This window comes from Equus asinus, chromosome 3 (genome assembly GCF_041296235.1).
Source record: "Equus asinus isolate D_3611 breed Donkey chromosome 3, EquAss-T2T_v2, whole genome shotgun sequence".
In the NCBI taxonomy this organism is placed as follows: Eukaryota; Metazoa; Chordata; class Mammalia; order Perissodactyla; family Equidae; genus Equus; species Equus asinus.
In genome coordinates this window covers 58,312,387-58,600,744 of record NC_091792.1, presented here as the reverse complement: position 1 = coordinate 58,600,744, position 288,358 = coordinate 58,312,387, and the positions used below count along the sequence as shown (strand labels likewise).

Sequence of the window (288,358 nt, the reverse complement as noted above, 5' to 3'; positions counted from 1 at the left end):
AAAGACTTTTTCCAAGATACAAAAGCTGAAAGAATTCATCAATAACAGAGCTGAAATACAACAAATGACACAGAAAGTCTATCAGCCAGAAGAAAAATGACACCAGATGGAAATAATAATCCACCCAAAGAAATAAAGAGCACCAAAAATGGTAACTATATGTTGTTAAAATACTTTTTTTCTTATTAGTTAAGTATCTTTAAAAAGTAATTGACCTTATAAAGCAAAAATAATGACAGTGTATTGGGAGTTTATAGCATGTGTAGTAATAAAATATATAACAATAATGACACAAAGACTGGGAGGAGAAAATGGGGGTGTACTGTGGTAAGGGTCTTATACAGTGTGTGAAGCAGTATAATGTCACTAGAAGGGAAATTGTGATAAGTTAAAGATGTTTACTATAAATACCAAAGCAACCACTAAAATAACACAACAAAGAGTTCTACCTAATAAACCAACAACAAAAATAAAATGGAACAATAAAATATTTAATTAATCCAAAAGAAGACAGAAAAAAAACATGAAAAGATGAAAAAGGGAACAAAGAACAGATGAAACAAATGGAAAACAAATAGTAGGATTTAAACTCCACCATATCAATAATCATGTTAAACAGTAAGTGGCCTAAACACCTGAGTTAAAGACAGAGCTTGTCAGATTGGATTTTTTAAAAAACAAGACTCAATTCTGCATACTACCTGCAAAATATATATATATATAAACACAAATTGATTCAAATTAAAAGAATTTCCATTATATACATACATGCTATACATGACTATACATGCTAACACAAATCAAAAGATAGAAGAGCTATGGGCCTGGCCTGGTGGCATAGTGATTAAGTTCATGCACTCTTCTCTGGCAGCCAGGGGTTCACAGGTTAGCATCCCAGGTACAGATCTACACATCACTCATCTAGTCATGCTGTGGTGGCATCCCACATATAAAATAGAGGAAGATTGCCACAGATATTAGCTCAGGGACAATCGTCCTCACCAAAAAACAAAAAAATGGAAGAGCTATATTCATACAGGACAAAGTAGATTTCAGAGCATAGAATATCACCAGGCATACAGAATGTCATCTCATAATGATAAAGAGGTCAATTCATAATGAGGACATCAATTCATAATAAGGTCAATTCATAATGAGGAGCATCAAAACACATGAAACAAAAACTGATAGAACTATAATAATAAAGAGACAAATTCAAAATTACAGTCAGAGATTTCGACAATCTTCTCTCAGTAATTGATAAACCAGTAAACACGAAGTCAGTAGGGGTATAGAAGAATTAGAGAACACTGTCAATCAACTCGACTTATCTGATAACAACCACCCAACAACACTAAAGTAAAATACACACTCTTTTTTCAAGTGCACATGGAACATTTTCCAAGGTATACTACATTTTAGGTCACAAAATGTCTCCATAAATTTAAAAAGAGTCAAACCACACAAAGTACGTATTCTGAGCTCAATGAAAATAGATTAGAAATCAACGCCACAAAGTTATCTGAAAAATCCTCAAGTATGTTGAAACCAAACAACATACTTTGAAATAAAACAAGGGTCAAATAAAAAAATGAAAATGGAAGTTAGTAACTGCGTTGGACTAAACGAAACAGAAAACACATTTTAAAATTTGTGAGATGCAGCTAAAATAATGTTTAGAGGTAAGTTTATAACATCAAACACCTATATTAGAACAGAGGAGATGTCTCAAATCAATGATCTCAACTTCTACCTTAAGAAACTAGAAAGAAAAGGACAAATAAAAACCAAAGTAGAAGAAAGGAAATATTAAAAATCAGAGTAGAAATCAACAAAATAAAATGTAGAAAATCAGTGGAACATTTTAATAAAACCAAAGGCTATTTCTTTTAAAAAGATAAATAAAATTGAGAAAAAGATAGCCAGAGTAATCATAAGAAAAAAAGGGAGAAGACACAAATTACCAATATCAGGAATGATAGAGGTGACATCGCTATATATTCCACAGATATTAAGGAAAAATAAGGAAATATTATGAAGAACATTATACCAATAAATTTGACAATTCAGATGAAATGGACAAACTCCTTGAAAGACACAAGCTACCAAATTCACTCAAGAATGGATAACCTAAATTGCCTATTAAATAAGTAGAATTTGTAATTAAAAACTTCCACCCAAAAATCACTTCAGACCCAGGTGGCTTCACCAGAGAATTCAACCAAACATTTAAAAAAGAAACGGTGCCCCCATGTTCATTGAAGCATTGTTTACAACAGCCAAGACACGGAAACAACCTAAGCGCCCACCAAAAGATGAATGGATAAGGAAGATGCAGTGTATATATACAATGGAATACTACTCAGCCATAAAATAAAAAGATGAAATCTTACCATTTGCAACAACATGGATGGGCTTGAGGGTATTATGCTAAGTGAAATAAGTCAGATGAAGAAAGTCAAATACAGTATAATTTCCCTTGTATGTGGAAAATAAAATAATAGCAACAATAACAAAAACACTTTAGATACAGAGAACAGACTGATGGTTACCAGAGAAGAAGTGGGGTGGAGGGAAGGCAAAATGGGTAAAGGGGGTCATTTTTATGGTGATGGATGAAAACTAGACTTAGGGTGGTGAAAACGATGCAGTGTATATAGAAGTCATATTACAACAGAAGTCAAATTATAATGATGTACATGTGAAATCTATATAATGCTATAAACCAAAGTTACCTTAATAAAAAAGTTTTTAAATTAAAAAAAAACAGATTTAGTGGCATTTATAAGCTCACAGAACTGGCTTTGCTGATTTTTTTAAAAAATAATCTTACAGGTACTTTACTGATATTGGAGAATTTGATTTTATGTATGTGTAACTGATTAGAGGTTGAATATTCAAACAGAAGTTCATTTTGAGAGCAATACAATTCAAGCAAATTGCCACAGAGTGGCCTTATCCAAGTGATTAGAGAGTGTGATATGAAGTTATAGACTCTGGATTTTGAACTCTGCTATGGATATACCAATATAAATATGCAAATAACTATTCTTTTCAGAAAAACAAAAGAAATGGTGTGAATTCTACACAAATTCTTCCAGAAAACTGAGGAGGAAGGACTACTTTCCAACTCTTCCCATGAGGCCAGAAGTTCTCTGATATGAAAACCAGACAGACATTATAATAAAAGAACAACAGTCCAATTTCCCACATACACATAGATGTAAAAACTTCTAAACAAAATTTTAGCAAATCAAATCCAACAACATAGAAATGGGATAATATAACATGGCCAAATAGGCTTAATTTGAGGAAAGCAAAGTTGGTTTAACATTCAAAAATCAATTAACGTAATTCACCACAGTATCAGACCAAAACTCTTAGCAAAGAAGGACTGGAGGGGCACTTCCTCACCTTGACAGAGGGCATTTACAGAAAACTTACAGTTAACATCATATTTAATGGAGAAAGACGGAAATCTTTCTCCCTAAGACCAGGAAAAAAGCAAAAATGACCCCACTTACCATATCTATCCAACATTGTGCTGAGAGTTTAAGCCAGTCCAACAAGGCAAGTAAAAGAAATAAAAGGTACCCAAACTGGAAAGGAAGAAATTGCCTCTCTTTGCAGACAAGATAATCATCTATGTAGAAAATTCTTCAGAAATTACCAAAAAAAACTATTAGAGCCTATAAGTGAGTTTAGCAAGGTTTCAGAATAAAAGATTAATATACAAAATCAATTTTATTTATATTTACTAGCAATGAATAATTAGAAATTGAAATTTTAAAATCAATACAATATACAAAATACAAAAAAAGAACTTTGATCTTCACCTCACATAAAATACAAACATTAACCCAAAATGGATTATAGTCCTAAAGGAAAAACCTAAAACTATAAAATTTCTAGAGAAAAATCTTTGTGATCTTGGGTTAGGAAAAGATTTCTTAGATATGACCCCAAAAGCACAATCCACTAAAAGAAGAAATTGGTAAATTGGACTTGATCAAATTAAGAACTTCTGTAATTCAGAAGACACTGCTAAGGGAAAGAAAAGACAAGCTACAGAATAGGAAAAAATGTTTGCAGCTCATGTATATGACAAAAAAGTTATACCCAGAATATATAAAGAAGTCTCAAAATTCAATAATGAGAAACCAAATAATCCAATGGAGAAAAAGCAGGGAGCAGGGGCAAGAGATTTGAACAGAAGCTTCACCAAAGAAGACATACAGATGGCAAATAAGCACATGAAAAGGTGTTCAACATCGTCAGTTATTAGGGTAATGTAAATTAATGAGATACACTACACTACACACCTATTAGAATGGCTGAAATTAAAACAACTGACCAAGAGTTGACAAGGATGTGGAGCATCTGGAACTCTCTCATACATCTGGTAATACATATGTAATATGGTGCAATCACTTAAAAGAATTGTTCAGCAATTTTTTTTAAGTTAAACATGCACCTATCAGATGACCCAGTCATTCTACTCCTAGACATTTACTCAGGAGAAATGAAGGTATATGCCTTGTATATGAGTTTTCATAGTAGCTTTATTTGTAATAACCAAAAGTTGAAAACAACCTAAATATCCATCAACAGCTAAATGGATTTTTCAAAATTGTGATATATCTACACAAATAATGTTACTCAGCTGTAAAAAGTAATGAGCTGCTAATATACACTACAATAAGGATGAGTCTCAAATAAAATTTTACGCTAGATGAAAGAAATCAGGAAAAAAATGAGTACATATGTAAGATTCCATTTATATAAAATTCTAGGAATTGCAAACTAATCACATAGTGACAGAAAGCAGATCAATAATTGCTTGAGAATGAAGGAGAAAAGGGAAGAGTAGGAGGGAGAAACACAAGGAAACTTTTCAGGTCATGAATACATTCATTAATTTGATCGTGAAAATGGTTTCATAAGTGTATACATACACAAAATTTATCAAATTGTTCACTTTAAACATGTGCAATTTATTGTATGTCAATTACACCACAATAAAGCTTTTAAAAAATATAATAATCAGGAAGATTCTGACAAAGAATGATGATGAGTGGCTACATCCTATTGCATATTACACAAAGCTAAAAATATTTTTTAAACCATAGTAAGATTTCACGGATAGATTGATCTATGAAATAAAACAGAAAGGTTTTTTTTTTTTCTGCTTTATCTCCCCAAACCCCCCCGGACATAGTTGTGTATCTTAGTTGCAGTCCCTTCTAGTTGTGAGATGTGGGACACCACCTCAACGTGGCCTGACGAGCAGTGCCGTGTCCGTGCCCAGGATCCGAACCCTGGGCCGCTGCAGCGGAGCACGCGATCTTAACCAGTCGGCCACGGAGCCGGCCCCAAACAGAAAGTTTATAAGTAGAATTGCATACATATGAAGATTTGAAGTAAAATAAAGGTGGAATTTCATATCAATGGGAATAAGATGGATTATAAAATATATTAGGTTGAAATGTAAAGGTATTGTGTTTTTTAAAAAAGAAAAGATTTATCTCTCACAACTAGAAGGACCTGCAACTAAGATATACAACTGTGTACAGAGGGCAGGGTTGGGGAGATAAAGCAGAAAAAAAAAAAAGATTGGCAACAGTTGTTAGCCCAGGTGCCAATCTTTAAAAAAAAAAAAAGATTTCTCTCTCTCTTACTCCTTACTGCAAAGTAAATCCTCCCTCAGATATGAAGACATCAATGCAAATCCAGTAGAAAGAGGAAAAAGCAAAGAAACATGAGACCACCAAAGGAACACAATCATTTTTCAGCAACTGACCCTAAAGAAATGGAGATCTGAGAGTGACTTGAAAAAGCATTAAAATAGTTATTTTAAGGAAGCTTAGTGAGATTCAAGAGAATACAGATAGATAACTCAACAAACTCAGGAAAGACAATGCATGAACAAAGCAAGAGCTTCAACAAAAGATAGAAATCATAAAAAAGAACCAAACAGAAATTCTGGAGCTGAAGAATGAAATGAAAAATGTAATAGAGATCTTCAACAGTAGGTTCAACCAAATGCAAGAAACAATCTGGTAACTGAAGGACAGATCTCTTGAAATTATCCAGTCAGAACAAAAAAAAGAAATAGGAATAAAAAAGAATGAAGAAAGCCTACATCAATTATGGGACACCACTAACCAAAACAATATTCTCTTCATGGAAGTCCAAGAAGGAGAAAAGTTAGAAAGAGGCAGAAAGCTTAAAGAAATAATGGCTCCAACTTCCCAAATATGTGGAGAGATATGGACATCCAGGTACATGAAGCTCAAAGATCCCAAACAGCTTCAACTCAAAGAGATATTCACTGAGACACATTGTAATCAAACTCTTAAAAATCAAAGACATGGAGAAGATTTTGAAAGTAACAAGAGAAAAAATACTCATCACATACAAGGGGACCTTGATATCTGCAGGTTTCTCAGACAGAACTTTGCAGGCATGCAGAGAGTGAGACAATAAATTCAAAGTGCTAAGAGAAAAAAACTGCCAACCAAGAATACTTTACCTGGAAAAGCTGTCCTTCAGAAAGAAGGAAAGATAAAGACTTTCCCAGACAAACAAAAGCTGAGGGAATCATCACCACTAGGATGCACAACATAAAAAGATGTAAATTATGACATCAACAACATAAAATGTGGGAGGGGCAAATAAGTGCACAGAGCTTTTTTATGAAATTGAAGCTAAGTTACCAGCTTAAAATAGACAGTTATATGTAAAAGATATATTATGAAAACTTCATGGTAACCACAAAGAAAAAACTTGCAGTAGTAGATAAACAAAAGAGAAATATATCAAAACATATTGCTAAGAAATCATCAAATCACAAAGGAAGACAGCAAGAGAGGGACAAAGGAACTAAAAAATAATCAGAAAACAATTAACAAAATGACAAGATTAAATCCTTACCTATCAATAATTACTCTAAATGTAAATGTCTTAAATTCTCCAAGCAAAAGACATAGAGTGGCTGAATGGATAAAATAAAAAGCAAGACTTACCTACCTGCTACCTGAAAGAGACTCACTTAAACTTTAAGGACACTCATAGGCTGAAAGTGAAGGAATGGAGAAAGATATTCCTGGCAAATGGAAACCAAAAGAGAGCAGGAGTAACTATACTTATATCAGACAAAATAGACTTTAAGTCAAAACCTGTGACAGGACAAAAAGATCATTATATCATGATAAAAGGGTCAATTCATCAAGAGGATACAATTGTAAATATACGTGCACCCAACATCACAGTACCTAAATATATTAAAAAATTATTAACAGAACTGAAGAGGCAGTACAGGCAGAAATAGACAGTAATGCAATCATAGTAGGGGACTTCAATATCCCACATTCAACAAAGAATAGGTCATCTAGGCAGAAAATCAATTAGGAAACAATGGAAAATCAACTAGAAAATAATGGACTTGAAATACACTTTAGACCAAATGGAGCTAACAGATATATACAGAACATTCCATCCAACTGCAGCACAATACACATTCTTCTCAAGCTCGAATAGAACATTCTCCAGGGTAGAAGATACGTTAGGTCACAAAACAAGTCCTAACAAATTTAAGAATATTGAAATCGTATCAACTACCTATCCTGATCACAATGGTATGAAACTAGAAAACAATAACATGAGGAAAGTTGTAAAATTCAGAAATACGTGGAAATTAAACAACACACTCCTGAACAACTAATGGGTCAAAGAAGAATGCAAAAGAGAAAGTAAATAATATCTTGAGACAAACAAAAATGGAAATACGACTTACCAAAACTTATGGGATACAGCAAAAGTTCTAAGAGGGAAGTTTATAGAGATAAATACATACATTAAGAAAAAAGAACAATCTCAAATAAACAATCTAAGTTTATACCTCAAGAAACTAGAAAAAGAAGAATTAAGACAAAGCTAGCAGAAGGAAGGAAATAGGGGCCGGTCCGGTGGTGCAGTGGTTAAGTTCACATGTTCCACTTCAGCAGCCCAGGGTTCGCCGGTTTGGATCCTAGGTGCAGACATGGCACCACTTGGTAAGCCGTGCTGTTACAGGTGTCCCATATATAAAGTAGAGGAAGATGGGCATGGATGCTAGCTCAGGGCCAGTCTTCTTCAGCAAAAAGAGGAAGATTGGTAGCAGATGTTAGCTCAGAGCTAATCTTCCTCAAAAAAAAAAAAGAAGGAAGGAAATAATAAAGATTGGAGCAGAAATAAATAAAATAGGGACTAGAAATAAAATAGAAAATATCAACCAAACTAAGAGTTGGTTTTTTGTAAAGATAAACAAAATTGATGCATCTTTAGCCAGACAAAGAGAAAAAGATGAATCAAATAAATAAAATTATAAACAAAAGAGGAGATATTAAAACTGATACCACAAAAATAGAAGGGATCATAAGAAACTACCATGAATAACTATGCACCAACAAACTGGACAATCTATAAGAAATTGATAAATTCCTAGAAACATACAACTTATCAAGAGTGAATCATGAAGAAACAGAAAATCTGAACAGACCAATAACGAGATTGAATCAGTAATCAAAAACCTCTCAACAAATAAAAGCCTAGGACCAGATGCCTTCACTGGTGAATTCTATCAAATATTTAAAGAAGAATTAATAGCAATCCTTTTCAAACACTTCCAAAAGAATTGAAGAGGAAAGAACATTTCCAAAATCATTTTACAAGGCCAAAATTACCTTGAAACTGAAAGCAGACAAGAACACAAAAAGAAAAGAAAATTATAGGCCAATATCCCTCATGAATATATATGCAAAAATCTTCAACAAAAATACTAGCAAACTGAATTCAATAGCATATTAAGAGGAACATATACCACGATCAAGTAGGATTTATCCTGAGATGCAAGGATGGTTCAAAGCACACAAATCAATAAATGTGATACACACCACACTAACAAAACGAAGGATAAAAATTATATGATCATCTCAAAAGATGCATTTGACAAAATTCAACATCCTTTCATGATAAAAACTCTCAACAAATTAGGTATAGAAAGAATTTACGTCAACATAGTAAAGGCCATTCATGACAAGCCCACAGCTGAAATCATAATCAATGGTGAAAAGTGAAAAGACTTTCTTCTAAGATCAGGGACAATGCGAGGACGCCCACTCTCACCTCTTCCATTCAACACAGTACTGGAAGTCCTAGACAGACCAATTAGGCAAGAAAAAGAAACAAAAGTCATTCAAATTGGAAAGGAAGAAGTAAAACTGTCTCTGCAGATGACATGATATTATACATAGAAAACCCAAAAGACTCCACCAAACAACTGTTAGAACTAATAAAATTCAGTAAAGTTGCATGATGCAAAATCAAAATGCAAAAATCAGTTGTGTTTCCGTACACTAACAATAAAATTCTTAGGAATAAATTTAACCGAGGTGATAAAAGATCTGTTCACTGAAAACGTTTGTAAGACATTGATGAATGATCAAAGAAATTGAAAAGGACACAAACAAATGAAAATGCTCATGGATTGCTCGTGTATTGGAAGAATTAATATTATTAAAATGTCCATACTACACAAAGCCATCTATAAATTCAATGCAATCCCTGTCAAAATTCCAATGGCATATTTCACAGAAACAGAAAAAACCGTCTTAAAATTTGTATGGAACCATTAAGGATCCAAATAGCCAAAGTAATCTTGAGGAAGAATAACAAAGCTGGAAGCATCACACTTCCTAATTTAAACTAATTACAAAGCATGGTAGTGGCATAAAAACAAGCACATAGACTAATGGTACAGAGTAGAGAGCCTGAAAATAAATCCATGCATATCCAATCAACTAATCTATGATGAGGGCACCAAGAACACGAAATGAGGAAAGGATAGCCTCTTCAATAAACGGTACTGGGAAAACTGGATATCCACATACAAAAGAATGAAACTGGACCTTTATCTTATACAACTCACAAAAATTAATGTGAAATGGATTAAAGACTTAAATGTAAGACCTAAAACAGTAAAACTCCTAGAGGAAAACACAGTGGAAAAGCTCCTTGACATTGGTTTTGGCATTGATTTTTTTGGATAAGACACCAAAAGCTAAAACAAACAAGTTGGACTACATCAAACCAAAAAGCTTCTGCACAGGAAAGAAAACAATCAATAAATTGAAAAGGAAACCTATGGAATGGGAAAAAAAGTTGCAAACCACATATCTGATAAAGTGTAAATATCCAATGCAATCTTGCACCACATAACCATGCTTCGGTCAACAACAGACTGCATATATGACGGTGGTCCCATAAGATTAGTACCATACAGCCTAGCTGTGTAGAAGGCTACCATCTAGGTTTGTGTAAGTACATCCTATGATGTTCACACAATGATGAAATTGCCTAATGATGCGTTTTTTCAGAACATTTCCCCATCTTTAAGTGATGCATGACAGTATATATCAAGGAATTCATACAAGTTAATAGCAAAAAAACAAATAATCCAATTTAAAAAATGGACAAAGGACCTGAATAGACATTTTTTCAAAGAAGACATACAAATAGCCAAAAGGTACATGAAAATTAGTGCTCAACACCACTAATTATTAGGGAAATGAAAATAAAAACCACAATGACGTATCACTTTACATCTTTTAGGATGGCTATGATCAAAAAGAAAAGAGACAACTAATGTTGGCAAGGAGGTGGAGAAAAGAGAACGCTTGTTCACTATTGGTAGCAATGTAAATTGGGAGAGCCATTATGGAAAACATATTGAGATTTCTCAAAAACTTAGAAATAGAACTACCATATGATTCAACAATCCCACTTTTTCTAACATACCCAAAGGAAATAAAATCACTACCTTGAAGAGATATATGCACTCCTATGTTCAATGCAACATTATTCACAGTAGCCAAAATATGGAAATAGCATAAGTATCCATCAACAGATGAATGGATAAAGAAAATGTGATGCATATATACACAATGGAATATTATTCAGCCATAAAAAAGAAGGAAATCCTTCCATTTGAAACAACATGTATAAACTTGGAGGGCATTATGTTAAGTGAAATAAAGCAGGTAGAGAAAGACAAATATTGTATGGTATCATTTATATTTAGAATCTTTAAAAAAAGAAGAAGCTGATTTCATAGAAACAGAGTGGTGGCTGCCAAGGACTGTGGGGAGTGGAAAGTGGGGAGCTGTAGGTCAAACAGTACAAACTTCCATTTATAAGATGACTGAGTTTTAAGAATCTAAGGTACAGCATGATGATTATAGTTAATAACACAGCATTGTATACTCGACATTTGCTGAAAGTAGATCTTAAGGGTTCTCATCAGAAAAAAAAGAAAAGAGTTAACTATGTGAGGTGATGGCTATGTTAACTATCTTGATCTTGCGATCATTTTACAAAGTATATGTATATCAAATCACCACTTTGTACACTCTACTTTTTTTTGAGGAAGATTAGCCCTGAGCTAACATTTGCCGCCAATCCTCCTCTGTTTGCTGAAGAAGACTGGCCCTGAGCTAACATCCATGCCCATCTTCCTCTACTTTATATTAGGGACGCCTGCCACAGTATGACTTGACAAGTGGTGCGTAGGTCCACACCCAGGATCAGAACCAGTGAACCCTGGGCCACTGAAGTGGAACATGTGAACTTAAACACTGTGCCACCAGACTGGCCCCATGTACACTTTAAATATGTACAATTATATTTGTGAATTATTCCTCAAAAAAATTGAACAAAAAATAAATAAAAGCATCATGTAGAATAAGGTGTATATATAAAAAAAGTGTATCTGTGTCTGTGTGTGTGTAAAGTATTTCTAAAGAATGCACAAGAAACAGGTAACAATTTCATCCAGAGAGGAGAAATGGCCGGCTCTGAGACAGAGAGAAAAAGGAGACTTCCATTTACCCTACACACTTTTGTGCTCTTTGAACTGCATTCCCTATGCATATATTATCTGGATTTAAAATCATTGAAGAAATTAAAAATCAGACTTGCCCTCAATATGAGACCTGAGTACAGAGCCAAATTAACAAGATAAAATTAAGTTTTTGGGGGCCGGCTCCATGGCCAAGTGGTTAAGTTCACGCGCTCCGCTGTGGTGGCCCAGAGTTCGGATTCTGGGCGCGGACATGGCACCGCTCGTCAGGCCACGTTGAGGTGGCGTCCCACATCCCACAACTAGAAGGACCTGCAACTAAGATATACAACTGTGTACGGGGGGGTTTGGAGAGATAAAGCAGAAAAAAAAATTAAGTTTTTGTAAGGTTCTACTCAGAAAAAGTAAGTACCTAAAAAATAGAAAATATATGACTATAAAAAGACATGAAGATTTGGGCTGACAGTTTAATGTTTGTAAACAAAGTTACATGGCTGCCAAAAAACGACTCATGCTCAGTTGAGTTGAACATTTATTAAGAATCTGTTGTGTAATGAGAACACAAAAATGAAAAAAATGATAACCCTGTTCTGATGGAGATACATACTAAAGGACAGAGGCACATTAATATAGAATTAAACAGAATGTAGTAAGAGCGAAGGCGGAAGTTTGCAGAGTCCAAGGAAAGCAGAGAAGACGACTCCCAGACACTCAGGGAAGACGTCCCAGAGGCAAGCTCCCTCAAGTCCGGAAGCTGCGTTGCTACAGAACAGTATGTTAAGTGGGAAGTTTGACACCTCACCTCTCTCTGTGCTCACTAGAGCGCACCTGGAATACAGTGGTCAGTCATTGGTTCCACTGAGAGATGGGAGAAGCAGGACAGGACGACAATGGGACAGAATTTTTCCATATGAGAAGTGATTAAAGGAATTCAAGATATTTGGCCTGGAAAGAAAATGAAACCTCAACAATTAAATTCCTTCACCTTTCTCAAGGCCCATCACAGAAAAGAAAGAATACCACTTCTTTCTTCCAGGCACCCGCATCAATAGGTGGATACTACAGGAAAAGATCTCAACCATCTCAATTAAAAGCCCATATATCACTTACCCATCTGAAACCAGAGATGGCAGGCAGTGCCATGGAGAGTGGAGAGGTCAAACGCTCAGCAGAAAGGCCAGGAGGTGAGGCCTCAGATGATTTCTAACACTGCACCCAACCGTCGGATTCTAGGACCTCATAATAATCTTCCATAAATTTACAATAAAACCACCTCATTTTCATGTGCTTTATGGTTAAAACACTCTTTTGCATACATTATTTCACATGAATTTCACAATAACCTTGTGCGAAAGGCCAGACTGGGGTTACCATCCCCTCTTCCCAGAGGAAGAAGCTCAGAGAGAATCTAACAGCTAACACGGAGTGGTGTCTGACCTCCAACCAGGCCTCCTGATTCCAGGCCAAAGGCATTTTTCAGTTTTTCAGTTTTAAGTTTTAAGCTGCATTCTCCTGCTAGCTGTCAACTCATGGCAAAGTTGTCACCTAAATGAGTAAAATAAGATAATGAAATGATTTCTGCATAAGTTAAATTGACTCAGTTTAAAGCACTGTTCTTCATTCAGACCTTTCTTAATTTTTGGTGTTAAAATGTACTCTCATGTATTAAATGATAAAAGTCTATAATTGGCAGAACCAAAAGTTGACTATCAACATAGGTCCCCCCAAAATTTCTGGAAATTTTTCTGGTCCGTGCAATGCAAAATTCTGGAAACAACCAAAGGAAAGATATGGGTAAGTTAGGGTTAACGGGACCGGATACAACTACAGGAGAAGTATTAGTATTCAGTGAAGAAAATCCAGTAGCTAGCTATTCTAGCCTATGAGAAGTACAGACTATTCCAGAAGCCATCTGACAATACTCTAAATACAACTCCACATTCACATCCCCAGCCTACTGGGTGGTTCACCGAGAAGGTTATCTGAAGCAATAAGGCATCCAAAATCTGCATCAACTGAAACTCCCTGGGTGAATGTCCAAAGTGGCCTGAAATAACCATGACCTAGGAACTATCTAGAAGTCAAAAAGCAAAGTAATGGTATGAGAACAAACCACCAGGGTGGATATTAACATCAAAAGCTAATTGCTATTTATACACAAAACGTTGTCTCTGACTGGATATTCAGGGACCCTAAAGACATTTAAGGCACTTAAGGAGTAATTAACCAAAAGTGAGCCATCATGTTCTATCATAGCCATGAGTGGTTTTTATAAAGCTGAAATCACTTATAATTCAGCTTTTACCCAGTTTTAATTTACTTGAGGTATAATCTGGCAGTGTGTGAAACCAATTGATTCCTCTGTTTTCTTTCTAATTTTAAGCCACAAATCCCTGGAGAAACCCTGCTTTTATTTCCCCCGCTGTACCTGCAAAACAAACGACCAGAGCACAACTTATTTTAACCATGTGGATTACGGATTGGTTAAGTCAATCACCACAATGAGAAGCGGTCACCAGGACTGCTGAAATGAGTAGATCCGCAGCGCCCTCCACACATGGGCACAGTGAGACTTCAACTGCAGGCGTAGTTAAACCGCGAGGCGCTGACCGCAGTGAAACCACAGCCCTACCTCTGCACTCCATTCACAAAACTGCGCTGAGGATAATTAATTCATGATTAGTTCATTTCAGCTAATATATGAGCCTAAGCTTTTGCTGAGTGATGTAATATTTCAAAAGTGGGACTGTGCAATGGAATTTATTGGACTTCCTGAAATCACCAATGTAATTGTTTTTGGTGTTCACATATTAGGCAGAGTCTCGAGGGGAAAAGCTATTCTTCTCGTATAATGCTCTTTCCCCAAAGTTTGAAAGTCTGTCATCTTTCTCAATATACTCACTTCGTTAAATAGTTTACGGCTTGCAAGAGGGTCACAAAGTCTGAGTAACAAAATGACTGTCCTGACAGATTTAGACAATAAAACCACCAGATTGTTACATAAATGTTTTTCTCAGAGGCTGTTTCTGAAACACGTACTAAATGCAAATATTGAAACACCTGCATGCCAAGCACAATTCTTTTAACAGATGTTAATCCCTGTGCATTTAACCAATGGATTTAGATCACATAAATGTAACTTACCCCCTTCAGACTATCTTGGAAAGCTACCAATTACCTTATTTCAATTTGACAAAGAAACTATTACTCCCTACATTATAGTTTTGATTTTGTACTTTATAATAGGAATATCTAAAAAGCAAGCAAAAATGCAAAAAGCCAACTTGCAACTCAGACAAAGCCTCTACAGTACGTCACAGGTAATTATCTGTCTACTTTTAGCGTGGAAAATTTACAAAGACTGATAGGGTTACAAGATTTTAAAAATTGTCTCCATGGCTCTGAAAATTGAAATTCTTTATTTAATTCATCACTAATCAGCACAACCCTTGAAGAGTGGTCATTTTTTTTCCCTCCAGTTCTGAGACCTAGTGGGTGTCCTGGCTAAGAGCTAAAGCTTTCCCAGGTCCCTTGGGTTATTTCCTGCTTGGGGATGCCTCTAAGAGATCTTTTCTTTTTTTAAATAGACTTTATTTTTTAGAGCAGTTTTAGGTTCCTAGTAAAATTGAATGGAAGGTACAGAGATTTCTCTTCTACCCCCTCCCCCAGCTCATGCATAGCCAGCCTCTCCCATTATCAGCATCCACCCCCCCAGAGCACTACATTTGTTAGAACTGATGAACCTACACTGATGCATCATAATCACCCGGAGCCCATAGTGTAGATTAGGGTTCACTCTTGGCGTTATACATTTTATGGGTTTGGATAAATGTGTAATTACATGTGTCCACCAAAATAGTACCATACAAATAGTTTCTTTGCCCTAAAAATCCTCTGTGCTCCTCCTATTCAGCCTTACTCCCAATCCTGATCTTTTTAATTCTTCTTCAGTCACCTCCCCACTTTTCCAGCCTTGAATCATCTTTAGGAGTCAACTGTTTAATAATAATAATAATTACCATTTTGGGGCCCGACTATATGTGCCACACCTTGCACTGGGTGCTTGACATACATTATGCCATCTAATTCTCAAATATCCCAGGAAGTGGGTTGTATTTTACACATTTACTGAGAAGATAACTCAGCAAACTTACGTATTTAACCTGACTCAGGGACTAAATGGTACAGAACAGATTTTAACCCAGCCCCAAAGCCTATGCTTTCCACTAGGCTCTGATATCTCCCAGCCATCTATAAAATAATGTTCTGTAGGGGAGCCTTCTATTTCCACCTTAAAACATATTTGGGTGTTTTTTTAGAGATATGCAGAAAAAAAGGAAAAATATTTACTTAGATTGCCAAATTATTTCAAATACATATGCTGGTCTCATTCTCTGCTTCTGTACCAGGAGCCAGGCTGGCAAGACTTGCACAATGCGGATAACTAGTTGTTTTCAATAAATAAGGACTTGTTGCTTGGTTAATTAGTATCTACATGGATTACACTATCTCAGAATTTTGCTTTCCACCTTGCTACCACCTGTCTTCTGCACATTGGATGGCCCTATTTATCCAAGAAGCTTCTAGATAAAAACAGAGCCAGACTTGTCTTATGAGAGTTCCTTCCATCCCTTATGTTTAATCAGAGACAAATCAACACAACTCACTAACACACTAAGATTAATCTCCCAGAAAGTCAAGCCAAGAGTTGGCTGTAGAATCCTGGCATGCTACAGCTATGAAATCATAAAAACTTTTTGAGATTCCTAGTTAGGAATTCTGCTTCTTTGGTCACTATAGAATGACGAATTGGAAACTGTGGACAATTATTTATCATTTTGTTACCATGGACAACCTTTCCAACTGCAGCCTTTTCTCATACTCATGTATATATTCTCTAATACTATCTGCAGTAATGAGCACCAGGGTGGATACAAAATAAGTTCCAAAAATTGTTTCTGCCCTCAAAGACATTATACTCTCCTTGAGAAGAAAACAGTGACTCATATGAAACCATTATAAACAGGGAAGAATATGCTAGAAGATTAATAACAAAATCTTGATATATATTATAATTACAATGAAATTATAATTACAATGAAAGTTTGGAGAGAGAGAACACTTCTCTAAAATGTAAGTACCAAGAAAGCTGAAAGAAGGTAGCTTTTAAAAAATTTCATTTCCGGGAAGGAATGGTATTTACATGGACATGATGGAATAGGGGTATGGTTGGGAGATAGTTCTCCATGGGTCTGTCATATTTCTGCATTTCTTGCAAGCAGAGACACTAACTGCCAGTGTTCCAAACTCTCTTTTCAACGATGTTTGTATAGCTAACCATAGTGGAAGATAGAGATAACATCTTTCTCCGGGGCCAAGGAGCAGGCATGCTTACTGCCCATTAGAAAATATTTGGGTTCCTTAAGCTCAAGGTTCCTCTCCTGTAATGCAACCCACCAACTGTGCAGGTATCACTTAGCCCTCTTATGTGGTCCTGTAGGAAATGGAGCTTGGGATACTGACACAAATGCTAAAACTCTGGCTACTGGGATTGCTGTGAGTCATGAAACTCTGGCAGGCTATCTTGTTAGCTTGTGAGTAGGCTGAAATATCAGACCCTTCACAGTTCCTAACAGGCAAGTTTGAGACAGGGGTCACAGACTGAACATAGGCCTAGGAACTTGAATACGCAAGGGGAAATGCAGAAATAGATATGAGTATCTCCACGTAGTTCTAAACAACATCACTGTGGTAGGTCGTCATAACTGAACTAAGGACGAACCAACCAGATTAAGTGAGTTAATTATAGCCCAGATTTCAATTGACCACATTGTGAGAGGAATTTTTTTCCAGGTGCCATTTAAGGTAGTGGAATAATACGTTCAGTTATGTTATCTATGGGAGGAAAGAATCAATTCACTTCCCTAAAAATGACTAACACATCAAGGTGGGGCTTACAAAAGTTCTGACACACTCTGACTTTTACTGCTCAAAATAATGGAGAAAAAAACACTGAAATGTTTGCATAGTTTCTTTTCAATGAATTAAATTTAGACTTTACCAATTATGTTTCCCTTTCCATGTTAGTCACAGGAAGCACAGAGACAAATTGAACTCGGCTTCACTCACATTGGTCTGAACGTTCTGTTCTGATTCTCTCCAGCTTTGACCTTCAGGTTATATATCCTCTGGTCTTGCATTCATGCATGCTTTCTATTCATGCAACTTTTAATCTTATTTTATACATGATTTACACTTTTTTACATATATGTTTGTTCATTGTATTGAATTCCTCACAGTACTCTTCCCCTACATTTTTATAATCAAGAAGAAAAGGGATTCAAAAAAGTATTTCATTGTGCTCAGTTTTTAAAAATACAAAAACGAATATTAGAATTACAGAAACTTGTCACTAAGCTGAACTGAATGTGTATCACCTCAAATCTTCTCTGGAATGAGGTAGACTATTAATTAGTCAACAACAACTTATTGGTTATTGAAACCATTAGTAAGCCTTACTGAATTTACCAACTGCTTGCCCAAAATTTAACTTCCTTTCCTCAATATCCTTCCAAAGGCAGAAGTGGACATTCCAGTCAGATGTGCATTGAGCAAACAATGTGACTACACTCTTCAACTTCTAGATGCTGAGTAATAACTCCCTGCTCATCCAGCAGATATATCCAGGAGCTGGGAGAGGGAGAAAGAAGGTCAGTGCAAAGCAACTTGATTCTTCCCAAAATGTCCCAAAGTTTCAGGCGATCATGGAGAGAGAGGTTGCCATCCAGATTATGTCCTGATACCATAATGATGGGCTCTACATAAAAGTACAAAGAGCGCTGGCCAGTGGCATAGCGGTTAAGTTCACTAGCTCCACTTTGGTGGCCTGCGATTCACAGGTTTGGATCCCAGGCACAGACCTAGCACCACTCATCAAGCCACGCTGTGGAGGCATCCACATGCAAAATAGAGAGAGCCTGGCACAGATTTTAGCTCAGTGACAAGCTTCCTCAAGCAAAAAGAGGAAGATTGCCAACATATGTTAGCTCAGGGCCAATCTTCCTCATACACACACACAAAAAAAGTGAAAAAAATACAAAGAATGTGCCTGTAGATTACTTATACATCCAGGCTGACGGCATCATGTCAGTAACATGTCCTGCTAGATGGTACTTTTCACCTTCAAGTCCATTTACAAGCATTATCTTAAACTTGTTAACACAAAGTACTACAAGGTTTAATTAAATTGAAATAATGTAGGGCAGGGAATGGTGCCTGGACAATTAGAAGAAGCTTTCCAAATGTTGTTCTTCCAGTGGAAGTATGTGGACTCTGTAAAATAACAATAATTATTTCAGCACCATATATCAAGCTAAACTATTTGTTTCCAGAAATGTCCAGTTGAATGAACACCTTCCAGACCTAAGTAATCTCACCATAATACAGCTGTCTGGAACACACTGGAATTTCTGTGTTTTTCCTTTTTTTTTCATGAGAAAGCACCTTTTGAGACAGGGATGATAGGTGAGATTACAACATCATATTTAAGAATCTAGGGAAAGGATAAATAAGATGACTGTAAAGCTTCAAAAAAATGGTTTTAATCTTACTTATAAGGATCCTGTCTAAAATTAAATATGCAAATGTAAGGGATGCAGGGCGGAAGGGTGCAGGACATAACAGAGGTAAGGAAAGAACACTGTTTTTAACTAGATTGTACAAGACATAAAGACAAGAGGATCCACTGAAGTCTTTTCCCATAAAGGATAAGCTAAGATTGCACCTATCTAGAGTGGTAATACACTGCAGTGGTTAAGAGCTGGATTTAAGAATGGGAGAGATTATCCGGACTTGTCAAAGCCTGGCTGCATCACTTCCTCTCTGTGTTTCCTGTGAGTCACTTAAACTCTCTAAGCCTCAGTTTCCTCATCAGCAAAACAGAGATAGGAATGTTGCTGTGAAGACCAAATGACGTAATGCCCCAGAAGTACTTAGAACAATGCCTGGCACACGTGAGACTCCATAAGTGGTAAAATTTTTTTATTACTACATTTTGACTTAATGATAGAATTTACTGGAACATTGCAGTGCCCGATGCATTCTCTATCTGTGATTTAATAGCTGTATGTTTTAACCTGTATTATAGGCAGAAGTCTACTCCGTTTTCCACAGAGCCTAAGTAAATCTGATTATAATATGTTTACAAAAATGCCTAACTTTTTCAGACCACTAGAGTTGCAGTTAATACTAAAAAATGTCACTTGTATTTGTCAAATGTACTTGTATTTCGCAATAAATATTGTAAGGCTTGGTTTGATACTTAAGTCTCTATTACACCTACCTCATTAATTTAAACAGAGACAAATCTAAGTAGAGCCTTCCTGGGGATTCCCAAAGGCAGATAACACATTCTGAAAGCTTCTCAAATGTTAAACACAGTACTTAATTTTGATTGTTTACCACATATTTCAATGGGCATTTCAATATAGTCTATCTCGATGTTCCGGAAATAAAACCCAACATTAAACCTATAGGTGCTGTCTGCATTTTAAGAAAATCCAGGAGGCAAGTTGTTTTTCATAAAACCTGTCTGGGTGACCAAATTAAGCACAGGGCTAACGCTGCCTATTTTTCCATTGTGAAGTAGTCATGTTTCAAGAGATAGAATGATTTCATCAAAACTAATCACTGCCATAGGGCTCACTTGTAACAAGTTTCAATTATATGTTAAAAGACACACATATAAAACAGGTAAATTAGAGTGTAATTTGTTATAAAATGCAGAGTTCTTATAGAATAGCACTTCACCTAAAAAGATGCAAAGGAACTGCAAATTGTGGCAGAAATCACTGTTACTTGAAAACCAATCCCAAATTAAAATGAAACAGTTCTGAATGTTAATATGTCAATGAGGATAAATGGCTTTTTTTAGAAATTTCATATTTACAAATAATGTAACAGGACCAAGCAATTGTACAAATTGAGAAAATATGTGATTACCTAGTAATTACTTAAGAACTGAGTTGTCTTTCTGTGGATCATCGAACACCTTTGTTTCATCCTCCTCATATGGCCAACTGCCTTTTGGCTGGCCTCTCCCACTTGAACCAGTCGCAGTCTAATGTCAGGGGTCCACAAACAATCTCTGTACACAGCAAGATAGTAAATATTTGCAACTACTCGATTCTGCTGTTGTAGCAGGAAAGCAGGCACAGAAAATATCCACAGACAAAACATAACCAAATGAGTGTGGCTGTGTTCCAATAAAACTTGATGAAAACAAAAGGGGGGAAGGATTTGTTGACCCCCCCATCTTCATTCTGTAGAGAAAATTCTCTTCTTATCATCTGATTTAAGTCAAAGAAGAAAAAAGACATACATGCATTTGTTGACCACCTGATCCAAATGTTCTCTCAAATATCTGAAGATCAGGATGAAGAATTGAGTGAAACGGGATGACCCACCTCAATTGTAGCAGTTGCCCTAGCATAACGAGAAGTCTTGCTGCTCAAAGATTTCTTTTTTCTTTGAATGTGTAGATCACACAAAGATATATTTAAAAGCTACTTTTGAGATGTTTCCTCTAAGAGAATATTTCCGGAAAGCTTGAAGATTTTTCACTTTCTAGCACCAGTGACTCTTTTCCAAAATGTGGAAACAGTCAGAAATTGCTAAACTTGCACCCACTATGTTACTCTCTTCAGCTTGGAAAAAACAAAGTTCAAACACTGCATATTGTGATACATAAAAAGAAAACATCATGTACAAATGTTTTCACTTAGTGAAAACTAAGTGTTGTTCTAACTAAATTTTGAATGGGAACTAAAGTATTCTAGGAAAAGTACTATAATGTAGGAGTAAACCTTTGTTTTTACACACTCATTCTTTTATTCTTTCAACATATGTATATATGTATACTGAGTACCTACTGCATGCTAGTACCATTCAGACTCTGGGAACACAGCACAGTCATGCTCCGCTAACTACATTTCAATCAATGACAGACCACATATATGACCGTGGTCTTATAAAATTTGTATACTTTATAACCTGGGTGTGCAGTAGGCTGTACCATCTAGGTTTGTGTAAGTACACTCTCTGTGACGCTCGCACAATGACGAAATCGCCAAATGGCACATTGCTCGGAACATACCCCTGTCGTAAGCCTCGCACATCTGTACTGTGAAAACAGACAGAAAGCCCACAGACCCTACATTCTAGCGGGCAGAGACAGAGAATAGGCAAAGTAAAAATGTAAAATATATAGTGTATTAGATGACAACAAGTACTATAGAGAAAAATAAAGAAGGGAAGGAGAGTAGGCAATACAGAGTCTGGGAGTTACAATTTCATATAAAGCAGCCCAGCCAGGGAAAGCCTCTCTGAGAATGTCGTATTTGAGTATAGACCTGGAGGCAGTGAGGGAATGAGCCAGATCTAGGGGAAGCGCGGTCTAGGCAGAGGGAACAGCAAGTGCACATGCCCCCAAGGTGAGAGGGCGCCTGACACATTGGAGAAAGAGCAAGGAGGCCAGTGTGGCGAAAGTACAGTGAGCAAGGAAGGCAGGGAGAGGGTGAGAGAGATGATGGCGTGGGGTGAAGGAAGAAGTAGGCAGACTGGCTTATAGGATTTTAACAGAGGAATGACATTTTAATACCTCGTTTCAGCTGCAGTGCTGAGAATAGACTAAAGGAGAGTCAAGAACAAAAGTGGAGAAATCAGTTAGGGAAATATTACAATAACCAATATGTGATGGCTTGGACCAAGATGGTAGCAGTAGAGATTTTCCTATTTATTCCCCAGAATGAACACATCCCAGAGGAGATCCAGAAAGAAACAGGGAGATATTTTAAACATGATCTTGCTGCAATTTAGCAGCCTTCCCTTAAAGAGAGATCCAAGAGAAGTTAGGGTTGGCAAGGAGAATGGGATCTGAGAATCATAGGCAATATCTCACAGGGTTTTTCTCTGGAGTATCAGAAATTCTCGATTGATAACATTAAGCCTGGGCATGAAAGGAAAAAAGTAGCAGAGAAGAAGTTCTGTTAGGTTCACTCTCAGGTTCTGGAGTGAAGTGAGACTCCCACATCTGTAGTTCGGGCTGCCTCTGCTCATCACTGCTCTACGTCCTCACCTCCTGCTCTGGGTTAATTACAGGGCTGATGAGCGTTGTATGGATTTCCCATGCAGCAGTCAGATTATAGGAAGGTTGCTTTTGGAAATTGAGGCTGAGGGGAGGGATGGGAAATTCTCCTTTCTCTGATTCTTTGGCAGAGCACATAGAGCGATCTACACTCAAAGCTGCTGAGGGCAGAGGGGTTGTTTCACGGAAAGTGTGATGTCCTCCACAGAACCTAATATAAGTGCCAGTAATTATTTGCTAAATTGTATTTAATTGAGTTGCACAGCAAATTCTATTTATTTCTAGATAACAGATCTATTTCCTTCTTACAATTTTGATGCTTTCTTGCTCATGGTCGATGATTCCCAAATTTGACATTTTTTAAAACTATGATATATTTGTTTGCTTTGGTAAGATATGATTCTTGTACTATATTTGTGCTTTATAAAAACAAAAGAAAAAGCAGTAAAGTTCAGTAAAACCACGCCTTGTAAATGGCCCTTATATATAGTTGGTTTGCAAACACTTAGAGTTGTAAAATTTAAGGTAAATATAAACAGAAGTATGTGTTATAGATGTACTATACAAACAAGGTCAAATTATTTTCCAATAGATTAATAACATGGCATAATGGTCATATAGTGCCTTGCTCACAGTAGGGGCTCAAATATTTGACAAGTGATTAATTGGTGTTCTCATAGATTCATACATTTGAACCTTCATGGATAGGTCATCCACATTCACAGGAACCTGGATGTTTCTGGAACTATAATTCACTGCAGTAATGAAGAGAAATCTCTTTCTAAGATGAAATACTCATTCGCCAGTGGCCGGCTGTTGATGGTGGCTGTCAGGCTTTCCGTGGAAAAAAGCTGAGCTGAGTTTAGGTGACCCGATGTAGTTCTCTATTTGGAGAGGGGGAAGAGTAATGCAGAGAGTCAGTGAAGGAAAATAATGTGAAAAGTGTGGTCGGAGACGTGGACTGAGGCCAAGCGCAAATAATATTATGTGCCGTGCAGAGTTTAGTGCTAGAGAAGCGCTAGATGGGTGACATGGTCAGATTTTAGAACCATCACTATGGTGGTGTAGAATGGACCCAGACTCCAGACATACGTATTAGCATTTCCCTGGACTCTGTGCTCCCATTCTCTATGCCTCTGTAAATGGTTCTTTCCTGTAACAGAAATGGTCTCCTCCTTGTCCACTAGACTCATCCTCCTTTCAAGTCTCAGCACCAGCATGGCCTCTTCATTGAAGCCCCCCAGGCAGTCAGTCAATTTTTCCTTTGTGCTCCTGCAGGAGCCACCTGGGACATGGTACAAAGATTGTTGGTGTATCTGGTTCTTCCATTAGTCTGAGGGTTCTTTAAAACTGGAGACAGGGTCTTAGTTATATTTTTGAATTAAGAATGCCTAGCACAGAGCCTGATACACTAGGTACTTAAAAAGTGCTTGTCACTACATATGGGCTAAGTTACAAAAGAGGTAAATTTTTCCCTGCCTACTTCCTATCTCTGTAGCTCACACACCTGGTATTGCCTCCTCACTCTGTCTTCAGTTGCCTTTGCAATGCCCGGAGCTCTTCATTTAAATAGCCCACCAAAGTCCATCTTCCAAACATGTCAAGGCCTAGAACTATCCCTTTCCTCTGCCCCTCAAGACCTGCTCGTTGCTTTCCAAGTGCTAAAGCTGATCACTGGCTAAAGCAATTCATATTGGAAGGTAGATGACACAATTTTCCTTTTGTAAGATAGTGCCTAAAGTCCTAAGGAAAGAATAGCTAATGATTGAATTTCAAATGCAGTGGCTTCTCAACGGGGCAGGAAGGAGGTGTTGCTCTGTTTTGTGTACAGCTGGCAACCCTGAAAATCACATTCTGCAGGCAGCTATGGATACCATCTACTTGTGGACAAATAACAACCACAAAAAATGTTTTCAATTCACAAAAGTATGGTTATTTCAGCAACCCTCCAGCACATATATTTCTTAAATGTAAATATGAGGTTTTCCTTCTCAAAATAACTATGACTTCATTGATTTTTTTGTGATGAAATTATATTATCCACTTACAAAGAAAAAAATCAACTGTACACATCAACATGGATGAATCTCAAAAATATAACGAGCAAAACACAAGTATGTCACAGAAGAATATATCCAGTATTACTCTGTTAATTTAAAGTTCAAAACAATCAAAATAAAACCATATGTAGCTTATGAATACATTCATAGATGGCTAAACCATATAGAAAAGCAAATAAACTATTGGTACAAAATTCAGGCAGGTAATTACCTCCATGAAAGAGGCAGAGGAGGAAGGAAGGCTTGGCTTCTAAAACAAAGTAATATTCTATTATTTTAGCTAGGCAGTGGGTAGTCATTATATTATTATTCTTTAAACTGTCATATGTCGTCCTTTAAATGTATGACACACTTCATAATATCAAAAAAAATAAAGCAATCTAAAAAACTATACAAAGAAGATAAGCTCCCAAAACTCACCACCCAGAGTTAACTATTAACAGCCTTCAAGATTTCTTTCTTTTTTATACATATGCACACACACACATACATAAAATTTCATGTGTACATAAGATTATATACCATAAATACTGTTTGCAGCCTCCTCTTTATTCGACAATACACCATAGGCATTTTTGTGGAATGAACTCCACGAATTATCATTGAGTGAACAAAAGCACTGTCAATTCACGAAGAACTCACACAAAAAGGAATATTCTCACCCAATGTGATTAAATGTATTTCCCACAGATCTCCAGAATTCACATGACAAGAGAATTTTATATGTTCCAAGCAAATTTCCAGAGACTGCCACACAAAACTGGCCTTTCCTCAGAAAGTAAACTCAGCTATACAGCATCTCTTGAATCCACAGCTAAAAAAGCCAGACTTGGGGCTGGCCCCGTGGCCGAGTGGTTAGGTTCACGCGCTCCGCTGCAGGCAGCCCAGTGTTTTGTTGGTTCGAATCCTGGGCGCGGACATGGCGCTGCTCATCAGGCCACACTGAGGCAGCATCCCGCATGCCACAATTAGAAGGACCCACAACGAAGAATTTACAATTATGTACCGGGGGGCTTTGGGGAGAAAAAGGAAAAAAAAAATAAAATCTTTAAAAAAAATAAAAAATAAAAAAGCCAGACTTTTTTTCACTTGTAAGCTAAATACTTTTTTACCATGGAACAAATGTGCCAAAAACGATGTTCATCATCTTCAACACAGAAAGAAATAACCATATTATATCAGAGCCCATAAAGTATTGCAAATGGAGGAGTCATTTTCTCACTTCTGACATTCATGTCATGTGTAAGACATAGACATACAGCATTTAAGTTCTGTTAATAACAGAAGTATTTACATCAAATTATGTCTCAATCATGGTAACATTTATGAGTCTTAATTGCCTGTTACTACTACATTAGTAAACTATTGTTTTAAGCTGACATGCCTTCTGGACCAAATTATTCCCATGAACAAACTACTTGCTAGCCAGAGTCTCAGCAAATATTTCCTCTGAACTTGAATTTTTCAATACGGCAAGCCACAACTGGTAACCATACACTTCACACTCATGCCTTTCTATAAATGTTTTAGTTTGAAATAATAAATGCTTTTAAAAATACCTCCACTTTGATAGGAAAGCCCTATTCACCTCACAGCTCATTCCCACTTTTTAGTAATTTTTCTCTCATCAAGTTGACTCAAATTGAAAACATATCACCAAGAACTGAGCCATGTAACAGTCTGACATAGGTTTTAGAACTGGAGGTGAAGGGCCAATGAGTGGGACCTGAGAATTTGTGGAGAAAGGGGTTTTTCTTATCAAAACATGATCGTGAGTTTGGAAATGTGCTCACAAAAATAATTTTGGCTGAAGCAATTCGGTGCTGTTCCAACCATCCCCCCAACCATACTTTTATCAGTCTAAAAGATTGTAAGACTCCACACCTACAATTCAAGTTTCTCATTTCCTCCTAAATAAACGAAATTGAATTTCTGTAGCTATAGCTGTTTAAAAGGATTTTCTCTTTTTGAGTGAAAGCAATGTGCACGGATACTCCCAATTCATTAAACCTTGTTCACAAAGCAGGAGACTTTCAGAGCACCAGTAACATGTCCGGCTTTATGAGATTTGAGGCAAACACTGTGATCAGGGTGAGTAAAAATATCTCTGCAACCAAGAAAACTCTATTGAGGATTTAGAAAAGGAACAAATTCACATCTGGACACAGGTGAGGATTGTAACATTCAGATGACTCTCTTGGCTCTCTGTTGGTGTTTGCATGAGTCTGTTATCTGTGCTCAATAAGCCAATTTATCAAATGACATGTCATCTAGGAAAATGCAGGAGAGATCATCACATCCATGTAAGAAATTGTCCTGCTTAGATATGAAAGATACTCATGGATGAACCCAAAACAGGTGAAGCATTGAGCTATATAAAAAGCAGGACAACTTCATATTATTGGGGAATACCAGATAGCCCCCCTTAATGTCAACTTCCATCCCTCTTTACGTGTGTGGTAAAGGTCACTTGTGCTGAAGTTTTACAGATTCTGAACATAAGGATTACAGACTAACAAGTCCACAAGTTTGCTGTGCCTCAAATACTTCTCTTGCACTTCATGATTTCACAGAATCCACACACACCACAATGAGCTGAACATTGATAATGGACCTGCGGACAAAGGAAAACATTGCATGTAAGTCAGAATATATGTACAAACAGACGGGACAAACTTGAATTATGAAGGCCTTCAAGGCTTCGGCTTCCGGTGGCTAACGTAGTTATATGACATGCCACCTTGAGAAGGATGTCAACCAGTCACGGCAGGTTGTGCTGCTTCCCCGGTGTAGGGAAACATTTGTGTTATCATGGGCATATAATTTTTTTTACCTTAAAGTCGTTTTGCCCATTAGATTTTTTTCTTTGCCTTTTTATATGTGGAAATATGACCACCACCTTCTTCCAACAAAATAATCACAGAAACATTTTTAAAGCACATGTTTAAGCACATGATGCTTCTAACTGTTTTCTTTCCCACTTTCCACTTCATCCTATTACTGTTCTTGGACAAATATCCCTAAGATTTTCCCTTTGTTGCTTTGCACCTATGCTGAAAATCTTCAGTGCTTTTCCACTGCCTATAGCATAAGGTCTGTGTTCCCAGTCTACCACTCAAGACTTCCATAATAGGGCCCACCTTTTTTTTTTTTTAAAGATTTTATTTTTCCTTCTTTCCCCAAAGTCCCCCAGTACATAGTTGTATATATTTTTAGTTGTGGGTCCTTCTAGTTGTGGTATGTGGGATGCCGCCTCAGCATGGCCTGACAAGCAGTGCCATGTCTGCATCCAGGATCCGAACCAGCAAAACCCTGGGCTGCCGAAACAGAGCAGGCAGACTTAACCACTCGGCCATGGGGCCAGCCTCTCAGCTTCTTTTTTTAATTTCTCTCCTACACAAATCCCCTGAATGGAGAAAATTAGATTTTTCTACTGCCCCTCACATATGTAGCTCTCTGTGTCCACACATTTGTTCAAGTTGTGTTTTATCCCTGTATTGGTCAGCTATGCCACAGTAACAAACAACCCCCCAAATCTCAATGAATTACAACAACAAATTTGCATTTCTCATTCACATTATGTGTAGATTTTTAGTAAGCTTCAGCCCTGTGCCAGGCTTCAACTCTGCTCTATGTGTCACTTCATTCTGGGACCCATGACCAAGAAGCTGCCACTCTCTGAGACATACTGCAGTCCCAGCACAGAGCAGAAGCAAAACATGTAGTCGCATTTAAATGCTTCTGCTCTGGGGCTGGGCCCATTGCCAAGTGGTTAGGTTCACATGCTAACCTTCAGTGGCCCGGAGTTCACTGGTTCTGATCCTGAGCACAGACTTACGCAACGCTCATCCAGCCATGGTGCGGTGACATCCCATAGAGAGGAACTAGAATGACCTACAACTAGGATATACAACTATGCACTGGGGCTTTGGGGAGGGGGTAAAAAAAGAGGAAGATTGGCAACGGATGTTAGCTCAGAGCCAATCTCCTCACACACAAAAAAAAGCTTCTGCTCTGATGGGGCATAAGTCAGGATTCACTCATATTTCATTGGCCAAATCATGTCACATAAGCCCACCATTAATGGCCAAGGAAAGATACTTCTTCTGCAAGTAGACATTACAAATCACATTGCAATTAGCAGGAGTGTATAATCCTATTACAGGGAAGAAAAGAAGTGGGTAATTGCCAACAAAAACAAAATCTACCCCACTACCTGAATCATCTACCTGACTCTTCTACTAATAGGTCCACCCTCTGTTTAAGACTTGGTTCAAGTCACATGGCTTATCCACTTGTCTACCTTAAACGCCACTTGGTCTTCCTGGAGCGCTGCTCATCAGCATCACACATTCGGCACTTAGTTCATGTTACCAAACATAACAAGCAATCGTACCATCTCCCTGTCCTGTATTCTGACTAGACCATAACCTTCCTGAGGATAAGGTTAAATCTTAGACCTCTTGGTAACTTCACTGATTGTATAAGAGATGTTCCTGCATGATTATTGGTTGTTAAAGGAGGTATTGACAATGACATTTTTCTGTTATGGGAAACAAGTTTCATCTTCAAAGAAGAATAGACTTAGTTCAAAGAATATTATTGTCAAGTTTTAATATATTCTCTCCATTATTTACAATGTTACCAAAATAAATCTATGGAGTCACAGCATATTTGCACATGTATCTGAGGCCTAGCCTCTTAGTAAATAAAGCATGGGGTAAGAAATAGGGCCGTGCCTCATGCACCACACTCACCTCACCTTAGTTCTAGCTGTGGTATGAAAGCAGCAACCAGGACAAATAGAAATGTAATAATTTATTTTAATGGAAAGTAGCTGTGCTAAAAACGAGATTTTTTTAAAGATATCTTGGTATTTTAAAAGAGTTCTCTTTCAATTCTTATAACACTTACTGTCCTAGAACCCAGTTCACAAGACACATAATTCAATAGGATTTTCCAAAAGATAATTCCCTGCAACAAACCAGCAGGAGGCATAGTCCCACTTATTTAGGGTGATATTCCTATAAATTTTATTTTTAATGTTTTGTTCCCTTTCTCCCAGCTTAGCAGTATACAGTAATTCATCCTGAATGTTGCATATTCATTTCACTATATCTCAAAGCGATGCCTTTCATATTTCTTCATCAGCTCTATTATTTTTTAAATCACCACTCAAACACAGCTCTAATGTCAGAAGGTGACTTCTGTCATGTGCGATAGAGTATCTCCATTCAACAGCCGATCAGAATCTCCAAGCACCTCCTCAGGCACACCTTCCTCCGGATCACATCTATTCTCACATTCCTGCTGGCTCTTTTCCCTTATTTGAAGCTATGCTCATGGCTCTGAGCAATGCCATCGTTACCTCTCCCACCCACAAATAGAATCCATTAAGTAAAAATTCATTCCAAACTCATCTTAGGGTAGTGAGGAAGACTGGGTAAACCCCAAAAGGTCTAGAGGTTGAATTTCATTTGGAAAACTACCCAGAAGTTCAACCGCTTATCCAGTCCTTATCCTGACTATGAGAGTGGCCTAGGGATGTGCTGACAGGAAGGAATTAAGGTTCCACCAGGCACCAGTAAAAACTAGTCTTGTAGCCCATTGCTGCACACTGTTTCTGAGAAAGAGGGAGGAGGGTGAGAGAAGATGTTGAGGGAGTAACAGCTCAGGAAACCTCACTCCCGGCCCTCCCAGAGCCTCGGAGAGGAATTATTCATGCTGCGTTTCAGACTGGGAAAATCTACAATGAAAAAATTGCCCCTGACAGATAGAGAGCTCATCTGTAAGTAAAGTGATGTTGAGACTCCTTTCCTAAAAATAATTTATTTTCCAAATCGAAGACCGAAAAGCTTTGGAAGGTAGTGAGGCACCATTATTTCCTTGGATTTAAAAGGTGAGCTTTGGAAAGGAAGAAAATTACATTTGGAAAAAGAAACAGGCAATAGGGGCTTTATTTAAAAATCCCAAGGATGTCTATTAGGTACTTAGGCTGTGAGAGTATGGAGCCGAAATAATACATCAAATTAACCACTCAGTGGAAAACAAAGATTTATTTGATTTTTTTAAACAGTCAATGTAACTGGCACCTTGATCTGAACTTTAGTAAAAATAAAATTTCTCAGATCACTGTTTGATTGAACTAGGGCAATACAGGGAGTTGAGGAATTAAGCCTCAGAATTGAGCACAGAAATAGAAAACTCCTTTAAACATCTCTGCCAACCACCTTTTCCTCCCAGACCATTATTTAAATCATTCAAGAGAAAAGATGGCTGTTCTATTTTTAAGCATATCCATAGGGGGAGGGGAGAGACCATATCCTATCTCATTGTTAATAACACTCATCAATGCTGGTAAATTGTTTTTACATGTGACCCAAAGAAAAAAACTAAAGGATGCTCTAGCTCATCCCTCATGATGACTGACATGCTATCTCTGGGGCCTAATCCCATTCACTGGCCTTTCCATGGGGTCCAGAACGGGTGTATGAGGCACTAAAGATAAGCTAAGGCCTTCCATATGTGTCCTTGCTCTTCTTGAAAACCATTCTCTCCTAGAAGGAAAAAAAAGGCTCTATTTCAACAGGCTCATACCTTTCCAAATCTCCCCAAAAATTTGGATAACAAGGTTCTTTTAAGACTAACATTGGCCATTCTGTTGATTAACAGCACTAAAAAGAAAAAAAGAGAGGAAGTTTGATTATAAGAAAAAGAAACTTACATTTTTATATGTGTGCTTTTCTAGGATTTAAGTACACTAAACACGTCAATGAATACCCAGATCCCTCAGGAAAAAAGGAAAACATTCCAAAAAAGAAAGTGTTCTGAACTTTCTTTGAACGGAAAGTACCAAATAAAATAATGCCTACTCACATTATATAATGTCCACGGGAAGCTGGCTAGCTAAAAAAGAAAGGTGTTACGTCTCCAGGGTTTTCTTTTAACAGTGTGTAGAGTAGGTGGGGTCTATCTCGCTGAGATAATGCTTCCAAAGCATTAGATCTCATTTTGATAGAAAACTGGGCATCCAGGGAGACCCAATTTCTCCTGGAGCTTCTAGGAAACATCTTGGTGTAGGTGACGGAGAATTGGTTTTCTTCTGAAACTCACATCGAGATTCTTGTCATCCTTTCTCTACTAGAATTAGAGAAACACAAGAACCCAGGAAGCCATCTGAAGGGGAGAAGAGAACAAGTCGGAACAGAAAAGTATAACGTTCAACATGGAGTGAAGTAAGATAACAACATGTAATTCAGAAATAGGAGCAGCTTCAGTGCAAGGAGTGTGCCCTGGTACCCACTCCACAGAAGGAACAGGATCCTCTTCCCTCATTGACTGCAGCAGCTAAACAACTACACCACCCACCCCCAACCACCTCCATGCCCCACCCTAGGTGCATTGCTTCAGTCTGTCTAATGGTTCAAGAGATGGCTCTGGAATTACATGGCCTGTGTTCACATACTGGCTCCGCCATTTATTACTTTCACGACCTTGAGCAAATTTCTTGACTTCTATGCCTCAATTTCACCATCTGTAAAATAAAAATAAACATAATAGCAGTCTCATAAAATCGTTGGAAAGATTAAATTGCATAAAGTATATAAAATGTTTATCATAGTGCATGGAAGATAGGAGACACCCAATAAATGTAAGCCAGTATTGCATCTCTGTTCATCTCTACAACAGCCCTTTTAAAGTCATCATCATCATCTTCATTTACTGGGGAGGATGCAGAGTTAAGAAGGAAATGTTACCTGTCTGGTTTCATTAGCATTCCAAACAGTATCTGTGTCCCAGAAATATCTGACTCCAAATTAATACCCTTTCTCTCTGCACTGTTTCTTCACTCTCCCAGGACATCCAATTTGACAACTGCTGACTTAATTTAATGCAAATAGTCAATCAATGGTATTCGACTGAATAGCTAGCATTCTAGAGGTCTGAAATAATGAATAATCTTCTCAAACTACACAACTTAATACTAGAAAGCAACGTTCTATGACTATCTACAGTCAATCCCAAGCATTCAGAGACTCTTTAAAAGACAAATGTCTTTGCAGTGTGTGTAAGATCCCGCTAAAGTAGTAGTTCTTAAGTTTTATTGAGTCTTGGAAATCCTTGGAGAATGAGATCAAAGAAAAGGACACTTTCCTCCGAAAAAAATGCCCATACACGTGCTCACAAAATATGTGTACAATTTCAGTGGATTCAGAGACTTGGGGAAGTTCCTAAAATCCAGCTTAGGAACCCCCATTCTAAAGTGCCTGGAGGTCTAGGATGAAGTTCCATTTACAAAGATGCCTTTTTTCTATCTAGCTCTCATCTCCCTGCTTTGTTTTGCTTTGTTTCTGTGTGATTTCTTTCCCTTCTTTTGCTGCTCTCTTTCCTATCTTTTACCTCTCTTATTCTTCCTTTCTCAATTCTCCACCCCCTTCCTACCTTGGCGATCAGACAAAGCCACTATCACAGTTCCCTCTCCCACCCCTCCCTCCCCTCTGTATCCTTCCTGACCAGCTGATTCCGGAGAGGAATTCGATAACTTATCAATAAGCATAGGTTGCTCCCTAGGAATATTGGCCAGCCTAGGAAACAGTCTTTCTTTGAAGGATAGCAGATCAGAACTTCTGACTCCATTGGGGAGTGTTTTCTCCTAATTCTCCAGTAAATGCAGCCACTTTCCATTAAATACACACAGATTCACTGTATCCTGTTTTCAAGGAAACAGATTGGCTACCAAGTTAACAATGCTGGTATAGATATCTCGGTACTTATTTGTCCTTTTATGTCTGTGACTTTTTTTTACCGTGCCCATCAACTTAGTAGTTAACCTCTCAAAAAAAGATATATTGGAAACAGAAAGAGTCCTCATTTAAGCAACCCTGCATTAAAATGTGTCCATCTGCATTAGGTTTCTTGTTTCCCTTCAATGTGTGAGTGAATTCCATGTATACCAGTTTAAAAAAAAATTAATTTTTAAAAACTCGTAATGCAACACTTCGGAATCCTTGGCCAACTTTTATAATCTTATATTTAGATTTTTATATCCATTCTGCCCATACTGTTGCCTAATATGAAAATCTGGTGAAGCAATTATAAGAATAGAAACTCTCAGTTTGAAATAAAATGTAAAATCTTGTCCTAAAAAGTTTAAATGAAGTGCTGTTCAAAGGATTTGTCTGAAAGTTTGCCTTTTGATGCATTTTATATCTCTAATATTCCATCATCAAAAACCTAAAAAGTCAATGTTTCTATTCCTAAGCAAATAAAAATGCTTGTGTATACCCAAGAATTTTCTTTAAGGATGCTTTTCAAGAGAATAGTTCTTTGTATTTTCCATGTGGAAGTTTCCACAAAAATCACCTAAGACATGATGACCATGTTTTTAATAAGTCAGATTTGCCACCATAAATATATCTCAAATAGGACGTTTTGTGAACTGTCTGGCATGCAAAATTCAAGGAGAGGGGAAAATGCTTTACAAGAACGTTACACATTTAGTTCAGAGTTTTCTGAATATTTCATAGCAACTTCATCGGCATTTCCGCTTACTATAATGATCATTTAAGGTTCTGTTACTGTGAAGTCATTCACTGGACGGAAACACTTTTTTTTATTTGGAAAGAAAAAAACATATAAAATGAATAGCATTGGCAAATGTTTCTAATCATTTCCTTTAAATACCAAACCACCAAACAATCTTTTTATTTACTATGTTTTGCTTGGGTACATAAATCAGAGGACAATAACAAGCCTAATGTCAAAGAAACTTTTTGACACTTCATACATTTGAGCAAGCTTAGCCGATAAACAGTTTAGATGAAGTTATGGTTTGAAATATGTTTCCCAAGAGGACTGTGGTTCATAAATTGCTATCAGGCTACCTCTGTCATTATTGATTTGAGACGTGCTCAAGGTACCCACAGCTATTACTAAGTCTAGCTTTACTTGACCTGCTTTTTTGGAGAATAATATTTGGTCATACAAGGACAACTAACCATCCATCCTATAAGAAACACAGTTTGCTTGTCATCATATATAAAAAATATTGCATTCTATTTGAAATTTTGACCAACAATTAAGACAAAGAAGTAAAATCCTTTTTTACGGATTAAACAAATTTATAATCCTGAGATGGTGTTAAATCAGTTGTTTTATAACAAGTGTACTGCAAGAGCCTTAAAAGAGGAGAGAATTAAAAAAATACATCAAACAAAAGAAAATTTGCATCTCAGCATTTTGTGATTATCTGCTAATTTATTACATCTGTGCTTTGAAGTCTCCTTTGCAGATAAGCGTTTTTGATAAGCTTATTAAAAAGAAGCCCACAGTCAACTCAAATATCAGTCACATAATGTGTGCATTTATTCCTTTCCCTGCCTGTGGAAACCAGCTTGCCGCGCTGCTCAGCGACGGCTAAGAGTACCGAACAGTTTATGCTCCAACCTGCACCATGCCCTCTGCCTTGCGGATTTGGGAAATGTCAGAAAAAGATCAGAGAGAGGATCCTGCTACTTTTTATTCAGATCCTCTGGTCTTAACCTTCAAGAAAACACTTAAAGTTTAGTTATGACTTGATCGTTCTGCCTTAGATTTGTCATCAGTGACCTGGTTTCACAAAAGCGCAGAACCAAAGAGGTTTAGAAACGGACTTGATGAGTGTCATCAACCGGTAGAGATGTGATAAATTTATGAATTTTATCAGCCTGGCTTTTAAAAGTGCTGGTAAGTTAAACAGTCAGAGGTGGAGGTTTCCTGTGAGCCCTCTTAATCATTTGAGAGGCTGCACGACTGCACGTTGGAGGAGAGCTATACAAATAAAAGCTTGACCACGTCGCTTTCACAAAAAGAAACCTGCCAAATGTAAAGAAAAATGTTTGGTTTCTTATTTAAATATATATATATTTGTTATATATATTTAAATATATATATTTCTTATTTTTATATATATATATATAACTCTTAGTTATATATAACTGATTTGAAGCACTTTGGATAACTCATTCAAGGAAATACCACCACTTGTGCTACTGTCTCCTACACTCAGTAAACTTTCCTAATGCTTCCATGGTAACCTTTGCTAATTTTACACAATCATCAGCTCAGCTATCTGAATAACAAAGCAGGTTTTGCCAAAGCAAACTTGAATTTACCTCAGTTTTGACCTTTGGCTGGAATCGCTTAGGACTCAGAATGCCTAAGAAGAGCGGAGATCCTTTTTCTCATTCATAATTTACAGGGCTACACGGCACTGAACTTGTAGAAACAGTGCAAATTCTGGTGAGTAATTAAAAGGCTCTCGAGATCACTATCAGCTGCTTCACTCACCCACCCCTTTCGTCCCAAAATAAAAATAAAACCAGTTTGTTTTGAATAATTTTAAATATGAAACACCACGCCTTTTCCGTAGTTTGTTGTTATTTCTCATTGAAACAGAGCCTCTGATTGCAGAGTATCTTTTTTAAGGTTTTAAACCATAGAACTCTTCTTTCATAAGGACCTTGGGAAACTTCCACAGAATTGGTTTACTCCCCTAAAAGTATCTAAAAATGCATAGGGCATTTTACTCTGATAAAGCACTTCTGACACATAACTATTAACCTCTGAACAAAGGGTCTCCATCTACTTTTTCTCTTGACCTTCTATCCCACAATCCTTTGCTGCAGTTCTGGCGTCACTTCAAAGAGCCACGGCCTGAGAGGGGCTGCTCTTATTCTAGTCCCTTCTTCCTCCCCCATTTCTTCCCTTGTGATCCCTCTCTCTCTCTCTTTCACTTTCCTTTTACAACTTTCTTGCCTTTGATAAAAAAATGTCTAATCTCTCTATCTTCCCACAACTTTACAGTTTTCCTGACAGAGTGCCTAGCTCTTTTATTTCCTTTATTCAAGGAAAAGCCCAAAATTCACCTTTTGTGATTTAAAATGGCAAAGTTGGTCTCAATTTTGGAGCTATCTCTACTTTGCAGCTTGGAATGATAATATTTTAGGCAAACTAAAGAAAACATAACCTCAAATTGGTAGTCAAATCAGATCCTTCCTTGACATCCAGAACATTGCTTTCTTTGAATCAAAGAACATAAGAGCTGGAAAGAATGTGGAAGGTCTGTTACAGCTCATCATCTTTTGAAGGTAAGAGGCCCACAGAGGCTACATAATTTGTCCAAAGCCACAGAGTGTTTGTGACAGAGGCAGAAACCGCCTCTTCAGTCCAGCACTTTCCATTATGACACCAGGATTTCCCTGTGGTATGAAGAGACTTAGTCTTTGTCTTGGATGACAGTCTCGAGGGGAGCAATGCCTGCCTCATGTCTCTTTTTTGGACTGGAAAGGTATAAAGTAGAGAGATTCTGCATTCCCAAATTCACTCAGAGGCCAGGCATTTTGGATTATACCGTCCATTTTGACTTCACATTCCTTTCTATTTTTCTTCTCTTTCATCCTGAGAGAAGAGAAACAATCCAACAACTAAAAACCTAAATAAATAAACTTACAATTTTAGGACCATGGAATTTCAGAGCTGATAAGGAGCTTGGACTCTTGTAGTCATGGTCTTCACTTTACACTTGGGGTAACTTGGCCTCAGGTTAGTTACTTGGTTGGTGAAGAAGCCAGGAGCAGAATGCTGGGTTTATGACTCAACGCCACCATCTCGCTCCTCACATATAATGGAGAATATGCAGATTACTGAACTTTCCTAGAAATACCTTTAAGTTACTGTGTGCATGTGAATCTCATCTAATTACTTTTCAAGGATCTATGATATGTAATAATCAGGATGTCTCATAAATTCACTTTTAATCATTTAATCACTCCTAAAATCTTTTATAAATACAACTCTTTATGCTATTCCTACAACAGTTTCACGTATCAAATATCAAATTAATCACTCTTCTGGGCAAAGACCTAAACATTTAAAATTTCTTTTGTGCTGTATTCTAAGGAAAATGTCCACTTTGGCTTTTTAACTTGCTTTTTCCTAGGATCACCATAACACAATATTGATTTAGTTTTACTTTAAAAAAATTTTTGGTAAATGATTTCAACTAAAGGTGTAAGAATGCTTAAGGAAAACAACTTGTCTCCTACTCACGTTTGTTTTCACCTTTAAGAACAAAGTCCCATGAGTCAAAGTTTACAGTCAATCCAAAAAAGGCACATTACTTTCCCATTTTAATGGTAGAACAGGGACCTTTAACTTTCCTGGAGGCTTTGCTTTGGGGTTTATGCAGAGCAGAACTTCCTTAATGCTGGTAATCAGACCCATAGGACACGTGTTAATTGTTCCTGACATGTAAAACTATCTACAGTATCCCAGCTCATAACACCACGGCAGACATTTCACTTTTGGAAAGCACGGTATTGAAACCAATTAGGTGTCTGTTCATATACCTTTCCCTAGCTCCCCAAGATACTAGTATAGCTCATTCCAATAATGTCAAAATTTTAATTCCAAAATAGCAGCAAAAATGCTGAAATACAGAACCAACTTATGATGTCTGCTATCACTGGCAGATTAGAGATGATTGCCAAACCAAACACATTTGGGCAAAATATTATTTGTGCAATCCTACAGAAGCATATAATTGATACAGTTTCACAGTAGCTAATAGCTTCAAATAAAACACTTAAAGGTTAGTCACCCTCAGACTGGTTACCGTTGGTTGCATTGATAATTCAGTGTAAAATGTTGGCATTTAATTTCTACCCAGACTTTGAAAGTTGTTGCATCAGTGAAAGTTTTTTTGGTTTTTTTTTTTTTGCAAGAAATAGAAACCTACTCCAACTATCATAAAGAAAAAAAAGGTAGGGAAGGGGATTGAACGGAAGTATATAGAGAGTTGCAGAACTGGTAGGAGGCTGGAGGACCAGGCTGGGAAAACTGTCAGGAACCCAGAGGTCCGACAGAGCTGGGCAGCCAGAACCAGAGCAGCGGGCAGGCTGACCAGGCTGCTCCAATCCCACTGCAGCTGTCACCGCCGGAACGTGCCCTCCATCTGTCTCTTGCCTTCTTACTCATTTGCTCAAGATTCAAAGTCCCAGAGCACAATGTCTGATTGTCCAAATCTAAATCACATGGCTACTTCGGGGAAAAGAGAGGGAGAGTCTGGTCCCTTTACTCAGTTGTGTGGCTCCCTAGGACTCCACACAGTGAGGCTTCACCGAAAGGGGACCAGGGACCAGTGAAAGGGAAGTTGGATAATGGAATCTCACACACACACAAATGACAAAGGTCTACTATAAATGTTCTGGTTTCATTTGTTTCTAAAAAAGCCTTTGGATTTTGGAAATAATTTTCTATTTCTGACAAAGGCCACTTTGAGCTTTAGAAATTAAATGCCTTGGATGGGAAACAAAATAGACGTGCCTCACACCAATGTCTTTGCTGCAGCAAGTAAGGTTATGAAATGGTTTCTGGGTTTTGCCTGACTTCGATCATAAAGAGGGACGTAGCTGTAAAAGAAAGCAAAGTAATCTACCATGAAATCTTTGACCCATATGCTAGAAAACAAGATTCAGACATTTCTCAAATAAAAAGAATATTTTCAAGTTGGAGCCCAATGTTTGGTGAGCTTAAGTCAGATTTTTCTCATTTTTTATTTTAGGTGTTTCCTGTCAGCTTATAGTAATTTTCTTTTTACAAAATATGAAATGTAAAAGCATTATTTGCACATGAACATTTCACTAAATTATGGCAAAAATGCATTTCAACAGGAACTTTATTCTTTGGAATATTTTTACCATTTGAATAAAATGAAGATCAACTTTTTAAAAGGTCAAAATAATACTTTATTGCATATTTGCTTACTAAAGTCCAGATGCTGCCCTTTGAGTGAAAAAAAGTGTTCATACTAAGAATTTTGCAGATAGGAGCACATTTTCACCAGATTTTGACTCTTCAAAACCTGCCCCTCACTGTGGGGAATGAAGCAGTGAGAATATGTAATCGGGTTTACTTCCTTAAAGAATTGTTCCCCTGGAAAGTGGGGAAAATGGGGAGATATTGATGAAAGGGTGCAAACTTCCAGCTATTGGAAGAGTAAGTTTGGGGATTTAATGTACACAGGATCTGTTCATCTATAATTAACAGATTATAGTTAATAATACTGTATGGGGTACTTGAGATTTGCTAAGAGGATAGATCTTAAATTTCCTCATCACAAAAAAAGGTAACTATATGAGGAAATGGATGGATTAATTAACTTGATTGTGGTAATCATTTCACAATATTTATGCATATTAAATCATCAGATTGTACACACTTTTAAAAATCACATTATACAACCTAAATATATACCATTTTGTTTGTCAATCATACTTCAATAAGACTGGAAATAAATAATAAAATAAATTGGTAGAATTAAAGAATTATTACCCCTAAAAGATAATAATGGTAATAATATAGAAAGTTGATGTGTATTAAATGCTAAATAATAAAAGCTTTTAATAAATATTTACTAATTAAGTGAATAATAGCCACATTTATATAGCACATATATATAGCCAGATACTGTTCTAATTACTTTACATATGTTACTACATTTAATCCTTACAACAGCTCCACAAACTAGTTATTATTTTTATACCCATTTTACAGATGAGAAAGCCGAAGGGTAGGCCAGTGAAGAAACTTGCCCAAGGTTTCATAGCTAATCCAATAGATCTGGCTCCAGAGTCTATGCTCTTAATAGTTGTTATAATTGTATTTAAGAACAAAGTCCCATGAGTTTTTCTGGATACAATTTTTCAAGAAAGGCAATGGAAGTTCTTCCATTAATATAATTTAAAGATAAAACATGCAATCAGTTGGAATCATTCAAATAATCTTTCACTTCCACCAAATTTTGTATCAAAAGGTGTTACAATTTCATCTTCACATATTAGAGCCTGTGAATCTGGAGTAGAGGACGCCTCTCCAAAAAGTAGATATATTTAGACAACTGTCTCCCAGGAAATTGTACACCCCTTATCCCATAACCAACTGTGTATGTTTCCTCCAGTATTATGCTTGTCAAGATATGACCTGTGAGCGTTTTGCTTGGGGTGCAGAGGTTGCGCTGTACCACACAGAGTTACAGCTACATAAATAGATAAGGAAATTCAAAACAGTATTCACTTGATGCTTTGGAGTGCCAGGTGTATTCCTCATGGCCTGGGAGAATAAAGAAATCTGGAGAGATATCTAGTATACAGCCACAGAAGATCTGACTGAGTGAAAGAACCAAATCCTTGATGGTAGATTAAATTGTACATTAAAATGGCAGTGTAGAGGGTCTCAAACAGCCAATCTTTAGGACAACAAATGAGTGTGTTTGGAGAAGTGGACCGAACAGCATTGAAGAATAGAGCAATTACTAAAAAGGTTTCCAGACACACTGAAGTTATTGGCCCCTGTTACAAAATCTAACTTCCACCATCAGTTACCGTGTTCATTTGTGCCATTGAAGCCTACACTCAGAGCAACTGGAACAAAAATGATGTTTACATTTGACCAGTGTTTTATGTTCAATTAAACATCTCGACTGCTATTTACATAGTTGAATGGCATGGCATTTATACCGTGCAATTTGATGTTATTTCTTTGTAAATATTTCTCCAACAAGAGACCTAAGTTCAAATTAGTTGTGAAAATGTCATCAAAAATAAAATAAACTTTAATTTAACCTTGATCACAAATTATTGTTAAGCTAAAGCTGAAAACCTGTAAAAATTAAAAATGGAAGGCCCAAGGAATTAACTGAGATTCACATGTTCCATAAAGTGACTTGTTTTTGCACTGCATGGGCCTTTGAGGACTTAGGTTGAGTTAAAGTGGAAAGTGAAGCTACAGAGGACAAGGGAGAGTGACACAGGGAGGTTGTACTCCAGGCTTTCACCTCTCAGACCTGTAGGTCCATTCTGGACTAGGTCACAACTGGAAGGTTTCACCTTTCTGCCTAATAGGTGCTGTTACCCAACCACCTCCTCTGTCCAAGATCGTTCATCATGGCTGGAAAGCTCCGTTCTATCTGTGTCTGAAACTCCCAGGGCCAGGGGGGTCAGCATCAAATTCAGAATGGAAATAAAAACCTAAGAGGGTCTGCCTAGCTTTCTTTGTGCTGCTACCCCAGAACATTCTCTTCCTGTTTTCTCTTTAATACAGAGAGAACCTAAGCAAATAAGCAATGTTTTAGACTTACTTTTTAACATTTACTTGTTGGCTTCTTTCAATTTTTTAGATTCTGATGTAGAAATCTGAATATAGGAAAAACAGGCTTTTGAGTAGGACTTGCCTTATACGCACACAGTGTAAAAAGCCAATAATCACAACTGTGTAATGTGACTTGAGCAATGCCAAAAAAAGAGAAAAATTCCATTGTCTTGACAGATACCAGAAATGAAGGTGTGGGTACCATTCTCTTTTACACTCCCAGTAGCTCTAGAGAAGTAAAACATTAAGCTGGTGTCAGTTATTTACAACTTGGCGCAGATTCTTTTCTTAGACTACTTCCCTCTGAGAATGTTAAACCGAAACAAATGAGAATTTGACAGGGAAAGGGGAGAGATCATTTTGCGGCAGGGGTGACACGATGTCAAAGAAATTCAACAATTTACCACTTCTGCCAATTTACCAAATTTGCCTTGGTTTACCAAATTTGCTTTGGTTTATCTTGGGAAATAAGATAATCCTTCCTCTCTCTATTTTATCTGTAAACTCAAATGGCTTCAGCAGTTAGGCAGGTAACATAAATTACGCAGAATCAACTCTGCGTAAAGCAATGGATGATGGCAGGGCCTATGATGATCTAGAGTCACAAAGCTCACCACAAGAATTGCAGATTCAACAAAGAAAATTATGAAACGATTTGGCTAGCCAATTAACATCTAGATGCAGATGCTAGTTTTTGATCCTTAATTTAGTCCAAATTGAACGAAGTTCTATGCAAGAATGATATTATCCAGGAACTAAATTGGAACATGATTCAGTACCTTGAGAATGCTTGTTAAACCAAGAGGACCTAGAAAAGAATCCCACTGAGGGAGTTCTTCCTAATCTGTATACATTTTTCTGATGATGATGGCAATGATTAATTTGGTTACTTGAAGAAGTCTCATGTTAGACAGAACGAATTGGCAGCATCTGACGGGATGTGTCAGGAAAGACACAGAAGTAGAGCACCAGCTTAGACACTTGGAAGCCCAGAACCAGAAAGCAAAGTGTTCATCATCAGCTTTCAAATAACTTTAAGTTCTTTTCTTTTGTTTCCATATCTGCAAAAAGAATATGGCACTTCCAGTGCCTCCCTCAGAGTGGTATTATGAATATTAATCATGTTAGTGCCTTACAGGTACTTTGAAGATGAAAAGGACTAATTAGTATCAAGCCATGAAGTGGCAGCCAAGACATCCATAACAATGAGAGCCAAACAGGAAGGAGGCATCCCTGAGAAACTTGGAAGCAGTACAGCAGTGTATTTGTTTCTGCACAAACCTTTTAATAAGGAAGCCTCTGAACTCCTCTTCAGATGAAAAGAGGCTCAACTGTGTCTTTAATTAGATCATCCTATTGGAGCACCATATAGTGATAAAGAAGATTTAATAAAGCATTTTGTCTTTTTATTACTTTGATTTGATGCAACATATCTGCTCATCCAAGCAAGATGTTTAACTTCAAAAGAAGTTCTGTCCACCCTCCCCTCTGGCCAATAAATAACTCCAAAGGGGGAAAAAAACACCGTCTATTTGGAGCATCCCCACGCTGCTGAGTGATGAAAAGATTCATCATTTTTTTCTACTGTGGACATGGATCTTTAATTAATCCTTTACTTTTCTCCTATAACTGGTAGAATTTGTAAGACTTTAAATGTTTCTAGTTACTGATAAAAAAAAACATGGTAAAGTAATTTGGAAAAAATATCTAATTACTCGATCACCATGGTAAGATTTCCTTATTTGATATAATCCTGGATGTGCCCATTTAAGTTATTAAACTGTTGGCTTAGAATTCTCTGTGTCATGACAAACTTATTCTAAACATCTTTTTCATACATAGATCTATAATTAGGTTCAGTTCTTGAATTTAACGTTATGGCCAGGCTAAGCCTGGAAACATAAATAGAATGTTTAGGAGGTCAGGGAATTGATTTTTGGAATTTGTTTGCTTTTTTTTTAAGTCATCTTAAGAGTAATATTAGCATAGATGATCAGATTAGCCAGACAACCATCCTGAATCAATACACAAGAAAACTTCAGACAAATCCATCCAAGTAAATTAGTTGACATTGACGGAGGAGCCTAGACAAAATGAGAAGAAAAAGATGGATAAACCACAGGGAGGAAACTAATAAAAAAATATATATCAGCAACGACAGAAGGAAGAGTGAGCAACCTCATAGTCTTAACTGAACTACACCTAAACGCCATTTTTACCTTTTTGTCCTTAACAAAAATTTGGCTATATTAATGAATCAACAGGCTCTTATGGAAGCTGGTTTAAATCCTCAGATAAACAAACAGAGAAAAAAAAGAAAGAAGTGTTTCAGATGAGTCTGTAGGCCACAATTGTTGAGTAACATAACAGAATTTCCAAGTGATTTCTTAGAACCTATGTTTTTTTGCATAAGACAAACCGATAAAAAAATAGTCATTCCCAATAAAACCCACTACATGTGGTTATAGTGAGGATTAAATGAGAAAACACATATAAAGGTCTAGCAGGTTCACACACTCACTATTCACGTCCTCTGAGCTAAGCCCTTGTACCAGCATCTTAACATTCATTTCTATATTCTCCTCCTAGGTCTTCTGCAACGATACGTATTCAAGATTATGTGTAATAACTGCACATGTTCAGGGAAAAATTTGTTTCCTCATCTATTATTCACAAATTTCCTAAATACAATTATCCACTTATTTGGGGAGTTTTATTTGGATGTTTCAAGCATGTAGACACAGCTTTAAACTGCAAATTTCTAGAGAATAGAGCACATCATATTGAAGGACATGGCCTGAACGGTGCTGTTTCTTGCAACTAGAAGGTGATAGGGTCCATAACCAAACCTACTCACTGAGGTTGGACAGCTCCTGGGAGTCAATCCCCACCTGCAAATGATAAGGGAAGGGTCCTGCTGACAGGCAAAGTGTGATATCCGGGAGTGGGGCTCCATCCACCATACTGCCAGTCAGTGCACTGGTGAGAACAAGGCCAGACTTGATGCAAGTAGGGCACCGAGATTTTAGGAAAGTTACCAAAAGAGGAATTGAAAGTCTTAGTCAAGGTTCTTGTGATTACACATAAGAGAAACCAACTCATTCCAGCTTAAGCATGCAAGAGAATTTCTTGGAAGGAACTGAGGTGTCTCATGGAACCCGGAGATCTTTCCAGGTCTCTCAGCACATGGGGCATGTGGCAATAGAGCCACTCATGCATCATTTGCCTTAGGTATAGGTGAATTCTTAGAACTGAGCCTGAAAGATGGAGACCAAGTAATCCCAACCATGAAGAAGAAAGGACGCAGAATTTTGGAACTCCAGTTGGCATGCCCTTCCCTAACATTTGTGGGGCCCAGAGCAAGAATATAAACAAAGGCCCACATATTATATGTCTACATATTTAAAGTTTTAAATCAAGCTTACAAATTGTTAAATAAAATATGTTTGATCCTCTGACCTTGACAAATATACCTTCATAACAACTTGGAAGGCCGGGTTCAATTCTCAGACTCCTTGGAGTTCCACATTGGAACATGGTGGTAGGAGAGAGTTAACCCAAGAGCTACTCCCCTTCTCTTCCACCCCAGGCATTTCAGAGGAGCCTTACATAAGCATGTAGACATCCCACCCCACACATCCAAGTTCTGCTATTCCTCTCAAATAGCCACCCCCTGTGTCCAGGTGATAAGAAGCACAGATCCTGGAAATGGGCTATTTGGGGAGAAAATTTCCAGAGGGACCTAGAGTAGGGTTTCTCAACCTCAGACTATTGACACTTTGTGCTGGATAATTCTTTGTTGTGGGGGGGAAGGAGGAGGCTTTCCTGTGCATTATAGGATGTTTAACAGCATCTCTGGCCTATACCTACTAGTTGCTGATAACATTTCCCCGCAAAGTTATGACAACCAAAACAGTCTCCTGACATTGCCAAATGTCTCCTTGGGGACAAAATTGCTCCCAGTTTAGAACTATTAACCTAGAAAGGAAGTCTTGTGCTGTGACAAGTGGCAGAACTAGAAGGGGGCCAGAATGGGGTGGGGATCTCTCTAAAGCATGGGGACCAGAACAGGGGCTGCAGTGTGCCAGACTCTGTGTTGGCTATCTTCCCAGAATTATTTTCTCTGATCCTCTCAACACCTCTACAAGGTAAGTACTATTATCCCATTTTGTGGATAAGAAAACTGAGACTTGTGACATTAAGCATCTTGCTGAATGTCACACATCTGGAAACTGGTGTAACCAGTCATTAAGCTTGGGTCTATCAGGTACCAACCAGGCTGGGACTAACTTAACACAAACCCAAACTAGAATCTCAGGTCTCGAAGTGACCGTGATAGTAAAGTGACCCAACTCAACTCTCTATCAGATGTGAAGCAGATTTGTTGATGCTCAGGAAATAGTAGCGGATGATGAAGAATATAACAGGAAGTATTTTCTCCTGTTTAGAAAATATCCAAGAGATGGAGAAGGTTATTCCTCACTTTAATACCAACACTATCTTTTTTAAAATATCATATCTGGGTGGAAAAGATCCACATCCCTGGGTCTCTAATTCACTAGTTAACATGACTGTAACTAAATGAGAATCTGCTCCTTTGAAATCAGTAAAGATTTTATCCATGCAATTAAGCAAAGACTAAGGTAAGGTGCATGTAGATTAAGGTGCAAAACTAAGAGAACAGGAGCATAAAATCACATAGCTACAGTTCTTTAAGGACAGGGGCCACATCTTCCTTATTTTAGATCTGACACTGTATGTGATACATAAGCACTTAAGAAATTTTGTTGAATGAATTGGATTTGGCTTTCTCTAGATAATTTTAGTTCAAGAAATGCACTTTCCTCCACCCACAGGAAGATTTCTGGATAATTTCCTCAACTCTTTATTTAGCCTTGACTGTCTAAAAACAATCTAAGAGAGAGCCTTAGAATGGATCACATTTAAAAGTTCTAAAATAAATTTTGTGTTTGGTGCAGCTCAGTTCACGTGAAACAAGTATCCACCAAAACTAAATAAGCATGCGTCATCTGAAAGCTGACGTACATTAATAAATACATTTGCATGCACTGGACCAAGGGTAATAGTACACAAGGGCAAAGGTTAAACAGTTGGAGGCCCTGGTTTAATAGCAGACCTGAACTGTTATTTAAATGTCACAAATGTCAGTGTTCGTCTTCAAATGGTATTACAGTAGGATTAGTGTCCTAAGCCTTGTTCCAATTTACAGAGAATCAGGGAGAATGATTCTCATCAACTTGGTCCAAAGGAGGAGAAGATTGATTTTCCTTTACCATTCAGTCTGCTTTTATGAGTTTTCCAGACCCTACCTTTCCCAGCCTGCATCATGGATGGAAACTGCCAGATCAGCTCAGAGGCCATATGTGAGCAGTGAATCTGAAAGAGTTATGGCTCATTGAGAAACCAATGGAGACAATCCTGCCACTCTCAGCCACCTCCCCAAGGCCAGGGTTCCCTTGCAGTTGTTGGAACCAGCAGTGGCTTAAACCCGTGGAACAAGCGTAGGACCCACCATGCCAAAGATAGAGAACAGCAGAACCAGGATGGAGGAGCTCATCCTGGTCTCCAACAGCATCATTTGTCTTTGCTCAACTACGAGAAGGTACATGATTCTGAAGCTCTCCTAATCCTTATTAGAACTGATCTTTGTTATTAGTAGTAGTAAAACACATGCATTTGAGCAGCTACTATGTGCCAAGTGTAATAGACATAGCATCCCATCTCACTTAATGCTCACAGAGCGATGTGAGGTAGGTATGATTATTATGCCTACTTTAAACAACGAAGATAAGACTAAACGTCACACAGCATGACAAGGGTTATCTGATTCCAGGTAACTCCTTCTTAACAATTATATAAATGAAGTGGCTTTGCAGAGAGAGAAAAGGCAAAAAGATCTCAAGGCCACAAAGCTTTATCCCTCAAGTATTGCCCACTGTGAACGGGGAGTTATATAGCTCATGGGGCTGTAGCACTTGAGGCCTCAGCGTCCACTAGGACACCCAGACTGGGAGGGATATGCCATTCAAGACACTGAATAACCTCCAAATGAGAACAGTGTCTGTCCTTGCCAGAGCCCTCTCCTCTTCAGAGGTGTGGTGTGCCACAGGAGTGGTTTTCAAGTAGAAGAGGAAGCCTTTCCTACTAGAAAGAGGACACACAGGGTATGTCAGAGGGGCTCATGGAGACCATACTGTTGGCCTCCTGAAGCTCTCTGGGGGAAATGGCAGAAAATGGCAGGCCAGGTGTACAAGAGGAACATTTCTCTACTCCAGCCCTTTCCATCTCCCAGGCCCTTGGTATTTACTATAATTTTGGAAAAGAAATGAATTTCTGGTTGTGCTGAGGACTGTGGGTGTGTGGTGGTATGGGAAGGCTGCATGAGGCCCCAGAGGGTCCACAACAAAAATATTTGAGCAAATAGCCACTGCAAGGCAAGGAATTAGACACACATGAAGATCTCCAGAAAGCAAGTGCTAAGGGCAGCCAGGTCCCTCTCCACTAAGTCTTAAAAGAAGTGTACTGTCTATTATTCCTTTCCTCATTTGCATATGATCAGATGACACAAATAAACAATAATATAGATACCTGTTGTGGGGCTACATTGACTATCAACGAGATAACCCCAAGATACTATCAATTGATGCCATATTACAAAAAATGGCTAAGTATTTAATCAGTAATAACTAATTTTCTGTATTCTGTGAACACAAAATGTATCGAGTACCTACCATATGTCAGGAATTATTAGGCAATTTCACATTTTTAATATTTTTCCTCACAACAGCCCTGTAAGGTAGATGATATTATCAACCCCTTTTATAGAAGAAACAATTGTGTCTCAGGGAAGCTAAGTGCCTTTTCCAAAGTCCCACAGCTATAAGACTCTGAACTGGGTCTTCCGAGTCTAAAACTCTTGTTCTTTTCATTTCACTATGCTCACAGCTCAGGAAAGCAAACAGTCCCTGTGGGCAGATACAAAGGAGGGGCTTATGAAAACGTCATTATTAACTATAGATTTTTATTCTGACAAAATCTTGCCTAGGTAGCTTCAGATTGCTAATATGAGTAGTACACAGAGTCTAGAGACTTTAAGTTAGATTTACATAGATGAAGTAAAGATTTGTCTTCAGATTTTTAAAATTATTACTGAAGGAATTAGAATTTGGTATCAAGACCAATCAACCATCATGTCATTCTATTTAGTCCAAATTCACCTGGTAATTATTAAATGACCCTTTATTTTTCTCGTGTAGACAAGGTCTTATTCACTGTGGTCATTCCTTCCATTAAAGTCTCTTGTTTTTAATAGTTTATGCATTCCCCCACATACACACACACATATTGACAAATTAGTTTGACTAAGAGCGAAAAAGGAGAGCAGAATTCAAAACAACTCCTATTTTGTTTTTGTAAGGTAGGAATTAGTCCATACTAGGGTTTTTTTTCTGTCTACCTTTTTGAAAAAATTAGTTTCCAAGTTTAAATAAACTTTGAACCTCCTCTGTTAAAAATTTTACACAAAGAGAAGAAAAATAGGCCCCAGACATGATTGGAGAGAAATTCTTTAAGCTTTTGCTTTGGAATTTTATGCTAATTAGAAAAGAAACTACTATATATTATCACCTCAAATAACTTTTCAGAAAAAATAAAATAAAATTCTTTTTGAGCTGGAGTTCAAATTTGTGTTGTAAAGTGACCAGACTTTTATCCTGATATCTATTCCAGAAAACATTATGCTCTCATCACTTTTTCTCTTTTTTGATGTCATATTTAACATCTGCATCCCTCTTGAAATGTTTGGGAACCAATTGATCCTAAAGAGTGAGCGTGTACTATCTGACAGAGTAGCCACTTTACTGAAGAGAAGTAGAAATTAAGGAGTCGGGGAGCCTCGTTTGAGGTCAGGGGGGTGCAGGGGGAGTGGTGGTAGGGAGAATCAGAGTCCAGGAAAAAAATGTTCTTGGGCTACAAAAAGGCTTTTCAGTTTGTAACAAAAATCCAATTCAACTTACAAATTAACCTTTTCTTAGTTCACTAATAATCCGAAAATAATGTCTACATTAAGCTAGGAAGTAAAACCATTCAATTAGGGAATTAAAAATATCAATATGAACTAAGAACTTTCTGATGGTAAACGTATAATAGGTCTTTTGTTAGTTTATAAAATAAGTCCAGGAAATATTTTGATAGATTAATACTCAAATGAACAGCAAGTTAAATTTTTCCAGCACAGTAATACAGTCTGCTTTATTGAGCACCAAACAGAAAGTTGCAAATGTACCCACTGGATAACAATCTCCACACTGTTAAATTTGAGCAGGTGGAATTCCAGCTTGCCAAAGACTCAAAATTAGGAAACTGCTCTTCCAGCCATCTCCAGACTGCCAGCTCTTTATTTGGTGAACTGAACACTGTAGGAAGATTGTCCTTAAGTATGTGATCAGATCTTGAACCAATCTTTTGTTTTCTATTACGTTCCAAAGAGGTCTTTATGCTGGGCAAATAACTCAACGGTACATTATAAAATAGATCAAGAAGAATGATGGAACACCCCTAAATGCTCATCATGAGAGTTCTGAAGATGGAATTTTGCTTCTGCATATTCATCTAGTTTATCCAGAAGACAATGATGAGAATTACTAGATACATCAAAGAAAGGAGGACCCTTTATTGGATAGGATAAAATAAAATAACTAAGCTACATATGGAGATTTATTTCACTATAGTATTTTCTTCTTCTAAGATGTCTTAAAATGTATTAATTTAAATATTATATGCCATTTTATAAAGAGTTGTTTTATCTCTCCTGGGCACAAAAAGAGTCATAAGTATTATATTAACTCAATGAACCATGAAGAGATGAACTGTAAAGCATTTAATATAGGACCACGGCGGTTATTCACAACTGAATAATGAATTGCATGTCACACAATGCATGATAGTTATCTGTGTTGCTGAAGTTATAGCTGAGGAATTATTGGTCTCCCTTATCTGAAAGACCAAATGTAGTGTGAGATCAAAGGAGGCAATAATTGTGCAGGAAACAACATCTTAAAAAAAAATTCCTCTGAGGATGAGAAAATGATTTATAAAGTTCAAGATTAGTAAGTACCGGGTATCATTTTAGATTATCCAAGTTGGATCAAACATTTTTAGCAATGTTTCTAATAGATCATTTGCAGCAAGAACAAACGCTAAAAAATTACCAAATTGCTAAATCAGGCATTCCTTCTGGGGACTGAACAAAACAGCATGTGAAGTTATTTTCAGTCATTTACACGGCATAGAGAAAGTCCATATAATAAACATACACCATTACTTAAATGTGTTTCATTGGTAAGAGAAGATGACTTTGAAGTCCATTCCAGAAGCTACATAGACCAAATTAGATCTCTATAAGCAAAGGAGACAGTTGGGAATTTCTGGCTCTTGCCAACTGATGACATTCAATGTTTTCTGAATTGGCAGCCTCTGGTGACTCAAGTATAGGCACAAGAATCACTTGGAGCAGATTGATGGATGGTTCATATCAACAGCTAGTCAATGAATAAGTTACCAAGCCAGATTATTTTACCCCCTCACAAAAGCACACCAACAAAGAAAACTTTTGGAAGTCATTAACAACTGATTACAAGACATAATTTATTAACGTCCTTAAGGACCTGCAGAGGCAGAAAGCACTGCATTGCTATTCCATCTTGCATAGGCTTCTCTAGCAAAAGTTCTTCACTCAAAAAAACTTTTCCATTCAAAACTCAATTAAGGTCAAGTGAAATATTATGACACAAAGTTCTCTACAATATTAACTGTCTAAACATTTAAAATTAGGTGTTTGCAAAGAAAGAAAAGAGATTAACAATGGCTATCTCTGAATGAGATTGAGTGATTTTTAGTTGCTTTTTCATCTTTTTATTTTTCTAGCTGAATACATTAAGCACATATTACCTTGACAAAATCAGAAAAACAAAAAATTTTAAGAAACATCCTCAATGTGGACTTCCACCTCAGATAATAGATGATTTTTCATTCCCCATTTTACTTGTATTTATGTCTCCTTTTCCAAACACAATCATGTTTCTAATACTTTCCATTTCTCTCTGTTGACTCTTTGGAATGTGGTATGAGCGCTTGGGTCTCATTTGTTTTGCCTACCAATGGAAAAAAAATCTCTGGAAATGTTGTCATGCAGTACTAGGTTAAGACTTTAGTGAGCCAAGCGAGGATTTGATTTCCCAGCTATGCCTACAGGATAATAATAGCCAATACTTTTCTCCTGATTTAAATATACAGCCTTCTATGACTAATTACATTTCCGTGATCTAACAACACAGCTTTAACTATGGATCAGAAGGTTGCTTCATATCAACCACTGTTAAGTGTGAATGACGTTAATATCATCTTTTACCTCCAGTGTTAGAGACTTTAATATAGGTCGAGTCTTGTCCCTGAAGCTCTCCCTGATCACTCACCCGTGGTGGTCTCCTTAAATGGCCACAGCTTTGCTGGGGTTTTGCTCATGTAGCCCGTATACACTTGTACCTTGCACCAGTGACAAATTTCCTGTTTCCTCAAATCGATTGTGGGTTCTCTGTGTCATTTGCAGCTCCCTCTTGATCTCGGTACCTGGCACCATGTCATGCACATATCTCTTGATTGAAGGACTAAGCTTGACTTCACTTTTTCTTGTAATTTCAAACTTTATAGCATTATGATAGGAAAAGATGCTTGTTATTATCTCAATTTTCTTAAATATTTTGAGGCTTGCCTTGTTTCTCAACATATGGTCTATCCTTGAGAATGTTCCATGCTTATTTGAGCAGAATGTGTATTCTGTTGTTTTTGGGTGGAGTGTTCTATATATGCCTATTAAGTCCAACTGGTTTAGCTTTTCATTTAATTCCACCATTTCTTTGTTGATTTTCTGTCTGGATGATCTATCCATTGATGTGAGTGGAGTGTTGAGGTCCCCTACTATTATTGTGTTATTATTAATATCTTCTTTTAGGTTTGTTAATAGTTACTTTATGAACTTTGGTGCTCCTGGGTTAGGTGCAAAGATATTTATAAGCGTTATTTCTTCTTGATGGAGTGTCCCTTTGATCATTATATACTGCCCCTCTTTGTCTCTCTTTACTTGTCTTATCTTGACGTCTACTTTGTCTGATATAAGCATTGCGACACGTGCTTTCTTTTGTTTGCCATTGGCTTGGAGCATCATCTTCCATCCCTTCACTCTGAGCCTGTGCTTGTCATTGAAGCTGAGATGTGTTTCCTGCAGGCAACAAATTGCTGGGTTTGACTTCACCTTTTCAATCTACCAATCAACCATCTTTAACTGGATGTGGCCACAGCCCTGCTGTCATAACTGAGGAGGCAGCACAGTGAGGTCAAAAGTTCACCAACCTGGGAGTCAGGGCATCAGAAGGCCAGGTGCCAACACTGCTCATCATTACCCATGTGCCCTTGGACAAGGTGTTTCACCTTCCTTCAGTTTCCCCATTTGTAAAATCAAACCACCAGACTAGGTAACCTTTAAAGGCTGTTCTGGCTCTTAAATGCTATGATTCTACATATTCAGAATCTCCAAGAATTGTTTAGAGCTTCACTGTCCAATTCAGTAGCCACTAGTTCGTATGTGGCCATTTAAATTAACTAAAATTAAACACAATAAAAAAGTCAGTTCTTAATTTGCACTAGCCTCATTCAAGTGCTCAATAGCTACAAGTGGCTAGTGGCTACTGTATTAGACAGTACAGATATGGAACATTTCCATTACTACCAAAAGTTTAATTGGACAGATCTAGTCTAGAGTGATATCTTAAATATCATAGTTGTCCTTCTAGCGACAACTTCTAGTTGTGTGCTACCAAATCCAATTACCTTTAATTAAGTATATCACTCTCATTTCATTGCCAACTTTAAAACTCATAATTCATACATTATAAATGCAACATGTACATTTTTTTAAACAGCAATCACTTACAAATTCTCCTTTTTCTTGAAGAAATATAGCAACAAGTATCATGATTAGAGCAGCAAGCTGCAAAACAAGAGACTAAGATCCACCATTCCCACCCAAATTCTCTGACTCAGCTACACTGGGCTGTGTCCCCACCCCTCACACTTGACAATCTCCTGTGTGCATACATTTGTTTGTGCTGTTTCTTCCGCTTAGAATGATTTCTCTTTCCTCCCATGCCCCATCCTAAGTCCAAATTCATCAGGACCCTTTCCACAGTTATTCTGTGGCAAAGCTGGAAAGAACTGTTCCAGATACAGCCACGATGACTTAGAGATAGGAGTCAGAATGCATAGTTTAAAGAGTTTGCCTAAGTGTAATGCCTGGGCAGCCCAGTACCATGCGGCCTCACCTCAACTTGTATCTATCAAATATGCTAAAGCTACATGGTGATTTGCTAAGGCTGGGACTGCCTGAGAAAGCGGTAGCTAAGCTCACCAAAATACACGCTAAAAATGAGGGGATACAATCAACCGTGAAAGAAAGAGCCTTTGAGTCCTGCACAACAGCTGAGGCAGTCTGTCCCTCGTGTGCATTTGGAGAAATGCCAAAATCCTCTGCCCAACAGCCCATCCAGCCCCAGTGGACATGGAACCAGGTTATGCAAGTGTGTGAAGTATCAGCCCTTGCCCTAGGGAAAGGTGGGCAGCTGGCAGGAGCAGCAGTCCATTTCTCAGCTTCTGACAATTTATCCAGTCAATGAAGACTTTGAATAAGTCACTGTGCTGTTAGTAAAATCTATTATGCTGTGTTTTTATTACTCCAGTTGTCTTGTACTCCAGGACAAATGACACCATCTCTTGCCTATTGAAAGTAATGTCTTCCTCTGTGGAACTGCCATAGCACTTTATATCATGCACACTTTTATTGTATTCTGTGCATTTCCTAATTCCCTTACAAGACTGTAGGGTATGATCCATACTTTATATTTCTTATATTTTCCAGGGTTTTAGTACAACTATTAGCACATTAGGAGCCAAATAAATATGGAATCTGATGAGGAATGGATGAATTAATGAATCAAATGAATGGATTTATGAATGATGGATGCTCTATAGCGAATCCCATTGTGATAACCCAGGTCTTAATGTGTCCCACCTTAACCCAGTCTTCCATCCGTGACTTACTTAAATTTCCTTTCTTTAAAGGGAAGTATCATATTGATCACACATAACAAGAAATGTCCAACAACAATGTTAACTATGAGGATATGTTGTTGATGTATACAGCAGGTTGAGAACTACTAAGGAAAGTGCTCTTTGGCCACATTCACTAAATTCTATCTTCTTTTCTACTTATTGTTTCTCTACTTAAAATAATCATTAGAGTTCTTCAAGTCATACTTAATTGCATATCAAATAAAATTACCTAGACGTAATAATTTTTTAAAATTGTACGTGCCAATATTAATCATTACTAGCACTAACTTACTTTCTCAAAAAATTTTAACCTCAGTGACAGCAGGGTTTTTCCCCAATTTTCTCAGAGCTAACAGCATCTGAAAATTATCAATAACTTGAAAAATATTATTCATAACCTAACATTTCACTCATGCAGTTATTATTGGGCCACACTTCTTATGTAAGTTATTTTCTAGAACTTTAACTAGGCTACATAGACTTTTCTAATTTTAAATTTGTTGTACGGCTCTGACACTGCCTGAGGACATAATACCCTCCTGTCACACTCCAGGAAAGTTTCTTTGTTGGATTTCTCTCAAATTTTTAATTCTTGCTATAGCTTAAGAATCCATATCCTTCAATCGTCTATATTACAATGTCAAATGAAAAAGCAAAGTAATTCATAATCTACATCTAGGCAAAAATGACTTGGGCATAGAGGAAAATGGGAAATGCAAATATTTAATTGTATAATGTGGTGATAAATTTTTTATGACTTTCATTCATTAAAATTTCCATTTTTACTAAAAATCTGACTTCTAGGTATTAATTCTACATATTTATTTGCATGTATATAAGATAATACATGTATAAGGTTACTCATTACAACATTGTCTATAAAAATGAAAGATTAGAAACTCAATGTCTACCTGTAGGGGACTAAATAAATAAATTATGATAGATCCACTCGATGGAATGATATGCAAATGTTAACAAAAGGATGAGAATGCTTTTTACATAATGTATTTCAATGTAATTCTTTCTTGTCTATAATAGAAAATATTAGAAACCCTATCAAGGTCCATTAATGGATGACTAGATAAATAAATTGTAGTACATCCGTTCAGTGGAATAGTACACAATTGTGAAAAAAATGAGGCTATTCTGCATATATGGAAAGACCTGTAGAATATATTAAGTGAAAAAAATCAAGATTAAAAACATTGTTTCTAGTCTGTTAAATTTTGCATTAAATGAGAGGAGGGTTTAAGATATATTTGCATAAAGAAATTCCAAAAGAGTACACAAGAAATTAGTAAAAATGGCTATTCAAAGGAGGTGGAATTGAGTACATGAGGGAGAGGGGAGAGAGCAAACCTTTTCACAAGATAACATTTTATATTTTTTGTTTTTAACCTTGTGAATGTATTACCTATTCAAAAAAATTTTTATATATATTTCCATTGCCATTACTCTGATGTTTATTTAATAAATGGATTTTAAAAGAATCGCCAATATATCGTTCTCCATCCCTTTCCTGCCACATTTCCCTTCTGTATTCTGCCCTCCCCTCTTCTATATCAAATAAATGCCTTTTCAACCCTCACAAAGACCCGGCTGAGAGAAAGAGCTGAGGCAGAGTACTTTGGAATGGAGTTGATTTTGATCCAAATTGAAATCTAAGACATGATGCTAAATAATGAAGTAATTTGGGGAACATGTTTGCCTAGAAATGAAAGATGGAATGTCTGGGCTGGGTAATGGCCAAAAAGTTGAATAAGACAGAATTAATTGTACCTGCTTCTTGCTAACATTTTAAGGTTCTAATTATCAGAAAGTTTAATAAAAATGTTTTCATTCTTAAATGAAGGCAATGATTACCAATCACTCTGTGAAGAACTCATTAATGTTTATTTCACTAGCTTAAACAGATTTTAAGAAAAAGGAATAGGAACTGAAGAGCATACTGAAATTTCTTTTTTAATACTAAACCAATTTTTTTAATGTTTAGTCATTAATCTATATTTGGATATCTGTAGTCATCTTAGGTCTTGTACAGCTTTCCATTTATTAGAAATGAATTCACACAAAAGCAACAAAGTTTAAATTTGGTGTTCAAAAGGCCCTCTCAGCAAGAGGTATTAAAATGTCAACCTCATTTAAATGAGACATTATTGACCCCCATTAGTAGGACACGTGCTTGGCTTGGATTTCCCTAATGGTGGTGATGGATTTGCTCTTGTCCATCCACACACTCCTGCCATGTCCTCTTATGACCTGGGGCAGACATGTGCTAGACAGCTGGCTGGACCAGGTCTGTGGCCACTGAACAAAGCAAACCTTACTGGCCCACACAAAGATTGAACCTGTGACCTTGTTCTCATTAGCTCAATGCCCTAACCACCTGAGCTAAACAGCCACAAAAAAAAAAAGTGTAGGTTGAATGCTGTGTAGATAGATGTCTGTGTGTGAGTGTCAAAAGTCAGGTATAAAATAGTATGTAACAATGGGCATAAAGCTGGTGCTTAGGTATTAAAGGAGGGTGTTATAAGTTATATATCTTGTATCCCATACCCCAGAGGCATTTTCCAAGCTGAGAACCAAAGATGATCACCTTAAAAGGAATTTTATTTCAGTTCTATATCACAATTCCATATGACACCAACTCTGAAATAAAAAAATTGGCCATTGAAATTAGTAGTTAACCCGAATGCATTAGGAGACCCCAGCAATAAATTCCACATCTTATTTGATCTGTATTCTACTGAGTTTTGGAGTAAAAGAGGAAATAGAAATAAGAATAGTAGTTGATAGAGGTGGAGGTTAAGAACAAGAACCAACCAAGAATTTGTGACTAGAAGATATAGCAGCTGCTTATCCAGGCAAAGCTTCATGAAAAAACACCTGTGTTCAGTCAATATACAACTTTTGGTTGAATATCCATGTGCTTTGTGTGTCACAGAATGTCTGATACAGAGACCTGCTAACATGGAGGGGACTTCCACTCAGAGACCATTTAGTGAAGAAAGTCTAAAGTCTGAAATCTTATGTTTCTCCTCAGCCCTGAATAGACAGTTATTCTGGTGCCAACTTCTAAAGGGCCACCATGACTGTAGGCCCAATGCAATACTCACTGAGTGTGGAAAATCCCAGATTAGATAAGAAGTTTAACCACAAGTGCAATATGAGCAGTTTCAGTGCCATGGTTTTGTTTCAAAGGATGAGATGAAGTTCTACCCGTAAGCCGTTCCTCCTTATTCCTTTGAGTGGACTCTCCATCATGGGAATGAGCTACAACAGGACCCCAGACACAACATTAACCCCCAACCACTAGGAGACAACAAGTGAACTCATTTCTTGGGTCACAAGAAATATATTCCAGTTACCATCCAAAAATACCATTTTCTAGCTCTGCCTCTCTTGAAAAATGTAATTCACCTCAGCGTAAAGTTCCAGTTCCTTACCTTGACATCCAACAGAAATTCAAGGCTAAGTCTTCTTTTTCTTTGCACCCCCATGCCTAGCAGAGGGCTTCCCATGTAAAAGGAACTCAAAAAATTATGGAATGAGGAAAAACGTGAATGGCTGACTCTGATCCTAATTTATCTTTCCACATTGTCTCATTCCACTTCTCTTCCGTAATCATTTCCTCCAAGACTCATAATAGCCTTCTCATTGCCTCATGAACATATCCGGCTCTCTCCTTATCCTGTGCTTGTTCAGGAGGTTTTCTCCAACTAAGGTATTAGTATTGACTGAGTGCTTATTGTGCATCACTTTATATAAGTTATCTCATTTAATCCTAAAAAGAAGTAGTCCCCATTACATCTATTTTCCACAAGATGCTCAGAAAAGCTGAGTAACTTCCCAAGGTTACACAAATAGAGAACAATGGAACCAAGATTTGAACCCAGATCCGTCGGGCTCTAAAATGAAACTCTTCTCCCTTCTAGGGTGTTTTTCTGCATTCATATACCCAAATTCTGCCTTTCCAAAATCGATCTGTCTTTCAAGGTTTAGCATAAGCTGTAAGGAGAGGAACTCTTTCCCGTCCACTCCATCCCATAGTGGTCTCTCATTCTCTTAACTTAGTGTTATTAATGCAATGTCTCAGATAACAACCACGGGCTACCTTAATACTCCATCTATTATTATTCCATTCTATTTTTCTTTTTAACTTTTCATTAATCCATTCCTTCTCAGCCTAATTAAATTGGAAGTTCAAAGGGCACATTCTGCATGTTATAGTTTATTGTATCCCTTCGCAAGCATGGTAAACACCCAACAAATCTGACTAAAAATGACTAACTAATGTTTACACTTCCATTCTCCCACCGAGAATTTTTGTGCCAATTCCCATTGTTATGAAGCAATACTCCCTGAAGAATTCGTCTCCTAAGGTTATTGTAAAAAGAGAGAAAACAGGAAAACTTGAAAAATTAAACTATCTTTGTAAAATATTTTAAAGTCTTTAATTATTAACCTTCTGGAGCATCTGCTTCTGAGAAATCTACCATACCAGTGTTAGTGAGATCACCTTATTAAGATTTTCCTTGCTTCCTTCAAATGCCCTCGTTTTCAAAGGTTAATTACTTGGTTGTAAAAGTGCACTCCAGAATGAAATTTACCCTATGAGTTCTCCATCTTGATGTGAATATTCTTCGCAGTTTTTTTCAAAAACAGAAAGCCATCTGTTTAACCAATTTGAATACATTCTTATAGAATAATAAAAAAAAAATAGAAACACAGAGGTTCATGGATTTTAAGCACTTTTGAGTATTTGTAAAACACATTATGACTTTGATGCTTGGAAAAAATATGAAGTGGTCCTTTCAGCTATAAATCATCACCAGCAAATAAAGCTGAGCTAGAAGTGGGGATATCTTTAGGACAAAGATTTTTTGATCACCCAAAATGTTGATCATTTGTGGACCATAGAAAAGGAGGATTTATTATTTTTGAATGGTTCAATTTTTTAGTAAGATACAACACATATAATTTGAGAGAACATCAAACAGAATGTGGTTCTTATTAATATCACATAACCTTTCCTACAAAATTTTTCCTTTTTCCAGCCTAGCTCCCCTTAAAACCAAAGTAAACATGTTGACAACTACAACTTAGGAAGGTGTTGGGCCAGTAGTCTCCCGTTTTGAGAAACTGGATCATTAATTCAATATCATGTTACTAGTTATCTTCATAAGGCAAATACATGGGGACAGACTCTATTCTGTAGGATTTAGTCACACACAAGTGGCAAAAACCACAGAACACAGCTCTTAATCAGCTGAGCCTTCGACCACGGACTCACTCTATGCACATATGTCACTCTCATTATCATTAGTATGAATAAAATTCTGACTTATTTTTCACATTTGGGAAAGGCTGTATCTCAGTGTTTGTGGTTAGATATGTTCTCATAAAAATTATATTGTGCCATTACCAAATGTGTTTATACACATGAGTATGCTTTAGAATTGAATATTTTCCTCCAGAGTAGAATAAATCATTCTTTCCTGAACAATGTGTGATTTATTTATTTCCTTTTTATCCTAAATGCTCGTATGAATTGAAAGTTAACATTTTTGTTTTTAGAATTTTTAAGAAAATCAATGAACTCTAAGTTCTCAAGTTTGATTTATTCTGGGTATTACATACAGTAGGCACTCAATAAATATTTATTGAGGAATGAATGAATGAATCCCAATCACCTGAACTTGGGAACTTCCTCCATAATCACAAAGGGGTATACCCTAGAGGAGATCCCAGATGGAATTCAAGATAAAAGTCTCAAAAACTAGGCTCAGCTCTACCTCATGTAGTTGATTCCATTTAATTCTGAGTTTGAATCCCAGGAGGAAATAGTCTTAAGGTTTCCAAAAGATCCAGACAGAATTGGTTAAGCAGAGGCTAAAGATAGTAGATGCGACTATATCTTTAGAAGAACTAGCTTGGATCTTCCTTTGTATAAAAGAATAGAGCCCCTGAGGCTCTCTCCTAAGTCCCCTCTGGAGGCCATTCTGAGTTGGTGAACCCGGAGTCACATTTCAGAGTTGTATGGCTGCACATCAAAACAATGCAAAAATGAGTTAACACCAATGCATTCTAAGATCACTCCGCCTCCAATCCCCACTCCTACTGCCACTGTTACTGGCACAGTCGTATCCAGGTGGGGAACCTGCCCACCTCACCTATGACCTGAGACACACATCAGAGTAGCAAAGGAGCCTACATTGAGGGTTCACATTTAAGTGAGTCGACCTTCCTACCCTCTTAGATGGGGAGCAGAAGGAAGAAGACACCCAAGGTTGTGTGGGAGGAAGTCAGGCTACTTATTTTTATTAAGGAGCTTACATCAAAATCAATGTATCAAGCAAATATTGACTAATACCCTCTCACAGCATCAAGTTCTTTACACGGTAAGTCAGTAGCTTTTATGCCCTAGATGCGGTGAGCTCAAAGAAAGCCAAGACATCCATCTGGATTCACTAAATTATTGCCTGCATAAAGCCAATGCCTGTCATATACTAGATGCTCAATAAATATATGGCAAGAGAACACACTCAGGAGCCGGTCTGCATGGGTTGCATTCCTGCATGTTACTCGCTAGCTGTGTGACGCTGGTAACTTCTTTGTGCCTCAGTTTCTTATCTATAAATAGGGATAATAACCATATCTTAGTCAGTAATTTTGAAAAATAAATGAGTTAATATAAGAAACGTACTTAGATCAGGGCCTGGCACATAGTAAGTGCCTGTATTATTCTTATTATTACTGTTATCATCATTATTATTATTATTATTCTAAGCTCTAATTCCTAGTGTAGGGTGGAACAGGGCCTTGACCAACTTCTAGGACTTCATGCTATCCTAGAGGTGATCATCACCCTGAGAGAATGTTCACCTCTATAATAAACCACCCTCCTTTAGTCAATGAGAAGACAAAGGTCATCACCCAATAAAATGAATTCTCCAAAAGGCCTAATGTCTTGCAATGTTTAAAAAGATCCTCCAGGGCAAGAAGCTTATCACCACTCTTGTCCTTAAGTATTAAAAAAAAAAGTTATGCCCGAGGTAGTGCTTAAGATCCATTGATATTAAACACAAAAAATAACTTCCCCATACATGCATAATTTACACAAAATGCCATCAGCGCAATTTCGGCAGGTACAAGGAAACTCTCGATATTGCTAATTGTTCATGGACTTAACCTCAAACGATGATTCAGCTAAATGCTATATTGGATTTCATCATTTCCATTTACACTGCCCCTGCAGTAATTCTCTGAGGGGTTTATGGTTCTCTAGAATGGCCGAGGGCCTCAGTGTGTGCACTCGGGTCACTGTGGAGGGCCGTGTGGGTGGAAGAGGAACAGGAACATCTTAAAACGAAACAGCTGCATCAGAAATGGTCAAGGCTTGGGCGCAATACGATAGCCGCTATTAAACCGCACTTTGAGCTTCTCCTGGCTTTGATGATTTCCTTCTTCCTCTCAAAAGTTTATCATCCTTTTCCTGACCTCAAGTCAACCTCATAAAAGCCCAATTTTTGTTTTGGTTCATATTAAAGTTTTCAGTGTATTGTTGTTGGTTTCAGGATTTTGATTGTTTTTGGATTTTGTTTTCTCTTTGTCTATTTGGGCTGGGAAAACTATACAGCGAGGTGAACTAGCCATGCTAAATTCTCCTAAATGGTCATGGAACTAGGAATTTTTTTTCCCCAGTGTTCACCTGTTTCACAGCTCCTGCCCCCCGTGGCACTTCCTCCCAGCAAGCAGCTGGAAATGCCCACTTGGGCTGCACATTTTTTTCAGGCTGTGTGCTACCAACTGCCCGTCCTGACATCTCTCATTCCACTGTGAGCTGGTTGAGCTAAAAGGCTTCATGTCAACGCCCAACAATGGCGTCCTTCAGTAAACTTTATTATTCACTATTTCAAGAGAATGAAAGCTTAAATGCATTGTTAGAATGAAAAAAAGAATTTAATGCACTTCAAGTTCCTTGAAAAAGATGTGTTGTAGTAGTAACACAAACTGTGATAGAATTGGAAAGATTCTAAAGAAGCGGGTCTAGCACCTTCTAAGCCTCCTATGAGAGAAATCACTTAAATGAGCTATAAATAATGCTCCCCAGATTAACATACCTCAATTCCACTGTTGTGTTTAATATAATCTTTTCTTAAGGTGATAATTAATAAATCACCACTTAAGGCTATTTAATGATGCTGAAATGAACCCTAGACTTGTCCGCCAACTCATTGGGACTTTTTCCAGCTCCCAAAGACCACCTGGGATTTGTCTCAGTTCTCTGATTCTGTGTTTCAAATCAGCCACTCAAAGATACAATTTGCTGTCAGCAAGTCTCCTGATTTATTGAATCCTTCCACAAAATATGTCCTGAAGTTCTCACAATTTAACCTGTGTTTGTCATGACGGCAGCTCCTCTGCAATGACTACAGCACTCTCCGCACTGTCAGCTGTTTGCAGAGGCCCTGTGGCTGTGCTGGTGGCCTGGAAAAGCAAGACCAACCCTCTTAATGTTGCTGTTTCTTTATCTTCTCAATAAATCATCAATAGATTTTTTTAATTATGCTTACAATCTTTACTATTCCCCTCCAAAAATGAGAACATCCAAGCACACTGCAAGAGTATGACACTGTGTAGAGAATCAATAGACTGTTTCTCACTTTAAGAAGACATTTCTAATTGCATCTACAGTATGCACACATTGTTTTTTCAATTCACAGTACAATATGGGAAAATATTGGTTCAAATAGAATAAGGGAAAAAAGAAGGAAAAAGAGAAAAGAAGGATAATGAAAACTCCTCTCTGACTTTAAAAATAGATTGTGACAGGTGCTGCCCCGTGGAATAGCAGTTAAGTGCACACGTTCTGCTTCAGCGGCCCGGGGTTCACCTGTTCAGATCCCAGGGGAGGACATGGCACCGCTCGACAGGCCATGTGGTAGTAGGTGTCCCAGATATAAAGTAGAGGAAAACGGACACAGATGTTAGCTCAAGGCCAGTCTTCCTCAGCAAAAAGAGGAGGATTGGTGGCAGATGTTAGCTCAGGGCTGATCTTCCTCAAAAAAAAAAAAAAATAGATTGTGACAATCCGATCCTGTGGAATCTCAGTCAGCTGATAGATTTTAAAATTACTATGGTTTGCAAAGCAGAAGTCCTATGAGGGAGAGGTGACTTTTATCCCCAAAAGAAGAGCCTAAGAATGCACTATAGTCCATAATAAAAATCAGAAGGAAAAAATTCAGAAGAGTTTGAGAAGTGTGCTGAAAATCATTCTTCAAGTTAACAAATCCTATTCTCAATCTCCTCCTTTCTCTATTTTCAGGTCAGTTCTGGAAGTCACTGAAGGTCAGGCAACTTCTTTATTCGGCTTTTTATTTTGAGGTAATTGTAGATTCTCATGTAGTTGTAAGAAAGAATGGAGATTCCATGTACCGTTTATCTAGTTTCTCCCAATGGTAACATCTTGCAAAATTATAGAACTATATCACACCAGGATATTGACACTGATATAGCTAAGACTCAAAATATTTCCATTCTCACAAGGATCCCTCAGCCCTTTGACAGCCACACTCACTTCCCTTCCATTGCTACCTCTCCTTAACCTCTAATCTTTTCTCCATTTCTATAATTTCATCATTTCAAGAATGGTATATAAATGGAATCGTACAGTATGTATGATGATTTAGAGTTGGCTTTTTGACCCAGCATAAGTCTCTAGAGATTCGTTCAGGTTGTCACACTTATCCATAATTCATTCCTTTTTATTGCTGAGTAGTATTCCATGGCTATAGACATACTCTGATTAATGACACATGCTTAACTGTTAACACAACGGTTAACAGTTTGATTACCCATGGAAGGACATCTGAGTTGTTTCCAGTTAGGGGACCTTATGAATAAAGCTGCTACAAGCATTCATGCACAGTTTCTGTGTGAACTCAGGTCTTCATTTATCTGGGATAAATGCTCAGCAGTACGATTGCTGAGTCATATGGTATCTGCATGTTTATCTTTTTAAGAAACTGTCAAACTGTCTTCCAGACTGGCTGTATCATTTTAAATTTCCACCAGCAATGTGTGAGTGATCCCGTTGCTCCAGGTCCTTGACAGTGTTTGCCGTTATCATGGTTGATTTTTCTTTTTTTAAAGATTGCCACCTGTTGCCAATCTTTCTTTCTGTTTTTTTGCTTCTTCTTCTCCCCAATATATATAACAACTATGGTTGTATATTCTAGTTGTAGGTCCTTCTGGCTCTGCTATGTGGGATGCCACCTCAATATGGCTTGATGAGCAGTGCCAGGTCCCCGCCCAGGATCCAGACTGGCTAAACCCTGGGCCGCAGAAGCGGAGCATGTGAACTTGACCACTCGGCCATGGGGCCGGCCCCGTCATGGTTGATTTTTAGGCAAAGCCAGAGATCCAATTTGAGACAAAGCTTAGAGCAAGGCTTTCAAATTCAATACATTTTTTTGTTTTAACGTTACCTGGAAAATAAATATATACATATTTTTTAATGTCAGCTCTCTTTGTTTTAAACTTCACTACATAAAAGCTGTGTACTTTAGACTAATTACTTAACACTCTGAACCTCAATTTCTTTATATGTAAAACATACCCCTCCAAGTAAAGAACTGTATTAAAGGAATAATGTGTGTAAAGAGCATAGGTTAAAATAAGTGCTCAATAAACGCTAACTCCTTTCCTCCACATCACTCCGTTTGATCCTTATGTATTCTAGTGCAGGTGCTTCCTCCTAATCCATTCCCAGCGCCACCTAGAACCATTCTTCTGTTCAGTTTTATAGCTCTGTCTGCCCTTAGTTCAGACAAATATGAATATAAAAAGGTCTTAAGATGATGGAAGAGAAATAACATAATACTGCTTTCAGAAAGCAAGTTCAAACCCATCTTTGTTGCCTATCCATCATGTGAACTTGGGCAATTATTTCATATCTCTAGTCAGCATCACAGATGGTTCATCTCTTCCATCTTTAGAATGGACAGAATCTGGCCTACTTTACCTGTCTTACAGAGATGCTGGATTCAAAAAGAAACGTAGGAAAGTAAAGAGTGAAGAGCTATAGAACCACAAGGCAAATAGAGTAAGGCAAGTTATAAAAAACAAAGTTCAGCGCACCTAACGGTCTCATTCTTTCTGTCATAGGACGTCAAGGTAGAGAAATGGCAGGAACCACAATGACTTCCGAGTCTGGGACAGTGGTGCCCCCAAAAATGGGGTGCAAGAAGATCGTATTAGAAATTCTCTTTACATTTGTTTTTTATATAAACAATCAGAAATGAGTTCACCAATGCCCTCACTTGGTCATAGCCAACAGTTGCCTTGGGCAAACGGTGTCCTCAGGGAAGGGAGCAGATCTCAGCTACAGAGGGGTTGACAGTGGCCCCCTCACAAGCTCACCTGGACTGAGATGTGATACGGTTTGTGTGGCCCAGTAGGCAGAAGTAGATTATACAATCCAGTTTTAATTAAACTAACCTTCACAAAATGAACAAGTGGCTTAAAAAGATTCCTGCAAAGAACCTCAGATTGAAGATAATTCAAATACAGGCACAACCCCTTCAACAAGAAAAAGGCAGAGGGCCAGCCAGGGGAGGAGTGGTTAAGTTCCTGTGTTCTGCTTCCTCGGCCCAGGGTTTCACTGGTTTGGATCCTGGGCGCCGACATGGCACCGCTCCTCAGGCCACGTTGAGGGCACGTCCCACATGCCACAACTAGAGGGACCCACAACTAAAATATGCAACTATATACTGGGGGAATTGGGGAAGAAAAAAGCAGAAAAAAAAAAGATTGGCAACAGTTGTTAGCTCAGGTGCCAATCTTTAGGGGAAAAAAAAGGAAAACGGCAGAACTGACACTTCTTCCCCGCCTAGTTAAGAACTTCAATCAGCCACAAAACAAGGCAGAAACACTGACAACACGAAGCGAACAGTAAATCAACCAAAGCATTTGTAAATAATCAAGACTATTTGAAATGGGGATTTGCATCCACTACTGATGATGCTGAATCTCACCTTAAAATATTTAAACCTACTGTTTAATTCTTCTTTATCTTACTCTTCTTAAGTTCATTTTTTGCATGGGTTTATAAGGTATGTAATATATCAGTAAAGTAGTACAGATATACAATTTGCAAATAAATACACTTAACATGTTTTACTGTTGGGGTGTGAATTTAAAATAATGGGGAGACCCCATTCATTGAACCTCGGTTCGGTATCTGAAATGAAGGGAGACAGAGCTGTAAAACTGAACAGAAGCAATGTTTCTAGGTGGCACTGGGAATGGATTAGGAGGAAGCACCTGCACTAGAATACACAAGGATCAAATGGAGTGATGTGGAGGAAAGGAGTTAGCGTTTATTGAGCACTTATTTTATCCTATGCTCTTTACACACATTATTCCTTTAATACAGTTCTTTACTTGGAGGGGTATGTTTTACATATAAAGAAATTGAGGTTCAGAGTGTTAAGTAATTTGTCTAAAGTACACAGCTTTTATGCTGTAAAGCTTAAACCAAAGACAGCTGGCATTAAAAAATATACATATATTTTTTGTGTCCTGGATTGCTTGCCGTTTCTCTAAAGGTTTATGGTATTTGAAGCTGTTTCATTGTGGGGAGTTTGGGCATTAAAATCCCCTCACCTCCCGGGTGGAGGCATGACCACATAAGCCACCTTCTTGGTAAGAATGAATCACATCTGACATTTGGTGTTAAGAAAAAAAATGGGGAGACCATTGACCTAGGGTATTCCATTTCTTTAAATTGCCAGTTTCCCCAGTTTCGACCTTTATGTTAGACACCGAGAGACCACACCACACATGGAAAAGATGGCATGAAGCTAGATGTCCTCTGCCAGTCTGGCAGCTTGCTATCACTAGGACCATTTCCACATACCTTTCTAGAGCCTCTGAAGACAGCCAGAAGCCATTGCCTTCACTCTGTCAACCTTGAGGGCTGGAAGCCACTGCAGACTCCACAGACAATTCCCAGAAGTCTGCAGGGTTGTCAACATCCCCACACTTACTCAGTGACTCTCAGAAGGTAACTGTGGCATGCCACTCCTAACATTGTAGAGCTATGCCAAGAGAAGAGCTAATGTTTATTAAGCATTTACTCAATGCCAGACTCTCTACTAAGAACCTTATGTGAATCATCTCACCAAATGTGCATCATGACACTGTGACAGAATCTACAATTATCTACCTTTTACAGATGTGGTAACTGAAGTAAAGAATGGTTGAATAATTTTCCCAAGATCACAGGCTGATAAATATTGTAGTCAAGACTCAAAACTGTGCCTCCATCTCCAGAGATTTTGCTCTTCATCACTCTGTTATGCTGCTTTACATGCATAATAGTAGTTTTGTTTCTGTGTCTTTATTAAGATTTCTTTAAAACATACTCAAAATTAATTTAAAAAAATTGTTGCCTTTCAAGCGTCATTTTGCTTCATCTTGGGATCAAAATATTTACCAGAATACACCGTTGATCTTATAATAAGCATCAAAGTAAATTACATTTATAGGAATTATTGTTACAAACGTATTTGAAAAATTCATCTTATCAATGCTTTTTTTTTTTAAAGATTTTATTTTTTTTCCTTTTTCTCCCCAAAGTCCCCCAGTACATAGTTGTATATTCTTCGTTGTGGGTCCTTCTAGTTGTGGCATGTGGGACACCGCCTCAGCGTGACTCCATGAGCGGTGCCATGTCGGCGCCCAGGATTCGAACCAACAAAACACTGGACCGCCTGCAGCGGAGCCCATGAACTTAACCACTCAGCCACGGGGCCGGCACCGATCTTATCAATTTTTGAAACACCTACTTTAAATCCTCTCTGACATGAAGCAGGGCATGAATAACAATACAATAAAATATGTATGGCTTATATTTACTTACTGAGGCTGTCCTATTTGGGGCACATCATGAGAAGACAGGATTCTTTGGAAAAGACAAAAATGCTGGGAAAAGCAGAAGGCAGCAGGAAAAGAGGAAGACCAAATATGAGATGGATTGACTCCATAAAGGAAGCCACAGACATGAGTCTCCAGGAGCTGAATTGGGCTACTGAGGACAGGACACTTTGAACATCCCTCATTCATAGGGTCACCAGGAGTTAGAGCCAACTTGACGGTATGTAACAACAACAAATCTGAGGTTGTAAGTTAAAACTCCTAGCATCCAAGACAATGAGAAAAATCAACGTGTGATCCAGTTGTTTCCACATGTTCACACAGTTAACAATGAGAACAAAAGACCCTAGGGACAACTGAGTGAACTTTTCAATCATTGGTGTAGCTATATTAATACCATGTAATAGTAAGGTCTTTAAGGAGAGAAAAGTCCAGAGAGTTGCAGCCACTCGTAGTTCTGTGACTTTTTAGAAAAATACAGCAAGTAGAAGGACAGGTGGGAGGAAATGGAGAAATGGCAATTTCAATAGAGAAATGCTTCTGAGGGCAAGTTCTACATGATCATGTGTTCTTGCCTGCCTGGGTTAAAAACTCTTGAGCTTCTCTTCTCAGATATCCTCATTACAGACATCTAGGTCATGATTCTAAAAGCACTGTAATTTACAAAGTGCAGCCCACACCACACAGACTCAAATGCCACTTTGTTTCCATGACTATTTTATCTCTGATAAACCATCGTATTGATTTTTATAAATACTTCATTAAATATCACTCTATCTGAAAAAAGAAAAATTCGGCATTCAAACAACTAAGCACATCGGCAGCCCAATATAATATGTATATTTTGTAGTAAAGCAAAAATAGTCACTTGATTAGATTCTGTGATTTTATTGCTGACATCATCTTTACTTAAATAGTATAAGATGCAAAGAACTTAACAATGTTTGGAAATGTAGAAAGAATTACTAGGAATGTAAGGAGGCAGTTTTTCACTGTATTTCTCCCAGATTAATAACAGTTAAAGTTGCCCGCTTTCTTCCTGAAAAAAGTTGTTTTCACCTTTTTCTCAGCAAGTTGGAGTTTATGAAAATCACCTCATGGATACACTTTATTTTTCCAGTTTAACACCAGTTTGAAATATTCAATGCTTTTTGACACCAGTTGTTACAACATGCATTCATTTAGAAAGAACAGTGTTATAGTGGATTAAAGGTCCTTATATTTTAACCCAATATTAAAAATTAAGATAGCTAATATTTTCCTATATACCAGAATTTATATATATTTCCTTGATTTGGCTTCTTCATCCAGTGAAATCTTTATTTTAAAAATCACTGCATGGAAGAAGACAAAAAACAATCATTTGGTTATTTGGATCCAATTCATCCCTCTCCTGTTTGTAGAGAAACAGCCAGATCTTGCCTATGAAAGCTGGCTTTCTCAGATTTTGTGTTTCTGCATTCCTCCTGTCTTATATCGTGCGTCCCTCTTTAAGCCATCATTTCATAACTGTAGGTAGAAAAAGCTCTCATTCATTTTCTCTGCCTTCAGATTTTAACAGAATTATTTTTAGATGGACCACAAGCAATTTCATAGGAAACAAACCATTTTCTGGTGGATTCTGCAAAGGGTAGGCAGTCTGTCCAGTGCACTGTCTGTTTGTCACCCAGCACAAATAGGCAATCCTATTACCTCCAAAGGTATTAGGAAAGTGCTCCCAGCTGAAGGCACTTATCCAATTCCAATTGTTATTTGGAAGTCTAAAATACTAAAGGGTATTGTTCCAAGAGCTACTGTTTTAAACAATGCAATGCCTGTTTAGAGGGAAAAATCAGTACTTGAAAATCTGAGTTGGTTTAAAAAATAATAACTGTGCATCCAAAAAAGAATTCTTAAAGAAACATTTATATGCCAGGCACATGTTTTTAATTTTGATAACATTGGCCAACCGAAATAAATATGTAGACCCTAATAATTGTTCTCTATATTTTGATATTTTTTGTATATTATTCTATTTTAGTGAGTTTGCAAAGAGGCTAATGAATAACAATGTAGGAAAAATATATATCTGTCAGCACAAAGTTGTGGTTTGTAGACATTACAAAATGCTATGTTGAAAAGAATTCTGTTAAAAAGTAATTGAAACTGTTCTGATTTTAAAATAAATGAATGCAGCCACATCCTTACAGGATACTGTCAGATAAAAAGTAATCATGTTCCCTCTACAATTCTGTTTGTTGGCATTTATATAAGAATAATAATGCTTTAAGGTTATTTTCATAGTTGTTCACTTAATGTGAGATTAATATCAAAATCTTCATAATTATCTGAGATCACCCATTTGAAAGTGGTGTGCTAAAACATGTGAATGGTTAAGACACTCTAGCAGTTTAATACTAAACAGATTAACACACATGAAAGTAATATTATAATTTGCGTATTGAATAATATGCCAGACCAATTTTTTTGGTGAATAGAGAATTCTTATGAAATGGTACCATTTCTGGCTACTGCTTCCCATTTCTTGAAATACTCAAGCAATCAGCTAGAAAACTTAATGAGAGATATACATGGGTATGCAAGTCTTACGGACTTGAAATATGATTCTGTGGCTTTGTCATTGCATCATTTTATGAAACCATCTTTTCTGAGTTTTGCTTTAAATGAAATTGAGAATCAAAATATTACAAAAGGAGGGTGATCCAGAAGAATGAAGAAACAATTCAGGTGGGATTTAGTAATCAAAAAACTTTAAAGCATAAAAGATAGATAATTAGCAAGAACGGCTATGAATTTATTTTATGATCACGAGCAAACAAATGTAGGTCCATACCTCATGCATTTTTAAAAATATAGAAGCATATTTTCATATGTACCCCAGAGTCTTATAAAAATATTTCTCTGCCTCAACTTTGCTACCTCCTTCAGAAGGTGACATGAGAGGAAAATGAGCAGTCATTTAGAAAGTAACATAAAATTATAAATTAATTACCGAAGTCATGCTCATCTTTCTTGAACGCATGTGAAAACAGACTTCACATCCCAGACCCAATTATTTCATAATCCTTGCTGCATTTGGCTATATGGGTCAGGGCGGGGTGTGAAATCTTGGAAAAGAAATTGAATGTAACAAATACAGGTGCCTCCCCCCAGATATGGAGAATGTGTGTTAAAAGACAGTATCTGTACAGTTTCAGCTGCGCCTGAAAGGGAGGTGGGATGTCGAGGATTTAAATCATGTTGTTTCCACTTACGCAGAGAGAATCCATAAAAAGAGATTTATTATCATATTTTCTTTTTGAAATGTAGTATTTGTTTTTGACTTTGAAAGTGCTCCTCAGCATAGAGCAGAGTAAATATTACAATTTTGTTAAACAGCAGCCAAGATTTAATTGTCTGTGAAATATAAGGCTTAGGACCTGATTTGAGTTAACTACTGTTCTGCTGATACAAACTAGGCTGGCCTGCGGTGTGACCGAACGCACCCGGCGGCTGATTTACACCGAAGAACCATCCCGCAAGAAGTCAAGGAGGGCTGGGGGCAGCCACACGCCTGCAGGAGCGCATCCAAAGGGCTTGCAGCTTTTTTTTTCCTGCAGCAGATTTAAAGTGACTTTGTACAAGAAGTCAAACAAGAATAAGGAGCTATGGAAAATATAACAAATCATGCTAGCAGTTTAACAGCTAGAGAGAAGGGAAATCCAGTAGTAACCGCTAACAAATACTGAAGAAAAATGTAATGGGGATAGAAGAGAAGAAAGGGAAGAGGCGAGGAAGGAAGCTGGGTGAGGACACGACACTGATTGCCACATGTATATTGCACATTTTATTTTTATTGTACGTGGTACCTCAGTGGCTCAGTCAGGGACCTGAAAAGCTCGTCTGCTTTCACACTGCTTTGCGCGCGGCTTTAGGAGAGGCTCCGCAGCCCGTGTCCCCTCGCGTCCCCTCCCCCGCACCACCCTCTCTCCTCCCCACAGTGGCTCTGCGGGTCGCTTCCTCCACCCGCCGCGGGTGCAGAGGAGAAGGCGGGCGGCTGCAGGTTTGCCCCGGTGGCACCGCAGCCACAAGCCAACCCGTAATTGCAAAGCAAACAAGGCTGAAATATTGGATTGGTCTCAATCGTGACAAGATCTACGCTTTTGCCGCCAATTTGTTTGTGCAGCTCTATTTAAAGGCACTTGATTGAGGAAATGTTGAAAATAGCGGTGAGGGTTTCCCTAATGAGACCTCAGGAGGGAAGCGGCGGCCTTCGCCCGGCGCACAGGGCGCGGGGGTGGGGGCGAGGGACGCGCTTAACCCCTTCCTGCCGGCCTCCAGCGGCAAGTCCTCGGAGCCGAGCGGCGGAAGCTGGGGGTCCATCCCACCCGGGAGCGGTGCCCTCCCTCGGCCTGCGCGACAGAGAACCGGCCTCCTGAGTGGCGGGAACCGAGAGGGGGGTGGGGATCAAAACGAGAATTTAACGAGGATGGAGGGGGCGGCCCAGCAGCCAACGCAGGGGCTACAAGGCCAATGGCCTAAATCCGGGGAGGCGGCTCTGGCCGCGCCCCTTGCCCCCCAACACCCTTGGGCCTTGGCTGCAGCCCGGCCTCTCACTCTCCGGAGCCCAGCGTCCTGCGAAGGCTGAGGCCCTTGGATCCCCAGGGCGGCGCGATTCTGCGCGGCGTGGGCACCAAGACCAGGCGGTGCCCTCCGATGCGCCCCGGCCCATCGCGGAGGGGCTGGGTCTTCAGGCGGCTGGAAGGAAAGGCAAGAAAGCTAAGAGACGGGAAGAGAAAATGCATAAACATTTATTGAGCGCAGCCTGTGCGTCAGGCGTCTCGATCTTTCGTGCACCTTCATCTCATTTAACCTTCCCTGCACACTCTCGAGGTCGGTGTCATTCCCCACTGTTCAGATGGGGAAACTAAGGCTTAGAGAGACGGAGGAGCTTGTCCGAGGTCACGCAGCCAGTCCGTGGGGAGCCCAGAGTCCGCCCTGCCCAGCTCTGACTCGGGAGCTCAGGACGTGGAGAGGGGCGACCCGGGAAGGCCAGGCTGGGGCTGGGTCTCCCACGCTCGGATCCAACGACGGCTGACGGAGACCCATTGCAAGCGCGATCCATCCGGAGGAAGCCTTCCCTGCTTCTCTCTAGGGCGTGGAGATGAAGTTCTGTTGCCTAATGGAAGACGTCCAACTCCTCTACTAGCTCCAGTCGCTTTCAAAATAAAGAAAACCAATCCGATTGCAATTGGGATATGCGGAATTCACCCGAGTTCTCTAAGTCATCCCTTTTACACAAGCTGTTTAAGCATCTACTGGGTACAATGCATTGATTGGGCTCTCAAGGAACCCACAATCACAGGAGGTGAAAGATAGGTGCCCAGAGACCTACCAGAGGGAATATGGGGAGGAGCACTAGAAAAGAGTTCAGAAGAAAAGAGACTTCATTTGGGGGAGCAAAGAGAAGGGAAGCAATACCTGGAAAGGCTTCCTGGAGGAGGTGGAATTTAAGCTGGGCCTGGAAGAAACAAAGAAGTGTGGATTCTTTAATGTGGGAGAGAGATGGGTTGTTTGCCAGCTATGCTGACAAGTCAAAGTGTGCCAGACCCATACCTGGAGACAAAGTGGGGGTCACACTTTCACCACCTGCTGCCATCTCCCGGCTGCACCTCCAACTTGGAGAATTGTGAGTTGATCAAGCCTTGGGCGGAAATTCCAATCTGTCTCAGGATTGACAACCGAGGGCTTGGAGATGACACTAGCAGCTAGACTTTGACCTTCCAGAGCTCCGGACTTGGGCCAGAAAGGACTGTCAAGGGCAGGGGCAGGAAAATGGCACTGGGGGCACCCTCACCACAGCTCCTCACCATAAGCCACACATTCCTGCACATTTCCCCAGAGGGCTCTGGTCAGAGATGTACCTTGGCCAATCTGAAGCTTGTCTTTCTGGAGTCACAGGCAGATGTAGATTGGGAAAATGAAGACCCTTGGGGTGGAGGGGCCAGGGAAGGACTGGTTTCGGTTGTACTTGCCCAAGTATGATCTTCGCCTTCTGTCAGCAAAATAAAAAAGCATCAGTCACACCGATTTAGTGGAGCCTTCAAATGTATTCTGAATGGAATTCTGCTTTTTTTTGTATGCAACCAATTCTTCATTTGAAGTTGGATGCTTTGCAAGCAGAATGCAATTCCGTTTTTTGTTCCTCGAGGTTTTGGCCTGTGTTAACTTAAGTGGGCACTCACACAAGTATTAAAAAGAAAACCATTCTCTTCTGGAAAATGGAACAAAGTAGCATTCACGAGGCAGATATATAATCTGTAACAACAAATGAGCCTCCTAGTGCTGCGCATTTCCAGCAAGCATCCTGCCTTCTCTGTTTATATTATAACTTTTCTCCCTGCAATTATTTTTATTTTAATTTTCTGTCACTTTAACAGAAACCAGAGCCTTTTCTTTTAATGTTTTGTACACAACATGTTCATTTTGATAAGATGTTCTTTCCTATCCTCTTTTAGCTTGCCTTCCTTGTTTAGAGTTCTGTATCAGGAGTTTCTAATATTTCTCTCTCTTTTTTTTTTTTAAGAACTTGTCCCTGTCTTGCTTTATTTGTTTGTGTGAAATTTAGTTTGAAAGGAGATCAGAGAGAGCAGGAGGGGTTTGTAATAAGAGAATGACCGAATGACCCAAAGGCTGATTATCTATCATTAACTGGAGACTCGGTGTACCCAAATTACCAGGGAGACCTCAGTCTGCCGGATCCTTACCCGGCCAGAAAGGCAAGCATGGAATGCGCACACTGAAACAGGCTCGTGGTGTTGCAAATGAAGACACTCTGCTCACACATTTTCTTAAGGAGATTTCCTTCAAAACTCAACTCCAGTTCAGTGGACAAATTTGTGAGATTCTGACATGTACACAGGTAAAAATCTCTGCCGAAAGACTAACTTGAACAATTCCGTAACTAACTTTTCTGTGTTGTTTCGTTAGAAGCAAAATTGCAGTTAATTGTCTAAGCTCCAGAGAATATTGAGAAACCAAGCCAAGCTGCTTTTGATCTGCTCGTGCTGCTAAACCCAAGCCTTGTAAAAATCGAGATTTGCCATTAATATTGACAATAAAAGTGTTTCTTTTTGTTAACCTGAAACCTAACCATCCTGGCTCACGTCCCTTGTCTAGAAGGAAAGGCCCTAGAAGAAAATAGAAAAGGCTTGGGAGAAACTGCCAGCACTAAAGAAATCCATTTCTGTGAATTTGCAAAGGAGGCTTCAGAACTGGACATCCCAGGAATGCGACAACACTGCAGCCAGAAGTGGGAAAGCACAGGCCGTCAAGTCACAAACAAACCCTTCAGTCACAGAAACGGCTTGTCCAAAGCCCCACATTTTAAGTTGCCATTTGCCCTCTTTGCTTTCTTATTTTATTCTGAACCCCAGACCGAATTGCAGGCTAGTTGAAGTCTGTTACTTACTGTTCCCATAGAGCAGAGCGCGTATGCAAAATTACAACTACTTCCTCACCCAAATGTTGAATGCTTTCCTCCTGGCTTAGAAGAAAATATTGCTAATGTGTATGTAATTTGCTTGAAACAAGAATTTGGATGAGTAGTTAACATAAATCCTGTGGGATGTATTTTCTTATGCCACTTTTGCTCTCAACGCTATATTTTACTACAAAATAGCAAAGATCAGATTTACAGTACCTCTTAGGACCAGTATAATAACATTAATAACACCTCCCATGTACACACACTGGCTCTTGTGAAGCCCTTTCACATGTAATATCTTTTGTTCCCTTTAGTCTGAATAAGTATTTTAGCTTCATAGACAGACTTGGATGCCTGGCAAAACATCTAGCTCTCCCTTATCATGAAATCTGTCCAGAGCAGCAGCACATTTGCCAGTGACTGTGGAGCTCTAGTCGCGATTAGTTGGAGAAAATGAAACACCCACTGCCTATAATCCTGGATGTTAAGATTATTCTTACATGCTGCACACCTTAAACTTACACAATGTTCTATGTCTGTTATATCTCAATTTTTTAAAATATTTTCCTCAAAAGATGTAAGGATGAACCAGTATCTTATTCTTTTTCACCAGTTTCAGATTCAATGACACAAAAAATCTTGTAAATCCAAGCATTGCTGGAAGGTAAATTAGAAGGGAGGGAAGGAGAGAAGGGAGATAGGAGGGAGAGAGGTAAAGAAAGAAATAGACAGAGAGTGGTTGGGAGAGAGAAAGAGAGAGAGAGAGAAGGGTTAAATGGGGAGGGGGTGAATTTACAGGCACCAAACAAGTTCCATTTTCTCCACTGACTTAACTGTTTCCTAAGCAAAACTGGGCTGAAGGAGTCATAAGCAATCATCCCCTCCATGGTCATCATCGCAGATGGACCAGCCCCTCCCCACCCCCATCTCCACAGATCTGCTTTATTTGGGGAAAAGGAAGGAAGAGGGCTCGTTCACCAAATACCCCGCCCCCATCCCAAAATCCAAAAAGAAAATGCTCAGAAGAAACAAAACCTCATAAGAGCCAAGGGCAGCTTTTCCTGCTCTTCATTTTTGAAACAGACATGAAAGTCCAATCAAACTTGATTCTGTTTTGTAGGTGTACACAACACATTTCTGAAGCCACTGTCACTTGCTATGTTTGTAGACAACTATTTCCCAAAAGAAAAACAAGAAAGGGAAGGACTGAAAAACTCCAGTTAAAAGGAGACACTCAACAATATGCCCCACTCAACAATATGCCTTGTTTTAGATGTCCTAAAGTCTCTGGAACTAAGTGGCTAACATGTAAAAGGACTCAATCCTACCCTAGCACCAACAGGAATGCAAAGCCATCAGAGTGTCGCAAGAAGTACCATCCTTGGAGCAGGTGGGACTGGGGTTACATCTTCAAGAACACATTGCTTCTTCTGCCACCTTCTGGGTTGGATGTTCTTTCTGGGGTTCTTAGCATGCTGTGGGGTTCACTTTATATAACAGCATTATAGATCTATCAGAGAATGCTCAGTCACTTCTACTATGTTCGTTGGGGAAAATAAGGTAAAACGAGATTTGAAAAATGATGAGGGGAATTGAGCCATAATTCCCGTAAACATAAAATGTGTGTTTATGGCCCTCCGGCCTGGTTCTTTTCAGGTCCAGTTTATTTTGAGTTCTCATGAGCAAAACACAAGATACAAACTGCCCTTGCTTTTGAAATAATAAATACCTCAAAAATATCTGTATTTTCCCTAAAAACAGACTGAAGTTTTTTTAAAAAATATATTTAGTTTAAACCAGATTGATTTTAAAAGTAATATCTCACAAGATCAAAATGTTTGCAAGCGAGTGCTCAGCCTCTCCTGTGCCCTTTGAATCTTTTCCAGGGGAAGGGGCGGGGTGAAGGGAAAAAGACAAGAGACGTGGGCTCAAAATGTATGTTTGAACCCGGTTCTGTCTGTTTAGCTGGAGGCAGATGTAATGCACAGCACAGTGGGCATACCATCAGCTACAGTGAAGACTATGGACACACAATCACAAACATTCCCCCAAACTGGGGCTGCTTTCCTCTGAAGCAGCCCCTGGGTAAGATGGTTTGCAGCTCAGCCCAGGGCCTTGGAAAAGGAGAGGTGGTTAGTACGCCCTTGCAGGATTCCTCCTGCGGGTGGCCTCCAGCCCGTAACATCTCAGCTGCTCATGTTTTCGAGTACTCAGAACATGTGCCCTTTGGGGAACAGCACATCAGAGGCCACGATAGTACAACCCAAGGTTGAGGTCCCTGGGCTGACATCTAAGCTGGGAACTTCACCATCCTCCCTTTCTTTTCCCCCTCCATCACCACCACTACCACCACCAGAAGGCACAGGCCACCTAAATTGAGGGCAAACTTGAGATGGCTTCTTTGCCTCACAGCTTTCCAAAGCAGCAGGCTAATGCAGCATCCCACTAGACCTGGAACAAAATGTGCGCCAAGAAGGACACTAAGACAAAAAAAGTGGATGCATTTGGTTGTGCATTAAGAGTGGAGCTCAGCTAGTCTGGCCTGTGTCAGCAACTACAGCTGAAGACACAGGGGTTCATCCATTTGTCCCCTGCCTCCAAGCCGCCTTCCTATGGCTGTAGCCCCTGGGTTTGGCTTTCTGAGATACAAGAAGCCCTAGATCCTTGGACCACATTAGTTAACCGATAATGATACTGTCAGTGAGGATTGAAGTTCAGATTAGCAACTTTTACGACTTTTTTCTGTTCCATGTTGTCTATCTCTTTTATCACTTGCCGTGCTATCAGGGACCATGAAGAGATTCGCCCATTTTTTGTTTCAATTAAAAGAGCATGAGAAAGGCTGAAAGTGGCAAGTTCTGAAGGCTTTGCCACTGAGGCCACTTGCCTCTGGTGGACACAGCATCCCAATCCCCAATCCAGTCCTCTACCTGGTCTCTTATTCCTCCTTTCAATTCCCAAAACTCCCTCTGGGTCTGAAAGCAGCCTACCAACTCCTGTCCCTGAATTTGTATCTGTTTCTAGCAGGAGTGCGATCATCTTATTTTGTCTACCTGCTCCCAAGGCCTAGATGTGTTTTTATAAACAGACTTTTTTTTTCAATGTATCAAACGTCAGAGGATTGAACTACCAGTATTTACACATTCTGGGTTGCCTCTCTGGTGAAAATGTAAACAGAACCCCAAGCACACTACCTATATTCTTTCCTTGAAGAACAAGGTCTTAAAGACTCTCCTTGTGCTCATAACTGCAGACCCACCCAAGTTGGAATTTCGAAGCTCTAGGTCACTATTTTGTTCCGAGCCCAAATGCAAGCCCCTGGCACTTACCAACAAGTCTGTTTTCAGCTACTCCCCACCTCTTGTGCTCTGCCTTAAGATGCTCTGCTGGGGGGTCCGGGGAAACTGACCCCTCACTGAGAAAATAAAATGGGCCCTGCATGGGCTCCCAGCCTGGATTTCTACATCCTTCTCTGACTCCTTTCTCCTCTCCTACCATCCACCCACTGCAGATCTAAAATCTATTTCTCAATGCTGCTGCCCAGGGCCCCCAGGGTGGTGACTGGCGGGGCCCCAGCCCCGAATGCCTGGCAGCACGGGAGTTGGGAGTTCCCCAACTCCGACCTCCATTCGCTCTGATCTTGCCTTCCATCCCCGAACCATGTACCTGGCGGCAAGCGCCCACCGGCAAGGAAAGGACTGCCTTCACCGAGTTCTTGGGGTTTCCTTTGCGGCCTGGGGCCTGACTCTGCCTCCAAAGGAAGATATCTGAGGTGTTGGTCTCCCCTGGGCAACCCTGGCCCGAGCCGGCTTCTACACACCCCGCCTTCGGGTCTCTTTAATTTACGGCCCGCAGGCTCCTGTTGACACCCTTTTCCACACGGAGCTCTATCAGGCGGAATCCGCATCTACACATCAGCCTCCCTTCGCGGCTCCCATCAAGCCCCGGGGATCATTTCAGCTCCTGCCACTGTCCGCCCCCACCTCTCGGCCCCTTCCGAGTCTTCTCAAGATGCTCACGCCACGCGGGCGCCGAGGCCCCTGTGCCCTGCGGCCCGGTAACTTACAAGTGGAGATCCATTTTCCGTTATAATGCGTTCAAGATCACCAAGGCCAGCAGTCTAAACATCCACGAGCCGTCCTCCCGGCTTGCCTCTTAAACTGGTGTTTAATGGTTCCCCTCCGATAACTAAACCTGCTTTCCACAGATGCCCGCTTTTATGAGAGAGGCAGGAATGCAGAGACATATTTATATGTTTGTTCATAAAAACTGGAAAATAAGCTCTGAACACGCTGTAAAAGATATTCAGTTACTTACCAGACAGGCTAGTTAAACCAAGGGAACACCGATACCGGCCACACCACAAATTCGGGGAATCGAGGTGCCTGCGCCTTGAAATCGCCCAAGGTCTTTCGTTGGGGCTGGTGTCCCTGAAGAATAGGGAAATAAGAGCATTTACAATCGGCTTGACCGTTCGTCCGAGGGTCTCAACCACCGTCTCCAAAAGCAGCCACAATAACAGGAGCCACCCCAGGCAGCCCTGGCCGGGGGAACGTGGTAGATAAGAAAAGAGACAGCAAGACCGGGGTTTCCAGCCTGCGCCCAGGTCAAAGAAGCAGCCTTCGCCTGCCGCGCCCGGTGCCCGACCGGGCGGAGAGACAGCTCCGGCTTCCAGTCGCCCCTTTGTGGGGCCCCCGCCGCCCGCCTCCTCTGATCTCGGCCCCTGCTCAAAACTGCATGAGGCTGCCTGCTTATTTCCTTACCTCGATGACCTACAAAACAGTTAGAAAAGCAATAGCTGAGTTGTTGGGGTTTTTTAACCAGAAAAGAAAGTAGAGCGATACTGTACCTGGTTTGAGATTCTTCAATATTTAAGACTTGAGGGGAAAAAATATTTTAATTGTGAAGCATCTGCTAAACACTTGCATTAACCTCTGGCTGATAAAAAGTTTTTTTAACCCTGCCCCCCCTCGTTTTAATTATCTTATGGTTATGAAGGGGCAGCCAATCCTGGAAGAGGACCTAGGCAATTAGCAAGGAGAACATCAAAAAGTTTTATTGCAGAGCGCGCGAGGCGCCGCCCCCGCCGCCCCGGGATTGGCGTGAGGAGCCTCTGACGACATATATTAACCCGAGCGGCCCTAAAGATGTAGCTGTACATGGAGATCTTGCTGGGAAAATCCGCTTGCTCCCCTCACGGCGTCCAGTCCCGGAGAACCGCCGCCGCCGCCACCCAGGAGCTCCCTCAGCCACTGCGCAGACCCCTCCGAGAGCCGGAGCCGCCGCCTTCGCGCTCCAAGGCGCCTCCAGGGCCCCAGATCCTTCCCCCGAAAGAAGGAGAGGATCTGAGAAAATGGATGCACTGAGACCTCTCTGAAAACCCTCCGAGGGAGCCCGAGAGGAGCGAGGACACGTTACTCGCAGCTAAAATCACATTCAAGGACCAAAACAACAACAACCAAAAAATTCATTAAAACAATAAGCGCCCAAGAACCCAGATCGGGCTGGTGGGGGGAGGGGAAGGGGCGGGAAGGGGAGGGTCGCATGGAGGTAGCTTCACAGTGAGCAGTCGACCCCGCAGCCTCCCTGCAGAGCCGGGCCGGTTCCTCCAACCGCGGCTCGGACTCGTCCCGGGACTCCGAGTTAGCTTCGGTGCCAGGAGCGCGGCCCGGGCGTGGAGCCCGGCGACTCCTCAAAGCAGCCTCGCGGAAGCCGGGCACCTTTGCATGAGCACGAGAGGATTCTGCCTCCCCACAGCAGCCCAGGAAGCAGGAGCCGGCGCGCGGGCCGTGGAGCAAGGCGGGAGCCGCCGGCGGCGGCGGCGGCGGCCAGGGGCGCACGGTGCCGGGACCAGCTCGCCGCGCCCCATGGGGAGCCGGCAACCGCAGCGCTGCTAAGGCAGGCCCAGCGGGCCAGGCGGGGGGCCGGGGCCCGGGCTGCAGCACCCCCCTCTGTGGCTGCGGGGCCAGCCCGGGCGCCCGGGGGCTGGGGGGTGGGGGGTGGGGGAGGCCGCCGAGCGCCGAAGCAAGGGCCCGGGCCGAGGGCGCGGCGGGGCTACGCGCACGCTGGGGCGCGTGGAGAGGCGCAGAGGGCGAGATGAGTCTGGTAGGGGGCTTCCCCCACCACCCGGTGGTGCACCATGAAGGCTATCCGTTCGCCGCCGCCGCCGCCGCCGCTGCAGCCGCCGCCGCCAGCCGCTGCAGCCACGAGGAGAACCCCTACTTCCATGGCTGGCTCATCGGCCACCCCGAGATGTCGCCCCCCGACTACAGCATGGCCCTGTCCTATAGCCCCGAGTACGCCAGCGGCGCCGCCGGCCTGGACCACTCCCATTACGGGGGGGTGCCGCCGGGCGCCGGGCCCCCGGGCCTGGGGGGGCCGCGCCCGGTGAAGCGTCGGGGCACAGCCAACCGCAAGGAGCGGCGCAGGACTCAGAGCATCAACAGCGCCTTCGCTGAACTGCGCGAGTGCATCCCCAACGTGCCCGCCGACACCAAACTCTCCAAGATCAAGACTCTGCGCCTGGCCACCAGCTACATCGCCTACCTCATGGACCTGCTGGCCAAGGACGACCAGAACGGCGAGGCGGAGGCCTTCAAGGCGGAGATCAAGAAAACAGATGTGAAAGAAGAGAAGAGGAAGAAGGAGCTGGTCAGTACCAGGGGGCAGTGGGCTGTGGGGGTGCGGGGTTCGGGGCACCGCTGTTCCCGGTCTCCTTCCAATTGGGCTGAGCAGTGGCATCCTGCCTTCTTTGGCTGCGTCCTGAGCCGAGGTTGTTTGTACCAGGTTGTGGTAAGGATGGTTTCCCGCAGAAGCAGAGGAGATGGGGAAGGGTGTCAGCCTGAGGAGGAGGTAAAGAGGGATGCTCCGCGCTGGTGATCTTCCCTCCGGGATATTGCTGCTCCCCCAGGCATTTAGGGCGGGCCTCGCGGACTAAGGGGCCGGATTGATCTTCCCATCGCACTGGCCCGGACCCGTCATTCCGTGTCCGTTAGAGCCTTCATTTGGCCTCCAGTCCTATCTTGCTTTCAGATATTTCTAAAATAAGTCGCCCAGAAGCGCTCGATTCCAGTTATTTCGCTACTGATCCCATTTCCCTCTCTTGAGAACAGGCTGCCACTGATCTAAGAGAGTTTTAAGGTTGTTCTCATTACTATGCGTGGAAGACGTAAAGGTCAACATGCAATAAGTACTTTTAACTTCAAAATGCAGCTCCAGTTTCTGTCTGGCAATGAGGTTAAAAGGTAACTTCCTGGATGAGTATACTTCAGGGGTACTTCTTATTTTATTGGAATGAGCCTGTACATTTTGACACAAAAAAAGTAAATATTACTGTGGTCATTGTTATTGTCGTTAATAGTACGACGAAATTATAACTGAAAATTAAAGTATTCTCAAGTTCCTCCCAAGTGCCCATAGGGTGGTGGTGTTGAGAGCAGGGCTATTGCCATGAAGGGCCTGCAAAGGAATTCCATTTGTCGAATTTTTCTTCTCTGGGGCCTGTGGCGCTTTAGTTACTGCATAACCGAGCGACCTCCCCTATAGCCAGGGATTTCAAAGACCTTGGAGGAGAGGCACTACAGAGCCCCAGGCGGAGAGCCGCGGGCGCGGGCGGAGAGGCCCAAGCCAGGGCGGAGGGACCTTCTCCCCATCTTCTCCAGAGCGCAGATCTGGGATTGCGATTGAAAACAGGGAAACCAGATTTAGCGCCGACCCCAGCTCGCGCCCCTACATCTGGAGTTAGAGAAAAGGCCCCCAGCTCCTCCATAAACGACTTGAAAACGGGCGGTTGTTTATAAACTTGTGGATCCGGTAGTTGAGCGTTTCAGGCGCGAGGAGGCCTGGGCGGTAGCCAGAGCAGCGCAAACCTTCGTAGCTTTTCTGCAGGGACTGGGACTTGAAACCATCCCACTTCCCATCCCTTTCTCCCTCTCTCACTGTCTCTTCTGGCCCAGGAAGCGCTAGGGGGGCGTGGAACCGGGTATCCTCTCTGAATTTCTCTTTCCACTTTTCTCCCCCTCACCTCCCCTCTGCCCAGAACGAAATCTTGAAAAGCACAGTGAGCAGCAACGACAAGAAAACCAAAGGCCGGACGGGCTGGCCGCAGCACGTTTGGGCCCTGGAGCTCAAGCAGTGAGGACGAGGAGGAGGAGGAGGAGAGCGTGTGAGCCGGGGCCCAGGAGCCGGATGCAGACCCAGGACTCCGGGCATGCTCTCCGCGCTCCGCTCTGAGGACTTCTTGCATTTGGAATCATCTGGTTTATTTATGTGCAATTTGCCTCCCCTCTCTTTGCCCCCCTTTGAGGCATCCGCTCCCCACCTCCCCTTCCAAAAAAAGTGGATATTTGAAGAAAAGCATTCCATATTTTAATATGAAGAGGACACTCCCGCGTGGTAAGGGATCCCGTCGTCTCGTAGATTCTCTGTGTGTGAATGTTTCCTCCTGGCTGTGTAGACACCAGCGTTGCCCCCTCCCCACCCACCCAACCCCTTCAAGATAAAGACATCGGACAATAGTGTATATGTGAAGTGTATCTTTAATACTTGGCCTTTGGATATAAATATTCCTGGGGATTATAAAGTTTTATTTCAAAGCAGAAAACGGGGCCACTAACATTTCCGTTGGGGTCGGTATATAGTGCTGTCCTTTCATCTGTGGTCGTTCCCTATTCGAAGATGTTTCCAACAGCTATTTGTTTTGTGCACTTCCGTCCTCTAAAACTAAGTGGAATTTAATTAATATTGAAGGTGTAAACGTTGTAAGTATTCAATAAACCACTGTGTGTTTTTTTTACAAAAACCCCAATCTTTTTATGATTGATACCTCAAAAGAGTTTTGAAAACAAAACTGTTATACTTGTTTTCATAATATTTAAAGTATTCAGAAGTAAACTAAATTATCATGATTGCCTCTAACTTTGTTTAAAAGAGTCAGTGTTCCGACCAGTCATCAACCTGAGCTCCGGCCCTCCCTTAAAGAGAAGTGTCCCTTAAAAGAGGTGTCCTTGGAGAATTGTTCCTTGGTCCTGCCAAAGGGCCTGGGGCTCTATCCTAGTCCTGTCTCCTTCCCTCTCCCCCTACCCCCCCAGGAGAACGCTGAGTGGTTTCTAGAAGGACAGTCTGGGCCAGGGAAAGGCCTCTGCCGTTCGCCCATAAGGTGGAAAGGTGTCCTTGTTTTCCTGAAATCAACCAGATGCCATTCGGTGGGGGCTTCGGTTTTTGTTTGGGGAGCGCGTTGTCGGTGGAGGAGGTGTGAGGAGCCCCCCCCCAAGCGTCACTGCAGCCGCAGGAACTAGTCTAGAGTTTTCAATGCAAAGTATCCGGCTTTTATCCAAGAAAAAAAAGAAGAGGAAAGAGGGAAAAGAGGAGGTTTTTGCTTGTCGTCTCGATGGAGTTGGGGGGAGGAAGAGAATTCTCATCTGAGCAGGAGAGGGGAGAGGGAGGGCCTTCGAAAAAAGTCCAAGATTAGGTAACAAGGAATTTTACGTCAAGTAAGAAATCGCGAACAAGACCATGGATTTAAAGGGGGTGGGGGCAGATTTACAAGGAGCTACAGGGAACTCAATATTAACTGTGCTATGTCTGAAGTCTTCCCGGCCGCAGGCCAGCGGAGCAAGCGTCTCCCTCCCCCGGCTACCAGCCGCCCGGGACTTCACCTCGTCGGAGGTTCGGTCTCCCTGAGTCCCAGCACATCCCGGAAGGAAGTCCCTGAGGCCTCCTTTGCCTGTGGGCTTGGCTAGAGCCGGAATCTCCGCTCTAGGAACCAGAGAAACTGAAGTGCCATAAAGGACCCTGCAGGCCAGAGAGGGGGGAAAGGAGGGGAGGGATTCGGGAGTGGGGAGGAGGGGAGAGAAGAAAGGTGAAACGTATTAAAAAGCGGTTTGTTTCATGAAACGCCACGTATATAAATCTGATGTTGGGGAGGCTTGCCAGAGGGTTTCCATCCTGGAACCCTTTCTCGGGTGATGTTCGCACCTCGGCTTCGGTTCCAGATCCTCCCTGGATGTCCCAGAGGTTCCCATGCCTCGCCGGTGCCCACTCTGAGCCCGCCGCCTGCAGCGGGCGAATTCGCAAGTGCCCGGGGAGAGACGAGCGAGCGGTTCTGCGGGCTTCTCCTGCGGGCAGCTGACAACGCGAGGGCGAGGGGTTAGAACAACTCGGCCAAAGCGATCTGAACTTTCTCCCCTCGGGTCAGCCAGCGCTGGGCCGACGTGGTGGGCGCAGGGCTGTGTTTACAGACACTTGCCTTTGTTTATAGCACTGGGGGGCGGAGGGAGGCGCGCCCTGATTTTCTATGACTCTCGGGATCCCTGTCTGTTTGACCCAGTGGCTCCCTCCCTCTCCTGCCTCCAGCCGCCTTTTGCGTCTTTGCTTTAATCCCTTCAAGAGAAAGACGCCAGCTCCTAGGGGTGGAAGAAAGGAGTTTACCGAAGTAAAGGACTGAATGATGGTGGAGGGGTGAGGTTTTTAAAACAGGAGCCGGAGAGGCGTTATCTTCATCGTGCCTGTGTGCCCATGCTTGCCTTGGGTAGTTGCTCCTCTTCGCCACCTGGGCCTTAAAGCATTTCTGCTCGCTTAACGCTTTTTCTGGTTTTCAAACACCAGCAGAGGGGAAGCAGAAGACCCTGGCGGCACCTCGCTACGGGGCAGCTCGCTGCTACACATGGTTTTATGCTCGCGCTCCAGAAACCCGTCTTCTTTGTCTGGCCTGAGCCGGGAGCCGCCGGCCTCCTCTCCCTGCCGCGCCGCCTGCTCGGCCCGCAGCACCAGGCTCCGACAGCCTAACCACCTCGACTTCCCAACCCGCTGGAAACCCCAGCTGGGCAGATAGCCAGCAGACCGGACACGCCAGGGGGCTAAACACCCTAACGGACGCACACCCCAACTGGCCAGACACTTCAACCGGCAAGACACACCAGATTTCCTGTCACTCCAGCCGCCCCTACATCCCAACCTTCCCAATGCTCCCGGGCACCCAACATCTCTGCCCCGCGTGGTCAAGTCCCAGGGAAGTGAGTGGTGGGCTGGCAGGGGTTTCTTCCGCGCTTCCATGCTTTTCTCTTCTACGCATTTCTTTCTTTTTAACTCCCTTTCGCCTTCGCTTTAAAAAAAAAAGTTTCCAAGCTCTTGCCTTGCGGGACCGCCTAAAAGGCTTCTGCTTTAATTGCTCGGATAATGTGGTTGCTGCCATTTTGTTAAAAGCAATCACTCCTGCAGCGAAATCACAAGCTCTCTAGACAGGCCGGAGCCGACAAAAATGCAGGATTTGACGTTAAAAGCTAAATGGGAAGCTGGGGCGGCGGAAGGTAAATTGATGGTAGATCTGGCTGTCAGGGCCAGGCCCCAGACCGCCGCGCAGGCCGAGCGCGTGATAACCCTGGAGCACCGGCGGGGCGAGGGCTCGGCCTGTGTGTGTGTGTGTGTGTGTGTGTGTGTGTGTGTGTGTGTGTGTGTGTTTTCCTACAGACCCATTCTCAACTTCTTGGGAACTAATTTGGAAAACTCGACAGAGTGAGACCTAAGCACATTTCCTGCTCCCTGTCGCAATTTGCCAGGACTGTCGCCCCCGGCCGGGACACCGACGGCAGCTTTAAGAGCTTTTTCAGGTCGAGACGCCGAGATGACAGCGAGTTCACTGGGGGTTCTTCTTGCCTTCCAAATCCCGGGGCCAACATCTGGTCGCTCCGTGGGAAGCTCCCGCCTGCGTCTGAGTTAGCCAATAGGGCCTGGCGCGTAGGAAGGGACGGCCCAGTCTGCCCTCCTCAGGTGTGGCAGGACCAGGCGGCCTGGTTGTCCCCGCGATGAGGTGGGCGTAGCAGTAGCGCCAGAGAGGGAAGCCTCTGGAAAGCAAGCGTGCATGAGTCAGGGGTGCAGAGTGGCTCCATCCCTTCCCCCACCCTGACGCCTCTGCCGGCGGCCATCTGGGGCTGGCGAGGATGTAGAGCTGGTATCCCACCCACTTGTTAAGGCAGCAGGAGGGTGAGTGCGTTGTGTGCACGCGGATTTCGCAGGAAGGAGTGCCGAGGATGAGCTCAAATGCAAAGCCACAGGGAACAGAAGGAGGCCTTCGAGCTGCTTCTGAGACTTGAGCCTTGCAGGGCGAACCTGAACCAGTTGCGAGGCCTGAGGAGTGTACGCAGGGAACAGTAAACTGGGCAACGGACAGCACAACAGCTGGGCCTGCATTTGCACTGCGGGTCCACAGAGCGCGGGAAACCTCTCGGTTATTCCGGTAGCTTTAAGGAAACGCTGTCTGACGCTGCGCCTGCGGCTCGCAGTGTTCTCTTCCACAGCTGCCTTGCGTTCTCCCTGCCCGCGAGACCTACCCACGCGCCTGGATTTGGAACAGCGACTGGTGATGGATGCCAAGCGGAGATGATCCGGAAAGGAGGCTTGTGGCGTGTGCCCGTGGAGGCTGACTCTGGACCCGGGGCACTGACTGTCTTTTCTGGCTCTGTTGACCCGAGAGAACCCATTCCCTCCACCCGGCACAACTGCTACGCTCCAGATCCCTGCGCGAGGCAGCGCGCTAACGAGTCTCCAGGATGCACAGGACTCCTGGCCTGTCGGAGCCCGGGGCTCTCTCGGAGAGGAAGAGCCTGGAGCCGCCTTCAGGCTGGTCCAGGACCCCGGCTCGAGGCCTCAACAGCCCCATCCCTGAGGAAGATCAGCTGTGCTGGAGGGTTTATGTCTACGGAGGGAAGGGGGACGAAGTATTTTTTAACTGTTTGGAAAGGGGCGGAGGGGAAAGGGGGCAACTCCGGGAGGGGAAACGACTCCCGCATTTCCGGGGGCCGGACAGCTCGTAGCGCGCCGCTTCACCCTCCAGCCGCTGCACAGAGCATCCTTGCCCGCTGCGCGGCTGTCCGCCGGCTTCTGACCGGCCTGGAGCAGCTCGGAGGCCTCGTCCAGTCCTGCTAAGGGACGTCACAGTGCCCTGGGTATCTGCCTTACACGCGCACACAAGTGAGACTTCCCTCCTGGTCTCGCTCCACCCTGCCGCAGTCGGTCCCTGCGAGGAGCGCGCCTCCCGCCTCTCCCCTAAACGCGACCCCCCTACACACACATTCCCTTCAAATTCTCCCGGCATTTGGGCCGCTTTGATGATCAGATGGTAGAGCCCTGATTACAAATTTATTCCCGGCCGCTCCGTCCGTCTTTATCTCCGCTATTAGGGACATCTGGGAGTGATTAGCGCCGCGCCCGCGCCCGGCCGCGCTGCCTATCTCGCCGCGGCGGGGCCGGAGCCGCGCTGACGTCAGGGCAGACGGCTCGGAGCCATCGCAGCCGAGCTGGGTGTAATCGGCGGCCGCGCGGCCAAGTCCTCCGCGGGCCAGGCCAGCAGCTGGAACGCGCCGCCCGCCTGCGCACAGGGACTTGCTAAATATGTATTTTTAGCCCAGGAGACGTTTTTGTTTTCCTGTTTGAGGTGAGGTGGGGCCGGTTAACGTTTAAATTTTCCAGCTCGCTGCGTCTGGTGTATTCCGCCTGGAAAAGCCTCCTATGTCCGGCCCTGACCGGCGGGCGCTCCTCTGCTGTCCCTGCACCGAGGTGCTGCTCTCCTACACCAACAGCTGCAGCCCGTGCCTCTGTGCCCATGCAGGCCGGGGACGGGGAGTGGGGCGGATCTTAGGAGTCCAGGCGGCTCTTAGGGCTCCCCTCCCCGCACTGGCACCTAGTTGGCTCCTATAGCTCTCGGACCAAAATAGTGGGAGTTTCTGCCCAGCGGGGTGGCAAGGCAGACCCTGATTATTGAACCTGACATCTCTCCAAGCCTCTGTCTTTGCACCTGCTATTAAAGCCTAATGGATCTAAGGAGCAGAGGCGCTACACCCTCTTCCGTCTCCCCCTTCTTCCCCCGCGGGAGTTGTCCTTGGCGCAAACACTGACACGTCCTGAGCGCAAGGATGACTGGCGGCAGCTTTGTCCCCAACTATGTCTCAGTGCCCAGGACAGAGGCTAGGTAATTTGTATCACTCGTGGACAGGAGGACGACACCCCAGACCTCCGAACCTGGAGCCGGGGCCCTGGCCCGGTCCCTGGAATGAATCCAACTCCCAAACTCTCTAAGTTGGAGCTTCCCATACCTAGCTAGTTATCCCAAATCCCCAAAGAACTTGATAAAATTATAAATTCAGCCCCTATTTCATCCCACCTTCACCAAAAATTCTGATTCCGCAGGTCAGGGATGAGACTCGAACTCTGCAATTTTCAAAAGCTCCCTCAGGGGATTTGGGACCCCTGCCTGAGGCCACACAGACCCACTGCAGCCAGTCTCTCACCGTTGGCACTCTCTCAACGGTCAAGGGAAACACTGGACAGTGGGGATGGGCGTGGCTTTCTGAAGGATGTGGAGGGGGAAGGCAAGGCCTGCATTACTTCAGGTCTCTACAGGGAGAGAATTGGCCATATCATGGATCAGTCCTCACCTCAGTTTAGCCAGGCAACCCAGAAGATGCTATTTATTTCTGTACAGGCTGCAAAGCCCGAGCTTAGTGTCTAGTCAGAGGCCACAGTGAATTTAGCTAGAGGGGAAACAAGCCATAGCTCATGATTTGAGTGTAGTAACAAGAAGATCTATTTGGGGGACCAAGGGTATCAAAAATAAACAAAAATCCAATAGATAAAATTTCCCAAATGTTCATCCCTCCTCACTTCTTTGAGGCAACTCAATACACCAACTCCAAAGTGTCTTCATGTCATCTAGAAGGGAAGAGGGCCATTTCCTCCTAAGTCAGTGAAAAGGTCACCCTGGGAGAGCTTGGCTCCCCCTTCCACCCACCCCTGTCCCCCGCAGAGGGGGAAGGAAATACTGAGCTGGTGGTGGAGGGGAGGGTGTTATGGGCTCGGGATAGAGAAAGAGGCTTTTAGACAACTGAATGCTTAGGGACTGGAGGGGGAGGGGCCTATTTGTGCTTCTAGAGGGGGAGGGGCACGTAATGGCTGCCCAAAGTAGTTTCCCATAGGCCTGGTAAGTGGCTTCTCGACACTCTTCCCTAATGATGGAGTCTACTCAGACAAATAGGCAGTTATCTGAATCGTTCAGACCACTCAAAAACAAACAAAAGGAACAATAACAAAAACCCACATCGCTTTTGCCTCTAATACTTTCTTGCACGTAGCATAAATGAACTTTTACTTGAATTAGATGGAATGAATCAACATGGGCCACAGGTCCAGAGAATCCCAATTTATATTTCCAAGCAAAGGAGACAGGCTTGCAGACAGCTAACCCATTCATACAAAGGATCACAGGGTACTCACAAGGCCCCTCCCCAATTAACAACCCGGTTTTTTCAAATAGTGTATTTAATGCACAAGTAATCATGAACAACCAGACCCAAGCAGATGCTTCCCTGTGACCAGAGGGAGTGTTTCAAAACATCATTGCTTGTTGTAGCACCAAATCATCCTGCAATTCCTTGGTGAACAAAGACTAAAGAGTCAGGGGGACCTTCAGACTTTTCTGTAAGAGGTGGGGTCATTTGCTACCCCCTTGTTGGCTGCTCCACCAGCTGAAAGGATTTAGAACAAACAGTGTGCTTAGGGAAGAGAGTTTTCAAACTTCATTAAGTGCATTCCCTAGAGAAGAGGCCAAAAGAGATATCATTCTACATTAAGATAGCAGCAAATACCTCCTTCCTAAAAAGATGGAAGCCAGTAGCCACTGAGGCCAGTCCATGGTTGCCTTCTATTTAAAGTGGGTTGTTGTTGCCTTGAGCTAACGTTTCTGTCTTTAGGATAAGGCAAAAATGCAGGAAAAGAAAAATGTTTGTTGCTTTTATTTTTAAAGAAGAAAATGTAACCTAAGTCTGTAACTAGAACTTGGCTTGAAGGAAAGCTGGTCGGTTTGAATGGGAGAAAGTGGCTGCCAGGCCGCCTGACCATCGCCTTCGCTTTGCAAATCTGGTTTTCATATTCTCTCTCAGTAATCACCCAAAGCCATAACTGTCTCTAAAATTATTCATTAAAGTCATTTTCAGGGATTCTCACAGGATGACTCTTTCACGTTTATGATCATCTGAGAGCAATGACATCAGCCTCTGTCTCTTTTCCGCTTTTAATTAATGTGCTGGGAAGATGAGAGGGGCCCGTGGCTGTGTCGGTGGGGAGGGGGCGGGCCGGGGGTGCAATTCGCCCGCAGTTCTGCTCCTGGCGCGGTCAGCTGAGCTCGGGCGCGCAGACATCCTTTGATTAAGGAGGGTATTTCGGGGAGTGCAGGCTGTGCAGAAGATCACGGCTGTGCCCTGTGGTGCTGTCAGCAGTGACAGATCCCAGATGGGGCCGCTACTGTATGGCAGATTGAGTTTCTCAGCAGAAAACTCACCCTCCCTCCTAAACGTCTTCAAAAACCTTCTCCAGATACTCCAGGTCGCTTCGTGTGAAACTGAAAAAGTCCAACCCTAAAGTTGTTTTTGCGTGAGTGTGTGTTAGTTTTTTTTTTTCTTCCTCCTCTTTTTTCTCTGCACTTTCTCCTCCTCTGAGCATCTTCGACCCGCAGGGCTGCCCGGCTGCTAAGAGCGCAGACCTGACGGGCCTGGTGGTTCCTGTTCGCCTGGCCCACAGCGCCGCGCCTTCGACACCGAACCGAGGGGCCCTGAAGGCAATCCGGTGGGTAGGGGTGCGGCGTCCGGGACGTGGGGGCAACTTAGAGCACCCTAGGCAGGTGGGGTGGACCTCACGGGCGAACACTCCCAATGGGGAGAGTTGGACGGGGAGTGGGAGGAAGAGGAATGAATCTAAGGCAGAAGGAGAGAGTACCCAGGCCTGGTTCTCGCTTCCCTTCCTCGTTTTCCCCAGCCGAGCTCTGTCCTGACAGCCTCGGCAATCTCCAGGGGCAGCGCCGAGCCCACGAAACGGGGCAAGGGCTGTCTGCTGGGATCAGAAAGGGGGGTGAAGGCGGGCCATAGGAGCCAGCAGGGGCCCAGCGTGATCCAGGTTGGGGGAGACGGGGGGCGGCGGAAGTCTCCGCGGCAGCCCAAGCCGGAAAGCTGGACAGGGGCATCTCCAAGGTGAGAGGGGGCGCAGCGAGACCCAGCTTTCTACAGAATGAACATGGGCCCACTCGAGAGTTGCCAGTCTGAGTGCCAAGGTTCACATTCCTGGACACACATTGGGTTGGAAATTCCGTTGCAGAAACATTTGGACTTATTTTAAACCTTTAGTTAAAAAATAAACAAATGCTCTGTATCCCTGCCTCCTCCGAGGCCACGGAGATTTCCTCCCCTCCTCCCGTCCCCTCGTGAGAGTTCCTAGGCCGGCTCCCAGGGAACAGCGGTGGCCGGGAGAGAGGGGACGAAAGGCGGTAAGGAAGGCGCGCGGCATCCTGACTCTGCTCGGGTTTCCAGACCCCACCCATCCCTACCCCCACGGTCCTCCTAACTGTGGAACTTGGCGTGTTCCCACGAGCCTGAGCCGGCGGCGAAACAAGGAAAAGGAAGGACAGAAACCTAGAGAGAGTGAGTTTTGTTTTAAAGATAAGCATTTTTTTTTTCCTTCAAAATACCCGCGCAGCCCCCTCCACCTACTCCCACACCCCCCCCGGCGTGAGGGTAGCTTGGAGAGCCTCCATTCGGCTTTCAAAAGAGCCTCTGGGGAACTGAGAGAGGAGCTAAAAATATCTCAGACGCGAGGCCCAAGGTCCAGGAGGAGCTAGCCGCCTCCCCCAGCCCTGGCTCTGCCCTGGAGAGGGGCAGCCGCCTTCTCCACCTCGAGGGCCGGGCTGGCTGTCGGGTCCCTTCCTTTGAGCCAAGGGCCGGAGCCCGGGCTTAGCTGGGCCCTCACACTGCAGCCGCCGGGCGAATTTCGCCTCGTCTTTGCTCCTTGACCCGGGTCTTCTGTAGCCACACTCGTTACTCTTAGAGAAACCTTCCGGTCCAACCTCTGGTAAAATCAGATGCCACATTTTTAACGCTTTCCATTCTGCCCCCACCGCAGACAGTTTTAAAGACTCAGTTATAGAAAGAAAAGAGGTGGGATAGCTAAGTAGATCCTATATTCTGCCAATAATAATCCGGCCATGCAAATATTCTCCCCCAGTTTGTATAAGGATCTATATGGCTATCTGCAGCTGCTTGCTGTCCTAGGATACTAGCTGATTTGGGAGAAAGCTGTGAACCCCTATTACCGCCCTCTCCCCCCCCAAAAATCTAGCAGTTCTTTTCCCTACAACTCCCCCCTAGGTTATCACGTAAAATCACAAAACTCTTTATATAAAAGCAAAACACGCTGAATTTGAAAACTCCCGCTCGCCCCCTCTAAAAAGCGGCTTTTATTTTCACGGCCCACGCTGGATGAAAGTGGTTTATTTTGATTTTTTTTTTTTTTCTTGTACCCACATGCCTTGTAAAAGGTTCCTGTGCACGGGCCCGGCCCCCCTCTGATGACCGCAGGGCCTTGCTTCCAGACTGCAGCCGCCTGCCACTTGGTTTTTAAGTCCTCGCCTGGAGCCGAGGTGTAATTGTAACCCCGCCCGAGCCTCGAGCCTCCCGGGGGGACATTTGGCCAGGCCTGCGTTGGGGCCGGGACCTCCCAAGTGGCGGACCTCGGAGGCCGTAGCCTCAAGGTCCTCTCCCTCCCTGCCTCCTCCCTTTCTCCCTCCCCCGCGGACTTTGCTCGTTTCTCCTAGATTCTCCAGCTTGCCCGCGCTAGAGCGCTCAGCATTTCTCTTTCCCTCCACTTTTTTGGTTTTCTCTTGCCCTTTTCCTCTCTACACCTTTTTACCGCTCTCTCCGTCGCCTTCACGTAGAAATCCCAGGCCCAGAGAAGCAAAGTGGGGCTTTGTTGGCCGGAATCTGGGGAAACGAACTGGAAGCCTCTGGCCCCCTAGGCGCCGCAGCGGAGTCGCAACCGGGCGCGCTTCTGCGTAACGTCAGCGCGCGGGGTAATTTACCTTCCCTGGGCGTCTGTCAATATGACTAATTTCCACGGGGGTCAAAAAGCCTTTCTCCGGCAGTCCATCTTGGAGCGCTCTCTAACGCAGCAGACTGGGCTGGTTGTTTTGTTTCCAGCCCTAGAAATAAATACTCTTGGGGCGTCCCTGCCAGGGCAGCCCGAGAGGAGCAGAGGAATATACACGGTGTCAATTAAAGGTAGTTTTCCTTGAACTACGAACTGTAATTAGGTTTTTAACGACAGCGACCTGCTTGCCTTTTCGTTCACATTACCTTACTCGTCCTTGATACCAAGGCTTTCTTTAGAAACAGGAAATCAAAGAAGAGGGAAATTATTGCTCCAGTTTTTCTCTGGCGTGCGTAGATCCCTATGGAAACATTTTCTACGCATTTCAGGGTGTGATTTAAACACAGAGTATGTGCGCGTGTCTTGCCAATCTGGCCTAGACAGACAATATATCACCCGGGTGACGCGTTACAATAATTTCAAAAGTGCTACCGACTTGTACGTGTGAAATCAGTGCTATGTATTTAAACATCCTCCCGGACTCGGGGACTCGACACAGGAGGCTAGCTGATGCTGGCTGCGTAACAGCGACCCACTCTGAGAAAGGCGTTGAAAGAAGCCAAGGGGGCTAGCAGAGACGGGGCGATCCCCTGTCTGCAAAGTCCTCTCCTGCCTGGAACAGGGAGCGCAGACACTGCGAGCATTCACCCCTGAGGGCAGCAAGTCGCACTCCTTGGGTGTTGGGGGAGGTAAACCTCTGCCGTCCGGGAATCTGAGTCCAGCCGGGAAGTGAAAGTCGCCAGACAAGCCGCTTCCCTCCCACCTAGGGTCAGGTACGCACGTCCCAACTAGTAAACTTCCCCCCAGTTAAATTTTTAACAAACTCTCCTTAAAAAAACACGCTTCTCCCCTCCTCCCCCACACACCCACTTCTTGTGGCCTTTAGGCAAGAAAAGGCTTGAACTTTGAACAGTTAGGAGCTTCGGGGGAACCCACGAGAAACATAACAACTCAGAAAGCTTAGCAGAATCCCTGGGAACCTCACCGCGGGCGGCCTCAACTCGTCGTCCTTGACCTCTGCCCGCTGGGGTGGATGGCACACACCTCGGCGCCTGGACTCCGCCTCCCACCACAGCCGACCAGCATACACGCGAGCGCACGCATACACACCCCTCTTTCCCTCTCTCTCATCTGTTGGAGCATTTATGACCTAATGAAAGTATATCCTTTAGGGGAAAGACTGTCTATAAAACGTGCAATATGAAGAACCCGTTTGGATATTCCCACTTCGGGCCAGGCCCTATCCTGAAGTTCTTTAGCATGAACACCTTGACTCCTCCTGCTGCTTCCATAACCACTCTGCTGGTCTTGCTGAACAAGGAGAATTGGTTCTAAGAGACCTCTGCTCATTCCCTGTGGAAGCAGAAAAAGTCTCCAGCCTTAAAATATGTCTTCATTTGGGAGAAGGTATGTCTTGGGGAAAAAATAATTTTACTTTTTATCCCTTGTCATCTTTGGAAAACCCTGGCACCATATGTTCCGACTTCTGCAAACAGCTGGAGAGACCAAGGGCTCTTTCTACTCTCTTCCCTTTCCTTCCTGTCTCACTGTTTTCCCCCAAACTCCACCTTTTTGTATCTCACAAACATTGGCCTGTTTTTCTCCTGGTCCCTCTTCTGAAATTTCTCCCAGTTTCCAGTATAACCCAGTACCTCCTTGGATATCACATAGTTAACCACCTGCTTTCATGGGAAAAGGTGACCTGACTTTGTGTTTCGGTGGGGGAATTTGTTTATTAACACAAGAGTGTAGAGTAGAGATTATTCCCCCTGTGGTTTTCTATATACCATACTTTTAAAGAAGAGTTTTGCAAAATCTCTTGCATTTTTGCAGTTTGACCTTTGCCCAGACAGCGATTTCAGTTGTTTTTCTGGCAGGGACTATACTACAGGAAAAACTGCAGGAGATGTAAACACTAGTGTGAGCTGAAGAGCTGTGTCCCCTGGTGGGGTGGAGTTGTTTATTTGCATGTTTTTCGAGAGCACAGAAGTTCTAACGCAAAGTCTTCTTGACATTGAGGGGCCATTTAATGACCTGAGAGTGGAGAGTGGAGTAGGTTGATTCTTCAACTCACTGCTTAGTTGATCCTTTCTGTTTCTGCGTTAACATCCTGAAGGGAATTTTTATTCTCCTTTTTTTGATTCAGGCTTAAAACATTAAATTTCTGAGTGGGGTTTGCCTAACAAGAATTTTTACACCTAGTTAAAGCCTAGGGAAAGGGGCAGACACCCTAGGGCAAGCCCACCCTGAGAGGGATAAAAGGATGTGAGGATGGATGGGGAGTGGGCTGAGAGGCAGCCATTTCTAGAGAAGAGTCTTGTCCTCCTTCTGTGAGAAATTGTCCATTTTCAAACTTCTATTAGGAAACATCAATCCTTCTTTTTCAGTTGTGTTCTAGTTTAACCTTTCCATTTAGGACTGGGGGCTCCACCAGTCCTCAAGTCTGTGTTCCCAGTGACCTGACTTAAATGGCGGAGCAAATGGCTTTAAACTGGCAAACATCCACATCTGCAAATAGGAGAGGGGTCTTTGAGGAAGGGAGTAGTGGACATTTTTCCTCACCTAAAGTTTCATACTTCTGCATAAAAATATTATTTTCTGGACAGATTTTCAACGTTTGATCCATTGAGCAAAACAGAAAGTTTATTACATGTTTTTCAATCTTATATTCTCGGTAGATGTCTTCTAGATCCTCCTCCTCAATGTAATGTCTATACATACTTATCATTTAGCATCTCTTATATGCATATATATCCTGATCAGATTAACTTATAATGAATAGGCAGTACATTTTCAAGGTTCAAAAATATACCAAATGTACATGTGAATAGTCTCTCTTTCAATATCTGTCCAGTTGCTTCTCCCATTGTTATTCATTTCTTGAACATCCTTCCAGAACTTCCTAATGCAAAGGAAAGCAAATAGGAATATAATTTCTATAGATCTAGAATGATACAAGTTACTCCATTTGTATCTGTTGTCCTGATCAGGTGGGCCTGGGGCAGTGGAGGAGATCCCTGGAAGCTTTGAAGAACTTAAAGAGGGTCACACCAAATACAATCTGGTCAGGGTGTGAGATGCCTCCTGATTGTAATTTAAGATATCTAGCAAAGAGAACATGGGGCACATGCACAACAGACCATCCCTAAGTCTTCAGGCTGGATTGTCTTTTCTCTGTGGCTGAGTGCAAAGAATAAGGAAAAATGGAAGAAGGGGAGGAAGAAAAGCAAGCAGAAAGAATGAAGTTTTCAAATTCTAGAATTATGTGAATCTGGCTTCTCATTTTTTGGTGTGCTCTCCCCAACTCAAATTAGAAATGACTAAATTGTTATGCATTGAATAAGTAACAAATAAATTTCCTCCTATGGTAAGAAAGGTTTTGTCATGTCTGGCCTGTAGATATTTTGTATAGGTTATAAATGGAGTGGGGGAGTGATTGGGAAATGCACATATATTATAAAACAACTAAGATAATTCTGCAGTGTAATAAGTGAGTATATGTAGACTTGATAGACCTCAGGCATTTTGTCCTTTGCAATTCAACAAGAGGCTGAAGATAAAGCTAGAGTTGATTGTTCCCTATACAGGGCAGGTGGCACCTTCAGTTACATCAATGCAGCCCTCGGAGAGGCTAAGGGGTCTTGCTGCCAGAGAGTGACTGACCCTCAGCATCCTCTATCTAGGATTCAGATGTGGGTGAAAAAGACGACACACCTTGTAGGAAAAGTGCCATGCACAGGGCCCTCTGCCAGAGAGGGGGCCAGTTCTGCTCTCTGGGGTGTTTTTTGACTTCCCGGTACCTGGCCAGAATTGTGGTTGCTAAATTGGCTCAAGCCCACGCACTCCTCCTCACTGTGCCTTCCCTTATCCTTATAAATGAAGTTGGAAGCATTTTCAGCTTCTTGATAGACTATAGCCATTACAGTGTGTGTGTGTGTGCGTGTGTGTGTGTTGGGGGAGAGGGTTGCTAAGTTTTCATGCCTTCTATTAACGGCAAAAATTTCTCTCCTTTCACTTTGGGCTTCTCTCTGCCTTCCCTACTAGAAGAAGTAATAACAACAGAAGCTCACTGTTGATTCTCTTTTTCTCCTTTGAACAGATAAGATCCCTGCTGGCCCTCTTAGGGACCCACTGCCAGGTTTTAGCCTTGGTTACTGTGGTTTAGCCACCCTCTGAAAGGGACTAGATTTCAGATCACCCACTGTGTTCAAATGATGCCATGGTAGGACCAAAGGGCAACGGTAGGTGAAAAAGATCCCAAACGCTCTGCCCCCTGCAGCCCTAAGCTGTTCATCAGACTGGAAGCCAAAGGCCCACATAACTCTAATTAACGTGTGCATATGTTGGCCAGGCTCTTGGCTGGTTTTATGGGGTTTCACTGAAGTGCTTGAATCGGCAGGGTCAGATGAGGATTAAGGGTCCTAATGAATCATGTGATCTTAAGTGGACTTGGATGGTAGCTGTGTTCAGGAGACCTACCCCTGGGGTTCTCCACCCTGAGGATCTCTTTCTGTGCCCAGAGAGGATGACTGGTCTGGGAGGAACCAGTCAAGGAGGGCACCATCAGAAGTTTAAATGTCCTCCTCCTCTGCGCCTTGGCACAGGATGTTACTGAAATGCGTATGCATTTATATATGTACATAATCTTCAGTCATTCAGAAATAGAAAGGCCTTGTCTTGAAAGTATTGAATTTAAGATGGAAATAAGCCTTTGGAGTTCACCTGTTCTAACCATTTCTTTGCAGATGAGAAGGCTCAGGCTCAAAGATGCTCCTGGTACCTGGCCAGCACGTGCCACTAGTCAGTGAAACTGGGGAGTAGGTTCCCTTCCTCTCCTTAGGTAGTTATTGCCAGGGATCTCCTGTTTAAGAAAGATAAAGCCGTAAACATGGAGGAGGTTGCAGTAGGAAGGGTTTTGAAGAAAAAATGATGTAGAGGGCCAGGCGGGAGAAAAGGTAGCCAGAGAAATGACAATCCCGAGGTCGGTTACTTGAGCAGGCATATCTCCACCATTTCCTGAAAGTCTTTACTCAACTCCAAGACAGCTATTAGAGGCTGACGTTTTCACACGACAAAAACTTTGTCGTGTGTGAGTGTGTGTCTGTGTGTGTGTGTGTGTGTGTCTGTATGTAAGCAAGCGAGGAGAATAGATTCTTCTCTCTTGGGGAGAGGGAATGGTGTTTCCAAAAGGGAAGCAACTCTCATCAAAAGCGCTCCTGCCTCTGGTGACAACACGGACACGCGCTTCGCTTAGAGCCTGGAAATCGTCAGGCGGCGTAGGCGGGATGAGGGACAGCTAGGACTGCGGGGTCCCAGGGTGAGCGCCGGGTACTGGGTTCCAGGTGGGCCGCATCCTCGGGCCCGGAGGGAGGCTGTGGCCCGGCTGGGAGACTGGCGTCGATTCACGGGGAATCTCAGAGGAGGCTGGTAGATGACTGCGATATAGAAGGATGAAATTAGGAAAAAGAGGGGGCGGGAGGAATGAGATTGCGTAGTCATGAACCGGTCTTCTGGATCTCTACAGGGAAACAGTCCACCCGCAGGGTAGGCAGAAGCGGGCTGCTGTCGCGGCTGAAGATACTGCTTGGGCTGCATGTGCCTCTCTGTGTGGAGCGGGGAACCACCAAGGTGGCTCTGGGTTTTGCACAAATTCATGCTAAAAAAAATCTTTTTAATTCTTTTGGCGTGGGTCTCAGTAGGGTCTGAGGCTGAAGGCACCCCGGCCAGATACAGGGGGTCCTGGGGAGTCATCGCGCTGTCTTTACTGAAGCCTCAGAAACAGAACAGGATAAAATGAGAAATCAGCCAAGGAAACTGAGCAACAGCCCCCACTAGCCATCCTTCCATAGCTGGGGAGCAGTGCTCAGGCCTCAGCGCTCAGGTTCGAAATCCGAAAAAATGGAGCCAGATCTTGGATTACACCCCGGGGACAGCATTTTAATGTAAATGTAAAATATGCTTGTAATAATCACTTGTGGGCCCTGAAGCACCACTAGAATCTCTGTTTAATTATGGGGGCATGAGAGGAGCATTACCAGCTAATTAAATCCAATCCTATTTGTAATTCTTCCTCTGCTGCCGACTTTACAATGCGAAATTGCTTTTTAAACGTGCCCACATATGAATTTTTAAAACACATGTGAAAACTAAAGAAGAAACAAGGGGACAAGGGGCGGGGGAGAAAGAAAAAAGAAGGCAGGAGAGAGACGCCGGCTGCTGAGCCCGCCTCAGGGGCGCCCAGGAGGAACCGCCCGGCCCGCGTTCTGAGTTTGGTCACCAATGAAGCCATTTCCTCTTTTCAGAGGTTTCGACTTCCCCTGTCCTCCGAGTGGAGTTTCAGCTCGCAGAAGTCGCCCCCCAGAGAGTCCCGGGCGCGGAGAAGGCGCAGGGCCCCGAGTCCCGCGCGCCGCCGCGTTGGTCGGCGGGGAGCGGGTTCCGCTGACGCAGGGGAGCGGCGCGGGGAGGAAGTGAGCTCACTGGGGAGGCAGGAAAGAAAGGCTAGGCCACGGCCTGGGGGCGCGCCGAGCCCGGGGGAGTGGCCGGGAGGGCTCTGCAAGGGCCGGGCGGCGGGCGCCCGCTCCGTCCCGAGGCGCACATCCTGTGCCTCGCGCTCCCCGGGAGGAGGAGCGCCGGGCGCGACTCGCGGGATTCAGGCCTTGAGCACCGAAGCTGGAGGCTCGAGATTCGCGAGGGCTTGATTCAGGCTGACGAGGCCCCCACGTCCTGGTGCTTGCCCACCCTCCCGCCGCGTGAGCGTCTGCTTCTGCCCCTCCTGCGCGCGCGTGCACCACACACACACACACACACACACACACACACACGCCTCCCTTTCTCCGTCGTCAGCGCCCCTTGCAAAAGCAGGTCCTGGAGCCTTGATTTACGATTCGAATGTTGAATTATTTGCATGAGGAAACAACGGTGACCACGGCCGCCAATTATTGAATACTTCTTAGTACTTGTGAATTAGAATAATACGCTGCGGGGTCTGTTTCCAAACCTGGTACCATCTGCTACCAGCTGCACCATCACCCGGCCGCTCCGATGCAGTCGGGTCTAGGGAAATGTTCTAAAGAGGGAGGCCAGCTGTCTCACCTGGCACCGGGCCATGAAAGCAGAAAATGTGAGAGTGCGGTACCAGCGTTTCCCAACGGACAACGCGCCTACAAACGCGGTGGCACCTATCCCAAAGGGAGGCATTCGCACGGCTGCCTCCGCGAGTGCTGCTCCAGCCGGACTGGCCCTGCGGGCGGGGTCGTCGCTTGGCCGTCGCAGAGCTCGTTCGCATCTGGAAGAGAGCTGGCGACGGTGCAGAACCCGGCTCCGGGCTGGGTGGGATGGCGGTTGGGGATGGTCTACGCTGCAAAGGGGAAACTCCGGCCCCAGGCCTCTAGTGCTATTCTGGAGGGCCCTGCCCTTGCTGGAGAGAAGTCGCTTGGGCACCAGCCTAGCGTTAAGGACGCGGCCTGTGGTCTGGCTCCCCCTGTTGCCGGCCTCTGGTTTGGGCGTCCCTCAGTTAGGGGTTGCTGAGACCCAGGAGGTGGAAAAGGCCGAACCCTGTGTGCGTAGGGGGTGGGGGATTGTTGTCAGACCGGGAGGAGGGGCCTTTGTCTGCAGAGCACTGTGTGGGAATGCTTGTCGGGTTGGTGCGCTCTCCATCTAGAATCGATTAGAGAAAGTTCCATCAACTAGGACCTCGCCACTTCATCTCCACTTCCAAGTCTTGCAGAAAGCACCCGCCTACCTCCTGTCATCTTTACCCAGTGGATTGAAAGGTTGTTTCATAAGATTGGTAAAATCCTGTTTTTAACCTAACTTGCAACTTGATCCTTATCTATTTTTTGACTCTTTCTTTGTACAATTCAGGGGGCGTTCTAGGAAGCTGCCTCGTGTCAAACTCGGCAGCCGGGAGTGGGAAGCCCACAGGGCTTTACTGAGGTTTCTCCCATATACTATACTGCCAGCTTGGCTCCCACCTGCCCCTCTCATCCTCTCTGTGGTACTGTCCCCTCCCACCCTGGTCCCTAATCCCTCCCACCACGTTCCAAACCAGTAGCAGCTTCCAGGCCGCATGGGGGGGGGGTGGGGGCAGCAGGGACTCTGAGCCTTCCAGGCCAGGCAGCAGAGGGGCCTCTCTGTCTGCTTTGGAAATTCTCCATTTTCCCACAGTGTTTCACATTCATATTACTTTTCACACCCCGTTAGGCAATAACAGCAGTGAAGCTGCTAAATACTTCCATGCACCCAGCCAGCCCTCCTGTGATCAGCGGGATCCTCTGCTTTCCCCTGGTGATAGTAGGAGGCTTGCTTTCTCATTTGGCCAGCTTGTTGGCTTCTTTCTTCTCCTCTCCTGGGATCTACCTCCAGACCCTAGTAAGGTAGTGCAGGGGGGCACTCAGGTGTGGAGGAGGTCTTAGCCCTGGTCCCTCAAGAATGTGAAGGACTTGGGGACGCTTCTGGCTTTTAGTGATGTGTGAGGTTAGACTGGCAATTTTTTAGAGAACAAGGCCTTGAGCAAGGAGGGGCCTGGCTGCATGATAAGCACCACCTCCTGGCCTGTCCTTCAGGAGCTGCAGGCCCAACAGGTAGCATTTGGGCACCAGGGGACTCTGAGGCGACAGAGCCCAAGGCCCCCCACCGCCTAATCTGGCTGTCACACAGCAGCTCTGAGAATCAGGAGCTCCTTGGTAAACCTAGGGTGGATGGGGCGAGTTAGAGCCAGGCACCGAGGAAGCCACTGCTCCTTGCACCAAGAGTCACTTGCTCTTTGGCTGTAGAGTGCACTCGAGTCACTCTCTCTGGACCTACGGCAGGTGGAACCTAAGGCAGCCGGATTCTCCAGTTACAGTGGACTGGGCCCTGACTGGGGCATTAGACATCACCGTGCTGGTCCTCACCTAGGCATGTGCCTGGACTCCCAGATGGTGCCACAGGGGTGGGAAGGGGGCTGCGAGTCTGCCACCTTAGCAGGACTGAGGCCAGCGGCCCTGGGACTTCAATCTAAGGGTGGTCCTCTGCCGCTCCTTCAGGATGTCCCCTCAGTTCTTCCATCAGGAAAAGAGGAGTAATAAAATCTGCCTGTCCTCCGTCCAGGACATGGGGAAAGGAACTCCCTTTTACAGAGAGCCTATTACAGGTCAAGCATTTTACAGGCTGCATGTGGTTTAATCTTCAGCAACTGTAAGGAGGGCATTTCCACACCCGTGTGCTTGCAAGGAAACTGAGCTGCAGAGAGGAGGAGCCTGGCCAGAGCCGCAGATCTGTGCATCCAGACACAATCCAGGCCTCCTACCACTCTGCATTTCTAGCAACTGTCCTAGGAGTTGATGACGCACTGAGGGGTCCTGCAGCCTGGTCCAGGTCTCCTGGTGACCTTGAAGAGAGAGAAGTTGAGCTGCTGCCTTCCTTGAGCCTCTAACATACACTCCCACAGGGTGATTTACGTGCTGGGAAATCTGGTTTTGAGGACTTGGAGCTTTGGGCACCATTTTAGCCTGGTGTGCCCTTATACCTGTGCCTCCAAAATATCTATGAGACAAAGCTACCAGGACTCTCTTACTCAACCAGAGGAGCCCCGAGTCTACCACACATGTCCTTCAGTGTTACTCTTCTTGCCCCTCCATACCAAGGTTGAGAGGATTTAAACTCAGATTCACTGGACTTGAGTTTCTGCTTATACCACTAATATCTAAACTGACCCCAAAGCTCCCCCTCCAGCCTGGGGCTTAGAGTCCTGGGGAGGGAGGCCTAGGAAGGGATTAACTTGGTTCTTAACTTCCAAGTGCCTCCTCAGTCATTTCTCTACTCATTGAGGTTAGAGTTTGTCAGGTGAGCAACAGGGACCAGCCACCCTAAGGTGGAGGAGGACTGAGTGTGGGGCTCTGGAAACCCACGTGTCAACTTTTGGAAGCAAACCCCAGGAGCTCCACCTCCCAAACACTGTGATTTGCATATCCAGCTCCCAGCCCTTCGGTAGTTGCTCCCTGGTGTCAGGACTTCCTTCGCATCCACAGAGAGGCTGTCTGGTGACTGCTTGCTTATCCTCTTGAGAAAAGGCTTTAGATTTTGTATTTGAACTTTTGCAGGAGGTAGGAGGGGTGAGACAGAACAGGCAAAACCAGAAAGCAAGGAAGGCAAGTGTGCAGGCCTGTGGGGGGAGGCAATTGTGGTTTGGGAGTTGCTTAGGGAAAGTTTTTTTCTGTTTCCTCTCCTATGAAGACACAGGTCCTGCCCAGATCCTCTCCATTGTCTATTTACTTTCCCCCTTCCCTTTTCTTTACTCTCCTGCTGCTAAGCCTGAGCAAGAAGAAGAATTAGGGAGCAGGACCCCACATCCTTCTCTTCTGGGCAGTCAGCTGCACAGGGCACCGACCCCAGGTGGGCATTAAGGACACATTGTTTGAAAGAGTCCTGAAGCCATACTCATCCTTGTTGAACCCTCTCTTCGCTTCAGGCATGGAGGAGAAGTTCTGGGAATATCAGGTGCATTTCTTGAACTTCTGGACCCTAATTCCCCTGGAGCACTATTCCAAACCTGGAGGCAGCTAAATGAGTGGTCATTTAATAGGATTTTTTAACCCTGCCAAGGTAAATTTACTCATTTTACAGTCATTGTGGTGAGAGAGGGAGGGACTATGGTGATTTCCTAAATGCCAACCAGTAAGCCCCTATGCTCCCGCAAATTTTATTTTATAAACATTTATTCTCAAATTCAGTGACAAACAAGACAGACAAACAAGTGAAAACCAAGTTAGGAAAGCGGCACTGCATTTGTGTATTTCTCCTCCATCTTACTCTGCCGTGGTTTCTGCTGCTACTTGTGGATGGTGGCGCCACACTGGACTTTAGGAACACCAAGCGGAAGAGGCTCACCACAAGAGACCGGTGAGGCTGTGGGACTGGCATCAGGTTGCCAATTTGAATTATACTTGGTCTTCCTCTGACCAGGGTGGCCATGACCCTGGAATGACATCTCCTCTCCTCTCAGGTACTCTGGAGGTCTGTAAACTATAAAAATCAAGAAATTCAAGTGGGAAACTAAAAGAACAAGAAACTATAGGAAGAGAGGAAAAGAAAAAGGAAAATAATTTTGCACCAAATTTAAAGGCGTTCAGAATTCTTCCTGAGTTTCCAACAACCGAAGATAAAGAGCATCTGTCTCCACTTCAGTGGGTTTTGCCGCTTGGTTTCTAGAGCCAAATTCCCTTGTTTAGTACCTCTGGGGTTCTTTGCATGGGACCAGCACATTCACAAACAAGTGGGTCTAGTCTCTGAGAGGGCTCTACCCACTGGCAGAGGGTAGCGAAAGCTGGAGGCCGCGCAGGGAGTGCGGATGGGAAAAGCCCTGGGAGGTGCGGGCAGGGGGTTGGAGGTCCTCCTCTACACAGTTCCGGCCAGCTGCCCCAGGGGAGCCTCTGGGCTCTTGGCCATTCTGGGTGACTTGAGCTAGAGTGATCTTATTACACTTATTAATGACTACAACGATTTCTCAAGCGAAGATAAAAAAGAAATGGATCCAAATGAGAAAACCAGAGCAGCTTGGACTCTGCGTGGTGGCTGCAAGCGGGAGATTGCACAGGTTGACAATGTCCACAGCTGCTTCTTCAGCATCCACTCAGTGCTGGGCAAAGCAGAGCGCGCGGGTGTGCTCTGAGCTCTGGAATTTGCAGTTGTGTGGGGCTGGAAGGCAGTTCCGTGCAGCAATTAGACTACACCATGCTTATAGCCAGTGGAAACTACAAGACACTCTTGGCTACTTCAGACTTACCACCACCCCCCCGTCCTCCCCAGCAGCAGGTTTAAGGTAGGTCTCTCCTTTGCTAAGGATGACACACCCTCTCAAAAGGCGTCAGGAGCTTGGACAGATCAGGGACTCCTGTAGAATTAGGAACATCGTGGAGATTCCGCTTGAGCTGCTTGTCAGAGACTAAGTGGCAAGTGGTTAATGCATTTCGGAGCCCACCATGGGCCTGGCTTCTGGACTTGCTGACTTTGTGACCTTGAACTAGCATCTCGGCCTCTCTGAGTTTGTTCTTGCATTTGCAAACCGGGAACAATTGCCCAATAAGGGGTTTGCCGCGCCTAGTCCTGGTGATCCTCGTCTCTGTGTGTTTATTTGTCTTTGGAGAAATCCTTGTATTTTCTTCCTAGAAATGAGGGAAACGTGATGGAACTGCCATCTCCCTTTCTCACCGGGAGGTGTGGCTTCCTAGGCCAATCACCTCCCTCCACCCCTGCAACGACCCTAGGTTTTTTTCCCACACCAGGAAGATTAGCCCTGAGCTAACATCTGCTGCCAATCCTCCTCTTTTTGCTGAGGAAGACTGGCTCTGAGCTAACATCCGTGCTCATCTTCCTCTACTTTACAATGAGTGACGCCTGCCACAGCATGGCTTGACAAGCGGTGCGTAGACTTTGGACTCCAAGTCCTTTCCTCGGATCTCACAAGCGCATTCTTGAGCTTGCTCACGTTTGCGTTCCCCCGACCCTGGCCGATTGATTGCTCTCAGACAGTTCTATTACCCTCCCACTCCACTTCGGGGAAGCCCACGTTCGACCGCCAGGGAGGATGGTCCCTCAAAGCGGGCCCGAACCGGCGCAAAACCCTGATCGGTGATGCCAATGGAGCACGACCGGCTCCCACCCACCTGCAGGGCCGGCCAGTCTGCACTTGCATAAGGGGTCCGGGGAGTGGGAACGAGGCGAGGGCCAGCTGGCCACGGAGACCAAGAGCCAACACCTGTCTTGGCTGTGCAGGATCCCTGGCCAGGACGAACCCAGAGATTCCGGTTGTAGGGGGAACCGCGTGGGCCTGGGCTCCACCGCCCCTCCCCCAGCCCTCGCCCAGCTGGAGAAGTGTGGCTGGTGCTGGGCCCCTCTTAATGCGCGCTGCTTCCCAGGGAGCCCTGCAGTACGCGCCAAGCTCCCTTTTAATTTTTTTCACTGAGGAAAGCAAACATCTTGCATATATTTCCATAGTGGTCAGGCCCTAATTATGGAAAACCGCGTCCAGAAACGCGGCTGTGGCCGCAGGAGGGCGTCAGGGCCGCGGAAGTCACTTTACATAGATAGAAAAAAATGTTTAGTTTGGACCGTTTGGGGAGGGTGAAGAACAGACGGATTGGTGGGTCAAAAGGGGGGTGCCTGGATTTCCCACTCAGAAAACGGGGGCCTCTATGCCATCTTGCAGGTGAGAACTGGGGAGGCAACAGGTCAGTGAGGTCGGGACTGCCCCTGTCGGACCCCATCGATCCTGGGCCGCCAGGACTCCTTCCAGGGCCCACATTTGGCCAGCACCATCACTCAGCTGGGACCCAGAAAAATCTCTTAAACTTGAAGACTTCGAGAGAGAGGAGAGGAAGGTAGCCAGGCAACAGAATCGCAGAAACATCCTCCCGGTCACGTGAACTTTATTGCAGATCAGGAAGTTATCTAATGGCTGCCAAAAATCTTCTGACTCCAGTGCTCCAAATGTTGACTGTTTCTCACACCTCCCCACCGGATACCGAGTCTGCTGCTTGGGGGTTATCCAGATTCCCTATTCCCTTTCAGCTTCTATCTACCCGCACCTGGCTGGCTGCATTTGGAGATGATTTCCTTTTTTCCTTTTGCGAGACCATGTGGCTCCCATACTTACCTGGGCTGGCTGTTTCCCCGCCCAGCCTCCGTAAAGGGAATTCCAAATCTCCTGAGGAGGGAAAGCCGGGTTAAGGAAGGGTCAGAAAAAGGAAGCCGAGCCCGAAGTCCAGGCGTGCAATATTATATTCTTCTCTGGGTGCCTTTGATTCATTCCAGAAAAAAAGTGTAGCACAAGAAGAAATTTTAATGGGCGCCCTCTCTTTCTTCCACTAACGCACTAATTCCCAGAAGTGAGCCAGGTTCACGAGCGGGAACCTGACCTGCTGTGACCTTGTGTCCCCCAAAGGGCCTGGTAAAGATATGAGCACACAGTAGGTGCTGAGAAAATAGATCCTGGTTGACAGAACGGATGCTCCGAAGGATAAGGGACCATTACTTGACAGCGATTTTAAGTGAAGGCGCGCGCGTGTGTGCCTGTTCCTGTTCAGTTAATTTCAGCCTCACATGTGACATCACCTTGGAGGACCTGCTCCCACTTTCAACCCAGAGCCCAAACTTAGGCCGATTCCTCCTGAATAACCCGCACCGTGGGGTTGAGGAAGCCCGCTGCAGCTGACCCATTTAAGACAGTCAGGGCATCACTGTGACCTCTGCCCGACAGTGCTCCTATTCTGACCTTCGGGGGTCAGGGTGAGCTGTGCCCACTCTGCGGAGTCCAGACTCACTCCGGACACCAGGAGCAGAGACCTTCCCGGAGGCCAGAGCACAGGAAGGCCGTACCTCGTGCGCCCAGTGAATTTACTCCGGATAAAGGGGCGCCCGGGCGGTGCCCGAGTGCCCACGACCACGGGTGGGGCCGGGAGGCTGAGGCGACGCTCTGGCCACGCGCTTCGCGGATCCCCGGTGCATCCCGAGCCCCTTCTCACGGCCAGAACAGAGAAGACCTTAACGAGCTTGAGCAGTAGGGCTTGACCATGACTAACTAAAGGGCCCTTGATGTCGCCCCCCCCCCCCATATTATCGGTCACACTAGTGACTGTGCTCTCCTGGCGCTCATCTTCCCGTTTGCTGTTCGAGACCATCCATAGGCGCGGAAACCAGGCGCGTAGCGCGCACCCCGGAAGCGCTTGCGGAGACCCGGAAGCAGCGGGGGCTCGGACACCGCCGCTCTCGGGGGAGAGCCCTCCCGCCCCACCCATTTTTGAGCGGCCAGGGTCTGCGAAGCCCCGCGGGGCACCACAGCTGCCGGGCGTCTACGCCACCCTCCCGCCCCGGGGTAGGGAATTTCCCGCTTTTGGGGGCCTCGCTTGCGACTGGCTGGGGCCTCCCTGTCCCCTAGAGGGACCCCGAGTGGATTTAGGTCCCTCGTTAAGATAGCCGTTCTGACTAGCGGTGGGTAGAGGGAGGCGAAGGGAAGGAGGAATTTACAATCGGCCCGTGAGTGACTATTTCATAAACTCCCCAAAGATTAGAGTGTAAATTTACTAGGGATCTTCGGTTGCGATTCATAATTCCACACGTAATAAATCCCCCCTTTATTTCCCGCTGTGCTGGCCTCTCCCCTGCGAGCTGGAGTGGGCGCGAACCTGGGGACTGCGGTGGGCCCCGGGGCGCATCCCGCCGTTCGCGGGGAGCGGGACTCGCGCGCGCCGGGCGGAACCCGTGACCCGCCGTCCTAAGAATGCTTCAGATCCAACCTGGGCTCTTTTCCGTGATGCAGGAAACATCTGGGGGCTTTTCGTCCGGCGTTTGGGAAAGTACTTACTTCCGAACTTGGCGCTGGGGTGTTCTAGGATCCAGACAAACCGGGCCTGAAAGGGGGATGGGGCCGGGAGAGGCTGGCAGCCCTGCCAGCTGCCAGGGTGCACACGGGGGAGCTCGCTGGTGGCAAGCACGTGGGTGAAGGACGAATTAAACACTTAGAGCCGGTGCGCGCGTCCTGGCCTCATTGTTTTAATGTCTGCAGTACTTAGGCGCTGTTTGAGAAAGAATAATGTCTTTTCTTTCAGAAAAAACATCAAAGACCAGGGGCTGCTCAATGTGGAGCACACATGGTAGTCTCCGAAGGCCTTGCCTGCCAAAACATGTTTCTCAGTATTTATCTCCTTTCCTTTTTTTCCGATCCCTGCCCCCCTACCCCCACCCCGTCTCTTTTTTTCTCCCCAAATGGGAGGGAGCCGCAGGGTCAGGTTACCTAGGGCGTCTTGCGTTCACGTGAGGCAGTTGGCTGCTGTGCCGAGGCCATCAATGAGGCCTTTCAGGAACTGAATCTAGCCCGGGAAGGGACTTTGAAGATGGGCCGGCTGCAGGAGCCAGGCCAGAGAGAACGTGACTTGCCGGGGACCCCAGAGCCGGCTGTGGCAGAGTTGAGGCATTATCAGATTTGAACACTCTAGGTCGCTTTGGGCATTATACCTGCAAAAGCACATTTTCCTGTCGGTAGGTGCTTCCATAATGTGGTCAAGATACACTGGCTGTATGCCCGGCCTTAGCATCTTGCTCGGTATGTGAGGGGCACTTAGATCTTTAACTGAGTGAATATTGAAGGAACTAAGTGAAGGCAATACCCTGCAAACCACTTTTTTACTTCAGTCTAAACAAGATTCTGTTGCAAAGCTCCCCTTCCTCATTAACTGCTATTATCATTATTACTATTATTATCTAAATCACTGACCCAGTTTTTAAAATTACCTAGCAGAGAGAGGCAGGGGACAGTTGCCTAAAAATGCAGGCAGTTTTCTTTAGGAATTTCTCAAGATGAAACCTCAGAATATTAGGGATCTTTAAAGTGATCTAGTGCAACTTCTCCCTGAAGATAAACTGAGACCCAAAATGTTCAAGTTACTTGCCAAGGGCACACAGCTGGGATGGAGCTGGGGACGTGCCGTCTTTCCCTGCTGGGCTCACTACCCGGTAATTGCCCTAAGTGGAAAGACAAGCTGGATCATTTCCTCTCTTCTAGCTTCTTCCAATAAATGGATTCCTTTCATCACCTCTGAAAAATGATCTCAGAATATTCTCCTTCAGCAGATTGACATGTAGAGTTAGTATTAAAGGCAGGGGTAAATTCTTGGGGCTCCCATTTAAAAGAAGATCCGTGCTGTCTCCAGAACATGCAGCTTTTTCTGATGCAGTATTGATGGTGGTGGGGCAAGGAAGCACAACACACATGGAGCTGATTAAACACAAATCTTATCAAATCTTCCAGTGTTCTTATAAGTGTCACTTACATGACATACACAGAGACCAGTGAGCAAATTACCTGACAAGTAGTTGGGACTTAAACCTGGCTTTGCCATCAACTCACTGTATATCTTGACCAGTTAATTTCTCTGGATCTACTCCTCTCTCCCTCACTCTTGCTCTTCTCTCTATCTCTGTATCTATACACATGTATATTATTAATTTTTGCAGGTGATCTGTTGGTCCATAAATCTAATTTCTGTTCTCGTATTCTCTGATGCTATCATATGTATCAACATGCAATGAGCTCCTTACCCATACGAGATGGAGGAGTAACAGAACCAACACTAGAACTCTGCTTATTCTTGTATTAAGTACTTAGAGAATGTTAAACTTGCAAAGTGCTTTAGAGATGCTTCTGCCCCTTCTTACAGATGAGCACATGAGCCCAGAGAGCTGACTTCCCCAGGTCACGCAGCTGGAGAGCCCAGGGTGGCTTCCTGCTCAGTGCCATACTCCTCCAGGAAAGTTACTGCAAAGATGGGGTCCACCAGTCTCTGTGACAGGTTTAGGTGAGCAAGGATCAAGTCTTTAGGATACCTCTTTCTACCACCCAACCATCTGCACTCCTCTTGACCATCCTGCCATTCTTAAGTGTAATCATCAGAGTCTTGTTTTGGACCTTTTCTTTTATATGATAATCTCTCCCTGGGCAATACTTAATCATAATACTTCCTGAGGTCGTTGTGAGGACTAAATGAGACAATCTACTAAAAGTGCTTTGCACAGTGACAGATACATAGTTAAGTACTTGATGCATGTTAGCAAATATTATTATTAACCATTCTATGGTTTCAGTTGATGTTGGTGACACATTTGTCTACAATTCAGACCTCTTCTTGGAACTCTGGACCTGAATATCCAACTCCCTGCTGGAGGACACTTCCATGTAGATGTGCTTAGATTTCTAAAACTCATCATGCTCAAAACAGAATTTATTTCTAGTCCCTGTTGCACACTCATAGTCTGTTCTCTTAGTCTCCATGAATGGCATCAGGAGCTTAGGCCAGTAACCTGGCTGCTGTCACCAGGTCCTAAATATCTTTCAGATCCTTCAAATCCACCCTCTCCTGCCCCACTTCTGACCTCCTGCCTTAGTAACGACAGATATTGACCTTTGACTGCATCATTCCATCATTTCTCCTACTGCCAGCATATCTCCAGTCTGTGCCAAGGGTGGCCAGAGTGATCTTTATATCAGGCAACTTGATCATGTCATTTCCCTACTTTAGACCTTTCATTCACTCCCCATAGACTTGAGGAAAATCCAAATGCAGAGCGTATAATATTCTTTATAGTCTCCCTTCTCACCACTCTGCCTACACACATGCCAAGCCCTGGCTCTGCTAAACTGTGTTGAACACCCTAGTTGCTTTCGCCTTCATGTTTTGGCACATGTCTTTCTGCCTGGTAAACACCTCACTCCTCCATTAGACAGCATTGTACTTGTCCTTCAAGATTCAGCCCAGGTGTCTGTCCTCTCTTCTGGAAAGCCTTCACTAAGCCCCAGGCTGATTATGGTGTTTATATCCTACATAATTGTGATCTCTCTCTTCCTCACTAGGTGTGAGTTTCTCGAGGACAGCAGAAAAAGTCTTTAATCTTTGTGGCCACAGTGCTTAAGTGCCTGGCAAAACAGTAGGTGTCCATTACGTGTTTGCTGAATATGAGAATGGCCCAGATTTAGAATAAAAGCCTTTGGTTCTATAGCTTCTTATCATCAAAATTTTGGTAAAGTTATTTTCTGAGCCTGTTTTCTCATCTGTAAAATGGAGACTGACAACGCCCCCTCATATTGTGAGGATTAAATAAAAAGTCGATGCAAAAGTCTTGTGTAAACTGTAGCACTGTACATGAGTCATTATGCCAGTAAATGCAAACCCACATTTCCCATGCAGGTACACGTTTTCACACATGCACTTAATGTCTACATATTATATGTGTCCATGTGTCTGTGTTTGTGCACCTGCATGGTTACATGGAAAAGAAGTTTCGAAACATACCTTTTTTTGGGTTCAACCCTGTAAAAGACATGCTGAAATGGGTGGCTAAATAACTACTTTTGATAACTAGTCCAGGTTCTTTATAAAGCAGGTGGTAGCAGTGTCCTCTAACTAGCAGTCATTCTGTGAATTCATCCATACACACAAATACAAAATTAGTACAAATTTATAGAGCACTGAAGGGTAATAATAGTCCATTACCATTTTTACTACGACTATTATTGTACCTTCCTACTAAAAACGGTGACGTTGAAAAGCAGTTTCCCGCCAGGCTTTCGGTTTATTTTCACTTCAGTCACTTGGACCAATTATTGAATGCACTGTTTTCTCTATTTTGCATGTGTACAAACAGAGGCACAGGGGACTCATTTTAACAACCTGCCTCCTTGCCAGCGTTGCAGCCCAGTAAAGGTCAGAACCCTAGGATGCCCTTTCTCCTTTCTTTGCCCACAGGCCAGTGTGGAAAGTTTGGGCAGAATAGATGATTGAAACTAACGAGCCAGAGCTGATCAGTGCGAAATTGACCGGTGCTATTTATAACGCTTTCAGTTGCCACAGTTGTTTCTGCACTTTGAACTTGCGTTAAATGTGGAATCTGCTGTTCTAACATCAGTAGCGAGGGAAGTTCCTGTTTTTTTCGATTCCCCGGAGGGTAATTGCCTCTCCTTCCGCAGCGCGCAGTTGCCAGCTGCCAGGCTGCCCCGAGGGCTTTGAAGTGGAAGGCGCCCCAGGGCTTTCTTCCCGTCGTCGGCTGGTGCCCGCGGTGGAGAGGAGGGCGAGGGCTCTCCTTCAACCTCGCCTGTCTCCTGCCTCTCGTTCTTCTTAAAGAAGCCAGGTGGCGCCAACTCTCAACCCCTGCAACAGCTGGAGGATCTCCCTGCTTGCTCACAGTAGAGAGAGGAGGCGGAAGGAAGAGCACTGTCCTGGGCAGCCGCTTTCTCTCTGCGCCCTCCGCCCTTTGGAATTGGAGCTTTGCTTTTTTCTTCTTCCGCACCCCTCGCAGGAGGACGGCAAGCCTAAAGGGAAACGAGGTGTCCTGTGTGCCACATGGAGCTTGGGGAACGGAAATAATTAAAGCCATGAGGTTTCCTGGCTCTTCGCAGTGTTTACGGTGGGTTTTGATTTGGGGAAGGAGAGCGAGAAGTGAAGACCGGTTCCAATCTGCCAGCATCCTGTATCTGTCTGTGCGGCAGATGAGTGCGGGGCCGGGAGGGCACGCGCGCCTCGGTGTGCGCATAGCTGTGGGTGCAGGGTCAGGTCTCCGGGTGTCGTGTGTAGTGGCCTATCTATTCGTAAGTGAGAGAGAAAGTGCATGGTTCTAAAGAGGCAGAAGTCCTCCCAGCTGTGAAAGGAGGGCTTTGAGATTTCCTTACATGACAGCTGAGGACCTGAATCTCTTATGGAAAGCACACGGGTTTTTAAAAATCCCATTTTTTAATCCTTGAAATATTTCCAGTCTTTGAACTACTGTTATTTAACAGGGAGAAACTCCGTTTTACGATTATATCGATTTACGTGATTTAAACCAAACTTCGTTGAACAAAACTGTTGGTTGAAATTTAGAAAACAGCTACTAATCTGGAAATTAAAATTTAGCCATCCACATGTACCGCTCTTGCAAATCATCACCAAATTTCAAGTTAAGATGAATTCAATAAAAGTAATTCTTTTTATATTCACTGGAAAACTAAGAGAATAGAGTTGGTATTATGGCCTATAGCAATTTGAAGATTTTAATTGAAATGACAGTAACACACATACAAACACAGAGAGCACTCAGCAATGTTAGTGATGATGACAGTGTGCTATTAATGCTGCTTTTTATATGCCACCCTGGTGTGTTTATTATAGTGTGCACTTAGAGCAGTGTTTTTCATACTGCAGACTGCCAACCGTTAGTAAGTTGTGAAATCAATTATGTGGGATTTGACTAGCGTTTTTGAAATGAAATAGAAAAGAAGAGAAGATATCGGAAGGATGGTAAGGATAAATATTCTTTCACAAATCTTTTTTCCCGTATAGATACATGTGTACTGGGTCACAATGTAAAATGTATTTCTTACCATGGATTACATTAAAAAGGTTGAAAGCTATGGTTTTAGATAACTCCATTTTCTCTAACAAAGTTCCCATCAGTGTTAGGCTCCTCTGGTTTGGGGCGCAAGGCTGAGGCCCCTGCTGCCCCCTGGTGCTCTACACCGAGCTACAGTGGGTATGTGCCCCCTTGCAGCCTTGACACTGAGAATGACCCTCAGTGAAAGGAGATTGTGAGGTGGGTATTCAGTTTTTAAAATCTCAACACAGTGGATTCTTTGCTGGTTATGAAAGTAATACTGGATGAGACATCATGTCGGGCTTCAGGCCCCAGGGAGAGGACTGGGAAGAAAGAATGACATGGAGCCCCAGACCTGTGGTAGGACTGGTAGCAATAGGAGGATGAGAATAGGACCCTGGAGCATAGACCAAAGCAGAAACCTGCTTATTCAGACTAGGTATGGGAGGGGTAGCTTGAGTCAGAAATTTTGGAAAGGGGATTCATTATCTTAACTGGTAGAAGAGTCTGGAAGCATGAGAAGCAATTTAGGTGCTCAATGACTGATGTTGGGGTGAGGAATGCTTCTATCCCTCTTTCTCTCTGTCCCGGTGTCTAGGAAGAGCAGATACTACTTTTATTGTTCAAGTTTCAGGACACTGATTAAACCATAATTACTAGAGGACGGGTCATTTTGTGTTAAAAGGTGATGGCTCCCTTGGCTCTTTCTCTTATTTCCTGGTAAGTGGACCTGCTAAAGCCTGCTCTAAAGATTGTCAGCCCACTCCCTCTTTTCTCCACTCCAGATACTAGGATTGGTTAGCTGGGCCCAGACCCAGCTTGGGTGTGGCCTTCCTTCTCTCTATTCACCTGAAAACATGCTGGTCACGGCTTTGGGTTCCTGCGCCATGTGGTCAGCCAGAGGGAAAGGAGCTGTAGATTTGGACTTTGGGGGAGATGGACCTAGCCACATGCTCCATCTTAGCTTGACTAGAGCTCTGTACTGAGGCATAGGCTGTTTTATGCCTCATAATAAGTGGCCATTGTTTCCCATTTTCTGTTAGTTTCAGAAATGTGTAATTCCCTGCAGCAGTTGTTGTCAAACTTTAGCGTGGGTCAGAATCACCTGGAGGGCTCGTTAAACCACGGATTGCTGGGCTCTACCCCTGGTTTCTGATTCATGAGGTTTGTAGTGGGCCTTGAGAATTTGCATTTCTAATAAGTTCCCAAGTGATGCTGATGCTTCTGGCCCAGGACCAGACTTTGAGAACCATTGCTCTATAAAATCTCCAGAGGAGTGTGGAGTGGGAAGGTGACTGACAGGGCAAAATGAAAGCACTCCTGAGTTCTTGGCCTTATTACCATCTTAATTCCATGAACCCTGCCTTCCACCCCAAGGCAGTCCCCTAACGTTCTAGGCTGCCAGGGGATCAGATCTGGAGTAGGGTGACTCCGTCACTAACACCAGCTCTCAGTGGTTAGTTTGGGGACTCTCCATCTGGAGGGGGACTCAGGAGAGGATGGGTTCCAGAACACCTTATTCTTGGACAGACCACTAAGGGATGGGATTCACTGCAGAGTCCCTGTAGAAGAGCTGCGCTGATTACTGTCTACCCCTTGGCATTCCGAAGTTCCCCCACCACCTTCTATTGCAGGGCCTGGAAGTGTAAGAACTATATTCCCAGTCACCTTTGCAGCAAGATTCAGGATGCAGTTCAAGTTCTGATAATGAAATGCAGTCATGTAGGATTTGAAAGGCAGAAAAGAGGAAGACACACTTTTTCTTCAGCTGTGTAGGTGTAGGATAGGGCTCTGGAAGCATGAGTATGGGCAGTGGCCGCATGCCATGGTCCACTGTCTGGTCACCAGCCTCGTGGCTGTAGGGGGCCCTGATGGCTGCCCCGACTCCATTCCTCCAGCCCTGCCACTTGATAACTTGTGTTAAATCCCTGTGAGCTTGAAAGGTCGAGAGTGTTTCCTCTTTCCTGTATGGAACCCTGACTGATACAGGGAACAAGGCTGTCTGAGTGCTTCATACCTGAGGTCTGGATTATCGTGGGCACGGAGTGGTAGAGACCTGAAGGCAGTGAGGTGACTGTCCCCAGCTGGGGGCAATTTGGGGGTGGTGAGCCCCATCTAGGAGAGCTTGCCTACTATCCAGAAATCATGAGGTTGAAGGGATGACCGACGGGTTGCTCTCATCTCATTCTGCTTCTCTCTCCACAAAGCTTCACTTCCACTGGCTTTTCTTCCTGATTTTTGCAGCAAATCAGGAAAAGCAGCCATTCTTTGCAGAAGTCAAGCAAAACTTTTTGCTAGGGCTCACTGACTGTTCTACCCATTTTAATGAGCAGGAAAGATAAGGGAAGGTAATGAGTTTTCAGTTTCCAGCCTCAGGGTGAACAAGTTGCTTGGGCAAGTCGGCTTCGCTTAGTGTGAACCGAGAGCTGGATGGACATCACGGATCTCCTCTGCCACGGCAGATCACAGGGCATCTCCTCTGGCCAGCTAATGCCTGAACCTGCAGATATTATTTAGGAGCTGATTCTTTGGCTCATCAATTCTTCTTGAACAGAGACAAGATTTAATATATGGCACTAATTTTTGTGCAGAAGGAATTGATTGCTCTGGTAACTCTGTCATTGTTCTCAAATGTATGGTACCTCTCTCTGCGGGAGTACGTGTCCCCACTCTGTGGCTCTTGGTTGTGACCAGGTGACTGGCTCTGGCCAACGATGTGTGAGTGGAAATGACTGTGCTTGGTCTTTAGTCCCTATAAACATAGGTCAGCAATGATGCAGACAGAGGCAGCTCCCCAGCCTGGGCCCCAGGGTGAAGATGATGTGGAGCAGGCCAGCAGGAATCCAGGATGGACATGTTGCTAAAACTTTTTTTTTTTTTAAAGATTTTATTTTTTCCTTTTTCTCCCCAAAGCCCCCCGGTACATAGTTGTGTATTCTTCGTTGTGGGTTCCTCTAGTTGTGGCATGTGGGACGCTGCCTCAGCGTGGTCTGACGAGCAGTGCCATGTCCGCGCCCAGGATTCGAACCGACGAAACACTGGGCCACCTGCAGCGGAGCGCGCGAACTTAACCACTCGGCCACGGGGCCAGCCCCTTGCTAAAACTTTTTTAAAACTATTAATTCTGTATTAGTTAATTTACTTCTGTGAAGTGGTTGAGATCCGAGAGGGCTAATAAATTACACCTCTCATCCTGGCCAGAGTTTGGTCCAAGAGGGCTGGAGGGGGATGCTCAGGTCCTTCTTCCAAACGCACCAATCGGGTCAGTTGCTCCTCCTCCCTGCCAGAGGCGGGAAGAGGTTCAAGGAGGTTCTGCCCCTTGAAAACTTTAGGAGAGAGAAATAGAGATTTCCGAAAGGATTTTGTTACTGTAAAATTATCTCTCTCTACATAGCAAAAAGAATTTGCCAGAAAGAGAAATATTAGGAGAGGCCATAAAAACGTTAATTTTTGTCTCATTTTTATTCTCGCATATTTGAAACCCTCATTCAAGTGACAAACCATGGTATTGAAATAAAAGTTGAAGCCTGGTACTCCTAAGCGTTATCATTGAATAAAGGTAACTTATCAGCACGTTGCTATAATAGGGCAACAACTCCATAGTAAATGGGAACTTGTGGCCTGAACGTTAATATGACTGACTTTCTGCAAAGACACCCCTTGCCCCGAAGGCCTGGCTCCTTGTCAATCGATGGCCTCTGGCTTCCAGCACAGTGCTCTGCTCTGGCTGCTGGGCCTGAGGGAAACAGGGTTGTTTTGAAACCCAGTGTTCTTAATGAATCAGATCCTGACCCTGAAATGTGCAAGAAAATAACCTAAAAGTGTGGTGAAAAACTGGTCTATTGAAAAGTCAGTGACCTTTCCAGGGTTGATTTTAAAATAACAGATTTGTTTTATTTGACATTTTGGTAAATGACTTAATAAAACTTAGCAATGTCAAAGAAATTATCCTGCGTGTTCCGTGTCCTGCAGCCTGGAATATCTAAATGATATGCTTGCAAATGAGCATCATTATTAGTGAGATTTTGTTGCAAAATATGGCATGGAGTGTTTTGGAGTGTCAGACTTTTAGGCGCTATCGCAGAATTGACCATATTCAAGGGATTTTTACTGACTTAATAACATTTTTCTTTGTTGTCTCCATAATCACCTGCTTTATGAACCGTGGCTAGAGCCGATGTTGCAACTGGTAATTTTCTTAGAACCCAAATGCATTTATATTTTTCCATCTTTTGCTTTCCATCATTTCTGGGAATTGTTACTAGATGGAATAAAAAGCAAATACATTGTAAACAATTCAAAACACCAAAAACAAATTCCTTGGACCTTTTACAGATACCACACATGCAAATAAATGCGGCTTTGCATTCCAATGGCATTCGAATGAGGATTACATTTTCCTCATTAACCTCTTTCTTAACCAAACAGTATTGTTCTTCAAGCCTGTTTTCTGGAAATGGAGTTTGACATTTTAAATTAATTCACACTGGTTCAGTTCAAGTGAAGAGGTAGAATCTTCTTTTGATCCCAGTCATTTGTGCAGTCCTGGTTGAACTGTACCAAAGTAAGAACGCCTACTGGTTTAGAAGGAAAACAGGAGATTCATTAGATTGCTTCAAAACCAAACATTAGGGGTACTAAATATGGTTTTTCCGGCACTACTGAGGAAAGAGGTGGAAAAAGCAATCCATGATGTACTCCTAAGATCTGAACATGCTTGCTTTCCTGTAGCAAATCATTTCTAAAATTAATGTGCTTATTTCTAATTGAAGGAACACCCAATCTGTTTTCAATCAGTCATAACCAATAATTGCTCTGCTAATATGAGGACCTTAATTTGAAGCAGTAGGAATCTTCTCTTTTCTCCAGGAAAGTCAACAGAATTGTTTAGAAAGACTACATAATTTTGGTAAGAGCAGAAATGTAACTTAATTATTTTTTAAAACTTCTGTAAACATTTATGCATGAATTTGTGATTTTTGCCCTTTTTTGTTACAGAACAACAGGATGCATTGTTTTCAGTGTTGATATTTGGCAGTGGATAGTGAAATATTTGTGTGTATTTAGGTATGTCTATCTATTTAAAATGAAAGAGACATTGAAATAACTCTCAGTCTGAGTTAAATCTACAATTTTAGGAAACCCAGTATCAGTTGTCTTCACTCTGCTGTTAGCTCTGTCTTGTTTTGTCAGGCATTCTTTTTCATTCCACCATCCTCTCATGCATTGTTTCAGACTCCTGTAATCCTAGCTCAAGATGGCATGAGTTAGAGTTGGAGAGAGAACCAACACTAATTTCTGTAGTGTCCACAGTTTCAAAACACACCCTTTAATGTTATTTGACACCATTTTCTACATGTGCTTTCTTTAGAAAGTGAAGAAATACATTTTGAGAGTTTGTCAGATGAAACCGTATTCCAAAACATTTGCAAAACTGAATCATTGACAAAACGCATGTGATTCCAAAAGTGCCTGCGTGATTGAAAGCAGTTGCAGTATTTCAACATGAGAACGTTGCTTACCCTTTCTGTTGTCTGTTTCTAGATTCCTGCAGAGCCCTCTGGACTTCTACTGTCCCCAGACAGCAGTTACTACACAGCGAACTGAGAATAGATGAGAGCTAGAGTTTTAGAACTTTCTATGCCTTTTATTCCTTGAGTAAGCATTCAGGAACATCACATCCTCGTCTTCTCCCAGGGTCATCTCTAATTCGCAGGAGGCTCAGTCCCCCCTGCATGCCTGTACTGTCTAACAATGCCTGTCAAATTGCACAGCCACACCCGTCCATTCTCGGCCCGTGCCATAATTGCCAAGATGCAGCCGTGCCCTCAGTAGATCCGAGTCATGTATCTTCAAGGGTGATTTGCCACCCACTCTTAAAGTCCTAGTTTGGCTGACACTCAGCCTACCTCTGAGAATGACACCAAAATCAGTTCTGCCACTAACCAGAAACAAGGCCATTTCAATCTCCAAAGGAGAACAATAGCCTCATGGAAAAATTGTATTTGCATACTTGATGAAAATAATTAACAGTTATTTAGAATTTAAAATTTTAAAAAGCCCAAATGTGTGGTGTCTGCGATGTGTGGTGAGAGAGAATTTTTCAAAACTCTAATGTATTTGACATCTCAGTTGCCGTTTGATTAACACAGACATTAACATCCTGAAAATTGACCAAAGAGAAAAAAATGCTTCATTTTCTCATTTTAAATATACTTCTTTTGTCAAATTACTCTCTGTACTTATAAGGAAATCATCAAAAACAATGTAATTCTTCTTTACTTGGAATTTCAGAAAAGCTAATGTCGCAAACTCTGTTCTGAACTTTTCAATGGACTTTTTGCTGTCTAGCTTCATCTTGTTTAAAGATGTGAGAGCTGTGTCGAGCTGAATATCAACAATCAGAAAGTAATATTGTGGTTCTGGTTGTCATTATCCTGTTTAGATGTGCTAGGACTAGATTGCCTGTGTTAAAACTTAATGGACTGGAGAAGAGAAGTGTTCAAAGTCTTAATGGTGGCAGCTTCAGCTATCCAGGCATCTGCCAGATGTCTTACTTTCTAAACTAAGAACATCTGATAAATCCTCAATTAGTGTTCTCAGCCCTGGCTGCACATTAGAATAATCCTAGAATTAGAAAAAAAAAAACTTGATAAGGTGGCTCCACCCATTCTAATTAAAGCAGAATCTCAAGTTAGAGCCTCAGATCTTTGTTTTTAAGTGCCCCCAAGTGATTCGAATGTGCAGCCAGGCTGAGAATCACTAACCCGTGTGATAATTTCATCTTTCAGAGGGGAGAGGAAGTGATGAAGAGGATTAACACTCTGCTTCTAATTCTGGCCAACTTGGAGGCCCTGAATGGAAAATCAGAAGTGACAGGAATTCTGGAAGAGGGCCACCTGGCCATCAGAAAATTCCAGAGGGATGTGGTCACTGCCAGACACACACTCGGTTAGTTTGAGTTTTAAAATATCTTAGGAAATTATAAAAGCCTGACTTTAACCCCCTAGTCTGAGATTCCAAAAATAAGCAGAGGAGAGTCCTCAAAATAAAATTCTGATGCTATTATTGTAAATGGACCAAAACAGGGGAGAAAAAAGAAGAAAGAAAAAGGAAGGAGGTAGCCAAAAAGATTTAGTATCTTCATGCAGGGAGCTGTGTACTGAGATCAGATATATTTTTAAATGGTGTATGTAAAATGTGGAAGATGATTTAGAAAAACACGTATGAATACAAAAAATCTGTCAAGAATATGTGAGAAAAGAGTTAGAAAGACTAAATCCTGGAGGCTGACATTCTAGATGAGGAGGAGGGCTGTTGGAAACAAAGGTTAGTGCAGAGTCCATGCAGGACTGGGATGGCATTTTGTCGGTGTCCTGTGAATGGTGAACATACGAGGTGGCCGCACCCTCATACCCTGTTCTACTTCTTAGACTAGAAAGGGTGGGACAAAGTTTAGCAAGAAGGAATTGAGGAGGAAGATCACTTAGGAGGAAATGCCACCTGTCCTAAATAAGTTCAAACAACTTATAACAAGCCAGAATATTAATAGAATTTTCAGATATAATTGCTTTAATCTTTAAAAAAATATGGAGAATGAAAGAGGTGCATGAACACTGTCTACTTTTTTTTCAAGAAGTGGAAAAAGTCTTTGAACTACAGACTTGAAGACCTGCTAATTCTTCCTTTCAAAAATTCTAGAAGATACTTTAAAATGCAGTTTGAATGCAAGACTTGCCAAGTTAAATCATAGCTATGACATAGCTTATGAAGAGATTAGAGACAAGGAATCATAAAATTTTAAATAATCTAATTCAAATTCAGTAACCTTTGAGAATCAGATAAAAGCTAAAAAAACCTTCTTGAAGTAGTTAGATATTACAGTATAACACACCATCCTAAACTTAGTGGTTTAAAACAGCTACCATTAATTTGCTCACAATTCTGCAATTTTTGCTAGGCCCAGCTGGACGGTTCTTCTGCCAGCTTGGTCTGGGGTCACTCAGGCAACTTCAGTCATCTGATAGCTTAACTGAGGCCAGCTGGTCCAAGAGAGCCTCAGTCACAGCTTTGGTGATTGTCACTGGCTGTCAGCTGAGCCACATGTCTCCAGCAGGAGAGCCAGGGCTAATTTACCTGGTGTGGGCAGCATCCCAAGAGAATAAGAGCAGAAACTTCAAGCCCAAGGCTCAAAAGTCACACAACTTCAGTTCTCCCTCATTCTATTGGTCAGAGCAAGTCACAAGACCAGCCCAGATCGAGGGATAGGGAAATAGTCAATACCTTTAGATGGGAGTTGCTGCAACCCCCATGTCTGATCTACCACAGCTCTCCTCAAAAAAATGCTTCTCCACTAACACACGCAAACTATTTTAATTTCAGGGGATTCAAGGATCCTTTTAACCCAAATTAAGAGCCTTTATTCTAACCATTGGCATATTTAAATAAAGAAATTAAAGCCCAAGGAGACTAAAGATTTACCCAAAGTCAAACATATTTAGTATTCAAGCCTATAAGCATGGCCTATCATGTAGGTTTCGTAACTCCCAGTCCTGTGCCATTTTCGTTATGCCCAAGTGATCACTGTATTGTTACAGCAAATGAATTTCAGCAGTTTTGTAAATCGATGTTTGAGCACCAAATCAGGACAACAATTTAACTCAAATGTATGCCGTAAAATATGAATATTTTATTTAATTAGCGTATTCTACGCAGACATCCAGTTAGGAAATTAAGCTAGTTAAAATAGACATGAGGAGTAAGTTATTTTATTAATTTGCAAACTGGCCCAGTTATTCACAGATTATGGGCAGTTCCCTAAGTCTAGCCCACTTTTTCAGACAGGTGCTCTCTATTGAACTAACTCACACTGAAAAGTCAATTACAGCAGATAATCTACAGTTAGCAAGATTGTTTTCACTTTTAACCATCTACTTAGAAATCACTCATCGATAACAGCAAACATCAATTATACGGATTTTAACTTATGTGAAAACCAGGCACCATTACCACTTCAAGTTTTTGGTTTTTCCTCATAAGATAAAGATTATTAAAGGGAAATTGATGTGGTTTAGTTTAAAGTATTGCCTTTCCTTTGTTGTTGTTGCCAGTGGAGGACTTTTCATGTGAGGGCTGCAGCTTCTACTCTACATTTTTTTTTTAATTATTAATATTTTATTTTATTTATTTATTTGTTTATTTTTTGGTGAATTTGGCAGGTTGATCTCATCCAAATGGATGGAGAGAAACTAATTAGCTTCAAAACATCAATTTTCAGAAATTATCAGCTAATAAAGGTAAGGATTTTTTGTTTCTTTTTTTTGTTACTTTTTATCATAAAATTGTTCAAACATGCAGAGAAATAGAGAAAAAAATCATACTATATATACACATAACCCAATACACTTAGTCAATAGTTATTATCATTTTGCCATCTTTGCTTCATCTATCTATGTGCATTTTGTTGATAAATGTCAGTGACCCCCCCCAAGCACTTCAGCTCCAAAAAATGAGGACATCCTCTTATATAAACAAATTCCAATATATCTCACTTAATAAATTAATGTTTATTCCCTAGTATCATGTAACACCAGTCCGTATTAAAAATTGTAACCTTGGTTTTGTAAATGTTTTTTTCCAATGTAGAATCCGCTCAAGGAGCACATGTTACAATCGTTGAGTCTCTTTTAATCTAGAATAGCACTCACACACCTGTTTCTCATACTACTGACTTTTTGAAGAGGCCAGGCCGTTGTCTTATAGAACGCTCCAGTTCTGGACTTTTTGATTCTTTTTTCGTTGTGCTTTAGCTTGTTCCTCCATCTTCGGTATATCCTTTAGATCTGAAGTCTTGATGAGATTCAGGTTATACGTTTTGAAGAATACTCCAGAAGTGAGACTATCTATTTCATAGTATGTGACATCAGCAGCACATTAAGCCTGGTTGTCCCGCTATTGGTGATGCCAAGTTTGATCGCTGAGTTAAAGTGATGGCAGCCACAGCTCTCTTCACTAATAAGGCATCTTCCCTTTGTAAATTAGCAAGGCATCAGTGGGGCAATAATTTGGCGCCACAAAAATGTCCAGTTCCCTAAAGTTAGATTTTTTTAAAAAACATCACTCATTGTGCTTTTGTTTTTCATAAAAAGTTATACTCAATTTTTCAAAGCCTTCGTCAAGCTGGACATATTCAACCTAAAATTATGGAACAAACCAATGTCTGCATTAAGCTGTCAGATAATTATTCATTCTGTGCCCATGTCTTTGTCATTTTGGGTACCATTCTGGTTTACAGCAGTCATGCATACCTGGGCTAGTAAATTGGGCATTAGTGAGGTCCCAGAGCTGTGTATTGTAGTTCCCTTATCCACTTATTTTATTTTATGATCGTTACATGCCAAGTTTGGGACTGGAGCAGCATAGAACTCTGTGGAAGTGAATATTATATTGTCATTAGTAATGAAGTGAGATCTGGGCATCACCCAAGCGTACCAGAAGCCAGGTGTTGCAGCAGGTATGAGTGCTGCCAAACTCTTACTGTGAACTAATTGTGCTACACATTGCAACTGAAATGTGGGTCCCTTGAAGTGACTTTGCTTCTTTTTCAAGAAGGTCAAAAGATGTGAGGGAAAACACACCAGTAACCAAAGATGGTAGGATCAAGCCTAATCAAAAATAGAAAATCATTTCTAAAATCTGTGTCTGTTCATTTTCTTTATTTCATTTGTTTTTGTTTCACCCTCATCTGCAATTCATTTGCCTTTTGTCATCTTCCACAATGGCTTCTGCAAGAATATCAGTCTTGAAACGAACAACATGGTTCGCACCCACTTCAAACATTGTTTAAAATCTCATTTGTTATTTTGTACTGTGGTCTCACTTAAAAGCCAGCATTACTGAGACTGCGGAGCACATACCTTGAATTCCCAGGATGAGAGGGGAAAGAGAGAGTAACAGCAAGACAGAGGGAGAACTAAAACTGAGACGCTCCACAACAGACGTGTGAGAAAAACAAGAAAATTCAGAAGTCGTACAGGCAGCTGAAGTCTCTAGACACGAGAAAACTGGAAACTGCCCAAAGCTGGGCTCAGTAGAGTATAGAAATGTGATGAAGACCAGGACTGGTTTTTTTTTCCAACAAGAGGTTAGTTACTTAAGGACCACATTCCCAGGATTACAAGGATTTGCCTGAATAGCCCAGGGAACACTTTTCTCCAGTAGAATTAGTGAAGTGAAGAGATGGGACTCTGTGTGAGCTGCCTATTACGTGAGACTGTATTTAGAACTTGAAATTAACACTGGGAGTAATCATATTAAATTGATATCAGCAGATGAAAGCTATATGAAGTAGGAATTATGTTTTTTCTAATTAGCTTAAATTTTCAGATACTAAAATCCAGGTGTCTGGGGGAGCCAAACCCAGTTACTTGGGCTTAACGTCATTCCTTGAAAGAAAAACAAAAACAAGACCATGTGCTGAATATCTCAGGCCAGAAGCTCAATCATATTCATTCAGCTCAGCTTCTTTCCTCCATGTTCAAATAGAAAAATAGTCACTTACAACTGGGAACTGCTTCTGCGTGGGCTGTGCAGCCTTGGAAGGGGAGAGTGTCCCAGCTTCCCGTAGGTGTGTGCTCTGCTGATGCCCCTCCTCTCTGACGCTGAGCGGGAGCATTTTGTGAATGACAGAAGAAAAGCATTTACCTAACAGGGAAGAGAAGATAGAAATGACACTTTCCTGTTCCTGGTGCAGTGAATGTTTTCCCCCTTTTTCTAAGAAAGCTCCGAGTCGCACCTTTGTAAAGAATTCAACTTGCAGACCACACATGCTTCAGGCCATCATTTACTCAGCAGCTCGTTGCAGCAGGGTGGCCTCACTCTGGAAGCTACAGTAAGTATAGGCATAGGATAAGACAGTTACAGGCACTGAACTACATTTTTCATTTCTCTTGCGGAAGAGACCTTGGCTGGAAGGACCAAAGGAAGCAGTGTCTGAAGCTTCCACCTTTTATCTGCTGGTTCATTTGAATAAAATTACATGGAGTGGTGCCATTTTCAACTTCAAATTCTTATAGATTGGGCAGCCAATTTCTTCCTTCTGTCCCAGGTAAAATAAAGAATGAACAGATAAGGCATCACTTGAGATGCTAATTGAATGGAATTGAATGATGGAAATTCTCATACAAGTGAAAAATTAGGATAGAATGTTATTACGAACACTCCAAGGGACTGAATAGCCTTTAGACAGCTGAAGGGAATGTAAGGATGGCTTTTTATATCAGACTGGAGAGTCAGTGTACAAGAAATGTAACTTTATGATGCAACTACAATTCTATTTCAAGCTGTCATTCAGGACCTTTTCTGTCCCTGGTGTCAACAAACGAATTCTGGGATGGTTTACACAGAGCCAAGACATTGGAGAGGCTCACCTGGTTCTTGGATGTTGTCTGTCCACTCAGAGGACACTGTGTTGCACATCAGCCTGGGTTGTCACTGGTCATAAATTCAGTCCCTTCAGCTCCATCTGCCAGCCCTTCAGTTCCCATGCCTCTTCCCTACCACTCTTGGGCACACACCAATTATTCTGCCCTTCTCGGACCCACTGGGACCTGGGGATTTTGTGAGGCTAAGACCTGGATGGCCAAGATATAACACAGAGCCGTAGTTTCCATCTTCAGAATTCTTGCCATCCTCAGGGCTTTACCCAGGAAGTGAGGTGCAAATTCTTCCTGTGTTACATCTGTGAAGATCTGGCCACTTCCCAAGAACAGGGTGCAGGGCCCTTTCTCAGGAACCCATCCGCTCTGCCTCTCAGGCTTGCCTCTTTTACTGCTTCTCCCAGCCTGAGGAATCCTTTTTTGGTACTAAGGGCAGAGAAGACTTGCTTTCAATGTCAGACCTCCTCTGCCACTGAGGGAGTTTGTTTTTTTTTTTAATTGTGGTAAAATATACTTAGCATAAAATTTACCATTTTAACCATTTTTCAGTAGCATTAAGTACGTTCTCATTGTTGTTTGACCATCACCACCATCCATCTTCAGGACTTTTTCACCTTCTGAAACTGAACCTCTGTCCCCATTAAACAACAGCTCCTCATTCCTCACTCCCCTCAGCCCCTGGCGCCACCATTCTGCTTTCTATGTGGATTTGACTGCTCTAGGTGCCTCATATAAATGGAATTGTACAAGATTTGCCCTTTTGTGATCGGTTTACTTCACTTAACATGTCTTTAAGCCTCATTTTTGTTGTAGCGTATGTCATAATTTACTCCCTTTTTAAGGGTGAATAATATTTCATTGTATGTATATGCCACATTTTGTTTATCTGTTCATCTGTCGATGATCATTTTGGTTGTTTCCATCTTTGGGCTATCATGAATAATTCTGTTATCTGATGCCTTATCTTTTCTGATGCCTTAAGACCTTGTCTCTAGAAACTCAAAATCCTGGGCGAGGTTCTTTTTTCTCTGTCTTGCTGTCACATCCTTCCTTGAGTCAATAAGTAGAGAATGGCCTAATTTAATTGACTGCAGGGGACAAGGGGGGGGGGAGAGAGATTATATTTCAAAATATTAACTACCGTACAAGGATTTCTCATCTTGTTTACTTTCTTCTTTTGAGTAAATATGAATGTTTGTGATCTTTATTTTCTTGTCAGACAAATTTAGGTTTTTAAAAAGGCCTTAGACTTGCATACAACATATCCTTCAAAACATATGAACAGAAAAAAAGAAAATTACAGGCCTATATCTCTGATGAACATAGATGGAAAAATCCTCAAAAAAATGTTCACAAACCAAATTCAACAATACATTAAAAAAGGTCATACACCATGATCAAATGAGATTCATTCCAGGGATGCAGGGATGGTTCAACATCTGCAAATTAACCAATGTGATACACCACATTAATAAAATGAAGGATGAGAATCATATCATTGTCTCAATATATACAGAAAAAGCATTTGACAAAATTCTACATCCATTTATGAGAAAAACTTTCAAAAAGTGGGTATGGAGGGAACATATCTCAGCATGATGAAGGCCATATATGACAAGTCCACGGCTAACATCATACTCAACAGCAAAAAGCTAAAAATGTTTCCTCTAAGATCAGTAACAAGACAAGGATGCCACTCTCGCCACTTTTATTCAACATAGTATTGGAAGTCTTAGGCAGAGCAATTAGGCCTAAAAAACAAGTAAAAGGCATCCAAATTGGAAAGGAAGAAGTAAAACTGTCACTACTTGTGGATGGCGTGATTCTATATAGAAAAAACCCTAAAAACTCACCAGAAAACTATTAACACTAATTAATGAATTCAGTAAAGTAGCAGGATACAAAATCAGTATATAAAAATCGGATGTGTTTCTATACATCAATAATGAACTATCAGAAAGAGAAATAAATAAAATAATCCCATGTACAATTTCAGCAAAAAGAATGAAATACCTAGGAATAAATTTAACCAAGGAGGTGAAAGACCTGTGGATTGAAAACTACAAGACATTAATGAAAGAAATTGAAGAAAACAAAAATAAATAGAAAGATAGTCCATGCTCGTGGATTGGAAGAATCAATATTGTTAAATGTCCATACTCCCTAAAGCAATCTCAAGATTCAGTGTAAACCCTATCAAAATTCCAATGACGTTTTTCAAAGAATAGAACAAATAATGCTAACATTTGTGTAGAACCACAAAAACATCTACATAGGCAATGCAATCTTGAGAAAAAAGAATAAAGCTGGAGGCATCACACTTCCTGCTTTCAAACTATATTACAAAGCTAGAGTAATTAAAACAGTATAGTATTGGGATAAAAACAGTCACATAGATCAGTGGAACAGAATGTAGAGCCAAGAAATAAATCCACGCAAACATGGTCAATTTACAACAAAGGAGACAAGAATATTCAATAGGGAAAGGACAGTCTCTTGATCAGGAAAACTGGACAGCCACACACAAAAGAATTAAACTCAACCACTATCTTATACCATATACAGTCCACTCAAAATGCGTTAAAGACTTGAATGTAAGACCTGACACCATACAACATAAACCATAAAACTCCTAGAAGAAAACATAGGCAGTAAACTTCTTGACATAAGTCTTGGCATTGATTTTTTGAAGCTGACACCAAAAGGAAAAGCAACAAAAGCAAAAACAAATAAATGGGACTACATCAGAGTAAAAAGCTTCTTCCCAGCAAAGGAAACCATCAACAAAATGAAAAGACAACCTACTGAATGAGAGAAAATATTTGCAAATCATATATCTGGTAAGGGACTAATATTCAAAAAATATAAAAAACTCATACAACTCAATAACAAAAAATCAAACAATCCAATTAAAAAATAGGCAGAAAATGTGAATAGACATGTTCCCAAAGAAGATATTCAGATGGCCCACAGGTACATGAAAAGATGCTAAACATCATTAATTATCAGGGAAATGCAAATTAAAACCACAATGAGGTGTCACTTCACACCTGGCAGAATGGTTATTATCAAAAAAGACAAGAAATAGCAAGTGTTGGCAAAGATGTGGAGAAAAGGGAACCCTTGTACACTGTTGGTGGGAATGTAAATTGATGCAGCCACTATGGAAAACAGTATGGAGATGCCTCAAAAACTTAAAAATAGAATTACCATATGATCCAGCAATTCCACTTCTGGGTATTTATCTAAAGAAAATGAAAACACTAACTCAAAAAATATATACACCCCCATGCTCATTGCAGCATCATTTATAATAGCTAAGATATAGAAACAACCTAAGTGTCCACTGATGGATGAATGAATAAAGACAATGTGGTATTATATATACACAATGGAATATTATTCAACCATAAAAAAGAATTAAATCTTGCCACTAGTGACTCCATGGATGGACCTCAAAGGCATTGTGCTTAAGTGAAATAAGTCAGAGAAAAACAAATACCATATGATCTTTCTTATATGTGAAATCTAAAAAAAAATACAAGCTCATAGATACAGAGAATAGATTGGTGGTTGCCAGAGGTGGGGAGTGGAGGGTGGGAGAATTAAAATGTAAAAAAAATAAAAAGCATAAGAATTACATTAATGACGTGAATGCAGTGCCAAATGTCATTCCCATCTCTACAGGAGGAACATGCTCCTGTGTGTCTGTCCTTTACTCTCCCAGTACATCTACTACACTACTTCATTTCTGACGCTAAATGGGTGGGTTTTCCACACGTCAGGCAATTCTTCAACACCAGCTGGGTGTCCTACAATTTAACTCAACTTTGATACTGTCTACCTGAAGATAGCGTCAGATCCCACAAGTTAAGGGCTCAGTCCTCTAAGACTGCCCCCTCCCCCCACTTCAGGGGCCAGTCGAAAGTCCAGGTGGTCATCTGTGCTTCTGACCAAGCAGCTATAAATCAGAGGTGCCCATGAACCCCTCCTTGGGTTTGATTAATTTGCTGGAGCAACTCATAGAACTCAGGAAAACAGTTTACTTACTAGATTACCAGTTTAGTATAAAAGGATATAACTCAGGAACAGCCAGATGGAAGGAATGCATAGGGTAAAGCATAAAGAAAGTGCAGAGAACTTCCATGCTCTCTCCAAGCAAGACGCTCTCCCAGCACCTCCACGTGTCCACCAACCCAGAAGCTCTCTGAACCCCCTCCTTTTGGGTTTTTATGGAAGCTCCACTACATAGGCATAAGTGATTCAACCTCCAGCCCCTTTCCCCTCCCTGCAGATCAAGAGGTGGGACTAAAAGTTCCAACCTTCTAATCAAATGATTGGTTCCCTTGGCAACCAGCTCCATCTTTAGGGGCATTCCAAAAGTCAGCTCATTAACATAAACTCAGGTGTGGTTGGAAGGGGCTTGTTATGAATAATAAGACACTCCTTTCACCTTTATGACTCGAGCTATTTCAGGAACTGATGACAGAAGACCAAATATTATAAGAAAAGATGCCCCCGTGGTTCTTATATAGGAAACTACAAGGGTTTTAGGATCTATCTGCCAGGAACAGTAGAGGAAGACCAAATATGTATTTTTTATTATAAATCACAATATCATACTGTCCCTTTCCTGGGACCTGATACTAGTCTGGTGACTTGTCTGTGGCTAACTACAAACCAGTGATCTACAGACAAGTGAACTAGAGACAGCTGTGACCTGTCAAGTCTCTTGACTTCTCATGACCACAGGTAACTCCAATGGGAAAGCAAGGGGGTTCAATTAAATGATCATTCAGTATCGTCTCTTAAAAACAGTGTAATTATAGATAGTGACCAGTAAGTGATCATAAGAATTCACATATCACAATTGGGAGGAGCTAAATGTTCTGAAAGTGTGAAGAATTTTTGACTCTTTTTCCACTTTATTTAAACTTGACTTACCTTTTAGAGCTTTATTTTCATAACTTTCTGATGTTCAAATGATCTGCTTCCCTAGGTGGTTGAGGGCTCCGAAGTCTGAGACCTGGCTACTTTCTAACCCAGTGATTTAATCTCTAAGAGTTGGCCTCCCCATCCAAAAATCTCTGCATTTACATGGTGGTTTAATTCCTAAAAAGTGGTGACTAATTAAATAATGCTTAAATTAAAATTTCTCGTAAGAAGAAAAGATAAAGCAAAAGATGTATTCCAACTGATTGGAAGGAATGTCAGCTATGCCTTCCTGCCTTGGTGTACTGCATGAACATGAACAGTTAGTCAACAGTCTAAGAGAAAATATGTAAGAGTTGGATTTATAAAATAATTTTTTTTAATTTATAAAATAAAAATTAAAAAGTCACTAACAATGCCCTGTGGAGTCCCATGAGAAATCAGCCTTGCTCCGTTATTCTGAAACTTCCTTATAGGAGTCCTTGCATACAAAGTTATGCCACATACTTTGATGTTATGGACCAAGATGTTCTTTAATTTGGGGGGGCCTTGTGCTGTGCTGTTCGCAACAGTCACCTAGAGAGGAGCTGAGCAAATATCCAGCAGGTGTCTTTTTCCACTTGAACTTCCATTTGGCTCCTTTATTCTTTGGCTAAATGTTCACTTCTTTATCTGTGGGATCCTGAGTTATTTTAAAGATTTTATTTTTTTTTCTTTTTCTCCCCAAAGCCCCCCGTACATAGTTGTATATTCTTAGTTGTGGGTCCTTCTAGTTGTGGCATGTGGGACGCTGCCTCAGCGTGGCTTAATGAGTGGTACCATGTCCGTGCCCAGGATTCGAACCAATGAAACACTGGGCTGCCTGCAGCGGAGCGAGAGAACTTAACCACTTGGCCACAGGGCCAGCCCCCGGATCCTGAGTTATTAAATGACATTTCCTACTAATGGTTTCATCTAAAATTAAAAAATGAATAGTCCCTGAAGAAGCACGTGAATTCACAGAGCTTACTCTCAGAATATCAGAATACCCTTGGTGACAACAGATGGTGGCAGCTGTCTGAGAAAGGCCTGGCAGGAAGCTGAGAGAAGTCCTGCTCCTAGTTCCTCTGGCTTCTGGCAGCGCTTCTGAATGACCAATGAGAAAATTAGGACGTTTCTGCAAATATTATTAAAGGTACTAACCTGAAATTACTGCTTATCTATTTTTAAAGGGTGAACATTTCTTCATGACTTCTCCTCCACCAAAAACTCACATGCATGGGAAGTCAGAGATAATCCTTACCTCAGAAGGCTGGGTTGTGAGGATTAATTGAGGCAGTGTATGTAACCTGCTTAGCCTAATGCCTAGAACTTAATCATCATTTGATAAAAAGCTCTAATTATGATGGTGAAGATAATAAGGCCAATAATTCTAATATTTACCTAATTTTTTAAAAGTTGGTTCAAATTAGTAAATCTTCAGAAAGCTGAGTTTTATCAGACATGTTCAATTTTCTAAATCACAAATCTAACCTAAACCGTTATCTGCTGTGACCCCTGCCAATGTGTAATCATCACCAACGGCATGTTTTCAAACTCCTTAGCACAACCCAGAGGCCTTCAGGACTCAGCTACTGTGAACCCCTGCAGCCTTGTAACCGAGCAAGGGCTCATTCTGCTTGTTGCAACCCTAAAACCAATCAATTGCAAATGAGTCAGTAGTTGAGAAAGGGATTTATTCGATTAGCCAGAAAAATCAGAAGATGGCAGACTCATGTTCCAAAGACCCTCTTAAGCAAGCACATAATCTTGAGGCAGTTATATGGGGACTGGTGGGCTATGACGGAGGGGCTCAGGAACGTTGACCATCTGGCACTGGTGACTGGAGCCACCACACCAGATCTTTCAGTTGTCATTCATGATGGATGCCAGCATATATTTTCTTCTCTGAGGAGGTTACCATGTTCTAAGAAACGCAAAAGAACAAAGTTCTCATCGGTCACTATGGGGAGTTACATATGTCAGCCAGGATTATTTCCCAGAGGGTAGCTATTTATCTCCTGAGCCACATGCAAGGCAAAACATATACAACTTGGCTGAGTTAGTCAGAGGTTATTCTAGGATGCAACATGGCTTCCCTCATGTCAACCTTGCTTCAGGCCAGTATCAGCCTTCTGCCTCCCCCCAGCCACCTGGCGTCTACTGCCCCAGATACATCCAAATATTTACAGTTGTCCCATACCCACTACTCATGCCTGCCACTTGGCCCTTACGCATGGTGCTCCCTTCCCCCTTCTCCCTCTGCCTGATAAACACCTATCCTCATTTTTCGGGATCAATCACGGGGTCCATTGAGGGCTCTCCTTCCCTGACTCTCCAACAGATAGCTCAGCCTCTCCCTCATGGGCATCCCTACTGTATCTTACAGAAACGTCTCCCACATCCCTTATAGCTGGATAGCTAAATAATTTATTTCCCAAATTAGGACACTTTTAGCTAATCATATTTTCAAATGTTCTGTGGCCAAGTCCTTGAGCTTTTGATATAAGCATAATTCTTTGCACATAAATCTATCAGCAGTCATTTAATCGAATCTCACATGGTTAATTTTATGTGTCAACTTGACTGGGCCACAAGGTGCCCAGACATTTAGTCGAACATTACTCTGGGTTTGTCTGTGAGGGTGTTTGTGGATGAGATTGACGTTTGAATTGGTAGACTGAATTAAGCAAATTGCCCTCCCTAATATGGGTGAGCCTCACCCAATCAATTGAAGGACTGAATAGAACTAAAAGGCTGACCCTCCCAAGAGTAAGAGGGAATTCTTCCTGCCTGACTGCCTTCCAACTGGGACATCAGTGTTTTTCCTGCCTTCAGGCTCAAACTGAAACATCATCTCTTCTTGGGTCTCAAGGCTGCTGGCTTTCAGACTAGAACTACACCTCAGCTCTCCTGGTTCTCAGGCCTTCACATTCAGACTGGAACGACACCGTCAGTATTCCTGGGTCCCCAGCTTGATGACTACAGATCTTTGACTTCTCAGCCTCCGGAATTGTGTGAGCCAACACTTCATAATGAATCTCTTTATAGATTTACATCCTATTGGTTCTGTTCCTGTGGAGAACCCTGACTGATATACACAACCAAAGGAAATCTAATTTTGTTAATTTCAGCCATGAAGTATCACAAAGCTTCGCATAAAAATAATTCTTCTAAAAAGTTAATATTGTGGAGATGCAATTGGATAAAGGAAATCACTTGCAATGAAGGTAAATTATATGTGAACACATCTTGCATATTATTAGTGTATTCCGTGGCCATGTGTTGGACACTGGATTTTTATTTTTCTTCATTTTAATTTTTAAAAGAAAATTCTTCCACGATAAATTCACCAAATAACAACTGAAAGCTTTGTGGAGAAGTTAAGGGAGAAACAGGGTAAGAAAAGGAAGAAGCAGAGGTGGTAAGAAGTCAGTATGATTCTTGCTTTCAAAACTCATTTCCCACCTCTCCCCTGTCAGGAGTTAGTACCCTCTCCTGGGCTGGGGCTGCACGAGGCTACCAGAGTGACCGTTTCACTGTAGTGACCAGGCAATTCAATCCAAAAACTGGTTTGCCTGATTTTTTTAAAACTCTGGAATGGCCATTTAAACATTTTTTGGCTTTATTGAATTAAATACTCATTTGAGTATAAAATTGTGTGTGTATGTAGGGGGAAAGGTTGGCAGAAGCTTAAGAGGAGACTGTTCCGATGTCTATAGTGAGCTGCCCCCTGGGGATGGGGCGATTCTTATTCAGAATCCGGATCATGTATGGGGCGCTGTGGAGGCTTAACCACAATCGAGAAGCCATTTTAGAAGACTTTTTAATCCTCCAGTCCAAAAATGCATTGTTTTCTCCCAGTTGCACCCTGTATTTACTAAGAACCTACTAGGTACTTGCTGTTATACAAGGTGGTTTTAATTCTTTGAAGGTCTTAAAATTTATTCTCATAAATCAATCAGATGGTTTCTTTTTTCAGACTCAGTCTATATTGCATTTCTAATCTCAGTATCCAGGAATAATTGGCTTTAAAAACTCTTTGTGTGCAGTCAGCATTATTTCATCACATGAGCCAAGCTGTGATGTTTTTCTAATTTTCAAAAAATACATAATAGGGGCCAGCCCCATGGCCAAGTGGTTAAGTTCCCGTGCTCCGGCAGCCCAGGGTTTCGCTGGTTCGGATCCTGGGCACGGACATGGCACCCCTCATCAGGCCACGCTGAGGCGGCGTCCCACATGCCACAACTAGAAGGACCCACAACTAAAATATACAACCAGGTACTGGGGGGATTTGGGAAGAAAAAAGCAGGAAAAAAAAAAGATTGGTAACAGTTGTTAGCTCAGGTGCCAATCTTTCAAAAAAAAAAATATTTTCAGTTTTTATTTCGCATAAATACACAATATTTAAAGATTAAAAATTAGTAGACTTTTCTTATTTGGTCTAAATTCATACCCTTTGTTCTTTGGGGGGAAAATGTGTTTAAAGTCTGTTGCTCATAGAGGATTTTTTTTAAATGTCTTGTTTCCTAGAGTCCATTGATATTTCATGAAATTTGTTCATTTTAGTCACCATTTGGTACTAAACTATAAACATATATAACTTTTAGAAACTGTTAAATAAAACTTATATTCCATTGTTATTAGTTAGGATAATAGTGTTTCTAAAAATCCCTACAATGCTAAAAAATAACAAACCAAGGTGCTGAATCCAGATAATTTCATTAAACTGTATTAAAAAGAAATAAAAGGGTAATGTGCTTTCTTTAATGTTGTATAAAACAAAAATTCATCTGAGGAAGTAAATGTTCATATGAAGTACATTTAAAAGAGAAAATGGCAAATGATCCAATTTGAGTCTTTGTTATTTAATTTGCTTTGGTGGGAGGTGATTTGTTTGTTTCAGTCTTTATGACCACTTGCTCAGCACCCAGAGACTGCTTGACAAATCAATGTGAAACACCTGATCCCCTCTGAGCCGACCTCAGTCGTTTAGACTGTAAACTCCAAAAAGGAGGGATTATGTCTCATTCTTCTTGCATCTTCCTTACGACTTGGATGGTGGATTGCATATAAGAGACGCCCAACATAGGATTCTGCACCAGTTCAAAGTCTAGCTTCCTTCTGTTCTTTTAGTAGCTTAGACCACCTGGTAAACACATGTTGAGGTGCTTACCAATGATATGTGGGAAAAAAAACAGAGAAGAGGGAAAAAAGAGATAGGAAGCGGGCAGATCACTAATGTGTTGTGAGCGTACTCCTTGCTCTCAGCTCTGTCTGGGTTCTCTCCCTGGGCTGGGTCAGCTGCTCGGCCACCCAGCAGAATGTAAGACCCCCCCCAGAAAGGTTATCATTCTTTTACTGGAAAGATGCACACACACCCACGGAGCCTGGGTAGCTATGAAGCAGTGATATGGGACAATATGTGCCTCTAATAGTGGAATCAGTGGCCTTGTGTAGACAATAAAGCCAGCAGTAACAAGCCTCCCCTGACACAGCCATAGACTCTGAAGGAGCTGGAGAAGAATTCTTCCCCTCTGCGTATCTAATCCGTGAAGGGGAGAACCCATGAGCAGGAGCATGGTTTCTCCTTCCGTCCTCGGGTTGTTTCCTTGGTGTCTTATGCTAAGAGAAGAATTCAGCAGATAAAAATTTATTATTTACACTTACTTATACAACATTTTCCCTCTAGTTAGAAGAAAACTGCTGCTCACATCCAGAAATATCTAATTCCATGCATACTTTATACAGTTTATAGAATTTGCTTCCCACCAAAGCAAACTCCTGAATACATGAAATATGAAATCTTGCAAATGTAATGGGTTCCTAATAATTTTAAAATAGCGTATATTATTTTAATGCTTTATACAGTGGGAAGGTTATTGAGGAATAAATTGGCATAATTTCTATTTTCTTTTGGAAAAAACTCATAAAAATGAAGTATTCTACATTTACTTTATATTATTATTTTGGCAGTTTTGTTTTTATGATAAAGTTCTGAATCTGTTATATTGTCTGAATTCTAAAAAGTCAATTGATTACAAAAAAATGTATTTAAAACTACTTTGCCATTTTTTTCTCTGGATAATTCTGAGGTTTTTTTATGCTTACTATTTAAAGGACTTAATTTATTTTTCATGGCCCATCACCAACATCCAAGATAGTATCCAATTTCTGCCTTGAGTGACTTCCAAACCAAATGAAATAAAAATACCTTGGGCAGTCTTTGCTTATATACGGTGGCAAAGTTCACTTTAAGTTACAGGGATCACTGCACTGGGGAGGCTTCCAAGCCCCTGCTGTGTCTGCCCCGTGCAGAAGGCTTCTACTTCATTCACATTAGTTCAAACAAGTTTTTGAGCACCTCCACTGAGCAAAACATGGTGCCGAAAATCCAAAAGTGGTTCAGGCTCAGTCCCCCATTTGATGGTCCTTGTTGGAATAGGTTCTTGAACTGTGATGTCAGTGTGTCTCTAAAAGAAAAAAGTTTGTGTTTATCAGTGGCTTTCAAAATAGGGTTGAGTTCACTTACAAGCCATGAGTTGTGTCGTTAGTGTGCCTGACTATCCATTGTCAAGATTTCTTTCTGATGCCTGTCAATTGCAAACAATTTAAGTAGTTCAATCAGTGAAGTACTTCAAAGGACATTCTGAATCACAGTCTCCTCCTTTTGGGTTGTGAGAAAATGTCAGTGGTAGAGAGACTAGATGGGAGACGCAGTTGTCCATGTCTGGTTGGGACCATCTCTGAGAGTGACACTCCTAGCAGGGCCAGAGGGCTCTTTCCTCCTTTCCCTTACACATCCAGTGCTATCTAATACCCAAACATACACTTGGCACATGGTAAACCTTCAGCAAATATTCTCATCAGTAAATGGATAAATGGGTGGATTTTGTGGGCCTATTTGGGCTAAAATATGTAGGAAGCCACTGTTTGGCTTGAACATCTAGACATCATTCTACTCATATTTTTCAATTATTCCATTTTTGCAAAGCCTTATTTGCATTTGGGTCCAATTACTTGAGGAGACATCTCCTTACTCCCTGCCCTCTTTCAATTAAAAAGCATGTTCTTTTTAGATTATTTCAAAATGTCCTCCTCCAGCAAGCCCCAAAGGCTGCTGGCTTAGCTGACTCAATGTGACTCAACATTATTGGAATATAAGAACAGACGTAGCTTTTAGAATTCAGGTGAAATGGAATTGAGAGCAGATCCAATCAGCCTAGAGATACTAAACCTCAGAGGACCATTTGAACATGAGAGTTTTAGTGCTAACAGTTAGCTCCACCTGGGAGAGGTTATAAGAATTATAGGCAAGTGTCCAAGATACCATCTTTCCTAAAATTGTTGGCAAAATTCTCCCAAAACAATCCAAGACAAAAAGTCTGGTCTTGGGTGACTAGCAATTTTTGTCAATAAATTCAGTCTTTTCCACCCTCCCCACATTCGCATGAACCCAAAAGGCAACAGTTGGCATGTCATGGATCAGTTACTCTATGCCTGTGCTTGCTTGTCTCCTGGGTGGACTCATTCACTTTTAATCTAGTGCATTGAGTAGTCACTTAAGGTAAATCTAGTGATTCTGTTTGCATAATATAAAAGATGTCTTGATCCTAGACCAATGCCAAAAACCTGGACAAGGTGATTCTTTAGTACAACAGGAAAATGTCTTTCATCAGTAGACTATTTACTCACTCCAAACCAGGGAAGAAAGAGAAAATTAACTTAATAAATTATAATTAAGAAAAATGCATTTTCTTTAAAAACATTCTTTTAATTGGTTACATATTCCATGAAAAAGAATTTTTTAATCCAAATGATCAAGAAAATTCCCAGCTTCCTACTTTTCATGTATAGATGCATATGTCCCCTGTCATACTAATATTAGGCCCAAATTCAGAAGAGGGGGAGGAGAACTCATAGCTGACAACATTCAGAAACTAGAGAAACTAGTTATAGCCAAGTTTATTTTTTCCCTGTGGACATGCCTAGGTAAGGTGGCTATATCAAGTTTGTAAATCAAATAGAATATTGGCATATTTTACTTCAAATGAAGTAAATGAACATATTTCAGAATTATAACATTTTACATTCTAAATCTATTGTAGTCTTCAAATTGCTATTCGGTTTTACAATTCACTGCATTTTTGCAGTTTGGGATATTCATTTCATTACTTTGTCAAATATTACATGGCTGAATGCTAAAATTTCATTATTAGATCATTTATTTCAGGTACTTGAGAAAGAGGCTGAGTTAAGCATTGGACTCTTTCTTTAAGTTTGTGTCAAATATTTATCAGGCCTGACATTATTTTTTCCACTCTCCCTAAGTGAATATCTTGTACCAAACCCAGCATTAGCTTCTGATTGGAATCTTGGTCTCCCCTAACACCAACACTGTGTTGGCTCCAAAACTCTGTATGAAGTTCCAGTCCTCATTTTCCAATTTGACTATGTCTCCTCAACTGGAAGACCATGGAAAAATGTTGTGGGCGGTAATGAAAGGACTTGGAGGTTTTCACTCTCTGTAGACTGAACAATTTTTTGTTGGGAATTGTTCACTTGGATTCCCTTCCTAGGATGGAATGTAACATATTCCAGCTGACGCTATTTCAAGTCAAGGAAATATATCATGATTAACTTGACAAATGACTCCAGACCCAGCTTCGCTGCTTGGGAATTTTCCCTTTGAGTGCATTGCTTGGGACAAGTTTATGTACCAAAAAAAAAAAGCAAAACCTTGTTTCATGACCACAAGTATAAGCCCTCTGAAGTTTCACAAGATTTTCCTCCTCCTCCCCCCCCCGGCCCGCCCCTCCTCCTGCTTCTCCTTCTTCTTTTCCTTTTCCTCTTCTTCCTTCTTCTTCCTCTTCTTTTTTTAACCTGTCTCCCTCCTGCTTTTTTTTCCTTTTCACTTCAGATTGGCCATTTTATCCATAAATATTCTTTAAAGCAAGGAGAAGTGGGCCTGGCTTTAAGCCAGCACCAAGTCTCTCCTATCGCTAATGTTCCTCTCTCTTCAAAGGAAGGCTTAAGGAAAAGAAAATGACATTCCTTTCACACCTGGGAAGACAGACCACTTGCCCCGTGCACAAAAAAGTAACGTTGGGACATTGCGGGTACTGTCTATGCATGTCCACACAAAAACACAAAAATTGTGGTAAAATAAACATAACATTTGCCATTTTCACTGTTTTTTAGTGCACACTTCAGTGGTAGTAAGTACATTCACATTGTTGTGCAACCATCACCACCATCCATTTCCAGAACTTTTCACCTCCCCAAACTGAAACTCTGTACCCGTTAAACACAACTCCCCGTTCCTCTCTCCTTGTAGCCTCTGGGAACCACCGTTCTACTTTCTGTTTCTATGAATTTGACTATTTTAGGTACCTCATATAAATGGAATCATACAATATTTGTCCTTTGTGTCTGGCATATTTCACTTAGCGTAATGTTTTCAAGGTTCATCCATGTTGTAGCATGTATCTGAATTCTATTTCTTTTTAAGACCAAACAATAAATATCCATTGTATATATATACATTTTGTTAAGCCATTCCTCTGTTGATAGACACTTGGATAGTTTCGCTCTTTTGACTGTTGTGAATTCTGCTGCTGTCAACGTGGGTCTGCAAGTATCTGTTTGAGTCCCTGTTTTCAGTTCTTTCAGGTATACACCTGAGTGGAATTGCTGGATCATATGGTAATTCTATGTTTAAATTTTTGAGACACCACCAAACTGCTTTCCACAGCAGCTGCCCCATTTTACATTCCTACCAACAATGCACGAGGTTTCTCCACATCTCATCAACACTTATTATTTTCCTTTGTTTGTTTGTTTGTTTGTTTGTTTTGGTGAGGAACATTGGCCCCAAGCTAACGTTTGTTGCCAATCTTCCTCTTTATCCTTGAGGAAGATTGGCACTGAGCTAACGTCTGTGCCAGTCTTCCTCTATTTTGTATGTGGGATGCCTCCTTGATGAGCAGTGCATAGCTCTGCACCCAGGATCCAAACCCATGAACCCTGGGCCACTGAAGCAGAGCATGTGAACTTAACCACTGTGCCACCAGGCTGCCCCCCCCCCCACATTTCTTTGATAAGAATCATTATAAGATGTCTATTCTCTCCTGTATATTTTTAACATTTTGAAAATGATATTTTGACAAAAGAAAGATACTAGTCTGGTGGTGTTTCTTTATAACCACATTTTTTGGTTAATTTGGTGACTATTTTGTTCTTCAAGAAAGTACAATTAATTGTTTCCAACTGAATCCATCAGCCAAACTTTATGAAAAGTCTGAACTAAATAAACACTTTCTGGTCCTGTTTTATGTGTAGCCATGACCTACAACTCTGTCTGTTCATTAAAGGTCATTTTACTCCTTGTGATTAGCAAGTAATGACAAAAACTGAATTGGGACATCTTTAGATATTTTCCATAAACTATCTAGACGGTTCAGATGAAAGTGATTTTTATTTAATTATCTAGGTCATTGCAATTTTCTACTTTACTTTAGATGTGTGTCTAGATCCAGTCCAAGTGAAAATAGTTTGAGATTCTTAAAAAATCACTTGGAAGCTCCATTCCCCAACAACCCTACCCCCACCCCCTCCCAACTGAAAAAGAAGATTCTAAAAAGTACTTAGTTCATTTGACCACAAGCTCTTTCAACAATTTTAAAATCTGGTCATAAATGTTGCTTGAGTCAGCATTTTTCCCCCCTCTGCCCATTTAATTCTGGCTCAGCTGTCTGTTAGACCACCAGCTCGGTTCTTTTGTTTGTTTTGATTTTTTTTTAACTGCTGGCTAAATGCCAACTTCATGCTTCTCATTATTCTGTAATATGCCCTGCCCACTCAACTCCTCCTCCCAGTCTTCTGGAATTCTCAGTGTTCATTGTCATTGGTCTTTCCTGAGGTTTATGAGTCATAAAAGCTCCGTTAGCATGAACACAGAATCACAATATTAGAACTTAGGGAGCACAGAGGAAATTGAGGCCTATATGGTTTATTGAGTTAATTGAGGCTTGTTCAGAGCTAGTGAGAGACAAATCTAGGAGGAGCATTCATGTCTACTGATTCTCAATCCAGGTGCCTTCCCTCCAAGGTGTCTCTGTTCATTGGCAGGAGACCGTTCTGATTACTGAGACCAGACAGAGCCATTAAGAGACAATGTTCTAGAAATGCAAGTTTGTGGTAACTCTCAGGATCCAGGGAGGGTCTTCACCCCCATCGCTTACCCCAGGGCTCATTCATGTGCCTTCCTCAGGGCAGAGTGTAGACTCAAGACAAAGGGCAAGTTCAGCCTCGCCAAGAATTCAGACACCCTGACAGAAAAAGTTTATTCAATATGCTGTCTTATTTTCTTCATATTGCGTCTTACTAGCAGCAATTATTGTATATCCTTGTTTGTTTACTAATTTACTGCCCATGTCAGAGACTGGAGAGTAGGGACCTTGTTCATGAAGGTGAGGGATGCCATATCTGAAACAGTGTGGTCGAATGAAAAATCATGCAGAGGATACGTACAGACGCCAGGGCAACAGGTTACTAGATCATTAATAACAACTTTATTGAGGAGATAAGGCCACAGAATTGACAGATTGAGTCATTGACTAGGCCTTTGCTGTCTAACCTGATAACCACTAGCGTCAGATGGTTAGTAAGCCCTTGAAATGTGGCTAATCTGAATTGAGATGGGCTGTCCGTGTAAAATACACATTACATTCTGAAGACTTAGTATAAAAAAATGTAAAATATTTTATGAATACTTTTATTTTGGCTATATATTAAAATAATATTTTAGATATATTGGGTATGTATTTTAGATAAATATATAATATATTGATATATTTAGATATTAAATAAAATGTAATATTAAAATTAATCTCACCTGTTTCTTTTCAATATTTTTCATATGGCTACTAAATCATTTAAAATTACGTATGTGATTACATTTATATTTCTACAGGACAAGTGCAGGTCTAAAGAATTGGTCATTACTGATCTGATTTTTCTTTCACTGACTGGATTAATTTTTATACTCTTAAATTCCCCTCTGACAGTGTCAGGATGGCTGGCCTCCCCGGATACACCCCAGGCCCCTAGTGGTCTGATTAGGCGCACATTCAACTCCTGAGTTGAGATCATCTCAGTCAGTAGTGGCCATTAGGAGGGCAATTAGGGATCTTGAGACCCCCATGCCCATTCCTATTTAGGCATTTCAGAGGGCGTTTCATTCACAGCCTGGCAAAGGCCTGTCCTGAGAGTGACCACATGCCCTGCCAGGTAACTCTAGAATCCAGGGCAACCCATGGTCCCCCTGGATTTAGAGACATGGACAGACCCTTTACTAATGAAATGCTGTCACTCAGGAAACACTCTCCTTCAGGGAGACAGAGAACAAGATGTAGGGTGGCGGGGGGGTGGGGGTTGAGGTCAGGGGTAGTGGGAGAAGAGTGACAATGGGACACAAATACAGAATGAGCAAAACCTAGGAATCCAACTGTCCAGGTAGTGTCAGTATACCTTTCACGCACTCCTTAGCTACTACAAGACTGATGACGTTTTTAGCATGCACATATGCCTAAAATACTACAACCAGCAAAGTCTTATAGATAAAACCAGAGTTAAAAGTAGAGTAATAGGAGACTATTGAGTTACAGGCTTCCAGGCGACCTCACAGTCCTGAGCGAGCCTTCCTAGCCCACATCTGGGAGCACAGACACCTCACCAGGAAGTGGGTGGGAGACTGTCTGCAGGCAAGTCCCCAAGGACCAATTATTCTTTTAGTGAGGAAGGATGGTTACCCAATGTTTTGACTCTCTGTGGAAAACAGAGACAAACTCAAGACAAAAGCCAAAAGAAAATAATTTTTTTTCTTTTCATAGCAAAAAGAAACACAAGGCATTGGCTCCACTCCCCAGTCTTCTGAAATGTGAGAAAACCCTCCTTTTTCTTTGCTGTGTCATCATCAGCATTATCAGCATCCTAACATAGCATCATTTTTTGGGGGTGTCTTTCTGCCTTAAGAATTTGCTGCATTTTTCTACAAGTTCTGAATGCTTCTTCACTCCTCAGTACTTGCACAGGCCGTGGGCTTGGCTTCGTGGAGGGCCCTCTCCACCCTGGTACCCTCTCCCTGTAGGAGACTTTTCTAAGCAACATGGGTAATAGCAGAGTGCAGGCTCTCTTGGCCTTCAGCACAGTTAGTCTCTAGTTTTGGTAAAAAGGAGACAAATGCATTGGCTTCTAACTCTCCTCTTTGCCTCCCTGGCCTCTGATGTAGAGATAGAGAAAAGGGCCTTCCAAGCCCCTTTCACAGCTCCTCTGCTGTTCAGGGTCAAGTGTTGCCAGGAAAGCAAGCCAGACCAAATCTAAGCTGAGACCCCTGGGAGGTGGGGACCTGACCCCTGCCCTACCCCTCACCTCCACCCTGAGGAGGCACAAGAAAGTTATCCTCAAGGACACGAAACAACAACCCTTTCTTTCCATTCTCTCTGGAGCAGTACAACCTCTCCTACTCTTTCTACTTTTTCCTAAACCCTTACAATTATTTTCTCTAATTCCTTCCCAATTTTGTACATATTCTTAGCTGTTCATGCCTATTGCCTTGCCCATGCTGGAAATACAGTGTTGCCACTTGCAACCTCTATGATTTTCAATAAGAGAAGTTTGCAAATGAGTGGACATTATTATATAACAAAAAGTTTGGTTTTTTTAATATAATAGAGCATCTCAAAACTGTTAGTTATGGCAATATTTATATGTCTATGCACATGTGTATATCCACGTGCATGTTCTAGGTGATGGCAGACAACCAAATGAAATGCCACCGCTGGAAAAGCTAACTTCCCAGGAGAAAGCTAGGAGCGCGGTACGATTCTTTGGGGACCAAATCTGACCTTCAGATTCACTGAGACCAAATGAGCTCACATCATTATCAACAACTGAGCGTAAAAATATTCTTGGGATGCGTCCTCTTCACTCACATGAGTTTCATTGCCGTACAGCTTTTGCTTCAGTGTTTGTGGTGAGTCGAAGTTGTGAGGGTTTCACGAGGATACTCTACTTCAGATTCAACTTCCCTCTACTTAGAATCACAGAATCCTGGGGCTGAAATGACTTCAAGTCACTTCGTTTAATGCCCGGTGTTTGAGTCCTTCTGCACTATTCTTCCATTATGCTTGCACAGTCAAGGCTTGATTGGCTCAAATGACAGAGAATTCAACATCTCCCAAACTGCCTAGTCCTTAAAAAACTGCTTTTTTAAGAGCTTTACCAGAAAGTGTTCCCTCTTCATCCCCCTTTTTTCAGCCTAAAGCTGTTTTTGTGGTCTCCACCCTTTATCCCTGGTTTCCGCCTCCCCGGCCCCTGAGAAAACCTTCGTCTTAACAACCTTCAGAGTATTTGAGGACGGCTATTGTGTCCTCCCAAGTCTTCTGCTGTCCACTCGTGTCCTGTTTCTTGACTGTTCCCAGTGTAGCATGGTTTTGCGTCCCCTCACCAACCTGGTTGAATGTTGTCTCCTCTGAATGTATCGCATTTTTTGGTTTATATGTCTCCTGAAGTGTGGTGTCCACAATCAGGCACAGTGCACTGGGTGTGGTGATTTTCCATTAATAATTTGGCTTTTCTTCACTTATGACAGATTGCTTTTCTCCATGTGGGCCCTTGACATTCACTCCACTTCTCCTTTGAAGGTTTACGTTCGTCACTGGCTGTGAAAACTTCCAAGTTCACTTTCAGGGAACAGTTTAATGATGGGTCTGAGTAAGGCCATATGGATCGTTGCTCCTTTGCCAAGAGCAGTGGTTCCCAACTGGTGGCCCACACACTACAGGTAGCCAGTGGTCAGGAGACTGCCCACTAAAAGATTACCAGCCGTGACTCTGCCTTAATTCTGGAACCTTGCTGTGATTGACATCTGAAAACAACATCAGCCTCTCATTAGGTAAGTGTTATTTATTCCCTTCTGGAAGGCCTACTACAGGTATATGTTCCGTGACAAGTGTAATGTGTTTATGAGCGTGTGCATAATAAATTATTAGAAATAGCTGTATTTTTAATACTCCCTTAATATATAAAGTTTGACACCCGTCAGCCATGGGCTCTGTTAAAAATATTTAGGAGTTTGCTTACACGGTAGCCTGCCAAAGCCTTCGGTGATGATCTAGTGGCCTCACTACGGAACTGCTGAGGACCTAGGATTGTAGGAGGCCCCAGAGGATGCTGGGAGCCTGGGGACATGTAAGGTGGCACTTCATTCATTTATGGAGAGGCAGGTGTGAGACTTACTCATGTTTCTTACAACAAGATCAAGGAGCCAAGACTATTACATAAGAATAATAGGAAACCACTACAGGTCATTTCAATCTCTAGTCTCAGGGTTAAAGACATGGATGTTTAATACTTACTTTATCAACAGGCTCCCCCTGTTCAAACCATTTGCTTGTTAGTACCCTGGGTTTCCTTGAGGACATGTCTCTTACATTAGTTTCCTCACTTTGAGAGCTAAAATGGTAACTGGTCACCCATGTACAACAGGTGTCTCTTCTATCAATCTGCCCCCACATCAAAACCCTCCCTTATCTTAGCCAAGAAGGATCCCCTGAGGTCCATTAGACTTGACCCCTGACACCTTTGGGGTGCCTAATCCCTAAATGCGTGAGAGAATCCAGCACTGAACACATTTGGATGAGATTCTCTTGAATGATAAAGTCTATAAAAGTGCCACTTAAGGTAACAGATTTATTAATGATGCTATACATCGATCCTTACACATACAGAGTTACCTAGAAAGTTTGCCTTGGTACTCGTTAGTAAAGGAAACTAAATTGAATAAATACAAATATGTTTTCCTGCCATGTGGAAAAAATTCAAGTATTCAGTACTTCATGCCCAGACCATTGCAATAAACTTCTAGCAGTCTCTTCGCCTTGCCTCTAATTGCCTGCACTCTGGCCCATCCTATGCTGTGTTGCCAGTTAGCATCGTTACTGTCCCTCCTCATTACTGTAAGAAAGTTTCTTAGGCATTCCAGGCCCTCTGGAGACCAGTCCAACCTCCCACAGCCTTCCTAAATAAACTTTCCCTTCAACCAAACTGGTCTTTGGAGTTCTGCAAATGCATCCTCACATTCCTGTCTCCACACGTGCGTGTCTAAGTAGACGCTCTCTCCTCTTTCCTGGTCCAGGTTCCCCCCTCCCTTCAAAGTCCAGCTTCTTTCCCAGACTGCTGAGCCTCCGGTTCACTTCTCACTCCTAAGGAGAATGCTGTGATATTTAGCGTTTCTGGTACTTGTGTAGCACTTGGCATGCACTGCCTCATATCTTTGGGGAGACAATTCTCCACAGGTCTTTCTTATTGCTGAACATCTCGCAAGCAGAGATTCTGACTACCTTTGTTCTGGACTATCTTTGTAAGGATGTTTATACAGTGAATAGCCTTGAAATCTAGACAGAGATAGTGTTTCCCCTCTGGAGAAAAGGGCAGGCATGCTTACGACCCATTATAAAAGACTTGGGTTCCTTAAACTCAGAGTTCCTTTTCTGTAATGCAACCTACTGCATGTGCAGTTGTCATGTGGCCATCTGCATCACCCTGTGGGAATTGGGACCTGGGGAACTGGCACAGGAAATATTGATGCTCTGACTGTTGCTATAATCAAATCCTTTAACTCTGACCCAGGAGTCTTGTGTCTCCTACCCGCATCCATGACACTGTGTTGGGCTAGCTTGTTCCTTATGAGTAGGGTAAAATCTCAGACCTTTCACAGTTCTTGACAGTATCTTTCTATGGGAATCTTATCTCCCCTAAATGAGAAAGTCAAGATTAGACACAGGAATCCTGTATTATATTTCCTAACGCCTCTGATAGTTTCCCCTGTACATTCTGAGTACACAATAGGTTTTATTGATGATGATATAAATGATATTGTTAATAAGGTAAAATAATTATAGTAACACACTCTCTACTTTGACTCAGTTCCAACCCATATTTGTTTTTTCTGCTCTGTATGGCCCTGACTTCCAAGCAGTAGGGTCTTTTTTCAAAATGCATATATGCAAGAGAGGGTAGGGAAGGAGAGGTGGGAGCATAGGAAACAAGATGAAGGGAATAGGTTTGAGAACCAAGCTGTAGCAGAAACTCCTAATTGCCTATAAATATTAATTGTCCCTTTTTTCCTTTGTAAAAATAATACTAGTTTTGTTCAGCTGAGAACATTATGGTTAGCTAAAATTATACGTTTCTCAGCCTGCCTTGGAACTACATGTGACCATATCACTGGGTTCTAGCCAATGAGATATAAGCGGAAGTGAAAGGGAGAGCATTCACTTCTTCTTGTCCCCTTTTCCTTCCAAATGCCTGGATTGCAGATATAATTGTTGGAGCTCTAGCAGCCATGTTGAACCATGAGGTAAATTAGGGAATATAATCCATGAATGGTGGAGCAACAACATAGGAGGAGCAAAAGCCTCCAACACCATGAGGCCACCATAGCATCCTTGAACAGACTACCCCCGATCTCTTTTTATTTCTAGAATGGCCCTGAGATGACATCCATTGCTAATCTTTTTTTTTTCTTCTCCTGAAAGCCCCCCAGTACGTAGTTGTATATTCTAGTTGTAGGTCCCTGTAGTTCTGCTTTGTGGGACTCTGCCTCAGCACGCTTCATGAGTGGTGCTGGGTCCACGCCCAGGATCCGAACGCGTGAAACCCTGGGTCGCCAAAGCAGAGCGCACGAACTTAACCACTCGGCCAGAGGGCCGGCCCCTCTCCTGATCTCTTAATGTGAGAGAAAAATTAACTATTTTCTTTAAACCACTGTTATTTTGGGCTTTCTGTCACATAAGTGAACTTAATCCTAACTAAAACACAAACCCAATTTTCATTGAGTGTGGAGTATATTATAAATCACGTTTGCTGAGAAAAATGCCATCCTATGTCTTTTTGACACTCAAAACTTTGAAAAGTAAGGGCTATGATCAAACCACATATATGTGACCATGTAGTCCAAAAGAAACCCATTTTAAATAATTGAATTCAATTCTGTTTTATGAAGAATTTAGTCTAACTCATGTGTGTGTAGTGTGTCTTAGGACCATTTGCATCAACATAATTAAGAATGGCTTGCTTCAAATATTTTCTGACAAATTGAATGTAAAGATTATATCACCTTAAAAGTATTTCATAGATACTTTGAAAATGCTTCTTAACATTGAGTGCCACCAGCACTGCCAAAAGTCAGACTGGGCTTACCTTCCATCCTTAGCCTTCTTCCTTATGTACTCTAATCGTGTGTTCAGCCATGATTGAAATCCTTAGGGCCAATCCTAAGCTAAGGCAAGAGATGCTCAAGCCTCATCTGCTCCACAGTCTGGAATCTTGGCTTCAGATGACCATTGCTGCTCATCAGACTGCTTTATGCAATAGTGTGATCCTTAATAAACACTTGTGTGCAATATGGAGAAGGGAGCAAGGTGGGGCAATGGTTGAAGATCCCAGTCCCGGCTCCCTCGTTTAGTAGTTCCAGTACCTTCAGGAATGCATGGGTGTTTTTGTCTCAGTGTCCTCACCTGATAGAAAAGGAATAACAGAGGCTTTGACTCTCTCCCTGGGATCCCTGAGGTTTCATGAAATAATGCATGAGGAAGAGCTTTGTAAACTAGAAGGGGCCCTATCATGTAACAGGTCATGAAAATGGGGATTCCTGACACTTAGAAAGCCAATGGAAAAAGAAGGACAATATATGGGATAAACCTATCAGGCATACATTAATTTTAGAGCATGTCAGTCCTTGTAATCAATAACTCCTTGGATGTCTTATCAACCCAAACCTTAATTAGGATCATCTTGAAAAAGTTATCTGAGAGTAACTATTTCTTTCTGGCCCCTTATCTAACATGCATAGTGGAAGTTAACGGCATTACTTTAACTCACCCAACCAAATAAGGTTTATTAATTAAAATAATTTAGATATTGGTCTTAGAACAGCAGATTTTGCATGGTACCTTCAAAATGACCAAGGGATAAATGGTGGCATTTTAATGTTCACCATTATAACAATGCTACTACTTACTATTTTAACAGGCAATCAAGGATACAGTTGAGGCTCATTCTTCCATTGGTGATTTCTCAAACTTCATGAGGAGAACTTGCTCTCCTCTTTGTGAGGTTCTTGGTCAGAATTTTAGAGAAGAACCCCACAGTTCTGAGACAGAATTGGAGAAGTAAAATTCAGGGAGCTCCTGAATTGAGCTCATTTGTGGACCTTCTCACCCCTGGCGGATGCATCTCAGTTTAGATCCCAGCTTTGCTACTTAGCCCTTACATGATCCTGGTCCATAACTGAACTTCAGTTTTCTCATTTATAAAATAGGAATAACAAAACATCCCTCATACTAGATGCTTGCTTATTCTCAATCCCATTCTTCTTAGTTCCTCTTAAAAAAAAATAGAATAAGTAGAAGATTAGAGACTGCTGCCACACGTACTAGAGTCTTGGGGTATCTGTGCCTCACTTCTAACATCTTTGGAGGACTGAGAAGAGCTTAAAGCTAATTCAAAGACATTCCTTGGAGAAACAACTTCAAAAATTGGGTCAGATTGAACTATATTGTTCGATGACCTCAAATCAAAGAGAGGCAAAACTGTCAAGTAAGCAAAGTGTGTTTTCAGTTCCTCCACCTTCTAATTCCAGCCCTCTCTCTTTCCTGATAAGATGTCCTTTCTTGGACACGGGGTGTCCCAGTGCTGGTCATGGAAGCGCTAGGTGAAGTCTTTCCCCTCTGGGGAAGCCCAAAGACCTAGGCTGAATCTGAGCTCTCATCTCCCTTCTCTCTCAGCTATCCTCATCAGAATTTTCTTATGAATGAAGTTATCCTCAGTTCAGATCCTTCGTAAAGATCTTATAAGGCAATTCACTCAGAGGTTAAATAACTAATAAGATTTTTGGGGTTTCCCTATCCAAGGCAATCTGCCGTTCCTCTGTAGGAGATTTTAAAGCTAAGGCACCATCAAGAAGCTCTGTTACCACCCTTCCTAACCCCCATCCTGAACCCACGTGTAAAAAGATTTTTATTTGCCAAAGAGGCAAAGTAATGAGCTGCCCAACAGTGCTTGCTATCAGCGTGAGGTCACCCGTGTTGCATCTTGACCTGATCTAATTGTTGCCTAAAGCAAGTCACCTGAGCGGCCAGCATAGGAATGCTTTCTGAGATGTTCACAGTGGCTTGTGAACACCCATTATTAGGCTTCAGAGATGACCCTTTGGAAATTTCTGGTCTTAAAACAATTTTTAAGTATAGGCTGATGAGGAACACTTTTTTAAAGCAACCAACTGTAAAAGTGTCTACCTAGTCCACCTACAGGAAAGGCATGCCTTTGCTAAAAGCATTTCCTCTGCTTTTTTTTAAAACAGGCAATACTGAGAAGGGAAAAAATTCTTTCAGCCCCTAAGGTCTTTCTAGTTGAAAACACTCATTTCAAATGGCAAAATAAAATCATCAATAAACAAAGCTATCCAGCAACACAGCCCACCTCAAAGTGATTTTCTCACAAGCTGCAGTGTAGGAAGGAGGCCGGCTGAGCCTGCTTGGTTGGCTTTGCATGAGAGGTAGTAGGCAGATCAGGTAGGAAGCGTAATTGGCACAAGAGCCCAGGGGAAAGACGTTCAAGCAATGGAGACATTTGTGGAAGGCTGGAGCCAAGAGGTCCTGACCAGAGCAGCTGGATCGGCTGCAGAGACACAATGACTGTGACAAGGCAAGTTATGTGCTGGGAGGCCAAAGGACACAAACCAAAAGAAGGCTCTCCATGTATACTCTGCAGAAAGGCCTTATCTTCTGTCACCCTTGAGTATTTCCAGTCACACTTGCATACAGGGATAACCACAGTGTCAACAGTATCATCCTTGACTACAAAGGGCAACAGTGACAAATCTCAGGGCCCTTTGAATTTGAAGATAGCATTGTTAACCACCGTGAATGCCAGATTTTCTATTGTCAACAGAGCTTCTCAAGTTATTTATGCTGCAGCTTGTATTAGATCACCCCCCTCTTTTAGCTGCTTCCCTGTGATATGTCATAATGAAAGTGAGAGTGTTGTCAGCAGTAACATGTCCTACATTGTCTGAAGACCTCTGAAATTGAAGTTCCCAGACGTAAGCCTGAGACCTCTCACTCTGTTAACCTCTCCATCCGCCTGTCTCTGTGATTCTCTTGGGAACTTATCAATGGCACAAAATGATATCCTATTCTTCATTCTGGAAACTTTGAAAACCTTCCAAAAGAATAAATCACTCTACAAGACTCTTTAAATGCTTGGTCCAAACCATGCCTGCAAGGATTTTTGACGAACCTGCACAAGGAGGCTATTGTATGCATATACAAATAAATGACACAATTCAATGGTTTGATACTATCTGCCAAGTTAAACTACTGCAGAGCAGCTGTGCACATTTAAAATGATGCCTGGCACAACTGGAGATCCATAAATGAGCAGCAGCATACTTTCATCCAATTAAGAGAGTTAAATTAGAAAAAATCCACAAATTAAGATGTGTCTAAGACACGGATGACATCGTCATTCCTCTCTGAATGCAAGAATAAATAAAAAAAGGTCTTCATTTTACTAATGCTAAGGCTGGAGTGTCTTTTCTGGGGACACAAGTTTTCTGGCATGTCAAATCCTGACATAAAATCTTGTTCTTAGGAGGGTCATTTCAGGCTTGTCCGTTTGTCTTTCTGTAAATAGTAGGGCAAAATAGGAGTGATGACTCAAACCAAAAAACAGTTGTTCTTTAAAAGGAGTGGATGAGTAAGCCAGGATCCCCAGGCTTTCCTGGGAAAGCTAACCATCTTCTAGGTTTGGGGCCCTGTCTCTGTGCAGTTAGTCCCTTTGTCTGGCTTGTTCATCTGAAGGACAAGGACATACAGCAGCAGTCAGATGGCTCAGCCAACAGATGCCTCCATCCGGCTTTGGTTGGCCTTGGGTATACAGACTTGGCTAGAGGAGCCAGGTCAAACTAAACGGAAGAGACGTTGCATTATTCTAAAGTCAGGTCACTGAAGGACACAGTGACCAACCATCCCAGTGCGTCTGGGTCTTAGGAGGTTCTTGGGATGCCTGAGTTTAGTGCTAAAAACAGAAAAGTCCTGGGCAAACGGGGACGAGTTGGTCACCCTAGTAGAAGACCAAGTTTTAGGCTGTTTAGGAAATCTGAACTATTCATTAGTCTAAAGAAGCTGATAATTCTCAGCTTCTCTTTAGCTGAATGATAAATTAATATTAGCAATCCAACCCCAACCAGCACTATGTAGAATGTCGTAGATGCCCAATTAATGTCAATTAATTGAGTCTTTGCTTGGTGCTCAGCATTGTGCTATGTATAGATTAGGGATAAAAAGGAAAGTGCAATTAATTCCTCACTTTCTTTTAATTTATAGAATACAGCCAAGGAAACCTCTATTAGCTACTAAAGGATCTTGCAGTCCACAGGTAGACTTCCTTTTACTTGGAGACGTGGGGGCTCTTCTGGGCTCCTTCCTGCATGTGGCCTCACGGTTCTTCCCAACAGCTCTCAAGGTCAATATCAATAACCACACAAACTGTTAGCTTAAGCAGGCAGAGGAGGGAGGGAGAGAAAATGCTACATCTTTATAAAGATATAAGATTAATTTCTTCTGTGGCCAACTGTCTACAGACAATCCTTCAATAAAGGTCCCAAAAAACATCGTTTGAACAAGCATATAGCCTCCTGAGGGAACTATTAGGAAAAAATACATTCATTTGATTTTGGAAAGTTTCTTTATTTAAAAACCTTATTGTCTTATAGTCAAACATATTAAATTCTTACACATGACTAATAAAAGGAAACCATAACGTTCTTTTGATGGATGCCACTATTATAGGCAAATTTATGATTTGTGTTTGGAATTGAAATTTTATTCTTCCTGATTATAATGGCAAAACTTTTTCTTGTAAGACATACATATTTTTATTTTTTAATTAAAAAAGTTTTCATTAGAGAAAACTTGGAAAAATCCATGAAAATAAAAGAAAACTTGAATTACCTAAATTATTAATATTTTACAGTGTTTCATCCTATTCCTTTTCTGTGCACATGTGTTTTTTGTGTAATTGGAATCACGGTATGTCCATTTCAAAATTGTGCTTTTTACCCCTTGATAGTGTATTTCCAGTATTTTCCTGTGTCATTAAGTATTCTTCTAAATCAATGTTTGGTCTGGACCCATTTACAGTCTTAAAAATTATTGAGTACCCCAAAGAGGTTTCGTTTATGTTAGTTATATCTATTGATGTTAATCATATTAGAAATTAAAACGGAGAAATTTAAAATGTATTTTGACTATTAATTTTCTGTTAATAATATTCGTTATGAAAAATAACAGTGTTGTCAAAAAATCAAGAAGAATGACATTGTTTTAGCACTTTTTCAAATTTCCTTAATGTCTAATTTAACAGAAGACAGCTGGATTTTCCTATCTTCGTCTGTGATCAGTCCTTTATGATATGTTGTTTGGGCTGAGATATATAAAGGAAATCCACCCTCAAACAGATGTGTAGTTGGAAGAGGGAGGAGCATTTTAATAGCCTTTTCAGATAATTGTAGCTATTCTTCTTTGACACTACACCACAACTGGACAAGTGGTAGTTTCTTAAAGGTTACTTACATCGTGAGGTCTGAAACTATACCAGTGAACTTTGTGTTCCTGTTTCATTAAATTCCATTGGTCCATCTTGTACTTTGAATGGATCTCTTACCCATGCATGATTTCATAACATAAGGCATAGATCATTTGGAAAATAGTGGCTAATTGAGTTATAAAAATCTTCTAAATGTTGACACATTTCATGATACAGTATTTAAAAAATCACGTTAATTAATAACACCACTTGATCGCATCAGAAATATGTCTAAGTATTGAGAAGCTATCAGTCTCATGGTGGCAGATACAAATTCTCCAAAATTCAAGTTTTCACTTGGAAGTTCAAATTTTATCATTGGCAATATTCCCTGAAGTGACTGCCTCACTTGATTCACGTTAGCGAAAATATCTGCCAAAACTCAATCTGAATAACCGTAGTCTGTCTATCACTCTTTCAAGTAAAAATGGTATTCTATTAAAAAAGAGGTTCGGTGGTGCAGGGTTTCACTGGTTCGGATCCTGGGCACGGACATGGCACTGCTCATCAAGCCACGCTGAGGTGGCATCCCACATAGCACAACCAGAGGTACTCACAACTAGAGTATACACCTATGTACTGGGGGGCTTTGGGGGAAGAAAAAAAAAAGATTGGCAAAAGTTGTTATCTCAGATGCCAATCTTTAAAAAAAAATTAAAAGAAAAGAGGCTAGGTAAGCTCACCACACAAAGAATGACACAAGTGCTCCTCTTCCAGACAATGGTTGTACTTTGGTATGCAGAAGTACTTCCATCTGAAGTATGCATTTTTGCTTCACAGAATATTAAAAACATGTATACTTAGGGTTGAGATTTGATAAAAGTTATCGTTTTTACTGATCCTTCAAGAACATTCTTAATTAATACCAGCATTTTTTTGTTCATATGAGTTCATGGTGTTGAAGAACACAGTGACTCCTAGTGCGGTCGGAAGCCATGGCCTTGACTCATGCTAAGACACCAGCAGTTTTGCCTACCCTTGCTTTTGCACCATCAGTGGAAACATCAATGTGGTGAAAAAGGCAAATCATTTTTTAGTATTATCATGAAAATGCTTTTGACCTCACAGACTCCCTGAAATATAATGCTTATATTGGCTACAGGGTAATCATAAAGGAGAAAATAAATATTAGTATCCTCAGCGGCATAAGAGGGAAACCATTGCTTTTACTTCTGTATTGTCTGAATTTAAAAAAAATGATCCAGTATGACTTGGAGTTTATAAAATGAAGAAAATAAGTGGGCCTAGTGTCTCCACTGAAAAAGTGGGGGGAGCTTCATAAGAACTTCATATAATACATATTCATGTTAATTTGAAGTAACCGACTCTATCCTGCCCTAATCACCAGTTTATATGCAATGTAAAAAACTTTATACAACTGTATCATTTATAGTTGATTCAACATGGCATTTTATCATTTCTATAAAAAGTTGGACACCATATTCTTTATCAGAAATGTAATAAGAAATATATCATTTTTCCTCATGAAGCCAGACTCATCATTTTAATATCTCTTTAACATTTCAGATATGTAACTATATCAATTAGTATGCTTTCTTGCAAGGAAAAAGACTAACTGGCTTACACAAGAAAGACATTGATTAATTTGCGTAGTTTGGAGACCAGAGCAGAGTGGGCTCCAGGTGAGATATGTCAGGGTCTCTCTCCTTCTTTCTCTGATTCTCTCAGCCTTGTCCTCTTGCCACTGTTGGGTCATCTTCTGGCAGGTGGTATGATGCCTGTTCCCAATTCAACAAGGTCCACAGGAAAACAAGGGACAGGCCTTTACTGTGCCTCCTTAAAATCAAGGAAGCCTTTCCCCCAGGTCCCCACCAGATTTCCCCTCCTGTTTCCTGACCAGGGTTAGGTCACACGCACATGCCATTCCTCATGAAGCCAGACTCATTATTTTAATATCTCTTTAACATTTCATTCCTGATCCAGTCACTATCAAGAAAAACGGTATGACCAGCATTTATTTGGACCAGAAATCAGCAAACTATAGCCAAGGGCTAAAGCTGGCCCACAGCCTGTTTTTGTAAATAAAATTTTATTGTAACACAGCCATACTTATTCCTTTATAAATTGTCTATGGCTGCTTTCTCATGTAACAGTTGAGTAGAGCTGTTACAACAGAGACCATGTGGCTCACAAAGCCTAAAATATTTACTATCTAGCTGTCTTAGTTTGAGCTGCTATAACAAAATGCCATAAACTGGGAGGCTTATAAACAATGGAAATTTATTTCTCTCAGTTCTGGAGGCTGGGAAGGCCAAGATCAAGGTGCTGGCAGATTCAGTGTCTGATGAGGACCTGTTTCCCGGTTCCTAGATGGCCATCTTATCACTGCATTGTCATCTTATCATGGCTGAAGGGATGAGGGAGCTGTCTGGTGTCCCTTTTGTAAGGCACTGATCCCATTCATAAGGCTCTGCCCTCATGACCTAATCACTTCCCAAAGGCCCCACCTCCAAATATCATCACATAGGGCATTACGTTTCCACGTATGAATTTTGGGGAGGCCACAAATATTCAAACCATAGCACTGGCCCTTTACAGAAAACGTTTACTGACCCTGGGGTAGAGAATTATTCATAGCAGAAGAAATGATGACAAGTCAACTGCAATGACTACTGCAAGATAGGGTGGCTCTAAAAAACAAGCTCTGTGCTCTCGAAATGTGGAGATAAAGCCAATGGAGTACATTGCAGAGTGCCAAATGTATAAATTATGTATCAAAGTTTACAAGGGCTATAAGAATTCAGAAGAGAAAGTGATCAATAGAGGCAAGGCAAAAATATTTTCAATGTACGTGAATTCTCCCCTACAATGTCTCAGGAGACACCGGGACAGAATGCTGGTCTGGGCAGCACTGTTCTGCTCAGCTTCCTTGTGTTTTGGTGTTCACTCTTGAAGGACAGGCGAGCAGCATGTGAATGTCTGGTCTAGCATTTTCCACTCATGGACACTGGTATTACAGGCCCTGTAAAGGATCTTCCCCTGGATTTCCCTAGGTCTTCCTGAGCTGTAATCATTACATAATACTAGGATTGATTCTAGATAAAAGGGTGGAATTTTATCATCCTTGTCCAACTTTGTGGATACAAGTCTTGTATCATTTCCCTCCTATTCTGTGACACTTCTCTCTTGTTCTCACCTATTAGAATGTCTTACAAGGGAAAGCACTCATGGTAAGAGGTAAAACTAGAAGCCTCACTCCAGTCAAGAGGATTTACCCTGAATGAGATTAGGAAATCCTTGAGCTAAACCAGAAAGGAATCCGTGACTACTTCTCGTTATCCTCAAAACTACCACTTTTGGGTACTTTCCTAACCTGATACTTCAAATGTGCACTATTATGTGCCGAGCATTGTGCTAAAAGATAAACATTGAAAGGATATAAGAATATGGAGAAATATCCTTCAAATTCCTACTCCATCTGTCCTACAGGACTCCTCAGAACACTGAGGTGGAAGTTGAGGTGGTGACTTCAGATTTCTCAAGAGTTTCATGAGTTGAAAACTAGATGGGAACCAGTCATAGCAGTTTGAAGAAAAGAGAAAGATCTGCCTCATCTGTCCCACCAAGTAGTCAAGGATGCATGTGTCCCAGCAGTGACTCCCGAGCCATTAGCAGGAAGCTCCAGGAGCCACATCTGAGAAATGGTTGCCCCTAGGAAGTTGCATATCTTCACGCGAAGCCTAAAATAGGGTGAGTCACACCAGAAATAAGGCAAGGTGGCACGGATCCCAGGAGGGTTAAGTACTGAATTTCAAAGCTGGCAATGACAAAGGCTTGAGGACGTAAGTACATTTTAAAGATCCAGGCAGGCAAGGGCCCAGGGAGTTTAAGATAGGAAATAATTCCTTTTGCTCCAAAATGTTTAAGCCTTTTTGTTCAATTCGGCAAATGTTTCTTGAGTAATTATTGTGTGCCAGAAACTGTACATATTATTTATATTTGCTTTCTCCCTATTAGACTATAGACTTTTTCAGGACAGGACATATATTGTATTTATCTTTTTAATCTTCTCCATGCCTAGCACTGTGGTTTGCACACAGTTAATACTCAAAAACATTTGTGGAATGAATGATGGAATGAATGAATGAATGAAGTTAGTTCTGATCCTAAGGCAGTCATCTTTTATACTTCTTTCTGAGTGAGGAGAACCCTAGATCCAAAATCAGAGGAAAAGAGAGGGCTACAGGTGTTCCATGTTCACAGTTGGAATAAGGCCAAAGGGGCTGGGATTACGGAGAGATTCTTGCACTAGGAAGTGTTAATGTGATATATTTAGCACATGGCCTCTAAATATTTCACAGCTGAGAATAAAGTAGAATTGCCTGGATTAGAGCGGTGAAGGAGACATTGCTATAGGAGAGAAACAAAGGAAATGCTGGAGACTGAACTTCATCTTAATTAAAATAGCACAATAAAAGTTCTGTGCAGAAGGTATTCTTTAATGTACTTTATATGGTATCACACATGTTTAGATGGTTAACCATCTTGTTTCTATTTTAACTTCGCTTCACCCCTCAAGATGCAGCTCAGCTATCATCTCCTCCTGTAGGAAACACCATTGGATCATCTTTCTGACTTGTCGTCATCTTGGTTAGAAAACTATTCTGGGTTGAATAGTGTTCCCTCAAAATTCCTGTCCACCTGGAACCTGGGAAGGTGACCTTATTTGGAAGTAAAGTCTTTCAGACACAATCAAGTTAAGATGAGATCATACTGGATTAGAGTAGGCTTTCAATCCAATATGATTGGTGTCCTTCTAGGGAGAAGGAAATTTGGATCCAGACATAGGGGAGAAGGCCATGTGAATAGGGAAGCAGAGATTGGGGTGATGCATCTACAAGCTAAAGGATGCCAAGTGTTATCAGCAACCACCAGAAGCTAGAAGAAGCAACAAAGGATTCTACCTGAGAGCCTTCAGAGGGTATATGGCCCTGCCAACACCTTGATTTTAGATTTCTAGTCTCCAGAACTGTGAGAGAATAAATTTCTGTTGTTTTAAGCCCCTCAGTTTGTGGTGATTCATTACAGCAGCCCTAGGAGACTCATATAGAGCCCTTTTACTTTTATATCCACTGACATACGACACTGCCACACCATTGTGGATATATCTTTTTGTGTATATGTCTCTCCTTCCAGATTATGCTTTCTTAGAGATAAAAGAATGTCTTACTCATTTCTGTGTCCTTAGCACATCATACAATATCTGACAAAATAAATATTATTAAAGTAAATTGATTGGGGCACAATTCACAATTCTAAATGTCCACCAAAATTTAAATGTCCCATGCTTGCCAAAATTCCAGACTCCAGTAACCCATGTCAAAGCCATGCCCTAGAAATGGCCCCAGCCCACTATGCCACTTATTCCAGCATGAGGACTAGGAGACAGTAAGAAAATATAGAAAAGAAAATGTATTGCCATTTAATAAGAGCCTTTAGTGGGTTGAAAAATCTTCCAATCTACACAAATTCTGTAGAGGACAAAAGTTAGAAAAGAAATTCTATATGGTAAACATGCTGGAAGCCACCAGCCCAAGCCATGGAGTATTAATAAATGAAACAAAAACCAAAATCGGTAGGGTTTACCAATTGCCAGGCAGCAAAAATAGGGAGAAAGTAAGAAGTTTGCTTAGACACACCTTAAAAGCTAAACCTCCTAATTTTGACAGAAATATCTCAATATTTTTGCAAAAATACAGCTAACGTCTCAGGAGTACCTCTCTGAAACTTCACCTAGAGATGTTCACATGTTTATTAGTTAGATTAAGAGCCATAAAAGACGTTAAAATTTAGAAGAAGTCATATTAGAACCTAAGAGGAAAATCAATTCTGTGGAGACAGTGTCACGTATCCTTGTTCAAAGCAAAGAAACAAGAATGATTATGCATGTTACTCTATGTTGAAGGCCCTGGAAGGAACATTTGATTGGTTGGATGAGGGCCACATGCTCATGCTCTTCCTACCAGGAGAAGGGACAAGAATTATCTATCTATCTTTAGCTATAGTGACAGGAGGTGAAGACCTGTATCCACATATTTCTTTGCCCCAAATAAGAAGGCTTTTATATGCTGAAGAACTTCCTATATTTTGTAGTGATATATATATCCAAAAATCTTTAACACAAAAAAAATCTATACCTTGCTCACATAAATGGGTAGTCCTGAGGAGTGGGGAAGTATTCTGTCAAGCAGTAATTTTTGAGACCCAGGTTCCTTCTATCTTGTGACTGCCATTTTAATATATGATTTCTAAGGACCCTGTACTTCCTTCCATTTAATCTGGCAGAGGAGGAAAGAGAAAGCATGGAGAAGCACTCTTGGGAGGCTCTGAAGGGGAAAGGCCCAGAAGTGTCCACATCACTCTGTACACATCCCACTGGCTCAGGACTCAGTCTCACGGCCGCGTCTAATTGCAGTGGGGCCTTGGAAACCATGTGGGTGCCCAGGAAGAAGAGGAATCTGGTTTGGTGCACAGTCTCTGTCTTACTATGATTATTGTCCACGACAGCGTCTCAAAAATTATAAAAAGTCTTAAATCAAAAGAAGTAAAATGTCGTAATCAAGTCTTGAAAGAGCTAGGTAAATCTGTTAAGTCCCAACAGCAATAATTGAAAGAAAAAAATTGGATAGAACATAAAAGATTTATTGAAAAATGTGAACTCTGATGTAAACAGGGTCTGTGGATATTCAGAATTGGTCAAACAACTGGATGATGCTGTTCTAACTTTTCTTCTCGATGTTTTACTATTAAGAAGCTTGTGATTAATGTTAGTTATTGATTAATCAATGTATTTCTCAGATTCCATTATTTTATCAAAAAAATCTCCTTATCTCCAAAGTTTAGAATTTAAAATAATGTAAATAAACAGATGACAGCTATTTTAATGTGGGATTTGGTTGTAAACTGCAAATTCCCTTACAAAAAGCTTAATTGTGAAACTCTGGTTACCAGTTTTTGCCCTGAGAATGGCTAGATCTACACAACCTCGATTTTGATCAAACCAGTTGAACTTTCTGATAGTCCATACCAAAACCCTGGAAAGACTTGGTGTTTCCTGGAGCGATGTGGTATAAGCAGGCTTCATGGATCACTTGAAGGAAAGTTAAGTTCAGCACAATATTTGGAACGGTTCTTTCCTCATGCATGTAGGCGCAGCCTATGTTTCGTTCGTTTGTTTGTTTAATCTTCTGTATTTCACATTGTCTTTTCCTGCAATTAAGATCAAGGCAGCCAGTCAGGGACTATGTCTAAATTGTTTATCTTTAATATGTAAAGGGATAGATTGTCATCAGCCTACTTAAAAGATATTAGATCCTATCTCATACAAGATAAGCCTTTGGTAATTCTAGCTTCTGCTATAGCTTTTCTTTTTCCTCTGTTCTTTTCAGCTAATGTGTGACACTAACAATTACCACTCTAATTGGGTGCTTGCTCAGTCAATTCAAACATAGAGTTAATAAGGAAGGCAAATAAGTCAATAAGCCCTTTTGTTTTAACCAGACATCTCTTAAAATCTAAACATTAAATTACAGGCCATTATTGCAAACCTTCCCTTATTTGAAGACATCTGTGGCTAAATGTTTAGGTCTTTCTGTATGTGTAAGTTATTGTATTAAATACTGCTAGGCAAAATAAGTTGGCATATGCTTTATTAAATGTGACACTGAGTAAATGAGGTTTAAAAACAAGGAAAAGATGCCCAAAAGATTTTGTTTTGGCATACTGTGTGTGTGTGTCTTGTTTTGCTTTGGGTGTCTTACACAGTAAATTGTCCTAAGACTGCTCAATAACAGGACTGCATGCTCTGGGATGCCGGGGTAATGTTTGCTTTATTTCTAAAGTAAGTTGCAGAGAGAGTATAGTAGAAATAAGACGATGAAAGCGAGAGTTGATGTTAACATAAAGACAGCCTGCCTTTTATGTCTTCCAGGACTCCACAGACGAATCTCAACCTCATTACTGAGCAATGAATGTTTCTGGTTAATTTGGGTGTGTGGGCAAAAAAGGCGGAGAGGGAAAAGCTGGCAGCAGGCTCGGCCTTCTAAGTAGTCTCTTACAGTCTTTGGAGATGCTTAGATGAGAGAAGTAATTAAAATCAGTACACCTGGGAGGCTGGGAAGAAAACTGGAGAAGAGTAATTAATGAAAATCCAAGCACATAAGCAGTCGTCGTATGCACTTGAAGCCTGGGAAGATGGTGGTTCAGCTAGGCACCAAGGTGTCTTTTAAGCACCGCCAGATGCTTGAATTTACTGACAAACAAACACGCCAGCACTCAGCTTGTGTACAGATGTGCACACAGCTTCAGGTTTACCCATCACACGTACACTAATAGTTTACCTATGCACTTTTATGGGTAATGTATATGTTGATACAGAAAAAAGAATGCATAGAGAATGATTGTTTTGCTTCGTGTGGGGGTGAACTTTGATGGAACTTAGTAAAACACAGAACATTTATGACCCTGATGAATGGCTCCCTGGGGAGTCATTTCCCTGCCCTCCCAGCTGGAGTGTAGGGCTGCAGTGACAGCACTGGGTAAGAAAGGGACAGAACAATAGGTTCTATGAGTTCAAGAAGCTGAGGTTGCCCTCCCTGAGTGGGTGGTATAGCATCAGTCCTGAGCAGCACATAATTCAGAGAGAAGTGATGGATTCTTGTGAAATGTGGAAATAACAAAGGGGGTAAATTGAGAGCAAATTATGAAAGTGCACTTGAATCACCCAATGTGCTGAGGATTTTTCGTGTCAACAGATTCCACTATTGAAAAACCACATGCCTAGTGAATTTCCTGATCAAATCCAGGACCCACTATTCCACGCTAAGTAATGCAACAATGTTACCCAAACTGGACCCCATACGAGATTGGCCAATTGGCGCAATTAGAAAACAAGCAGCCTTTTAAAAAACTTTATTTGTGTGTTTGAATTTTTTAAATTTTAATACAGTTAAATCAGTGTGTCTGTTCATTTCAGCTCCTTCTCTGGGAAACCCAGGGGCAAGGACTGCCTCCATTTTTCTGCCTTCTCTTGTCCGTGACGGCCGAGGTGTAAAGGTACCTGCTGCACCGAACTTTAAACTTCATGTTATCCTTATTTTTCATGATCTTGACAGATTTGGCCTCCTTTTGCCTGACTTTGAGCAGAAAGTTCTTGATTCCCTTAATTTTTCGAGTCCCGAGGAGGAGGCGCGCAGGGAGGGGGTGAGGATCCGTGCCGCCTGAAAGACACCTTCTTTCACCCTTTTCACAAGAGTCTGAAAAAATGCTGAGGCTCTCTGCTCTGTGTTTCATTTCAAAGTCACAAAGCAAGAAACTTGACCCTGGCTAAAGTTAAATGAGACTCCTTGTTGCTGCTGACCTTGGCTATGTTCTTTTATTTATTTTGTTTTCCATTTACTCCATAAGCTCCTGGCAGTTTCTGTGGACATATGTGGCTGTTTCTTTAAGAAGTCAGATGCCTGGTGACTATATCTTGAAATCCTACAAAGGAAACAACCTGGAAAGAGCTCTGCACTGATCATTTAGGATGTGGACTCCCAGCATCCCGACAGCAGGTGATCCCTCAGAGCCCCAGTACCCAGACAGAGAAGGTGTCCCGATGTGGAAAAGGAAGCTGCCAGAGCTGCCTTGGCTCTGAGGACCCATGATTGGCTTTGACACTGGGTGGAGATGAACAAAAGCCTGCAAAATCAGCCTCTAAGGGAAGCTCATTGCCTTTTGTCTCTTCTACCCTACTGTTCCCCACTGGCCCTATCAGGATAGAGACTGTCAACACCATGATGCTCCTAGATCAGACTTTGAATGGAAAAAAAAAACCAAAACACTGAATTCTGAATCTAAGTTCTAAAAAAAAAAAGAACAAAGTTTTTATTTTATATAATAACATATCCTAAACTGTTGATCATCAGAATCCCTTGATCACACGAGGTTTTCCAAAAAATACCAGTTCCACCAGCTTCAACAATATCTGAGAGAAGCAGAGAAGAGCCACATGAAACTGTATGAATCATCTCAAGTGCCCTGTTATCCCATGGAGTGAAGACTGGCTCTATTTTTATCCAAGGAGATAAAAAGAAACTCCACTCTCTATCTTTCTATTACTTTTAGAACTATGATTATTTCTACCCTCTCCATGCCTGCCTCAGGCTGAAAGAGGCATCTGATTGCAACACCTGACACAGACTGAAATGAAAACACAGAGTGCAGCACAGTCAAACTTTGGGAGCAGGTCTGAGGCCACCATGTGGCAGATGCAGATGGGCAGATCAAAAAGGTTGCCTGCAAAGACAGCTAGAGAGAAAAGGAACAAGCAGAAGAGAAGAGAGAGGGAGGAGGAAAAGGAGGAGAAGGCAAAGAAGGAGAGAGGGAGAGAGGAATGGAGGGAGGGAGCAAGAACACATAATTGCCTGAGTTTCCAGGTCCCTTGGCTCTAAATTATTCCTATTTAACTAGAGTGTTTCAGTTTATAACACCATAATGGCCAACTAATATGTGTTCCCATTAAGTATGCTAATCTGGCTTTTACCTTTGAGTTGGATTCTGTTTATAAAGACAGCTGTTTCCTGTCTGGAAATCCGGAAATTTCTTAAGCAAAAGCAGTTTGAATTGGCTTTATTTATTTAATTGTCTATTCCATTCCTTATCCTAAAAACAGGTACCAAAAACTTCCAAACAACTGAATGTGGATGAAAGAAACTGTCACATGACTTCAACATACGTCCTTTCATCATGATGGCTTCCTACAGACCTGACATGATGCTAAATTCACATTAGGACAAGATATTAAGGCCTGATTCTAGTTTTAAACTTGTTCGTTCCTATTCATCTGGAAGCTCATCAGTCAAGACAGAAGACTCTGGTAGTTTTGTCTCCAATACCCACATAACAAAGGACAAAAGTTCCTGGGGTGGAGACCGGCGAAACCAAGCTCAGTTAAATACATATAGTTCCAGGGATTAAAATCTCCTATTAACACACTAGCAGACAGTTTCTTTCTGAAATTAGATTTCTTTCACTGGATCTGGCTTCACTTCAGTCAAAACAACACTTCTGAATATTGTGCAAGCCAGCTCCCAACCACAGCCTCCTTTGAAGGTGACCTATAAATGGTTGCTTCCATTTATATTCTTTTGCCTTAAGGAACATCACATTCTCCACCTCCTAAATTCACTGGCTTTGGCTTGCTTCTCTTTCATTTGGTTCTCACTCTTTCCACCCTCCTGGAATTAGTCAGTCTGCTTTCCAAACTTGGCTTCAGCTGGAATACAGATTCAAACTTCCCTTTGCTCAATGGCCTCCAGTTAAAGGCCAGCAACTGTGCCTATTCCCATGCTTAGTTTTGCTTAATGAACTCCAGCATATACAGGAGGGTTGGTCTGAAAATAACATGGTGTACCTTCCTGCCCATAAGCAGAAGTCCAACCATGAGTTATTTCTTAATTAAAATGACATACGAGAGAGTGTGCAAATTAACCCCTTTGTAGGCCTGAAAAGTTACTCCTAGTAAGTATTTCAGCAGTGTTTGCTTTTCCTCTTTAACAATTTTAAATATACTTATTTTGTAATCTATTTCTGAAGTTTAGGGTCTAATTATACTGATTGTTATTGCTGATGATTCTGAATTGTTTCTTCATGTATTTTGTAATTTAGAATTATGAGTTCATGTTTGGTGGGATTTTCTTTTTTTTAGTAAGGAAGATTCACCTAGAGCTAAGATTTATTGCCAATCTTCCTCTTTTTCGCTTGAAGAAGATTAGCCCTGAGTTAACATTTGTGCCAATCTGCCTCTATTTTCTATGTGGGTTGCTGTCACAGCACAGCTGACAAGTGGTGTAGGTCCACACCTGGGATCCAAACCTGGGAACCCAGGCTGCCAAAGCAAAGCATGCTGAACTTAACCACTATGCCATGGGGCCATCCCTGGTGGGACTTTATAGGAATCCTGTGCAGGGTTGAAAATTTGTCTTTCTAAATGAAGCTTTTAATTACTTTTAATAAGGGCACCAGTATTATTACCAGCCTGAGACTGCTTTTTTTTTCATTGAGCTAACACTGGTTTATAACATTATATAAGTTGCATGTGTACAACATTATAATTTGACTTCTGTATACACTACAGTGTGCTCACCACCCAAATCTAGTTTCCATCTATCACCATACAATTGACCTCCATATCCATTTCATGCCCCCTCACCCCCTTTCCCTCTGATAACCACTAATCTGTTCTCTGTATCTATGTGGTTTTGTTTTGTTTGTTCATTTATTTTTTTTATATTCTACATATGAGTGAAATCATATGGTATTTGTCCTTCTCCATCTCTGACTTATTTCACTTAGCATAACACCTTTAAGGTCCATCCATGTTGTTGCAAATGGCAAGATTTCATCTTTTTTTAATGGCTGAGTAGTATTCCATTGTATATATATATATATATATATATATATATATATATATATATACACCACATTTTCTTTATCCATTCAGCCATTGAGGGGTGCTTAGGTTATTTCTGTATGTTGGTTATTGTAAATAATGCTGCAATGAACATAGGGGTGAACATATCTTTTAGAATTAGTGTTTTCATATTCTTCAAATAAATATTCAGAAGAGAAATAGCCAGATCATATGGTAGATCTATTCTTAATTTTTGAGGAATCTCTATACTATTTTCCATAGTGCCGCACCAATTTACATTCTCTCCAACAGTGTACGAGGGTTCCCTTTTCTCCACATCTTCTCCAACACTTGCTATTTCTTGTCTTTTTGATAATAGCCATTCTAATGGGCATGAGGTGATATTTCACTGTGGTTTTGATTTGCATTTCCCTAGTAATTAGTGATGTTGAACATCTTTTCATGTGCCTGTTGGCCATCTGTATGTCTTCTTTGGAAAAATGTCTATTCAGATCCTCTGCCCGTTTTTTAATTGGGTTGTTTGGGTTTTTTGTTGTTGAGTTGTATGAGTTCTTTGTATATTTTGGATATTAACCCCTTATCAGATATATGATTTTAAAATATCTTCTCCCAATTCTTAGGTTGTCTTTTTGTTTTGTCTCATTTGCTGTGCAGAAGTTTTTTAGTTTGATGTAGTCCCATTTGTTTATTTTTTCTTTTGTTTCTCTTGCCTGAGGAGACATGCTATTCAAAAAGATACTGTTAAGACCAATGTCAAAAAGCATACTGCCTATGTTTTCTTCTGGGAGTTTTATGGTTTCAAATCTTTCATTCAAATATTTAATCCATTTTGAGTTAACTTTTGTGTATGGTATAAGATAGTGGTCTAGTTTCATACTTTTGCATGTGGCTGTCCAGTTTTCCCAATACCATTTATTGAAGAGACTTTCCTTTCTCCATTGTATGTTCTTGGCTCCTTTATTATAAATTAGTTGTCCATATATGTGTGGGTTTATTTCTGGGCTCTCAATTCCATCCCATTGATCTATGTGTCTGTTTTTCTGCCAATATCATACCTTTTTGATTACTATAGCTTCGTAGCATAATTTGTAATCTGGGAGAGTGATTCCTCCAGCTTTGTTGTTTTTTTCTCAGGATTGCTTTAGCTATTTGGGGTCTTTCGTGGTTCCATACAAATTTGAGGATTTTTTGTTTTATTTCTGTGAAAAATGTCTTTGACATTTTGATAGGGACTGAATTGAGTATGTAGATTACTTTAGGTAATATTGATATTTTAACAATGTTTATTCTTTCAATCCGTGAGCACAGGATATCTTTCCATTTCTGTTTCTTCTTCAATTTCTTTCAACAATGTCTTATAGTTTTCAATGTACAGGTCTTTCACCTCCTTGGTTAAATTTATTCCTAGGTATTTTATTCTTTTTGTTCTAATTATAAATGGGACTTCCTTTTCTTTTCTTTTTTTTGAGGAAGATTAGCCCTGAGCCAACATCTGCTGCAAATCCTCCTCTTTTTGCTGAGGAAGACTGGCCCTGAGCTAACATCCATGCCCATCTTCCTCTACTTTATATGTGGGATGCCTACCACAGCATGGCTTGCCAAGTGGTGCCATGTCTGCACCCAGGATCCAAACCGGCAAACCCCCGGCAACAGAAGCAGAACGTGTGAACTTAACCACTGTGCCACTGGGCTGGCCTCAGGATTCTTTTCTTAATTTTTCCTTCTGCCATCCTGCTGTTAGTGTATAGAAATGTGACAGATTTTTGGGGTATTGATTTTGTACCCTGAAACTTTACTGTATCCGTTTATTACTTCTAACAGTTTTTTGGTGGAATCTTTAAGATTTTATATGTGTAAAATCATTTCATCCACATATTGTGACAGTTTTACTTCCTCCTTTTCAGTTTGGATGCCTTTTATTTCTTTTCTTTGCCTAATTGCTCCAGCTAGGACTTCCAATACTATGTTGAATAAGAGTGGTGAAAGTGGGCATCTTTATCTTGTTCCTATTCTTAGAGGGATAGCTTTCAGTTTTTCACTGTTGAGTATGATGTTAGCTGTGGGTTTGTCATATATGGGCTTTATTATGTTGAGGTACATTCCTTCTATATACCTTTTATTGAGAGTTTTATCATAAATGGATGTTGAATCTTGTCAAATGCCTTTTCTGCATCTATTGAGATGATTGTATGATTTTTATCCTTCATTTTGTTAATGTGGTATATCATGTTGATTGATTTGCAGATGTTGAACCATCCCTGCATCCCTGGAATGAATCCCACTTGATTGTGGTGTATGATTCTTTTAATGTACTGTTGTACTCCGTTTGCTAATATTTGTTGAGGATTTTTGCATCTATGTTCATCAGAGATAATGGCCTGTAATTTTCTTTTTTGTGTGTTGTCCTTGTCTGGTTTTGGTATCTGGGTAATTTTGACCTCATTAAAGAGTTGGGAAGTGTTCCCTCCTCTTTAATTTTTTGGAAGAGTTTGAGAAAGATAGATGTTAAATTTTCTTTGAATATTTGATAGAATTCACCAGTGAAGTTGTCTTGTCCTGTACTTTGTTTTTTGATTACTGTTTCAATTTCCTAACTAGTGATCAGTCTATTCAGATTTTCTATTTCTTCATGATTCAGTCTTGGAAGGTTTTATGACTCTTGGAATTTATCTATTTCTTCTAGGTTGTCCAATTTGTTGGCATATAGCCATCATAGTAGCCTCTTATAATCCTTGGTATTTCTGTGGTATCCATTGTAACTTCTCCTCGTTTGTTTCTGATTATATTTATTTGAGCCTTCTCTCTTTTTTCTTGGTGAGTCTACCTAAAGATTTGTCAATTTTTTTATCTTTTCAAAGAATCATATCTTAGCTTCATTGATCTTTTCTACTCGAGTTCTTTTTATTCTCTTTTTCATTTATTTCTTCTCTAATTTTTATTTCCTTCCTTCTACTGTCTTTGGGCTTTGTTTGTTCTGTTTGTTTGTTTGGGCTTTTTCTAGTTCCTTTACATGTAAGGTTAGATTGTTTATTTGAGATTTTTCTTGTTTCTTGAGGTAGGCCTGTCTTGCTATAAATGTCTCTCTTAGTACTACTTTTGTTGTATCACATAGATTTTGATATGTCTTATTTTCACTTTCATTTGTCTTCAAGTACTTTTTAATTTCTTCTTTGATTTCTTCATTGACCCAATAGTTGTTCAGTAGGATGTTGTTTAATCTCCACATATGTGTGATTTTTTCAGCTTTCTTCTTCTCCTTTTTTTCTTCTTTAAAGATTGGCACCTGAGCTAACATCTGTTGCCAATCTTCTTTTTTTTTTTTTCACTTCTTCTTCTTCTCCCCAAAGCCCCCCCAACCAGTACATAGTTGTATATTCTAGCTATAGGTCCCTCCGGTTGTACTATGTGGGATGCCACCTCAGCATGGCCTGATGAGTGGTGCCATGTCTGTGCCCAGGATCCAAACCAGTGAAACCCCAGGCCACCGAAGTGGAGCATGTGAACTTAACCACTCAGCTATGGGGCCAGCCCCTTCAGCTTTCTTCTTATAGTTGATTTCTAGTTTCATGTCTTTGTGGTTGGAAAAGATGCTTGATATGATTTCAGTCTTCTTAAATTTATTGTCTTGTTTTGTATTGCAACATATGGTCTATCCTTGAGAATGTTCCATGTACACTTGAGAAAAATGTGTATTCTGCTGCTTTTGGTTGGAATGTGCTATATATATCTGTTAAGTCCGTCTGGTCTAATGTTTTATTTAAGGCTGATGTTTCCTTGTTGACTTTCTGTCTGGTCTATTTATTGATATAATTGGGTGTTAAAGTCCCTTACTATTATTATAGTGGCGTCAATTTCTTGCTTTAGGTCATTAATAATTTATTTATATATTTTGGTGCTCCTTTGTAGATGTATATATACTAATAAACGTTATATCTTCTTGATGAATTATCCCCCTTTATCATTATATAATGTCCATCTTTGTTACCTTTTTTGGCTTGAAGTCTATTCTGTCTGATATGAGTATGGTTACCCTCATTTTTTTGTTGTTTTGTTTCTTTGGGCTGCCATTTGCTTGGAGTATTATCTTTCATTCCTTCACTTTGAGCCTACGTTTGTCTTTAGAGCTAATATGAGGTTCCTGGAGGCAGAATATTGTTGGGTCTTATTTTTTAATCCATCCAGCCACTCTGTGTCTTTTGATTGGTGAATTCAATCTGTTTACCTTTAGGGTGATTATTGATATATGATAACTTAATACTGCCATTTTATCTTTTGTTTTCTGGTTGTTCTATATCTCCATTGTTTCTTTGTCCTTAGGTTTCTGTCTGCCATTTTAGTTTGGTGATTTTCTACAGTGTTTGTCTCAGTTTCTTCATTTTTATGTCTCATGTCTCTGCCCTATATTTTTGTTTTGTGGTTGCCATGAGGTTTGTTTAAAATGTCTCATAGGTAAGATAGTCCTTTTTCTATGGATAGCATCTTATCTTCATTTGCCTCTAAAGTTTGCATCTTTTTCTTCTTTCCCTTTTATATTTTAGTTTTCATAAATTATCTCTTTTTGTGTTCTGAGTTCATTACCAAATTGAAGTGGCTATAGTTATTTTTAATGGTTTTTTCTCCTTTAACCTTTATGCTATAATTAAGTGTTAACAACTTATTCTGATATAGCGTTGCAATTTTCTGATTTTGTCTATTTATCATCATACTCAAAGTTTTGTGTACTTTTGCCATTACATTTCAGGTAGAAGAACCCCTTTCAGCATTTCTTGCAAGGCAGGTCTAGTGGTGATGAATTCCCTCAGCTTTCATTTATCTGGGAAAGCCTTTATTTCTCCTTCATATCTGAAGGATAACTTTGCTAGATCAAATATTCTTGGCTGACAGTTTTTATCTCTCAATATTTTGAGTATGTCATTCCACTCTCTCCTGGCCTGTAGAGTTTCTGCTGAGAAATTTGCCATAGCCTAATGGTTCCTTTGTAGGTTACTCTCTTTTTCCCCTGGCTGCCTTTACAATTCTTTCTTTATCATTGACTTTTGACAATTTTAATATAATGTGTTTTGGAGAAGGTCTTTTTGCACTGAGATAGTTAGGTGTTCTGTTAGCTTCGTGAACTTGTATATCTATTTCCTTCCCCACGTTTGGGAGGTCTCAGGTATTATCTCTGTAAATAAGCTCTCTGCTCCCTTCTTCCTCTCTTCTCCTTCTGGAATATCCATTATCCTTATGTTGCCTTTTCTAATGGAATTGAATAGTTCTCATAGAGTTTCTTCATCTTTTAAAAATCTTAGTTATCTCTCTTCTACCTGAATCACTTCTAGATTTCTATCTTTAAGCTCACTAGTTCTCTTTTTCATATGATATGCTCTATTTCCAATGCTTTCTAATGCATTCTTCGTCTCATTTATTGAGCTCTTCAGCTCTGGAATTTCTGATTTTGGTTATTTTTTAGAGTTTCTATCTCTTTGGTAAAGTATTCCTTCTGTTTATTAATTTTATTCCTGAGCTCAATGAACTGCCTCTCTGAGTTTTCATGTAGCTTGTTGAATTTCTTCATGGCAGCTATTTTGAATTCTCTATCAGTTAGATCATAATCTTCTGTGACTTTAAGCTTGGTTTCTGGAGAATTGTCATTTTCTTTTTGTGATTCTGTGTTACTCTTGTTTGAAGAGTTGTTCCCCTGCTGGCACGTTTGAAGTAGTGAATATTTTTCTTACTTAGGTAAAGCTTTACTTTGATTCTAACAATTCAACAGGTTGGTACTTAGAAGCCCTTTTTTTTTTTCAGTAGGTGGCACTATGGCACAAGTTTTTGGTTTCTCTTACCTGAGCTGCCTCTAGGTATATTTGAGAATTGGCACTTTCCACCCTACATCACCTCTGTCAGAACTGTTGCTGATGCCCTCCCATCGCTGCTTGTGCCTCTAGGGTTGCTGGTGCCTTGCAGCTGCTGGTGTTGCTACAACCATTGGCACCACCATGGGGGCACCAGGATGGCAGGTGCCTCCTCTGTAGTGGGGTCACCTGGGTTGCAGGCACTGCTGCTGTGGCTGAGGGAGAGGAGGGTAGGGTGGATAAGATTTGCAGGTACCCCACCACATCCAGGATTGTTGGGTTCACAGGCACTGCTACTGCATATGGGGGGGCCAGAGTTGCAAGCACTGCTGTGGCTGGAGGGACTAGGGTTATGGGCACCACTGCCACTGCTGCCTTGTGTATAGGGCTATGGCCATGAGTGCCACTGTGGCCAGGAGGACAGAGTTATATGTGCCACCTCTGCTGCTGCTACTGGGTTCCCTCGGGCTGCAAGCTCAGCTGCCACGGCCAGGGGCCAGGATCATGGACACTGTCTCTACTTTTCCCCTGGTTCTGCCTCTGTGTGTTCCAATCCACCCACCTTCAGATACACAGATGTGTGGACCTCTCTGGTATCCTGGTGTGTTGGGCAGAGGAACCTGTGTTGAGTTATGGGTGTTTGACCAGTGGTAGATTGAAGGGGAGAGACAAAGGGAGCATCTCATGCTGCCATGCTGCTGACGTCAGTCCTCCTGAGACTGCCTTTTATACTATTTTGTTGGAGAATCTAGGCCCTTCAAATCCTAAACTTGAGTGAGGGCAGCCTGAGGTTTTCACACTCTCAGGGTTTTCCTTCCTTTCCCTCTTCCCCAATAGATTAGGCTAAACAAAAGAGTTTCCTTTAAGCCTCCCTTTGGGAGGGGATAAACATTTTCAGTTCTCTCCTTTCACAGATGTATAGTCATTCAAGGGTTATTTATTTGAGGGCCTTGCTTCCAAATTTCTGCCCTTCATGGACCAAAAAATTTGTCTCCTGTACTTTGATAGCCACTAAAACCCAAACCCACTGTTAACCAGACTGGCAAAAAAGTAAATCCAGAACAGTCAAAAGATAAGGTTCTAACGTATTTACTTTACTTTCTTATTAGCACTTAAAAGCATACATTTCATATTTTTATCCAATATATCTACGTGATTTTTAGTAAGAGAGTTTTCAGATTATCTAGTCAGAAATATTGCTAGAAATGAAAGTCCCATGTTGTTATTTTTCATGTATTTATATTTTAACCTTTCTGTTCTTGTCATCTGTCGAGATTCCTTTGTATATGGAGTCAATTCTGAAAATGGACTTGCTTGGTAACCACTTTTGATCCCTTAGAGATTTGCATTCAACATATCTTCTTAGGCAAAGTGAAAAGAAGATTTATGCAATTATCTGCCAGCTTCAATCAACAGAAACAATCAAGATGCAGATTGCAGCACCCCTTCTGTTCACCTCTCACAAACGTAGTTCAAAGTTTACTGGTACTCTACAAAGCAAAACAGAGGGTATGAATGTTTCCTTATGAGAAAGATTCTTTGGAATCAGGTTTGAAAAAAAGAAAGAACCAGCCCCATCCTCAAAGAAATCTAGGCTCTCCCTGGGAAAATCAGGATTCAGGCCTTAAATTTAATATTTAAAACTCTCTCCATTTTCAATTTTTCTTTGGCTTGACTTTAATGGAAATCTTTGAGTGGGAAAATTATATCACTATGCCTTTACAACACCAAAATTAACTTTCAACTTGATCAATTTAATCAAACCTAACCATCCATTCTTTAAAAATATATTATTTTATTGAATTGAGTAATAATAATCAGAAGGATTATTTAGAAAAGACAGTGATATTGGAAAACTGGGTAAGGTAATGCAAATCTCATATGCTGAATAGAATATTCAGAAGGCCTTATGGTTTTGAAAACTATTAACAACGTAATTTCTATCATAATTTTACACATCTTCTTAGGAATACTATTACTTAGCCTCTCTTAGAGATTTATTTTTACTGATTACCAATACAGAGAGTATTTGGATCTAGCCTAAATTCTTCCTTCTACATATCAACGTATTTCCCCTTGTTCTATTCTTAATGGAGACCAGATTCTCACACAATAACCCTTCATCTTAAAGACTCACCCTCTCAACCAGGCATTCCATCGCACTGTCTTGGTTACCCATCTGCCATGGAGGATGTCCTGAAGGGAAAAGTTCAAGATCAAACCAGATGTCTCTCTCCATGAACTAACAAATATGATTTTCTCCTTTCTAGTTTTATTAACAGTGAGAATTTCTCTTCAAATAACACACTAAAACCAAAAGTGCCACAGAAAATTTTTCATTTTTAAATCCCACAGAAGCTTGAAAATGTTACCCTAGTAAACATTTTCCAAGTAATTATGTTTGTAGAATAATTACAGTCTGAATTTTTATGTCATCAGAGTCAAGTGGCTGATCCTCTAATGACCTTTGTTCTAAAACCACAATGATTCTGACTGTTTCTGGCACAAATTTTATTGCTCAAGGATAAACTTTGATTCTGTCCCTTTCTTTGACTCTGTTTTCAAAGTGAATTAAAATGGAGTGTTAATCAATTCAAAATCAGTCAGTCTGGACAATTAAATTCTATCACCTCTAGTCACTATCTATCCTATATCCATGCTCTTTCCCTCCTCTCCACCCCAAAGACATATCTAATCATAAAGTCTATTATTATCAATAATTGATTCTTATGTCTGACATTTTCTGGATATTTACACATTTTTCCCACATAGACCCTCTCTATATATGACCATTAATCACAGATAGCAAGCATGTATTCATAAGATCATTCCAAAAAAAACAGAAGACAAAATCATTAATAATAACTATGACAGCTGCTATTTATTAAGTATTTCCTATAGCCCAGGATTTCTGTTAGGTGCTTCATCTCAGTTCCCATATTTAAGTCCTTAAGCAACCTATTATGAGTTGAATTGTGTCTCCCCAAAAAAGATATTTTGGAGTCCCAACTCCCAGTACTGACCGCAAAGTGTAATCTTATTTGGAGATAGGGTCCTTACAGAAGTAATTAAGTTAAAGTGAGGGCATTAGGGTGGGCCCTAGTCCAATATGACTGGTTTACTTATAAAAAGGGAAAATTTGGACGCAGACACACATATACAGTGAGAACACCATGTGAATATGAAGGCAGCTGTCTACAAGCCAAGGAGAGAGGTCTGAAGTAAATTCTTCCCTCACAGTCCTCAGAAGGAATCAATTCTGCTGACACCTTGATTTCAAACTTCCAGCCCCCAGAACTGGGAGGCAATACATTTACATTGTTTAAGCCACCCAGATTGAATTTCAGATAAACAACCAATAATATTCTAACGTAAGTACCTCCTATGCAATATTTGGGACATATTTACACTAACTTTTTTTTCTATAGTTTATCTTAAATTCAAATTTAACTGGGCTTCCTGTATTTTTATTTGCTTAATCTGGTAAGCTTACCCCAGGAGAACTTTTAGCTTAGGGTCCCAGCCCCCAGTGCATGGGAATGATGGCATAAAAGTGGCACCAAGAGTCTTGCTGGCTAGGCCTAAAGGAGCATTCTCGCTTCACATGTAAAATTCTGGGTTTATCTGGTCTATTGCGAACATTCAATAAATATTGGAGAAGATGCAAGGATAGAGGAGGGGGATGCAGCAGGCAAGAGGAGAAGAAATGGGGTTAACCTGATTATTCCAGGGGTGGATTGGCACTGGCAAGGCTTATATAAGATAAAAGATGGGTGAGGCATGCTGCTCTAAGGAATGAATGTTCTGAATGCAGTCCTCTTGTGAGTCTCATTGGGCCTCGAGCCAATGGGATAAAAGAGTACAGAGCTCTAACAGCACAAAGGATTCTAGGCTTGGAAATACAGTAGCCTACCATACTTCCCCCTTAGGAGAAACAAGAAGAAATCCAGTAGATGCGTGAGAGACATGGAAATGGATGTGGTTTATATTAAGTGGAGTGAAATAGCATCATTGCATTGGAAAGCCAGCTACCAATTAAAACAGCCAGAAAATTCTTTGCTGTTGAACAAAACTCAAAGAAAGCATACAGTGATCTTTTTTTAACAATGTTGCCTTCTGAGTTTATGACCAAACTCTCCCAATTAGTAATGAGAAATCTTTTGGAAAATGAAAAGAATGTCCTAAGACCAAATTAAAAAGTCAAAATGGTGGTCCTGAAATTGGCAACTTACTGATAACTCTTTTGTATTTTTCTTTGAAAATATACTTTTACTTTTGGGTTTACTCAGCCTTAAATTTTTTAAATGATGTTACAGAACCATGCAAGTATTCCCACAGCAGCAAAGTCTTGTCAGCTAAGAAGTCATAAAGTGTATATGTAATTGTTTTCTGATGATTGGCATAGGAACTAGGAAAACTAATAGAAATAGATGATGACTGACAAATTCTACATATCATGTTGTCAGCTTTGGTTTGTAAAATCACTCAATGTAATGAGCTTCACACATTTCTTAGGCTCAGTGTGTATAGAAAATGGCTTTGCAAACTGATAGTCCAGTAGGTTAGCTCTATATCAGTTGCTCTTTAGAGCAATGCCTGGTGCCAATCAGATGCATCCTAACTTGACATCCAAAGTTCATATTATTTGCTTTAATGAGGCTACTGTGGGTCAGTGGAAGAAGCAGCTAATAATATTTTTTAAATTTTTTAGTGACATGTTAAAACTATTTAGTGACAAAATGGAGATATCTATTTGTAGCAGAGTGAATTGTTACCCTGTAAACTACATCACTGTTTTGCTTCTTTGAGAAAAGGATACAATTTTTATTTTGTTAAGAAATGAGATATAGGGGCCAGCCCCATGGCCTAGTGGTTAAGTTTGGAGCATTCCACTTCAGGGGCCTGAGTTTGATTCCTGGGCGCAGACCTACACAACTCATTGGTGGCCATGCTGAGGTGGCAGCCCACATACAAAAAAAAAAAAAAACAAGAAGATTGGCACAGATGTTAGCTCAGGGCGAATCTTCCTCAAGCGAAAATGAGGAGGATTGGCAACAGATGTTAGCTCAGGTCAAATCTTCCTCAAGCAAAAGAGAGGAGGATTGGTAACAGATGTTAGCTCAGGGCAAATCTTACTCAGCAAAAAAAAAAAAAAAAAAAAAGAAGGAAAGAAAAGAAAAGAAATGAGATATAAAACCAAATAACTAAATACTAAGAGTATGAAACGCCACATGGCACAGCTAAATAAGCCATTTATGTTGACCTCAGATATCTAAAGTTTTTGTGGTCTGCTCAAGATTTTCCCTAAGAGTCTCCCCCAATATGAACTAATTGTGTGTTAACGTTCCATTTTAGGTATTATATTCACAGCAAAGTATTATAAGAAAAATCTTACCAAAAGAGAAATAAAAAGAATTATATTATGTGAAAATGTTTATTCACATTAAAGGAAAATATAAATAGAAGATTTTCTTGTTAATAATTTGAACTAAATTTAAAATTTTAAATAATTTCCCCAGATTGCCTAAAATTTAGCTTTTTTAGCAAACATTTTCTTCATCAACTACATAAATTAATGTGCTAAACTGATTAGGGAAGACTGATTAAAGTATTGAAAAGGTTCAGTGACTCTTCTTGGAAACATTGTTTCATTTCAATTAAAAAAGTATTTATGGGTCCAATTAGATTATTGACCTCAGGAGAACAATGACAACTTGGACATCTAGACCACATAGAAACTTAGATTTGCAAATCTTGAATCAAGTCTTGTCTTTGCATTGAAAGCATCTTCAAAGGACTTTTACTGGGCAACAATGTTGGTGATTAAATCAACTATGTAACTATCAAGTATGTTATTAAGAATATTTGAATTAGTGAAATCACTTATTTTAAAGTGCACAATTAGTACTTTAATAATTCAGATTATTTTTTTCTTTCCAATCAATCTAATATCCTGAGGTTTGTGACAGTTTCTCCTCAATCTTTTCATGAAGTAAACCAGGATCACTCAGGTCTTCTTGAAGGTAGCTGAAATCAGCACCAGCACCAAAGGCAAAATGTGATCCTCTAAGCCGGCTCCTTATAAAACAGAGGAAATTCTGTCCCTGCATAGATAAGCTGGACTTTAGATAATCTCTGACAGGCAATTTTTAATTGATGGTGCAGAGTTGTAATTATGGTAAGTCGATTTGCCTTTTAAAGTATTAAAACTCATGATATTGATAAATAATGATCTGTGTCATATATGGTCATATTTATGATGAAACTTATCCGTTCAAGTGACTAGATAAAGCAAAATGTCAATCTTGTGTCACTTTTCAAATGGTTTGTGACATCACATAGTTGGAACCATAATATAGAATCCTATTATATAGAGGTCAATTGTTTAACAATTTAGAATCACTGTTTTTCTTCATTATCTCTATGACCATTCTCCTTCCTTTTGACCTTTTCATTTCTAAAGATATGGCCTCTCATGGTGATGAATGGAAAGAGGTAAAAGTCAAATTAACACATATTCATGGCTATTCTGGAAAAAGTATGGATGGGGACGGGTGTGAAGTGATTGGTTACAATTGACACCAAGTATATGACATTGAACAAAGCAGTCTCTCAATTAAATCCTTAATTGATTAATTAATTAGAGACGATCAATTTTTGACTTCTGGCCATTATCACATCTAATCAGAAGTTGATTGTAACTATAAAACCATATGAAACTACCAACAATTCTAAGTTATACTTAAAAAATTAATGCCCATTCTAAAGACACATGTGCTTTATTATTCCAGTCTCACAAAGCATTTGAAAACCACAGCTGTTGATAATGCTTTGATTTGCCAATTCCTGTAACAGTCCACTTATTTTGCCTTGAATATGGCATTTGTACCACATTAAAGTTTGGCAAGCTTACTCTTTGTTAACCACTGGCAAATGTGAACATGCTATAAAATATAAAAATATATTTCAGCCAAAGCCATTATCAGGTATATATTTGTTTGGATTTGACTAAGAACTTCTAATTTGTTCATGCACACTTGGCATCTTTACATTCTGTGTGGTGATTATGCTTTCAATGAATATATTACATGCCTAATAGTTAACTAAAGCTCTAAGCACAGTAGAGGAAGAAAAGGGACTAGAGGAAGAAAGAAGCCCTGTTTTACTTCTATTGGAGTGATAATGAACTTCCACAAACTCTTAGAGGGAACTCTTCCAATGGCCACTCTTCCCCATCCTCCTGCCCAACCTGCCCCCAACTAAAAATATTTTTGACTAGTTTGCACATTCTCTTTTAAATCATCACTTAAGAGAATCTACCCTTGCATTTATATGGCTACAAGCCTCATGATAGAATAAAACTATATTATCCCGCTACTTCCCAACACAAAATTCAAGAAAACCATCATCTCTAATATTCCAATGCAATGGATTTCTTCAATCTGGAAATCCACTCTACCCATAAATGCAGAATGGGTGTAGGTAGTATATGGTATTGAGATTATTGTTCTGTTTTGTTCGTCCACTCATTTAGACAAAGAGCAACATGTGTTACTGGATGGAGTGTGTGAGTTAGTCATACTTCCTCCCCAAGGGGCATCATAAAAAAAATTTTGTTAAATCTCCATTTATTGACTAGCTTTCCCATTTAGCCACCCAAAACCTTTCAAATATGGCATCTCATATTTATCTCATGACATGTTGTACAATAGAAAAGGTAGAAATTATGTAATGATTATTTTTGTGGTACAGAATCTAAAGGAAAGGCCAATTTCACAGCAGGACCAGAATTAACATCTATTCATCTTAGCTCTCCATCCATGCCTGTCTTTTATGTCTCACGACAGGAACCACATTCTATCCATACTTTTCAGTGTCCAATAAAAGGACACGTAATGAATAAAGAGCACTGATTCTTTATTCGTTCTGGTACCCACATTCTGGGTTTAAATTGGATTTAGTTCTATCAAGGAAATAAAACAAATCAACTCCCTCAAACAAACCAACACAAAGCAAAGAAACAGTTCTTTTCCCTAACAGTCACTTTATCACTCATTCATTTATTCAGTCATTATTGTGCTTCTGCTAAGTTTAGGTGCTATCTTTGACATTGTTCACTTCAGGGAGTGAGTGAGATAATATGTGAAAGTACTTACCACAGTGCCTGATGTGGGAGGCAATTAATAAAACCAAATTTCCTTCCTTCTCAATTGTTTATCCTTGAACTAATCAATCAATCAAAACCAATATGCAATCTAAAGAAAACAATTGGCTTCCGATCCAGTGTCATTATCCCTTTGTATTCTCCCTCTATGTAGTTACATACTGTGACATTGAGGCATGAGCTATGGAGCCAGGGAGAATAAGCCACACTCAGGCAGGATCATGGCTTGTGATTCTTGGCTTGCCACTTTTTTTATGTAAAAGAGAAGAGCAAAAAGTCCATCAAGTGTCCTGGTATTGATAGGCTGTTTGTATACACACACACACACACACACACACACACTTTTGGGAGGTTGTGTTGTTAATCTAGGCAAATAGTTTGGGAGTTGAAAATAAACATTTACTATCTTCTCTGGTTGTTTGACTGAATTTAACTTTTACTTACAAGCAGTTTATATAAATAGACACAAGTCTTAAAGCCAACACTTTCTGCCCCATCTTGGGTCCTATTTTCCATTTGCTTTTTTTTTTCTGCTTGGCTCCAAGACTAAGTCATATATGCAGGGGAAACCAATATGAGGCATTATTAATTTTTACCTTTCAGTAGTTTTCATGATCTATACTAACTGCCACCACCAAGTTGATCATCTGGCAATCCATACTAATCACTGAGACATCCACAGAGAACAGATCTTGTACAAACACAGACATAATAGTTGCAGGTTCAAAATACTTAAAGAACTCATCTATGACCTCTGCTGGTCATGTTTTTAAAATACAACAGCTACCATTCTTTCAGAAGTGTTTTCATATTTTCATTCATTCATTTAACAAATTTTTTTAGGACCTACTATGTGCCATGCACTGTTTAAGGGATGACAGTAAACAAAACAGACAAAAACCTTCTCTCTTAAAATTCAGCTAGGAAGACCTTTAAACTACAAGCATGATAAATAAGTTAATTATAGAGACTTTAGGAGGTATTGAGTGCCTTTAATAAGAGGAAAAGCAGATCAAGGCAAAGGGAATCAAAAGTACCAAGGAGGGAGAGCCAGAGAAGGAGGCTGAAGAATTGATGTGGTTGCTTGGGATAAGTGTCAGTGAGAGTAGGTTTAAGCAAAGACTTGAAGATGGTGAGAACCTCAGCAACTTAGGACATAACACAAAGGTTCTCAAATTAATTAAATTAGACATCATCCTGGAAGCAGCGTGCTTTTTCACAGAAAGTTTCCAGAGAAATTGTGAAGTCAGTCATTTGCTTTCAAACCCTGTATTGGTCAGCTTTTGCTGCAGCAACAAACAACTCCAAATTCTCAGCAGCTTGAAAAGAAATGTTTATTTCTTGCTCACATTTCATGAGGGCTGCAGGTTAACTGTGGGTCAGCTGTGGCTCTGACGGGTTCAGCTCAGCTGACTTTAGCTCAGCTCCGTGTTGTCTCATTCCAAGAGCCAGGGTTGAAGGAACAGTCACTCTCTAAGGCATTTGTTCTCACAGAGAACGTCGGGACTGAAGTGCACTCAATCAAACCACAAAATTTAAGGCTTCTGCTCACATGTGGCACATATCAAGTCCATTCACATTCCATTGACCAAAGAAAGTCAAATTGGACAAACCCAGAGTCAGTGGGGGCAGGGAAATACATATATCTGGCCCATACACAGAAGTATGGCAAGGGCAAGGAGGGTATTAATAATTGTGAACAAATAATACAATGTAACTGTAGTAAGTTGCTCAACCTTTCTGAATCCTGCTTTGTCCATTTGTGAAACAGAAATAAGAACAGACTACCTATGAAGAATATGTGAGGTCACGTTTCTAAATGCATTTAGCACAATAACTGGTTTGTAATAAGGGATCAATAAATGTTAGCATTCTTTTTTGCCTTCTTCCAAAAATAGCATCACTCTGGACCAATTCCTTTGGAGACTTAAGAGCCTATGGGGACGTGTTGGAAAATTGAAAACCCCAAGATTCAAGACATATGGATCCAGTTCTTTCTCTAAATCCTGGATAAATTACTAATCTATAAAATGAGGCAGCTATCTAAGTGATCTTTAAGGTTCCTTTCAGTGCTAAAGATCCTCAACTTGAGATGAAACATTTACAGTAGGTTCTTGCTTTTTTCCTAGAGCCAATGTTTAGTTTTAACACCAGGTGGCGTTAGACGACCATTTAAAGGAAAAGGACAAAGGCCTTTTTGTGGTGAAGACGAGTTCTAGATTATTTTTTTCTCCTTATAGATTGTTATAAAGAACTTTTGCATCTGATAGTTCCTTAGAAAGTACCAGTTTGAGGGAATGCATCCAAAAACATAAAATGAGTACTCTAGTCTTAGGATCTCACGCATGGAAAGGGGACCCTAGGAGCCTAGGTGACTGCCCCAGACAATTTCTAGGGTTTGAATTTGGAATCTGGGAGCTTCTCTCTTTTTGAGCAGAAGTATGAGATAATAGGATAATAGATAATAACTATGTGATGGGAACAAGGAATGTCTGGCAAGGGGTAGAATTATGTAGGAGACTCAGAACAGACCAGAATCCACATACAAGAGTCTGAAATAGAGTACTGGGAGCGAGCATAGATATGGGGAAGATGTTGCAGCAACATAATTTCTACAACTTGGAAGCTATTTAAATAAAGAGGCTTCAGTAGGATAAGTCATTATGAAATATGGCTCCCTGGATAACTAGGAAAATGTTAGGGCCATTGACAGAAAGTGGCAAAATGACTTTGGGGTGGCAGTATTGCTGTGATTCCTGCACTTCTTATAAATTCTGAGAAGAGGTCATGCATGTTTCTTCCCTGTTAGGTACTGAGACCACCCTGAGGTACACAAATGCTAGTCCTAAAAGAGCCAGACTTGCATGCTGTGGAGAGCATTGAAGTACTCTAATATGAAAATCAGCCTGTCCTCAAAAAAAAGTTTTCTTACGCATGATTTTACTGATGGTGCTTAAAAGCCTGAGGCATTTCTCTGTTGCTAATGGGGGGGACATGCATGTGTGCAGGCAGGGAGTATATGGGAAATCTCTGTATCTTTCACTCAATTTCGCTGTGAATCTAAAACTGCTCGTAAAAAAATGAAATCTATTTTGTAAAATTCTGGAGGATTCTGGGAAGATGGTGAAGTAGGGAACACTAAGAATCTGTCTCCCCCACTAGACAATTGCACTGACAGAATCTGTCTGATGTAATTACTTCGGAATTCTGGACATTTATTGAAGGCTTGCAATGTCTGGGGGAAGACTTGGACAGCTAATTTTGGTCAATTTCTGGTCTCAGCACAGTTTAGGAGCTACCCATTTCCCACCCCCAGTCATGAGGCGAGCAGCTGTGCACATCTTCCTGGAGCACTCTGCATACAGGAGCCAGGGTAAGCAAAAAGGACCCTGTCCTCCAATATCAGAGGTCTGTCTTCTGATTACTGATGGCTGCTTCTGATCACAGAGGTGCAAAGAGGCAGGCAGCTACCATTGTTGCACCTCCCCCCATTAATGCACAGCCCTCCTCATCTGGCTGAAGTGACATCTAGGAGATTTAAAGACCCAGAATGTTTTTCTTCACCCCTCTCATTTTTCTTTTTCCCTTTTTGGTAGCCAGACATTAAAAAACAACTATATATATGGGGAAAATTAGAAGGTGACTGGGCATGCCCAGGGAAGGGCTCAGAAAAGACCTAAGAAGACCTTAATTTTACACCTCAGCCTAACCCTCAGCTCACAGACAGCCCACACAATCAAAAAAACAAAAAGAATAAACAAACGTGATAACAAAATACAGCAAATCCTGGGAAAGGGGGAGAATCTGATTTCCAGAGTTACCACATTATTATATTCAAACATTCAGTTTTCAACAACAACAACAAATCACAAGGCATACAAAGAAACAGGAAAGTATGGCCCATTCAAGGGGAAAAAAAACAGACCAACAGAAACTGTTCCTGAAAAAGATTTGATAGCAGAAATAGTAGACTAAGACTTCAAAATAGCTGTCTTAAAGATGCTCAAAGAATTAAAGGAAGATGTGGAGAAAGTCAAGAAAACAATGTATGAAAAAATAGAAGTAGCAGTAAAGAGATAGAAAACCTAAAAAGAAACCAAAAAGAAATTCTGGAGCTGAAAAGTACAATAACTAAAATAAAAAATTCACTAGAGGGATTCAAAGACAGATTTGAGCTGGCAGAAGAAAGAATCAGCAAACTTGAAGAAACAACAATAGAAATTATTGAGTCTGAGGGACAGAAAGAAAAGAGATTGAAGAAAAGTGAACAGAGCTAAGGGATCTGTGGGACACCATCAAGCAGGTCAACATACACAAAATACAAAAGGGCAGAGAGAATATTTTAAGAAATAATGGCTGAAAACTTCCCAAACTTGACTAAAGACTGAATACAAACATCTAACAAGCTCAACAAACTCCAAGTAAGACAAACTCAAAGAGACTCACAAAAAGATACATTATAATCAAACTTTCAAAAGCCAAAATCAAAGAGATAATCTTGAAAGCAGCAAGAGAAAAGCAAATAGTCACATACAAGTGATCCTCAATAAGATTATCATCAGATTTTTCATCAGAAACTTTGGAGGTCAGAAGGCAGTGGGCTGATATAGTCAAAGCATTAAAGGAAAATAACCTGCCAACCAAGAATCCTATATCTAGTAAAAAGTGAGGGAAAAATTAAGACAAACAAAAGCTGAGGGAGTTTGTTACCATCAGATCTGCCCTGAAAGAAATGCTCAAGGGAGTCCTGCAGGGTGAAATGAAAGGACACTCAAAGCCACAACAGTAACTCAAAGCTGTATGGAGAAATAAAGATCTCAATAAAGGTAAATATATAGATAATTAAAAAAAACTAGAATTATTGTAACAATGGTTTGTAATTGCACTTTTTGTTTTCTACATGATTTCAGAGACTAATACATTTAAAGGGAAAAAACAATTATTAGTCTAAAATATAGTATTATTGTAACTTTGGTTTGTAACTCCAAATCTTGCTTCCCACGTTATTTAAGATACTAATACATTCAAAAGAACTATGAGTTTATGTTTTTGGGCACACAATGTACAAAGATGTAATTTTATGATATCAACAGCCAAAAGGAGTGCAGACAGACCTGTAAAGGAGCAGAATTTTTATATGCTGTTGAAGTTAGGCTGGTATAAATTCAAATTATACTGCTATAACTTTAGGATGTTAAATGTAATACGCATGGTAATCACAAAAAAAATAGCTATAAATACACACAAAGGAAATGAGAAAGAAATTTTAACATTTCACTACAAAAAAATCAACTAAATACAAATGAAAACAGTAATGCAGGAAACAGGAGATAAAAAAGCTATAAGGCATTTAGAAAACAAATAGCAAAATGATAGAAATAAATCTCTCCTTATCAGTAATCACTTTAAATGTAAATGGATTAAACTCTCCAATAAAAAGAAAGAGATTGGCAGAATGGATGAAAACACATAACCCAGTTATATGTTGTCTACAAGAATCTCACTTTAGATCCAAAGACACAAATAAATCGAAAGCAAAAGAGTGGAAAAAGATATTCCATGCAAATAGCCATCAAAAGAGAGCACAGGTGGATATATTAATATCAGACAAAATAGACTTTAAATCAAAAAAGTTTATACGAATCTAGAAGGACATTATATATTAATAAAAGTTTCAAGACAGCAAGAAGATATAACAATTATAAACATTTGTGCACCTAATGACAGACTGCCAAACGATACAAAGTAAAAACTGACAGAATTGAAGGAAGAAAGACAGCTCTACAATAGTAGTTGGAGACTTCAATATCCATTATCATAATAATGGAAAGAACAACCAGACAGAAGATAAGTAAGGAAATAGATACTTAACACAATAGACCAAGTAGATCTAAAAGACATATACAGAACACTCTAACCAACGACAACAGCATACACATTCTTATCAAGTGCACATGGGATATTTCCCAGGATAGACCATATGTTAGGCCATAAATTAAGTCTCAGTAGATTTTTAAAAGATAGATATCATACAAAGTATCTTGTCCAACCACAATGGGTAGAAGTTAGACATCAATAACAGAAGGAAAACTGGAAAATTCACAAATCTGTGGAAATTAAACAATGCATTTTTAAACAACCAATGGATCAAAGAAGAAATCACAGGGGAAATTAGAAAATACTTAGAGACTAATGAAAGCAAAAATATGACATGCCAAAACTTATGGGACACAGAAAAAGAAGTGCTAATGGGAAAATTTGTAGCTGTAAACATTTATGTTAAAAACAAAAAAGATCTCAAAGAAACAACCTAAATTTATAACTTGAGGAGCTAGAAATTAAAGAACAAACTAAACCCAAAGCTAGCAGAAGGAAGGAAATAATAAAGACTAGAGCAGAGATAAACAAAATAGAGAATAGAAAAACAACAGAGAAAATCAATGAAACCAAAGTGGCTTTCAAAAAGATCAACAAAATTGACAAAACTTTAGCTACGCAGACTAAGAAAAAAAGAGAGAAGAATCAAATCACTAAAATAAAAAATGAAAGTAGGGATGTTACTATTGATTCTACAGAATTAAAAAGGATGTAAGACTACTATGAAGAATTGTATGCCAACATATTGGAGAACCTAGATGAAATGGACAAATTCCTAGAAACACAAAACCTATAAAGACTAAATCACAAAGAAATAGAAAATCTAAATACCTCTAATTAATAGACCTATAACTAGACCTATAACTAAAATAGCGTGAATCAGTAATAAAAAATCTCCTGACAAAGAAAGCCCTGGATCTGATTGCTTCACTGAAGAATTCTAGCAAACATTTAAAGAAGAACTAATATCAATCCTTCTTGGACTTTTCCAAAAAGTGGAAGAGGAGGAACACTTCTTAATTCATTCTATGAGGCCATCCTTACCCTCATATCAAAGCCAGACAAAGATACTAAAAGAAAATAAAACTACAGACCAATATCCTTTATAAACATTGATACAAAAATCCTCAACAAAATGCTAGCAAATCAAATTAAACAACATATTGAAAGGATTATGTGCCATGACCAAGTGGGATTTGTTCCTGGAATGCAAGGATGATTCAACATACAAAAGTCAACCAATGTAATACACTACATTAACAGAATGAAGGGGGGGAAACATGATCATTTCAACTGATGCAGAAAAAGCATTTGACAAAATTTAACACCCTTTCATAGTAAAAACACTCAAAAAATTAGAAGGAATAGAGGAAAATTACATTGACACAATAAAAGCCATATATGAAAACCCCACAGCAAACATCCTACTCAATGGTGAAATACTGAAAGCTTTTCCTCTAATATCAGGAACAAGGCGAGGATGCCCACTTTTACCACTTCTACTCTACATAGTACTGGAAGTTCTAGCCAGAGCAATTAGACAAGAAAAAGAAATAAAATGCATCCAAATTAGAAAAGAAGAAGTGAAATTATCTGTTTGTAGATCACATGATCTTATATGTAGAAAACACTAAAGATCACACACAAACACACACACACATAACCATTAGAACTAATAAATGAATTCAGCAAAGTAGCAGGATACGAAGTCAACTCACAAAAATTATTGCATTTCTTATACGCTAACAATGAATAATCTGAAAAGGAAATTACAAGAACAACTCCATTTACAAATAACATGAAAAAGAATAAAGTACTTAGGAATTAACTTAACCAAGGAGGTGAAAGATTTGTACAATAAAAATTATAAAACACTGCTGAAAGAAATTAAAGACATAAATAAATGGAAACATATCCCATATTCATGGATTGAAAGACCTAACATTGTTAAAATGTCAATACTACCCAAAGTGATCTACAGATTAAATGTAATCACTATCAAAATCCCAGTGACATTTTTGCAGAAATAGAAAAATTCATCCTAAAATTTATACAGGATCACAAGGGACCTTGAATAGCCAAAACAATCTTGAAAAAGAACAAAACTGGAGAACTCACACTTCCTGATTTCAAAGCTTACTACAAGCTACAGAAATCAAAACAGCATGGTACTAGCATAAAGACAGACATATATACCAAGGGAATAGGATAGAGAGCCTAGAAATAAACCCTTGCATACATGGTCAACTGATTTTAGACAAAGGTGCCAAGACTATTCAATAGGGGAAAGGACAGTCTTTTCAACAAATGGTGCTAGGAAAACTGGATATCTACATGCAAAAGAATAAAGTTGGACCCTTACCTAACACTATATATAAAAATTAACTCAAAATGGATCAAAGACCTAAAACAATAAAACTCTTAGGAGAAAACATAAGTCAAAGGCTCTACAACATTAGATTTGGCAATGTTTTCTTGGATGTGACACCGTACTGAACTTCATGAAAATTAAAAAATTTTGTGCATCAAAAGACACTATTAACAGAGTAAAAATATTCTATTATCACACAATGGGAGAAAATATTTGCAAATCTTATATCTGACTAATATCTGGATTAATAACCAGAATATTTAGAGAACTCCTAAAACTTAACAACACAAAAAACAACCTGATCAGAAATAATCAAGTGAAGCCAGCCTGGTGGCATAGCGCTTAAGTTTGCATGCTCTGCTTCAGCGGACTGGGGTTCACGGGTTTGGATCCTGGGCACAAACCTATACACAGCTCATCAAGCCATACTGTGGCTTTATCCCACATACAAAATAGAGGAAGATTGGCATGGATGTTAGCTTAGGGCCAGTCTTCCTCAAGCGAAAAGGGGAGGATTGACAGCAGATCTTAGCGCAGGGCCAATCTTCCTCAACAATAACAACAAAAAAGCGGCAAGTGACTTGAATAGACATTTCTCCAAAGAGGGTATACAAATGGCAAGTAAGCACATGAAAAGATACTCAACAGCACTAGTCATTAGCAAAATGCAAATCAAAATTATAATGAGGTAATACCTCACACCCATTAAGGTAGCTACTATCAAAGAAACAAAGCAACAAGTGTTGGTGAGGATGTCGAGAAATTGGAAACCTTGTGCCTTGTTGGTGGGGATGAAAAATGGTACAGCTACTGTGGAAAACAGTATAGCATTCCCTAAAAAAATTAAAAATAGAATTATCATATGATCCAGGGATTCTACTTGGGGGTACATACCCAAAAGAATTGAAAGCAAGGTCTCAAAGAGATATTTGTGCACCCATGTTCATAGCAGCATTATTCACCATAAAACGTGGAAGCAACCCAAGTGTCCATCAACAAATGAATGGATAAGCCAAGTGTAGTACATATATACATGGGAAATTAGCCTTAAAAATGAAGGAAATTCTACAATACACCACAACATGCATGAACTTTGAGCACATTATGCTAAAATAAGGCAGTTACAAAAAGACAAATACTGTATGATTCCATTATATGAGGTACTTAGAGTAGTCAGATTCATAGAGAGGGAAAGTAGAATGGTGGTTGCCAGGGGCTGGGGGGGAGGGAGGAATGAGCAGTTATTGTTTTAACGGGAATAGAGTTCCAGTTTTACAAGATTAAAAAAGTTATGGTGATGGATGGTGGTAATGGTTGCAGAACATTATGAATGTATTTAATACCACGGGAAAGGTTTATTATATACCTGTTACAAATAAATTTGTATTTTCTTTGCTATGTTGATTTCTTGAGGGTTTGGCTAGCACACCCGTAAAAATGGTTAAAGTGGTAAATTGTATGTTATGTGTATTTTACCACAATAAAAAATAATTTGAAAAAGAATAGAGAGCAGCAAAATAAAAAACGAAAAGAAAAAGGAAAAAATCCTGTGGTATTTCTCTAGCCTCTTGTATGTTAATGTGGCAACATGGTACAATAAAAGGAGAAGTGGCTTTGGAGTCAGACAGGCCTCAGATTAAATCCGAGAACCCAGCTCGACAGTATTATCACCTCACTTCTCCTGCATAAAACTGACCGGAAGACAGCATGTTTGTTTTATTTTCTAAAGTACTCTATTACCTCGAGCAAACTACTTAATCTCTCTGAGTCTCAATCTCATCCATAACATAGGGGAAATAATATCAATCTTATAGATTTGCCATGAAAAATAATGGTAGTGTGGCTACAGAGTAAGTAATCAAAAATGTCAATTCTCTTTTCCTTTAAAGAAATGGCTATTAGGATGCCCTTATGTGAATCTGTCAGGCAAATTTGACATCAACACAGAGACAGATATATTGGCCTTGGTTATCTGTGGCCACTTCATGCAAGAAATTCTGAGCTCTCATGATGCGAGATGTTAAAAAATTAAATCTATTAAGCTGGCCTATAGCCTGAGACTTAGGATATCCACTGATCCCCAATAAATAAAGAGGAAGAAGGAGTTACACATATCTCTTTTCTAATTACTCAATCTCTACTCAACTGAAACCTTGCTTCACAAGAGATTAGCCACAGTCCCTGAGAGCAACCAATATCCTGAATTGCCAACCCCATTTTGCCAGCTCACAGAACCTTTATAAATCTCGGTTGCAGTGAATGTATCTCATTTTACTTATGAAATGACTATTTTGAGAGAATTTTCACAATAGCCATCATTGTTAGTCCTTCTTTCAACTCTCCAAATTGGGGGAAGAAGAAATTAATGTGTGATATTAATATTTCTATTTTGCCTTCAAAGAGAAGATAGTTTGCTCTTTTCAAGGGATACAAGGCAATTTCTGGGATGTAAGGCTAGTAGACAATTTCCAGAGTGGGGTCATTGCTGCTTCCATCTCATTCTGAAGATGGGGAAAAACTACTGGCCAGCAAAGACCAATGGACAAATGCACTACAGCAAACAAGTGTGCGATATCCAGTGAGGGGTACACAGTGTCTCCTGTTTACTTCCTGAGAGGGACACAACTCAGTGAGAGTACTCAAAGTGGTGGTGCTCCACCGGTAGACGAGTCAGGGATGAGAATGCCAGGGAAAGTCATAGAAGCATACGTTCTCTCTGAGGGGCGGAAATGGACAAATTTCTACACTCTCCCATGGCTGCTGCTCATGCAGCTGACAGACAGAAGTACCATTCTAGTTCTGCTCTTGTGGTTGAGAACACTATATCCTGTCTTCCTTTAACCCAAACTACTCTCCCTTTCAAGTTACTTGATAAAGAGGCACAAGGGGGTCTGGGTAGGAACTGTGTTTGGTAACGTAACATCCTTCCTTTCCAGCCCCTTGCTGAAGGACCCTCGGTACATCATCATGTGGCCTCACCATGGCTTGGCCTCTCAAGATGAAGAGGACGGCAAGGACCAAATGAAGGTGTAAGTTTGCTACTTGGTGAAACTATATGGTCACAGTGTGATTAGAGATAATGCAACTTGTTTCCTAAGATTCAGGGCTATGAGACACTAGAACGCATTACAGGGAAGATAATTTAGAATGATCCTCTAAGCAAGCAGGGAGATGATATTCTGGGATGGTTTGTGTTGAATTTAAAGAGAGGCACAGATGTCAGGGAAGAAGACCGAGGGCTGCTTGGGTGGGACCTCATGGGATAGCAAAGGAGAGGAGTGGTCACAGTATTCTGGGGTCTGGCACTCAGCTGTGCAGGTCCAAACAGTGGATTTTGTCTGTACTGCTGCGCAATTAGGTTGCCCAGGATTTTGTCTGTATCTCTGGGCCTATGCTAACCAAACTCTCAAGAGATGGACATATCTACAAAACACAAATTGATTTACTTGTAACAGGTATATAACAAACCTTTCCGTTGACCTTCAAACTTGTTTCCTCAGTCCTACCCATTGTCAAGGTAGCTGGGAGACCAAATTCGTAATCAGAATGTTACTTGTTGAACAAGGATTCAGAACAAAAGAAATGGATACCCTCAGGGATGTTTCATCTGGGTATTGGAAAAGCCTTCTGAGTGGAAGGTACTTTCTAGGTGATCTGAACACTAATAACCCCCAGGGAAAGTGTCTCTCTCCTCTGGAAAGTGTCAGATAATCAGCAACAAATTCTCCCCACCTGGTCTCCCCTTCTCTAAACAAAGACAGATACCTATCTACCACACCTCCACCCATGTTACTCCCATTTTTCTTCAGATAGAGCACCGTACAATTCTCACTGCTTTGTTTTATATTCAGCTATTTCCTTGAACCTCTACCAGGCTCATCTTAACTATTTCCGGTCTTCTCAGCCCCTCATTACCAGCTCTCAGAGAGGGTTACTGATGGTTGGCCTTTCTAATTTTGTGTTAATTTTTGTTACTTCTTCTGATAGAGTGATTTCCAAGGTCTAGGGGCACTTTAATACTTGTGTGACAAGTTCCCCTAGCCTGCTTGGAGGCGGGAGAATGTTTCCAATAGCCTCGTTCAGCACCAATTATTCAGTTCATCTGTGGAATGCATGTGTAATGTGTTTTATTTATTTTACCTCCACATATTCCCACCTTCCTAGAGGAAGAGGTGAATAAACCACCCTGACTTTCCCCCTAAGAAAGTAATTTTTTCACCTTAGATGGGCCATCTGTTTCTCCTAACACAGCTCTGCTTTGACTTGAATTGAATACATCTTGTCCCAGGCATTTTGCCAGCTGTACGCTCCAGGAAATGGAGCAACTAAAAGTGGTTTCCTTGTAATGTCAGGTCTCTTTTTTTTTTGAAATGCAACTTACGGAATTAACCTAAGGGAAATTGTGCATCACTGTTCATAGGAATGGTTCACAGAGTGGCAAGAGTAACAACCAGAGTAAAGACCTAAGCTGTATATGACTTTCCTAAGGATTAACTCCATTGAGCATTGAGTAGATAGAGCAGCGGGACTGACAAATAGAGGGGAAGATTGAGTACTTGCTTTGGGACCCAAAACAAACCCCTAACCTAAGAGTTTTCAACCCTGGAAGCAGATCAAATTCACCTACAGAGTTTTCAGTCTTCATGATTTGGTCCTACTCAACGGGCTGCTTTTGATGCCCAGGCATGTTGAGAACAATTTCTGGGGCAGAAAGAGTTTTGAAATGTACAGTCTCAATCCACAAGATGGTGAACTATGGGAGGTGACAGTAAACTGAGGGTGGTGTGATGCTCAGGTTGTTTTCTGATATGGTTATCCAGACATTCAGGATTGTAGTAAGCGCTAAGTCAGGAAGAGAATAAGGCAGCTTTGGCTGGGAAACTATGGGCCCCTCAGGCCAATGGAGAGGATTTTCTCCTGCTTTAGCTCAGAGATGGAGCATCAGCAAGGGCTACACCACTTGAGGGACTTTAAGAGATAAAGAATAATCAGTAGCTGCTTCTAGGAATCATTGCATAAATATGGGAGCCATTTTATGGAGGTGAGAGACAGAAGAAGAAATGGCAGATATTGTGAGATGGAAGAAAAGCATTCATGGCCTTATTGTGACTTATGTGAGAGAAGACTTTGACACTTTCTGAACGATTCAGAAGGGAGTGGGGCATGGCTGATATTCAGCCAACACACACTGGCATAGTGTTACTGCACAATAAAATATAGAAATACTCCTCTGATGGTTGGTAAATAGCTTAAGTAAGACCATATGTCACCAAATGACATCATCCGATGACTACAGCATAGGCAGTAATGGGACCTGGGACTGGTACATCTGGACATTGGGGCATGAGTTGAGCAGATCAAGGAGGTAGCTGAGGGGAATGCAGTGCCTGACTGCTGCTCAGGAGGGGCCCGGAGTTGGCAGGAGTGGTGGGACAGGCCAGGCTGGTGGCAGTGATGTAGGTGGGGGTGGAAGTAAAAGCCTTCCATGTACAGGCTATGTGAGAAGCACTAGAATTCAGGCCATGAGGGATGGCCCACCCAGTTACTCTCCCACTGCAACAAGTCCCTGGTCCCAGATCTAATGACCATCGATTTAATGGGAGAGCCATTGGGAGAGTTTGGTGCAGTTTCCATGGTAAAACTGTAGCTTAGAGACAGGCAGCATTTAGTTTTGTGTGAACTTATCAAACCTGATACCACACCAGTAATTTCTAAAAATCAGTAATGATTTAGAAATTATTAGAATGATTCGTTGAACATTTTGCCTTGCAAGTTGTATCACAGGATAAGTAGTTTCATGATATATAGTTTAGTTAGAGAACAGAAGGGAAACATTTTAAATTTTTATTTGTATACTGATTTGTAGAAATATATTATATTTATTTCTAAAATTTACATTGCTAGTTGTTAGTGCCATCATCAAGTCAATTCCGACTCCCAGCGACTCTGTGTACAGCTGAGCTGAGCCCTGCCCAGTCTTTTTGTGCCATCCTCTCACCTTCTGGCACTGTATCAGACAATGCTCTGTGACTATTTATGGGATTTTCATGGCCAATTTTTTGGAAGTGGGTGGCCAAGTCCTTCTTCCTAGCCTGTCTTAGTCTGGAAGCTCTGCTGAAACCTGTCCACCATAGGTGACCCTGCTGGTATTAGAAATACTGGTGACATAGCTTTCAGCAACACAGCAACATGCAGCCACCACAGTATGACAAACAACAGATGGGTGGTGTGGTTCCCTGACCAGGGTACGAACCTGGGCTACAGTGGTGATAATGCCGAATCTTAACCACTAGACCACCAGGGCTGGCTTACATTGCTAGATAGGTTGTTAAATATGTTACACATCATCCTTAGATTGAACAAAGTGGAACTGCAGGGACAAGGGACAGTGATTCCGTTGGTGGGGTTTGAAATGGCTTCATTGTACCCCTGTCCCACATCCCAGGTTGGTCTGACTTGGGCAAATATGAGTTTCCTTTGATTTACAAATGAAATGTTATTTACTATCTGTTGCTGAGGAGCGGGCCTACCAAACCTACCAAACCAAGTCAAGTTTTGCCAGTCATGACTGTTCTCATGCTTCCTCAATCTTCAGAAGGACCTGCTCTGCAGCCACAAGGTACAAACTGTGCAAAAGAAATGGCTATGTTAGGCTTTTAGTAACTTTCCCAGGACAGTGATTGCCAGAAGCTCATTCATTCAACAAATAGTTTACTGAGCACAAAAACTGTGGTGGGCACAGTTCTAGGCATTGAGGATACATAACAGAGTAAAACAGATGAAAATCCCTACTCCTGGAGCCAACAACTGATTGCAGGTGGTGGTCATCATTCAAAGGCAAGGGATAGATGCAGCCAAGGAGAAAGTTGTGATCTCATTTCAGCACCCTCTCCCTGCATACTCTGCCCTCCTTGGGTCAGAGCTACTAGAACATTGTGATTAACACCACAGCACTGTGGAGATAATTAAGCAATCATACATGCGGGTGCCAGGAAAGGGTGCCTGCCCCAAATTTACTGCTCCTTAGTCCTGACCTTGTATCTAACAATTCTATCATCTGAGAAGCATTTTCCAAAAAGTATTCTTTGGAATCTAGTCCTTCAAGATGCTTAGTTTAAATTAAAAAAAAAAAATTCAGTGGTCAAACAAGTTTGGCAAATCCTTCAGCTCTTGGAGATTCACAATGAACTGGCATATTCAATATAATCCGTATGACCTCCATCAGTTTAGGATTAAAAACTGGTGCATGTTTCTTTATTTTTCCAGTTACTTGCTCAAGCCTTCATTCCTCCATATTTTACGTAATTCAGTCTCTCTCTCTTAAGGACTCCCCATACCCTAAAATGTCCAGGAACCCTGGGAACTCACTCACTCCAAAGGGAGCAGACTTGTTTCTAATTTATATCTGGAGAGAACTGATCAGTCCATCAACAGGTTCTGGTTTTAATCATTACTTCTACAGTGTCACTGTTGAAAAGTGGTTCCAACAAGCTCCAGTGAGCCTGGTGCTGCTGTAAGAACGCCCTTGCTGCTGCAGAACCCTGTGCAGGCAGCACACAGTTTATTGGATTTACACTCACACAATCAGCCCCTGTTCCCCAAACATGAAAGCTTTGCCAAGGTGGCTGGGTATAATTGGGTTTCTAACCACAGCTACACACTGTATCTAGAACACGCTGTCCCCCACAAACCTCTAGACCCTGGTGTTGAGCCTAAGTCACTTAGTTAGACTCCCTCATTTTTCTTGGGGGAACATTAATGCTTTTTGTTATCAGGGGACCTATATCAGGGCTATCTCTGCCCTTCAGAAAGTTCTAATTAAGTTGAATCTCAACAAAGAAAAGGATAGGGTCTTTATCCCTTTCCCTTGAAGGTTTCTTGGCCCTAGGTAAGTTTAATTTGGCATACTGGGGTGATACTGGCAAGAACAATCTTTGTAAGGCCACTAACGCTCTTTCCCCAGAGACATGTATATCTACTCACTTTATATTGGCATAATTAAGAGTATTCGGGGAACTATCAAAGAGGATCTGGGCTCAATGTCTTGTTGCGTCTTGCAGCTTCTCCAGCTAAATATATATATAAAGTTTCAAATCACTACAAATGTTTCTGGGAAGTTGGAACACTTAAAAATGATTGGTTATAAATAGTTTGGCCCAAGTGGTTTATCAGATTTCTTCCTAATTTATGGGTAGTTAAAATCTGGAAGGATATAGGGCATAGCACTTATAAAGTTTCATGGGATCAAAGGACAGAAAGAGATTCCAGGGTATTAGAGGCAACTAAGCATCTGAAGGGCCCTCTGTCACATGGGGGAAGGGGCAGTGAAAAAGAGATAGAAGGAAGATTTTTCCCTGTCATAATTTCATATATTAAAAGGGGCATGGTCTGATCCAGCAATTCCACTTCTGGGTATTTACCTAAAGAAAATGAAAACACTAACTTGAGAAGAGATATGCACTTCCATGTTTATTACAGCATTATTTTAAAAAGCCAAGATATAGAAACAGCCTAAGTGTCCATCAATGGATGAATGAGTAAGGAAAATGTGGTGTATATATATTCAATGGAATATTATTCAGCCATGAAAAAGAAGGAAATCTTGCCATTTGCAACAACATAGATGGAGCTTGAGGGTGATATGCTAAGTGAAATAAGTCAGAGAAAGACAAATACTGTATTATCTCACTTATATGTGGAATCTAAAAACAAAAAAAATGCAAACAAAAAAATTTTTTAAATGAGCTCATAGATACAGAGAACACACTGGTAGTTGCCAGAGGTGGGATGTGGGGGGTGGGTGAAATGGGTGAAGGGGGGATCAGGAGGTACAAACTTCTAGTTATAAAATAAAACGTCATGGGGCTGTAATGTACAGTATGGTGACTATAGTTATTAATACTGTATTGCATATTTGAAAGTCGCCAGGAGAGTAGATCTTAAGAGAAACACAAGAAAAACATTTCGTAATTATGTATGGTGACGGATGTTAACACCTCCCTGTGGTGACTGTTTCACAATATATACAAACATTTAGTCATTATATTGTACACCTGAAACTAATATAATGTTATATGTCAATTATATGTCAATTTTAAAAGGGGGGATGGGGTAACTACAGAAGTCCCCATCCAATGCATTTTAAGATCTGTTCTGCTTCAGAGAGAATCAAACTCCCAAGAATTCTCTCCTGAATTCCTTCCACTGAACTAAAGCCCTAAAGCCCTCGAGGCCTCTTGACACACCAGTCCTCACCTCTCAGTGAGGCAGGCTCCTATGGAGAAATCTCAGAACCATTTAGGTCAGGGAAGAAAATCTCAGCATCTGCCAACACGGCTTTAGACTCATTCATTTTCTGACACGAAAAAGGTCATAATTTTTATGGAGAGGAGAAATACATTGAACTAGTATGCTATCTCTATGCCCCTTATTCTCACTGGTACTTGGCCTTCTCCATTTTCTCAAATATTTTATATCAAGTAACTTAAAACATAGCATACACTGTTAAAGCTTTCTGATGCTAGGGGATTTTATACTTAAGCCTTACTGGACCAAATCAACACAAGTCATTTGAATACTTGTGGGAAAATACAGTGAAAATTCTGTTAGGTGGTAACAATCTTGGGGACAATTTTTGTTAATTCATCCCCAAAGAATGAGCCCTCTTTGGAATCCTAGTAGTAAAGGCAAAGACAAACTTGCCATTTGATAGAAGACAGTGTCCTAGAAAGGCTTCTTTTTTTTATTTTTGTAGAATTGTTATTATGTTTTAGACTTTAAGTGGACATATTTGACTCCCACTCTAATGCATACCCATATCCTACATAATAAAAATTATGTTTTAATAGGATTATATGGTATGTAAAACATATCATGTGTTTAGAGATGAAATATCCAGGGAAAATATTTCCATTGCTTACTATTTCTTGTCATTTCATGTGTCCTATCTGATATGTATACACATTTGGTTATCTAACACTGTATTGTATTTATTACTTCAACTTGCATATGCTTTTATTTAGATTTCCAAACACATAATTTTTAATGTATTTTATTAGTGAGGGAGCAATAAAGGAACAATTTTGCAGCTAATTTAACACCTATAAACTTTCTTGTTTGTGATTTAAAAGAAATAGCCTCAGCAGACCAGGTCTGTTCATATTTCAAAGAATATTAAATGCAAATACTTCTAAATAGCCCTATATTTAAAATTCTCTTATTTCGTAAAATATTTATGGGTTCATTATTTATACTTGTATAAAAAAATGGTGCCTGATTCTGAACAGATTTATTATGTGAAAGTGTTTATTGTTTTTTAAATAGCTATATCTGAGAAGCCATACAAAGGCTAGATAATTACAAATCAAGAATTACAATTAACCTGAAAAATAAATGTCAAAAAGATATTGACCAACTTATTTGAAAACTTGTGTCCACACAAAACTGCACACAAGTGATTATAGCACCTTTATTCATAATTGCAAAAATTATAAGCAACCAAGATGTCCTTTAACAGGTGAAAGGATAAACACATGTAGTATATATATATATAATGGAATATTACTCAGTGATAAAAATAAACTATCAAGCCATGAAAATATGTGGATGACTCTTAAATGCATATTGCTAGGTGAAAGAAGCCAGGCTGTAAGGGACACATACTATGTGATTCTAATTATACGATAGTCTGGAAAAGGTAAAACTATAGAGATGGTAAAAAGATCAATGGTTCTCAGGAGTCCCGGGAGAAAAGGCTGAATAGGTGAAGAACAGGAGATATTTTAGGGTGGTGAGACTATTCTGTATCACAATGTAATGGGGGTGATACATGACACTATGCGTTTGTCAAAACCCAGAGACCTCTACAGCACAAAGACTGAACCTCTATGCATGCAAATTAAAATAAAAAAATACTTAAGGGGCCAGCCCCATGGCCAAGTGGCTAAAGTTCCACACACTCTACTTTGGCGGCTGGGTTCACAAGTTTGGGTCCTTGGCACAGACCTACTCCACTCATCAGCCATGCTGTGGAGGCATCCCACATAGGAAGTAGGGGAAGATTGGTGCAGATGTTAGCTCAGCGCGAATCTTCCTCACGAAAAAAAAATGTATACTTAAGAGGTTGAGGTGTTGCAGGATGAAATACAGATTGTGACAAAACAATCTAACTGTATTATAAATACATGAAACAACCTCACTCAAGGTGTGGTGGAGGGAAAAGTCCTGACTTAAGTAACTTTGGGAATGGAGTCTATAAAACTGAAAGCAAAAACACTACACATAAGCACTGTACCCTAGCTGACAAAATTACTTAATGTAGGATATGGGTTTACAGTTCTGATACTGCTATACACATATATGGAATTGAACAAGTAAATAAATGGCAGCTTCAGGGGGACAAGCTGCTCACTGTTGGAGTGGGAGGTTACAGATAAGCAAGGGGCAGAGGCTCGAACATATCACGTAGCAATGGATTAAAGTTGGAGACATTAGTACAAACTCATGTTTAGTGTGATATAGATACAAATGGTTACATATAGAAATATTTATAGATATATTTATATATACAGATTAGTATATACTTATGCATTTCCTTGCTCTGTCAGCTGAGAGGGCCTAGAAGCTATGACACATCAGTAGCAATCAGCCCACCTAGTGCCTGGATCTTGGTTTCTAGTTTATTCTCCAGTTAAAGAAACCAGGGCTCCTTGGAGCAATGGTTGATTCTAGGCCTGGGACAGGAAATATACAAGATGAGCCTGGAGCATCTTGTAGTGCCAGACAGTAAGGAAGTGTTGGGAAAAAACTCCAAACACCTGATGAGGGTAGATCAAAACAACACAGGGGACAACTGGAAAAGCTCCCAATGGCCAAAGCTGGAAGAATTTGAGCAAAAAAAAACGTTCTAAGTCATATTGGATTGTAATCCAAAGTATAAAATAAATATCCATGAGTTCATACTGACATGAGTAAATAAATGAGGGAGAATAGGCAAATCTCACAGAATTCCAAAAAATGTACATAGATACTCTGCCCTTAAGGAGGTGGAGCATAACTCCCCACTCCTTAAATGTGGGCTGCACATAGTGACTTCCTTCCAGAGAGTTACAGTAGTGGAAAGGGGGAGAAGAAGAGTAACTTTACAGTGGAGAAACCTGACAAACACTACCTCAGCCAGGTGACGACGGTTAATATTATCAGTGATAAGTCACACTCAGCCTGTACCCGTGATATGATGTGATGAAAATGGTACTTTAACTCTGTAGTCTTCTCAAAAACACATAACTCAAGTTTAATCATAAACATTAGTCAAATCTCAGTTGAGGGACATTCTACAAAATACCTAACCAGTACTCCTCAAAACTTGTCAAGGTCATCAAAAACAGTGAAAGTCTAAGAACTTGTCACAGCCAAGAGAAGCCTAAGGTGACACGACAACTAAACGTAATGTGGTGTTCTGGAGGGGATCCTGGAACAGAAAAAGAACATTAGGAAAAAACTAAGGTAAAATGAATAAAGTATGAACTTTATTTGATAATAATGTATCAATATTGATTTATTAATTGTACCACACTAATGTAAGGTGTTGAATAATAGAGGAAACTGGGTGTAGGGTATATAGGAAGTCTCTGTACTAAGCAATTTTTTCTATAAATCTAAAACTATTCTAAAATAAAAAATTTATTTAAAAGGGATATTGAGAATCATATACTCAGAGAAAGTGGGAAATGAAAGGGACAATAAAAATCATCAATTAAACCCCTTATTTTACAAGGGATAAAACTGAGGAATTATAGTAAGATTTAGCAGTCTAGCCTGGCAAGTAGCCTGAACTTTGGAGAGGGGCTTGAGAAAACAACTGCCGAACTTCGTCCTCGGTGACACTACAGCATCAATCATAGTACACAGTAGATACTCGATAAATAATTATTGAATGGTGATTAATTCCCAAGAACCTACTCTCTACCCATGTATTTCATCCATTCACTCATTTACTCATTAACTCATTCACTCATTTAACAAATATTTACTGAGTGTCTGGCACTACAATTTTACTCCTAGAATTAGAATCATTTAGAAACTCTATCCAGGGGCCAGGCCCGTGGTGTAGTGGTTAAGTTTGACACACTCTGCCTTGGCTGCCCAGGTTTGTGGGTTCAGATCCTGGGCACAGTCCTACACCACTTGTCAGCCATGCTGCGGCAGTGACCCACATACAAAATAGAGGAAGACTGGCACAGATGTTAGCTCAGGGCCAATATTCCTCAAGCAAAAGAAGAGGAGGATTGGCAACATATGTTAGCTCAGGGGGAATCTTCCTCAGCCAAAAAGGAGAGTAAAAATAGATAGATAGATAGATAGATAGATAGATAGATAGATAGATAAAAGAAAAAGAAACTCTATCCAAAGGACTGACATTTTGGCAGTTTTCCATATCTGACTTTGTAGGAGACTCTATTTAGCTAATTTAAATTTACATGCCCAAGGAAGAATTTTTCAAGCCGAGTATTAACAATTAAAATAGATTGAGGAGGCACATTAAGAGAGTGATTGCTCTCCGAGTCACACAGAGTATGTATGGTTCATTTACACTCAAATTATGGGCTACGAACATTTTGAATAGTATTGTTATTTTGGATTCTCCAATCCTTCATTCTACTCCTTTTACTATTTATTCAGGCAATCGGCTAAGAGCACAGTTTTGTCTTGCTTTCCAGTTTCCCCTCTACTACTTACCAGCTGTGTGATCTTGGCCAAGTTGCCTAATCTTTTTGAGCCTCAGTTCCCCCATCTGAAAAATTACCTCATAAAAGAGTGTTGCTTGGATTAAATGAGCCAACATTTCTAAAGTGTTTAGCACACTTGGCAATGTCATTATTATTACTTGTATCATTGCTATTACTGTTATCATTACAAACCAATCAGATGCTTTTTCCTGTGAAACAACCTTGGGAAACTAAGGGCAATACCTCAGGATCTACAAAAGAACACACACAGGCACACTTAATCAATCTCTTGATCTTTCTAGGTTAGGTAAGTGGGTTGTTTCCAATAAACCACAAAATTATTGTTGAGATCTGGGCCGCGATTCTATTTGCTGTCAGTCCAATGCCTCTTTTAGACTGCCAGGAAACTAATGTGGTTAGTTTCAAGTTCCTTCTTGTCCAATTTTTTCTGACAAAGTTTATTTTCATGTTAACATTATCATTTAACCTAAATATTCCATGGGCTCCTAAAACTAGATAATTTCCCTTGACACGCTTCTCTCCTGATGTTCATTTTTCTGACTTTATTTCTGTCATATTTAAAGATCATGTTATTCAGGGTACTTACAACCTCTATGTATAAATGCTGTGAAAAAGTCCAGCACTGCCCATGGGTGCCTTACTCTCTATGCCCAGGCAAAAGAGGTCTTGCATTTGCCATTCTGACTAAAAGTTTCTGAGCAAGAAGACTGCCTCTACGATCCCCATCATAGCCATGGCTGCCTGTCTGGGAATCCTAGGAGTTCCCAAGTGCACCATACCTTTGGAACTGCATTCCAGGACGAATGCCTCTCGGACGCAGTTCTCTCCCTGTAGTTGTAGCAGCATCTGCTCAACAGCTTACACAATAGCTCCTTGGTAATTCTGCTGTCTCCTCAAGGGCCTCACTCGAGACTCCACAGTAGAGTCTGCTTTCATAAGTTTCACTTCAGTGGCAGAAAGCTAAGTTTCAGTAATAGAGTTATCTTGTTCAACCCAATTGCAAAAACTATTCTAAACACAAATGTTCCAAGTTCGGAGGAAATCTTAAGGGAAACTTTAAATAGTTTTAATGAAAAAGAATACTCTTTTACTGAGTTCAAAAATAATTAAGTTAATAAAACAGGTTAATTGTTTCTTTTTAACTGATGAAAGATTTTAAAGGAATTTTAAAAGGTAATTTTGTCTGTAGCTCATTACTATGATTTCAGCAAACATGCTGTGACTTAGTTTTCAGTTAGCATAATTATTTTGCAACTCTTTTTGCCAAGGATACTCACACAAAACAGTCCTACCTCTCTCCTGGGAGGGACCTGTGAAGTTTGAAACCAGCTCCGCTTCTCCCCACACAACCACCCTCAGTGACTCCAGAAGGATTGAAGCCTGAGGGAAATGAGAGAAAGGGGTCAATTATGGAACAGAGGAGCAGCAGATTCTAAATCAGGGCATACGCCTGAGCTCCCAGGTGGAAATCAAAGGAGGAGCTTACATGTGTTCCCATTTTTTTTTTCACAGGCTTAAGATGTCCAATGTCTAAAATTATTTATATCTAAGACATCTCATGAGACCATCTGACTAGAAGGATTTTGTTGTTGTTATTGTTTGTTCATTTGTTTGTTAAGAAATACTAATCAGCTCTCTTTTTAAATTTAATACCAATACTTTTAACATAATTGCTTGTTTATCAAATTTTCTCTACTCATAAATTGTCTCTGTCCCTAATTCGTGGGGATTTTCTATTTGTAACAAACTTGATTAGACATAAGAGTGATAACATACACCTATATAAATAACACACACATACACACATATATATAGTAAGTATCACATAAATATAGCAGGACATATTTTCCAGAAATCTGGACAGTATATTTGAATGGCCTTACTTACCACACATAAAAGTTTTACTTTGGGAGGCTCCAGAAGCCGCCTCAAAGAGACAGATGGTCTCTGGAGCAATATAAACCACGGTTCAACAAGAGGTCTGAGTATCAGGCCATCAGGAGAGAAAACAAAGCAAAACAAAACGCCGTAAGTCTCCATATACAAGAAAACAAATAGCGGTTTCAGATTTGAGCCCCAAATCAAAAATTACAAAGGCAGCCTCTCCAGTGGCAGGCTTTGGTTTGCAATTCAACTGCTTCTCAAATGGGCAACTCTGTGTAATGGACATCAGGGTGAATAGCAGCAGACATTTTTAAATTAAACAATGTTCAATAATTCTCCCTAGAAATGATGAGCACTCCGGCTAGTAACAAGTAAATATTTGAGATAAAATAAGGACAAGGAAGCCAAGATTCTAATGTGCTTTTTAAGGGAAATCTTTCCTGAGTGACTAGGAACACGATCCAGAGGCATTAGACAGTTACCAAAGAGTGGCCGTGTACCACTTGAAGCAGGCATGCAAGAAACATAATTCCAGGCATATTGTATAGATTTGAATATTGCTGAATATAAAAATGAATCAACTATTTTGAACACCTATGGTTTCCATACAAGGAAACAAAATGAGGAATGCAATAAATGAAATAAAAAAGAATTAGACATACAGGGAAGTAAGAGTTGAAAAAAGAGGAAAAGAGAATTCATCTACAGAAAAACCAATTTGTGTTGGCACCATACTTCTGGTCTAGATGGACATGGGGTAAATAAGATGGTTAGATCTTGAGATGGAGTGAAGGCTGAAGAGTTCCCTTTTTCCTTTTTATGCTGACATATTTCTACACATTTAAGTCATATAAATAAATTTATCCTATCTGTGGGATAATCTTTATTTAGTAAGAATCACAGGAAACTTATTTTTAAATATGTAAAGGAAATGTGCAGTCAATTGCATACATGCCTCTCATTTCTTTTCTTGAATCCCATGCCACTTGCTCCAACTTCAATAAAATGGAGATCAGAGATTCCACCTCTCTTGGGGCTAGAAACGCCTTCTGATTTTGTTAGTCTTCACTTTGCTCTACATATCTCCATATTGGGGTACACATGTATGGCTTCCCTAAAATGGCTGTCACCAGGGGCCTTCCGCTTACCTCCATTCTTCTTGAAATGCTCTTCCTTTGACTTCCATGACTTTTCCTAATTTTTCCACTACATCTTGTTCTCCACAAATCTCTTAAATGCCAGTGGTCCCTAAGATTCTGATCTTAGCCCTATTCTCTTTTCTACAACCATCCTGAGAGGCACAATGATAAGAGCATAGACTCTACAACCACGCTGCCAGGGTCTTGCCACTTTCTGGCTGTCTGTGTGTGACATCTTGGGTAGGTTACCTGACATCTCTGATGTTTCCTCTTTTATAAAATTGGACTGATAATAGTATCTACTTCATAGAGTCATAAGGTGGAGTAAATGAGTTCAGACATGTGAAGTGCCCAGCACACAGTAAGTGCTCAGTAACTTTTATGTGGTATAGCCATGGGTTCATTGATCATTTAGTAAAATAACTCAATTAGTTATTTAGTTGGTTAGTTGATAAACTCTAATTCTCTAGCCCATACTTCTTTCTGAGTTCTAAGGCCATTTAACCAACTGCCTACAAACATTTTCAATTACATCTAGGGCTCCTTAAATTCAACATTCACAGACTAACTCATTTCTATCTCCCTACTCCTGCTCCAGCCAAAACTGCTCTTTTTTTGGTATTCTTTTTCTGAAATGAATAACAGCATCATCCGTCCAAGGGTCCAAGCCTTTGAAAGTTAATACTCTCCACCCCTTCTCTCAACTACCTCAACTAAAAACCTAATTGGTCACCAAATCTTTTTAGTTTTGCCTCCTAACTATCTTCTCTTCTGGATTACAGCAAGCGTCCTTCTCCTTCTCCCTGTTTCTAGTCTCTTTCCTCCCACATCATCCTTCTTTCACACTGCAGTCAGGGAGGTTCATCCTTTTTAATATTTTTCATCATCTTTCCATTTACCTTGAGGATAAAATCCAAAATTTTCAGCATAGCATATGAGGTACTTCATCAACTTGTCTCTTTCTATCCCCCTGATTTTATCTCCCACCATCCCTAGTTCCAGCCACATGAAACTATCTATAAACCCCAAAGTTGCTACCCTTTCCTTCACCTTCATGCCTTTATTAATACAGCCTAGAATGTGCTTCCCTCCATTCTATGTCTAGATAATCCCTATTCTATTCTATTTCCAAGTCCTGCAACAGTACTCCAAATTGAATTTTAAAAAAGGAACAAACTAACAACTGAGGTAGTTAACAGATGTTACAATTCCAGTACAGTTTGCTCAAAACAGAGTGAAATTCCCTCTGTGCCTTTATTTCTGAGACACAGAATAGATTTTTCTTTAAAGTCATTTTGTTTTTTGCTTCCTATTGACTGATAATGATTGGTGAGGAGTTGGAGAGCTGGAATATATCATCAACCAAAATGTTATAAGAAGAGATCTAGACAGTGAGTAAAACTTGCTGAAAAAACACAAAGAGACTATAAAAGAGGAAGAGGTGCTCAGCTATTTTTGTAAATCATATTAGCCATTTCTCCTCCTCCTCCTCCGTTTCTCCCTCCCTCCTTCTTTCCCACACCCTCTGTCTCTCTGTCCCTATCTCTCTGTCTCAGTCTCTCTCTGTCTGTCTCTGTCTCTCTCTCACACACACATCTCTCTTAAGGTAAAAATCACTCTCTCTGTGCTCTTTTTAAATCCCTCAGATTTTATATTTTACTGCTCCAAGAGTCTGCCTCTCTGAGTTTCTTGCATAGACCAGTTATTTCCCTCTGTAAGGAAACTGTTTAGTTTGTCCTTGCCTGGTTTGGAAGGATCCAAGGGAGGCAGTTCTTGCAGCCCTGTCTCTCTTTCACTCCCCTCCTCCCTGAGTCCTGGCTGGAGCAGCAAGTCTGTCAATCTCAGGCGAGAGACAAGGTGGACAAAGGTCCACTTGTAAAGAACCTCCTTCCAGCACCTCCTCTCTTCTCCTTTTGCCCAAACTCACCCAGTGAATTGAAGCATTTAAGAAGATTCCTCTGCCAAGAAGACCAAAAGGAAAGAAGAAAAGGGGTATGTATTTTTTTTTCTTAAAAATAATTTTATGTCATTTGTGCTACTCCAAACGACTGCTATAGATTAGAGCAGAAACGTATTTATGTTTTGAGTTAGAAAAGAAAGACAGAGAGGCAGAGAGGGATTCTCTAAGGAGATGATGGATGTACTTTGTAAAAGATGATGTTTCCTAGGATAAAGAAAAAGAATCAGATTAAAAAAGAACAGAAAAATGTGCATTTCTTAACTGGGAAAGTCACAATCGTAGGTTTAAAAAGAGGCAGCTTCCTCACTGTTACTCCTTATTAATGCCCGCGTCAACTCTGAATCTGGTTCCATACAACAGGACCTTATTATTCCACCTCTCAGAACTAGATGATGATGATGAAGTATATAAGTTTTCTTAAATGCAGTAGCTTTATCTCTATATTACCTACTCTACATAAAGTTAACTGCAATGTCTAAGAAAGAAAATGTTTTTTGCTTTTAAAAATCCTGATTCCTAAAAAGGAACTGGTATAAATGTGTGATACAAAGAGGGAATTCATCTTTGGTGTCCCCACCATGGAACACAACACAGTGTCTGTACTGCTAAGATAAAGGGAACACTTTTTCCCTTTGGGGCTTATAAAAATTCCCTTTAAAATTCTTTAACTTAGTTACACAGGCTATGAAAAGCTCTCTCAAATGCTGGTATTTTTCTCCAGTTATGATGATTTATTGTGGCCAGGAAAATAATTAGAATGATGCAAGACTGAATGTTAATACCATCTTCTATATTTCTGAGAGGGCTGAAGGCAGATCACTTGAGGGAGGACGTGGACTTGGTTTTTCTACCAAGGAAGGTCACTTGGGTATTTGGGCTGATCGTGTCTGTTTTAATGATGTTTAAAAGGCTTATCCACTTTTTAATACACTTCTGTTCCTTTAAACATACACTTCGAGAAGTTTCTCTTCAGGATTCAGTCATTCTAACACAAACCTATTCTAACACGGTTAGAAGAACAGAGAATTGAAAAAATAACAGTGATTTTCACCCTCCAAGAAAGATGAATGGGCAACATCACAGGCTGGACAGCAATTCTAATCTCTTTCAACTATAATTTTGATATTTGAAATGTCAAGTACTGGGCTGGAATTTTCATTTGCTTTTATAGCCTTTGCTTCTCTCTTGCTGAGTTATGAAAGAAATCTTAAAATGAACCGCCCTTTCTAATTCCTCAAGTCTATTTCATTCCTCTGCTCTTAATACCAGTTCCCAGAACTGACATCAGCTGCCTGTATGAGCATTGCACCATAAACGTCTGAACATTTAAACTACATAGCCATGTTAGTTTTAGCCATTAAATGGGATAATTTTTCTTTTTAAGTCTCTACTTAACTCCAACCATTCAAATCTTGCTTGTGCCAAATACTCGCACACAAGCAAAATTTGCAATTCCCTACCTATATGATAGTAGCAATAATCTATTGCTTAACTGGAAACGTCTTACTCATAATTCTGTATCCTCTACATTGATCTGTTAAAAATTTTGCCACTATTGGGATATGAATGGTATCAGACAACATTAGGTATAATGTGAATTACATAAAATTGAACCCAAAAAACCAGTGGATAACTTTCTAAGGATCCTTACTTATTCCTTCAGATCTTCAGCTTTTAGCTTTGTTTTCTTTTGTAATTTGGATGTACTTCAGGAAGAATTTTAAGTGCCTGTGCTTCAACTGAAAGAGAAACAGAAATAGAGCAATTTCCTTCAATATTGGCCAGTCATTTCACTCTTCTTGGCACTTGAAAATATATGGCCTTGATGGATTGCCAAGGATTAAGATTGGTGTCTTTTAATGAAAAAACAAACAAAGGTATCACAGGAACATACTGTTCAGACATTTTTCCACTTACTAAATAATAGTTAAGTTATTTATCTGCACTTAGGTAAAGGAAGAGGAGAAGATTTCAGTTCAAACATGTAATTTATAAAGTGTTAAAAAAAAATGACCAGTAAGTGCTTGCCAGGTGTGGAACTTTCCATCGTAGTATGTGACTGAGACTGTGACAGAAACACTATTTTATGCTCTGGCATGGACATACAAGAGGTGCAGGGTATGGCAACATACCCACTTACTCTTCCAGCAATTTATTTGTTCATTCCCTCAGTGAATGTTTTTTGAATACTTAACTGTGAGCCCAGTATTGAAGCAGGCATTCTGAGAGATGCAAAAGAAGTAGAAGTTACAGTCCTTGGCCTCATGGCTGGCATCTCTCCTTTCAGTCCTCTGAATATTGGCTTGCCTCAGGCCTCAGTTCTTTGCCTCTTCTCTTCTCAATCTACACTCACTACCTTGCCAGTCCCAGAGCTATAAATACAGTCAATAAATATCCTGATGATTCTCAAATTTGTATTTCCAGCCTTGAGCTCCAGACTCATATTCAACTGCCTACTCAATGTCTTCATTTGGATGGCTAATAGGCATCTCAAACTTAACTTGTCCAAAAATGTACTCCAGAATTTCTCCAAAATTGACTCCTTCCAATTCCTCTTCAGCTCAATAAATGTCAATACCATTCAGATAAAAAAACCTAAGAGCCACCCTTGATTCTTTCTCTCTTGCCTCATATCTTCCATCAGCTTTCACCAATAGCCTCTTTTCAACTACTTCCAATCTTGACTCACCACAACACATCTTCATAGAGCAGCCAAGGATTTTCTTGTAAGACATAAAGTAGGGTCGCCTGGTGGCATAGTGGTTGAGTTTGCGTGCTCTGCTTCTGTGGCCCGGGGTTCGCGGGTTCAGATCCCTGGTGCAGACCTATACATCACTCCTCAGGCCATACTGTGATGGCATCCCATGTGCAAAATGGAGGAAGATTGGCACAGATGTTAGCTCAGGGACAATCTTCTTCAAACAAGAAGATGATTGGCAATGGATGTTAGTTCAGGGCTAATCTTCCTCACCAAAAAAATAAATAAATAAAAACTCAACCATTAAAAAAAAAAGACATAAATTAGATCACGTTGCTATCCTATCAAAATCTTCCAGTAGTTTCCCAATACACCCAATAAAATCTAAACTCCTTATCATGACCTAAAAGCCTTTTATGATATTTCTATATCTTACTTCCTGGTTCTACGTAAATTCACAGAATGACCAGTTCACAAAATGGCTGCATGGCTTACAGTGAATTTTCCACTTCCAACTGTAGTCATATTCTCTGTGGCCAACGGGCTTATGAAAAATGCTCACAATGACAAGACATTATTTAGTTAAATTCCTAGTTCTTGTAGTACAGAATATACATAAGTGCTATAGGAACATAGAGCAAGGGAATTGTTAGTGTGGAATGGCTGGATCAGGGAAGGATTCTTAGAGGAGATGAGTTTGAGGTTTGTCCTTAATGGGTGGTCAGAAATAATACAAAGGGAAAAGGTGAGAGGGAACAACAAGGCAAAGCACATATTTAGGATTGAAGAGATGACTGGTCTGACTGCCTGGCTAGCTCAGCAATGGTAAATGATAGGTGTAGAGGGGAAGTAGAAGGAAGGCCTTAGGATTACCCTTAAGAAGTTCACATTCTTTTAGATAACACGACACCTCTGTAGGCTCTTACTCAGGATTTAAAAAAGTCTTTTCAGAGAATCACTCATTTAATTCTACAAATCAGGACCAAGTATTTTATTGGCCACTGGGTATGTGGTGGTGAAGAAAACAGACTATCCTCATGGAGCTTTCCATCTAATGGTAGCAATAGGCATAAAATGAGTAAACTCACAAATATATAATTTAAATGTGACAAATATTGCTAGGGCAAAGAAGAGGACTCTTTCAAAGAGTCAGGTTGAAACTACTTTAGATTAGATGGTCAGGGAAGGCCTTTGAAGAAATGACATTGAAACTGAGACCTGAAAGTTGAGAAGAAACCAGCCAAATAAAGAGGATTTCTGGCAGAGAGGGCAGCATAGAGAAAGACTCTAATGGAGGGAGAAAGATTTCTTTTTAATTATAAGGAAATATTCTATACATCTTTATTGCAATGCATTTTTTAATGGGTGATATGGGCTATTTTCTAACAAAATATAAATTATCAAAATTAACTCAAGAGGTAGAAACTATGTAATATTTGTGACATATTTATACTAAAAAATATTCATTATTTATCTGAAATTCAAATTTAACTACGTATCTCATGTTTATCTGGCAACCTTATACTTTAACAATATTAAATATCATTGTCTGAGCAACGATATCATGTATATAATCAGAGACACAAGGCGTGTAAAAGAGGCCAGGGAGTGGTGTACAGATTTTGAATTTATCTACTTTTATGTAGCAGAGTGTAGTGGAGACGCTCTAAAGAATAAATCTAGTTAATACCAGTCTTTGACATGAGTTTGTCAAACATGCCTCAGCCTTCCACTCACTCATTCTTTCCCCCTTTGCTCATTACTTTACAACCCTGTACTCCTTCTCAATCTCTGTCACTGGTCTATAATCTCTTTCTCTGACTTATCTTCCACCCAGTACATAAATGTTAAAGTTTCCCAGTGTTCTGTCACTGGCCAGCTAATTTCCCCTTCTTAGCAGCCTCACCTATGCCTCCCCAAAACAAACACACCTGAATGTTAACAACGGTTCTCTCTACATTGAAACTCTAGTTGAATCTTACTCTGTCTATGCTTTTCTGTATTTTACGTTTTTCACTAAGTATTTTTACTTTTTTTTGAGAAAACGTATTTTTCTTAAAATAATATCCAGTCAGGTTTACTGCCCTAATTACAGCCATCTAATGGAAAGAACGCTTACACAGTTAATAGTCATAAAATGAGCTCAGGAACAAACTACACCCATATGCAGGAAATATAAGAAGGGCAATAAGAACCCAAGTTGGCTGAATGTATGACTTTATCCAACAGCCACAAACATTAGACAAAATTAAGCTAGATTACCAAAAATAAGAACAACATGATTGGACAGTAAAAAATTAGGAAGATCAAAGCTGTAAAAGATATGAAAAATGCCAAAGACCTAAAATAATAAAAAAAATTCTTCAAACACGTTAGGAAAAAAAATTAAAAAGGGTTTAAAACTGTCCCCCCATGCCTCCCCCTACTCCCAATCTTTTAATAAAGAAGAATCTGGTGAGAGAGGTTAGAGAAAAGGCAGGTGGTGTTTGTTGTTATTGAATCTTCTGGTAAATGTACACACACATACAAATATATATTTTTAAGTCAAGTATGAGCTAGTTGATCAGAAAAAAATGCTATTTTTGACAAAAAAGGGAAAACAAAACAAATTAGGAAGTACGTTTTAAAGTCACACTAATTAGAAAAAACTAAATACAATTAAATTAAAACAATAGTACCTGATGACCTGCAAATTTAACGATCTGACAGCTTACTAACCTCTTCCAGTAATAAATACAGTAGTTCTCTGCAACTAGATACTGAGTTTAGCAATCTGAGAAATGCCTCCTTCTCTAACTGAGTATCTGGAGATTAGGATATATCATTTATTCTTTCACTAACATGCCAGGCACCATTTCAGGTGCTTGAGATATACATCAGACAAAATCCTGCCTTCCTGGAGCTTACATTTGAGTTTAGGGAAACATAATAAGAATATTTTATAATAACTTAGAGGTCTATAAATGCCATGGAGAAGTAGAACAAGTAAGGCAGATTGAGCATATGTGAGGAGAGATAATGATTTTAAATAGGACAGTGGGGTAGGTCTCATTGAGGAGCAAAGTGAGCAAAAACTTGCAGAGGGTGAGGGAGTTAGACATACAGATAGATATCTGGTGGAAGAGCAGAGGAAATAACCAGTGAAAAGGCCCTAGGGCAAGAATGCATCTGGTATTCTTGAGGAATAGTTGGAACAGAATGAACAAGGGGAAGAGTAGATGATTTCAGAGGGGTAATGGGGAGCCAGATTGCATATGGAGGCCATATGAGGCCATCATTGCAGTGACTTTAGCTTTTACTCAAAGACATTGAAGCTATTGGGAGAGGATAGGTTTAGTTATTGATATTTTCCTTAATTCCTTTGGTATTCCTCGTACTGGGGACAGTGCCTGGCATAAAGGAAACACTAATAAATGTTTGATAAGTTGAACCAAATTAAACTAGCTTGCTACTGTTTTCCTCTCTCTCACATAGTTACTTTACCTTATCAGTGAGTCCCGCATCAGTGCTATTCTCTGACTTCCTCACTATCCCAGTATTGGCTGCTCTTCTCCTGAATATCCTTGCTGGTTTGGTCTTGGTATGGGCAGAGGGATTCTAAGTCACCCGAGGAAGTATACGAAGATTTTGGCCTGAAGAGAAAAGAATGATTCTAGGCTATATTTCAGCAGCCTGTTTCACCTAGAACAAAATCATCATTTCAGAAGTAGGAAAGGCAGCCTGAATAAATGGCTTCTTAGGCAAACCATAATGGGTCTCATTTTTGTGTTTTGGAGGCCAATAATTATCACCCTATCCAAGAGATGCATGTCAAAGGAACCATAGTTCAATTTGGGAAAGGAAGAATAGAAAAACAGGAGAAACAGTTCTGAGAATTTGACTTAAGTATTAAAATTACCAGAGTACCACACAGCTTATTTTTAGAATCTGTAAGATTTGGGTTTCTGTCCTTCATATTCCTCCAAAAATAGCTACAAGTAGTAACAGTAATATAGAAAGTTTTGCTTCTGTCCAAGATGGAGTAACAAGAACCAGATTTACCCACTCCCTTGAAACAACAACAAAAAACCAGACAACATATAGGAAACAACCTTTGTCAAAACACTGGATTTCAAGCAAAGAAGGATACTGATACCTGAGAGATGGGAAACAAGTGAGGTGAGCCCTACAATTTCCCCCAGTCTACTTTCTTGAGAAAGTTTCTTGGCTGCAAAACAAGGAGAGGGAACCCAGATGGAGTCCAGACTCCCCAAGGTGAGGAAATGGAGCTGAGGGTCGGAGATACCAAGGCAGCTAGAGTTCACAGAACAGAGTACTATAGAGAAGAGAGATAGAGGGAGAGAGAACTCTGGAGGTCTGAAGAGGGCCCCATTCAAGTGTTCAGCAGAAAACCAATTAGTGCATGCAAATGAGGAAACTATCCAAGGTCAGGGGGAAAATATCTGAAAGGATTAGAGAACAGAGTGCCTGGGACTCACAAAAGGCCAGGAATACTCATAGACACACGCTGAAAAAACTCATAAGTCATAAGGCACTGGGTAGAATACTCAGGAAGAAATGGCCTCAGTAGTGAGGAATAATTAGCCCCAGACTGAGTACTGCTCTAGAACTACCTAACAAATAATAAAAGTAAGACCTGAAAGGGTCAAACTGTTTCCAAATAACTTAGTTGCATCCCAGAACAAAGCACAGGAATATTTATAATAGAAAAATATCCAGCCCCCAATAAGGCAAAATTTAAAATGTCTGTCATCCAAACAAAGATTATCAGGCATGCAAAGAAGCAAGAAAATATAACTCATAACTAGAATAATCAATCAATTGAAACCAACCAAGAACTGATACAAATGTTAGAATTAGTAAAGGACATTAAATCCATAAGGTGTATCCATAAGCATACATCCATAAGGTGCTGAAAGAAAAAACTGCCACCTTATCATAGTATAATCTATCATACTATAACCTATTATACTATAACCTTTGTTCAAAAACAAAGGTGATATAAAGACATTTTCAGACATAAAAAAGCTTAAAGGATTCATGACCAACAAATTTACACTATAACATTGTTAAAGGACATCCTTCAGGCACAGGGAAAATGATACCAGATTGAAATATGGATTTACACAGATGAATGAAGAGCACTGGAAATGGAAACTGCATGGTTTAATGTATAAGTTTTTTCTTGTTACTTAAATCCCTGAAATATAATTTACTATTTAAATAAAAATAATATATTTTGGGGTTTATAGCATATACATCAATAAAATGATAACAACAATAGCATAAAGAATGGGAGGAAGGAAATGGAAGTACACTATTGTAAAGTGATATAATATCATTTTAAGGGAGACAATAATAAGTTAAAGATACACAACATAAACCCTAAAGCAATCACTAATATAAGAAAATGAAGAATTACAGCTTATGAGCCAATAAAGAATGTGAACTAAAATTATCAGTTTCAGTTAATCTAAAAAGCACATAAAAAGAGGGAGAAAGGAACCAAGAACAGATGGACCAAATAGCAAACAAATTGCAAGATGATAGATTTAAACCTAACCATGTCCATAATCACATTAAATGTAAATGGTCCAAACAGTCCACTTAAAAGGCAGAGATTTGTCAGTTTGAATAAAAAATAAAACCAACCTATAGACTGCCTATAAGAAACACATTTGAAGTATAAAGCCACAAATAAGTAAAAATAAAAGTATGGAAAAATATGTTCAGGGGTCAGAAGATCCAATATTATTAAGGTGCCAATACTCCCAAATTTATCTATGGATTCAATGCGATCTCAATCAAAATTCCAGCAGAATTTTCTGTAGAAATTGACAAGCTTATAATAAAATTCATACAGAAATGCAGAAGACCTAGAATTGCAAAAACAACAAGAACAAAATTTCAGGGTTAATTCTACCTGATTCCAAAAATTATTGCAAAGCAATGAGAATGAAAACTGTAGTATTGGATAAACAATTAGATCAATGGGAAAGAACAGAGTCCAAAATAGGCCCACTCTTATATTGAAAACTGATATTTGACAAACATGAACCTAAAACTACAAAACTTGTAGAAGAAGACATAGGAGGAAAAACCTCGTGACCTTGGGTAAGACAATGATTTATTAGATATGACACCAAAAGCACATTCTATAAAAAAATTGATACGTTGCACTTCATCAATTTCAAGAACTTTTGCACTTTTAAAAACACTGTTAAGAAAGTAAAAAAAAAAAGCCATAGATGAAGAGTAAATGTTTGGGAAGCATATATCTGATAAAGAACTTGTATTCAGAATATATAAAGAATTTTCAAAACTCAAGAAAACAAGCCCAATTGTTTTAAATGGGCAAAATATTTGAACATACAGTTCACCAAAGAAGATACACAGATGACAAATAAGCACATGAAAGAGGCTCAAAACCATTAATCATTAAGGAAATGCAATATAAAACCACAATGAGACACCTATTAGAATGGCCAAAAATTAAAAAGACTGACCATACCAAGTTTTGGAGAGGATGTGGACAAACCGGAACTGTCATGCACTGCTGGTCAGAATTTTAAATGGTACAACCACTTTGGAAAAACAATTTGCCAATTTCTTAAAAAGTAAGGTATATACCTATTGTTAGACCCAGCTATTCCACATCTAGGTATTTGCTCAAGAGTAATAAAAGCTATGATCTTACAAAGACTTGTACAGAAGTGTTCATAACAGCTTTATTTGCAATAGCCTGAAACTAAAAACTACTCGAATATCATCAACAGGTGGAAGGATAAACAATTTTATAGCATATATAATGTAATACTTCTGAGCAATAAAAAGAAATCAGCTACTGATACGTGCAATAGACATGGATAAATCTCAAAATAAGTATGCTGAGTAAAAAAGGCAGATAAAAAGAGTACATATTTTATGATTTCATTTATATGAAGCTCTAGAAAATGCAAATTAATCTCTAGTGACAGAAAGCAGATCAGTGGTTGTCTGGATGGCAGTCGGCGGGGCAGGGAGAAGTAAGAGGGATGGATTATAAAAGGGAATGGGGAAACTCAGGGATGACAGATGTGTTCACTATCTTGATTGCAGTGATGGCTTCATGGGAATATACATATGCCAAAGCTTGTCAAACTGTATACTTTAAATATTTGCACTTTATTAAATGTAATTTTTACCTCAATAAAGCAGTTTTTAAGAATTTTGCCTGTATAGTGGAGTTCTTTCCTATACCTCAATATGTTTTTAAAGCTTAATTGTTGTGGGTATTCTTGCTATATAGTAAATGGTCAATGAAAAGGAGCTTTAATTACCCTTCTTTGAAGCTTAACCTGAAAAAAATGTCAGGAAATGTAGCACTTTTTTTTTTTAACATTACTTATCTTATGGGTATAAACAAGGCCCTAATTAGAAGTAACTGAGAACTAGAGCACCTCAGAGAATTATATTTTTAAAAATACAAAACTTAAGCTGTGATCGGCAAAATACCTTTTGGAAGATATTATTCTATATATACTAGATTGTGATGTACTACAACACTGTAATGTCTTGCTCCATCAAATCTGAAAAAATATAAAGTGAAATAGATCTCATTTTTGTCTTTTCTTTCACTGATATTTGGAGGTAGAAATTAACTGAAATACAGATGGTCCTTGATTTATGGTTCAACATATGATTGACTTTACAATGGTGTAAAAGCAATATGCATTCAGTAGAGACTGTACTTTGAATTTTTATCTTTTCCTGGGCTAGCAATATATGGTACAATACTCTCTCATGATGCTGGGCAGCAGCAGCGAGCTGAAGCTCCCAGTCAGCCACAAGTTCATGAGGGTAAACAACTGATACACTTATAACCATTTGGTACCCAGACAACCACTCTGTTTTTCACTTTCAGTACAATACCCAACAAATTACATGAGATGTTCTTTATTATAAAATAGGCCTTGTGTTAGATGATTTTGTCCAACTGTAGGCTAATATAATTGTTCTCGGCATGTTTAAGGTAGGCTAGGCTAAGCTATGATGCTTGGTAGGTTAGGTGTATTAAACGCATTTTTGACTTACAATATTTTCAACTTTCAGTGGATTTATCAGGACCTAACCCCATTATAAGTCAAGGAAGATCTGTATTTGTAATTTTAAGAAAATATATAAGCAAAGCCAAAAATGACATTCAAATTAGAATATAAAATAAAGAAAACCTGAAACTCCTTCAGAGTATAAAGGAATATGTTTAGTTTCTCAACTGACAGAAAGCAGTGAGTGTGCTTATTCAAAAATCCATTATTGGACTTCTGGTTTTGCATGTAAGGAGCTTGGAAGTCACAACTCATTTTAACAACAAGAAAAAAGCTGAACAGATTGAAAAATCGACAACTCTTCTTGGATCTGTAAGAGAGCGAAGGACACAGAGCAAACCACTGCCCTCAAGATTTGAGAGACAGATGGGCAAATACAAGGAATTGAGTCTTACCAGAGCAGAGACTCACTAGTAGAAACCACCACAGGAACCAGAATCCAGGTAGAAAAACCTGAACTATAATTCACCAATTGTTGTAGGTTTAGTGTGGACAACTCTGAAAGTTAAAAACTTCAAGGGGACCCAATTACAGGAGGGCCCTCAAAATCTTGTGAGACCTACCTCAGTAGTTTGACAAGGTAGACATAGTGAATATCAGAGAAAAATCCCCTCAAGTTTCTGGGAGAGGGAGGAAAAAAGGAAGCATTTTGAAATATGCCAGAGCACTCTGTTATTTTCTTGTTTTTTTTTGTTTTTTTAAAGATTTTATTTTTCCTTTTTCTCCCCAAAGTCCCCCAGTACATAGCCATATATTTTTAGTTGTGGGTCCTTCTAGTCGTGGCATGCCGGATACCGCCTCAGCATGGCCTGAGGAGCAGTGCCATGTCCGTGCCCAGGATCCCAACCCAGGAAACCTTGGGCCGCCGAAGCAGAGCTTACGAACTTAACCACTCGGCCAGGGGCCGGCCCCAGGACTCTGTTCTTCTTAACAAAGTCTGCCCTCGGGAGAAACTAGTTAACTAGAGCCGAAGCTGCTAGGGTATTATCAGAGCCTAACTGATCTGGGGGAAGGGAAATACTCAAGCCCACTCTAGCCATCCTATCCCACCTAAAGGGAGAGAAAAAAACTGAGTAACACTTGTGAAGGTCACGGCCCAGAAGCACAGGCTCACTAAAAGACTAAGACCTAATTATAGAACTATAAAATGCTTCCCCTCCCCTCACATCTCACCACCACATGACTAAAGGCCTATTTACAGCAGTTCCTTTTACCTGGTACATCATATGGGCTATTAAGAAAGATTTACAAGGCATACCAAAAGACAAAGAGATAAAGCAAGCATCAGAACCAGACATGGCAGGGATGTTGGAATTATCAGGCCAGGAATTTAAAACAACTATGATTAATATCCTAAGGACTCTAATAGATAAAGTAGTCAGCAGGCAAGAAGAGATGAGCAATGTAAGCAGAGAGATGGAAATCCTAAGAAAGAACCAAAAAGAAATGCTAGAGATAAAAACAGCACTGTAACAGAAATGAAGAATGCCTTTGATGGGCCTGTTAGTAAATGGACACAGCTGAGAAAAGAATCTTTGAGCTACAGGATATATCAATAGAATCCTCGAAAACGGAAAATCAAAGAGAACAAAGACTGAAAAAAACAGAATGGAATATCCAACTACTGTGGGACAACTACGAAAGATGTAACACACACATTACGGGAATACCAGAAGGAGAAGAAAGAGAGAAAGGAAAAGAAATATTTGAAACAATAATGACTGAGAACTTACCCAAACTAATGTCAGACACCAGATCACAGATCCAGCAAGTTCAGAGAACATCAAGCAGAATATATGCTGAAAAAATGCACACATAGGCATATAATTTCTAAATTACAGAAAATCAAAGATAAAGTCCTGAAAGAAGCCAGAAGGGGAAAAAAAACACCTATAGAGGAACAAAGATAAGAATTATATCTGAATTCCCCTCAGAAACCATGCAAGCAAAAAGTGAGCAGAGTGAAATATTTAAAGTCTTAAGAGAAAAACAATTACCAGCCTAGAATTCTGTACTCTGCAAAATTATTCTTCAAAAGTAAAGGAGAAATAAAGACTTTCTCAGACAAACAAAAATTGAAGGAATTTGTTCTCAGTAAACTGGCTTTGCAAGAAACGTTAAAAGTGTTTTCAAGAGAAGGAAAATAACAGAGGTCAGAAACCTGGATCTACATAAAGAAATAAAGAGCATTGAGGAAGGAATAAGTGAAGGTAAAATAAAGACTTTAACTTTTCTTAATTGATCTAACAGGTAACAGTTCAAAATAATAATAGCAACAATGTATTCAATTGTCTGCTTATGTATGTATACAGATAGACATAGATGTATAGATATATATGCTTATGAATGACTGCAATGATACAAAGAATGGGAGCATGGAATTAGGTTTATTTTGTTATTATAAGGTACTCACATTACCTGTGAAATGGTAAAATATTATTTGAAAGTGGACTTGGATCAGTTATAATGTATACTGCAAACTCTAGGGCAACTACTGAAAAAAACAAACAAGGGGCTGGCCCAGTGGTGTAGTGTTTAAGTTTGCACGCTCCACTTCAGCAGCCTGGGGTTCCGGGGTTCAGACCTGGGTGTGGACCTACATGCTGCTCATCAAGCAACGCTGTGGTGGCATCCCACATATAAAACTGAGGAAGACTGGCAACAGATGTTAGCTCAGGGACAGTCTTCCTCACTAAAAAAAAAAAAGCAAACAAACAAACAAACAAAAAGTATAACAGATATGTTAATAAAGGAGAGAAAATGGAATCATAAAAAATGCTAAATTAAAACCAAGAAAAGAGTGGAAGAGAAAAACAGGAACAAAGAACAAGGGTAACAAATAGAAAACAATAATGAATATAGTAGATATTAATCCAACTATATCAATCACTTTGAATGCTCATGGTCTAAATACACCAATTAAATGACAGAGATTGTTAGAGTGTTCAAAAATATGACCCAAATATATGTTGTCTACAAGAAACCCACTTTAAATATAAATACACATATAGATCAAAAGTAAATGGATGTAGAAAAATATACCATGTTCACACTAACCAAAGAAAGCAGGAGTCACTATATTAATTTCAGACAGAGCAGACATTAAAGTAAGAAAAGTTATCAGGAATATAGAAGGGCTTTTCATAATGATAAAGGGGTCAATTATTCAAGAAGACATAACAATTCTTAATGGGTACTTGCCTAACAACAGACTGCCAAATTACATAAGGAAAAAACTGACAGAACTGCAAGGAAAAGTAGATGAATCCACTATCATGGTTGGAGACTTCAACATCCCTCAGAGATGGACAGATCCAGCAGACAGAAAATTAGAAAGGACATGGTTGAACTCAACAATATCATCAATCAGCTGGATATAACTGACATCTATAGACTACTTCACCCAACTACAGTAGAATATACACATTTTTCTCAACTCATATGCAACATTCACCAGGATGGACCACATTCTGGGGCATAAACCACACCTTAATGGCTTTAAAAGAATAGAAATCGTAAAATGTCTGTTCTCAGATCACAAAGGAATTAAAGTAGAAATTAATAACAGAAAGATAACTGGAAAATCCCCAAATACATTGAGACTAAACAACACACTTCTCAATAACACATGGGTTAAAGAAGAAATCTCAACAGAAATTTAAAAATATTTTGAACTTAATGAAAATGAAAATAAAACATCAAAATTTATGGGATCCAGTGAAAGCAGTGCTTAGATGGAAATTTATGGATGCTTTGAATGCATATATTAGAAAAGAAAAAAGACCTAAAATCAATCATCTAAGTTTCCACCTTGGGAAACTAGAAGAAGAGCAAATCAAATTTGCTCCAAAGTAAGTAGAAGAAAAGAAATAATAAGAATTAGAGCAGAAATCAATGAAACTGAAAACAAGAAATCAATAGAGAAAATCAAAGAAAGCAAAAGCTGGTTCCTTGAAAAGATCTATAAAAGTGATAAAACGCTAGCCAAGCTAATTAAGAAAAAAAAAGAGAGGATACAAAATTACTAATATCAGAAATGAAAGAGGCACATCACTATAGATGCCATGGAAATTTAAAAAAAAGAAATATTATGAACAACTCTATGCCTACAAATTTGATAACCTAGGTGAAATGGACCAATTCCTTGAAAGGTAGAATCTGCCACAATTCACACAAGAAGAAATAGATGATCTGAATAGGTCTATATCTACTAAAGAAATTGAATCAATAATTAATAACCTTCCAAAACAGAAAGCATCAGGCCCAGATGGGTTCCCTAGTGAATTCTCCCAAACATTTAAGCAAGAAAGTATACCAATTTCTACAATCTCTTTCAAAGGATAGAAACATAAGGACTACTTTCTAACTCATTCTATGAGGCTAGCATTACCCTAATATCGAAACCGGACAAAGACATAACAAGAAAAGAAAACTACAGGTCAATACCTCTCATGAACATAGATGCAAAAATCCTCAACAAAATATTAGCAAATTGAATCCAAACAAGTAGAAAAAGTATGATACATCATGATCAAGGGGAATTTATCCCAGGTATGCAAGGCTGGTCCAACATTTGAAAATCAATTAATGTAATCCATCACGTCAACAAACTAAAAAAAAAAAATCACATGATCATATCATTAGATGCTGAAAAAGCATCTGACAAAAAACCAACACTTACGCATGATAAAACTCTCAGTAAACTAGAAATAGAGGAGAACTTTCTCAATTTGATAAAGACTATCTAAAAAATCCTGCAGCTAACATCCTACTTAACAGTGAGAAACTTGAAGCTTTCCCACTAAGATCAGGTACAAGGTAAGGATGTCCCCTCTCATGACTCCTTTTCAGTATCATACTGGAAGTCCTTGCTAATGCAGTAAGGCAAGAAAAGAAAAGAAAAGAAAATGTATGCAGATTGGGAAGGAAGACATAAAACTGTCTTTGTTGGCATATTATCTATGTAGAAAATCTGAAAGAATCAACAAAAAACACATGGAACGAATAAGTGATTATAGTGAAGATGCAGGATACAAGGTTAATACATAAAAGTCAATTGCTTTCCTATATACCAACAATGAATAAGTGGAATTTGAAATTAAAAATAAAATACCATTTACATTAGCACCCCCAAAATGAAATATTTATGTATAAATCTAATAAAATATACACGAGAAGATCTATATGAGAAAAACTACAAAACTCTGTTGAATGAAATCAAAGAAGAACTAAAAAAATAGAGAGATATTCCATGCTCATGGATAGGAAGACTCAATATTGTAAGATGTCAGTTATTCCCAACTTGATCTATAGATTAATGCAATCCCAATGAAAATCCAGCAAATTATTTTGTGGAGATTGACAAACTGATTCTAAAGTTTACACGGAGAGGCAAAAGACCCAGAATAGCCAACACAATACTGAAAGAGAAGAACAAAGCTGGAGGACTGATGCTACCTGACTTTAAGATTTACTATAAATCTACAGCAACCAAGACAGTGTGGTATTGGTGAAAGAAGAGACAAAAAGATCAATGGAGACAGAATAGAGAGCTCAGATAGAATCCCACAAATATAGTCAACTAATCTTTGACAAGGGAGCAAAAGCAACACAATGGACAAAGACAGTCTTTTCAACAAATGGTGCTGGAACAGCTAGACATCCACATGCGGCAAAATGAATCTAAACAAAGACTTTACACCCTTTACAAAAAATTAACTCAAAATGGATCATAGGCCTAAAAATAAAGTGCAAAACTCTAAAACTCCTAGAATACAACATAGAAGAAAACCTAGATGACCTTGGGTATGGTGATGCCTTTTTAGATATAACACCAAAGTCATGATCCATAAAAGAAATCATTGATAAGTTAAACTTCATTAAAATTAAAACCTTTTGTTCTGTGAAAGAAAATATCAAGAGAATTAGAAGACAAGCTACAGACTGGGAGAAAACATTTGCAAAAGACCTATCTGCTAAAGGAGTGCTATCCAAAATATACAAAGAACTATTAAAACTCAACAATAAAAAAACAAAGAACCTGATTAAAAAAATGGGCCAACCTTAACAGGCACGTCACCAAAGAAGATACACAGATGGTGAACAAGCATATGAAGAGATGCTCCACATAATATGTCATCAGGAAAATGTAAATTAAAATGAGAGACTACTATATATCAATCAAAATGACCAAAATCCAGAACACTGACAACACCAAATGCTAGTGAGAATGTGGCTCAACAGGAACGCACACCTTGCTGGTGGGAATGCAAAGTAGTACAGCTACTTTGAAAGACTGTGGTGGTTTCTTACAAAACTAAGCATACTCTTACAATATAATCCAGCAATCATGCTCCTTGGTATTTACTCACAGGAGTTGAAAACATGTCCACATAAAAACCTGCACAAGGATGTTTATAGTAGCTTTATGCATGACTGCCAAAATTGGGAAGCAACCAAGATGTAGGTGAATGGATAAATAAACTGCAGTACATTCAGACAATGCAATATTATTCAGTGCTAAAAAAGAAAGATCGCTCTATCAAGACATGAAAAGACATGGAGGAACCTTAAATGCATATTACTAAGTTAAAGAAGCCCATCTGAAAAGCCTACATATTGTATGATTCCAACTATAGGACATTCTGGAAAAGCCAAACTATAAAGACAATAAAAAGGATCAGTGGTTACAGAGCAGGGAGCAGGGGGGAAGTTATATAGGCAGGGCACAGAGGATTTTTAAGGCAGTGAAAATACTGTTTGATATTATAATGATGGATATATGTCATTATACATTTGTCCAACCCATAGAATGTACAACACAAAGTGGGAACCCTAAGGTAAACTATAGACTTTGGGTGATTATGATATGTCAATGTAGGTACATCCTTGGTAAAAAGTGTACCATTGATCATGGGAGAGGCTATGCGTGTGTGAGAGTAGGGGTGTTTTATTTATTTATTTATTTTTGTTATTGTTTTTTTTTGAGGAAGATTAGCTCTGAGCTAACATCTGCTGCCAATCCTCCTCTTTTTGCTGAGGAAGATTGGCCCTGAGCTAAAATCCGTGCCCATCTTCCTCTATTTTATATGTGGGATGCCTGCCACAGCATGGCTTGATATGTGGTGTGTAGGTCCGCACCAGGGATCCAAACCAGGGAACCCCATGCTGCTGAAGCAGAACATGCAAACTTCACCTCTGTGCCACCAGGCTGACCCCTGAGGGCAGAGGTTATATGGGAAATCAGTACCTTCCTCTCAATTTTATTGTAAACCAAAAACTGCTCTAAAAGAACCAAGTCTTTTTTAAAAAGTCTTTATCTTACCTAAAATAATTCACTTCTGAGATGTATCTAATCACTGAAAACTTCATACTAAAATTTCAACAATATTGTTTACTTTCAAAGTACAATATACGTATCTGTCTTCCCCTCTTTACAATATTCCATAGTAGTACAGATACTTTGGTGCCTGTCAACAAGATGAAATCTGAATGGCCGTGGATTCTGATTTTGGTTCCTCCACTCTTTTGCTAGTTTTCCTTTGCTACAATAGCCTCCATTGTTTACACGTTTAATATGGAAGCCAGAGAAGCCTGATTTAATAGATGGTGAATATTCCATAGTTGTATGCAAATACTGTACTTGAAGACTTATCTCCTGGAAGAGGAATTAGACTTGTTTGGTACGACCCCAAGAGTTCAGACTAGGACTGGTGGTTGGAAGCTACAGAAAAATATTTTACAATAAGGGAGACGTTAGAACTATGTCCATGGAATATGTTGACTTAGCCAATAATGAGTTCTTCATCATGGTAGGTAGTTAAGAACAGGCTAGAGATTTATTAGGGAGAATTCAAGCTTGTGCTTTCAACTGAGGCTAAGATGAAGTAATCCATGTGGGATAAAAGTTCACAACATTACTAAAAATTTGCAACAAAAATGGACCCCAAAAATAATTCCAAAGTTTTTAAAAACTTAACTGAACTATAAACATATGTATACAATATCATCTGTCAATATCAGGATAAAGGAGCTTTTTGATTTTGTCAGGGTGGGAGCCAGGTTCTTTGACAATCTTGTTAAGATATGCAAAGTCAAGAACACTGTACTCGATGAAGATACTTGTTCTAGTAATTTACCTGAGTTTTACCACCTTAAAAAGCAGTTTTTCTCTACTGAATGTACAAAAAAAACCAAAAAAGACTTTTGGTACTTAAAAATGCAGATTGTGGCTCTTACCACTACCTGTCCCCCTCCGCCCTTCCCAGCATTTCTCATTCACTATTTCTTTGTGGAGCCCAGGCATTTGATTTTTAACAAATATTCTAAGTGATTTTTATTGTAGATGGTCATAAAACTACACTTTGAGAAACACATTCAAAGAGGAGAGTAGGAAAGATCACCTCCCATTCTGTCTATCCAAAGTTTATGAGAATGCTACGGAACTTTATGTTCAGATGAATTCCATCTTAAAAAAAACCAAAAACACTGACACATTTTGGTTCTTCTTCTATCCCAGGGCCAAAAGCCAAAATGAAATTTACAGTACTTGCTGTCACCGTTGCGCTAACTTTGCTGCTAGGAGTTCAAGCCATGCCTGCAAATCGCCTGTCTTGCTACAAAAAGATACTGAAAGATCGCAACTGTCACAACCTTCCGGAAGGAGTAGCTGACCTGACAAAGATGGATGTAAACGTCCAGGATCATTTCTGGGATGGGAAGGGATGTGAGATGATCTGTTACTGCAACTTCAGTGAATTGCTCTGCTGTCCAAAGTAAGGAAATGCAATCACAAAATACATTGCTATGAAATGTATGCATAACAACTCTTTTCTAAGGACACCCTCATAATGAGTTTGCTGACATTAATCACCATTTTTAGTAAAATCCTGTTCAAATCTCAGCTATTTTCTAGAATCATCACCATTGTGTATAGAACTGAATATTTTCATTTAAGAAACAGAGTTTGGCAGATTTTAGTAAAACAAATTAAATCCAGAAAATCAATAACACTCCAATCTATTAAATTCTAAATTTCCTATCTGATTTTTAACCACACAAAAAAATCTGTTGGTAGCTGAAGTCACCTTCAAGGTTGACATCTTAAACCAATTTGAAAACTAATAAAAGGCTTTAGATAAAAGATTTCAGTAACAGGATCAAGTAATTAGCTGGACAAAAAACTTTGATAAGGGTCAAGGAAAAATTTTCTAGCTCTATGTCTGAGTTAACCAGAAATTAACTAAATAGACGTTATCCACTGACATGGAAAGTAGATGTATTTAAGTATAAAACAATGGTAGATAAATCAATAAATATTTTTAGCACTTGATTTTAAAATTATTTTCCTTTGGTTATTGAGGAATCTTTCGAATACTATGACCTTGGCTATTCATACTCAAAATAACTTTTCAAATTACTTTCAACATATGTCATCATAGTTTCATTTTTCTAAGAAATCTGTGAGGTAGAAAGGGCAGATATAACCATCTTATCAAGGAAAGGTATAGAGAGGTAAAATGACTAGCACCATCCCACGTAACTAGTTAATATCAGCACTGAGACTAGAACCCAGGTCTTCTGATTTGGACTAGATACTTTTTCTATCAAGCCAGTTGGTTCTTAAAGTATGGTTCCCAGAAGAAAAGCTTCAATATCACCTGAGTTCTTGTTAAAAGTGCACATCCATTCTTGGGCCCCAGACCAGACCAGCTGAATCAGTAACAATGGAGGTGAGGTATAACAATTATGGCTTAAACCCTCTAGGTGATTCTGATGCATGGTAGTTTGAGAATCGCTATGTTAAACCATGATAACAAGAACTTGAGTTAACTGGCTGCATAAAATGACTTAATTTTTCCCAGACTACATAAATGAAATGACATCTACTATTAAAATAACACGTTTGTGTTTTTTAATTGTAAGACTTGGAACCAATTTACTGAGATGTACTTGTATTTATTTTATGATATAATTTTGTGATTATCTGTGTTAATCGATGAGAATAGAAGTATGGACTTCTATACTTCTTGTATAGAAGAAGTATACAAGATTTTTGTATACTTTCAAAAAAAGTAATTTCTATCTGATTTGGGGTTATCATTTTCCCAGTAGCAACAGACTTAACTTGCTAAGCGTATTCCTTTTTTTTTCTGTCTATAAACATAAATCTTAATTTGCCATCCTATCTTTTTCTATTTTATTGAGATTTAATTGACATATAGCACTGTATAAGTTTAAGGTATACAGCATAATGATTTGACATACATATATTGTGAAGTGATTACCCTAAGTTTAGTTAACATCCATCACCTCATATATTAACCAAAACAATTTTTTTTCCTGTGATGAGAACTGTTAGGATCTACTCTTAGAAACTTTTGAATATACCATACAACAGTGTTAACTGTAGTCATCATGTTGTACATTAGATGCTAATCAGCCATAATCATAATACCACCTTGCACATATACACAATTTTATATTATTCCATGCATTTTTATACATTACCTTATATGATCTTTCAAACAAGAAGAGCTGAATAGCTTAACATTTCTCCTTTCCCTACAAAACCTAGAAATTTATTTATTGACTTTTTAAGAAATTTTTAACCTTCTTTTTCTTACCTGTAGATTTAAACTTCATGATCTATCCTCACCCATGTCAGAGAAATTAATCTTTTTGCATGACTATAAGGTTTTGAAATCACTCAGTCTTTCCTTTTCTTTATAGATAAATGATAGCATAATATCAATGGCAAATGGGAGGAAAGTAGAACTGATTACCTTCTTAGTCTTTATTGCTCCTGTGGGCAAGTCCTCCCACTCATTCTTTGTACTTTATTCACCTAAAAAGAATAGCCATATCTGAAATCCTAGAAATCACTGTCCATTTTTAAGCCAGAAGAGACTAACATATATCTTAACTTTCAGCTGAACTTAACTCATGTTATATTTTCTTTCAGAGATGTCTTCTTTGGACCAAAGATCTCTTTTGTGATTCCTTGCAACAATCACTGAGAATCTTCATGTATTCCGGAGAACACCATCCCTCATTTCCCAAAAACTGCACTATATAAGTGTAACTGCATTTCTAGTTTCTATGCAGTGCAATAAAGCAGATCCTATAAATTCTTACTTGTCTAGGACAAGTAAACTTGTGTTAAATAAGTAGTAATAAAAATTAATTCAATTTAATTTTTCTCTGTGGACACTGTTGGTACCAGTTTAAAAATTTTTGCTAGAAAATTTTCATCTACAAGGTATTCACTATGCCCAGTAAAAGAATTCTGTCCCCAGATGAATAGCTATAATCCTGGCTCAAAGATTGAGAATACTTTCAGTTCTTAGTTGACAGTTATTGACCAGGTATACTTAATGGAAAGAACCAGATAAAAATTGAGGTTCTTGGAAGGGAAATTAGAAGTTTTCTAGAAAGAGGGGGAAAGGGAGCCAATATTTGAGTGTACATTAAGTATGTCAAGTACTTTAGGTACATTTGTGATTTATTCTCTTAAAAAACAACAAAAACTTGCGAAATAAGTATTCTTAAACCTGTTTTTCAGATACCAACTCAAGTTTAAGATATTTACTAAAAATAAAGGCAGAATTTGAACAAGTTCTAATTCCAAACCCCATACACTACACACACTCACACACATAGCTGTATCCTTAAAACTATGATACATATTCCTGATATATCAATTTTTCCTGAGAATAACAAAACACATATTAAAACAAACATGTAATGGATGAGAATTAAACAGTCACATGAATTTTAAGGGTAAACAAAACAGATGCCTTCAGAGACATTTTCTGACTGTTAGAGGCAGCTGTGGACTATGCCCTCATATCTTAGGAGGTATGCATTGACTAGGCCATCAGAGGTAATTTCAGAAAGTCCTTATGCTATAAAAATTTATTAAATGCTTTCGAAGTGCCAGCTATTACTAAGATTTAGGGATGTAGTAATGAATAAGATGGACTTGTCTTCTTGGAACTTGTATTCTAACAAAGGGGTAATAATTACAAATAAATAATTATTTATAAATGTGAAGCCTGCTACAGAGGATAAGCGTAGGATGCTATACAAAGTATTGTTGAGGAGAAAAGTTTGAGAAGTACCACACCATGTAGCAAATCCAGGAGACATCATTTTGGAATAAAAGTGACATTATTTCATTGAAATATAACCTTGGAGGTCCCTGATCTGCTTCTGAAGACCACACCCAGAACAGTATCTGATATCTATTCAGTGTTCAGTAAGTGTTACAGGGCTGGACCAAACCATTTTGAGATAGTCATAATTCAGTTCCTCCTAAAATCTGCACAAACACGTCAGAACATGTTTTCCAATAGTATGACCTCTACAAAAATTCATGAAGTGGAATTGTAAAAAAAACAAAAACAAATTTGTTGTTTTATCCACATAGCATTTGATCTGATTGGGCTTTTTTTCGTCACTTAATTGACTGGTATTAAAATCAAACTAACTCAATAATGGAAGTCTTCTATCCTTTCTGGAACAGTGCATGGAATAGGTAAATAAAGAAAATCATCAGTGAACCTGTTTCATTTTCTACTTGGTATAGATTCTCTTTGAGGGAGAAAAAAAAGCACTAAAGATTCAGTATCTCTATTTATAAATAACAGATCAGCATGAGGGCATATGCGAGGCAACAATGGCTTTTTAATTAAGTGTTCCCTTATTACTACAATCAAAATCTGTTGAGGGGCCCGCCCCGTGGCCGAGTGGTTAAGTTCATGTGGCCCAGGGTTTCGCCAGTTCGGATCCTGGGCACCGGCATGGCACAGCTCATCAAGCCATGCTGAGAAGGCATCCCACGTGCCACAACTAGAGGGACCCACAACTAAAATATACAACTATGTACTGGGGGGATTTGGGGAGAAAAAGCAGAAAAATAAAAAAAGATTGGCAACAGTTGGAAAAAAGAATCTGATGAGGAAAATAGTATTTGAAAAAAACTAAACAATAAATGAAATTTTATAATTATTATTTTTCATCAAATTCTCTCCTTTCTGGAAATAACTTTGTAATATGAAATTATATTACATTCTTTTAGAAATGAATGCATTATAGAAGCACATATTCTTCTTTATATTACCAAATAAATGTAAAAAGCATGAATGCTCACACAACTTGCCTTATATAACTTTTTCTAACTTGGTTAGTATGTTTTTAAAAGCAAACATTTCATTCAATCATATTAATGAACAGATCCTTTATTTTTTCAATAGGTTTTAGCTACAAGAAAATACAACCAAGCTTTTATTAAAAATGTATTATTGTTCCAAATACTGTCTTACAACTGAGTGAGATAAGTACTATCATGATCTCTGTTCTATGGGCAAAGATGCCAAATTTAGAGAGAAGCAGCTTGCCTAAGTGTACATTATCAGAGCAGTAGAGCCAGGTTTTGGATATGGCCAGTCTTCTTCTGGCATCTAAATTCTTAACTGCTATGTTATTTAATAACATCATCTAATCCAATTCCTTTTTAGGAAAGCAAATCTTTGCTTGTATGAGGCATACAATTGTATATTTCAGTTGGCTTATATATGCTAAATGCTTACCAAATAACAATTTCTGTATTTTTATCTTTGACTTTCTATCTCTTTGTTCTTACTATGAATTCCATGGTACTGAGCACAAAGTTAACAGTAATACTTACTAATACCTCATCGCTTCTTGATAAAAATTTCCTTTTCCTCATCATAATCCATAGAGTCTCCTTGAATATCTTGTTTGCTGCAATTAGGTACTAATCCTAGGATTATTAGGGAACTGGAAGCAACATGGAGAACCAAGACAACGAGCAACAACTATTGGAGGAAGGCAAGGACAGATAAAAACATTTACAGATCATTTCGTAACTTTAACTTCCTCACAAGTGCCAACAGGTACACATGAGTTCTTCCAGAATAAATCGTTTTTGCAAAATATTATGGCAGGTGACTTTAAAATGTAAATAATCCTATCAATAAAGTCCTACAGGCTTTAAAATAATTTTCCCCAAAGGAAAAAATAATCAAATTCATATTATTTCTAAATCATCTTGCATTAACAGCCTAAAACTAAACTTTTCTCTCAAAGAACTGAAGAGAAACTGATAAAATTATAGTAAATTGACATAGAATTAGACTATTCAATTTACTTCTATAGAATGGTTATCACCATAACGTGCTCATCTTTATATAGTAGCATATCTAAAGAGAAATGTGTGGCATAAACGTAGCCAAAACATTCTGAGAATTTTACAAATAAAAACCTATAGAAAATTTTCAACAAAAAATAATATACAAGATCTAATGATCTATATTTCCAGAGGTTTAGAAGTAAAATATAAGTCTGTTGGGTATTATGGGTACAAAACTGACTTGATATCTACATCACGTATACATTAAAGGAAATGTAAAAAATATATAAATATATATATACATACACATACCTATATATGTATGCACATTATTCAGCCTTAAAAAGGAACAGAGTACTGATACATGCTACAATCTGAATGAACTTTGAAAACATTACACTAAGGGACAAAACCCAGACACAAAAGGCTATATATTGTCTGGTTCCCTTTATATGATATAATAGGCAAATCTATAGAGACAGAAAGCAGATACCAGGGATAGGAGGGAGGAATTGGGAGTGATTAGTTACGGGTGTTTTTAAGAGGTGATGAAAAAGTTTTTAAATTAAAGCTAGTGGTTGCACAACATTGTGAATACACTAAATACCAACAAATTGTACACTTTACAATGGTTAACTGTATAGTAAGTAAATTTCACCTCTATTTAAAAAAAAAGCCTTATGTAGAAATAACATACAGCTTTTCTTCTTAAAGAAATGTATCTCTGACATTGATTTTTTAGCCTTTTCCTAAATTATTCAGTAAAAGGTAGTTACCAAACAACTGACATTTCTTGAGCTCATGCTACACATTTGGTATATTTTCTTCCTTCTACCCCAATGGCAGTCACATTTGGATTCTTCTCCTGATACTCTAACCTAAAGGTAAGCCATACCATCATAGAGACATGAGTTCCCATTTACTTTTTCTGCTCAGATATAGACAAGTAAAAACATTTCTAGTGAATTCATCATTTTTAAAACCCAAAAGCAAAGAATTAAAATCTTTATATAAAACTGACTTTTACATTGCAGTTTCTTGAGTTCCTCAGCTTTGCTGAGGTTCTTCAGTTCTCAACTTTTCATGTTTTAAATTGCTCCAACAAGGGCTTAATTTCAATGGATAATCAATACTCAGAACTCTTGCTCTTTCACTTTTTATACATTTTATGCAAATATACGAAACTAACATTGTTAGTCAAAGGTTATCTATTCATAAACAGATACTTTAATGTAAGTAAATAATTTCAAGCTTTTTTCACAAGAATGGAGTGTTTTTACAGAAAAACTAAGCCTACAGTCAAGTTTTTATTATAAAATTAAGTCTTTAGGGATTTAGGAAAAATATAAAATGTAGAAGTAAGATTTTCTTCAAATAAATCACCACATCTTGTAGCTTTGTGGTTCATTTTCATACATACATTTCAGTTCTCACAGAGATTTCTGGAATGCCAGGAATGAGAGGTTTTCATACCAGTTATTACAGCCTCTACTCATCAATAAAGTAGCAAGTAAATCTTTAAATGGTCATCGCAAGAACAAAGACCAGTTGCTTTATTGTTCACCATATATTTTAGCTGTCAATACAACATTCAGAACACTTAAAAATACAGATTCACCTTCTACTGACCCAGGACTTTAGGTTTAGCTACATCAGTGGTTCTCAGTCAGGGGTGATTTTGCCCCCCGGGGAATGTCTGACAATGTCTAGAGATATTTCTGGTTGTCACCTTCGGAGTGCTACAGGCACTAGCGTGTAGACTCCAGCAATGCTGCTAAAGCTACAAGACAAAGGACGGCCTCCCACAATGAAGAATCATGAGGCCCAAATGTCAGCTTTGAGAAACCAAGAGCTACATTAATGATCTCACCCGTTTCCAGCCTAAAATCTGCCCCACAACCTCGTAACACTTCACTGAAACTGTTTTGTTTTGGTGTCACAAGCTATGAATTCGATTTGTAATCATAGGAACTTGGTGAAGCAACACAATGCTCAGGAAAAGCAGAGGTTAAAAATATTTAATAGAAAACTGACAGAGAATGAAATATAAAAGGAAATAAAACAAACAAATCAGAGCTAAGTATGACCAAAATTTAAAGATCTTGTTGGATTTCTAGATCTCTCCAATTTATTAGTTTTAATTTGCAATGTAAATAGCATAGGACATGACTCAAAGTTAAGGGGTATTGCAGAGGTTCTTTCTATATTCATGCTATATAAATACCTTTTCTCTAAGAGAAAATTTAAAGAAACAATTAAAACTTGAATTCTATGTTCTTACTTCAACTTTCAGCAATGTGTTTACCTTTGCTGGCACATTAAGTCTTCTTTGGAAGGACGTAAGAATATAACTTAAACTATTTGTTCTTCCTGGCACTTCTTCAAGTAATAATAACAATAAAAGGAAACAAAAAAGTTGCACCTGAACGGAAGTGTATTTTTCAAATGTGTTAGCACTAAAAAGCACTTTGAAAATAATGCTATTTAATAGGATATCCTGAATTAGAAATCAGATTGTCCCACAGAAAGCAAATATGCTACATTTGTTACTTTTCCTTAACCTGTTAGTTTCTTGGAATTAAAAATAAATAAATTTAAAAAAGGTAATAAATGATCTTTACATTAAAATCTCAATTAACACTGGTCCCTAAAAGTCAGTTTATAATAAAAATCAAGTTTCACAAAATAAATACACTGAAGCAACTATAATAGTAACAACCTTTATTTAAAATATTTTTTAATCTAGGAAAGCTTGTTTTGCATGAGTTTCCAACTAATTATTAGAGTCAGAAACAAGGAAAATAAAACCAGAGAAAATCCTCTGTAGAAAAAATACACAAGGAACATTTCTACATGTGAAAAAACAGTAAACAGTCTTAACATCTGAACATTCAAGTCTTAGTCTCACTTCCATCTCTCCTAGTGAACACCACTATCAACCTTGAGATCTGATTTGTTCTTGTCATTCTTCACTGAGTAGATGAAATATGTTAAGGTGTCTTTTTCATTCACTGGAATAGACCTAAAGTGGCAACCAACTATCTATAAAGAAAAAAAATTGAGGAAATTAAATTATAGATATGAACAGATTTCATAAACTAGGTAAAAACACTTTCATCAAAAGAAAAAGTGCCATGTGATGGTAATAGAGCTATTTATTTTTAAAATAAATTGTATTTAACAAAATACCAACAGGATGACATAAGCATATAAAAATAAGATGTTATGAACAAGAGACAGTGTGATTTCAAAAGACCCTTTAGCCCACTCAATTAATTATACATTAATTAGAATGTGTATTTCCTTTTATTTTAAATTTTATAACTAGAATCTAGATTAGGAGGTACTTTTACTTTTAAACTTTAAATATTAATGAAATAAAACAGAACCTACTCACAGAAAAAGGATAAATACAAAGCTGAAAAAGTTTTGGTACTATAGAAACAAACCACGAAGTATCTTACAAATATGTTTGCTACAGCTTGCATTCACTCATTCATTAGGACTATTTATTGTTAAGGTTCCTTGAAAATTTTTCTGAATAAAAATTATGGATGCAAAATGAGAGGGGAAAGAGGGTCGTACACTGAAGAATGTTTATTTGCTTTTTTGTCTTTTCATCGTGCTAATCTAACATGTGCACTGCAACTATCAATAGAAGTATAACAGACTAAACTGGGGTGCTGATATGCATATCTAGATTCTGGAAGATAAAACTGTTAAAGAAAAAGTTATCCACACAATAATTAAGAGACTTAAAGAGGACAGTCATCTAACTCTGGAATCATTTATAAATACCTGCATTTCTGACTATATATAATACTCATGGATATATGGATTATCGCTATTTCCTATTTCTAAAAAAGAAAAGAGCTCTGAAAATAATATATCTTTTTTTAGAAGATCAGATTATCAAAAACTTCATACTTGATGTATGCATTTTAAAAATACATACATTTAAATGTAAAATTTAAAATGATCAATTCTTTGGTTCTCATTTGTCCCAAAACAAAGGTAACTTTACGTGATTAGTATTTGTACACATCAATATAGTTTCATCACGGTAGGCAATATCCACATTTATGTTATATTAATGTAGTATACAATCCAAAAAGGACTAGATCTTTTAGATCAAATTTAAACAAAAATTGGATTTTTGTTGCCTAGGCAAGAAGGAAAAAAGAAATTCTGGCTAAAATGTTAATATATTGTATCTTAACAGTGTTAAAAAGCACTCTGCCAAAGAACTGTACCTTCTATTTCATCTTTTATTTAATATGCACATTTTAGAAAATGTTAGATTATGAAATTCAAGCTGAAGACTATGAGAAAACTGATTTATATATTTACGTTTCTATTCTGTCTAGTAGATTAAGTATTTTTATTTTATATATGATTGAAGTATAAGTACATAAATCTATAAATACCTTAATATGTTGCCGGATTTCTTGGTTCTATTAGTTCCTGAGAATACGCACTCAAGTTTTCAAAATTCACTAAAGACTAGAAGCCCTATCTCAAAGCAAACTGTAAGTAAAATGTTGGATACAAGTCTTTGTGTCTTCTAGATGTGAAGACGACATGGATGCCTCAAATAAACTAACATCAACAAGGACAAATTCTGAAATGGTTAAATCAGCAAATTATGGAAATATTGTTTAGGGGCTTATCTGTAGACCTATTTCATCAGAAACTTCAAAAAATAAATTCTAATAAAGACATCAGAACTTATTAATTTATTTTATTATGCCTCAATTAGGTGTTCAGTAAACTTTACTGAGAAAATGGAATTTTAAAATGAACAAATTTCTAGAAGGAGAATGAAAAAACTCTCACTCAACATTTCTGAAAGCCAGCATTAGAAGGTGCTTAGAAAACTACATACAATCCATTGAACAGTCACTATGTAAAGGAATTTCCTAAGTGGCCAACATTTCTAGGCAACTAGATTCTTCCACAATAGACTTTTTATTAACTTTGATCCTTCTAACTAAAACACATTGCTATATACACTACATTAACAATTTCATTAGCATTTAATGACTGTTTTTGTACGAACAGGCTCACTCAAAGTTCAAATAGTTGAAAACTCATATATACCTCAACAAGCTGTGCTTTATTGAGTCCTGGTCTGGTTGGTAGTTTGAAGTGTCTTTTGTATCTCCTAAGTGTATTTACTTGTAATTGGTATAAATCAACCTAGAAAAAATTAACACATGTGAATTAGTTCATGGAATCTGTTAAAAACTTCTCTTTAATATGTATAATAACAGTTTAATTTCAGCACAATAAAAACCTAATTCCATTATTAAAGAAGTCTTTTATATAATCAAAACAACAAATGTATTAAATACTTTAATTTTTTGAGGATAAATATTAAAAACTAGGGGCAAAAAAGTTATAAAACAGAGCAATAAGAGTTGTCAACTGCAAGTATAACAAGTCAAATTGTGTAACTGCATATTAACTGGCTACATCTAATTTTGCTTTCATTTTCAGATTTTGCAAATGCTTTGAGTATTCAGAAATTTGTTCATATCTTTTTGTAAAAGTTTCAGAATGGACTAGTTAGGATTTACATTTAAAATACAAAAACTTTCCTCTACCTCTGGAGTATCAATATCTTGAACAGGTGAATCTCCTCCATCATCATCACTCCCTTTTCTCTTTCTTCTGTTTCGAACACTCTGAATTAAGTTTTTATGATAATCACAAATGTAAAGATGCCTTGCCTGAAACAGAAAAGTTTCACAAACTACTTATGATTACAGTAAAATGTGTCTATGTATTAGTAAAACACATAGGCCACAGTGAATTATCAAAAATAAAAACAACAGTCAAAACAGGCCATTAAGAGAATGGCATGTTTCTTTCTATTCTTAAATCCTGCGCCCAGTTAAAACATACCAAGTCTGACGACAGTGTTAAGAGGATTGGGGGGTGGAGTTAAGGGCAGGCAGAGGAGAATGAGATTCCAACCCTCTGGATTTTGTCATCAAATTGCACTGAGGGTGAACTACATTAGTTAGGTCATGCTGTTTTTTTTAACAAGGGGAAAGATGATGTTGCCCACAATTTTGCTATTTGATAGTATTTTTTCTACTTAAAGAGCATATTTTAGTAGCATAATGCACGCTTCCTAATCCTTCTATTTTGATATTTCAATTAGAATCCAGATACAAAACTATCCATTTTTACAAATGAGCTGTTGGTTTCATATCCCAACTACATTTAAATCTGAATTGTAAACTTTTCCTTCTGAGTATTAAATGTTAATCTGTAATACGTTTTTCCAACCAAAGCATTATGAAATCATTCAGATTTACCTGAAAAGATTCTCATGAACACGACCGAAAAAGTATCACAAATAAACTTTTCAAAAACTTTAATTACATACAGTCTTGAGAGCTGTATACTAACATCTCAAGTATTGAGCTTCACATCTTAACAGTTACTCCTTAAAAAACCAAACAATTAAAGACCGAGCTAATAGGCTTTTAAATTAACTTCTAAGTGCAAGTTAAAAACATGCCGGGCGTGAGCTAGGTTGTGACATCTTGTTATTCATTTACTGCCATCCAGAGCTCTGAAAAGTGGCAATGGTTGTTTCTAAAAACCTGGGATGGTCAGAAGAACAGACGTGCAAAAGGACGGAAAAAGAAATCCTGATGGCTGCCAACGGACGGCAAGACCGCAGAGGCTGCGAGCTGCCCACGTTCGGAGCAGCTGCCTGGATGCCGACACCGCCGGCACAGCGCAGCCCCGGGCCCCCGCGAGGCGCGGGGGAGCTCGGCTTCCAGCTTCCTCCGCGCTCGGAGAAATGAGGAGCGGGATCCTTCTCAACTGCGAGGTCAGGTCCTTGCAGGACGCCACTTTCCCTAGACGAGGGGAGCTACTCCCTGGGGCCAAACGCAAGCTTGGGCAGCAAAACAAAGAAGGAGCCTCCATTCCAGAAGGCGCTGCCGGGCTGCAAGAACACTACTCCCGGCCCTCCGGGCGGCGGTCCCCTTTGTTTCGTTTCCCGACCTCGGCGGGGGAGGAAGGGGGAAGACCGAGAGCGGGAGAGAAGCAGGGAGCCGGGTGGGGGATGGGGCCAGCGGGACCGCAGAGTGCAACTGTGTATCGGGGGTGGCGGTCGGAGTTGCAGCGACTTTGTTGTTTGCGTCCTACTAGAGACCCCACAACGGGTTCGCACTGCCACCAGGTCCGGGGGACGGACGCCTGAAACCCCCGCCCAACGACCTCCGTCTGCGCCGCTCCCGGAGACCCAAGGGGGCGGGCAGGGCAGCGCCGTCGTCACTTACGCTCTTATCCAGCTCGATCTTCACCTTCTTCTGGGAGATGCTCTTCTGGATCCTCTTGCTGAAGCTGGCGTTGCCCGCTGCCCGGCCGCACCGCTCACCGTCCTCCCGCAGACAGCACAGCTGTCCCGGGCCCGGCCCGGCCGCTCCCGGGGCCCCGGCCGCGGAGACCGCCCCGGCGCCGGGTACCTCAGCCCCGGCCCCCGCCCCGGCCCCGTTCCCCGCCGCCGAAGCAGCGGCGGCGGCGGCGGCGGCGGCGGCAGCAGCGACCACGGCGGCTACTGCGGCGGCCGCGTCCCCGCCGCGGCTCATCTCCTCCGGCGTGAAGCCGTTCATGCCTGGGCGCTCAGGGGCGCCGGCGCCGACAGAAAGTCCGCTCCGTCTCTCCCCGCAGACGCCGGGCTCTCGGCGGGTCCCCTCAGGCACCTGCCCGGCGGCGGCAGTTCCCTCTGCACCTCAAGTCCTCCGAAGGCACGGCCCAACACCAACTGTCCCCGGCCTGCTGGTGTCTGCAGGCGCCGGGTCAGTGGACAGGGCTTGGGGTCGGGAACTAGAGCCGGGCGGCGCCTGCAGCTGGGACCCCGCTCACTGTCACATGGAGACTCTTCAGTAGTTGGACCACTGCGCCTCCGCCTCTCTCCAAGTCCTCGACCTGCGCAAGCGCGAAGCGCCCTCTCCCGTCCGGTCCCGTCCACTCTGCCGCACGGCACCATGGGGATTGTAGTTCTCTGCAGGGGACTCAAGCGGAGCTCCGCTGTGACCGTGCGCCTCGCTGGTTGGGGGAACTACTCATCCTAGCATGCATCGCGCGGCGACGGCAGGTTTTTTTTTGTTGTTTTTTTTTAAAGCTTGGGGAAAATAGGGACGTGCGGTAGAGGTTGCGATGTTTTCGTCTTCTGTCTCCTGAGGACTTCAGTTGTGTTTAGGTCCTGGGATTTTGCAGAGTTGGCATTCTAATCGAATATGTCACTCGTGAAGCAAAGCACAAAATACGGAGGGAGGAGGAGAGGAGAGTGAGCGTGTGGGAGAAAAAAGTTTCGGGGCTGTTTTCGTATCTGTAGAACAAGAGTTTTTGGTCTGACCGCATTTTTGTGGGAAACTCAAACCAGAGAACTCAGGTCTGGTGCTCTTCGAGTCCTGGAGGTCCGGCAGCTAACAGCGCGGCTGGATAATAGCTCCAGTCACCAACGCCCCCAATTGCGCTGGGCGCCTGCTTAGGGGAAAACGCCCGTCCCGACCTCTCGCCCGCACAAGTGACTCCGCTGAAGGCCATTTCTAAATCTTTGCACGTTCCTGCAAGAAATATGTTTTATGCTCTGGCGCACAAAGTCTGCTGTTTCCTGAGGCGGAGCTAATGGCTAGTTGACCATAACAGGGCTTCTTTTCGCCTCCACCCCAACCTTTTCCTTTCTCCTCGAATGAACCTGGAGGAAGGCGAAGTCTATTATCACTTGAAAGGGGACGTGGAACCCCGCCAATATCGAGTTAGCTTGAGTACTTCTCAGAAACTTCCCAGCGTTCGCTCTATCTAGCGAGAAGGGAGAAAGAAACCGCATTTCCTGGGTGGTCTGCACGCGCGTGCGTGCGTGTGTGTGCATGTGTATGTGTGCGCGCGTCTCTGTGTATGTACGTGTATGTGTGCGCGTTTGCGTGTCTGCGTGCGTGCATGTGGACGCGTGCTGGTGGAGGGCGGGGTGGAGGGATGGGAGCGGCTAGTCTGAATGCTGCAGCTTTGCTAGTTACACGGCGTCGTTATTCATCAGTAGATGTATCCTGTTTAACAATCGCATTGTTTAAACAAAAATACAAACCAGTAGTTTTTTTGGAAAGTTCTTTTAGACTTACTAAGTAAATTTAGTGATAGATGATTTTTTAAAAAAATGTAAAATGTCATCTGCCCTGAAATTCAAAGCCATCCAATCCATCTGTGCACTTCGGTTCTAGGATATGGCAAAGGAAAAAAAATTAAAATATTATGTAAATTGAGTGAGCAAAAGAAAGACGCTGAATGGTAAGTAGTTTGTGTTAACTTTTTAAGTGCACTGCCCAATAGGGTGTCCTCTAGGCATCTGTGGATATTGAGCAGCTGAAATGTAGTTGTGACTGAAAAACTGCATTGTTGATTTTAATTAATTTAAATTTTAAAAACTGATTTCAGTTATTGGAAAAACTTTTAAGTATATTTGGAACAACCTGGATATATGAATCTATTTTTTCAACTTAAATTTTATGAAATCTAAATTCACCTTCCAAATTGAAATGTGCTGTAAGTGTAAATTACCAGGGGGATTTCAAAGACTGAGTACTGGATTTTTTTTAAAAAAAAATATTGAATAGCCTAATAATGTTTATATTGATTTCATATTGAAATGGTAATATTTTGGATATACTGGGTTGAATGAAATATAACATTAAAATAAAGTTTACCTGTTTCTACTTTTTTAAATGTGGCTACTAGACCATTGAAAATTACACTTGTAGCTCACATTATATTTGTAATACATAATGCTGGCTTAAAGTATTAAAACACAGGATAATATTATTTATTGCTTATTAATATATTTTCTTAAGTGGTAAAAATGAGAACATGTGGAAGGGATGGATACACTTCAGTTTCAGGGTGTGGTCATCTCTGAGGAGAGGGGCCAAGGGATAGTATCTGGGAGTTGCTTAAAGGTGGTGTCTAGAGTATTTGTAAGTTTTTATTTATTAAAAAGAATCTGAAACAAACATGATATTGAGATGTTGGATTTTCATACTTGGCCTTGCACTTTTATGTATTTTAAAAATAATTCATAATTATTGTTTGGTTCTTGCCCTTAAAAGTTTATAATCTTACCTTCTGCAAAATGTGACCAAATCAGTTCACGTATATACAGTATGTATGGTTTATTTATGTATCCGTTTCATATGAATTTTACTAAAGTGATGGATTGTGGTTATGCTTCCTTTACATACAATACAGTGTTTTTAAAAGATCCAATTAAACACTCATTTGTTGTATACTAGGATCTTTTCTAGGCCTTGGGGATACAAAAATAAGTGGGAGAGGGTCCTAGCCATTTTGGAGCTCACTGTCTAGTAGGAGAGACAGGTAGTTCAACAAGCACATGATACATGCTGCTATATACTGAATGTTTGTGTCTCCACAAAATTCGTATGTTGAAACCTAATCCTCAACTGATGATATTCGGAGGTAGGATCTTTGGGAGGTGAATAGGCCCTGAGGGTGGAACCCTTAGGAATAGGATTAGTGGCCTCAGAAAAGAGGCTCCAGGGAGGAGGACCTCACCCCTTCTACCATATGAGGACACAGTGAGAAGACTGTGAACTGGCAGTCTGTGAACCAGAAAGCCAACTCTCACCAGCCACAAATCTGTCAGCACCTGGATCTTGGACTTTCCAGCCTCGAGAACCCTCGAGAAATAAAGTTTTTTCATTTATAAGCCACCCAGTCTATGGTATTTTTTTTATAGCAGCCCAAACAGACTAAGACACATTCCTCAATAAAATTAGAGGAAAAGTACAGACTTTAGCACACAGGAGGAAATGATTCATTTCTGGCAAGTAGAAAGCATTCCCGGAGTAGATGACATGTAAATTCTCCACGCTGGATTTAAAGTATCTCTTCTGTGAATCTATTATCCTTCAAAGAAATTTTCATAACAACCACAGTTCATTGTTTATTTCTACAACTCTTCATATATACAGGGCAGGTAAGAATCCCTTTAAGTATAATTCACAGTCAAGGTTGGAATCAGGTTTTGTTGAGCTTCAGGCTTATATAATTTGAGGGGTCTTCTTTAAGAAAAAGTATATAAAATTAAGAATGCAAAATTAGGTACAGGCCTTTAAAAGGTCCTGTCCAAGTGAGGCACTCTGAATCTTACATCCACTAGCTTCATGGTAAATCTACCTCAGAGTAGACAATACGGAAATATAGATTTATGAAACCTAAGTTATAGGAGGGTTGTTGATATCATGAAAATATTCTTTGCTTTCTGAAAAAGTTTCAAATATGATTCTTTAAAAAGTATTTTTCCCTACCTTTCTTCTCTGTAACTACAGGCTTTTAACATGATTGAATTTTTCTGATTTTATTTTAAAATAATTAATTGTAAATTTTATTTAATTTACAAAATATACAAATTGGCCCGTAATCCTAATAGGAACATGATTATAGGTTCAAATAATACAAAAAGGTTCAATATGAAAAACAAAAGCCTATTTCCTTTCCTCTCCTCAAATCCCTGTCCCTACAAGCAAGCAATGTTAATTTCTTGTTTTCTTCTAGAAAAAAATTATATGCATATACCAGTATATACAGCTCTATTTTTTCACAGCTAAGGATCACCGTGTATTATACCATGCTTTCTTTTACCTGGTTTAAAATATAGCAAGCATACCAAAAAAGTGCATAAAATGTAAATGCCCAGTTTAAGCAGTTTTGGCAAAATACACATCTATATAACTGCTACCCAGGTCAAGAAATAGAACATTGCCAACAGGGCCAACTTCATAGGTGTGCAACGAGTGTAGTGGCACCGAGCCCCAGGCTCAGAAGCCCACCTCCTCCAACCCCTCCAACCCACAAGCTGTTCACCCTGCTTGTAGTTTAATGCCCTGGATCACCATCATGAAATTCTTAACGACTTTATCTCTGAATTTGTTCTAAAGATTTTATTTTTCCTTTTTCTCCCCAAAGCACCACCCCCCCACACACACACAGTTGTATATTTTTAGTTGTGGGTCCTTCTAGCTGTGGCACGTGGGATGCCACCTCAGCATGGCTTGATGAGTGGTGCCGTGTCCGTGCCCAGGATCCGAACCCACGAAACGCTGGGCAGCGGAAGCCGGACGCGCAAACTTAACCACTGGGCCACGAGGTTGGTCCCTGAATTTGTTTTGTAAGTATGGATGGGACAATGGTGGGCCTCTGGTCAGCCCCTTCCTCCTCAGCATAGGTTCCAGCAGCTCCCTCGCCCTTTCCCACTCTCCTCTGGCCCGGGCCTGAGCTCTGGCACAGGGATTGTCCGCTTCGGTGCGCAGGCCCTTCCCCCCGGCACCACGCTGAGTCGGGGTCGCCCGGGTCCCTGTGAGGGTCTGCCTTCTACCAATTAAGAATCGCGTGCCCAAGGGAGGGTGACATTAAATAGCAAATTAGAAAACCCCGTGGCAGGTCGAGAGGGAGAGAGAGCCCGGAAGAAAGGAAAAAGATTTTTGCATTGGGCCCCACAAATTAAGTAGCCGGCCCTGACTGACAACTTGCCATCCCACGTGCTCCTCCTCCATCATAATCCCCCGCTTCTGGCTAGCGGCCGCAGCTATCCTGATTTACGGTACGCGCTACCTCACTTTTCATTATAATTTTACCACATAATTATTAACTCTGAAAATACTTTTTAGTTTTGCCTGTGTTTGAACTTTATATATGTGGAATCATGTGCTTTGTTTTCTCTGGCTTCATTCACTCTGTTTTTAAGATCTACTGGTACTCGCTTAACTAGTTCTTTACATTATGGTTTAAATAAAATACAATTTATTTAACCATTCTATTGTTGATGGACATATGGGTTGTTTTCAGTTTAAAAGCAATGTTGCCATGATCATTCTTGTCCATGTACCGTGATACATAGGTGCTTGCAGTTCCGCAGGATACGTATTTATGAGCAGAACTGCTGAGTCATGGGGTATGCATAGCTGCAACTTTTCTAGACACTCCAAGCTTTTACACTTCCACATGCAGTGTGTGAGAGTTCCGTTTCTTTGCCTGCCATTTGATATTTTTATGCCTCTTTTTTTTTTTTAATGATCCAGTGGGTATGTATAGTATCTCATTGTGGTTTTACTTTGAATATTTCTGACTACTAATAAGGTTACATGTTAATTGGTCTTTTGGCTTTCCTCTTTTGAAGTTCCTATTTAGGTCTTTTGTCTGTTTCTCTTTTGGGTTTGTGTCTTTTTCTATTGATTTGTAGTTCTTTATTCTGAATAAGTACCATTTCTCAATGTTGTGTTTTGCAAATATCTTTTCCTACTCTATAGCTTGCCATTTGACTGTGTTGGTGACTTTCGGTTAGTCTTTTAATGTGGAAAAAATATAGCAATGTTTTCTTTTATGGCTGGGATCTTTGTGACTTAAGTAATATTTCCTTAGTTATATAAGTATTTTCAAAATCATGAAGATATTATTCTGTATTATTTTGGGAGGTAGAGGTCCAATTTCTTTTTTTTTTTATATGCTACCCGTTTGACCAAGCACCATTCACTGGGAAATCTGTCCATATCCCATTCTACAGTATCACACCTTGTCATAGATCAAGTTTTTATATATGATCTGTTTCTGATCTCCATTCTTTCCGTTGTTGTTTTTGTCTATCCTTGAGCCAATTCCCCGATGTCTTACTTAGAAAGGTTATAAAAGTTTGATAACCTGGAAGTATATATCTTCCACCTTATTTTTGTCTCTTTAAGACAGTGTTGGTTATTCTCGGCCCTTTTACGTTTCTTTATAAATTTTAGAGTCAGCTTAAGTTCCAGAAAAAAGAAAACAAAACAAACAATACAACAACAAAGCTTTTTGGCATTTTTGGTTGACATTTCATTGAATCCACACATTAACCTGGTAGAGAATAGATATCTTTACAATATTGAGCCTTATAATCTATGAACATGGCATGTTTTCAGTTCATTTAGATCTTCTACAATGTCTCTCAATAGAATTTTATGTCATTTTGCCTATCTTTTATTAGATTTATTTATATGTACTTTTTATTTCTGATGTATTGTAAGTGGTCTTTTTAATATTTCATTTTTTTCTTTGTTGCCAGTGTATAGAAATTAAGCTGATTTTTCCAAAATAATTTTTAAATCCAGCAATCTTTCCTATTCATAATGATTTATCTGTATATTTGTTTGGATTGTGTCAGCTGAGGAAAAATCGCTACAATTTAAACAGCAGATATTTATTTGAGCAATCAGAATTGCAATTCAGGAGACACAAATTCAGGTAGAAACCCAAATCGTGTTCTGATAACAGGAGAGGGCCTTAGAGTTTTTATGAGAAAAAGAGGATGGGGGAGTTGTATTAAAGAAGAGTTCATTGGGGGTAGGTGAGGCTAGGTTTGGGCTAGGTCATGCTAGGTCTGTAATTCATAGATTCAGTCATCGATTGGTTAGTGATTTGGTCGTCAGCAAAGTCCAGTTTTACCAGTTCTTACAAAGAGGATTATCTTGTCCTTATTGACTTTTTGGAATGTTGGCAGTTTGGTCCAGTTTGGAAGATAAAGAAAATAAGCCGTGCAAGGCAATTCCTCTGAAATTTCTGCTCTGGCTCTGTTTTAATACAACTCTACTCATGTCGTCTTTCACAATTTCACGGTGGTATGCATCCAAACATACCATTTGCAAATATTGAGTTTTCTTCCTTCATTTTTAAGTCAAATACTTTTCCTTCTTGCTCTACTACATGGCTAGGACTCCGAACAATATTGAAAAGAAGTGGTTAGCGGTCATCTTTGTGTTGTTCCCAGTCTCAAAAGAAAGACTTAATGTTTCACCACTGTATATTATGTTTGATACAGAGTTTTTATCTTTCAGCCAAATTTTTATGTATTTATTCGCTCATAATATCCTCTTATATATTTAATGTATGCAAGATCTGTATTGGTATCTCTCTTTTCATTCTTGATATCAATTATTTGTGCCTTCTTTCTTTTTTTCATTAGTCTCCTCAGTGTTTTATCAATTTCATTAGACCTTTCAAAATACCAATTTTAGTTTCGTTCATATTTTCTAGTGTATTTTTTTCTATTTCAGTTCTTCTCTTTTATTATTTCCTCTTCTTTCTTTCTATTTTGCTGTTTTTTTACTGACTCCTTTACAAATATATGCTTATATACATTTCCCTATGAATACTGTTTAGCCTACATCCCACAAGTCAAAATATTATCTAAATTCCCTCATGATTATTTTGATGTATAGATTATTTAGATGTAGATTTCTTAATTTCTAAAACATGCAGATGGTCTGGTTATCCTTTTCTTATTGATTCTAATACATTTGCATTATCAGTATAGAACTCTGTATGATTTTAATGCTTTAAAATTTATTGAGATTTGCTTTTTAACCAAGAATATGGTTGATTTTTAAAAATAGTCTATATGTGCTTAAAAACAATTTATATTCTACTATTAGGTCAGTGTTTTATTTATGTCCACTGTGTCCTCTTAATTGGGTTATTCACCCTTATGTATCCTTACAGACTTTTTTGTCTGCTTGTTTTATTAATTACTAAATTAAAATATCCCACTTTGCTAGTAGATTTGTTTATTTTTAGTTCTATCAATTTTAGTTCTGTCAACATATGCTTTACATATATTAAGACTATATTATGTAGTTTACACAAATTTAGAATTTATTTGAACCTGAAATGAACATTTTAACATTCTGAAGTGACCTTTTTAATCTCTGTAATGGTTTTAGCCTTAAATTCTGTTTTGTCTCTTGGTATCAATATAGTTAGACCACTTGCCTTTTACTTAGTGTTTACATGATATATTTTTTCGTCCTTTTACTTTTGGCTTTTCTGTGTCCTGATGTCTTAGATATGTTTCTAGAGCACATGGTTTTCCATGTTTTTTTTTAAATGTCATCTGATAATCTTTTGTGTTTTAATTAAGACAGTCTATGGTCATGTAATTACTAATATATTTGGGCTTACATATACTAAAATATATTTTCTTATAAATATACTATATATACTAAATATACTAAAATATATTTAAGCCCAAATATATTAATCCTTCATCTTTTGTGCTTTATATTTGTTGTGCCAACTCTGTGTTCTTTTTAGTCTCTTTTTTTGCTTTATGTTGGATTTTTTTTTTTTGTAGTTCCATTTCCTACCCAATTAGTTTGGAAATTATACATTCTTTTTCTGTTCTTTGTCCATAAAACTTACAACATGTGTTGTTTACTTTTTTTAATCTAATATTAATCTTTACTTTGCCCTTTTCCCAGAAAATGCAAGGTTCCTCTGAAAGTAATCTTTTTTTTTTCCTGGCTTCTTTTAAGTTTTTCTTGTTGTCTTTGATTTTCTATGGTTTTACTTCAAGTAATATGCCTTTTGTTTTTTAAAATCCTGCTTGTACTTCATTGGGCTTCTTAAATTAGAGATTAATATTTTTAATCATTTCTCAGAAATTCTCAGTCATTATCTCTTCACATATTTTTTCTGCCCTTATCCTCTCTTTTCCATTTCTGGGACTCCAATTCAATATATATTAGGCCATCCCACTTTATCCTCCATGCTTCTTGCTCTATCTTCGATATTTTTTATTTTGCATCTCTTTCTCTCAGGTTGGGTTGTTCTTTTCTTTTCTTTTTTTTTTTGCAGGGAAAGATTTGCCCTGAGCTAATATCTGTGGCCAATCTTCCTCCCCAAAGCTCCAGTTCATGGTTGTATATCCTCATTGTAAGTCCTTCTAGTTCTTCTGTGTGAGCTACTGCCACAGCATGGCAACTGACAGACGAGTGGTGTGGATCCATGACCGGAAAACAAACTGAGCCGTTAAAGTGATGAGAGCGCAGAACTTTAACCACTAGGCCATCAGGGCTGGCTCTGGGTTGTTTCTTTTAATCTATCTTCCAGTCACTCATTCTCTCTTTAGGTGTGCCTAATCTGCTCTAACATTCATTCATAGTTTTGTACTTTTAATTATTCTGTTTTCTAGTTTTATAATTCCTATTTGGTTATTTTTCAAATCTTAAATGTCACTTTTTATGGTTTCCAGTTCCTTGACAAAATTTGTAAGCCTGACTTTTTTCCATGAACATAGCAAGCATAGTGGTTTTTAGACTATGTTTGTTATTACGTCTGTTTCTTTTGGCTGCTGTTTCTGCTGGTGCTAGCTCATGCTCGACTCTTCTTGCATCCCATTATCTTTGATTGTTTGCTATTCATTTTATTTGAAAAATTACGGAAATAATTTAAAGGATTGGATGATATTATGTCCTCCAGAGAGGAGTTACATTTCCTTCTCTCAGGTCCTGAAGGGTGCAATAGTCCGGAACCAATGCTTGAGGATTTCTGATCCAAACAAATGATTCTAGTCCATATTCCCACTTTTGGGTTATGCTTTTTGGGTCCTATCACAGAGAGGGGGATGTTTCACTAGGGTTACCACCCTTAATGCTTACTGGATTTCAACCCTAGACCCAAGTGACTGCCAAATGCTCAGCTTTTTCTCTCATCTCATTTCTTAAGTTGCCTGGTTATAACTAGTCCTGTTTATGTTAAAACAACATCGGCATTCTAATACTGTTTAGAGTCTAACATTTTGCTCAGCATATCTCTGTTGCTTCCACAGTGATTTTCTTCTCATGAGAGTGTGAGGCATACAAAAAGCAGATGTAGTTCCTAGGTAATGCTGGAGCTTGCTCCACAAATATGAAACTATTTGTGGCTAACTACCACGATGGAATGGTATTAATCTTCAAAAAGAAATTGAACATAGCTTTAAATCCCCAGGATCAAAACAAGAATTCTTAAGATATCCCTCATCCATAATCCAACTGGATAATGATAAGATCCAATCCAATAAAATCTCCTCCAACATTCCTGCACAATATTCTAGTTGCCTGGGTTCAGAAGAAACATTTTACTAACAATTCTCTTTTTAGCATATCAGAATAAAATGCTGCTTCTGAGCATCTTCCATTTAAAATTTTTATCTACACTATATGCCTCAAATGATTTTCCATTAAAACTACTTTAGACATAGCCTTAATGTCATAGCAGGTGTGAACAGCTATATAATTATCTCTAATTAGACTATTGATCATTATAACATTCTTGTTCATTATCTAAAGGCAATAAGCATAGTACTTTCAGAGAATTTCTTCATATCTTTTGAAGACATGGGAGAAAAATTGTATTACCAGTCTGTAAGAACATGGGGTGTGCTTAGTTCTGAAACTTTTCATTCCTTCTCCTGAAACCTATCCAGAGCAACAAGGAGAATGAAAATAAATTCACAGAAACTGAATTTTCGGTAGACACCTGACTGAAAAAACCCTAAACCTTCAAAATTACATGAGTGCTACAGTGGGCAGCTGAGACCAGGAAATCAAGAGAACATTTTAGGAAAGAAGTGAGATTGAATAGGGTCCAAACAGTGAAGAGGGAGAGAGTACAGAAGTGCCTAATCAGAGACAGCAGATCTTAGAAAGTGTCAGTAAAATAACTTTCTAGAAGTAGTAATATCATCTTGGAAGGCAAAGCTGGGGTCCCTGAGTCCTGTGAATAAATCAGGAAGTGGAGAACCGTGTAGAGAAGCCCTTCAGAGGCATGGTAGGTACTGAGAGGCAGAGGAAATGTGGCTTCCCAGAGTTGCCATAGTTTAAGGAAACACTCTTTTGCTCCAGCAACTGAGGAAAGAGCCCACAGGAAGCTATCCTGGCCCTTCTTTCTACCTCCTGATAATAGTCCAGGAAAATTCAACTTATTCAAATATGAGGATTATGAAAGTCATATGCACAACATCTACTCAAAAATACAAGAAAATTGTGAAATAGAGTACCACAATTGTCCCACAGAAGCTGAAAATTTACCAGAAAATTGTTACCATAATACACATGAAATGTATGACTCAGCATTCCAACATGAATATGAAAAACTTAATGAAACAATCAACTATGAAGTAAAATCACAAAGAAGTAATAAGTATAAGACTCAGCAAGCAGGGAGCCAGAGAGTAGGTTATTAATGTCTACTATTTATAAGAATCTAATCAGAAAATGGATTACTTGATGTTTTGGGAATGCATAGTAAAGAATTAACCTTAGCCACAGAGAGGTCTGGTCTTGGTCCTCATGTCCTGGGAGGGGATCTCTAGGAATAATGGCTTTGTTTACCTGGGGACTTTGGGCTGCTTTGTATCCTCTCTACCTTCAGAGGGGCTGGAGACTAAAAATCAGCCACAAGTTTACATAATTGAGCCCCCCAAAAAGCTCTGGAAACCAAGGCCCAGATAAGCTTCCCTAGATGGCAATATTCTGTGCGTATTGTTGCACGTCACTTCGGGAAAAGTACCACTCCCTGAATCCCTTGGCACAGGACAACTGAAAGCTCCACATTGGGGACTTTCCTGGACTCTGCCCTGTGCACCAATTCCCTTGGCTGATTTTAATCGTGATCTTTTTGCTGTAATAAACCATAATTATGAGTATAACAGCTTTCAGTGAGTTCTCTGCATCCTTCAAGTAAATTGTCAATCCTAAGAGTGGTCCTGGGAACCCTGAACTCTGAAGTTGGTGTCAGAAGTGAGAGTGGTCTCTTATGGACTGCTTCCCTAAGGAAGTCCCTGCAAAGGACTGCTTCCCTTTGCAGGAAATTTTTTGAAATTTTGCCACCAAGTATATAATCAAATTTTGTAAGTCATGCCTCCTGATAGGGTATATTTTGTGTTTGTTTACAACAGACCCCTATGAGAGGATGTGTGGACTATTATGTGTTTCTGAGAATTTTTGCTTGCAATACCAATAGTTCTTGCTACACTTATTTTAACGTTGTGTTATCTTTAATGTGGATGGTATATTTGGTTCATAAAAAGCCCTGTTTTAGAAAAAAAGACACTATTCTGATAAGCAAAAAGACTAATTATGTGGGTTTTTTTGCCATTGGTACCTGAGAGTCACAGTTCAGTCCAAGTAGAGAAAGTGTCACTCCTGTACCCAGCAGCAGTGCCTTTAGGGTATGGATATAATGAGAATTAACATTCTTCAATTACTTTTCTATTTGTATCCTATGTTCTGTCACTTTCGCTACTTTCAATATTTTCTGTTCCCTTGAAAACCTTCCTTCTTATCTGCTTGGCAAAACTCAACTCTGGTTTGATCCAATCTTAGTTGACGGCCTCTTCTTCCATAGTGCTTCACTGCAGTCCTTCTGCCCATCCCTGGCTAGAATTGAATTGTCAGTACCTTCTCTGACCGCCCATTGCACCATCCATCTCCTCATTTTCACCCAAAGACTAACATGCTATTTAACAAAGAAAATTGATGCTAATAGTCTTGTCATCTTGTTGCCTACCAATAAAATGATCTGCATTCTCACAAATCTTGGCCCCTTTGGTGGAAGAGGGAAGAATCCTTTATTTGTATTCTAGATTTCATTACTTCTCATCTCCCTAAGTTTTTCGTTCCATTAATTATCTTCCCCTCCCTCCTATATCTTAGTCTCTTCTTACAGCCTACAAGTTGCTCAAGTTTCTCACATGTTAAAACAAACACCTTATACAAGCCAGTATCCTCCCTTAACTCTAAGAGGCTCTAGATATTTATATAACCTCTCTGATTCCCATAGTAGTCAAGCTCCTTGAAAGGGTAGTGTACACTTATTATCTCCAGTTCTTTACCTCCCATTACATCCTATGCTTAAAACTCTTCTTTCATCCTCTCCCACCCCCATGGTTTCTCATCACCCACAGGATAAAATCTAAGCGCTTTATAAATTAACCCCTGCCTAGCTCAGTAGCCTCTTTGCCACCACTTCTCACCTTGCACTCTATACTTCTGCATTACTGAGCCACCCAGAACACACCATACTGTTTAAAGCGCCTGTGCTTTTACACATGCTATTCCCTTCTTTGGTAATTGTCATCCCTTTCTCTTATACTATCCACTCTATTCATCCTTCAAGCCCTAATCTGGAATCACCTTATCTCTGAAACCATCTTCTTAGAAATTTGAGGGAGTCAAGTAAATGGTACTAGTACTTCTCATCTGAGTTTTGAACCAATTTATAAATAAGACCAAAAAGTAGGGCTGGTAGAGGACCATAGGATCTCTTTATCACAGATAAAGCTAATATTGGGGAATGCAGCTCCCCTCTTTAGGCAGTAATAAACTCTGGAAATAGGTAGACTTATCCATCTAATCACGGGAGAGGTGGAAAACCACAGGCTGCCTTTCTTTTGCCACATGGCAGAGAACAGAGCAGAACGTGTCCTGTCTGAGGCAGGCTGACTCCCAAGAAGGAAGAGGGAGGAGGAGACTGGAAGAGGAATGCCCAGTTCTTTTCCAAATTCACCAGATAAGTCATCCCACCTTCTCAGGGCAGGAGTGAGTGAGGGAACTGAGTGAGGTGAAGAATCATGTCCCCACCCCTACTCACCATTCTGTAAGTTTTCTTTGATTAGTCCACTGAGCTTAAACATTAAACATAGAGTCGTCCCAAGATGTGGTTATCCTCTTTGGGAAGAGCTTATCAGCAATCAGGATAATTTTGTGCCCACTTTCAGAAGTCTGTCCCTCTCCCAATCCTAATCACCACTCCTTTGTGAATCTCTTAGATCACAAAGTGTGTGATGTAGATCTGTTCCCTCAGAAGGCCCTGAAGTGGATCAAAACAGGACATTAATTGAATCTATTCCAAGGTCAATTCTGTGCCTAAGACTTAAAATTCACACTCTACGCTATTTCCTACCTCAAATTGTATCTAGGCACGTGGTGTACCACAATTGTGCACCGAGCAGAGATTCTTTATTGACTTCAAACAAAAAATAAAGATAAACTTTGATAATAAAATGCAATCATTTCAATAATAAAATACCAGCAATACACAGATATGTCACATTTGAATATAAACCACCTCCTATTATCAAATTCCCAAGGAAAAATTAAATTCCCTGCAAGTTGAGCCTCAGTCTTTAAGTTCTTCCGTAATTGCCCTTACAAAGTCTGTCTGTGTCCTTAGAGACTACATCTCAGTAGTTCCCTAGATCCTGATTCCTTTTGGGGAGTCATTCTAGTCTGCCCCCATCTCGTCTTTCTTCTGTTAGATTTCTTTGGGCGTCAATCATTTTTCTGATCTAATAACAAGGAAAACATTTTCCCATTTTCTAAAGCTTTAAGGACATTTAGATCCAAGTGCATCACCATTTTTCTTTTATACCTGTTTATCCTGGAATTCAAGATCTCATTTTTCCATTTCACATCTTTCTAGTCAGTTCCTCCAAAAGCTCTCTCTCCAAGAGGTCAGATATTCTTCTAAGGAAACCTTCTTCTTTCTCCAGTACCATCAGCCTATCCTCCTTTATTTTGTTTTTATTCCATTACTGTTGTTCTGAAAATAAGACTGAAGCGTAATTTTCAAGCCGCCCTAGCTTCTCCTTGATTTCCTGAGCACACCCAATTCCTAAAAACAATATTCCAAGTGCAGTCTTTTGTCTTCTTAGCCTTTGGGTTTGTAATACTTTGTGTTGTTTCTCTACTCCAACCCAAAAAGATGGCATAGTCTTTATAATAAACACTCCCATTATTTATTAATAAAAATACTCTCCCTTTCTATTAATGAAGCTACGGTTTGATTGTAGCATGACAGATAAAGCCATGGTCAGAAAATATGGAATTAATGAATTAAAATTGACCTGATAGTTAGTGAATCTCAAGAGCCTGTGGACAAGCTACGTGAATCCAAGAGGTTAGTACTATACCTAATGGTTTCCTCTTTTGGCCCTGTAGGTAGACAAAAATAATATACAAATGGATAAGATTTAGATTTGCCTATCTACTAGGCTTGGCAATAACAATTTAAAGCTGGAAGGTCAAACATCAGTGCTTTATAACACACAGGAAACTTGGGTGTGTAGGGTAAGTCCTCCATTACAGATCTAGCTGAAAGATACAGTATAAGCAGCGAATAATTGCTGTGTCTCTCATGTCTGATGGGTCTGTACAGGGAAAGATTTTCTTTTCCCTATGATCGTCTTTGTTTATTAGGGCTTCCACAACCTGTAGAAATCAGCTGGTTTTGTGGGGGCTACACACCCACAAGAGGACCAAGGTGCTGCTGTCTGCTCTCTGAGACTTCTGGCCTTTCCGTCGCTGAGGTCTCTGAAGGCCTTGTAGGTTTGCTGAGCCTAGCTTGACTTGTGAAGCTGGGGCTTTGCTTGCTTAGGCCAGCCAGCAAGGCTCACTTGTAGCTGCTGGAGCTTATTTGCTTTTTAGAGGTATTCTCATTGCTGAGACATTAATTGAATCAATTCCAAGGTCAATTCTGTGGCCAAGGCTGAAAATTCACTCTCTATTCTATTTCCTACCTCAAATTATATCTGTTAGGGCCCTACAAAAACAGCTATTTGCCTATTACTATAAATTTCAGTAGTCCACCAAAGTGAATGACCTACATGACCTAAGCTTGAAAGACACCCTCAGAGATCACAGCAGTTAAGCTGTGTAAGTGTAAAAATCTACCACATTACAGAGTATAAGCCACCAAGGTCAAGAATGCATATGATTTGTGCTTACTAAAGCACTATGAAAACTTAAAAGCTACTTACCCAGCTCACTCCAGAAGTCTCAATCCCTCTGCATGTGTAATCTCCCACCCACCTTGTCTTATTTCTTGATGATTTTGGTCAATGCACCAGATTTTGGAACCTTAAAGGGGTCCATTAAATAACTGAAGCAACTGGGAAAGAAGACCAAAGACATCACATATGGAGACTAAATATCTCCTCTATTTCTGGTGAAATAGAGGGAATTGATTTGTACAGCAGGCAAGTGAATTTCCTAATATTTCACCACAGAATTAGAGAGTTAACCTTTCAACCAAAAGCCATACCCAAACTGGACTTTGAAAAATAAGGCATGGATGAAGAGAGCAGAATGTATGATTCCTGAAAGCAGTTTACTCCTGAGAGAAAAGGGAAAAGAAATGGCTAGGCTACCGATACCCAATTTCTTTTTCTAAACTCACCACTTAGATAATTCACCCCATCTCCCTTGTGAGTTTTTAGCTATTACAAAACATGCTCTTATGAGCATTCCAGCATATGTTTACGGGACTATGTTTACACATACATAAGCATTTCTGAGGGTATAGCCCTAGGAGTAGAATTTCTGGGACAGAAGTTTGCCTGCTATCAGCTTTCGTGGATGCAGTGAAATGATTTTCCAAAGTGGTTCCGACAACCCAGTCTCCCACCAGAAGTGTATGAAAGTTAGATGCTCAACATCCTTGTCAACACTGTGATATGATCAGTGTTTAACATTTTATCTCTCATGGTGGTATATAGAGATATTTCATTATGGTTTTTTTTTTTTTTAAAGATCGGCACCTGAGCTAACATCTGTTGCCAGTCTTTTTTTCTTTTTTTCTTCTACTCCCTGAAGCCCCCCAGTACATAGTTGTAGGTCTCTCTGGTTGTAGCATGTGGGACGCCGCCTCAGCATGGCTTGATGAGCAGTGCCATGTCCGCGCCCAGGATGTGAACCAACGAAACACTGGGCCACCAAAGCTGAGCCCACAAACTTAACCACTCGGCCACGTGGCTGGCCCCTCATTATGGTTTTAATGTACATTTCTCTGATTATTGATGTTGAGCATATTTTTATATGCTTATTGGCCATTTTTGTGCAATACTTGCTTGTCTTTTTGACTATTAAAAGAAAATGATGTCTTTTTCTTACTGATTTGTAGGAGTTCCTCATATTTTCTGGATACGAGATCTTTGTTGGATTATAAGTACTGCAAATATCTTCTCTCTCTCTGGGGCTTGCCTTTTCACACTCATAATTGTGTCTTTTGATGAACAGAAGTTCTTAACTTTAATAAAACTTAATTTATCAGTGGTTTTCTATATGATTAGTGCTTTTTGTATCTTGTTTAAAAAAATTTGCCTACTGAAAGGTCATGAAGATATTCTCCTCTGTTATTTTCTAGAAGTGTCAGTGTTTTGCCTTTTACATTTAGGACTACAGTCCATCTAGACTTGATATTTGTGTATAATGTGAGATAGTAGTCCAATTTAATTTTTTCTCTGTGGACACTCAATTAATCTAGCACAGTTTATAAAAAAATGTCATCCTCTCCCCACTGCACTGCAGCGATACTTTTGTCATAAATCAGGTGACTTTATATACGTAGGTCTTTTCTGTTCCATTGAACTATATGTTTGTCTTTTCACCAACCCCACACTGCTTAACTATTGCCACTTTATAATAATCTTGATATCTGTTAGTGCAAATCTGCCAACTTTGTTCTACTTTAACTTTATCAGCTTTTCTTGGCCTGATGCATTCCTACATAAATTTTAGAATCAGCTTCTCAAATGCCTTAAAAACCTGCTTGGAATTATATTGTGACTATATTGAATCTACAGGTCAATTTGGACTTTTAAACAATATTTTTTATTTTACTTTATATTATATATACACATTACTTTACATATTACATTTGTTTCTTTCTTTCCAGTTCTTTTAGTTTTCCGGGGGAGGAAGGAGTGCTTTATTACACTGGCTGGGACCTCCAATACAAGGTTGATTAGAAGTGTGATAGTGGATCTCCTTGTCTCATTCCCAATCTAAGGGGAAAACTTAATTCAACATTTAACATTAAATGTAATGTTTTCTGTAGGGTCTTTGGATATATCTTTTATCAGATTAAGGATGTTCTCTTGTATTATTACTTTGCTAAAAGTTTTAAAAATCATAAATGGGTGTTGAATTTTATCAAAAGCTTTTTCTGCATCTGGAGATGATTGTATGATTTTTTTTCTTTTCATTCCATTAATTTAGCAAATCACAATGACTGATGTTGTTGAATGTTAAACTAATCTTGCATTTCTGGAAGAATGTTGAATTGGCCATGATCTTATCCTTTTTCTATTTTGCTGGATTTTTTTTTCTTTTTTTTGAGGAAGACTAGCCCTGAGCTAACATCTGCTGCCAATCCTTCTCTTTTTGCTGAGGAAGACTGGCCCTGAGCTAACATCCGTGCCCATCTTCCTCTACTTTATATGCAGGATGCCTACCACAGCATGGCTTGCCAAGCGGTGCCATGTCCACACCTGGATCCGAACCGGCAAACCCTAGGCCGCCAAAGTACAACGTGCAAACTTAACTGCTGCACCACCGGGCTGGCCCCAATTTTGCTGGATTTAATTTATCAATATTTGTTCAGGACTGCTGTCTGTCTGTTCATAAGACACTGGCCTGTAATTTACTTGTCTTGTAAAGTCCTTATCAGATATTGTCCAATAAAGTTGCCAGATTTAGCAAATAAAAGTATGGGACACCCAGTTAAATTTGAATTTCAAATAAACAGTAACTTTTTAGTATAAGTGTATCTGGTGTAACATTTTGTACTAAAAAATCATTCTTTCTTTATCTGAAGTTCAAATTTAAGTGGGCAACCCTAGTACCAAGGTTTTGTTTACTTCATAACACAAGTTCAAAAATGTTTCCTCTTTTTGTATTCTCTGGAAGAGTTTGTGAACTTCCTAAATGCTTGATGGACTTTACTGGTAAAACAATATATGCCTGGAGTTTTCTTCATGGGAAGGTTAAGTACAGACTGTTTGTTAATAGATAAAGGACCATTCAGATACTCTATTTCTTCACCTGTCAGTTTTATTTAAGATGTGTTTTCAAGGAATTTGTCGATTTCATCCAAGTTTTCAAGTTGATTGACCATGATATTTCTTGTCTTTTAATGTGTAGAATCTTTAGTTATATTCTCTTGATATGTTGATTCTTTTATGGTCTTTTTATCTCTAGTAATATTGTTGACACCAATTTGACTTTGTCTGATATTAGAGTACCTATACTAGATTTCTTTGGTTACTGTTTTTATATTTCTTTTTCCATCCTTTTACTTTCACTTTTTCTGTGCCATATTTATGGCCTATCTTGGTTAAGCAGCATATGATTGGGTTTCGCTTTTGTAATCAGTCTGACAATCTTTGTTTTTTTTGAGGACGATTAGCCCTGAGCTAACATCTGTTGCCAATCCTCCTCTTTTTGCTAAGGAAGACTGGCCCTGAGCTAACATCCATGCCCATCTTCCTCTACTTTCTATGTGGGACGCCCACCACAGCATTGCTTTCCAAGTGGTGCCATGTCCATACCTGGGATCCGAACCAGCAAACCCCGGGCTGCCAAAGTGGAATGTGTGCACTGAACTGCTGTGCCACTGGGCCGGCCCCTTTGTTTTTTAACTGTATTATTTAGTATATTTACTAAATATATTTGAATTTAAAAGTACCATCTTACCATTTGTTTTGCATTTGCCCCATCTATGTTTATGTTCTTTCTTGCCTTTCTGTAAACAATTAAATATTTTTTATCATTCCATTTCCCCCTCCATTAGCTTATTATAGTTTTGTAAATGAAACTTGTAATTTTGAGGTAACTATAGGTTGTCATACAGTTGTAAGATGTATTACAGAGAGATCTTGTGTACCCTTTCCCAGTTTCCTCTTGCAAAACTATAGTACAATATCACAATGCAGAATTGACATTGATACAGTCAAGATTCAGAACATTTCCATCACCACAGAGATCCTTCATGTTGCCCTTTTATAGCCACACCCACTTCCCTCCTGTCCCCAACCCCTCCTTAACTCCTGGCAACCACTAAGCTGTTCTCCATTTCTATAATTTTGTCATTTCAATACAAAATGTACAAAAATACATGGAATTATACAGTATGTAACCTTTTGGAATTGTTTTTTTTTACTCAACACAAGACTCTGGAGATTCATCCAAGTTGCTGCATGCATCAGTAATTTGTTCCTTTTTATTGCCGAGTACTATCAGATGGATGCAGAACAGTCTGTTTAACCATTTACCCAATGAAGGATATGTTGGTTTCCAGTTTGGGGCTATTACGCATAAAGCTACTATAAACATTCGTGTTCAGGTTTTTATGTGAACATAAGTCTTCATGTTTCTGGGATAAATTCCAAGGTGTGCAATTGCTGGGCTGTATGTAGTTTCATGTTTAGGTTTTTAAGAACTGCAGACTGTTTTCCAGAGTGGCTGTACCATTTTGCATTGTCACCAGCAATGGATGAGTGATCCAGCTTCTCTGTATTCTCGTCAGCATTTGGTGTTGTTGCTATTTTTATTTTAGCTATTCTGAGTTGTGTGGTGATATGTCATCGTGGTTTTAGTTTGCATTTCCCTAATGGCTAATCATGTTGAACATCTCTTCATTTGCTTATTTACCATCCATATACCTGTATTGATGTCTCTTCATCTCTTTTGTTCATTTTATAATTAGATTTTTTTTATTGTTGAGTTTTTAGAGTTCTTTATATAATATAGATATTAGTCCTTCATCAAGTATGTGGTTTGCAAATATTTTCTCCCAGGCTGTAACGTGTCTTTCATCCTCTCTAAAGGTTTTTCACAGAGCAAAATCTTTTAGTTTTGCTGAGGTCTGATTTATCAGTTTTTCCTTTTGTGGATTGTGCTTTTGGTGTTAAGTCTAAGAACTCTTTCCTTAGCCCTAGATCCCAAAGATTTTGTCCTACTTCTTTCCTAAAAGTTTTATAGTTTTACATCAAAGTCCATTATCCATTTTGAGTTAATTTTTGTGTGAGGTGTGAGACTTAGGTTGAGGTTTTTTTTTTTAAACCGGTGGTGTCTTTTATCAGTTGTGGAAAATTCTTGGCTATTATGTCTTCAAATATACTGTTCCCCATTTTCTCTCTTTACCTTCTGGGACTTGAGGTACATGAAGCTAGCCTTTTCACTTCGTCACATTTATCTCTGATGCTCTTTTCTGTATTTTACATTTTTTCCTTGTTTCTCTCTGTGTTCTGACTGGTTATTTTCTACTTACCTGTCTACCTTTTCTCATACAGGCAACTCTGTTTACCTTTTTTTTCCTAAAAGCTATTCTTTTTTATATTCATACTGTCTTTCTAGGATTATTTCCTTCTACTTATAGCATATACTTTAAAAGTCCCTTTAGGGCTAGTCTATTGAGTCTTGCAATTTTCCTTAATCTTAAAATATTTTTATTTGCCCTAATCTTGAAAGATAGTTTTGCTGGGTACACACAGTTCTAGGCTGACAATCATTTTCTCTCAGCACTTGACAGGTATTTCACTGTCTTTGGGCTTCCATGGTTGCTATTGAGTAGTCTGCTGTCAGTCTAATTGTTTTCCTTTGTAGATGAACTGTCTTTTCTCTCTTGCTTCTTTTAAAATCATTTGTCTTTGATATTCTGCAAGTTCAACTTGAAGTATCTCTTGTGGACTTATTATTATTAAACTATTTGGGCTATCTTATGCTTCCTAACTTTGAATTCATATAATTTATTATGAAAAAATTCAGTCACAATATTAAAATAGTACCACTCCTTGCTTTTCTCTGTTCTTTTTTTCTAGGACTAATTAAACATATTGGCATGTTGACAAACATTGTTCTATTTTCAGTGTTTCTCAGCTTCACTTTTTATATCTTTTATCTCATCTATGCTTCATTCTAGGTAATTTCTTCAGTAATATATTCCAGTTTGTTGATTTTGTTTTCAGCCTGATCTAATCTGTTTAGCTCATTCATTCAGATTTCAATAATTATGTTTTTTATGTCTGGGAGATCCATTTGGTTATTTTTCAGATCTTTCTTGTCATTCCTGATAGACATCTGTTACTTCCTCATCTTTGTAATTTCACCGTTTTTCCTATTAAAGATTTTTATATTCTGAATCTAATGATTGCAATATCTGAATTTCTTGGGTGTTCACTGGTGGCTTGCTTCTTTATGTACTTGGTCATCTGTGATTTTGTACTTATATTTATTTCATCAATCTGTGATTCTTCTGTAACATTAAATTATGATGGTTTCCCAAGTGAGCATTTTCATATGTTTCTGCCAAGAAACAAGTTGTGCTACCAAAGTGCTGTCATTTTAGTTTCTTTAAAGTGCCTAACTTAATTTTGTCTCCAGTTCACTTTCCCTTCCTTGTTGTTGGCCTATAGGTAAGATCACAAATTAAACTGCTGCTTTGGGCATTTGTTCTCACAGCTAATTTGGCCCTCAGGTTTACTTATCACTCAAAGCTACCACTTCTGAGTTTAGCTCATGGTCATGGTCTCCCCTTGGCCCTTATTTTGGTGGCAGGAGGGAATTCCTTAGGTATGTCCTCTGTTTTTTGCCATTCTGGTAATGCATTAAAGAGAATAATTTACTCAAGAACGAATTTTTGGAGGAACATAAAAATACTCAAGCATCTAGTTTATTATAATGTTGAAAGCTGCAATCACACATCCCTCTTTTACATGAAAGGACACAAAAAATCCAGTTTGGAATCTGGGGATTGCTTTCAACTAAAATCACTGCTATTAATTAATCGATTTAGTCATTTAATTCAAATTTACAAGCAATTATGTGCCAAACACTCTGTTAAAGGAGAAGAAAAGAAACATGTCTCTGCCCAATTGGGGTCTAGTTGAGGATATATATACTAAACTAATAAACAAGTACATATATTATTATAGATAGTGATAAACGTTATAAGTGTTATGAGATAAAGTTGGGCAGTGACTTCATATTTAAGCTTAAACCTGAAGTGAAGGAGCCAGCCATGATGAGAAAGAAGGTAAGAGCATTCTAGACAGAAAGGATAGCTTGTACAAACGCCTTGAGGCAAAAAAAAAGATTTTGGTGTGTTTGAGTAACTGAAAAGATAGTCTGTATAGCTATAGCATAGTGAGTGAGAGGGAGAGTGGTAGGGGATGAAGTTAAAGGAGATGGGAAGAGGGAAGCTTATGCAGGGCATTGTGTGCAATGATAAAGTGTTGGATTTTATTTCATGTAAAATGGTAGGTCATTGATAGGTTTTATGCTGGGAAGTGATTGATCTGATTTATGTTTTGAGAAGATCATTCACACTATTCTGTGGAGGATGGATTGTTAAGGCCAAGAGTTCCTAGAATTAGGGAGACCACTTCAGTCTCTTGCTCTATTCTGGGTAAGAATTATTATGGCTTGAACTTGTGTGATGATAGCAGAGATGGAAATAAGTGGAGAGAATTAAAATATATTCTGAAGGGAGAAAAGAGAATGTTTTTTGAATATGGCTGAGCCAAGCAAAGTGGCTGTGTAGGCGGAAATGATGCGTGACTGGTTATGCTAAATTAACTTGCATCCAAAAGGTCACCATCTCATTACAACTTTCTCAGTGATAGAGCCCTACTGAGCATCTTTAAATGCAAGTTTTAAAATATCAAACTGAGTATTGAAAGGGAGAGCACAGGGAGAGAGCTGTGGGGAATACTGTGATCCTTTCTCAGTCACAGGGGAATCCAAAAGGATTAAAACTAAAGTGGCTAAGCACTCACTGCTTATCTGTTCTCTGAAGAGTTACTATCTTAAATAATTTACTCTAGAAATAAAATGACTTGTATGGGTTGCTATGCAAAAGGAGCAAAAAAATGCTACTTAAAAAGTTATGGATCACTGACTGCATATAACAGAATACCTATTTAACAGTATTATTAGAAGTTTATTTTTCTGGCATAATAAGAAGGCTGAGGGAAGAAAGCTATTGGTATTACTTCAGTAGTTCAACAATGTCAGGGTTGGCACCTATGATTTTCTTGCCTTTCCTTCATGCTACTCAGAGTAGCATTCTCATGATTGATTTGAACCAGCAATAATCTATCATACCCTATTTTTAATCAAGGTATTTTTTTAAAGTAAGAAGGAAAGAGAGAATCGTTATTGGGTAGGCAATTAATAGATTTATCTAAATGGCCTAGGTTTAAGAATAATGATAGAGCCAGCCCTGATGGTCTAGCAAAGTTCAGCACGCTCCACTTTGGTGGGCCAGGTTCGGCTCCTGGGCGCAAACTACACCACTCGTCTGTCATTAGCCATGCTGTGGTGGCGGCTCACATAGAAGAACCAGAAGAACTCACAACTATCCAACTATGTACTGGGGCTTTAGGAGGGGGAAGAGGAGGAAGATTGGCAACAGGTGTTAGCTTAGGACAAATCTTCTCCTGCAAAAAAAAAAAAAAAACAGAAGAATGATAGAAGAAGGAATAGAACAAGACCATGCTACTTAAAATTCTTGAAACATAAAAAATTCTTTCAGAAGTTAACAATAATGAGTTATTGATCTTAATGACACTTCAAAAATAATTCCACTAGGGCCAGCCCTGTAGTATAGTGGTTAAGTTCATGTGTTCTGCTTTGGTGGCCTGGGGTTCACAGGTTCAGGTCCCAAGTCCAGAATTAGCACTGCTCGTCAAGCCACGCTGAGGCAGTATCCCACATAAAATAGAGGAAGACTGGCACAGATGTTAGCTCAGTGCCAATCTTCGTAAAGCAAAAAGAGGAAGATTGGCAACAGATGTTAGCTCAGGCCCAATCTTCCTCACCAAAAAAAAGAAAAAAAATTGCATCTTTTGTAAACCTGGAAAATAATATGTTCGGGTATCAATTAAAAAGACAAAATCACTTGGTAACTATTTTAACTCATGGCATATGTATTGTACTGTGTTAGGTCCTATGAGAGACACAAAACATGATATACATTCCCTGCCTTCAAGAAACTTCTAAACAATAATTGTTTGTATTCTACCTTCTACTTTATAAAAGTCTTTCACAGGCATTATTTCTTTTGAAATCATAATAACTCTGCAGAGGAAATTTTTATATGATGAAGGAATTCAGAGTAGTAGACCCGGTAGATCCCTGCCCTTCCCTCCCTGGCCTTTACCACTTCAGTGTTCTCAGGCTGATATCCAGCTGCCAGCCTCTGCATCTCTTTGCCTGAGGGCTGCCTCCCAAGGGTGAAAGGCAGCCCTGTCCCTGTGTAGTTGGCAATTTGGATGTACCTGGCAATTATCCACCACCCATCTCAGCAGCTCTGGTCCAGTGACTGACAGGATTTGTCACAGAGATACCGCAGCTCTCTTGCCCCTCAGGTGGGATAACTCTGAGGCATGTGTTTCATACCCTTTCCCAGTTTTCCCGTGGGATTATGCTCCAGTCATTACCAGTGGTAGCTGGCTTGATAAGGCACCCTTTATTTACGGCCTTCCCTTCTTTGTCTCACTTCCCCACCTCCTACTGGTGTTTCCTGAATCCTCTAGATAAACGACCTGCACTCAAATCCTTGTCTCAGGATTATAGTGGGCATTTCCACTAGGTTATTCCCCCTATACCCACCCCTCAGCTAAAGTGCATGGTTCAGTGGGTGGGCATATGATTCATGCTAAGCCAATTGGACATCTTCCCAGGGAATTTTGTTCAATCTGAAATAGGGAGAAAGGAGCTCTCTTCCCTCTTTTTTGTTTTTCTTTTTCCTCTCCATCATTGTATTTCCAGTAGAACAGTGTCTGGCACAAAGTAGGAACTTGCTAACTATTTGTAGAACCTTTAAAGAATAAAACTCTTACAATTTCTTTGCTGCCAACCCATATTTATGATCAGACGTTAATTTAAAAATGTATGAAATACTCGTTATAGTATATCACAGTGTCATGTCATAGTAAGGAGCATGGACTGAGAAGCCATACTGCTTGAGATTTAAGCTCTGCCACTTGCCAGTTGTTTGTGCTGGTTATTCGTCTGTTGTGTCTCAGCTCCTTTCTCCTTCTTTTACTCTCTTCTGGATGGCAACGGTACTGGAATCCTAAAAAACATTTCCCAGACTCCCTTGCCAGTTGGTCTCCAGTTTGGTTCTGCTAATGGGAGATTAAAAGGCAAGAGGAGGATGGAAGACATTTTTTCCTTTCTTTGGGTTCCAGCAGCCCTCAGCAGCACTGTATTTCTCTACTCTAGCTCCAGGAGTCGGGGACCTCCTGAAGGCTGGTGGCTTCCTGCAAAGCAGCTAGCAGAGATGGTTCTAATAGTGCAACAGTTAAGTTCCAAAAACCTCAGAAGCACAGCATTTGTGAGTTTTGGATAACATTACTTTCTCTTTTGTTCCCCCAGTGCTAAGGTGCTGGGTCTTCATGCAGTATCCACTGGATGACAATGCTTTCCCCCCTTTGTTCCTCCAGTCCTTCTGTAAGGATTCTCTCAATAATGGAGGTAATAACATTCCCTTTGAAATATCCAAAGTGGTTTTTCTTTTCCTGACTGGATACTGACTGATACTGTGACCTTGGGCAAGTAACTTACTCTCTTTGCCTCTGTGACTTCCTCTATAAAATGAAGATAATAAGAGTATACCTATCTCATTGGCATTATTAGGAGGATTAAATGAATTAATATTTTTAGAGTACTTAGAACAGTGCCCGACACAAAGCAGACACTGTTTGTTAAATAAATGGTACTGTATATCATATTCTATTATTAAAAACATGCAGTATTAGCCATACACTTTATAAAATCAAATGTCCCTTTCCATACATCTGTCACTTTGTGCAACCTGCCCCATGATCCTCCTTTGTCATTACTGCTTATCACTGTCACTTCCCTACCTCTGTCCTCCTCTGCCTCTAACTTCTCCTTTGCTCATCGCACCTGTCATAAATCAGCATGTATGTTTTTCAGCGTCTTTTTCTCTCACTCGCTTTAGACGTAATAGAGATATTTTGGAGGCTCATAGGTTTAAACGTTTTTATGAAGTTATTGTATTGTAGGATGTTCCCATAGTGAGACAGGTGTGCAGGGTGGGAAGCAGCACTGGCAGTGGAAGACTGGCATTAGAACCTGAAGATGAATCCAGAACCTTCTGAGTGGGATACCAGGGACCTCGTGTAGGAGAAAGGCTTGAGAAATACAGATTCTTTTGGTTAAATCTTGTCCACATTAAGACTATTTTATTTTACATTTGTTCGGAGTTATTTCATTGACTTCTGTTTTGGGATTTTGAGATAGACTTGTTTTTGCTTTCATACTCAACAGGGAGAGCAGACTCAGATTCTAGCGTTATATTTACTCTGTTCCCAAGATCCTTGAGACCAGACCACCCCCAAAACCAAAAAAATGTGGGAATGAGATAGGCTTAGAGGTTACTGAACAGACAGAATACTTCTGTGACTGTGAAAGGGTTGGATCATTGCCCAGAGAATTGGTTACAGAAATTCCTAGAATGACTGTTGAAGTAAGATCACTTCAATTTTTTACTGTCCTTTAAACTTTCAGCTTGTCCTATTAGACACAGTAAATATTTCTTTTTTTCATTATTATTAGTCCAATCTTCAGCTATACATAAGTGCATTTTTTAGTCTAATTAGAATTATAGGCTTTAAATTTAGATCGGTATTTTTAAAAGTACATTGTAAAATCTCATATTGCTTGTAAATATATTTTTAAATATAATCAAACTACTAACAATAGTAACAAAATTATTTAGAGAACAAAGTTGTAAATCTGTCACCTTTATTTGAAATTTTTAGTCATTACTAAATTCAAAACTATCATTGTGTAGATATAAGATAAGCATAGTATTAATATATCACAAATTTACTTTAATTTGAAACACCTACAAAAAAGTAGATAAAAAATTATTTTCAAAAAACTTTACAAAAGAATTATTTTCCTATTGCATGAAAGCAATAGCTATTCAGCTAAATATGGGCCAAACTAACAATGTTATTACAATTGAAGAGCTGTTGACACTCTTAACTACTATTTCCTAAAATAGAAGAGTAGTATTCACTTCCTCTCAAACGATCCCTATGTTTTCATACTGTATTCTGAAGTTCTCATTGCTTAAAGTCTAAATTGTTCTTGACTATTTTGAATGCAATGCTCTGCAAGTGGAAAAATAACTCATTGGCCTTTTTAAAAAAAAACAGCTTTATTGAGGTATAATTTACAGATCATAAATTTCACCCATTCTAAGGGTACAGTTCAATGATTTTTAGTGAATTTATACAGTTGTGCAACCATCACCATAACTGTTTTAGAACATTTCCATCACCTGAAAAAGTTCTGTCATACCTCTGTGCCAACAGTCCCTGTTCCCACCTCCATCCATAGGGCAACACTCTTCCTCTGTGTCTATACATGTATTTGCCTTTTCTAGAAATTTCATATAGATGGACTCATACAATATGTTGTCTTTCGTGTCTGGCTTCTTTCACTTAGCATGTTTTTAAGGGTTCATCCATGTTCTAGCTTGTATCAGTGTTGGTTCGTTTTTTCTCCTCCATTCCCTTTTATTGATGAATAGTATTCCAGGGTATGAATATAACATGTTTTTGTTTATTCATTCACCAGTTAGTGGACATTTGGTTATTTTTAGTTTTTAACAATTACAAATACAGTCTTGTTGCTTAATGGCAGGGATACATTCTGAGAAATGTCTTGTTAGGCGATTTTGTCATTGTGTGAACATCATAGAGTGTACTTACACAAACCTAGATGGTATAGCTTACTATACACCTGGGTATAGGGTACTAATCTTATGGGACCGCTGTGGTATATGTGACTCATCGTTGACTGAAACGTCCTTATGTGGCACATGACTGTAAAGCTGCTGGGAACATTCACATACAAGACTTTTGTGGACATAGGTTTTCACTTCTCTTGAGTAGATGCCTAAGAGTAGACTTGCTGGGTAAATATATGTGTAAATTTTGAGAAACTGCCAAATTGTTTTCTTTAGTGACTGTACTGTTTTACATTCCCACCAGTGTTCCAGTTTTTCCACATCTTCACCAACATTTATTTTGTGTCTTTTTGATTACAGCCGTCCTAGTGGGTGCAAAGTGGTATCTTATTGTGATTTTAATTTGCATTTCCCTAATGATTAATGTTAAATATATTTTCATATGCTTAGTAGCCATTAGGCATTGGCTTTTTTAGCATAGACTCACTTAAGACCTTGTAGCCTATGTAGAGGAGGATAAATTTTTGCACACATATATGTATGTATATGTATATACACACATACCTATGTAGTAGCACCCCAATCAAAGTATAGCATGCTAGGTATATTACAATTTAATACAAATTATTACTTTTATCACTTTCTGAGCAATGCAAGACTCTTACAACAATTTAACTCTACTTATCTCTCTTAACCATTTGTGCTATTGTTGTATATTCTACTTCCACATTATAAAAACCCACAAGGCATTATTATTATTGCTGTTTTAAACACGTAACAGGCTTTTAAAATTTACATAAACTACCCTTGCCTGTGTTCTTTTTCTCCTCCTGAGGATTTTGGATTATTTTCCTTAAGCAGGACTGCTGTCAATGAATTCTCTCAGCTTTTGTTTGTCCGAAAACATCTTTATTTGGCCTTAATACTTGAAAGCTTTTTCCCTGGATATAGAACTTGTGGTTAACAGTTGTTTTCTTTTTCTTTAGCAATTTAAAGATGTCATTCTATGTCTTCTGGATTTCATAGTTCTGTTGAAGAGTCAGCACTCAGACTTAATGGCTTTTAAAATTTACTGTCTTTTTCCTCAGGTTCCTTTTAAGGTTTTCTCTGTCTTTAGTTTTCAAATTTTTTATTATGATGTGCTCTAGATGGTATCTTCTACTGGAGAGGTTTGACCTTTCCTCTGTTAGGCAGATTCAACCCCTCTAATAGCTAGAAGGAGAAAGGGTGGTTGTCTCAATCCAATGAGGGATTCAGCTGTATGTATCCAGGCTGGGTTGAAAAGTTTTAACAAGACCCAGTTCACCTCTGGCTCCTTTCTGTCACATGGCTTTTGATTGAGGGCTTGGGGATCTCTGTCTCCTTAGCCCTGACAGACTATGGAAGATTCATTTTTGCTCTTTGAGGGTTTTGAGCTGGTCTCTCTACATTCCTGCCTATACAGCTTCAAAATACAGCAAATGTCTTCAGGAAGAGACCAGTCTTGTGTTTGTGGCAAACTCTCTCCCTCCAGCCAGACTTTTGTCCACTAAGTACCATGAAACTCTGGGAGGTTTCACGTTGTCTTTTAGAAGCTTCTGGCACAATTCTTTACCCATACCACCCAGAATTCAGCCTGTGTGTGTAGAAAACAGATCATTATATATTTACAGGCCCTCCAGTTTCCAGCTAATTGTGGTAACCCCACACAACTGCCCAAAGCTTGTTCTAGTCTCTTTCCTATAGTAAAAGTCCTTCTACCTGGACCAAGTCAGATTGATCCTCAGTTCCATGCCTAAAATCTATAAACTGTTCTCAAAAATCATCAGCGCACCTAGGAAGAACTCTTCCCTGACTAGAATTTTAGTTTGAATTACTTTTCGATTGCTTCAACAGATCTACAGTGTATTTAAAAACATGATGTTTGCAAGTCCCATGTCTGACCGGGCAAGGGAAACAAAAGAAAAAATGAACAAATGGGACTACATCAAACTAAAAAGTTTCTGCACAGCAAAGGAAACCATCAACAAAACGAAAAGACAACCTAACAATTGGAAGAAGATATTTGCAAACCACATATCAGATAAGGGGTTAATATCCAAAATATATAAAGAACTCATACAGCTCAACAACAAAAAAACCAACAATCCAATTAGAAAATGGGCAAAAGATCTGAACAGAGATTTCTCCAAAGAAGAAATACAGATGGCCAACAGGCATATGAAAAGATGCTCAACATCATTAGCTATCAGGGAAATGCAAATCAAAACTACAATGAGGTATCACCTCACTCCGGTCAGAATGGCTATAATTAACAAGACAGGAAACAACAAATGTTGGAGAGGGTGTGGAGAGAAGGGAACCCTTGTTCACTGCTGGTGGCAGTGCAAAATGGTGCAGCCACTATGGAAAGCAGTTTGGTGTATCCTCAGAAAATTAATGATAGATCTACCATATGATCCAGCTATTCCACTGCTGGCTATTTATCCAAAGAACTTGAAAACACAAAGGCATAAAGAAACTTGCACCTCTATGTTCATTGCAGCATTATACACAATAGCCAAGACTTGGAAGCAACCTAGGTGCCCATCAAGGGACGAATGGATAAAGAAGATGTGGTATTTATACACAATGGACTACTACTCAGCCATAAGAAATGCTGAAATCTGGCCATTTGTGACAACATGGATGGACCTTGAGGGTATTATGCCGAGTGAAATAAGTCAGAGGGAGAAAGTCAAATACCATATGATCTCACTCATAAGTAGAAGATAAAAACGACAAAAAAAAAAACACAGCATTGGAGATTGGTGGTTACCATTGGGGAAGGGGGGAGGGGGGAGGGCAAAAGGGGTGATTAGGGTTACATGTGAGGGGATGCACTATAATTAGTGTTCGGGTGGTGAATATGATGTAATGTATCCAGAATTTGAAATATGATGTACATCCGAAAAAAATAAAAATTAAAAAAAAAAAATTTTTTAAACCTCGAAAAAAAAAATAAAAAAAAAATAAAAACATGATGTTTGCAATTTGTCCTTTTTTTCTTCCCCCTAAGTGTGGCAGTGGAGGCTTTTAGGAAGTAAATAACTTTTTGGTGGACATTTAGTTCATACTGATTGACAAAAATAGCCAATGGTTTTTTTTTTTTGAAGAAAAAATAACTTTGTTTTCTTATCAATTTTCATTGAAAATGCTAGCAGTAGAATAGAATGAAAGATTTTTGTTTTTTCTTGACCTGCATTTTTACTTTTTGAAAAATATATTGTTAAACTACATCACTAAATTGACTCTGGAGTGAGTGAGTATACAGTCAGGCCCCAGAACCAGTGACCTCCCCACAAGTAGATATGCCTGGTTGACAGTACTTCAGTATGCTTATCCTTCCCCCGTCATTGCCTTTAAAATAACTTAAAAATATTAAACTTCAATATAAGATTCATCTTTGAGAAACAAATGTGTGTGCAGAGTAACGGTTTTTAGTTTTCTTCATTAACTATGCAACTTGAGAGAACAAGAATTATTTTATATGCAACCAACCTTATGTGAAGTATACTTAATTTTGGTTAACTACACAATTAATAAATAATAAAAAATAATTATTGAGAATTTATTATTTACTGCTTTGTGTGTGAGGGTGGTTTACAAAAAAATGTATATAATAGTATCTTTTATCAGGATTTTCCAGTCTGGTTTGATGATCAGATTATGAAAAGTCCAAATTTTTAGGAAAACTGGATGAATAAATGATAGGAATGTCAATACCTAGCACAACCCAGATCATTTTTACACAATCCTGCCAGATTGACACTGCTGTAGAGAAATTCTAATTTATCTACAGAATAGCTATTTATACATATAGGATAGTGGATCTGCTTTGGAAACAGTTTCAATCCTAACTCATAATTAGTTTATTGCTAAATATTTATGTTGTTAGAATTTGTGAGATGCTAAACTCAGGTAAAGGTGGGTAAATAAAGTATATATTGGTATCATCTATGGGGGAAAAAACCCTGGTAAATCATTTTACTAGAAGACTACGACGACTGAGAAATATTGTGTAATCGAAAGTTTGGTCTATCTAGTTTATTACATTTGGACAGCTATAAACTCTTAACTTTATCAAATACTGTTTTGAAGTAACTGGGCTCACAACTAATTGGTACTCTTCTAACCAAGGGATTTCCTAGAACCCAAGGTATTTATCTTTTAAAATTTTAATTATAATCTCTTGACTACCTGATGACTGCAAAAGTTAAAATATTTATTTTCCCACATTATTTTCATACATTCACAGACTTACAGAATTATACAATTTAAGAGCTGAATGGTATCTTAGAGATTATCCCCCAAACCTCATTTTACAGTTTGTCAATCAAAAGCCTAGAAATGTTAAAATGTACTGTTCAAAGTCACAGGCCCTTGCTGGATTTTAATTTATACATTTTTTATGAAAAACATGAACACTTCCTCTTCATTCTAATAAAAATAAATTTGGGAAATTATTTTTAGAATATGAAATTGATGTGTTCCTGAAAAGAAATGGCTTTAAAGTTGAGTTTTAGAAATACAATCTTATTTTCCCATTTAGAACCATAACAATATTAGAAACACAATGAAAAAGACCTTTGGTATTACCTTTTTCTAGGACATTTTAGTTTTCTGATAAAGTCATAATAGTATGCCAAGTAATTCATAATAGTAAACCAGGACTCTTGTGTATTTAATCCATCTTTTCAGAACTACATTTGGGACTAGATTTTGTGTGTGTGTATAACCAGATTCTGTATATAGTTTTTATTTAAAAAAAAAAAAGGGTTCTGTAATCAGGAATTGTCTAGATCTCACTTAAACCTTATTTCATTTGTCACTTCACTGTGCTTCTCAATGTTACTTCTAGGTCAGGAAGTACAGCATGAGAGTGAAGTCTTGGCATCCACGGTAAAAGTAGATTAAATATAGAAATGTTTTCCTGTTCTCTGCTGTAATGGAGTAAAGAATGGAAATTGGTGTGGGCAGGTTTGGTTCCCTCTGAGGGCTGGAAGGGAAGGAGCTATTCCAGGCCTCTCTCCTTAGCTTCTAGATGGCCAGATTCTCCCTCTGTCTTTTCATCATCTTACCTCTATGCCTATGTCCAAATTTCCTTTTTTTATAAGGATACCAGTTATACTGGATTAGGGGTCCACTCAACTCCAGTATGACCTCATTTTGACTAATTACATCTGCAATGACCCTATTCTCAAATAAGGTCAGTTACAATTGTGCTATAAAAGCATGCAAAAATCCAAATTGACAAATCATACTACATTATTCAAACAGCAATAAACAGATCACTAACACATTGCACTTTTAAAATTTATTTTTAAATATAGTGTCATTAGTACATGCACAATGTTGGGCAATCAATATTCATTTCCAAGGAAAATACATTTTAAAAAGCCTAGTTTTTATTAACAAATCTAGATAAAGAGCTGCAGGTTGTGAGTTACTATGGACAGTGATCACCTTATACAAACCAAATAGGAGCACACAGTCTAACAAATGCCAGCGAACTTAGAAAAAAGGAATATTTAAAATGTGTTGAAACCAACTGTCAGTGCAACTTATGGGCCAATAGGAAAAAACAGTCCTCAAGACTAAATACAACACAGAAACAGCATACTGAGACGTCAGGGAAAGTCCTCCTACCTTGGGAAACGCAGCTCGTGACGCTAGTAAGCAGTTCGTTAAGGGAGCTTTGGCGCGCTCGAACTAGACACTAAGCCGGCGGGTCTGAACCTGGCCTTGGAGGCGGCTGTGAAACGTTGCGCTGTGCGGTTGGGCGAATGTATGCACCTGGGGGTGGGAGCGTTCACTGCTTTTATGAGGGGCTCAAAGGGATCTTTGATATCGAGAAGTTTTTAAAAAACGATCACATTAGAGGGAGAGGCAGTGAAGACCGAGGTGACAGCCAGGCCAGCTGCGGGGCCGCCGGGGCTCCGAGGTCTCCCCCAGCGCCCGGGGAAGGGTGCGGGGTTCGGCCAGGCGGGCGCAGCCGGCATCGGACCCGGATGACGGGGGCGGGGCCAACGGAGCCACTGCCCACCGCCTCCCCTTCCGGACCCGAGGGCGCCCGTGTTTACCTCTCGGTATTTGCCACCCGAGACAAAGGGGGAACGGAGGGACCTCCGAAGGGGAATTCCATCGGCGGGAAGCGCCTTACTGTAACACCCCACGAGAGGCGGGAACGGCTGCCCTCCCGCGCCCCGTCCCAGGTTCCCTGTCACCTCTGTCCTCCTTAGGTTCTGCCACAGCCCCAGCGGCGACGGGCCGAGCCGGGCAGTCGGGCCGCAGGGCGCGCTCCTCAGCCTCTCCCCTTCTGTTACGCTTTGGACGGGGCAGGGGAGACCCTGAGGACCACAGGGCCGAGCGGGCAGGGCCCCGAGGAGAGGACACCGCTGGGGCGCCGAGCAGAGGCGGAGGAGACAGGCCCTGGACTGTGGTCGGAGAAGGGGCAGAGCGCTGCTGCTGCTGTTACCTTCGTGCCAGGAAACCAAGCCGCCGCCGCCAACCCCTTGAGAACAACCCCCAGTCTCCCGGCTTGGTATTTTTAAATCTGGCGGGGCTTTCCCTTTCGGGCCAACCACTCCCCCCGTTTACCGCCCTAGCCAGTCAGCGTCGGGCCCGCCATTTTTCAAACCCTTTTCCCGCCGCCAATCAGCATCGAGCAGTACATTCCTCTCCTGACCGGTTCTAACGGGTCTGGGAGTTAACGACCTGGGCGACCCACCGAACCTGCTAGGCTGGGGCCGGAGGGACGGGCCTGGCGAGAAACCGACCAATCGGAAGCCTCCGTGGAGGGGAGGCGGGGCCTCTCTGCGTTTGAATAATCATCAGAGCCAATCAGAGAGACGGGGGTGTGGCCTGCGGCCCGGCTCGTCAAGTTGCCGTGGCGCGGAGAACTCTGCAAAACAAGAGGCTGAGGATTGCGTTAGCGAGAAACCAGTTCACGCCGGAGCCCTTGGAAGGAAGCGTCTCTGCCGGACCGGCCGCTTGGCGGGACTCTGAGGAAAAGCTGCCACCAGGCAAGAGTCCCCTTCGGCCCCTCAGGTTCCTGGGCCTGCTGTTGCCCCTTCCTTCTTAGCCTCCTAGCCGGCGTGGGCGCTGTGGCCCTCGGGGTTCGGCCCTGCGGGCGGATCCGGGCTGCGGGCCGGTGCGGGCCGGGGGCTGTGGAGGGCGGGAAGCTCCCCCGGGCCCGGTTCCAAGAGTTGTTTGACCGTCGGTTGCGAGGCGACAGCCCTTTGAGTGCGGCTCGCGCCGTGGAAGCCGGCACGTTTCTGTCAGGAACGCGGTTGGGAGGGCGCCCGCGGCGTTCACCGCCTCGACCGGGCCGGGGGCCAGGGCGGCGGCGGCGGCGCGGCCTCCGGGAGGGCCTGGGGGTCCCGCGCGCGGAGCTCGGCCGGCGGGAGGGCGTGTGCGCGGGGGCGGTTATGGGGGCGGCGGGCGGGTTTGGGCGGGAAGCTGAGTCCCGCCGCCCCCCACCGCCGTCACCCCGCCAGGTGGACGCCGCTCGGTGACCATGGGTAAAGGAGACCCCAACAAGCCGAGGGGCAAGATGTCCTCGTACGCCTTCTTCGTGCAGACCTGCCGGGAGGAGCACAAGAAGAAGCACCCGGACTCCTCCGTCAACTTCGCCGAGTTCTCCAAGAAGTGCTCGGAGCGGTGGAAGGTGAGGCGGCGCTTCCGGGCGCGGCGCTCGCAGGTGGGGCTTCGGCCAGCCCCGGGCGGGGCGGTCCCCGGGAACCTGCAGCGTCCCCCGCCGAGCGCCCGCTCGAATAGTTTCTTTAGAGTTTTAAGCAGACTGTTTTAGGGTTTTATTTTTAAGACGGCTCTAGCAAAATGCTACTAACTAAGGAAAATGTAGCCCTGAAACAGATGATCTTGCACGTCTATAGTTTACAACTTTGCTGTATTTTTATTGCTTCTTTCGTGCCCATAGACCATGTCTGCCAAGGAAAAGTCAAAGTTTGAAGACATGGCAAAAAGTGACAAAGCTCGTTATGACAGGGAGATGAAAAATTATGTTCCTCCCAAAGGTGACAAGAAAGGAAAGAAGAAAGATCCCAATGCTCCTAAAAGACCTCCGTAAGTTTGCTTTAAAATCAATCAAATTGCCCCTTGACGTTTCAGTTTATTAACTCTGTTGCTTCCTTTCAGATCTGCCTTCTTCCTGTTTTGCTCTGAACATCGCCCAAAGATCAAAAGTGAACACCCCGGCTTATCCATTGGGGATACTGCAAAAAAATTGGGTGAAATGTGGTCTGAACAGTCAGCCAAAGATAAACAACCGTATGAACAGAAAGCAGCTAAGCTAAAGGAGAAATACGAAAAGGTACATCGTCTTTTTTAAAGCCAACGTTAAAATTAGGTAGATGTTTTCTAAATGGATGTTAGAAAAATAGGTATAAACTGTAGATAGTTGGGAAGTCTAGATAATCTTGTATTAATGGTTGTCAGCTATGTTTAGAAACATAAAAATTGTACACTTAAGCAGCAGAAGCTAATTGGAACCCTCTCTTTTGACTGGAGCTGGTGGTTGTAGCGCTGGTAGATTTCATTTGTAGTTACATAGGTCTCTTAGTTTGAAAAAAGAGAGGGTTGATGTATTGTTTTATGTAGATATATCTGAAATGTGAAGTTGGGGGGGGCTTTGTGATGTAAACGGATATTGGTAGTGAAAGTACTGACATTGATCTAATACAACCCCATCATTTTGGATCAGTAGCTTTCTAAAGCCTGGAGGGGGCAAATGCTCTCCAGACTGAGTCAGACTCTGAATACCTTTTTAAACTGTCGCCAGGATTATTGGTCAATAATCTTAGATTGTTTACAACTTAGTGGTTTTCACAGTTGAGTAATGACCCCGGATGCTGATTTTATTTTTTTGACAATATTTCAGGATATTGCTGCATACCGTGCCAAGGGCAAAAGTGAAGCCGGAAAGAAGGGCCCTGGCAGGCCAACAGGTTCAAAGAAGAAGAATGAACCAGAAGATGAGGAGGAAGAGGAAGAGGAGGAAGAAGATGAAGATGAGGAGGAAGAGGAAGAGGATGAAGAATAAATGGCTATCTTGTAATGTGTGTGGAGTGTGCGTGTGTGCTCAGGCAATTATTTTTGCTAAGAATGTGAATTCAAGTGCAGCTCAATATTTAGCTTCAGTATAAAAACTGTACAGATTTTTGTATAGCTGATAAGATTCTTTGTAGAGAAAATACTTTTTTTAAAGTTCAGGTTGTAGCTTTTTGAGGGGCTACTACATACAGTTAGATTTTAAAGCTTCTGATGTTGAATGTTTCTGAATATTTAATGGTTTGTTTAATTTCTTGACTTGTGTATGGTAGCACAGCAAACTCGTAGGAATTAGTATCAATAGTAAATTTTCAGTTTTTTAGAATGTTGCATTTTGTTTTTTAAAAAAATTTTTGTAATAAAATTATGTATATTATTTCTATCGTCTTTGTCTTATATGCTAAATTAACTTCCACTTTAAAAACCACTTCTGGTCTGGAACCATGTCAACTTTTTTGTATTTCTGCCTAACAGTTCTTAGACACAGTTCATTTAGTAAAATATTTGCTTAAAAGAAAGTCACATATACCCATATTCCTATTTGCAGAGTGTTCTTTAAAAATCAATCTGGAATTTAATCAACTTTAGAAATTTATGCAGTTTCACAAAATGAGTAAGTTTCATTCTTGACATTTCTGTTCACTTATTAGCTAACTTAGGTCTCTTTTTTTTTTTTTAACTGAGACTTATCTTGAGGGAAACTTTTTCTATAATGTGAGGCAGAGGACCTAATGCAGTGAATCCATACCTAAAAAAGCTGTAAACTGTTAAAAACATCATTAGTAACAAAGTTAAATTTTTGTTGAAAGTGAACTAGTTCAAGGTGGAATACAAGAATGAATTTTGAGTTAAATCTTAAAAATTAGTGTGGCCTTAAGCTTTAGAATTCTGAGTAACTTTACTTACCTAAGAAAGCATGTGAGATGGTTATTTTGATTTCCCATGATTGCAATTTGACTAAATTTCACTAGGATTTATACAGAGGAAAGCAGTTATTTGAGAAATGTTCATTTGAGGAAGCAGTTGCTTGTATCTGAATTGAGATAACTTTCTAATGGTTACCAGGTTGTTATTGGAAGTTGACCATCTGTCGGCTAAGTGATTACAGAAGAAACCTTTTTGTTGATAGTTTTATAGGTGAACCTGACAATCTTTGTTACCTATCCAGTTTTAAAATAGAAGCCAAAATAATTATTACCTAACCATGGGAGCTTTGGTTGTCTCTCTTATGCTGTATTTGGTAAGGATTATTTCATTTCTTAAGCAGGAAATACAAAAATTTTGTTAAATGCAAATGAGGAATTAGCATAATTACCAGAGCAAATGGACTCAAGTAAAATCTTCAAACCTGTTTATGATTGCCCTCTATTAATCATATCTCAGTGATTACACATTAAATTTCAGGATTTTGCTGATCATAAAATGAAAACTAATTTTATATTTTTAAAAATATTTTCTGGTTTTAGGTGACTTAACACTAAAAAGTTGGGGTACGGTATTTTTGAGACATACCTACATCTGGATCCCAGTTCCCCAGATCTACCAAATGCTAGCTGCATGAAATTTACCTCTGAGCTTAGTTCACCCTGTTTGTAATATGGGGCGATACTTACTTCACAGTGTTTTAGTGATTAAATGAGAATGTTATAAAGTATTTAAAACTAGTGCATAGAAGAGATGTTGAGTAGGGAGTTTCTAAACCTGAAATTGAGTAAGGGTCTGTTTCCTTAAGGATTTCTAAATCTATAAATTAGACCCAGGGGGCAGGCCTATTAGGTTTCTTGTCACCTTTCTTTTCAGGAGTTTGTGACTGCTTTCATTCTGTTCTTTGTTATATAAAATATAAGTTTCTGAGCTAAGACTGACTCATTCTTTGTTAAAATCAAGAGCTGCTCCAGAATAAGCCCAGGATTTGTGATGAGTCCTCAGGTTTGATATTTTGTAAATATGGATCAAAATTTCAAATCCTTCTGAAAAATTAGACCAGTAGGTTTTCAAGACTAGGTGACTTCAAGGAGTGGTTATGTTGAAAGCACTGAAATAGGATTAAGAATTAGGTTCTATCCCAGACCAGCCAGTACTTAGGGGTACGTTTATGAAAACTCCCTTTTTTTGTTGCTTTAAGAAATAGGTCATATGTTACTAGTATAAAATGTAAAAGGGCTGTGCAGTAGATAGTTTATATGCTTATTTGATTTCCAGCTATCTGGTTCTCCCAGGAGGCAATCCCAATAATGCAATAATTTATCCTTCAAGAGAGACTTAAGCATAAATAATCATACATATCTGCGTGTACATATAAATATTACCCAAATGGAAGTTTAATATATATTGTTCTGCACCTTATTCTCATTTTAGAAATCTTTCTCTCAGTATGACAGAGCTGCCACACTTATTTAAATAGCTATCTGCATAGTATCCCATTGAATAGATCATAGTTTAACCATTTCCCTAAAGAAAACTTACATTGTATTTTTTTGTTTTAAGAACCATGTTGCTGTGAACATTCTTGTATGTGACTTTAAAAAGTCCTATAAAAAGCGTTTAAAATTTTGTACATTTTAAAGTTTGCTAATTACAGTCGCTAAAACCTGTTCTTGGTATATGCTAGAAACTGCTCTTGTGCTTTAATTTACCAAAGCCTGCCAAAATTGCTCTCAATAGAAGTTATACTAATATATACCTTACAGTGGTGAATGTTTTAGAGTGCCTGTTTCCTCATCTCAGCAACATGATAGTTCTCAAACTTTTTAGTCTTTGCTATTCTCATACACAAAAAATCGTTCATCTTATGAGTTTAATGTATTTTACATTTAAGAGCCATTTGTATTGCCTATGGTTTTCTGACTCATTGGTCTTTTTATTAGTAATTTGTGGGAATTAAGGAAGATGACCCTTTATAACATGCAATGTAAACATTTTTCTCCTTGTCATTTGTCTTTTGACTCTGTTTATGATGCTTTTTTGTGCAAAGATTTATTTTTATGTAGGTAAATTTATTAATTCTTTAGTGGCGTTGGGAGGCCTCTCCCACTCAAAGATTATGCAAACTTTCTTTGCTGTCTTACTTTTTAAAATTAATTAAATCTTTGATCCTCCTGGAATTTATTTTGGTGCAAGGACTAAGGTAGGGGCCTAAATTTGTTTCTTTCCAGATGGCAGCCACTACTTTTGCTCTTTTAACCTATAAAAGCAAAGTGCTGGGTTAGAAGATCCTAAGGTCCCTTAGGTATCAAAGAAGTCACTTGCAAACTTGCTCAGTAGATGGCAGTATGCCTTTTTGTAGGCCTTTTTAACAGCATCATTTACTGTAAGTAGTAAATCATAAGCTTGACTTAGAATAGTACAAATATGGTGTTATCTTAAACCTATTACTACATATGCCACGAAAAATGTTTTACAAAACAGTAATGATTTGATTTCTTGGGGACTAGCAAGAAGAAAGCTAAAGAAACTTATGCCACTGCATAACATCCAATCCTTTTAAAACAAAACACATCTCTAGAAATAAGCCATTTTTGTACTAGTTCTCATGAGAGTCCTATTGGAGACTATGACATTTTGAGAAAGGTAGAATGTTGACAGGAGATGCAAAGAGCTACAGAGGGTAGACAGGGAAAAGGGCTGGATGTGATAAAGTGAGGAGCATACAAGAAAGTAAGCTCTGAGCACAGTGAATTTTTTTTGTATACTGCTCTATACCTGGTGCTGGACACATAGTAGGTGTTCTATAAGTATCTGTAAACATAAATGACCAGGATTTTAAAGGGGACAGCCACTATTTAGCTCACTCCTGTTGCTGGATGGGAATGTGGGTCTAGGATTCCCAAATCTAAATTTTCAAGTGGAACCAGAAATCCGGAGTTTAAAATGTGACATCTGTATTATAAATCTTGGCAATGAATTCAAATGTTGGGGTCAAAGAAAACATGTCTATAGGTAAGATTCTGCCCAAGGGTTACCAGTTTGCCACTTCTATAAATAGTGTAGGTAAATAAAAGATTATTAATGATACTTCAGTTAGGGCTGTGGATAAAACTTGATGTACGCCTTCTAGCTAAGCATTGTTTTTAGTTGTCTAAGAAACCCTTCTTGCCCTAACTGGAAAGTCATCTAACTTCTTATCCTGTTGTAAAGGTAAATATAGACATTGTTTCTGAGGTTTTAATGGAATTTCATTGTGCTCCTGGGCCTTTGTTCTTCAGGACTTGACAGTGCAGACTTCTCTTTTAGTGAGCTTCATCCTAGGAGTTCCCAATCTATAGAGCAGTGGCTAAGGACATTTAGATTGTCCCATTAAATGGAAAGAAAAATAACTTTTAACCAGTATGTAGCATCAAATTTCAGAACTGGAAATGAGCTATCAATTGGTCCAATCTCCTTTTTTCAGGAAAGACATGGCAGTCAACTAGGACAATGTCCTAGGGCGGCAGGTAAGAGTAAAACTATCTCATTCACATTTATGTGTTATTCTTTGATTCTCCACATTTTTACAACAAAGATGAGATGGCTTACAGAAAGAACAAATTAAAATACAAACGGAAAAACAAGGCTATGAAAGAAATTAAGAGTGAGGTGAGGGGCCGGCCTTGTGACCGAGTGGTTAAGTTCATGCGCTCCGCTTGGGTGGCCCAGGGTTTTGCTGGGTCAGATCCTGGGCACGAACATGGCACCCCTCATCAGGTCATGCCGAGGTGGCGTCCCACATAGCACAACCAGAGGCACTCACAACTAGAACATACAACTATGTACTGGGGGGCTTTGGGGACAACAAGAAAAAAAGAAGATGAGTGGCAACAAATGTCAGCTCAAGTGCCAATTTTCTTTTTAAAAAGTGAGGTGATGAGAAGCTTACACTTGGGAAGCAGTTTGTAATAGGGCTGTTTCTTACTGGTGTGGTAACATCAAACAAGTCATGTAACCTTTCAGTTTCCTCATCTGTAAAATTAGAATTTTTTTTGAGGATTAAATAAGGCAATACATTTAAGACCCTTATTTTGGTGGCAAGAAATAGTAAATACCCAATAAATACTAGCTAAAAGTATACATACCAATATATATGGGTTAATATAGTTGCTATGATGAGCGTATTGGTTTCAGTTCTGAGACTCTTGACGGTCAAGGTGGAGAGGAAAACTACAGTTACATGGAAAACAAACAAAAATTCCTCCCACAGTATTCTGGGAATATTGAGTACTGGAGTTGTTTATTTCCTTGACTCCAATACTAAATTTGTGAACTTGGACAAGTTATTTAACCTATCACATATAAATCTATGACTTACTATATGTTTAACTTTTGTTCCTTTTGATTTTACAAAAAGTGTTTGCTGAATGAAGTCTTGTGGGAATTTCTTTTGTTACTCAACACTATCCTACTGACTTGTTTATAACTAGTTCACTCATGTTCATTGCTGTGTAACATTGCATTGTATGATTATACCACAATTTATCCATTCTCCTGTTGATGTGTACTTAGGTTGTTCCTGGGGTTTTTGCTATTGTAATGGCAATGCTACAAAAATTCCTGGGCAGGTCTCCTGGTATTCAAGTGCACTCCCCTCTGGTAACCTGCCCTGTAAATTCCAGCTGTCTCAGCAGCCCCAGATCCCCAAGATATCACCACTGTTTGAGCTCCACTTCCTTGTACCATGATTGGGAATGTTCTCCTAGGCAGACACATGGTGAATCTGGGGTTCACCATGTGTTTCCCTTCTCTCAAGTTTCACAGTCTGCTTTGCCTGTTATCCACTTCCTGAAAACAGCTGCTGCATGTATTTTGTCCAGTTTTATGTTGTTTAGGACAGAAGGATAAGTCCAATACTAATTATTATGTCATGGCCAGATGTGGAAGTCTAATCATCTCTTATTTTCTTTTGAGGAAGATTAGCCCTGAGCTAACATCTGCTGCCAATCCTCTTTTTTGCTGAGGAAGACTGGCCCTGAGCTAACATCTGTGCCCATCTTCCTCTACTTTATATGTGGGATGCCTGCCACAGCATGGCTTGACAAGCTTTGCGTAGGTCTGCATCCAGGATCTGAACTGGGGAACTCTGGGCTGCTGAAGTGGAACGTGCGAACTTAACTGCTGTACCACCGGGCCGGGCCCTATTTATCTGTTTTCTAGTGAAAGTTTTAGTTTCATTTTGGGTATTTAATCATTAATACAGCTAGAGTTTATCTGCTCATTTCAAAAGGCTGAGAGAAATTTCATTTAAAGATAACTTAAATAATACACTATCTTAGACATTCTTCAAGATGCATTTAGTTCTATCTAAGAGGTTAAATTAGACCACTGAAAACTACATTTGACACATGCTATATGAATGGTGTGAGGTAGCAATAACAATTTATTCCCTTATGGGTAACCATTTCACCCCCGGTTTAAGAAGATTAACTTCTGAGCTTCACTTCTTCACTTAATGATATCTCATATATGAAACACAGGTACACACACAAGTAGCCTTTATAGATGGTCTGTAGTGTAGACGTCTTAGTTCTTCTGATTAAAGACAGATTTTAAGACTTTAAAACCAGATAATAGCAGCTAACATTTATATTACCCTGTCTTTATGCAGGAACTATTCTAAGCACTTTATGTACACTAACTCATTCAATCCTAATAACAATCCTATGAAATAGTTGCTATTATTCTCTCCACTTTACAAATGGGGAAACTGAGGTATAGAGTTTGCCATAGCTTGCCCAAGGTCACA

The 288,358-nt window shown here is 40.0% G+C and overlaps 5 protein-coding genes across 12 annotated transcripts; 3 read left to right on the top strand and 2 right to left on the bottom strand.

Annotated features, from left to right (window-relative positions):
* Positions 1–74,183: 74,183 nt before the first annotated feature.
* Positions 74,184–82,035, bottom strand: LOC106831734 (uncharacterized). Its single transcript, XM_044766419.2, has 5 exons — positions 81,993–82,035; positions 81,192–81,632; positions 75,313–75,443; positions 74,870–74,909; positions 74,184–74,606 (listed from the first exon to the last, which is right to left on the bottom strand). The coding sequence occupies exons 1-5, from the start codon at positions 82,033–82,035 to the stop codon at positions 74,410–74,412; spliced, it is 852 nt and encodes a 283-aa protein (XP_044622354.2). The 3' UTR covers positions 74,184–74,409.
* A 579-nt stretch (positions 82,036–82,614) lies between these two features.
* Positions 82,615–85,674, top strand: HAND2 (heart and neural crest derivatives expressed 2). Its single transcript, XM_014842139.3, has 2 exons — positions 82,615–83,525; positions 84,913–85,674. Exons 1-2 carry the CDS (start codon positions 82,971–82,973, stop codon positions 85,009–85,011), a joined length of 654 nt encoding a protein of 217 aa, XP_014697625.1. The 5' UTR covers positions 82,615–82,970; the 3' UTR covers positions 85,012–85,674.
* Positions 85,675–115,542: 29,868 nt separating this feature from the next.
* Positions 115,543–233,200, top strand: SCRG1 (stimulator of chondrogenesis 1). 3 transcript variants are annotated; one of them, XM_070505071.1, is made up of 6 exons: positions 115,543–115,766; positions 123,500–123,659; positions 125,927–126,004; positions 195,426–195,518; positions 230,524–230,779; positions 232,969–233,200. In XM_070505071.1, the coding sequence occupies exons 5-6, from the start codon at positions 230,538–230,540 to the stop codon at positions 233,021–233,023; spliced, it is 297 nt and encodes a 98-aa protein (XP_070361172.1). In that variant the 5' UTR covers positions 115,543–115,766; positions 123,500–123,659; positions 125,927–126,004; positions 195,426–195,518; positions 230,524–230,537; the 3' UTR covers positions 233,024–233,200. The 3 variants fall into 3 exon arrangements, with proteins under 3 accessions (XP_070361172.1, XP_070361173.1, XP_044622882.1); XM_070505072.1 differs by lacking the exon at positions 123,500–123,659; XM_044766947.2 differs by lacking the exons at positions 115,543–115,766; positions 123,500–123,659; positions 125,927–126,004; positions 195,426–195,518 and adding an exon at positions 211,114–211,252.
* On the bottom strand, positions 164,456–244,115 carry SAP30 (Sin3A associated protein 30). 5 transcript variants are annotated; one of them, XR_006525469.2, is made up of 7 exons: positions 243,465–243,936; positions 241,767–241,892; positions 241,261–241,359; positions 207,530–207,617; positions 207,017–207,181; positions 178,215–178,273; positions 177,152–177,567 (listed from the first exon to the last, which is right to left on the bottom strand). XR_006525469.2 is itself a non-coding variant. In XM_044766945.2 (6 exons), the coding sequence occupies exons 1-6, from the start codon at positions 243,795–243,797 to the stop codon at positions 165,023–165,025; spliced, it is 720 nt and encodes a 239-aa protein (XP_044622880.1). In that variant the 5' UTR covers positions 243,798–243,936; the 3' UTR covers positions 164,456–165,022. The 5 variants fall into 5 exon arrangements, 3 of the variants coding, with proteins under 3 accessions (XP_044622880.1, XP_044622879.1, XP_014697613.2); XM_044766945.2 differs by lacking the exons at positions 177,152–177,567; positions 207,017–207,181 and adding an exon at positions 164,456–165,037; XR_006525471.2 differs by lacking the exon at positions 207,017–207,181 and having other exon boundaries at positions 207,515–207,617.
* A 35,305-nt stretch (positions 244,116–279,420) lies between these two features.
* Positions 279,421–282,019, top strand: HMGB2 (high mobility group box 2). 2 transcript variants are annotated; one of them, XM_014842141.3, is made up of 5 exons: positions 279,421–279,599; positions 280,074–280,243; positions 280,514–280,659; positions 280,732–280,906; positions 281,474–282,019. In XM_014842141.3, the coding sequence occupies exons 2-5, from the start codon at positions 280,094–280,096 to the stop codon at positions 281,633–281,635; spliced, it is 633 nt and encodes a 210-aa protein (XP_014697627.1). In that variant the 5' UTR covers positions 279,421–279,599; positions 280,074–280,093; the 3' UTR covers positions 281,636–282,019. The 2 variants fall into 2 exon arrangements, with proteins under 2 accessions (XP_014697627.1, XP_070361171.1); XM_070505070.1 differs by having other exon boundaries at positions 279,425–279,624.
* The last annotated feature ends 6,339 nt before the right edge of the window (positions 282,020–288,358 follow it).

What these genes read in the sequence shown, in the direction of transcription:
- SCRG1 (XM_070505072.1), top strand. Translation starts at nt 230,538, where the DNA reads ATGAAATTTACAGTACTTGCTGTCACCGTTGCGCTAACTTTGCTGCTA. An exon ending in GAATTGCTCTGCTGTCCAAA is followed by an intron (nt 230,780 to 232,968) that starts GTAAGGAAATGC and finishes ATTTTCTTTCAG; the next exon opens with AGATGTCTTCTTTGGACCAA.
- LOC106831734 (XM_044766419.2), bottom strand. Translation starts at nt 82,035, where the DNA reads ATGTACAGCTACATCTTTAGGGCCGCTCGGGTTAATATATGTC. An exon ending in TGGTTTAACTAGCCTGTCTG is followed by an intron (nt 75,444 to 81,191) that starts GTAAGTAACTGA and finishes TTTTGCTGACAG; the next exon opens with AAGGCGAAGATCATACTTGG. An exon ending in CCTCCAGGAAGCCTTTCCAG is followed by an intron (nt 74,607 to 74,869) that starts GTATTGCTTCCC and finishes TTATTTTGAAAG; the next exon opens with CGACTGGAGCTAGTAGAGGA.
- HAND2 (XM_014842139.3), top strand. Translation starts at nt 82,971, where the DNA reads ATGAGTCTGGTAGGGGGCTTCCCCCACCACCCGGTGGTGCACCATGAA. An exon ending in AGAAGAGGAAGAAGGAGCTG is followed by an intron (nt 83,526 to 84,912) that starts GTCAGTACCAGG and finishes CCCTCTGCCCAG; the next exon opens with AACGAAATCTTGAAAAGCAC.
- SAP30 (XM_044766944.2), bottom strand. Translation starts at nt 243,797, where the DNA reads ATGAACGGCTTCACGCCGGAGGAGATGAGCCGCGGCGGGGACGCGGCC. An exon ending in AGATCGAGCTGGATAAGAGC is followed by an intron (nt 241,893 to 243,464) that starts GTAAGTGACGAC and finishes TTTCTGTTTCAG; the next exon opens with GCAAGGCATCTTTACATTTG. An exon ending in AAGATATTGATACTCCAGAG is followed by an intron (nt 241,360 to 241,766) that starts GTAGAGGAAAGT and finishes AATTTTTTCTAG; the next exon opens with GTTGATTTATACCAATTACA.
- HMGB2 (XM_014842141.3), top strand. Translation starts at nt 280,094, where the DNA reads ATGGGTAAAGGAGACCCCAACAAGCCGAGGGGCAAGATGTCCTCGTAC. An exon ending in AGTGCTCGGAGCGGTGGAAG is followed by an intron (nt 280,244 to 280,513) that starts GTGAGGCGGCGC and finishes TCGTGCCCATAG; the next exon opens with ACCATGTCTGCCAAGGAAAA. An exon ending in AATGCTCCTAAAAGACCTCC is followed by an intron (nt 280,660 to 280,731) that starts GTAAGTTTGCTT and finishes GCTTCCTTTCAG; the next exon opens with ATCTGCCTTCTTCCTGTTTT.